Source organism: Aethalodelphis obliquidens, unplaced genomic scaffold (assembly GCF_003676395.1).
Source record: "Aethalodelphis obliquidens isolate GAN/ISIS:26980383/991018 unplaced genomic scaffold, ASM367639v1 scaffold20, whole genome shotgun sequence".
Taxonomy (NCBI): domain Eukaryota; kingdom Metazoa; phylum Chordata; class Mammalia; order Artiodactyla; family Delphinidae; genus Aethalodelphis; species Aethalodelphis obliquidens.
In genome coordinates, this window is record NW_020837964.1 from 6905818 (window position 1) to 7152936 (window position 247119).

A 247119-nucleotide genomic window follows, 5' to 3' on the forward strand; every position below is an offset into this window, starting at 1 on the left:
TGTTCCTTTTATTTTATTCCTGATGATAAAATGCTCCCTGCACCTACATATATACACAAACGAAGTGACAGTTGAAAGGAGAGACTCAAACAGATACTTGTACACCAACGTGCACAGCAGAGCTACTCCCATTCACTAAAAGTTGCAAACAACCCAAATATCCACTGACAGATGAGTGGATGAACAAAATGTGGTGTGTGCACACACGTGCGTGCACACACACACACACGAATATTATTCAGCCTTAGAAAGGAAATTCTGACATGTTACAACATGGAGGAACCTTGAGGACATTATGCTAAGTGAGATAAGCCAGACACAAAAATACAACCACTGTCTGATTCCATTCACATGAGAGACCTCGAGTAGTCAGATATCTAGAGACAGAAAGTATCACGAGCACGTGGTTACAGGGACCTGGGGGTAGGGAGAATGTGAAGTTAGGTGTTTACTAGGGACAGTTTCAGTCTGGGAAGATGAAAAGATTCTGGAGAAGGACGGTAGTGATGGTTACACAACAGTGTGAACGTACTTAATGCCACAGAACTGTACACTTAAAAATGGCTGGGATGGTAAACTTTACGTTATGTATATTTGACCACGATCATAAATAAACAAATCATACATTAATTAATTAATTTAAAAAAAACAACAAACCACTCCCTGTAGAACATGGAGGGCACTGGCTCTGTGAAAAGAGGAACAGCCTCCCCTGTGGCTGGGGGCCGGGCCGCTACACAGGCCCGGGATTGCGAGCTGCTGCACCACCGTGGGCAGGTCACTTCACCTCTCTGGCTTCAATCTCCACTTCCGTAAGAGAGGGCTGTGGTCACAAGCGCAGCTGCCACGCATCAGGCACCGGGGCCGCGCCCAGCACGGTGACAGTCAGGCCGCCTTGCTGAGACTTCCGTAACCCCCAGGGGTTGGAGCACTGTGCCTGTGCTCACAGGGGACTTAGCTGACCTCACCCGAGGTCACTGGCAAGGACTGGCAGGCTGGGCTGACAGAGGAGCCCCAGGTCCGGCCCTGTGGTTATCTGCCTGGTGCTCGTTTACTGTCTCTCCCACTGGGCAGCAGGCTCCAGCATGACAGACACCGTCTCTGTTCCACTTGCCACACTATCCCCAGGGCAGGCGCTCAGGAGGCGCAGTAAATACCTGCTGGGCGACTGGAAGAATCAAGTTCTGTCTGACCGCAAAACTGACTTTCCTTTTAAGCGAGGGACGGTGGCATTCACTGGGCCTGGGCTCTCAGGTCTCCACGTGGACGCTGTGATTCCCCCGGCGAGTCACAGGTCACTGTTCTCCCCGGGGCCGCCAGCAGAGGTGGGGCTGGAGGGAGCCACAGTTAGAGGGACTGAAAAATCCACGTACCTGCTGGTGGCTGCCCACGTACCGGCACACGTACCACACACACCTGGCGAAAACACCGATGACTCAGAAACCAGGAGCTGCGAGTTTCTGCCAGTGTGCAAGGGGCTGGCTTTTGGTTCAAGGGGTCCCGACGCCTGGGAGAGAGCCGAGGGATGAGGTCAGCCTTACGGCCACGCTCCCTGGATGAGGGAGCTGCGCCTGAGCAAAAGGTCAGGGTTCCCTGAGGGTGACTCAGTGCAGGAGGCGACTCGGGGTGCTCAGCAGAGCGGCGCCGGCACCCAAGGCTGCCTTTGCCACCTCGCGGCCGGGGCCTCCAACCAGGGGGTGAGGGTGGTCAGGGAAATGGGCACAGCGCTCTCCCAACAAAAGCGCCGTCATCGCATTTCCTTTTCAGACGGCACTCTAGGCCACAGGGCTCTTTCAGGGAGGGGGTTGACAGTGACCTAGATTAGGCAAACACAGCTGAGCTGGGTGACTCGGGAACCTGAATTCATCAGACTGCATTCGTCAGCTGCTGGGCCAGGGACGTGAGGGACGCCCTGCCTTTGGAGTCCCACCAACATGGGGGCAGGTGGGGTTATGAAGCCCACCTTGCAGCCGAGTGACCACGGGCTCCAGGTTCCCCTCTGTAAGACAAGGTTTATCTGCACAAGATGGCAAACACAGGGTTACTGTGCAGCAGGGAAAAGAAGTGAGCGAAACAGGAACCAACAGACACAGATCCCAAACCCGGGAGCAAATGGCGCAGGGGGGAAAAGCCAAGTTGTAAGCACATTTTAAAAACATACGCAAAGCAATGCTACACACTGTTTATGGTTACATGTGTGTGTAAAAGTATTTAAATGGAAATTAATGGAAAGATCTACACCAAATTCGTAATAAAGGGCAGCTGGAGGCAGGTGCTGAGCTACAGGTCAAGGTAATTATTCAGTTTTCCAATGTTGTCTTATTCCTTTTACTTAAAAAGGCAAAGCAAAGAGGATAAAATATAAACAATGGTCAATTATGGGCGGTAGAAATGTGTTTTCTGATATTAGTCTTTGACGCTTTCTGTTTGATTATTGGCTAACCTGAAAGGCATCTTGATAGATCCGTATGTGGTCAAGCAATGAATCCTACTGCTTGTATATGTATCCTACGTTGTGTTTTTCTTTTTTAACTCTCAAAATTCAGAAAGAAGAAGTCTCGGGCTCCCCTGGTGGCACAGTGGTTGAGAAGCCGCCTGCCAGTGCAGGGGACACGGGTTCAATCCCTGGTCCGGGAAGATCCCACGTGTCTCGGAGCAACTAAGCCCATGTGCCCCAACTTCTGACCCTGCGCTCTAGAGCCGGCGAGCCACAACTACTGAGCCCGCGTGCCGCAACTACTGAAGCCCACACGCCTAGGGACCGTGCCGCGCAACAAGAGAGGCCACTGCAATGAGAAGCCCGCGCACCGCAACGAAGAGTAGCCCCTGCTCGCCTCAACTAGAGAAAGCCCACGTTCAGCAACGAAGACCCAACGCAGCCAAAAATAAATAAATAAAATAAATAAATTAAAAAAAAAAAAAGAAGTCTCCCAGAGTACGCAGTGTTCATTCAAAGTGCTCACTAAACTGCAGTCCTCCCAAAAAGAACCCAGAGTCGGGCGCTCCCCGGCTCAGCTCGTAGGCACTCCTCTGACCTCTGGCTACTTCAGGTGAAAAGAGTTGGTCGGCTCGGCCCTGGGCCCTGCCACGAGGCCATGTTCCTGGGACAGGCACTTGAGGAGCTCTGGGTGTCCCGCAGTGGAGGCACCAGCACTGAGCCCTCCATCCCGCCCGTTTCAATCCAGGTATGGCCACCTGGAACACGGCTCTGATGGCAGGGTCCGATCCACCAATCACACCCCAGGAAACCCAGTGACGGCACCGACCGCCAATCGGAGCGCCTGCCCGGCATGAGCGAATCGTGTTGCCACACCAGGTTGACAGGATTTCAGCTCGAGGCAAAGACATTTCCTTTCTCTCGGGAAGCCTTTATCAAGGTGGATGTGCAATTTATGGACGGCGTTGTCCAACAATGAAACCAGCAGCCCCCGTGTCCGCCCACACTTAGCTCCTAAATTTCAGATTTCCTCTTAAATTGTAACAGTGCCTCTTGAATCCTGCTTACTCACTCTCCCTCCCTCATCTCTAGATAAAAAAGAAATGACATTCTGTATGCTATGTCTCACTGTATCATCTGCTTGCCTTTCTACGGAGAACTCCTAGCTGTAAGATTTCAGATGCCAGAAGGGAAAAGAAACACTCAGGATACTTTATTCCTTTCCCTGATCGTAGCCAACCCCCAAGTGAAGAAAAGGATCACGTGCTGGACAACCTGTGACCCCCATACCGTGGCCATGCTGAAATCTGGATGCAAGGTACCGCAGGAGTTTTACAAACCATCTGGTTTCTCCTGCAAGTAAAGGCGGACTCGGATGGGAAAATACGGACTTGGAACTTGCATGGTTCTCTGGTTTACTCCAGGGAACCACCAAGGAGGGGCTTTTTGGATCAGCTCCCCACAGACCCCACCTGCTACTTGCAGGGTCCACATGAAGCCCCCTCCCCAGCTGAGGTGCCCCAGACATTCAGGCCCTCCCCTTCTGGAGGCAGAAACACCCCTGTACAGCCCAGTCCTTCCAAGAAGCAGCACTGACGTTTCGCGGCGGGGAGGCGACCTCAGCAGCAACCATTTTACACAGCAGAGCGGCAGTGGGGGCAGCTCGTGTTGTGCTGTTCAGGGGGGCGGCGAATGCAGAGCCACCGGATAACTAAAACCTCTGCTGTCTTCCTGCCACTGCCGACCATCACCATAGGAACCACATCCTGCTGCTACCATGGCAACTGCACAGTACCATCCGCTCAGCAAGCAATGATGCAGAGGCCACTCGGGAAGGCTTGCTGCAAAAGGTCTTGGGGCTGACAGTGTCCTGCGGTCCACAGTCACGGGCACCGGGAAGTGACAGAAGCCTTCCGAAACGATTAGAGCGGGGTTTAAAAGCCCTCATCCTGCTCCTCGAGAATTCATTTACCCCCAAATTAAATCCTTTCTAAAGTACATGCCTGTTCCTGAGCTGCAGAAATCTCCAGAGTAAAATACATAAGAAAAGAACCCTACAGGTACTTCTTTCCACACGTGGCCACAGCTCAAATGGAGAGAGCAGGCTGTGACACCAAGGGGCTTCCACAGTGAGACCACAAGCTCCCGACAGGAGCCCCTACAGCAGACTCGGCACTTGGGAGAGGCCCTTCCAAAAGCAGCAACTGATTTCATCCTCACAACCCTGCTCATAAATTGAAGGTCCCACTTCCTACCCATATTTTACAGAGGAATGAGGCTCAGAGAGGTTAAGTGACATGTCCAAGGTCACACAGCACACTGGGCAGGGCTGTCTGAATCTGACTCTCAGGCCCTGAGAAATTCCGGTCACCTTTGTTATCTCCAATGCAGTGTTCAATGAATCAGGCCCTACTTATTAATAGTGGCTAATGGTGATTTTTAATAAGTATTATTTTCAATACACATTCATAGCTACTCCACAGAGATTGCTTACTTTCTGCTAGGCGTTGTGCTAGATACTTTACATGAGGCATCTTACGTGTCTCCCAGAGACTGTGAGGCAGAAACTACTACAGATGAGGAAACTGAGGTGCAGAGAGGTGAAATGACTTGTCTGAGGGCACAGAGCAACCAAGAGGCAGACATGGGGTTCAAACTCGGCCAGCTAGACTCCAGAGCCGGGGCTCTTGACCACCGGCTTCCCAACCACACGTGCGGCTGAAGCACAAACATTAGACCCCAGCCAGCCAGCACAGCTTCCCGAGGCCTCCCAACCCCCTGGGCTGCGCCTGTCACCCCATGACACTGTTTGAAAGGACCCTGCTTGGCCTCACAGGAGCATCTGCGTCAGCACCCACGGCTGTGTCCACGCAGCCCCTCCGCGAATCCTAATGACGGCTTCAGTGAACAGCCCCCTCCGTGCACACGGGACCTTCCAGGGAGTCATGACTTCACTGCTCCCTCTTCATTCGGAGGCAAAGATTTCAGAAGCCGCTTCCCGTTCACTGCAGTCCAGGGAGACAGGGCCCTCAAGGTTGAGGTAGCCCTGTCTAGCCCGTCCCTGCACCTCACAAAGGCATTTCCATGGTGTAAGGACTCAGCAGAGCCATGTGAAATTGCCGTTCTGTAGGGTAAAAGTGGCCAAATGCTGGCAGTTTCATGTGGCTTATCCTAATGTCTGCGCCTCATCACAGCCCCACTTTACAGATGAGCAAACTGAGGCTCAGGGAGGGTTAGTGACCTGTCCAAGGTCACAGAGACGGGGAGTAGGAGATGCAGCACTGCGGCCAGGTCTCTCTGGTTTCACAGTCAAAGTCCTTTCCCCTTCCCAACAGCCATATGCTGTTTCCCCGTGTGCCCTGGGGGCTGGGAAGCCCAGCGAGGCTGTCACTGAGTGCGAAAACAGACCAGAGAAACCACTTCCTGTACTCTGTAAGGTATGAGTTAGGAGGCCAGGGGCTAGGACTTTCTCTGGGGGTCTAGGCTCTGCTGTCAAATGCAAGCAGGCCTAGTGTAGTGGTGGCACCAGCAATTACAGGGATTTTTGTCTCATACTTTGAAGTCAATATCCATAGACACAGAACACAGGAAGCAGGTACACAGTTACTTAATCGGCTTGAGCTCAGCTGGCTAGTGAGTAAGGTAGGACGCTAACGCCCACTGCACAGTGCTGGCTGAGAAATAAACGCCATGGTGTGAGCCACAAGCCCGGCGCCACTCTTGGGACACAGGCGGGACTCAGAATCCGCACTTCCCTTAACCACGGCTGGCCTCTGGACCTCTTGCCAAGCTGGTGGGGTGCAGCCCAGCCTGGTCCCTTCCCAAGCCTGTGCCCTCTTTCTGTCCCTGAAAGGTTCACGCATTTCCTGTATTCCGTCCACCATGAGAAAGCCATTGTTTTGATCCGCGACCCTGACGCCTCTCCCCACTTCCCAGCTCTGTGGTGTCAAAAGCTCAGGGGACAGACGGTGAGCCAGGCGAGCTGAGCCCTTCGCAGATGGCAGGCCACGCTTTCAAAATCACGCAGATTTTTCTGTGCTCAGCGATCTTCTGATCAAAGAGAGAGCCAAACAGGAAATGTAGGGATGAGATAATAAACAGGCTTTAGCCATGGGGGTTTCAAAGGTGACTTGGGAAACAGCATCTCATTGACTCAAGCCTTCCAAAGGATGGCAAGTCCTCAAGGAGCTGCATTACCTGCTCCCGCCTCCACTCCGGTAACACACACACACACACACACACACACACACACACACACGAACAGAGTTAACCATGGTGGGGTGAGGGCAGGGGGCATTCAAAGGAACTCCTTTCATTTACTTTGCCTGCAAAGAAATTCCACAAATCCATTGATGTCCACTCTCCTAGAAAATCCAGCAACTATAAGAGGTTCCCATTGTTGTGATGTGAGGTCAAGGTTGAAAACAGATGTTTTAAGCCAACTTTGTGCCACAGCTGCATCTTCCAAGTCTCCAGGGAAGACTTAACTCCAAAATGGCATTCCCGAAGGATGGGACTGTTTCCGATATATTCCCTACAGAGACGAGGCTGTTCCGTGTTTCTTCTGGAGAAAATGTTTCCAGTCTCCCTAGTGTTTTGAGGCGAGTTTCCTAGGACACACTAGCTTAAAGATGGGGTGTCTTTCCGTCGATACACCATTACTTAGTTTACAGTTACGTAGCTAACACATTAATACAGTGCTGTCATAAAAACTCAACGATCCAGAAATATGAAGGGCGAAAAGCAACAAAGTCAGCCTCACCCGGATTCAGCCCCACTGGCTTCCCCAGCGATAATCCCTTTTGCCAGTTTGGGGGTGTTTCCTTGGAGTCATTTTCTAGGCATTTATGTGCATGTAAAAAAATACCTTATGTTTTGGTCTGACAATGGGTCTCAAACAACAGCACGTCTTGGGCATCTCTCCGCGGCAATGCATTTTAGATGAACCTCACTCTTTTTCATCGTGTATCATACTCCACAGGATCAACGGACTGAAACGTACTGACCGAGTCCTTCACTGACAAACCTGGACGCCGTCTCTAGCTTTTTACTCTGCTCCCTTACACATCCTCTAGGGCATGCCTCTAGACGCACGAGGGAGAACTTCTTTAGGACAGACACCTAGACGCTTTGGTACCTATCGCCAGGCCCCCAGACTCAGCGGTACACAGCCAGACCCGGTCCCAGCCCCATGGAGTCCTGAGCCCCAAGCGAGCACGGGGTGCCGTCATCCATGGGACACACAGGCTGGGGAGGCAGGGCCAGCTTCCTCTAGTGGGGAAGACAGACCTCAGAGTGTCCAGGGAGGGGCGCTGGGGACAGATTCCAAGCCTGGTAAGAGCACACGCCTGCCCAGAACAAGCGGGCAGTCGGAGTGCCATTCCTCAGGAGGAAGATGCAGTCAGCGTGACGGAGACCCTGCCGGGAAGGACGGTGGAGACGGAGAAGCAGGCTCCGAGGAGAAGCGTGATTTGATTTTACTCTTCAGCAAGCACCCAGGGGAAGCAGGAAAGAGAGAAGCAGGCTGAGATGACAACCCGGGCCCTGAGGAAAGGCATGGGCAGACCGAAGCGTGAGGAGGGGAGAGTCTGAGCGCGTGGAAAACGGCAGAGGGAAAAAGAACTTATGGCTGAGACCTGAATCAGGTGACGAGACTGGAAATCACGCAGAAGCTGGGACCCTGAGGTCTTCATCTGGTGGATCAGAGGCAACTAACCAGAGACAGAAGCCCCTAGGGTGTTTGAACTGCGGGACTTAATTAATGCAGGGAAATGGGTACACAGGGATGGAAGACCTGAGAAGTCAAATGGGGGACTCGGAGGAGACCCGGAGATCAGCAGCAGCAGGAAGCTGCCACCACCCCTAGACAGGAAAGACAGAGGGAGGGAGTGGCAGTCCTGACGCCCGAGACTGGGGACAGAACCACAGCCTGTCCAGTGGAAGCCAGGGCCACGGGGGAGGGGCAGCTGCTGTCACAGAGATTTCCGGAGACAGAGAGGGGGAGAAATCCTCCAGCCTTCCGCTGGCTCCTCCCACTGGCCAAACCCAGTGACACAGGCACTCAGGACATGTGGCCTGCAGGGTCGCCCCCTCTCCCCGGCACCCAGCGGGAGAGAGGAAGGGCAAGGAATGGACAGGGAGTCAGCAAGTCCAGACCAGCACAGCTAAGACTCTGGTACCTGGAGTAGCACCTGGTGCAGGAGACACGTCTCCTAAAAGCATAAATAGAGCCCAGATGGCATCAGAGGCCCTCCAAGCCTACGATCGATTTCCCGATAGCCACTGACGCTGCTCTCAGACTGACGAAATCCGCCTCTCGTTATCTGAGCCCGGTCCGCATGCCCCACATCCAAGAGCCGATCGATAGCGTGTTCTCTGAAACAGCAGCCAAGGGGTGCCCGCCTGCCTGGCCTCAGAGCTGGGACTGCACGCGCCCCTCCCCTCCCGTCCCCACAGACGACAGTACCATCCAGCGGAGGCTGATTTCCACACCATGAAGCGGGAGGGACCTCAAAGGTTCAGGGATAAGAACCAGAACTCACTTAAAGTGTGAGTCATGGGACATGCCTGGCGGCCCAGTGGTTAAGACTTCGCCTTCCAGGGCAGGGGGTGTGGGTTCAATCCCTGGTTGGGGAGCTGAGATCCCACATGCCTTGCGGCCAAACAACCAAAACATAAAACAAAAGCAATATTGTAACAAAATTCAATAAAGACTTAAAAAAAATGGTCCATATAAAAAAAAAAATCTTAAAAGAAAAAAAAAAAATGTGAGTCACTTTGAGGCCTCCAAGTGCAAGCGAGAGGATCCAGCCTTACCTGCCCAGTCAATCCTGAAACCCTGCTCAGGGTCTCCGGCACATCCTGGCTCAGAATAAAGGCCCACTGCCAGTAGGTTTCTCTCTGCTAGAGCCTGTGCTTCAGTCTAGCTGGGAGAAGACATGGGGAAGAGGCTGAGGGCTTTGCGGCTGCCCAGCTCTGCCAGTAACCGGCTGGGTGGCTGTGGGTCACCCCCGGGGCTCGGGCTCCAGCTCTGGGAAACGGGAAGGATAGGATCTCCCTCCAGGGCTGCTGGGAAATTTACTGAAATGGTGCCTGGTTCTCAAACAATCACCCTCGGGTGAGCCATTCACTGCACCTCCTGTCACTGGAGCAAAGGGCCCCATTCTGGGCCCATGGCAGCCACTTCGGACAGACAGTTGTATTAATATTAACTAGAGTAATAATGCTGGCACTGACCCAGCACAGACACGTGCCAGGTGTCATCCTAAGGACTTCATATCTCTTAAGCCACTTAATCTTCACAAGCCTGGGAGGTAGGAAATATCATTACACCCATTTTACAGGTGAGGAGACTGAGGCACTGAGAAGTTCAGAAACAAACCCATGAACTCACAGTTTGTAACAGGTGGAGCCAGAACTCGTTCGCAGGCACCCCAGAGCCCACACGATTAACCACCTTGCTCGCACTATCCATTACAGGTACCCGCTATGTGCCAGGAACTAAGTGAAAGGCTCCCCATTTTATGGGTGAAGAAATGGAGGCTCAGGGAGCTGAAGCCACTTGTCTGGGGGTCACAGGCTCACAAGGAGCCACGCAGGCTGGGACCTAGGTGGTCTCATTCCAGAACTACATTCCCGACCCACGGGCTCAGCCTTGTTGCCAAGGTCAGGTTGGTCTGCCCTTCCGCTCTCCTCGCTCCATTTCTGGAAACTTCTCTCATCCTCATCCTCTGGGGGTGGTCACACGTCCCCCAGAGGGGAAGCTTTCTTGGTCACTGTCTTCCTCCCTGCCCACCCTCCCCTCGGCTGCATGGGTCGGAACACCTGCCCTCCTCACAACAAATCCACACACAAATCCACCCTCAGACAGACCAGAAGTTTCACCGGATTCCAGCCTCTTATACAGTAAATACATGAAGTCATTCTCCATAAACACACACGTTATTCTGGGGACCAAGAGTCTCTGGACATCAACAAAGCTGGCAGCGTTTTTCTTTTGTTTTTTTAAACCAGCAGCAGCAACCAAAAGCCCCGAGGTCCATTTAGGGGTCCGGCCACAGAGCCTTCCTTGAGCCCATGACTGTGCTGGGTACTCGGGACAAGCCCGGCCAGGGCAAGGGGAGCAGAGCAAATATTGACAATAGTGCAGAGGCTGCAAGTCAGCGCAGTGAAATCCATGCCCAGAGGCTCTGAGAGCTGGAGCCGCGCCGCTGGGCCAGGGACCGGCTCCAGTTTTGCCTGGGCCCCCAGGGACAGCCCGGTCTGGGAAGTGTCAGAGCCGGCCCTCGCACCCCGGCCAGTGCCCCTCGCAGGAGGACGGGCGGCTCCCACATCAGCACCCTCGGTGCGACCCTGGAGGTTTTCACCCCAGCTCCCCACGCACTTGGCCCTGGGAGGGTGTCCTGAGGCCGCAGGGAATCAAAGGCCAGCTCTATTTTCGAGTTGGCCTCTCGGGAGAATCCCAGGGTGGAGCGGAACCCAATCCAGCCAGGTGGTGTGACGGATCAGCTTTCGGTCCCTTCATTCACTCGACAGCCGCTTCCGGAACACCTACTATGTGTGGGGCCCGAGCCAGCAGTGCTGGCCTGGCTCCTCCACTCCAGCCTCTGGCTGGCACCTTGGCAACGAGGCCAGCGGGGAAGGTGGCACCTATGAATAGCCCTCTGGCAGGAAGCCCCTACATTCCGGGCCTGGTGAGCAGCGGTGAATACAGGCAGGCCCCACTCCTTCTGGAAGAAAGGGAATCTTCCCATCAGCTGAAAAGAGGAGAGAACTTGGGAGATTCACAAAGGGTTTAGTCGAGGAATCAAAATCAAGGCCAGAGGCTCCCACTGGCCACAGGTGGGACGATCGACATCAAAAAGAAGAGTAACTACATTGGATTCAGACACATCAAGTACAAATTTAAACCCCTGAACTCACATTGATAGTAAAAAAAAGTTTTAAATAAACCTTGGGAAGGTTCTGCCAAATCAGCTCATTGCTCTAAAACTTGGCGATACGGGAGAAGACTGAAGCTTTCTTCCCTGCCTTTTCTGTGTAAACTGAACTTCAGTACAAACAAGTAGCTGATGAAGTGAAGCCCTGTTTAGAATAATTCCATCTAACAAACGAAGGAAAGGTAGACTTAAACTATCGTCTCTCTGCATCCCTGAGGAAATAACGCACCCCAGCATGATCGCTGATGACAACTAAAAACTTAGCAGGAAAGCCGGCGGCTGTTGTGTTAGACAGCACAGGTGTCGAGCTACCTAGAAAGTCACAGGAGGTGCAGAAAATTTACAGGGAATACAGGGTACAGAGGAACGAGCTCGATGACACCACGAGGAAGCAATCGGCAAAACTGGGGGGATGGAAAATTCCACAAGATACATGACCTGACTCCAAAAGAGAGTTAAAAACCCTTAAGAGACATATTAAGCAACCGTGATGTACTGACCATGTCTGGATTCCTCTTTGAACAAATCACAACCAAAATCATTTACGACACAACTGGGGAAATGTGACAGGGCGTTTGACATCAAGGAATCATTGTTAGTTTCTTAGGCAGGAGAATGGCTTTACGTTTCTATTTATTTTTTTAAAGATACCTTATTTTTTAGAGATACCTATTTAAGTAATCCCTGATAAAGTGAGAAGATGTCAGGGAATTGCTTCCAGATAATTCCTTGGCTGGGGGAGAGGGGAGTGGCGGGGGGGAAACTTACTGGACAAGACTGGCCCAGAGCTGGTAACTGCTGAAGATGGTGACGGGTGTGCAGGGGGTCATTTTACTGTTCTGTGGTGCCAGTATATGTTTTTAAATTTCCCAAAATAAAGGTTTGATTTATTTTTTTCTTTTAATTAGAGACAAAACCATGAGTCTCGGGCTGGTCTGAGGCAGCAGCACAGGAGGGTGGTGTTGGAACAATGACAGCCAGTCCTGGAATCTCGCCTCCAGGATTGAAACCCTGGCGTTGTCACTGGCTGGTCACGTGACTGCACGTGTCCCTTCACTGCCAAACCTCAGTTTACTTCTCTGTTAAGTGGAGCTAATCACAATGATGCTTCCTCGGGAGACTGTTACGAGGATTACAAAAAATAATCCAAACTGAGGGCTTAGCCCATAATAACGTCAGGTGGCAGCATTACCGGTTTTTACATCATCATCTTCAGAGAGAATGTTGGACACGAGGTGTCTGTCCTGAGCACATTCTAAGCTGAGCTCCAGGGTCCTCACCCTGGGAAACGAAGGACCTGATCTCTGCAGCTCTTGGGCAGTTGTGAGGAGCGAGTGTCTCCTCGTCCCCGAATGGACCCTGAGAACCATAAATTCCAGGAGGAAGAAGGTGGAAGGACGCCGGTGCCCGTCATCGAAGCCTCGACAGGGTACTGCTAGGGAGAGAAGGCAGAGCACAGCTAGACGGCTCCTGCCAAACGGCCCATCAGAGGTAAAAGGGCACCCTCATCCGAAAGGGTAACGTAAACCGATCAGAAGACGAGGTGCGTTTGCCAGCCAGATCCGATTTAGGCGAAGTTCCTCCGGGGCAGAACTTCTAGGTGGAGTTCCAGACCAAGGGCCTCCTCCCAGAGAGGTGGGCAGGCCATTCCATTCCGTCTTACCAATCTCACTTCCACGCCCCGGCCCATCTGGCCAGGGGAGACAGGAGGACAGCTCTTTGGGGTCCTGGGTCCCGGGTAAGACCCAGCCACAGAGATGTAGCTGGGGCAGGTGTGCCCAAGAGAAAGCGGGTCAGACCATGCCCTTGGGCGGTCCAGGCAGGGTTCGGGAGCCACCCCGAAAGATGTCCCTGCCTGACTCAAGGGAAATGCTCTGTGCTGGGGCCACACTGGCCCGACCTGCTCGGGATGACGGGAGGAGATGGACAAATGGGGCAGGAGGGAAAGACAGCCAGACTGCGACTCCCTGAGCGCCCACCCTATCAAGAAGGCCATTCCCATTTTTCGTGCTGACAAGGCTCAAGTTCAGAGAGGCGCCGGAGGTGACACAGACAGGAAGCAGGGGAGCCTCTGTTTCAAACCCAGTGACTGTCTCCAAAGCCATGCTCCCTCCATTGCACGCTGCCCAGGGCCTGGGTGGCGGGGACGAAACCCCAAGAGGCGGGGAGGCACACACGCTGGGTGGTCCTGCCAGGGCCGCACCGGCTCTGCAGGACGGAGCTAATAAAAGCCCACCGCAGTGAGAATGACGTCCCAGAGGCAGGACAAGGGCCCGCCATGTGGGGAGCACGCGTCACCTTCGCAGACTTGTATGAGCCTGCTGGCTTTTCTCCCTGGAGGGCGATCTTTCTTTGAAAAACAGTAAATAATGATTTCCCTCCGTATCATTAAACATTAAAGCTGCTTCTCTTCGGGCAAAGTGAAAGGGAACCGGAGTTGGATGAAAGAGTTCATTCCTGGGAGAGGCGGGACTTCACACCAAGCAAGAAGGGGGCTGTACATCCCAAGTATCCAAATTCCTTCGGAATGAAGGCATCACGTGCTGAATTTTGCAAACAACTGGCCGGCGGAACCGAGGGAGGCTGCCTCTGGGCTGTGACACTTGTTCTCCTAAGCGTTGCCCAACCCACGTTGCATCGTTGACGAAGCACATGTCAGGCCCCCGGATACGAGGCCCAGCCCAGCCTGGTGCCTGCTCTCTCCACAGGCCACCCCAGGCCTCCACACACTGTCCTGAGACCTCCCTCAGGGGCACCCTCTCGGGGCAGCACGGTTCGGAAATCTCTCTCAATATTCCAAAGGCGCATAACCTTTGACCCAGCTACTCCACTTCTAGGAATTTATCCCAGAGACAAGCTTGCACATCTCAACGATATATGTATGCGGCTAATCGCCGCCAGCATTACGTGAAACAGCAAAAGGCTGGAAACAAACCCATCGTGAGGGAATGGTTCTGCAAATCCAAACAGGGGAATACTCTGCAGCCACAAAGAGAGAACGAGGGAGCCGTACTGATAGAAATAAATAATACAGGAGCGGGTGTGCGGGATTCCGTCATTTGTTTAAACAAACAAAACAGAAAATAAAAATATGCACGCATCTGCTTGTGTGTACCTAGGCTACCTCTGGAGATGGGACCACTTCTGTCCTTCAAAGATCCTCAAGGCTGGCCTGGTGTCCTGGGCAGCAACAGGACGCAACGCACGCCCTCAGCACTACCGGCGCCGTCGTTACAAACCCTCCCTAGATCCCAAGCCTCTTGTGCCTCCAAGAACCCCAAATATAGAGAAGGCAAACACTCAGTAACCCACATCCACTCCATCAGGAAATCTCACTCAAGTCTTGTGTTTAATCCTAAGAAGCCCTGTGGATTTTGCATTCCACCCCATATCGGCGCCTGCTCTAATAGCAAACTCACATTTTAAATGACTCCTTAGTTAGGCTGTTGAAACCTTCCCCACCATCACCAAGTCTGCTTCTAAAATGGATGCTTCCAGAAAGGGGTGACATATTACAAATTACACACCAGTGAAATCACCTAACCTTTCCCTCCGTCAAGTAAAATGCTCATTCCAAGAGGATGAGCCATGTTTTCAATTATAGATTAGCTAAAAGACTTAACCTTCTCCCTCTGAATCGACAAGTCAAGCAGACACGTGGGGAAGACACACCGGGTTAGCCTATGGTTTCTGGAACTCCTGATTCCCCGTGGGCTGCACGTACCCTGTTTGGGAGGAGTAGTTTGAGGCCCATCACTCAATCTGCAGAGTGCAGGTGCCCGAGACCCCCAAGAGCCAGGCCACGGGGCTGCATCTCAGGGCACCTTTAGAAAAAAGGCTTTGAGCCACTTGGACTTCAAAGACCCACTTTATTCTCCTCCCACTTAATAATCTTTATATTTAGAAAACCTCCCCAGCCCCCAACGAGTGTTCTGAAGCCATTACCAACTTTTCTTTCCATTTTCCATTTTTATTTCCATTTTCCAATGCTATTTCCATAGCACAAGGACAGTTTTTTAAAAAAAAACAAATCGTAAATGTCAATAAAAGGAAGGATCAGGTTTCCCTGTGTAATAAAGTGGCTGAACTTAACTTAGCCAGGATCCAGGTCTCAAGAACAAATGTCAAGACTGCACTGGGCTTTCTGAAGGTTCAGAATTTCTCCGGGGAGCCTGCCTCATCACTATCTCCTGAGATCCCAACTCAGTAAAGCAGTTCAGAGAGCAAGCTCAGGATCACACAGACCTGGATCCAGCCCCAGCTCAGCCACCTGTGCGACCTAGAGGAAGTTCCTTCACCTCTCTGAGCCTTGGTGGCCTCATCCATAAAACGAGGCTAAGAACAGTCCCACCTGTCAGGGTTGCAGAAGGATGAATCAAGAAAATGTGTGCAAATGGCTCAGCCTGGTGCCTAGCACATGGTAAGCACCCAATCAACAGTAGTTCATGTTATTCCTGATTTACACCAGCCGCTGCTTCACCAAGGAGAGCCCCGAGGTCTGGGAAGGGAAATTATCTTGGCCAACATGTCAGAGTAGCTTCCTGACGCTGCTCGCCATTTCTTCCCTTGCACAGCCTGGCGGAAGTAGACAAGACTTTCAGTTCCCAAACCAAGAAAGCACTAAAGCTACCCTCCAGCAGGGCCCGGAACCCAGCCCAGAGGGCCTCACCTGGTGCCCTGGGCCCACGGACCCTGCTGCCTGTGGAAACCGGAGTGTAAATGGTGGGACCAAATCAGCAGCCCCGAGGTTGTGGGAGCCTGGCCGGCCCAGAGGACCAGTCACACCCAGAGCGGGAACAGGCAGGAGTGTGGTAGGTAGCAGGGCTGTTCCCAAACACACAGGTCTCCTCCTTTATCCAGGCACAGGGTGGGGCTCCACTTCACCCCTCCTTAAATTGTAGGTGTGGCTGTGTGACTCGCTCCAGCCAGTGCAATGGCAAAAGTGACGTGTGTCACTTGCAGGTCCATGTACAAGTTGCCACATCTCCTATCCTGCCTTCCTGATGGGGAAAACATATGTGGAGATGGGGCCTCCACCAGCCTGGGGCCCCGTGTATGCCGGAGACGAGCAAGGCCCCTGCTGAAGTGCCCCGGATGTTTAGCACGAAGGAGAAATAAACTTCAGTTGTGTAAAGCTACTGGTGGGCAGGGCTGTTTGCTACTGCGGCATAACCTAGCCTGACTGGCTGATACAAGGAGTTAAACAGCACAGTCTATGGCAGCATTTCTTAACCTACCTGTTGTGAGAGACCAGTTTCCACTTTTATTTTTAATTTCCAATCCATTGCAGACCAATACTTTTGAAAAACACAATAAGAACAACATTGCAATGTTAAATTACTAGCAAAGTGTCTACACCCTTATTCTCGCTCTCTGTACTCATCTCCTCGCAGATCGGCCCAGGTCCCGGGCCACACTGCAGAGGCACGGCCTGCGGCTCAAGACAAAGGTGGGCTCAAGCCCCAGCTTCACATTTTTCTAACGATGGGGAAACAATTTTACCTTTTCAAGCCTCAAGTCTCCATTTGTAAAGTAAGGATTTTCGTGTGAGGGTTTAAACACGAAGCGCACAGGCCACGACGCCAGGTGTGATCACACACAGGCCCAGTGGCTGGCTCCGGGATCTGGGCGGGGCCACAGGCTGCAGGCAGCCTCAGAGAACAAGGTAGTGGGCCGAGATGCAGAATTCACTTCCAGACACCCTCCCTGAGTTAAGGTGGTCAGACTGGGCAGGCTTCCTGGCTGTCCACCGAAACCAGAGGATAATAACTACTGTCTCGGCACCAGGAGGAAAATCTTAAGATAATTTATAACCAGTAAGGAACCAGGGCTCACCACCACTTGCGAGGCGTCATAAATTACTGATACCTCACAGTGACCCCGTGAGACGGGTACCAATAAAGCCTCTTCTGCAGGAGAGGAAACTGAGGCTCAGTGTGGCTAAGCGACGTGCCAGCTGACACACAGCAGAGCCCGGTGTGGTCACCCACGGCTGGCTTCACTCCAGAGGAGGGTGACCAACGGCCCTCTTTCCCGGGGACTTGGGACTTCCCAATGAGGAACCAGGGGTGAGCTGTTCGCCCAACCCCGGAGCCCTGTGTTCTTCAGCCACCGTATTCAGCACGTGCTGAACCGGGGCAGGTCTTTAATAAAACATCCACCGGGAAAGCCGCATCCCACGACATCCTGCAAACACATCTAAGGACAGGGAGACAGGGCGCAGTGGGTGTGCACCAACGATAAACCAATTACCAGGCATCTTGAGGACAGCAATGTCTCCATACAGCCTGGGGACTGGCCCTGCCCCAAGGCCGGCTCAGGAATGGAAACTTCGAAATACCGATCACATAACCAGAAGCTGTTTTCTGGCCGGCTTCTTTTTCTTTTTTTTTTTTTAAATTCAAACAACAAGTAATCAGAATGTGCTGGGTTGGTGATATATTGTCACAATTTGCCAAACAAAGCAAGGGGACTATGAACGGGGGTAATGCTTTGCATTTCTTACAAGGGCGAGTCTTGGGGGTGACTTCATCTTCCAGAGCTGCTAGCTGTGTCCTCTGTCTCCCTTCTCATCACCCCCCCAACGAACCCCCAGCCCCATAGCACGACACCCGCGAATGCCTGGCATGTGAGAGATGCCCAGCGCAGTCGGTGAATGAACTGATGCAGGAGGACATCTCTGTTCTGCAGTGACTCAGGCAACCCCCCCGGCTACCCAAGCTGGTGGTGATGGCTGTGTCACCTCCCCCTCCATCGTTCCCGTGGATCCTGTGCCCACGGTGTTCCCGGGACTGTCCAAAGTACTCCACACATCAGCTGACCCCATCAGCTATCCTCCAAATGGGACAGACAGTCTGGGGAATGACTTGAAGTGGGGCATGACTGATAATTACACCAGGATTACAAATGTATCCTGGGATTGTCCCAAGCAAAACAGGATAGGGCTCACCCTGCTGAAGGACAGCACCTCATCTTACCCTACCTAGAGCGACATGTACCTCCGTGGGAACAAGCCCAGATGCTGAGGCCAGACTTTCTGGTCTAAAGCCCGGCCCTACCACCGACCAGCAGCAGCCTGAGTTACTTAACCTCTCTGGGCCCCGGTCTCCTCATCTGTGTAATGGAGCTAAGTATCAGCGGCCTCAGAGGGCTGCTGCAAAGATTACACTAGTTAATATTTGCAAACCCTTAATGCAGGACCCAGCATGTGGTAGGTGCATTATACAGGTGTTTATTGGATCAAGAAGTTCTACCATTCCCAGGGGAGTACGAGAATCATCACTGTTTTACAAATAAGGAAACTAAGGCACAGAGGGGTTACATAACTTGCTAGTTAGTGACAGAACTGGATGCGAACCTAAGACTCGGGCTGTGTCTTAACCACCGGCAGTCCTACCCCCCTCTCCCGCAATGGGGAGCACAGCAGCTCCTCTCCCCGTTTGGGAGTTTAGGTCACAGGTCAAGTAAGAGGTGCAAGAAGGCCTGAATCCACACGTGGCACATGGCACTGCCAGAGCTCGCCCTAGGCCCGGAGAGGTAGCTGACTCAGAGGAGGGGATCTGGGTCCCCTGAGGCTGCATGGCCCCGGTCCCATAAAGGGCACTGCTGCCTCGGTCACAAGCCAGAGTTCCCCTTTTTCCCTCTAGCCAAGTTACTCGAGCTCAGAAATTCCTTTGCAAGACAAGGCTGAAATGCAATCTCCAAGCCCATCGGGCCCAGAGGAATTTCACTAACACAAATTGCCGAGTTCTCCAGGAAAACGGAGGAAGCTTGCCTGAAGTTTCAGATTCTTGGTAGGTCTTAGAAAGCTCAGGCACTCGAGCGGCTCCTGGAAGCGGCAGGAAGTGGTTTGCCTTTGCTTATTTTCCAAAGGATAACCACCAGATTTGCTCATAAAAACTTTTAAACCAATTGGCAAGGGGCACCTGCGCTATCAAGTGATTCCTCAGCTCCTTGGGGTTTTCTATGTGCGGCTTCAAAGCAGCAGCGCTCAGGGCTGGACACAGTGCTTGGCACACGGAAAGAAAGAGAGGAAGAGCAGAGTGGGGCGGGCGGGGGGGAGGAGGGAGAGAGGGAGCGTGGGCATCTTGATGAAGAATCAAAATTCACCAAAAGAAAAGCTGCAAGTTCAGTGAAAGCCCACGGCTCCAGGCCCAGCAGCGCTCAGACAGCACTGACCACCAGCTCTAACGGAGGTCAGAGGCTGAAGACGGCTGAGCGCAAAGGGGGGACTTGGTGCCTCCCTCCAGGCTGGGTATGTTTTGTAGAAGGAAAGAGAGATTCCACGGGGGGCGGTGGGGAGACGGCCAAGCAAGGTGCAGAGACAGGTTAAGGTGCCGGGGAGCGCAGCAGCTCTGGCCGTGGCCCAGAGGTCTGGATACTGCTCACGAGGCCAAAACAGGAGTCTCGCCTCGGCCGACAAGCCCAGACTCGAACGTGAGGGCGACAACTGCAGGCCCTGGGCAGGGCTGGGAGCCGCTGATGGTCAGATTCAAAGGCCCTGCGGGGTCGGGGTGGGCGGCTGAGCTGGAAGGGAGGTGGGGGACAACTGCCAGGAAGTGAAGGACCAGAAGGAGGAAACGTGAGTTTCCTGCCGGGGACTCGTGGGAAGCCTTTGGACCAGTCACTCCTGCCCCCCGGGACGCGGCCCTGTCCCCGGCCCAGCCCAGCATGGCTGTTCCCAGATACCTGTGCCAACCGAGAAGATGGATGGGAAGGGAGCCAAGTAGGGGCCCTGGCAGAGGGAAGAGCTGTGGGGCTCTGGGGGCGGCCCTGGGTCAGGGCTGCCTGCCACACAAGGGCCACAAGCCGGGGAGAAGGTGAGCACAGGTGGCCCCGGTTGGGCAAGTCCAAACCTGTAGAATCACTTCCCTCTCCGGCCGGGTGAGTGTGCGGAAACAGAGAACAATCTAGAAGGTGGGAAAGGGAGCTGGAGACTGGGGCGAGGCTTGGGAGAGAGGTACAGGATACCTGTGTGTCTGTCTGTGTGTGTGCGAGCGGCATGCGTGCAGACATAAGCATGTTCTCTGGCACATGTACCGTGTGTCCTCCCGTGCACGTGGGCAGCGTGTGCACCCGTGACCTTGAGAAGGTGGTCACGTGTGTACACTGCGAGGGGTGTACACCACGCCTACACACATTCACAGGGTGAGCGTGGCACAAGCCACACACCTTCACGGGAAGAGCATCGCGGCGGGCTTCAGAGTCCTGGCTAGAGCCAGGCTGGGGCTGAAGCTTGGCCTGCCCTGCCCTGGCGTGCGACCTTGAGCCAGAGACCCTAACTTCCCCAGGCCTGTTTCCTCATCTGGAAGACAGGGCTCATGGTAGTCACCACCTCAGAGTGTCCTCAGGGGGATTAAATGAACTCCTGGTTGTAAAGCACTTTGGTGGGGCCTGAGTAAATGCGATGTATGTGTGTTAAAAAAATAAATACACACATGTAAGTGAGTGCTCACACGGTTGGCCATGCACACCTGTATACACTGCAGAGGTGTGCACAGTGTAGACTAAATGGGGGCACGCGCACACTTGGGGCAGGGAAACATGGGCTGGGTGTGCAGCGGAGCAGCGTGCAAGAGTGAAATGTGCCCAGCTGTTCTCCAACACGTGTGCTGCGTGTAACCACGATGCCAGAGGTCATGGGAAGTGTGTGCGACTGCCCCAAACACAGTGCTGCTCCCGGGCCAGTGTGAAGACACGTGTGCACATACGTGGGCGTGCAGAGTGTGCAGGCATGCTCGGGGAGCACGCGCGTGCATGGGGTGGACCCGCTCGGGGGGGAGAATCGTGTTGAGCGTGGGCCTGATAACCCCAGTGGGAAGGGCGGCTCTGAGCAGCCTGGGCTATGGGTGGCCCAGTGCTCAGAGGGACCCATCGGCTGACTGTAAGTGGAGAAAGGTGGGGAACCCACTCCGGCAAGGCCGGCAACACGGGCCACCGGTGACTCAAGCCTGTGCCTCAGCAAGTTTTGTAGGAAGGACGGAGAGAAAACGCGAGTGTGAGCTGGTGAGGGACAGACATGCACGGCAGTCCACGGACCAGCCACTGCACACACGCGCGCCAGGGGCTCCGTGTGCTATTTCCTTTCACCCTCCTGACGGCCCTGGGAGGAGTGCCATCCCCATTAGGTTAAGTAATTTGTCCCCAGACCCCCAGCTCGGAGCAGGGGCTCGAAGCCAGCTCTGTGCGCTCTGGGCCTGCCCTCTGAGCTGCTGCGCGGTTCTGAATGAATGAATGGAAACGAATGAAAAAATGGGCGTACACAGGCAGGAATGAACGAACAAACAAACAAAGAACAATGAAAAGCAAACCGAAACCGAGTGCCCAGAGAAGGCCTGGCACAAGGGAAGCGCCGGCGTAGCGGGGGCATGCCACATTCAAGAAGCCGCGGGGGTCAGGGCCGCCCCCGAAGTAGTCCTGCTGGGGGCCCAGGACCCACGTGGCAGAGGAGGCAGCCTGGGTGGGGTGGAGGCTCCCAGGCCGGCCTCCACCAGCCCAGAGTCTGCGCAGGCCTGGCAGCTGCACGCCGGGGCCTCAGGGTGCTTTCTGAAAACTGGCATTCCACGTTCACCTCAGCTCCCCCTGGGACTTCAGATTAGTTAGAACCCAGCTGCCAGGGCCTGGCCAGCCTGCCTAGGCTGGGATGTCACAGGAAGGACGAGTTCGCACTGCAACCTCAACGAGCCGGCTGTGTCGTAAGGCCCCATAGGGCTCAAGCCAATGATGGTGAGAGAAAGTCCCCCGGTCCCCGGAAACCCTTCTGGAAGCTGCCAGCCGGGTTCAGGGGCCCTTTGCAAACGGCTCCTTGAGCCCTCAGCTGGCCACACCTCGCAGTCCTGAGCTCCAGGCAGCCTTGGACCACTGGCTCAACCTGGCCGGGCCCCGAGCTACTCCCCTGGGGTGGGGACGGCCCCGTACAAGGTGGAAAGCACGTCTCATGAGACACGTAGCAGGTCCTCCCGCATGACGGCTGCTCTCATAATCAACAGCCATCGGGGGCCAGAGCTACCTGGGCAGACAGGGCCCCAAGCTGCTGACCCCACGGCTGCCCGAGGCTGCCAGGAGCGGCTGTGAGGGGTCTCAGCATGGACGCCTTGGCTCCCCTGCCCCTGCGTCCCTGCCCCTCTCTACATCTGAGACCTTGCCACGCCCCAGACACCCCTTCAGGGGCCCAGCCGGTACTTCTCCACAATCCACTTCCATGGCCACTGCCAGCTGCTCAACTCACCTGCCGCGATGAGGTGAGCAAGTGGCCCCAGTGCCCGGTGAGTGGGCGGCCCCTAGGCACTGCCTTCCAACTGGCGCTGCTCTCTGTCTTAAACCTGCCTTTTGCCCCCTTTCCTCCAATTCTGTTTAACAGAATGTTCTTCTTAGACTCTGTGATCGTCTTTTTTTTTTTTTTTTTTCTTTTTTTTGCGGTACGCGGGCCTCTCACCGCTGTGGCCTCTCCTGTTGCGGAGCACAGGCTCCGGACGCGCAGGCTCAGCGGTCGTGGCTCATGGGCCCAGCCGCTCCGCGGCATGTGGGATCTTCCTGGCCCGGGGCACAAACCCATGTCCCCTGCATCGGCAGGAGGACTCTCAACCACTGCGCCACCAGGGAAGCCCTCTGTGGTCGTTTTAATTGGGAAGAGACACAAGAGATGGAATGTTGGTTTTCAAACTGTGCTCCCTGGGACCCCTAAATGGGCTCCAAGGGTCCCCGTGGGGGGCTGGCCCCCACCTCAGCCTGCACGGCATGGCTTTATGAAGCTGCTCTTCAGGATGGTGCTTGAGCACTGTGACATCAAAATCACTGACAGTGTGTGCACAAAAGTCCACCCAATTTAACCTCACAAAACCCTTTCTCACCGAAGCCCCGCTCCACCGCGTGGCTTAATCCCTCTGCACAGCGCACAGCATCACCATCACCATCACCATCATCGTCATCACGGCAGGACGCACCATCATCGTACACACGTTTCACTTACTTATCCGTTTCCTATCCATCTCCCGTAACTAGTAAGGCCCGTGAAGGCAGGGGGTTGTTTGTTTTGTTCACGTCTGTATCCTCAGGACAACAGTAGGTACAACAAATATTGATTCGACATTGTTTTAATGAACTAAATGCAATAATTAATAACAGTAACCACTGTACTCACTACAGGCTAGGCTGTGTCTATACGGGTTACGAGCGTTAACTCACCCACTGCTCACATTGACCCTTTAAGGTAGGTCCCCTTGTTATCCCCATTTTACAGAGGAGAAAACTGAGGCACAGCTGAGCTCACCACCCCAGATCTGCAGCAGCTTCAAGGCCCCTGCCTTCCGTCACTGGCTCTCCTGCTCCCCTTGACCCTCCCCTTTTCACCAGACGGTCTCTGTTCCTGCAAGTCTCAGGGCTGGAGGAAGCGGGAGCGCGCAGGCAGTTATCCTGCAATGTGTACGTTTCCGAGATGAGGAGACTGAGGGCTAAGAAATTCCTCTCTAGGTGGGGGATAAGCTGGAAAGGAAACAGCCAACAGTGAAGTCGTGGAGCAGGGCTGACCAACATTCCAAGAAGGATGGCTGCCTGCTGCTGGGCATCAGGGAGGGCTTCTAGGAGGTGACAGCTCTCAAGGATGTCAGGCTGGAGCTGCAGCTCCTCCATCAGGGAGGGCTCCATGTCAAGGCCTCCAAATGCCAGTGGCCAACAGTTCTGGGGTCTCAGCCACTCCTCCCACAAAAGTAAAAGGAAGAGGGGCCCAGGATATCTCAGGTTAGGGGACACAGCTACCCACCCTCCAGTAAGCAGGTGTGTGACTTCCATCAGCCCGTGGTCAGCAGCAGGAGGGCTCTGGACACGGCCCGTGAGCTGCGCAGGAGCACAGCAAGCTTCCCACCAGCCTCCCCATGCCGACCGCACCCCAGCAGCCGGGCAGCCGGTCCCATCCTTCCCTGGAAGCCAGGGCGGAAATCCGTAACTTCCCTCCTCGCGGGAAATGGAGCGGTGGTGGCGGGCTGGGTCGGTCTGCTGTTCTCCCGGAGGCCCCTCCGCCGCCCACCTGCGCGGGCAGCTCCTCTTCACGCCCACGCCCAGCCCCCTCACAGGAGCCTCGGTCCTTAGGTCTGCCTGGCTCCCCCCTACCGCTGTGCCCAACCTGCCCGGGCACACCCATGGGGGCTCCTCCTCTACCTCCCCAGGCCAGGAAGTTCCACTCTGACCATCAGTGTCTATTCCTCATGAGACCCTGTGTTATGGTACTAATGACGACGATGCCCGTGACGGCAGCTGACACTGTGCCAGGCACTTTCCACTTAATTAATTCACATAATTCAAAACTTTGCTATAGGGAGCGTGATTAGGCCCATATATAGAGGAGGAAACTCAGGTTCAGAGAGATCACCTAACTTGCTCGAAGCCTTAGAGTGCCCAGGTATAGGACTCTGGTCATCAGAACCAGGTGGAGGTCCCATCTCTCCGTCTCTGACACCAGCTGTATGTCTGATGGCTAGTGACGTAACCCATGCATCATGATGGATAATGGGGCCCATGCCATGGGCTTCTTCAGCAGGTAAACGAGATGATGCAGGGAAGTGCCTGGCAGCTAGAGGCTCTGGATAAATGGCAGCTGTCATTATTTATCCTTAGTAAGAATATTCACGATAAAAATCAATTCTGTGCTTTTCTGGGGACAAGAGTACCAGGTACCCACAGGCAGGTATCCAGAGGGAGTCAAAGGAGCCCAGGACGTGGGGCACAGGATGAAGAGCCTGAATCCTGGCTCACCACTTCTTACCGTGCGGCCCTGGGCATCGTGGGCAAGGTGAGGAGGGCAGCCCGTGACCCCCGGAACCGTGCAGAGAAACGTAAGCAGTGCTTGGCACGAGGGGCCGCCCTGAACGCCAGCCCCTGGTAGGAACCAGCCAGCGCTCCTCTAACCCGCTCTTTTGATGTTGGCTTCCTGTGGGAAGTGTGTCCTGCTTCATTTCCTCCCCGAGGTGAAAGGAAGGCTGTTTGGCCTTCCCCTGGAAAGTTCCTAAGGAGGCCCAGCCCTCCCACCGCAGCCCCAGGCTCCTCTCCCACCCTTTGCATCAACGCAGGTCGGTGCCGGGGCCCTTCCCCCCCTGCATCTGCTCCATTCTTGGTGCACATCTGGAAACACCCCTGGACGATTGGACCTGCTGCGGGTGCCCCGGTGCGGGGCTGGGGACAGAGAGAGGAACGATGCCACAGTCGGCGGGCAGGCACGCCCCGGATCTGCCAGGCCAAGGCCAAGGCCAAGGCCAAGGTCGGAGGTCAGAGGGAGCACAGGGTCGAAGCCAGCCACGGGCTGAAGACCCAGGAAGACGTGGCTCCAACAGCCTGATGCCCACCTAACCCTGCCCTGCTTCCCCAGGTGACTGGTCAGTGGGCAAGGACGGTGCCCGGAGGCAAGCTTCTGGAACATTCCCCACCCAGGTGGGCACGGCTGTGACCTTTGAGTCAGGTACTCTGGCTTCCACCTCTCAGATCAAGTGGAATCACAATTCCACACACTCACATACTTTTTTTTTTTAAATTAAGAGATGAAAAACGGCTAATAAATAAATCATCTTTCCTGAGACTTCCTGAAAAGCTCCAGTTCATAGGCTGGGCCTGAAAATGAAGCAAACGCCCTGTGGACTGTGTGGACCCCGCTCAGCCTGGTCCTGTCCCTCCACGGTCATGGGGCCCAAGCCGCCCAGTTTCCTCTTTGAGCTTCAGTTTCCTCATCTGTCAGTTCCACTGTTCGGAGGATTACAAATGGCACAGATGCTCTGTGCATGGTAGGCCCTCAAAAAGTTTGTCGTTGCCACTGTTACTGTTCTTCTTATTATTATACTAACTCTCTGAACTGCAGTTTCGCACGTGTGAAGTGGGAACAATCAGGCTGCATGAGCCAGGTGGCTGGGGAGGCGACACCAGGCAAGGCTCCCGGTCAGGGCTCACGCCATGGTGGCTGCAGTACCGCTGCCATCGTCACAGTCACTGCAAGGAGGGCAGCCCCTCAGGTCCCAGCAGAATCCGCGCCACGTGCCCGGCCTGCTCCAAGTGCCGTACACAGCAAACTGCACTTGATCCTCACGCCCCGAGAAGTGGGCAATGTCGCTACTGTCTGAATTTCACAGATGGACAACAGGTAAGGAAGAGATGACAACAGGTAAAGGAGAGACTAAGCACTCCCAGGTCCCCTGGCCTGCAGGGTGGCAGCCAGCCGTGCACCGGGGCATCCAGGCCCTAGCGTTCGTGCCCACCCACCTCCTCACAGACGGCTGTGCTCAACACCCACTGCCCCATCAGACTGGCTTCTGATGCTGGTGGGGTGCCCGGGGAGGACGTGGTTTTCTCACTCTGAAGCAGGTGTCACCGTATGCCAGGTGCTTGCCAACGCTGTCACCCCGTGCGGACAGTGCCATCACCAGAGGCGGAACTGGGGTCACTTGGCTGGAAAGGGGCAGACTCGGGTGGAAACCCGTGCCCAGCTACAAGTCACCGCGCTTAACTTCCCACTCAAGTTTCATATGGACAACACAGGTGTCCCACCTCCCCTCCCCACCCCGTTGCTCACACCCTGGTCCCGCCGGGCTCAGAGGCCGCCCACCGCAGAGAAAGCAACGACTTCATATGAAGCAAGGGGTTCTCATCTCCCCACTCGCCACCCCTCCCCCCATTCCATTCCCTCCCGCTCTCTCCTTTTCCCTTTTTCTCTCTTCTTCATCCCACGCCCCACCCGTCTCTCTGCGTCTGTCTGTCTGTCTGTCTATGTGTCTCTCGCTGTCTGACTCTCCCTGACTCTGTCTTTGTCTCTCATGGCCCAGACCCCGTGCTCCTCCCCACGCCCCACCCGTCTCTCTGCGTCTGTCTGTCTGTCTGTCTATGTGTCTCTCGCTGTCTGGCTCTCCCTGACTCTGTCTTTGTCTCTCATGGCCCAGACCCCGTGCTCCTCCCCTGAAACCCCTTCTCGCTTTGCGCCCATCTCCCTCTTCGCGTTCCCGCCACACCACCCATCCTCCGCTCTTGCACACCCTGCCTTTCTCCCCAGTGGTTCTGTCTCCTGACCTTCACTGCTGTTCAGGGGTCCATCTGCGCCAGGCTCTGTCTGCGCTTCCCCCGCCTGGATTTCGCCAGGGCCCTCCTTTCCCTCACGGGTTTAGAACACCCCCCCGAGGCGCCTCTGTCCCCAGACCCTCTCCCCGGGCCCCTCCTCTCTGCTCCTCGTCCCCCCTTGTTCTGCAGGCGGGACAGGAAGTGGGGTCCTGGTCGGAGGGTACGCGGTGCCACCTCTGTTGCCGACAGCAGTGCTGGTGGCTGAGTGTCGAGGGACGGGAGGAAAGAGGGCACACGTGAGCTGAAGACACGAGGGCAAGTGTCTCAAAGCCAACTGCTCACTCACAACACTCAACGCCACACCATTTTCAACCCGTGAATTTAAAACACACACACAAAAAAAAAAGGAAGAAAAGAAAAACAATGACACCCAGGGTGGGCTCGGCTGTGGGAAAATGAGGACATTTGTGCTGCCGAAGGCATTACAAATAGGTTCAACTCTTTTGGAAAGCAACAGAGCCTCGTTACTATCAAAAGCCGTCAAAACGCTCATACTCCTTTGACCGACTAATCTCCCTCCTGGGGATTTTTCCAAACAATTATTCATCATCATAAGGAAAGGGGGGAAAGAGCTACGAGCGTACAGATATTCACGGTGGCACATTCTAGTGACGAAGAAAGGCTGGAAATTGACTTAATATCTAACCAAAGGGAGACGGTTTCATAAAAACACGGTGCAGTGACTACCACGGAGCCACTGAAAATAATGATTGTGGAGACTGTGAGAAACATAATCTCTGCTGGTGACGGCAGAGGAAAAAATGAAAAAGAAGCCGGCATGTTCACCCTGTAATGACATAAAAATACATGCCTATATGGACAGAAACCAAGAGGAATAATTAGAAAATCAATACAAGGAGTGCTCAATGGCCAGATCCATTCAGCTCCAGGTCAGATAGGGAAGGATGCCACATAATTGGAAGCTGTGCGGTTCCAAGTTTGGGACAGCAATTAGCGCGGGTTAGGAAAATACAGAATTTATCTGAAAACACATCCAGATCTGTTCAGCTGGTACGTGTTTGGGTAGGACAGGATATTCGTGGTTATGTTGAGGTGGTGTAACTGTAAGTAAACGATTTTTCTTTTCTTTTTAAACTCTTTAATGTTGCTTTGATACCGTTTTTGCAATAAAATAAAGGGAAAAAAAGCAGGATTCTCATGTACCAGGCTTTCGAGCTGACAGAGGGCTTTCTCATCTATAATCTTAGTTGATCCTCACAAAAGCTCTGGAAGGGAGGTACGGCCGGGAGCTGCTGACCCTATTTTTACCAAGATGAAAGCCAGGCCTCAGAAACGAGGTGACTTCCTCAGCCTCGCTCAGCCACGTGGTGGCGGAGAAGGAACTCAAACCAGGGCCACCAGGAGGGAAGCGCCAGGCACCACACAAGGCCTGTGGGCCCGTCCTCTCTGGGCAAGCAGACACCAGAGCTCCAACCCCCTGGATGTCTCTGGCCGTCCCCCGACGTGACACCACTCTGGGCCACACCACGGATCAGCCTCCGGGGCTGCCAGCCAAGAGCCTCCACAAAGGTAACGCCCCTGACCTGCAGCTGACCGAACGCCGTGCTCTACACATGGCTCAGGAGCAGGGGACCCACAGACGAAAACCTCCACCACTGGTCTCACCTAAGCCCTGCAGCCGGATGAGGAGGACAGCACAAGCGCACCAGCTGCGGCTGTGAATCCCGACTCCTCCGCTTACTGTCCGTGTGCCGAATCGCCCTGAGCCTCAACACGACCAATCAGTAAAATGGTCATAACCTCCAAGGGTTACTGATGCAAGGGGACAGTGCGTGTCATGCACCCCATTCAATGTCCGGCCACAGCAAGCGCTCCTCCGTGCCTCAGGGCCTTTGCACTTGCTCCCTCTGTCTGGAATGATACCCTTGTGGCTGCCCCCTTCACTTCCTTCGAGTCTCAGCTCGAGCGCTCCCCTGGCGCTCGGAGCCTACCCTGTTCACATGATGGACGTTCCTAACCCGGTATCCTGCCTCGGTCTCCTTCATGGCCCTTATCCATACCCAACGTGCTGTGTATTCATCAGGTTAGGGTCAGGCTCCCCCTACCATGAGAACAGAGACTTTGTTCCTTGCGGTGCTCTATTTCCTAGCACACAGTAGGAGCTCAATAAATGGTGAATTGATTAATTAATAAGCGGTGGTGATGATTTTGCCACAGAAACAGGAACCTTCGGCCACACTTAACTAAGGGCCGACGCGGCCTTTACAGCCCCCAAGGGGCATCAGATTCCCCGGGACACTGCAGGCCTCTGGCCAGGCCACCACAGTGCCCATGGGTCCTACGCCCTCTCTGCTTCCCTGCCCACTCCCTAGGGACCGAAAGGGCACCAGACCAAAGACTGCCACTGAGAATATACCACGAACCCTGCTGGCCAAAAACACGACAAGCTGCCTCGCTGTGGCAGGGACTATAGTACATCCACTGGATTCCGGAACCCCTGGGGGAGGCCAAAGCCAAATTCCTAGTGCTGGATGGCTGGGGAAGCTCCCCAGGTCTCTCCCTCCCCACTGTGACTCCTCCTGCTGGGAGGGACCCACCGGGCCAGGACCAGGACCACGGGCGCGGGCATTTGCAGAAACCTCCCTTGTGTGGGGCGTCTCACACACATCACAGCTCTACTCCCCCGGCACCCTGAGCCAGTGCCATTTCACAGAGGACAGGGGCTCCAAAAACCCAGATGTGAAAGCCAAGGCCACCCCAGGAACCGGGTCCTGGGAGAAGAGCGGCCACATGGTTTGCTTTGGTTCCAAAGGGCTTCCAGACCTCTGGGTACAGTGGGATTTTTGGAATGAGGGACCCACAAACTAGACCTCCAGGGCTGGTCTCTCACCTAAGCCCCTGCATCCAAATGGTGTATCTCATTACAGAGGGGAAGAAAGTATCACCTTCCTGGAGTTCTGGAAGTCCACTCTTTGCCCCAGGGACCCTGAGCCTCTGCAGGTAAGGTCCACTCTACAGGCAACAAGTACCACCTCCCCTCCTCCCCCGGCTAACTCTAGCTCCGCCCCCGGGTGTCCACTTGGATGCCGCCTCCTGCAGAAAGCCTTCCCTGACCCCTCAGGTCAGCCTCTGAGAGTCCCCGTGGCACCTGGATGGGCGCTGCTCCCGGATGCATCTCCCATGCCTGAGAGTGAGGCCAGGACACAGCAGACACTCAATCAGCTGAAAAATGAGTGACTGACAAGAGAATGAATGAAAGCAAAGAGTGGGAACAGAGGGAATGAAAAAAACTGAATGAACGACAGAATAAAGCGTGAACAAAACATGCAGGAAGAAGCAAGAGGCCGTCCCTCCCCCAGTGACCGTCCAGAGTCGGGAGTCGCAGTCAAGTGGCAAACGACGGCAGCGCACACCTGACTTTACAGCCACCCCCCACTGTCCCCTCGAGATCACACTGGGTGACAAAACAAGAGTGAGTCGGGCGCGGGGGAGGGTTCCCGGAACGGGGTCCCGAGGCTCCAGGGCCCACCCGACGCGCTTCTGGAAGTCACAGGGGCGAGGCCAGGGCTGGGGTCAAGCAAGGGGAAGGAGCCCACTGAGGGGGACAGGGAAGGGACTGGCCCGTCACCCTTACAGCAGTCCCAGGAGACTGGCAGTTGTGCTCCTGGAGGGAACCAGACACAGACTCAAGGAAGGACTGCAGAGAATCCACTAACACAGACTCCCGCTGCGCACCAGGCCCCGTTCCAGGCACTTTTCACTACTACCTCATTTAAGCCTCACAACAGCCCTTTGAGGGAGACAGTATTATCTCTACTTTAGAGGTTGGGAAACTGCAGCACAGAGACGCTCAGCAAGTGGCCCAAGGTCACACAGCTAGGAAGCAGAGGAAGAGGAATTTAAAACCCATGCAGGCTGGCTCCAGAACCAGGACTTTTAACCACTATGGTCAACGTCTCTCAGCTTTAGCGTGCTTTGGTCATGTAGATGATGATGATGATGATGATGATGATGATACTCTAATAACACTCTCAGCTTTAGTGTGTAAAGGTCATAGAGCCGACAAACAGTTAATAAATAAACAGAGTATAACAACGGCCCCTCCAAGTCACGTACCACAGTGTTCACTGCAGCTCTATTTACAATAGCCAGGACATGGAAGCAACCTAAGTGTCCATCGACAGATGAAGGGATAAAGAAGATGTGGCACATATACCCAATGGAATATTACTCAGCCATAAAAGGAAACGAAATTGAGTTGTTTGTAGTGAGGTGGATGGACCTAGGGTCTGCCATACAGAGTGAAGTAAGTCAGAAAGAGAAAAATAAATACCGTGTGCTGACACATATATATGGTATCTAAAAAAAAAAAGGTTCTGAAGAACCCAGGGGCAGGCCAGGAATAAAGACACAGACATAGAGAATGGACTTGAGGACACGGGGAGGGGGAAGGGTAAGCTGGGACAAAGTGAGAGAGTGGCATGGACATATATACACTACCAAACGTAAAATAGATAGCTAGTGGGAAGCAGCCGCATAGCTCAGGGAGATCAGCTCGGGGATTTGTGACCACCTAGAGGGGTGGGATAGGGAGGCTGGGAGGGAGACGCAAGAGGAAGGGGATATGGGGACGTATGTATACATATAGCTGATTGACTTCGTTGTACAGCAGACACTAACACACCATTGTAAAGCAAGTATACTCCGGTAAAGATGCTTAAAAAAAAAAAAACAACGGCCCCTCCAGAATTTATATAGAAGAGGGGCTGGAGGCGGTAATTCGGTGAGACAAAGGGTATCGGGAGAGTGTCTAACAGTGGTTTGCAAAACTAGCACATTTTTTGTCTAGATTGTACGTCAGTTGGGGTGTGGCTCGCCCCCCCCGCCCCCAAACTACTGTTTGGTGCCCTAACTTTGGAGCCGAGCGCCAGGCTAATCACTTCACATAGATTTTCTCCTTTGAAAGTGCTGCAAGGATGCCCCGAGTTTGCAAATAAAGCAGCTGCGGCTCAGAGAGGTCAAGTGACTCGCCCAAGGTCAGACAGGTAGGAAGTGACATTTGAACTGAGCCTCTCTGACCCCCAAGCCCGGGCCCTGGCCCTCTGGCTCTGGCCTCCTTCGCTGCGCAGGGGAGGAGCTGCCCGGAAGCCAAGAGGGACAGCCTGCCTGGCCTGCCCCTTCCCTTCCCGCCAAGTCGGCCCCCTCGGCCTGCCACAGGGCCCGGAACCCCATCACTTCAAAGTGACTCACCCTCGAGGGCCGGGTGGCTTGGTTTGGGCCTGGGGGGAGGGGGGGCGGTGAAGGGACCAGAGCCATGCTCACCCCTGACCACCCAGGTTTGCACCGGGTTCCCCAGGACCTCGGGAGTCCAAGGGCAGCCCTCGGCGACCGCCCAGCGGGAGCAGCAGAATGCCACCGGTGCTCAGGAAGTCGGGTGGGGCTCCCAGGCACAGATGCAGGGGGAGGAGGGGGAGCCCCAAGGCAGCCCCGACTCCTGGCTGCGCAGCGGTCTTGCCTCTCTGTTCCCGGCAGGGCCCGGTTGCTCTCCCCGGACCCCCATGGGCTGCAGGCCAGCCCCGGCCCAGCAGGCCTCCCCTCGGTGTCTCCTGCTGCCCCCAGCCCGGGTCCCACGCTCCCTCTAGAGGCTTCCCTTGTCCTGCTCAATGCCCCCAAAGCGGTCATCCCCTGCCTTGTGCCCCGGGCGCCAGGAGGCCAGGGGGAGGCTGGAATGTGCCATGCCTGAGGTCACAGCCCGGGTTTGATTTGAGTTGGGTTGAGACGAGAGGAAAGTGGCCAAGAACAACTCGCTCACTTACTTCATTTCCAGACTTGGCGGCTGCCGGGGCCAGGCCTCCAAACCAAGCTGGCTCTGGCCGGGACATCTGCAGCAGCGCCGGCCACAGGCACATCTGGATCCGCTTAGCGAGTTAAGAGCCATAAACTTCTCTTAAGAAATTAGTTCCTGGGGAGCCTGGGTCTCTCTGGGGACTGGGTGAGGGCCCCCCTTGGGCTAAGGACACCTGGAAAGCACCTCAGTGGGGCCGGTGGACCTCTAGGTGTGCTTGGAGTCACAGCGTGCGCTCACGCACAAAGCGGCTTGAGACGGCAGGCAGGCCAAGCCCTGACACCTCCTGCGGTGTGACCTTGGGCACCTCTCTTGACCTCTCTGAGCCGCTTGGCAAACCATCTCATCTCACCTCTCCTGGAAGACAATGAACTCGGGAAAGGACCCCAAGTGCCATTTCCTAACTTGCCACTGTGTGTTGGGGTCTAGTGAGTACCGGCCCACATACGAGGTGAATGAGTGAAGGAAACCGGGAATGAATGACCGAGACTCGGTTTCCTCATCTGTCAAATGGGGAGGATAATCTCCACCACCCCCTCCCAAGGCTGTTCTGAGGACAGATGGGGAGAACAGTCTGAAGGCTCTGGCAGAGTACGTGCATACCCGTCCCTTAATGTTTAAGTCTGTCAACTGCAGACCTCACAGCCTGAGTCTTGGGAACCTGAACGCCCTGAGAAAACCTAACCCACGCAACTGCCCCTGCACCCGCTCACGTGAGGTCTGACACACGCATTTACTCTGACCAGGCAGGTGACGAGCGTGCAAACCGACACGCAGAGAACACAGGGTGACGGCCTTGAGAATGGCGTTGGCTGAGGCCCCCTCAGCCTGTCAGGCACAGGGCCAGGCTCATGCCCAACACCTCACCTCCCGGCAGCAGGTCTGGGAGCTCAGGGTCATTAGCCCCGTGACACGGGCTCAGAGCAGCGGGGTGACTCAGTGGAGGAAGCGGCCAGCACCGTCATTCATCAGCAATACTACCTCCAGCAATTCCCCTTGCCTCGACTTCCCCATCTGCACCAGGGGATGACAGGAGCACCTATTTCATCAGGCCGTTTCTCACCTGTGTAAAACGGCACCCACATAACTAAACAATCCCGAAAATGCTCAAAAACGTCTGGCGTATTTTAAGTGCTCAGCAAATGTTAACTCTTACTATGACTTCCACTGTCTGTCTAAACCTACAGCAAAATACATAAGCCACTGGTTCCCATTGTGTCCAGAGGGATGACCTGGAATCTTCTAAGCTGGAGATCGCCACTCTGGACGCACGTTCAAATCACCTGGGGAGTGTTTACAGATGGTGGTGTGTCCAGCAGTAACCAACTGCGTTTTGTGGGCACAATTAATCGGCATTTCTACGAGCAAGGATCATTTTTACATTATCATCAGCTTTCTACAATAGAGTTGTAAAATAGCTCCAAGACAATGGAAGGCAGAAAATAGCTCAGATGAGTGAGCGAGACAAGACACCCAGGAATCTTTCCCCACCCATTTCCAAGTCATTTACAATATTTCTTGACAGACGTGATCTCAGAAATAGATGGATGTAGAATGTACTATCGTTGGAAAATTTAGAAACAATTCAAATGTCTGTCAAAGGAAACAATTCTGGTATATACGTGCAAGAGACTACTCTGCAGCTATTAAATTAGATGACGTCATCATAAAAACCGATGCCTGGGCCCCACCACACATCGCGTGGACCCCAGTCTCGGGGGGTGGGGCCCGGGGAATCAGCATAGTCTCCTAAAGTCCCGCAGGTTCTGAAGGGCAGCCCAGGATGGGAGCTGCTGCCTTGGACAGAAAAGGGAGGTCGTCGGGGGCTGCCTGCAGGCAGAAGGGGAGGGAAGAGGGTGTGCCTGGGCAGAGGGCATTCCCAGGAGGGGACAGAGGGATAAGGAAGCTGAGAGTCGAGCAAAGGCAGGCCGACCGCTGAGGAGCAGAAGGGAGGCTGAGTTCCACACCTGCTCCAGAAGCCACCTGGCATCCTCCAGCCCTGTCCAGAGCCTCCGAGGACTGGATCTGTCCAATATTTCCACCACTTAATAGTCTGCAAAAGGCTGATCAATGGTCCTTAACTAGCCATTCTGTGTACACACCCCACAGGCTCACTCCTGCCTCCCCTCCAGCTCTACCTGGACCAAGGGGAAGGGAGAGGGTTTTTACTGCGAGGGCTTCTATAACCGAGTCATCTTTCTCCACTAGAGTCAAGGTGAACTTGCACCCCCTCCAGGCCCTTAGGGAGGCAGGAGGCCATGGAAATGGCAACCCCAAAACCTTGGCCCAGGCAGGGGCCGGCTGAGTGCCACCCAGCAGTGTCTGCTTCTGCACCTCACAGAAGTTTTCCCCAGGCTGGCAAGTGCAGCTGCACAGCTGCCAATGCTACTTCACCAAAACTGACTGCCACAGGGAAGGGGGACCAGCAGGGTCCACGAGGGGAGAAAGGCTTCCACCAGGTGGGCCTCCAAGCTGACCCGGGGTGATGACGTCAAAACAAGACTGAAATTATTTTGACTTGTTTTCTTGCTTTCTGTAAAGCCACAGAGAAGGTTCCTGTTTTGTTCACCACCAAATCTCATGTCTAGAAGAAAACTGCACAAAGGGTAGGTGTTCGACACACATTAACCAATTCTGTAACCTTGAAATGATTATATACAAAATTGAGCTAAACTGGATGCTACCTTACATGAGTCCACTGGAAGTCAAACGCATAAGGAAAAATATAATGGGTGGGAAACATGAAACGCAGACAATTCTTTCTACAGTCGTTGGTTTGGAGAAAGATCGCCATTATTTGCCTGAAGAGATAATGTACTGCAGGAGAGGCTGAGAAATTCTAGAAGCAGAGCTTATAAACCACTGTGTCATATAAATAGCAAAAGCCATGTCAGACCGGTGGTGGGGCTGGAGGAGGGACAGCGAGTGAAGCCCCCAAACAGCACAGCAGGTAAGGCTGGGCTCAATGCAGCGAGGCCCTGATGGGCCAACCCTTCTCACACAACAGGGTGGGCAGTGGATGCAGGCGGCAGGGAGGGAGGGAGGGAGGCGCTGAGGCCTTTGAGAGCTGCCATGTTCTTGGATGCCTGCTCCGGCACAGCTCTCTTCTCCCTCAGGGTCAAAGCCAAAGCTCAAGCAAGGCCTTACGCCGTCTGGCCCCTCCCTGACTCCCTGACTCCCTGACGTCAACTCCTACCACTCTCCTCAAGTTGACTGGCTCTACTTCGACCACATTCACCTCCTTGCGTTACTAGGAAATGCCAAGCTCCTACCCCAGGGCTTTTGCATGTGCTGAGATAACTGCATGGCTTGCTCCCTTACTTCCTTCAGGTATCTGCTAAAATGTCACCTCACCCAGATCTTCCCTGACCACCTTATTTAACATGCCACCACACACAGACCCCTCCTCACTTATGCCAGCGCTCCCATCCTCCTTACCCTGCTGTATTTTTCTCCATAGCGTTTATCAGCAGCTGACAAGATTCTCTATTTCCTTCTTCTTCCTACAGGGGCCCAGGGGCTCCGAGAGGGTCAGGACCTTGTCTGCTCTGCTCTGTGCCTTGAACAGTACCTGGCGCACAGCGGATACTCCAGCCACACCTGCCGGATGAAGGAGCGGGCGGGCGGGCGGGCGAGCGAGCTCTGCTCGTCCCATGACTCGCCTCATTTGGTTCCTCCTCACAGGTGACCCTGTGAGACGGGCACCGTCTCACCCCCATTTTACAGAAGAATGGGCTTGGCTTAGAATGTGGTGGAGCCTGGACACTCCCAGCTCCGGGGGCTCCAAAGCCCAGGCATGTCACTTCCCGCCGAAGTGGCTGATGTAACGTGTGGGGCCTGCCCGACCCCATCGAGCCAAACACCCTCCTGTCTCGGAGACTGCTGGCACCTGCAGGACGCGGATACTCCCAGCTCTCCATCTTCCTGCCCAGAGGCTGCAGGACGGAGGCTCCTCCTCTCTTACCTCCAGGCCCCAGGCCAGCCCCACTCTCCCCTGCTGTGGAAGGCACAGTAACGGCCCCCAAGGACGTCCTTGCCCTAATCCCTGTGAATATGTTACTGTACGTGGTGAATGGGAGTTTGCAGATGCAGCTAAGCCAGGGATCTTGAGATGGGGATACTGTCCTGGATTACCTGGGTGGCCCCAATGTCATCACAAGGGTCCTTATAAGAGGGAGGCAGGAGGGTCAGAGTCAGAGAAGGACACGTGACAACAGAAGTAGAGGCTGGCCTGATACCGCCGTGAACCAAAAAATTCAAGCAGCCTCTAGAAACTGGAAAAGGCAGGAAACAAATTTTTCCCTAAAGCTTCTAGAAGGAATGCAAAACTTGGTTTTAGCCTGCATGAGACCCATTTTTGGACTTCTGACCTCCATAAGTGTATGAAAATAAATGCATTCTCTTTTAAGCCACCACATTTGTGGAACTTTGTTACAGCAGCCATGGGAAACCAACGCACCCCTGCACCCGCAGCTCAGGGGGGTGCTGCCCTGGCCTCGGCGTGGTCTGACCTCATGCAGATGCTCCAGGGACTTCTTCTTTCACAATTATCCATCAGTGGCTGGGACTGTGACGCCAGGCAGCCCGTTCAACTTCAGCCTCCACCTCTCACAAGCTGTGCAACCTTGGAAATGTTTCCCAACTTCTCTGTGCCACCTTCTCCTCATCTCTTACATGGGGCCAGTATCTCCTGCAAGTGCCGTGAGGCTGGATGTGAGAACCCACGCAGAGACAGGGCCCGGCTCGCTCAAAGGAGGGTTTGCCACTATGATCTGTATCCTGCAGAGAAATCTGGGCTGTGGAGAGTGGAAACTGTGCCCACCTTATCCACCACGTACCCCCAGAGTGCCCAACAGTGCCAGGCTATCAGGTCTAATATTTGTTGAATGAATGAATGAATGAGTGAGGCCCAAAGCATCAAAAGAACTCAGACACAAACCATGTGACACGGTGTTCCTGAAGGAAGCCAAGCCAGGCCCTGAAGGTCGCATGGCTTCTCCTGGGTCGACGCCGGTGGATATAACTGGGCAGAGGAAGCACTGATGGCCCAGGCCTTCCAGTGAAAATGCTGTGTCCAGCTTCAAGACTGGCCTCAGATCGCCACCGCACAGGCCAACCTGCCCTCTCCCTTCTTGGTGTTTTTTTTTTTTTTTTAAATTGATTGATTGATTGATTGCCGTATTGGGTCTTCGCTGCTGCGCACAGGCTTTCTCTAGTTGTGGTGAGCAGGGGCTACTCTTTGTTGCGGTGTGCGGGCTTCTCACTGCAGTGGCTTCTCATTGCGGAACACGGGCTCTAGGCGCACGGGCTTCAGTAGTCGTGGCGCACGGGCTCTAGAGCGCAGACTCAGTCGTGGCACACGGGCTTAGCTGCTCCGCCGCATGTGGGATCTTCCCGGACCAGGGCTCGAACCCATGTCCCCTGCAATGGCAGGCGGATTCTTAACCACTGCGCCACCAGGGAAGCCCTCCCTCTCCCTCTGCTTCAGGAGAGCCCCCCATCACGATGGCTGCATGACGGCTGATGGGGCCCCACCTGTCTTTCCCCAGTAATGTATGAGCAAATCACGTCCCCTTTAGCGCCAGCTCATGGGGAAACATGTCATTATGACATCTCCCCTGCACGGGGCTCCTGTAGGGGTAAAATGAGAGAAGGCGAATGAAGTGTATAGTGCCTGGCATACAGTTAGTGCTCCATAAATGCTAGTGAGTTTTTAGTTATTTTATCCCATAGCACACATTTGAGTAGCTATAGGTCCCCCTTCGAAATCACATATAAACAGGACTAACTGCGGGGGCCGGGGACAGCAGAAAGGGTCGGGTCAGGGCTCTGGACTCACACAAAGATTTGAAGCTGTGCGAGCCTGGATAAATTGCTGAACCTCTCTGAACCTGTTTCCTTATCTATAAAATGGAGATCACATGTAGCCCCAAAGAAGCGCTATAGCACAGTGAAATCATGCGTATCTGTCATTCTCACACTAGAATCACTTCAGGAGCTGTTTAAAAAAGCCCAGTGCCCAGGCCTCCCCTGGACCAATGCACTCAGCATCTCCAGGTTATGAAGACCACCTGAGTGACTGCACAGTACAACCAGGTCAGAGAAACACGGATGTCTGTATGCACCTGGCACATAGTAAGTGCTCAGGAAATTCAAGTTTTCCTCACTATTTCACCAACTGGCAAGGCTTTTCCTTCATTCATTCAACATACATTTGTAGAGCGCCTAGTACACGCCTCGCCTCGTAGATGCAAATTCACAGGTTTAAACCATATGCTGGTTGCCAAGGGCTGGGGGTTGGGGGATGGGGGGTTTCCTCTTGGGGTGATGAAATATTTTGGAACTAGATCGAGGTGGTGGTTGCACAACACTGCGAATGCACTAAATGCCGTCGAACTGTCCACTTTAAAATGGTTGGATTTTGTCAATCTCACCTCAATAGAAAAAAAAAAATCACAATCCAGACACAAAAGGACGAATACTATGATTCCACTTTTATGAGGTACCTGAAGTGGTCAAATTCAGAGGCAGAAAGTAGAATGATGGCTGCGTGGGGCTGGGAGGATGGGGAGTTAGTGTTTCACGGGTGCAGAGTTTCAGTTTGGGAAGAGAGAAAGTTCTGGAGATGGATGGTGATGACGGTTGCACAACAAGTGAATGTACTTAGCACTGCACACTTAAAAATGGTGAAAATGGTAAAACTGCATCTTCTGTGTATTTTATTTACCACAGTTTAAAAAGTCATAAGCTGACCTTCCAAGACATCACGATAAATAAACTTGCCGGGGCCCATCGGAGCGTCCCCAGCACACAACTCACTTCTGTCCGAGGCGACACCTTCCCAGCTTTTCCAGGCCAGTGACCTCGAGTACCAAACGCCCTCTTTACAAACAGGATGGAGACTGTGCATTTGTTTTCTCTACTGGGCAAGGCCAGATTAAGTAAAGAAAACAGAGGATCCCTCCCCTCCCCCCAGGAAAGACTCTGCCGGGTCAATAGCAGAACTAAAAGGGCCTGAGCACACTTTCACTTCCCGCTCCCCCCAGGCCCCGCGTCCGGGTGTCCAGCCAAGCCCAGGCATGGGGGCAGGTGCTGCCCTTCAGGCGGGTCTGGAGGGCCGGGCGTGCAGCCCAGGAAACAAGACACAGCGACGCCGCCTCCAGGAGGCAACTCCTGCAGCTGAGGCTGAGAGGGGCCGCCGGCCCGCACTGTGCACCGCTGGGCACGTCACTTCCCTGTCTCACCCTCAACGTCCTCACCTGAGAGACAGGATTCAGGCAGGAAAGGCAAATGAGCCGCCTATCAACAGGGGGCTCTGGGAGGGTTCTCAGGTGGCATTTGGGTTCCACGGGGCACCAGGATGGACCAGTGATGACCGCCATCGGCGGGCTGGGGGAGGGAGATGACAACGCATGGTCCAGTCCTGGATGAGCTCCCCTAGACAGCCATTCCCATGAGGTCCCATGAACCTTCCTTCCAGATCTGGAACACATCAGTGGCCTCCCTGACTGACACACGTCCCTTCAACTTCTGCTCGCATATGTCCTCTCTCAGGGAGCTCACTACCTCTTCCGGTAGCCTATTCTTGCACATACAGGAAGCCAAATCTCTGCCTTCAACCCTTTCTCAAGGAGCATAGTTCCAATCTCTGATACTGTAAAGAATAAGACAGTTCTTTGTTCTACTTTACACCCTTGATGAAGAAAACTTACTCCATATCCCGGCTCCTGTTAAAAGAGTTCCTTCCACTGTTCTACATGTGGGCAGGTTTCCCAAGGATGGCCTGTTTTAGAAACACGAGGGTACGTCTGTGCCCTGCTTACCATGTGTCTTCCTGACTACATTTCCTAGACTCCCCTGAAGCTAGGAATTGCTTTGTGACTCGGTCTGGCAAATAAGATGAAAGCAGAAGTCTCCTTAAAAAAGAAGTCCTTTTCCACTCTCCCTCCCACTCCCACTTACTGCTATCACTGCTAATTGGAACGCAGATGCGACAGCAGGAACTTGAGCAGCTACTTGAACCATGAGGCAAGGTGCTAAGACCAGTGGAGCAGCAAGGCAGAAGAAGCACCTTGGGTCCGTGAAGAGCACAGACCAACCACACTAGTCCGAACATGATAGCCTATACCCTAGACTTTTACATGAGAGAAAAATGTAAAACTTCTGTTTGTTTAACCTGCTGGGGTTCTTTACTATTTTACGAACCCTGAACCCAAATACAGGATAAATCAAGTCTTACTGCCAATGATTAAAGAGTCTGGCTGCCTTCACACAAGACAGAGCACCCTGCCATCTTCAGTGGAAGAGGAGGTAACCCCAGTCGCCAGGCCCTGGTGATTTCAACATACAGCCCCTACCATGCCCTAGTATCTTCCCCTTAGGAATTCGGGGCCAACATTTCCAAGGTTGATGTGTTCCTGCCAAGTCAGTGGATGGACTGGTTTTACCAGTGGGTGATAATGTAACTAGCCACCATTTAGCAAGCACGTACTATATGCTCCAGGTGCTCTGCCCAATTCCGCATGAATTATCTTAGCCCCACAAGATGGAAACAGCCACGTTACAGGTGGAGCCCAAAGACGTCCAGCACATTAGAGGTAAAACCGAGGACCCAGCCCTCTTCACTGTCTCCTGAAGATTTTCAGGACGTCCAACGGGCTGAACTTGGCTGCCGCTGGGAAGTGAGGACCTGAGGAAGGGAGGGGTGGGGAGAGGATGAGAAGGAGGAGAGGATGGGGTCAGCAGGAAAAGCCCTTCACTCCGCAAAGGGGGATGTTTATAAAGAGTTCAGGGCTGAGAGAAAGACAAGGGCTACAGCCAGAGAGCAGAGAGGGGCACACATGGGAACGTCAGGAGTCGCAGCTGGAATGGTGGTGTCATGTTCACATACTACTTTACATACTGCTTTGGATGGCTAAAACTGTTCAGCATCTTAAAAGGCGAGGGAGAGGGCTTCCCTGGTGGCGCAGTGGTTGAGAGTCCGCCTGCCGATGCAGGGGACACGGGTTCGTGCCCCGGGCCGGAAAGATCCCACGTGCGGCGGAGCGGCTGGGCCCGTGAGCCATGGCCGCTGAGCCTGCGCGTCCGGAGCCCGTGCTCTGCAACGGGAGAGGCCGCAACGGGAGAGGCCGCAACGGTGAGAGGCCCACGTACCGTTAAAAAAAAAAAAAAAAAAAAAAGGAGAGGGAGAATGTGCAGTTTATCGTATGTCAATTACACCTCAATAAAGAGGGTTATTTTTAATGTACCCAGGGCGGGGGCGGGGAGATGGGAAAGAGGGAGGGAAGGGTTAAGACCTCCGAACACAGCGGCATCTCATCACACGCGTGCTCCTCTCTGCCCCTGGGAAGGCCAGCCATGCTGACCGCAACAGCTCCATCCACGAAGCCACAAGCCCTCCTGTGAAAAGGGCCACTTCACATCCACGTTGCTGAAGCCTCCTTAGGTGAAATAACGTCTCAGAGCTTCCAGAATGAGTCACCCTCGAGCCTGCCCACCCCAGAACCACGTTCTGCCCACCAGCAGTTTCGACGAACAGTGGCCGGTCCCCTCCCACCCCCCATGGCGGGGCTGGTGGGGCCTCGGAGCAGACACGGTCCTGGGCTTGCTCCCTGGCCCTAAGCGGGGGGAAGGGGAGGAGGGCGGGGCACCCCACAAGGAGGTACCTCCAGCACAGCCCCTCTGCAGCTCTTTTCACAGGTGGGCATGGATCCTCTGCTGTCCCCACGGCCCCCCTTCCAGGAAGTGTGGCCGACGCAGGGCAGGAGGCCGGGGTCCCCCTTCTCCTGCGGCCTGACTCCGTTCACCGCGGAGACCCTCACGTGGCACCTCCCACTGGAGGTCTGGACTGAAACTCAGAAGCCTGCGTGAATCCCCACGGGGAGCAGCAGTGGTGTGGGGTTCGCCCGGCCCAGGTGGGCCCTGGCTGACTGCCAGCTCATGGTCGGGGGAGAATAAGTCAGTGATAAGTGACTCAATGAAAAGATCAGCAGTTTTCCTCCCATCACCCATGTGGACCTCTCCACGCTCAAGAAGGTACAAACTCCGATGACCCCGGGCTCGGGCAGGTGAGGAACCTGAGTTCAGGGGGCCGGCTAAGGCCAGGGCGAGTGGAGGGTGTATGCCCAGCCCCAAGCAGGCACATACACAGCCAGGAGCAGCCTGGGTCACCGCCTGCCTCGGTTTCCCCAGCTGCAGGAGGAGGCTGATAACAAAGACACCTGCGGCACGGAACCGTCTTGAGGATCAGAGGAGAGAAGAGACACAAGTCGTTTAGAACCGCGCCAGGCACACAGTGAGCGACACAGAAGTGTTTGCTTTTGTTGTTATTATTAGAAAATGGAAATCCGGATTTTTTTAGGGGAACTCTCCCGATTTTCAAATGCGGACAACTTACTGAAGCATTTTTTTTTCCGAAATACTGTGTGGGCCAAACAAAACAGATAGCAGACTGGACTTGGCCCACGGGTCTCCGCTTGTCACCTCTGCTCAGCGTGCCCCCTGCTTCCCTCCAAGGCAGTCAGGTCCCACAGCCATCGCAAACCACCAGCCACCAGCCAGGATTTGAGATCACCCCACTTCCAGCACCAGCTTCCAGCCCATGAACCTCTTAATGGGAAATAAATGTTTCAGTCAACCCGCACCTGACTCTCACACCAAAAGGACAGAAACTACTAATTCCTACCCACCACATCCAAGTTGCCAGTTTTCTTTCATAGGAAGGGGGGGTAAAAAAAAAGGACCTATTAAAAACAAAAAAGAAGGGCTTCCCTGGTGGCGCAGTGGTTGAGAGTCCACCTGCCGATGCAGGGGACGCGGGTTCGTGCCCCGGTCCGGGAGGATCCCGCGTGCCGCGGAGCGGCTGGGCCCGTGAGCCGTGGCCGCTGGGCCTGCCTGTCCGGAGCCTCTGCTCCGTGGCGGGAGAGGTCACAGCGGTGAGAGGCCCGCGGACCGCAAAAAAAAAAAAAAAAAAAAAAAAAGAAGAGAGAAAAAAAGAAAACCAACAAAGGCAAACTGGGGAAGGGCACTGCTGTTGACCCGGGCGACAGCCACCGCCATCAGAGGAAAGCAGCTCAGCTCTGGGCCCGTCCCAGACATGAAAACTACAGAGCAGCGTCGCAGACATACCCCTGCCCTGTGTGTCATTCACGCAGGAGGAATGCATCAAGACGCCCTCCCCCAGGCCGGACAGGGAACAGAGCTGACCTCAGAGAAGGACGTGGGGGCCCAGGCGGAGCGGTGGGAGGGTGGAGGCTGCCACACTCACGCCCACTGCGCAGATCAGGACAACGGAGGGGACGGGGTGCAAGCCCGTGCGGTGGACCAATCGGACGCGCAGGGAATAGCTGTCCTCACACGCTCAGGATGAGCAGTGCAACAGGCCCCGGGCAGCCACTGGGCGGTCGCTGCACAGCCGAGCCTGAGGCAGGCCCAAAGGGGCGAAAGGAGTGCAGGACACACAGTCCACCCTTGACCCCGTCTCACCAACCTCTGTAAAAGGACGTCAGATCTCGCCATGGCCCTGCTTCCCAAGGCACTGGGAATAAAATCCAAGCTCCTTGCTGAGGTCACCGTGGCGATCGGCCCCTGCCTGCCCCGCTAGCTTTCCACCTCGGGGCCTTTGCACTCGCTGCGCCCAACCCCGGAACGTTCCTCCCCAGACCCCCACAGGACCGGCTCACCATCAGGGCCGCCTCCTCGGAGAGGCCTTCCTTGACTGAGCTGTCTACAGTATTCCTCTGCCCCGACTGTCTCTACCCCGTCCCATTTCTGTCCTAGCACTTGTCACCTCTGAGAGGACCTTGGTGATTGCTGACTTGTTTAGTTGCTGTCACGTCCCCACACCCCGCCATGAACACTAAGCTTCCCGAGAACAGAGGCCGTGCGTGGCACAGAGCTGCCGTTCGGCGGTGCTGAGTGGGTGGTAGAGTTCACCATCTACCCGTAACCAGGAGAACCACAGGCAGGACGGGCCAAATCCTCCGCCCGCAGGCAAGCCGAGGGCCGTGGAAAGAGCGGAGAAGGCCAGCCAAGGAGACACCAGAAAGAATACTGAACATAAGAACAGCTCCTCTGGACTGAGCCCTGTTGAGGTCCTGGGCCTCGTCCTAGGCTCGTTTTATGCGTTCTCTCACCGCATCCTGACCACAGTCCCAGGTCACAAATATTACTACTGAGCTCATCTTAGAGATGAGGACACAGGCAGAGGTTAGACAGCTTGCCCCAAGTCACACACACCTGGTAGATCTGAACACAGGAGTGAAACGCCAGACAGCCTTTGAAGATGTGCATGTATGTGTATGTGTGTGTGTTGTGCGTCTGTGTATGTATATGCCTGTATATGTGTGTACTTATGTCTATGTGTGTGTGTGTATATGCATATGTATATGTACACCAGACATTACATTCCCTTTTCCTCCGCAAGAAAGGGCTTCCTTCCCTACTGATCTTAGGAGTCTCGGGGCCACAGCCAAGAAATGACACCAGAAAGTCGGGAATTGAGTTTACTTGAAAACTCACGGTTTGAACTTTGTGAAACCAATATTCAATCACTTTTGACACAAAATCATAGTTCCCTATGGTCCCCCCAGTGTAACCCAGGAGCCCCCCTTTGTGTGGAGTCTTAAAGGGCGGGCAGGGGCCAAGGGGAGAATACCAGGGCCAGGATCCCCGGGTGGGGGTGGGGGGGGCACTGGTCACTGCAGTTCAGGCCCAGCTTATCTTTCGCACTTTCTCCAGACACCCCGAGGGGAAAAGAAAGCTGCTTTGAGGTCAAACTTCTGAAACATTGCACCACCTCTGAGAGCCGGCCTGTGTGTGCAGATGCCACAGCGCGCAGGACGGGAAACACCAAGCAGAGGCCTGGAACCCTGGCCTCTCAGCCAGCAGCCCGCGTGCACAGAGAAAGCTCCGAACCTGGGCTGCTTCTCGAACCCGAACCCGACCCCGAAGCATCCCTGCGGGCGCCTCGTCCAAGAGCAGAGCAGCAGGGAGCCGAGGCTTGAGGCCGCTGTATTTGTCTAACTCTTCTCAACATCTTTGTTGTTGTTGTTTTAAATTCTCTTCAAACTGAAACTGTCAAGAGTTGAGTCTGATAAATCTGAAGGCTGGAGAGGAAGTGGTTTGTCCTTCCTCCCGCTCACGACTTCTGCAAAAGATAATACACAGCTCTGGGTGAAATGTCAGGCGAGGCCAGGGCTCCCACCGGGGCCCGAGCCTCCGGACGAGCTCAAGGTGCAGGTTTCTCGGGTTCCCTGGCCCCCGCGGCCTGCGGGGCTTCAGGAGACAGGAGGAGCCAAAGGAAGCCCTCACCTCCGCCCCCCAAACTGGATTCAGGCCGGAGCCGCCACCTGGCGGCTCTTATACCTCCACAGCAGCCTGGGAATAGCGTGCTATTATCCCACTTTCCAGGCAAGACTACTAAGGGGTCAGGATGTAAATAACATGTTCAATTTTATCTCAATAACTTGCTACGTGTCCCATACAGCCAGGGACTGGCAGAGCTTGACTCTAAAGCTCTAAGTCACCTGCCCCGGGAAGCCATCTCCGGCCCCTTCCTCCCAGGCTCAGGAGTCAGGTCCCCTCCTCTGTAGTCTTGGTAACGGCACTAGTCATCACAGGAACAATAAGATCTCTCTTCTTCTCGGGCACCAGCTCCGTGCTGCGCATGGCACTAACACTAGACATGCACTATTCTCACCAAACCCTCTCAGAAACCCAGAGGATTGGTACCACTATCTACCTCATTGTACCAAGGAGAAACAAAAGCTCAGAAAGGTGAAGCCACTCGCCCAGGTCACACAGCTGGCAAGGGGCGGAGCCCAGGGTGGGACTCCCAACTTGCTGCTCGGATCAGGAGCCCAGGGGTTCCTTTTGCCGTGGAAGACTGATCCCAGCCTTTCAAATACCAGACAGTTCTCTCCATTATCTAGAGCTCGATGCTTCTGGCCCAGAATGACCTCAAGGGCTGGCCCCTTTGAGTCTTTCCACCAACACCAAAGGTTCAGGGAGACAGGCCATTTCCTTGCTGGCAAAGAACTGAGCCCCACCCATGTCACCAGCTCAGCATTTCCCAGGTTCTCATGCCTAAGGATGACCAAGTCAGAGCAAAGAACAAGGTCCCTTCAAGTCCCAGCAGGAAGGAACAAGATGTTCAGGGCATTCCAGGGACTGGGCTTCCATCTTCAAGTCCACAGTCCTGAGCCCAGCACCCAGGACAGCTCACCCGGGCCCACCCCATTCAGCACACTCCTAGCACAAGGAGTGGCTCCCTCTGCAGGCAGTGCTGGCCCTGCCACACCTCTGGGCTCTGCCAGCGTCTCTCTTGGCCTGGAATGCTGTTCCCTGCCTTCTCCACCTGGCCGAAGCCAACCCCTTCTCTGATCAGCAGCCTTCCCCTCGGGGGACCCCGGTGCTTCCCCGAGCTCCCCATCACGTGGGGCGTTAGATCCAGCTGTCCCCAGCCCTCTCTCCTCGGGCTCTCTGTATTCCCAACCTTTGGAGCCAAGCCTGGTACCCAGTAGGTGCTCCACAGCGCATGTTTCAGGCATGGACGCCCGAATGTCGAGTGAGGAGCCCCTAGCACGCACGGAGGACGCAGCGTGCACAGCCCCGGGGGAGTCTCCTCCCTTTGTTCCCACCCTACCTTGTGTAGAAGGCTCTGTCCTGTAAGGAAAGGAGGGGCACGGCTGGGGTTCGAGGCCAACCCTTCTGAGCCTGGCACAGACACATCGCCTGAGAGCGTGAGAGGCAGGTGGGTGGGGAGGGAATGAGCCCACTGTAGTTTATTTCAGAGGCGGGAGCAGAGCCGATCCTGCGGGAAGGGGGAACGGCAGCCCCCCATCCATTCCCGCACCTGCCTCCCCACCCTCCCAGCCCACCCAGCCCCATAAGGCCCTCTCCTGTCATTTCGGACTCCAGCGAGCCACCAGGTGGCCCCAACTGTGCATCTCATGGTCTTGTGCAGCAGGGCCCAGGCCCGTGGGAGCCCTCGGATTCGAAGAGGGGCAGAACGGGGAGGCCCCGAAAAGGAAAGCACTCAATTCCTCTTCCTGCCAGGCCTGAACCTGGGGTACAAATGGCACTTCTGAGGGGAGAGCTTGCAAGCCCTCCCACCTTCACACAGCAGGCATTTGTGGGGGGAGGGGGGCCCTTGTTGGGGTGCCCTTCCTACACGTCCCCCACCTGCCTGACGAGACCCGGGGTGGCCGTGTGCCTCCTGTGCAGGTGGGACCTGAGGCCAGACACTCAGAGACACTGAAGGGCTCAAGTGGGACTGACGGTGAGGGGCAAACCAGGTCCAGGTCCAACACACACAGTGGCTGGGCCCACAAGGGCCGGATGACACCCTGTAACCTTGCCAAGCCCTTTGCCTGATGACCTGGAAACTTGCTCAAATTAAAAACCTCTCTGTGCCCAAGGAGATCCCTGTCCCTGCCCTGTGAGGATGGGCGTACTTCGAAGAGCAGTCTGGGGGTTTCTGTCTGCTTATTTTCCTGTGTGTTCTGCTCATCGCACCCATCTAACCAGAGGGCCCTGGCCCCAACTGAGGCACAGGAAAAATGAAAGAGCTGGGCCCTGCCACAGAACTCCTGGCACCAGCTGCAGATCTCGCCTTTGGCGTTCCCCAACTTGGTCAGGGAACAGGGCCCCTTTCATGGCTGGGCCCTTTGTTCCTGTTCCCAGGGAGCAGGGCGTGCTGGACAAATTCGGTTCAACCAATGCATCCAGGGAAGCGATGCTGTGTCGAGTCCCCTACACTCACCGCCCTCCTGGCCCCTCTGCGTTAACCAGTGGATTGGATGGGCCGGTTTTGCTATTTTAAAACCACGTAGCCGGCAGCCTCATTATTCCGGGATCGCAGGAGCAGCAGCAGGCGTCGCTGAGAACTCATGACGGGCACTGTGCACAGTGCTCCATGGGCAATGTCGCCGTTAGGCCGCATCGTAACTCGAGGAAGCAGACACACCACTATCTTTCGTATACAGACAAGAAAACTGAGCCTTGCACCTCGCCAGGGTCATTGCTAGCAAGAGGAGGAGCTGGGATTCAAACCCGGTAAAGTGCACACATCCCTGGCCTCCAAGCAACCAAGAAGTAGCCAGACTGGATTAATTTTTATTTTTTTAAGAGAAAGAGAGAAACGAAGAGGGAAAAAAAGAGAAAAAGATGCGGTTTTCATCACATTTATAGCTATCTGAAATTACGGTGTTCTTTTGCCCAAGCGTGTCCCCTACTCTGGAACGTAAGGTCCTTGAAGGGGCCCTGTTTTGGTCACCCCACAGCCCAGCCCGTAGCCAGACACCCCCAGGAAACCCCCAGCAAACATCTGTGCAGTGAGGGAACACGCACAGGGGGAGTAAACAGGGCCCTGTGAACCCAGGTTCGCAGGGAGAGCCTCCACAGAGGGGGACAGCAAGGAAGCGGCACAGGGACGACGCAGCATGCAGCATGCCTGTGCGGGGTCCCACCCAACAGGGCCCGACTCCACTCGATGACGTCGATGAGTCTCAAGTCTGCAGGCTGGTTAATTTCACTTATTCATTCAGCCCCTTCTCTACTGAGCAGGAAGCACCACCAGGCGCTGTGCTGGGCAGCCCTCCCGGGACTCAGACGGTCCAGCGGGTTGGGGGGGGGACGGGGCAGATAACAGGAAAGGGAACAGGCAAAGCAGGACACAGAGCAGTCACAGGCAGGTGGGCGTGCCCTGGAGGCAGTGCACATCCAGCTGGGTCGCAAAGAGCAAGCGGCGCCTCCTCCCCCCTCCCAGTGCCTTACACAAAGGTTTGCCCATTTCTGAATGAAGACCTATCCACACCCCCAAACACTGTGCAGATACAGAGTAATCCTGTGTGGACGGAACAAACGGCACACGCAAACGACCGGCATACAGAAAACATTAATTATCGTTCCCGGGTGTTCCCATTCTGGTTAAATCTTATTTTTTTCTTTTGTTTGACTGTACTGACTAATTATTCTACAATGAACCCGAGTTCCCTTTGAAATGGGAGAGAAGGAGATGAATGTCTTTAAATAATAAATGTCCACACCTAGGTATGTAGGCAAAAGGACTGAAATCAAGAATCCTAACAGATATTTGCCCCCATGTTCACAGCATCATCATCACAGAGTCAAAAGTTCATGGAAACAGGGACTTCCCTGGTGGTCCAGTGGTTAAGACTTCACCTTCCAGTGCAGGGGGTGCAGGTTCGATCCCTGGTCAGGGAATTAAGATCCCACATGCCTCTGTGGCCAAAAGACCAAAACATAAAACAGAAGCAATACTGTAACAAATTCAATAAAGACTTTAAAAATGGCCCACATCAAAAAAATCTTAAAAAAAAAAAAAAAAAGAGTTCATGGAAACAACCCAAGTGTCCATCAACAGATGAACGGATAAACAAAATATGGTCTACCCATACAATAGAGTACTATTGAGCTGTGAAAAGGAAGGAAATTTTGATATATGCTATAACATGGGTAGACTCTGAAAACATTATGCTAAGTGACACCAACCAGACACAAGAGCATAAGTATCATATAATACCACTTACAAGATGTACCTAGAACAGGCAAATCCACAGAGACCGAAAGTAGAATAGAGGTTGCCAGGGGCTGGGGGGAGTGGAGAAGGGAGAGTTATTGTTTAATAGGTACAGAATTTATGTTGGGGATGATGAAAAGTTTCGGGTATAGGTAGTGGTGATGGTAACACAACACTGTCAATGTATTTAATGCCACTGGATTGCACACCTACAAATGGTTAGAATGATAAATGTTATGTATATTTCATCACACACACACACACACACACACACACAGAACTCAAATGCCTAAATAAGACTGTGGCGCCACAGTGTAGATAAAGAGAGAAAACCAGAAGCTACGCCGGGGAAGGAATGGTGACCCGGGCAGTCTCTCTCCCTGGGCCTCAGTTTACCCAACTGTAAAATGAAAGCACGGGCCTAGATGATCTCAAAAGGCCCCGCCAGACCAGACGTGGACTCAGCAACCAGAGGGATCTCTTCCCTCATGTAGTGACTCAGAGCTGATTCAGGGAAGATGCTGGCAGGTATGTGCCTCCGGCTCGTGACACCAACCCCCAAGATGCACCTCTTCCAGGTAAACGGGTGGTACACACCTACTAGGAACAGTTCAGGCTCAGCCTGGCCCCTCATTATCCAAATGGCCACGCCCAAGCCACACCCCCCCACAGAGCCCCAGTTTTCTCACCTGTGAGACAGGGAGACTGATGAGAAAGCTACCTCCTCTGCACCCCCTTCCTTTATATACCGGCCAGGGTGGTCATGGAAGGTCACACAGGTGAGGCAGATGAAGCCCTAACTTCATTCCAGAGCCGGCTGCCTGGAGAAGGCCACCTTGGCCGGTGACTAGGACGTGACTAGGACGGCAGGGACAATCCCAGCCACACCTGAGCTCAGCAGCAAGGAGGCTGCCGAGCTGGAGAAACAGAACTCTCCAGGCTTTCCCTTGTCCAACCAGTGCCTACTCATTTTTCCTCAAGTGGAATCTTACCAGGGTGGGGACATGAAGAACACCGAGGAAGTCCCTTGAGGCCACAGCAGCGTGGGACTCAGGGAAAAACGCATGGATTCAGGTCAGCCTGACCTGGGTGTGACTTGCAGCTGTGCAACCAACAGCTGTGTGACCCCGAAGGCCAGGGGCTGTCCCCAGCCCTGTGACACGGGGACACTGCCCACCCGGGGGGTTGCTGCAAGGGTGAGATGAGATGCATAAGTGCCTGGCACACAGTAGGTGCTCAAGAAATGGGAGATTCCATTACTCCGCCCAGCTGGACAGTCATCTCAGATCTCCCTACAAAATCTTCAGGGATGCGGGAGGCCTCCAGGCTCACAGCACACTTTTAAAGACAAATTTGAGAGCCATAAAAACACACCACCTCATGCCGCCCAGACTGCCAAATGTAGTGGGGATAATGAAGCAAAACAAAGGGAAAGTCCAACTCTTTCTCCGGCAAGAACACCCACATGCAAACGTCAGTGGCAAAGCAATCACCCCAGCAAACCCCAGGTCTGAACGTGAAATGGTTCCCTGGAACCCTCTCTCTCTCAAGTCACCGAAATCATGCTTCAGTCCAGGGCGTGGCTAAAGACGGTGCCCCGGGTAGGGGGCAGAGGGCGTCGGAAGAGTCAAAGGCGACGAGGGGACTCATTACTGGGGCCCTTCTATAAGTTACCAACCAAGGAAGACCCTGGCTTTCTCTTAACTATGCTGGTCAGCCTGCTTGAAGTCTTGCGTGTCCAGGAGGAGAAAGCACATTAGAATTGTACTCATCCTGCCCCTCACAGAAGAACTCAGTTCACTTCAGTGGGATCTGTCAGGCAACCTCCATCGTACAGGCTCAGTAAAAACAGCAACCTTTCACAGAGCAAAGGATCCAATTCCAAGCAACTGAATACAAAATCCACCACGGCCTATTTGGACATTCTCTGGACTGTCATGCTTACTAGAGTCTTTAATCCTTGACTACCAGGGGTTGGTGGTCATTCTGTCCCCCGCTTCACAGGTCAGAGAGGTGAGGTGGCCCAAGGTCACTGTGCGCCGGGCAGGCTGAGCGCTGGGCCACCATCTGCAGTGCCAGCGGAGTCGCCCTGTGCTCCACCACGGCGCGTCTGCAATGATGCTCTCTGCCTTATCAGAGTGAAGAACTGTTCTAAACCTTAAAATAAACATTTTAGGGGCAAGAAGTACCAACCTTGAAACTCCAGACTAGGGTAAAAGAAAAAATCTTTTACCATAACCAAGAAGACTAAACACAGCTTAACAAGCATAGAAAATGCTACGTGGACAAACCCACTTGCCCAGCCAAAGGAGCAGAACTCTGAATAAAAACCTTGACCTTTCATAATGAACCATTTTGCTTTTGTCATTTACATGTTTATTTCCGGGCAAAGTTCCATTGCATGCTAACTAGAGTGTCCCAGGCCCCCTGGACTGACTATAACCTGAGGGGTCCATGAGTCAATCCCTAAAAATGCCTACACTACAGATGCTAAACTTTATAAGCCTGTCATCTTAGCATTTTGCCTGCAGAAGGGTCCACAGCTTTCATCAAATTTCCAAAAGGAGTGTGTCCCTCTAAACGGTCTAAGACCCAGTCTCCTGTCATATCCATTCGGTCTCCCTGTCCCAATCGGCCCAGATACAAGGATGGAAACGAGATGAGGAATGAAAGAAAAAATACATCACTTCCCAAAGCAAGTCATGTGATGCATAAACAGGCCAAATTTAAGCGGCTGTGTTGTTAAAAAATAACAATAACACCACAATTTCACAGGGTCTCCAAGAAGCAAAGAGGAAGAAATGCAGCATCACTTGAATCTTTAAGGCACAGCCACTGAGGGGAGGGCCTTGTCTACAGGGCTCACCACCACACGCCAGGACCAGAGCAGTCCTGGGCGCACACTAGGCCCTCCACCAGTATCTGCTGGAGGCTGAATTAACATTCCATGTCATTTATTCCTCACAACCCTGGGATGTAGGGATTACAATTTCTAGTTTCACAGACCAGGTTCAAAGAAGCCATGTGACTTGCCTGAAGTTACAACCAGTAAAAGCAGAACTGGGATTTAAACCCAGATCCACACACTGCTATGCAAAACCCAGGTCCTTCCCCCACACCACACTTTGCTTAGATGGCGGACTTTTAACCCAAAGTCATCTCTCAACAGCAGGCTCCACAACCCCAGTGGCTCCCTTGAGGGTCATTTAACTTCTCTGGGCCTTGAGTTCCTAATGTATACAGTGGGAGACATGGTGCATGCCAACAACAGTTGATTAGCAGTGGCTGTCTCCAGGCTCAATGGGAAGGATCGATTACACCTGGGTTGATTAGCAATGTCTACCAGGGGCTAGGCAATGAGCTATGGCTGCACGTGTGTCATACATTCACCATCCCAGAACTAGATGACCTGCAGGTTCTCTTCCAAGTCTGGCCGCCTCCGATTTTAACTATAAAAATTTTAAAGGGGGGGTATGGAAAAGGAAAGAACAGACTAACATTTTCCAACACCAGCCATAGCTAAATTCAGCAAGGCCAAAACTGGCTGCCCAGCCAGTCCTGCATGCTCCATGCACACAGCCCCGCCACATGAGAGGAAGTGGAGAACATCAGATCTGCTGCCTGCACCCCCAATAAGACACCCTGTCCAAGCCAGAAGCAGCAAAACTGTGGGTTTGTCTGGCCTGGCCTGGGTTGTAAAACACCTCATCAGTAAGCATAGAAACCTCGCAGGGAACGTCATCGGGGTTCATACCCTGGCCCGACCTCCTACCCATCCTGAGCTCTAGGCAAATTACTTTACCTCACTAAGCCTCAGTTTTCTCATCCTGGACAATCCTCAGAGGATTGTCATAATGATTAAACACAACGGTGCATCAAAGTTCTTAACACAACAAGAAGCCCATAGTAAGTGGGCAGAGAGCCACGGCTATCATCATCACCATTTGTCTCTGAAGGGGGCATATTTTCAGAAAAAAAGTATAAGTGCAAGAGATTAATTTCTTTCTCCCCACGTTTAGCATTACAGCCCATTTGGCTACTACGAACTCTAAAAGGAAAGAGGCTCTGAAAACAACTCCATCCTCCTGAAGCTCCTGGTGTATCAGCCGGGGCCCTGGGGAGAAGCAGATGGCAGACACAAAACGGTGTCATTTGAAGAAATTGTAACAAAAGGACAACATACCAAGGTGTGGGCAGAACACAGGGAAAACACAAGAGGTGGTTTTCTCCTAGGGTGACCAAATGTCCTGATTTGCTTGGGACTGAGGGGTTTCCCGGGACACAGGACGTGAGTGTAAACACCTGGGCCAGTCCCGGGAAAGCCAGGACTTGGTCACTTCACTCCTACCCTACGTGCTCCTACCCCAAGGCCTGAAGGGACAAGCGAAAGGAGCAGTTACTGAAGCCCGGAATCGGGGGTGGGGGGGTGGGGGGGTGGTGACAGGACAGGGGCCGTGACCAAGGGACGCTGCCTGCCCACAGCAACCCTGAAGGAAGAAGCCAAGGGCCTCCATCTCCCTGCAGGGTCCCCACTTATGAGCCAAGCCCACCTGGAGGCCGGAGAGCACAGAAGCCCGTGGATGAAGGCCACACAGCCAGGTCCTGGGCACAGGGAAGGGTGGTCAAGAACAGAGTGCTAATCCTGGGATGGCCAGGGGGCCAGACCCCACCTCTCAGAAGGCTCCCTAGGGGGCCTGGTGGGGACTCAGAGCTCCCAATCTTCGTCCAGCAGGGAGAGGACCCTCCTCCTGCTTTGGGATGGGAACACTAGATGGGACAACCAGATTCAAGCTCCGTGAAGCCACCCATCAATGGGCTTAGTTCTCGGCAGGGGTCCAAGGAAGAAGCCCCCTCCCCTGGCAGCAGGGTCGCAGTCAACGGTGGGAGCGAGGCTAAGACGACACAGTGAGCTCCCTCAGAAGTAGACGGCCTTCCCGGGCTCTGTCTAAACGGGGCGCTCTGTCACTGCAGACCCAAGTGGGGGGATCAAAGGTGGAGAGCCGAGGGCGGGGGGCGGTAGGGGTATGATATATACACAGGTGCGCCTCATGGAAGGGCCGTGAGTGGGCTCCCCACTGGCAGACTCGGACCGGACACCACCATTCAAGGCCCTGTGCGTGTGTCAGGGGCAATATCGTTGAGAAAATAAAAGCGACTTTCAATTCTGTTTTTAAATCATATTTTCCAAGATCAAAATCTTATTTCCCAAGCACTGCTGCTGAAAGCTGAGGCGCAAACCACCAATAATGTCTTAATCTTCCCAACTGCCAGTTTCTATCTTGCCCAAGTCGGGGACACGGTGACTGGGGTTGAGTCCAGGACTGTGGTCCATTCCAGGTCCCGGTGCCCAAGGTCACAAGCACACCCTGGAGGTTCTCCCAACGGCTGCGAGGTCGCCAGGCAGGGCCGGGGTTTCCAGCAAAACGTGAGACCCTTTTCCGTCCCTGCGACGCCTGGGGCCTCTATACATCAAGCAACCGTATTCAGCCACAAGCCTGTACTGCCATCGGGTATGGCTGGATGAGACACCTGCCTTCGAGAAGTTCACAGTCGAGCAGAAGCGGGAACGCAGTGGGCAGAGCGGCAGCCAGGACTGAGCTGGTGGTCATGAGGCGCACTGACTGAGCACTGGCTCCGAGCCTGACACCACCAAGCACCTTCCATGTGTGCAGCATCTCCTTTATGATTCGGATAACCCTGGGAGGTGGCCACGATTATCCCCAGCTTACAGATGAGAAAACTGAGAGCTGGATCACACCACTACTTACATGGTCTAATATGAAGTGTCTGAATCCAAAAACTCTGGCCACAGCTCGAAACCACTTTGCCCCCCACCAACCACTAGGGAAGAACTGACCTGGGAAGGCAGGGTCTTTGGCGCCTCTGCCTCCACCTTGGGTTTCAAAGTGGGGGCAGAGCGTTTGCAGCCCCCCAATCCGCAGCACACACCCCTTCAAGCAAGGCCAAGGTGAATGCCGAGCAGGGCCTGCCCGACACGAGATTGCCCAGCCGGGCCGAGCAGGGGCTGAGATCCACCAGCACTCGGCTGTCCCGGCCCAGAGGCACCCTGCTGACCACTGGGGCATTAGAAGAACCCCAGACCGCTGCCCTCTGCAACAGTCTCTGGCCTGAGACCCTCGCACCTTCACTGCACCTGCTGGCAGGGCCCACACATACTCCAGAAGCTTCCTCTTCGTATCTTTCCTGGTGGTATGGTTCACTTAGCTCCAAAAAGCAGAGGGACCCAAAGCACAGCCTTGGGTGGGGCTTGACTCAGACAGAGGAAGGCCTTTATCGAAGAGCCATGTGGCCAGGTCGCCGGCCACGGCCCACCCCCTTTCCTCGCTGCACCCACTCCCCCAAAAATACTCAAACAGGATTCGAGAAGCAGGTTTCAGAGTCATTTTCCTCACACCAAAACTTCCTAATGCTAATTTCCTCTCTTTCTTCTTTTTTAGTGGCATGAAGCAATTCCCCTTCCAACAACCCAGATCTCTGAAGTCCTGAGTCATCAGGACACAGCAGGGGAGCCGACAGGAGGGATCAAAGGTGTGGGAAGCTCGCTAATGCCGGGGCCAGCAGGATTTCCTTCCAGGGTCCCTGCCGGCTCTCGGCCCGCGCCACGCAGACAGAGGGATCTGGGCTCCTGCAGCCCCACGCAGTTCTCGGTTCCCACCTCTGTGCCAGGTTCCAAAGAGGCAAGGTGACTGCAGACAGGAGCACAGGCTCCCAGCTCTCCCCCGGGCCAGCCCGCAGCCGGGGCTACTCATTAAACGGGATCTCTCAGGGTAGGTGGGACATCAGCCAAGTCACCACAGGGGTTCTCAGCCGGTGATGTGCCCCCCAGGGGACCTGTGGCAACATCCGCAGGCATTTGGGGCTGTTACACTGTGGGGAGCGGAATACTGGCATCTAGTGGGCCGAGGCCAGGGATACTCAACATCCACAAAGCCCAGGACGGCCCCCACCACCAGGTAAGATCTGGGGCCCAAGATCAATAAGGCCAAAGGGGACACACTTTGAGATCATGTATGAAAATGGCTTAGCACTTATGAATAAGACCTCGCCCTACTCGCTGTGCACACGATCATGTGTGTCACACGCACTCGTCCAGGAAGAAAGCAGAGATGGCTCTACCCCAAAGTGTGCATCTGGGTGCTTTCTGGGTGGTGGGATTAGGGGAGAATCTTTTTCTTCTTTATTTTTTAAGATCATCATCAACCCTGGGTGATTATTTTTGTTTTATTTTTTACAAGTACGGAGGCGAATAGCTGGTAGAGAAGACAGACGGGCAAAGAGGCAATCGCCACCCAGCTGGAGCTCGCAGGGAGCAAGCCCTCACTCCAACTGGGGGTCGGGGAGGCTCCGGTGGCCAGCAGCACTCCCCACAGCGGAGGGGAGAGGGGCTGAGCCAGAGCCCCGAGGGGTGGGGGGAGCCCAGTCACGCTCTGAGACGGGCTCCAGACCCCATGCTCGCCTGCACCAAGCCATCACAGCCGGCTCTCAGGGTCAGGCCATCTCAGGCGAGGAAACAGGCTCCGAGAGGTTGAGTTCACGACCCCAACACCAAGCAGGGGCAGGTGAGAAGCAAACCTCCACCACGGCTCTCCCAGAGATGCGTCTGCAGGAAGACGGCCGAACCACCCAGGGTGAGACACTCGACTCTGTCCCCACCCTCCCGCCTTCTGCACGGCCCCCCTGCTCGGCAGGGAGCCAGCCCTGGCCACCCTGGGTCTTCCTGAGCCTCTGCTCCTGAGCCGGGCTCACAGCCACATGCAGTTATTCTCTGGAGCCAGATGGCCTGGGTGCAAATCCCAGCTCCACCACTACTAGCTGGGTAAGTAGCGACCTCATCTCTCTGGGCCCCAGTTTGATCATCTGTAAAACAGGAACCATGACAGCAATACCTCACAGGTGCATCGGAGGTTTAAACAAGCTCATCTACGTATGACCCAGCAGTTTCACTCCTGGGTACGTATCCGGGAAAAAAGAAAACACTAATTCGAAAAGATACACGCACCCCAATGCTCACAGCAGCATTATTTACAATAGCCAAGATATGGAAGCAACCTAAATGTCCATCAACAGACGAATGGATAAAGAAGATGTGGTATACATATACAATGGAATACTACTCAGCCATAAAAAAGAATGGGGCTTCCCTGGTGGCGCAGTGGTTGAGAGTCCGCCTGCCGATGCAGGGGACACGGGTTCGTGCCCCGGTCTGGAAGGATCCCGCGTGCCGCGGAGCGGCTGGGCCCGTGAGCCATGGCCGCTGAGCCTGTGCGTCCGGAGCCTGTGCTCCACAACAGGAGAGGCCACAGCAGTAAGACGCCCGCGTACCGCAAAAAAAAAAAAAAAAAAGAATGAAATTCTGGCATTTGCAGGAATGTGAATGGACATAGATCAGAGAAATATAAATACTGTAGATGTCACTTTCGTGTGGAATCTGAAAAATAACACGAATGTATAGAGCAAAACAGAAATAGACTCACAGACACAGAAAACAAACAAGTGGTTACCAGTGGTGGGGGGGGGCAAGACAGGAGTATGGGATTAAGAGATACAAACTATAGATAAGCAACAAGGACATGTAGTACAGCACAGGGAATTATAGGCATTATTTTGTCATAACTTTTAAGGGAGTGTAAACTGTAAAAATACTGGATCACTACGCTGTGTACCTGACACTAACATAATATTGTCAAGTCAACTATACTGCAATAAAAGAAAAGTGCTCATCCACGTGTAGGCTCAGAACAGAAGACTCTGTGCGAGCACTAGCTGTAGTTCTCACTGCTTTGCTGGTGACTGTTCCTCGCAGCCCAGGTCCCTGTGCTCGAAGCCACCAAGGAGGCGCCGTGCTCTGCAGGAGGCCTCTGGCTCTGGAGCCAGGTCGTCTGGGTTGCAGTGATGTAACCTGAAACTCACAGGGCCTTAGTTTCCCCAAGTGTAAACAAGAGCCTCGGGGGCTGGGTTAAATGCACAGATACACCCAAGGGGCTCCGCGGGGGCTGCAGGAAATGATCGCTACTGCCCCGCAGTCACCTCCACCCCGTCCTGGTCTGTGTGACCCCGCAGGCTGACCCTGCTTGGACCCCCAAGCCCAGTAGCCACCAGACTGCTGGGACGGGTCAAGCTCTTTCACCTTCCCACCGTCAAGGCAGGCATCGGCCACAGGTGAAACGCGACCCAACAGGAGCAACAGGCAGACGTCAGAGTCACTGCTCCTCTTTCCAGCGGGGCAGCCCTGCTCCCACTGCCCCAGAGCCCCCAGGCCCGAGAGCCCACTAAGGGCACCAGCAGGGCGCCACAGCTGCCCTGCCTCGGCCCGATGGTGCCACCTTCCCAAGCCCCACGGCTGGGCGGGGCCTTCCCACCTGGCCTCCAGGAAGGAAGCTTCCAGAAGGGGAGCCCTGGGAGCCAAAGCTCAGAGCGGAGGGCTCAGGCCCGGGATCCGGAAAGCACCAGAGGCCTCTGGTGGCAGCGGCCTCACGGGCCCGGCAGTGGGCCAGGAACTGCGGGCCTGTGTCCACCCCGAGGCCAGCTCCGCAGGGCAACTCGAGGGCCCACTGCATGCACTGTCCTTCACTGGAGGTGAAAGAGACACGCAGGGTTCCAGGGACGCAGAGGGTGGAGGTCTGGACGTGGCTCTTCCCTCACCCCTTCCAACAGGAGGGGCCACCCAACTGAAACTGTGCGGCAGCTCATTCATTCCTTCCTTCACTCATTCATCCACTCATCTGGCCAAAGAGCGTCTGCTGAGAGACACGGCCTCAGGGTCCCCAGCTGTAAAATGCAGGGAGCGACAGCAACTTGCTGGGCTGTTACGGAGGCCACCGATGTGACCTCCCAGTCCAGCTCCTAGCAAACAAACTCTCGTGAGTGGCCACGAGACCACTGCTGCAGTGGTCACTACTGTGACTAACGCCTGGCCTGGTGGCTCACATCCCTGCACTCCTGAAGCTTCCATTCAGGGGCATCCCGGGCTCCCAGCTGGCGGCCCGCTCCCCGTCCATCTGCATCATGACCAGGGCCCTCCCGGCTCGCACATGAATCCCATACTGACCTCGAGGGCCCCTCTGGGAAGTGACCCTGCCTCCATCTTTCTCCCTACCTGCTCTCACAGTGCCAACCACTGCTGCGGCCCCTCTGCCCATTCCCAGCCCTGGCCCCCAGCCCCTTCTCTGCCAGTCCCCGGCCCTACCTCTGTCCGTCCAGATGCATCTCTCCTACGAAGTCCCTCCTGAAACCGCCTGGCCCCTCCCAACAGCAGGACAAGGCACAGATCTCTCTGAGGAGGTGTGCTGCTATAGTGTATCCTAATCTGAAGTGTCCCCCAATTTAACTGTGAGCCTTTGGGGAACAAAGGGTCGTCTGACTTTGTAAGCGTAGTACCAGGGAACACTCACCTTGTCAGCCCGGTGCCTGGAGATACTCACTCCACAAGTGCAGTACCTGGGAAACTCCCTTTGCACACACAGCATCTGGTACTCAATGCACAAACTTGGTACCTGGCTCTTACCCTTTACAAATACTTGGCATTCACTTTCCAACACCAGTTCCCTGAACTCACTTGACAAATTCACAAAGGGATGTCTGCCAAACATCGGCAAGCACTGAACTGATAAGCCCACTGATTCCCCACTAAGGCGTTTCTGCAAGAGGCTGAAATCATGTTACATAGATCCAACAGATGCACATATATTCACGGACACACACACTCAGGCGTGGCGGCAGACCTGCCTTTGCCTCTCAACTCCACTTCTTCCCATTTCTCCTTGTCTGAGTCTCTGTTGCAACATCTATAAAATGGTAAAAGTAATAGCTGCCCCGTAGGACTGTCTGGAAAATTAAAAGAGCACAGTACCTGGCACTCAGCAGGGGGACAGTAAGTGTCGCTGTAATCACGAGCGCATTGCTCCATCCCTTGCAACAGGTTCACGAAGATGTTTTACTCCCCACCAGAGAGCAGACTGCAAACTTTCCTGACCTGCCACCAAGCTCAAACCCAGGAGCCAGAGGAGACCACGCCGTCTGAATCTCCTTTCCAGGGAAGCAGTCTGCTGCTGGTACCCTGGAGACCTCCAGACCACTGCAGGGTCCCAACGGTCCTGGGGTGGGTGTCGCCATCTATCCATGGCCTCCTGTCTCCTGGACACAGCTAACCCCGTTCCCTAGCCTCCCCTGCACTCGGGGGTAGCCATGTGACTAAGCTGTGGCCAATGGAGCGGCCAGACCCACAGACCGAACCTCCGCCTGGGGCTCACGCCTTCTCCCCAGCCCCGACTCCCCGAGGCCCTGAAGGGGCAGAAACCTCCCCCGGACCGGGACACGAGGCACATGTAAACCGTGCTGCATGAAGCCCCCCAGGTTTGGGGGCTGGCTGTTGCAGCAGTGAGCCCACCCTGACTGTGGCCCGGCCCCACCACCGGCTGGGCCTCACACAAGCACGCGCGGCGATGCACATTCACCTGGGCAGGACGGTGAGCCAAACGAGGCGGCAGTCTGGGCTTTCCCAGGCTGTGTGCCCCTATCTGCAGCTTCTCTGGGCCTCGAGGAGCTTGGGACTGGCCCAGGACACCAGGAAACGTTCCCGTGCTATCTCCGCCCTCCTGAGGACCCCGGCCCCAGGGAAGCCTCCGCTGCCCTGCCCCGCGGAGTCCTGCCCACCCACCAGGGGGCTGGAGAATCCAGCTCTTCTGCTTCCCTCCAAAGTGCGTTTACTCAGCCTCATCTGCTTATACACTCTCCCAATCTGATACCAGCTAGAAAGCAGAACCCATGACAAAGGAAGGCAGTGAAGGTGCCAGGGGTGCGGGGAGTCCTGGGTGTGAAGCCCAGCCCGGCTGCTGGGCAACACGCCGGCGCTCAGCGCTTCCCCCACACTCAGTGCTTCCCCATGGGAAAAAAGCCTGAGGCGAATTCAGTGATTCGGGTGTTCTAGGTCCTAGAACCGTTGTAACACAGTACGGACAAAGGGAGCTGGTTTTGGTAATCTAAGAGTCTCTTAAAGCACAGCTATTCTTCGCTATGGGCGGGAGCGGGTTAAATAAACACACACCCCAGAAGTGCTAGAAACTAAGCAAGCTCCACGGGGGCAGGGAGCTGTCTATACGCCCAGCACCTAGCATATGCTGGGTGCCCATTAATATTCTTTAATAGATGATAACAGCTCCTGGAAGGCAGGGGTGATGACAACTGTAGAGCATTTACTAAGATCCGGGCACTTCCCTGGGTGATTTCTAAGTCCGGTCCAGCCTCAGGGCCTTTGCACTTGCCATCCTCTCTGCCAAGAATGCTCCCCCACTAGATACCATCTCCTTCCCTGAACACCATGTGCAGAGTAGCAAGGCTCCTGGTCCCCAAGCCCCGCACACCCCACCCACCACTGCTTTGTTTTCTCCGGGGCCAGACAGATTTTATAATTGCTTACTCAGTGGTTTATTGCCTGTCACCTACCCTAGTCCAGGAGGGCAGAGACTGGTTTTCCTCAAAGTGCCTACAAACAGTGATATTTATCTGTTGAATGAACTGCCATGCCTTACTCCACCTAATCCTGACATCATGCTAAAAGGAAGTCCCCAGAGTGTGAATTTCACAGATAAGGAGGGAGGTTAGGTGACCTGCCCAAGGTCACCCACCAGCTAGGACGCTGCAAGGGCAGGACTCAAGCTTGCCTGTCTGACCCCTCTGTTGCGACTGGCTGTTCTCCTCCCTCCACCTTCCTGACACCCCAGACACCAGTATGTGGCAGGTGTAAAGAAATGGCTACTGGACATTCAGTTTCACCACAACAATCAACTTCAGCACCAAAACTATGTTCTCTGTGGTCCCCTTCGCCTCCACAGACATGAACACCTCCCCCATACACACACACACACACACACACACACACACACACACACACACGCCTCATCACCCTTTGTAGGGCTCTGCTGGTATCAGCTGAGCTTCCTTTCAACCTCACACGGCCTCCCTCGGTGGCCCGCTGAAGGCACTGGGTGCCTTGTCACCAGAGCCAGGAGCAGGGAAGAGACACTGTCACTTCCTCCTTTTCTCTACCATGGGGCCAGGCGGCCTGGCTTCCATCCTGGGGAAGCAGGAAGCCTGGGGACAAAAACGATGCTCTCAGGTGGAGCAGGAAACAGCTCTCCTGGCCATGCAGACCCTTGTCCTTGGGGCAGAGGTCTGCGGGACTGGCCGGAGCCCCCCACCAGTTCCTGGTGGGGCTGGGGGGCCAAACCCTCAGGAGGCTCCCTAGCCAGTGACAGTGAGCCAGACCCAAGCATGACTCCAGACCGCGGTGACCCCAGGCAGCACTGCCCTTCCCCCCTCTGAGGGAGGGTCAGCTCACCCTTGCAAAGCGCTGGGGGACTAAATATTTTAACACTCACCAAAGAAGGAGGCAAAAAACATTCAAATTATCAAAACACAAACAACTCCACTCAATCAAAGTGGAAAGTGTCTTGTTGGAAACTGCAAAAGCCTGAGGCTAACCTCAATGTCCAGTGATAGGGGATGGTCTACCTGTATTATTATGGTGCCCCTCTATGACGGAACACCATGCAGCAGGGAAGAGCAGCTGTGCACAGGCACAGATCTAGAATGACTGCCAAAACACACCGTCCAATGAACAATAACGGCACAGAACTGTGTAAATGCCCAGGATGCTCAGCAAGGATGCAGGGCTGGCCTGAGAGGAGGGGAACTAGGGGCCACGGGCCCGTGGAATAAGACAGAAGCTTCATTTTCCCTTATATGCCTTGTTGTACCATCTGAATTTATTTGATGTGCACGTCACTATTTCAATTTTCCAAAAAAAAAGAGTTCTGTATTTTTTTAAAGGAAACTAGACTGTGCCCCCTGAGAAATTTTTCTTAAACTGCTTTCAACAATTTCATTGCTCTCACACATACCAGATCCACTAAATACCCCTAACTTTCCCAAATGCACCGCTCATCTCAGGAGACTTTCCTCTAGAGACTGCCCGTTTTTAAGTAGCAATAATCCCTTGCATTTGGGCAGAATTTCCTGAAGCACTCTCAGGGTAATTAGGAAAACACAAAGTGGAATACAGGCCCCTTGTCATACCCCTACTGTGCGCTGGCCGTCCTGCTAGGTGCTAGTCTGAGTGATCCCCAATCCTTTCAGCAACCCTGTAAATGAGGTAGGATTATCCCACCCCCTTGGAGGAAAAGCAAGCCCCGGCACGGGAAAGCAAAGCAACGTTCCAAAAGTCACACAGCCAGGAAGTTGTAACCTCAGAATCCAGAGCCCGGTGCAAGTGGCAGCAAACCCCGTTGTGTTGCCCCACGGTGGAGATGCCGTGAACCATTTGGCTGCCTTGCTGAATCTCACTTAATCCTTTAATCAAAGGCATAACTTGACCATCTCAGATGTTCTTTCCACCAAAACACCAAGGGGATACCATCCATGTGGGCCAAGCTGAGGCCGGCAGTGAGGCACCCTCAGAGAGCTTTGGTTTTTTAGGATGACACGGCCACCAGGCTCCCCCTAAGCCTCACCGGACGTGGTGCCCCAGAAATGCCCTCTCCCACTGCCAGGTGAGTCAGCGGGCTCCCCGGTTGGCACAGAGGAGCGGGCAACACTATACACAGCCACCTGTGGGCCACGGAGCCCCAGCCAGCTCAGCAGCAAAGCCCAGCCATGAGCAGCGAGTGAGACACCTTCAACCTGGACTGGTACAACTTTGCCAGCGGCTAGAAAAGGCATCTCGGGTTGCGCCAGGAGAATGGCAGCATCAAAACTACACCCTCCTTAAAATGCTCTTCATTACTGCAGCCTGGGGAAGGCAGACCACGTGTGCTGTTTACAGGGAATTCAGATTTTTTTCCTCTGCTTCTGTCTCAGCCCCTCCCCTCCACCACCTCCAATCAGACAAGTAACCTGGGCAACAAATTTGATATACTCCAAAATCTTATGACAAATGGCACTGAAAGAAAAAAAAAATGCTTTGTGTTTATTTATGCCACAAAAAAAATCCCATAAATCAAAAGCAGAGAGGACGGGCACAAGGAGGAGGTGTCGGTGACGAAGCGGAGAAACGAACACGCGTGTACGTGTGTGTGCACACAGGCGAGTTCCCACGGGACCTCTGACTACTCGGGGGGACACGGATTTTAATTCCCAAGGGGGAACCACCATCGGGATGAATGCAGCACTCTGACACCCAGTAGGCGCTTCGTAAGCATAAGTCCAAGTTCAGAAGGTTGCCGCCCCCAAGAAAACACCAGACTAAAGAAACCGACGAGAACTGAGGTGACTCCTCTTTTCCTTTCCACAACAGAAAGCCCAGAGACGTTTCAATTGAAGCAGCAGAGTGGTGAAAATTTAAAAAACAAGTCAAGGCTACTGTGCCTGTGCTCTGACCCCCATTTGACCGATTGGACCCTCCCCATTCTGAGATGCCACCTGCTACATGTTAGAAAAAATAAGGTAAAATAAAAGGTAAGCAGCTGATTCGTACTTCTTTGGTGCAGAGGAGACAAAGCACACGGACAAAGCCCTCTTCCAGAGGACAAACATGCCTAGCAGGTGATCAAATTCAGCCCAGACACGAGAACGGCAAAATGGATTCTGGACCCACGGACCCGAACCTTCTTGGCTACAGCCGACACCATGGTTGGCAACCACAAAAAGCCCAGGGAGGCCCGGGGACCGGGAAGTCTGGACGTGAAAGGGGAATGAGGAACAGCGGCGTCCAGGCCACAGCCTGGGCAGATGCACCCTTCCGCCGGCAAGGTGCGGCCGTGTGTACCCCAGGGAGGGGCGGACACCTCCCAGTCCCCCTCCCGGCAGCCGGGTCACTGGCGCCTTTGTGTTTCCTCCTTTGTTTATGAGTCTTCTGGATCCAAAGTCTCCAGCACAGAGTGCATCGGGCCCGGCGCTGTCACCGGCCATGTCAGGCGCTGTTGACTCTGCAAGGATTTAATCAGTAACCGGCCCAGCAGATAGGCACAGGGGCAAGCTCCAACCTGACCCCAGAGAAGGCAAAGTTTACAGCCAGGCCAGGGAGTGAGGCCGCGGGCCCCCTGGGGCCCCAGGCTGAGCCCATCTCCCCGGCAGGGAATGCAGAGAGGTCCGTCCACCTGGGGGGTGTACCCAGCTGGAGCGCCTGCCAGGTGGGACTGAGAGCCCCCGGACGCCTCCACCCAGGCCTGATGCAGCTGTGGTCGTGGAAGCCTGGTCTGTAGCTCTGACTACCATCCAACTGACTGGATCAGTGCAGACAGACCCTGAAAACGGTTTGGGCAGAGGGTGTATTGGGTTTGTTTATGGGTTTGAATCTAGATCAATCACTCTGAGTCTTGCGCCTGAAGCCCACACAATTAACCAGATAATTACCAGATGGTTCTGAGGTGAGCTGTGTAGAGGGCTTAACAAAAGGATGACGTACACTTCATGGAAGGCTATGACCAATACAAAACGCCCGATACAGCCAGCAACTCGCGGCTGGGCCACAGGGGGCTTTCCGTTGGAGTGAGCTGCACTCAGATTCACCTTTGTTTCGTTTGGGCTCCCATTTCTCAATTGAGTGCTTGGGCCGCACTACAAAATGCAGACAGATTACATAACGCCCGGGCCTCAGGGAAACCCCTCAGGGGCCTGCTTTGCTTCCCGCGGGGGTGGGGGGTGGGGGGCCTGGACACACCAACAACCAGGTGTCTCAGGACGGGACAAGGTCCCCAGTGGTGGTGCCACCCACACCCCTGCCCCGGAGGCCACGGCCTCAGCAGCCCCCCTCCACGCTCACAGGCCCCGGCAGGGAGGGCCGTGCACCCCACCCGAGCCCACCAAGGCCACACGTAAGGACACTCCCTGCCCTGCCCGCGGGGCTCGCCAACGACAGGCGGAGAAAGGGGACAGCCCATTGGACACTCGCGCGTAGTTCCTCCCTCCTCGCTTCCCAACGCCACAGCAAGGCTCTGCGAGACAAATCTTGTGCCACGGATGGCCCTCGGCCCCCAGTCCAGAAAATCACGGCTCCTCTCCAGAGAGGCCCAAGAAGACGAAGGTGCCACCACCACGCCTGCTTGAGAAGCCAGCGCAGGGCTTCAGGCGCCCTTCCTCCCCACTCTCTCTCCAGCAGACACCTCTTGAGCAATCAGAGGTAAACTGGGGGAGGGGGAGGGGCACCTTGAGCCTCCAAAGCTGGCTTCCCCCAGCCGTGGGCAGCACAGCACAGCTCCTGGCTTCTCCCGGGGGAGCACGGGAGCTCGGCCTGTCCTTCCCACGGAGGGTCACTGTGCCTCCCAGCCATCTTCTCCTCCCCAACTCCCCTTCACTTTAAGGGGTGACAGAAAGAAAAATAAAGCTTCCCCAGCCCCGGCCAGGGGAAAATTCTGAAGCCAGATCTGGAGGCTGCTGACCCCAGGCAGGGAACTACTGAGGACACCAGTTCCTCCCTGAATCTGAAACACTGCGCGCTGGCGAATTTTCTGAGGCTCTCCCTCCATCAAATGAAAAGCCAAATGCCGAGGCCTGTGGCTCGGGACAGGTTTGAGAACGTGCACGAGCCTGAGACTGGGACTGGACCGCTTCTCGCCAACCAGGGATCCTCCCCGAGAAAGCAGCCTTTGCAGATTGCACCAATGTGCCCACAGGAAAGAAAAAATAGGTGTTCTGAGTACGTCGGACCCAAAATTCAGAATAAAAGTCCTCGAGTGCTTCAGTGCCCGGGGGGGGGCGGGGGGAGCTGTTTCAAGGAGTATGGTTTCTTCTGCTAACTTTTCCCCCTCCCCATTCCCTGGAGCATGTGTCACAGCCTGTGACACACTGCCAAGGGAACATGGATGCCGGGGAAATGTCTGCACATGCTACACGTTTGTGACATGCTATGTAAGCGACACCCTGTTTCCCGGCTGGGTTTTCTTGGCACAGGTGTGGGCAGGCGTTAGATTCAGCGCCCCCGCCCCGACCACCGTGCTTAGTGAACCGGATCACGGTTGCCCCAGAGGGGAGCGTGCATTCTGGGGAAGACGTGCCACCTCTCCATAGAGGACGGGACCCCCTCACAGCAAGGCTCGGGCCCAAGCAGAGCTGGTGCTTTAAACTGTCCTCCTTTCAAAACACAAAGCATCCTGTTCCGGCTCCTGCCCGCCACCCTCCCCCGCTGCGACCCCACCGCAGCCCTCTCTCTCCACCTTGCAGATTTGATTTCAGAAACAGATCGATGACTTCTCTCCCTCTCATGAGGGCGACCCAGTCCCAGCCATGTATTTTAAAACAGTAACAATAACATAATAAAACCTCCAGCAACAAAACACACGTATACAATACTGCATAGACTATACAAGACCAGAACCCCACAGGCCAGCTTCCGCACTAGAACTTGACCGCCCCCCGTGGGGAGGAGATAGCCCAGGACCCCTGCCCCCTCTCCCTCCCCCTCCCCCTCCACTTCCACCCTCCCAGTGTGTCAGTGAAATTTTTTCAGAAAGGGAAGCACCCAGTTTTGCCTGCCAGCCCGGGCAGGAAAAAGACGGGTAGAGAGCAAAGAAAGGAACTGGCTTCTGGAAATTCTTTGGGTTTTGGGGTTTTGAGGTTGTTGGGGTTTTTTTGTTTTTTTGTTTTTTTTCTGGTTGTTTTGTTTTCCCATCCGCCGCAGATCCAGATGTGCTTTCCGAAAGGGAACCCCACCACCATCAGGGCCCAGCCTCGGGGGTCTATCCCAAGGTCCCATCCGTAATTAACACAAGCGCTGGGCCCGGAGGTACCCAAATGCTCAGTCCGGGGTGGGCCAGATCCTCTCCATAATTCTAAGGGTCTCCCCGAGCCCGCCGGCAGGGCAGAGCTTCGGATTCCACAATCCAGTCCGGAGCCCAGGCCAGGAAAGGGGCGCCCGGTTCTTCCCGCCCCCCGGCGCCCTGCAGGCCCCGGGCTCCAGGTGCAGCGGCAGGCAGGGGGCAGCCGGTGGGAGGGGGCGCCTCCCGGGCCCCGAGGGGAGGCGCGGGGGTGCAGGCGCGCCGCCGCGCAGAGCGACTCACCGTGGCGGACGCCAGGCTGTTGTCGGCCAGCGTTAGGTGGTGCGGCTCCCAGCGCCTCAGGAATTTCGAGGTGAGGATCTTGCTGAGAAAGGTCCGCGGGTGCCGGATGACACAGACCTGGATGTCGCCCTCCTGCAGCAGTTTGTACCTCATCCCGTTGCACAGCAGAAGGGCCCGGCGGCAGGGCACGGCGCCCATCTTCGTGCCCTCGGGGGCCGGCACGTCACCCCCCAGCAGCGGCTTGGTCTCCTCGATCTGCCGGGAATCGCCGCCGCCCGAGGTGCTGGTCAGATCCATGGCCGGCCGGCCGGGCCGGGGAGGGGGCCGGGGGCGGGGAGAGGGGCTGTCCCGGCTGCCCGGGCGGCGGGGCCCCCGGTCGGCGTCCCGCACCCCCCCACCCCCCAGGAAGGTGGGGGGGTGTGGGGCTGGGGGCGCCCCGCAAGGGAGGGGCCCGGGCGGGCAGGCGGGCGGGCGGCCGGCACTCGGTCCTTCCTGCGGGGCTCCGGCTTCCTCCTAGCTCGTCGGATGCATGCTCGCGGCGGCCGGACCGGCTCGGCGGAGGGGCGGGCGGGCGGGGACGCGGGGCAGCGCCGGCGGGGGGGGCCGGGGGCCCGGTGGCGGCGGCGGCGAACGGGGGCCGCGCGGGCGGGCGTGTCTCGGCCCCGCCGCCCGCTCGTGTGTACAGTACGTGTGTCTGGGCGGCCGTCCGCGGGCGAGTGTGCGGCGGGGGCCGCGGGGGCCGGCTCTGTTGAGAGATTGCAGAAGCCGCTCGGCGCCCGCGCGATTGGTCCCCGCGGGGTCATGTGCCCGCCCCTCTGACGTCAATGGCGGCAACGGCGGCTGCCGCCGCGGCTTCGGCCTCTCGCAGGCGGAGTCCGTCGCCGGGCGGGGACGCGAGGGGCCGAGGCGCGGCTCGACGGGAGGGGGCGGCCCCCGGGGAGGGGGCTGGGGCGGGCGAGCCCTGGCAGGCCCGGGCCCGCCCCGCCCGGAACCTGGGGAGTGGGCGGGGGCCTCGGGGGAGGGGCGCGTGACGTCACGCCGAGCCGCGCCCCCGCCGGTGCCCAGGCCGGTGTTGAGCCGCGCGGCCCGCCTGCCCGACGGTTCTGAGAACGCGCCGCGGCCCCCGCAGCCCACCCTTACCCCCGCGGCCAGCCGGGATCCGAAATGTCAGCGCCCCGAAACCTGTCCACGCGGATGGCGGAGGTGCGGCCAGGTGCAAACCCGAGGGACCGGGGCCGGGCTGGGCCGGGCCGAAGGTGTGGGGACAGGACCGCAGGCAGGAAGCTGTCCACCTGGCTGGCCAGATGGCGCCACAAGACAGAGATATTTCCTTGAACTGAATGTGTCCCGTCAGTTATCCGGGGAATGAGCCACGCTGCCCTGGCTCAGCCTGCAGCACTCTGCAGGCCTGGTCATTTACAAATGTCTGCCCGCCGTGGCCCTTGGGGTCCTCAGGCCTACTGGGGGGATGGGACAGGCTCCTCAGCCCCACTCCTTCCTTCTGCCCCTGGAGCCTGATTAGTTCCTACTAGGAACCTAGACAACAAAATCCCTCCCCAGCGTTACCGGCGCCCCCCTCCTCTGCCTGCACCCCAGCAGCTCCAGCCTCTTTACCTCTCCCCTCAGGCCGGGACCCGGTCATTCATCTCTGCATCCCCAGGTCCTGCGCAGAGCTGTGAGAGAATCATACTGGAAGCCCCTTTGGGGAATGAGCTATGGTGTCACTCGGGAACGCCAGCTGTGCAACAAAAAAACGTTCCCTTTCTGCCATCAGGAGTGGCACCAAAAGCCACGCAGCAAGTGCTCTGCTCTGAGGTGGGGCTTTCTCACATCCACGCACTTCTGCAGTTAATATCATTAAAACCCCCAGGTCTGTGCCTTTTTTGTTAAGTGAAGGTGTCTCTGTAGTGAACACACAAGTGTGTGAGCATGCGTTGAATTGCATCATGAATGTCGAAGTTTGTCCACGGCAGCCCTACAGTGGGGACTGCCCCCTCCCCCTCTCTCCCAAGAACAGACAAGATGAGGGCCCCCCAAAACACTCTCACTTGATCCCGGCCAGGGCTGGGGCCAGGGTGGAAGGCAGGGCCCCCGCATGTGTCCCTCACCAGAGAAGACGCATCTCCAGCCTGCCCAGGAGACGGGCAGAGCTGTTCTCTCCTCGTGAGCCCTGGGGAGGCACAGTTAGGCGGGAAAATGGGGAATTCACTGACTCCCCACAGCCTGCTGGCAAATTCTGTTCTTGAAGTTCTGAACATCAACGGCCTTGAGAAAACCATCAAGCAAGGAGGAGACAGGCAAGCCAGAGACCCCACCCGGTGACACAGACGTGGATGCCGTAGGTGGGGATGGCAGGTGGTTGTGACCAAGACGCCCAGGCCACGCCGCCAAGGGAGTTAGGTCTGTTGTCCGAACCTTGATTGAGCTCCTGCTGTTTGCCGGTTGCAGGAGTAATTCCCCGCGTCCTAAGCATGCACGCAACTTTTCCTTCTCACTGCAACCCATGACACAGGGTTGACCCATCAGCATCCCCTCCTGCAGGTGAGGATGCAGGGAGACTGCCAGGCTCACTTGGCTAGCCAGGACTGGGCCCTGGTGCGGAGCTCAGGGTCTAAGACCATGTAAAGACAATGACCGCACTGTGCTTGGGGCTACAGGGAGGGGGAGGGGCGTATCTAACCCAGCCGGGCTGTGGCACTGGGGACACGTCCTGACTCCAAGAGGTCTTTAGGAATCAGGTAAAGAAGGGGAAAGGTGCTCCTGGAAGGGGGGACGGCACATACAAAGGCAAAGAGGTGGGAAGACCCTCAGCCTATGCAGGAAACTCCAGACTTTTTTTTGTTGTTTTTTATTTATTTTTGGCGGCGTTGGGTCTTCGTTGCTGCACGCGGGCTTTCTCTAGTTGCAGCGAGCGGGAGCTACTCTTCGTTGCGGTGCTGGGGCTTCTCCTTTTGGTGGCTTCTCTTGTGGCGGAGCACAGGCTCTAGGCGCGTGGGCTTCGGTAGTTGTGGTGCTCGGGCTCAGTAGTTGTGGCTCGCGGGCTCTAGAGCGTAGGCTCAGTAGTTGTGGCGCACGGGCTTAGTTGCTCTGCGGCATGTGGGATCTTCCCAGACCAGGGATTAAACCTGTGTCCCCTGCATTGGCAGGCGGATTCTTAACCACTGTGCCACCAGGGGAGCCCCAGACATTTTGCCAAGGCATGCAAGGAGCCCAGGGGATGCAGGGCAGAGGCCTCAGAGGTGAGCAGGGGCTGAGCGGGCAGTACCTTGAAATGCAGGCCCAGGGACCAGACTCTGCCCTGAGGGCAGTGGGAAGCCACCACGTGGGGCATGCAGGGAGCGACTTGTAGATATCACCTTCATAAGGTCACTGGCCACAGCATGACATGGACAAGATTTGCAGAGCGGCAGCCTGGAGGCAGGGAGGCTGGTGAGGAGGCTGTTGAGGGTACCCGGGAGGGAGGTGATGGGGTCCAGCAGGAAATCATGGAGTGGGGAGGCTCGGTGGCAGACAAAGCAGCTGCTGTCCACTCGACGGACATCTGTGGACCCTCCTCTCCCTGTTCAGGGGGCAAAACTTCAGCAGAACGCGATTTACCAGGAGGCAGAGGATCCCTGATTTTATCCAGACATCCTCAACACTGCTTGATATGGTGGTTGATGTGTAAGCACTGAACAGGAACAGCATGATAAAATGACCAGCACCCAAGTGCCAGGAACTATGTTGGGGGGGTTATATATATATACATATATATATATATATATATATTTAACATCTTTATTGGAGTATAATTGCTTTACAATGGTGTGTTAGTTTCTGCTTTATAACAAAGTGAATCAGCTATACACATACATATGTTCCCATATCTCCTCCCTCTTACGTCCCCCCTTCCACCCTCCATATCCCACCCCTCTAGGTGTTCACAGAGCACCGAGCTGATCTCCCTGTGCTATGCGGCTGCTTCCCACTAGCTATCTGTTTTACGTTTGGTAGTGTATATATGTCCATGCCACTCTCTCGCTTCGTCCCAGCTTACCCTTCCCCCTCCCCCTGTCCTCAGGTCCATTCTCTACGTCTGCATCTTTATTCCTGTCCTGTGGGGGCATTATATATCGATATTTGTTCTCCTTTCTTCCAACCAACCCAGAAGGCAAAAATTCTTACCATCCCCATCTTAAGGGCGAGGAAGTTGAGTCTCAGAGAGGATCAGACAACCATAAGGATCCAGCCAAGATTTGTACCCGAAATTCTGACCTGGAAGTCCATGTTTTTCCCGCTCCTCCTTTGTTAATGTTTTCCTGAGCAGGGACTCAGGAAGAAAGTGTTGAATCTGATCAATGTCATCTTTCAGTAAGAATATTTCTTTGGCCTGAGTTTGACGTCAGTGATATGGAGCCCCCAAGATGCTGCCAGAAGTTCCTTGAGAACAGAAACCAGGAGCTCCTGGTGGACAGCGGCACTCAGTGCCTACAGGCAAATAGGCAGTGACTTTTGGTCAGACTCTCCTATCCTCTGTTGCCTAGGCGCGTGCAGGCAGTAGGTCGAGGTCAGTAAGTGAGGGTGTGAGAAGGTGGGACACGTTGATAGCTGGTGATACGCAGAGCCCCTCGCCTCCCACTGTCCCAGGTTCCTGACCTAAAAATGAGTAAGTCCAGCTGTCAGATTCCTTCAGAAGTCCCCTCCCTCCAGCCCGCCAGCCTCTGTAGGAGACACAAGCCCATCAAGTTTCCACTGATGGATCATGTACCCAGGTCATCCTTGGTGCCACGAGAACCCTGACTCTGCAGAGAACAGTGCAGGCCCCTTAGAGTTCACCCTCCCGGCGTCAAACTTCAGAGGGTTATGGAGCAGCAGGAAGGGCATGCAAGTTCACAAACGCTTCACTCTCCTCGGTTCCCCACTGGCCAGTTGACTCACAAAGGTCACCAGACAGAGCTGCCATGTTCTGCATTCTTTGCTGGTAGTCCCAAAGAGCAACGTTCTGCTCTCACCTGCTCACTGGAAGTACCTCTCCTACTCGGGTCAGCAAGTGGGACACTTATTACCACTACGGGCTTACCCCAGGCCGTACTGGTGGAGAAGCTACTCCGCCTGAGGAGCTGGGAGAATGCAGTGAGCAGGCAGGGAACTGCCCTCGTGAGCTCACATCTCAACCCCAAGGTCCCTCAAGTCACCCCTGGAGCCAACTCAGAGCGGAAAGACAGACCTGTTACCCTGGCTGCCCACAAAGGGGTCCCTGGTGGGGAGGAGAGCATAGGAGCTGATGGCCAGCCCTAGGAGAGGACCACCTAAGCACCCACTTCTAGCAGCCCTGCCCCTTCCGGCAGACGCCCACAGGTGGGTGTCCTCCTCGGACTGGTCTCCAGCAGCCTTTGCCCAGCTCCCTCCTTGCCCCCGCCCCCAGCTATGAAAGGGTGCACGAACCCAACACACTGTACCCTGCAAGAGGGCAGGGTCCATTCCAGCTCCGCGCATCACTGTGTCCGGTGGCGTGCTGGTGAAATGTTTAACCATCGGCTTGCGGGGGGCGGGGAAGCCCTGATTTATAGCATTTGACAATTCCCCAGTTGGAAATATTCCCACCATGGCTGTTTTCAGGTTATCAACATGCATCACTGAACGTGAAGTTGGGAAGAGACGCACCCCATTGTAGAGTGTTTCTACCCTACAGACAGAACATTCCAGGGGGCAGCAAACAGTGGCTGAGGGGCCAGACTCAGCTCATGGCTTACAAAGGCTAAAATATTTACTACCTGGCCCTTTTACAGAAGAAGTTTGGCGACCCCTGAAAGAGACATAAATAACCTACAGAATGGAGATACAAAATGTAGTATAATATGTAGTCAAATAATTAGAAAGTGGTGAGTTTTATTACCTTTTTAAGAATATGATTTATTTAATCGTAACTGTATATTAATTCAATCTTGTTTAATGGCTGTTTGACAACCAGCTTGCAAAATTCATGAAAAATTAACAATCAGCTCTCATGAGCCAGTATAGGTCAGCTTGAGCAGGTCCCTGCCTGTTCTGGCCCAGAGAAGATGCACTATGGTTATCTGTTGAATGGTTGGAAATCAAACTGCAACACCAACGTTCTAACCACTAGGCCACCTTGCCCTGCTTCCTTCCTTCCTTCTTTCATTCAGTTCCATTAAACATGTGTCTGTTAGCACCTACTGAGTGCCAAGGACTTTGTTGGGGACTACAGATCCAGCTCACACAAGATGCTGCCCGCATGGGCTCATAGTCGAGCGAGAGGAATCAGACACCCCTCCTCCCCCAATCATCCCCCCTCAAAAAAAAAGTATGTGAGGAAGAAAACAAACTCCTTGCCCTTTCCTTTACCAGCTGTGTGTATCTTTGGTTGATTTACTATAAAATGGAACTGCAACGGTACCTTTTTCCAGAGTCATAGGAATTAAGTGAGATAATCAATGTTGAGCTCACAGCCTGGCAATGGGCTAGCGCTTAGAATAAGCGTTGGCTATTTTGTGTTGCCACTGTCATTTTAGAACCCATGTTTCCACGGCCCTGATCGCAGGTGCTCCTCTAGATCACGTCTCCAAACGTTTCCCATCTGCCCAACAACTGGGATACAGATACCCAGTACAGCACCTTTGCAGGGTTTTCAACTTTGGCGCCATTAACATTTACGGCTGTATCATTCTTGGCGGTAGACAGCTGTCCTGACGACTTCAGGGTGTTTAGCAGAATCCTTGGCCTTAACCCACAGATGCCAGGAGCAGCCACAATTTGTGACAACCAAAATGTCCCCAGACGTTACCCCATGTCACCTGGGAGGCAAAATCAGCTCCGATTGAGAACCCCTGGTTTAAAGGAAGACATTTTTCCCACCCTGTCAGCCGGTACAGGCTGCTCCCCAGCCATGCTGTGGTTCCCAGTCTGGGGGAGATTATATTGTCCACGTTCATGCAACGGCACGTCCTTCCTCAGATGCCACTTCCCAGGGGCCGGAGGAAACTCGCAGCCAGCTTTATCAGACTGTCAAGGAACACGAGGACCCACAGGATGAATAAGGTGCAACCTGTTTTGAGTCGTGTTTTTGGAGCCCTTTAATGGCATGAAGCCATGCCTGTAATCATATGCCAAGCACCAAAAGCAGACGACAGAATCGTTTGTTCTTAATTTCATAGCTGCTCGTGGCACTGTTGCTTTTGGGGAACGCTCTGGAAGCTCCACCTGAAAACTGTCTCAAAATTACATCATCCAGGAGAGCATTCCCGAACCTCATTTTTTTTTTTTTTTTTTTTGCGGTACGCGGGCCTCTCACTGTTGCGGCCTCTCCCGTTGCGGAGCACAGGCTCCGGACGCGCAGGCTCAGCGGCCATGGCTCACGGGCCCAGCCGCTCCGCGGCGTGTGGGATCCTCCTGGACCGGGGCACGAACCCGTGTCCCCTGCAACGGCAGGCGGACTCTCAACCACTGCGCCACCAGGGAAGCCCCCGAACCTCATTTTTAATAGGCATGAGACACCAGCATAACGGAACACACACTCTGTACCGATGGCATTTAATGTACTGATTGAATAATAAAATGTGCTTATTCTCCTGGTATAGGGAGAGGAGTCATGTTTTCATCCTGAAGTTGGGGAACATCCCCCTTCTGCTTCTGAGCTGATGTGAAGTCAGCCCATTTTCTAGGCTCACGGGTGGGGAAGAAGGGAGGAGCGGGTGGGAGCACGATTGCTACTTCACAGCCTCTGATACTGGGTGGCTGAGTGATGACTGTGCCACCCTGCCCACTTCTCTGGTTTGGGGGATTTGGGGGTGCAAAGGTGGGCATCAAAGGAACATGGAGTACCACCCGCTCTGCCTTTCTTTCTCACTCTCCCCAAATAATTAAATCTGAGGTTAATTTTTTTTTAAAGTATCACAGAGGATTGAACATTTATCTGGAACTAATCTTTGTTACACACAATCAGTGGATTCATTTCTATACACACACCAAAACCTTAATAGCGGTTACCTCTGGAGTGGTGGGATTACAGGTCATTCTTTTCCCTTTTGAAATCAACATTATCAAAGTATAATTTACATGAAATAAAACGCACCCACTTTAAAAGAACAGGTTGATAAGGGCTGACGAATGTCTACATCCAGGTAACTACCACCCCAATCAAGGTATTGACGTAGAACATTCCCACAACCCAAGAAAAGTTTCTTACGCTCCTCTGCCGTTGATTCCAGCCACCCACTTCCGGACCTAGGCAACCCCCGATCTGCCTACTGTCACTACTTCTTGGACCGCATATAAATAGAGTCAAAAGATACATCCTCTTTCGGGTCTGACCCCTTTGATGCGGCATAACAATTTTTGCAATCCGTCTGTGTTGGTGCACGTATTGTGGTCTGTTCCTTTCGTGGCTGACTAATCTAAGCATTACATGGCTGTAACAATTACAGGGAAATATTTGTTTTCTTCTTTATGCCTCTCTTCCCACCCCCCAAGCCCAAATTTTCTACAATGAACACGCATTGATTTGTTTCACTTTTTAAAATGAAGACGAATGCCATTCGTTTGTGTTAAAATTCACGGGGACTTTATGAAGAGCCCGAAGGCCAGGCTGCTGCTGACTCGTGGAAGTGGATGCCTGGCACAGCTCCACGGAGGACTGAAGGCCATGGATCATATTTTTAAAAATAAAAACCACTGTGTTTTTCAGATTAATTGCATCTCTCTCCCACACCAGCCTTTGCGGTGAGCTGCTCAAATTGACCAATTTAAATGTGACCTCACTTCTTTCCCCTTCATCCGCTCTGAGTCAGTTGCTAAGAAGCAAAAGGAAAGGAAGTATCGGAGGGGGGCAGGGAAACGTGTTACATGTGTGGAGTACGTGTGGCTCTTCCCAAACTTCCCCACACCCCCCTTTCATCAGCTGAGGCACGATCAAGGGTTTGTGCGAGATCCCAGAGCAGGAGAGCAGAAGGATGCCATCCAGGGGCTCCAGGTAGGATGGGAAGGAGGCTGAAAGCACAAACTTTGGATCTGGAGCCCAGCTGTCCACCTTACTCAGGTGGGTGATACTAACCAAACCTCTTAACCTCTCGGAACCTCAGTCTCTTCATCTGTGAAACAGAGACCCAATCGTGATACTCACAATCGAGCAAATGAGATAATGCATGTAAAGTGCCCAGAACAAGGTTTAGGAAGAAGTCAGTGCCCAATACATGGTAGGGAAATAAATGGTTGCTCAACTCCTGGTCCCTTCTTTCTTCAACCACAGCACGAAACTGAAACTGCAGTCTGCTTGGGCTGACAGGAGAGGAGTGGACAGTTTCCTCTACTAACTCCAGGGAGCAGACCCTCGCAGACGCAAAGAAACATGGGGAAGTCAGGCTGCGGCATCCAGGTATTCACCAAGACCCCGGCTGCAACAGAAACCAATCAGAGTAGCTTCAGAAAGGGTGGAAATGGCTTTTCAGGAATCGAGGGTGTCTCCCAGAACCCCAAGGGCATAAAGGTAGGCAGGTCTCAGCAAGAGCCAGAAGCCAGGGACCCAGGAGCTTCTCTCTGCCCTGTGTACCTGCTTCTCTCTGACTCATCCTTCCCCCCCATCCTGGCTTTCTCTGCTGTGTTGCCTCCGCCTGACAGAAGGTGACCACTCGAGAGACCAGCAGGATCAACAAACTAGGAGCTCTCTTTTGGTCCAGTTCTAAGGGAAGAACTTGGTTGCTCAGTTGGCCCAGATGCCCACCCTAGCCAGTGTCCGAGCCGAGCTGCACAAATATGGCTGCTGGCAACCCACTCCTTAGAGGTGAGGAGGACGGTCAGGTGGGCCACTGTGATCTGGTCAGACACCCCCCCCACCCCAAGAAACGTCTTATCCCAAATAACAACTACTTCTTTCATTGTGTTCCCCAACCTCGTGCATTTCTTGACTTTATTAATAATAGTAGCAAATAACCACATAGGGCTTACTGTGTGCCAGCCACTGGTGTAAGCACTTCGCCTATGTGGATTCCTTTAAATTAATCGTCACAAAATTGCAATGAGGTTTACTGTGCCCATTGTACGGATGAGGAAACTGACAAGCAGGGAGGTTAATTAACTTGCCAAGGTCACACTTGAACTCAGCCAATCTGGTACCAGACTCCTTCTCTTAGCCACCACGCCATGTTGCCTATTTTAGCCCCAATCATGTTTTTTATAATTTCTCTGTTAGCCCATGTCTCTCAAAAAGAGAGGAAAAAGACGAGGAAGGGGATGAACACCATCTCTGACATTTCGCAAAAGCCTTTTACAGTAGACAATGGAAAATGCTGGAACTTTGCTGGCTGTCCTCACTGTTTCATTTTGAGCTGTGGGAGTCAGGGGGGACAGGCATGACAGCATTGTTATTGCCTCTCCACGCCGCCCTGTGACACTCCCCTGGCCTGGACCACCTGGGGCAGGACCTGTAGCTTCTTAATCTGCATGCAATGGGTGCTCAGTAAGGTGGTTTTTGCCAAGAAAATGTGTTCCCCGCATTACAGTTTTCAAAGCACTTCCAAGACAGGCAAAGAGATCAGTTAATATACTGTCCCCGTGATACCTCAAGGAAGGGGAGTCCGTGGGAAGAACAGACACGTGAGAACCCAGCCAACGCTGAACAACCAGGCCCTGGGAGGAACAGGAATCACGGCAGGGTCTGCACAAAGCCTCCTCTCTCCTCTCTGCCTTTTGTCCTGATGTCTCTGGGATTCTGGTCCAGTGCCTCATGGGACTCTGACTGCCTCTGCTATGTGTCTGGCACTGGGCCTGAAATGGCCAACTCAGCCCATGCACCAGGGCTGTGGGCACCATCTCCCAGCTTCCCACCACCTCCAAATGTCCAGGTGAGGAATCTGATGGATGGATGGATTTTATCCATACAGGCCCCGAGTCTCAGGTTCTTTGGCCCCAGGCTCAAAGAAGGAAAGTAACTTGCCCAAGGTCTCCCAGAGGGGAGGCCACCAAGTCAGGATACTGGCCTGTCAGCACCCGGACTCCTTTCCTGGGCTGCTGTAACAAGGCACCACAGCCTGGGTGGCTTGGACAGCGGAAATGTACTGTTTCACAGCTCTGGAGGCTAAGAGTTCTAAACCAAGGTGTCAGCGGGTCTGGTGCCTTCTGAGTGCTGAGAAAAGGACCCGTTCTGTGCCTGTCCTGTAGCTTCTGCCGGTTTGCTGGCCATCTCTAGCTTGTAAACAGAGGCATCTCCCCAAGCTCTGCCTTCAAGTTCAAGGCATTCTCCCTAGGTATGCCTGTGTCCAAACTTCTATTTTTATAAGGACACAGTCATACTGGATGAGGGGCCCACCCTATTCCAATGTGACCTCATTTTAACTTATTACCTCTGCAACAACCCTATTTCCAAATAAGGTCACGGTCCTTATTTGGAGGTACTGGGGGCTAGGACTTGGACATCTTTTTTTTTTTTTTTTTCCCTTGGTTGTGCTGCGTGGCTTGTGGGATCTGGACCGCTAGGGAATTCCCCTTTGGACATCTTTTTTGAAGGGCATAATTTGACCCCTTACAGAGCCCAAAGCCGGCTTTGGAAGTACCACTCCGTTCTACCCCAGCCAGTTCTCACCGTAACGCCCTGGTTCCTCATGGCCCTGGAAGGCTTTGCTCATCCTGTTTTCCCTGGAACAGGCATGGACACAAGTCTGTCCTCCAGCTCACATGGGAGCAGTTCCCAGGAAGCAGCCGTGATTCAGGAGGACCCACTGGGGCACCCTGGGCGGGGCATTAGGGAGCTTTTATTCAGACGGTGGCCCATCGTCTGACCTTCTCCACCATGCTCCAGTGTCATCAGGCAACTGCAGAGGCATTAAACCTGAACAGCTCACAATGGACTAATGAATTTCATTCAGCGTGGATGACAATGACCCAGGCATCAAAGCCGGCTGGTGTGACCTCTGGCCTTGCGGTTTCACAATGGTGATGGTGGACAGGTGGCTGGGTCCTGGGCCAGAGATTCAGGCAAGTGATTCATTTCTATATTTATTCACTTCTCTATTTGGTTTGGCTAAAAATCTTCAGCAGATTTTCCTCGAAGGTGAATCAGCCACACCTACCCCGATGATTAGCTGCATCTCGGAAGCCCAGGATCTGGGTTCAGGAAAAGTCGGTCCTGCCCATTTCTTCAGCCTTGACAGACATCAGCAACCCTTTGTGGAATGCTACCTAAGATCACAGGGCAGGAAGGGGCCGGGTGAGCAGTGGAATCCAGGACGGTGTAGCTACAGTCTGTATTCATTTGGTACTTTGACTTGGTGACTCACAGTTTTGAGCCTGGACTGGGTGTTTGCCTCCTTGAAAGGAGAAGTGCTGAGGGCATCACCAGTGCCTCCAGGTCCCAGCAGCTGCGACGCCCTCCTTCATCCCCAGGGAGCAGTCAGTGAGACGGAACACTGGCCTTGCCACAGCTAAAAGAAAGCCCTATGGGGCTCTCGGTCCACCCCTCCTATTTTGCAGGTGGGAGAAACTGAGGTTCAGAGAAGAGAAGGAGCCTTACCCAAGACCACACAGGTGATGGATGGGTGGCAAATCCAGGCTCAGAGCTCCTGATCCCCCAACCCAGAGCTCTCCCCCACCCCCAAGCTCCTGCTTTTCTTCTCCAGCTGCTGATGGAGGATGCCGGATCCTTTGTATTTCTCATCTGTCTGCCTGTTGTCGGAGTCTGTGGAGTCAAGTCCCTGGGGGAGGCTCATCTTCCTCTTTCCCATCTGCCCCAGCCCCTCGAAACCAGGCTGTGCGCTCCCTCGCCGTCCCAAAGATGTGTGCTGTTGCTTCCACCCTCTCCTAGGATTTCTGCAGCTTTTCACACTTTACTGCGTTTCCTCTGGGCCTCCCTCCTGGTGTCACCACCCTCAGCCCCCAGGAAGGGGCCAGACCTGAGTCCTGGCCCCCAGATTCCACCCGGGGCATTTCCTTTGAGCCCCTCTGGCTCTGTTTCCCACCTGGACACTCCCTCATTCTGCCATCTTCAACTGCCCGATGCTGGTGGTCCTTCCTCAGGGCCTAGTGGATAGGGTGGGCCCAGCAAACAAAGTGAAGACAGACCCCCTTGTGGCTACAAATCAACGTAACTTTGAAAAGTCTAGCAGCCCAGGAATGCTTTTAAACTTTTTTTTTACAAAAAGGATATATTTTCACTTCGGAAAAATCAGAAGATATGGATGAAGAACAAAACAAGTCATAATGGATGTTAATTAGGTACCTACTACATTCTAAGCACTATGCACATATTAGCTCATTTAATCCTCAAATGAGCAATCCTACACGACAAGTGACATGATTTCTTCAACAAATAAATGGCAACAAAACAAAACAAAAACATGACAGCAAGGAGAGTGTTGAGGTTAAAAGAAACTTAAAAGTGCTACCAACTGTAGAGAGACAGGTAGATAGGCAAGTGACAAAGCACAGTAAACATGTCAGTGGTTCAATCTAGGGGGTGACACACGCACTCACTGTAAAATCCTTCTGCCTTCGCTGGATATTTGAAAATTGTCCTATTAAAACTCTGGGGAAGGGATTTGCCTGGTGGCGCAGTGGTTAAGAATCCGCCTGCCAATGCAGGGGACACGGGTTCGAGCCCTGGACTGGGAAGATCCCACATGCCACAGAGCAACTAAGCCTGTGCGCCACAACTACTGAGCCCGCGTGCCACATCTACTGAAGCCTGCACACCTAGAGTCCGTGCTCCGCGACAAGAGAAGCCACCGCAATGAGAAGCCCATGCACCGCAACGATGAGTAGCCCCCGCTCGCCGCAACTAGAGAAAGCCGGTGCGCAGCAACGAAGACCCAACACAGCCAAAAGGAAAAAACAAAACTCTGGGGAAATGGATATATCAGGCAAATGAAATGTGTGGATCCCGATTCAAGCAAGTCAAACTTAAAAAGCATTTATGGGGCAACCGAGGACGATTATACACTGATTAGACTTTAGATGATTTCAGAAATTGGTTTTTAAAAAATTTGAGGCACGATAATGGTATTGTGGTGGGTTTTTTTTAAGAGTCTCTTTGTTTGGGATTTGCTCTAAAATAACAGCCGGAGGAAGGGTGTGGAGGTAGAGATGAAACAAAATTGGCAATTTATTGCTACCTCTTGGCCCTGGGTAATGGAGGTTCACTAGACTATTTCTTCTTCTTTTGTGAAGGCTTGAACGTTCCCATAATAAAGAGTTAAAAAGAAGAAAAACACTCATAGTTTGAACTTGAGGAAACTGAACTGAGGTTTAGAGATGTCAGGTTATTTGCCCAAGATCTTGTAGCCAGAAATCCCTTAATAGGGATTCAAGAAAAAAATTCCTGGAACTTCCCTGGTGGTCCAGTGGGTAAGACTCCACGCTCCCAATGCAGGGGGCCTGGGTTTGATCCCTGGTCGGGGAACCAGATCCCGCATGCATGCCGCAACTAAGAGTCCGCACGCCGCAACTAAGAAGCCCGCGTGCCCCAACTAAAGATCCCACATGCCGTAATGAAGATCCAGCGTGCCACAACTAAGACCCTTCACAGCCAAAATAAATAGATAAATAAATATTTAAAAAATATATATATTCCTACCTGACATCCTATCACGCACTCTTCACACCTTGGTGAATTACCCAGAACTTCTGTGCGTGTCAAAGGATTGTACATGACTTAAAATATGTGTATATACACTGCCTGACTCCATCCCTGGGCAACACGAATCATGTCAGTGTTGTCCTCAAGCATCTCTTTCTGACGTGGAACTCCGGAAAAGGAACTCACCCATATGGAGGGCCTTCTGAGCTAAGTAGTCCCGCCCGGCCGATTCAGAGGGTGCTCGTGGAGCCTCCAGCATTACTGCTAGTCATGTGATTGTCCCTGTTTTTACAGAGAAGGAAATGAACTCAGAAAGGAGAAGCAGCTTGTCCAAGGTCACAGACCTAATCACTGATAGGAAAGTCATGCCCGTATTTGATGATGTGACTTGGTGAAGGTCTGTCTGCCCCTGCTGCCTGGAGCCTTCAGCAGGGCAGCAACCTTGTTGGCTTCCCTCACGGCCATACAGCACCTGAACACGAGAAATAAAGCCACATGGACAGAAGAACGCACAAAGGGGTGTGGCTGCGATTTGAATCCCCCCTCCGCCAATCAACTACTATACTAGGCATCCTTTTTGTAACAAGACCATGGTAAAAGACACATAACATATAATGTACACGTAACCACTGGATAAGTGTACAGCTCTGAGCATTAAGTGTATTCACACTGTTACACAACCATGACTACCATCCACCTCGAGAACTTTGCAACTTCCCAAACTGAAACTCTGCCCCCGTTAAACACTAACTTCCCTCTTCCCCTCCCCCAGCCCTGCAACCACAGTCTACTTTCTGTGTGTATGAATAGTCTGACTACTCCAGGTCCCTCATATAAGGAGACTCGTATGGCATCCGTCCTGTGTGTTTGGCTTCCTTCACTTAGCATAACATCCTCAAGGTTCATCCATGTTGTAACATGTGTCAGAATTTCCTTCCTCTTTAAGGCTGAATAATATTCCACTGTGTGGACAGACCACATTTGTTTGATCCATTTATTTGTGGATAATGGACATTTACCTTGTTTTCACCTTTTGACTATTGGGAATAATGCTGCTGTGAACACGGGTGGACACACATCTATTCGAATCCCTGTTTTTCCTTATGGGTAGATGCCCAGAAGTAGGACTGCTGAAAAATACTGCAAGTCTCTTTTTTCTAGGCACTCTTCATTTTTTTTTTTTTAGATTTATTTATTATTTTTTCATTTATTTTAGGCTGCATCAGGTCTTAGTTGCGGCACGCGGGATCTTCATTGAGGAACACGGGATCTTTTCTCGTCGCGGTGCGCGGGCTCTTTGTGGTGGTGCGCGGGCTTCTCTCTAGTTGTGTCACGCAGGCTACAAGGCGCGTGGGCTCTGTAGTTGTGGCGCATGGGTTCCAGAGCACGAGGGCTCTGTAGTTTGCGGCACGCAGGCTCTAGCTGAGGCATGCGAGCTCAGTAGCTGTGGCACGCGGGCTTTTAGTTGCCCCGCGGCATGTGGGATCTTAGTTCCCCGACCAAGGATTGAACCCTCGTCCCCTGCATTGGAAGGTAGATTCTTTACCACTGGAACACCAGGGAAGTCCCTAGGCACGCTTCTGAATCAATTTTTAGGCTGCATGTTTCACCTAATCAGGCACCTTTCCGTGTTGCCATGTTTTTGTAATTTTGGTGGCCAGTCGTGGGTCCCAGCAAGGTAGGTCAGTTCCTGCAGGCTTGCTGCCCTCCTCCTGAAACCTCCTTCCTGGCTCAGCCTGGTCCACCAGAGAAAACTTATCCCTCATGACTTAGTTTCATGGACTCAGACCAGCTTCGGGCCACTGGATCACACCTGAGACTTCCCTGGGTGTCCATTTCCTAATTGACATTATGTGATCCTTCGGGCCATCACAAGTAGAACCTCCCCCCTCACTGTGGAGGCAGCAAGTGTATCCTCCTCTCCTCTGCTCTCTCCCTTCCCCGTCTACTTCTAAGTCTCTTCCTTGGTCTGCATGACGCTCAAATGTTATTGAAGTAATTAAGTAATTACCTTCTCTCCTGGGGGTTATGTCCAACTTTTCAATATTACTAACAAAGCCACAACGAGAAGATCTTTTTTTCCACGCTGTTGAATCAGTTCCTTAAGATATATTCCCAGGAGTGGGATAACTCATCACTGGATTTGGGAATCGGGGAGGAAATAAAAGAAAAATGGCAGATTGGGCGCCCAGTTCACCAAACAAGGGAGGCAGAAGGCGGTGCGTGTCGGGGAGAGAAAGCGACTGTTGAAGGAAGAAACTCTTCTTTCCACTACAGATAATACCTCTAGTGGGTGGAATGCTGGCGCCCAAAAGATACGTTCCACCCACAACTTGTCAATGTGACCTGACTCGGAAAAAGGGATTGGCAAATATAATGCAGGATCTCAGGATGAGATCCTCCTGGATTAGGGTGGGCCCTAAATCCACTGAGAATCCTTAAAAGAGAAGGGGAAACGGACAGAGACGTGGAGGAGAAGACCATGTGAGATAGAGCAGAGGTTGGAGTGACCCATCTATAAGCCAACAGATACCAAGAACTGCCGGAGGCCGCGCAAAGCTCAGAGAGGAGCCTGGGACAGATTCTCTCTTGCAGCTTCCAGAAGGAATCAACCCCGCTCACACCTTGACTTCAGACTTCCGGCCTCCTGAGCTGTGAGAGAATATGTGTCTGTTATTTTAAGGCATCAAGTTTGTGGTCATGTGTTATGGCAGCCCCAGGAAACTAGTGCCGTATCCATCTCTGCAGCCCCTTCCAGAAGGACACAGCCACAGCTGCAGGCTCCAGCTGGGCTCATCCTGGGAGCAGGCACAGACGTCACTGTTTTGAGCACTGAGCCCTTTTCAGGAGGAAAATCCCCGGGTGTGCCGTGAATACTGATGTCAGGGACCGGGATGCCGGGGCCTCGGCCCACCAGGGAAACCAGAGCATGAAATGGGGTGAGTCCAGCCATTGGCAATCCATCTGGGAAAACAAAATTCGATTTTTTTTTTCATCCATTGCACATGCAAATAAATCCCAGGTGGACTGAGGCCAGAAAGTGAGAAACAAAGCTTGGAATTATTTAGTAGAAAATATAAGACGGTATTTCTACGACGTTGGTGTAGGGAAGGATTTCTTAAACAAGATCAACCTTGGTGCTTGAAGCATTTGACTACGTTGAGATGAAAAACCTCTGTACATCAAAGGAGACCATAAACAAGTATAAAGGTGAGCCAGAGACCAGCTGAAAAGGCTTGCAATGCAGGGTAGTAACCAGGATCTACAAAGAATTCCTACAAATGAGTATGAAAGACACTCTTAACTCCAACTGAAAAATGGGCAAGGTACGAATAGGGAATTCACCAAAGCAGACACAAAACACATGAAAAGATCTCAATCTCACTAAAAATTGCGGGGAGAGGGGGCAAATCAGATGACAGTGATGTGTACCTTCATCAGATTGGCCAAAAGTGAAGAATTCTGGCAATGTCAGCAGCTGTGAACCCTGAGAAGCAGGAAGGTCTATATGTCCCTGGCAAGCGTGCATTGGTGCAACCAGGGTGGAAAGCCATGGCCTCACTCGTGTCATAGGGTGAACTGTGTCCCCCGCCCCCCAAATTCATATGTTGAAGCTCTAAAGCCCAGTACCTCAGGACGGGACAGTGTTTGGAGATAGTTCTTTAAAGAGGCAATTAATTTAAAATGAGGTCATACGAATGGGCCCTCACCCAACAGGACTAGTGTCCTCATAAAAAGCGAAAAATTTGGACACAGAGACAGAAACACATAGAAAGAGAACAGTGGGAAGACTCATGGAGAATGCCATTTACAAGCACCGGGATGCCTGAGGCCACCCGAAGCTGGAAGAGAGGCCTGAAACAGACTTTCCCTCCCAGCCTTCAGAAGGAACCAACCTGCCGACACCTTGGTTTTGGACTTCTAGCCTACAGAACTGTGAGAGAATACATTTCTGTCGTTTAAGCCACCCACTCTGTGATATTTCATTACGGTAGCCCTGAGAAACCAATACAGCCACCAACCAAAGAATGGCTCATTAATTGTGGGACATCCGCCCAATGAAATCCTATATGAGAAGGAAAGCAATCTACACAAGCAAGCTGCAGAGTGACACGGACAGTATCATACCATTTACACAAAGTTGGGAAGCATAAAAAAATGCTAGATCTAGTTTTTGCAAACATAAATCAATAGAAGTAGTATGAAAACAAGCATAGGAAGAGAAACTCCAGAGAGGGGTGATATGTCCCTGGAGGGAAGAAGAAACTTAGCTACAAAAGGGCCCCCTGAAGTCGGGAGCTTCAGCTACACCTAGAATGTTTCTTTAAAAGGATTGAGAGAAATAAGGTAAGACTCATGTATTCAATAAATGCTGAGTGCCCACCAGGTGAGGGGCAGGGGTGGGACCCATGCAAAATTGCTCCCAAGCGTCTGGGTAAATGCTTCTTGATTCATACCCTTCTCTGGGCATCCGTGCCCTCCTTCTCCCCAGCAGACATCAAAAAACACACAAGGTGAGTTTCAGAAGGCAGCTTTTTACCCACATCTGTGAGCGTGCATGCACGAACACACACACCGACATCAAAAAGAACAACACGGGGCTTCCCTGGTGGCACAGTGGTTGAGGGTCCGCCTGCCGATGCAGGGGACACGGGTTCGCGCCCCGGTCTGGGAAGATCCCATATGCCGCGGAGCGGCTGGGCCTGTGGGGCATGGCCGCTGGGCCTGCGCGTCCGGAGCCTGTGCTCCGCAGGGGGAGAGGCCACAGCGATGAGAGGCCCGCGTACCACAAAAAAACAAAACAAAACAAAACAAAAAACAAAACAAAACAAAAAGAACAACACGACATGGCAATTTCCTCTCCCTATTATTTTTTTTTTGGCATAAAGAAACAGAAAAAATTCAGGTCCATCTTTCACATCGTGGTAATAGGAAAGAAAAGAACAAAAATACAGCAAGAAAAAAGCTGTCAGCAAGACAACAGGGACCCAGTTTTCAGCGAAAAAGGTATGCATACCCCAAAGCTGTAACCTCGCAAAGGCCCAGGAGGAAATTCAAAGAGGAAACAAATGTATGGAAAATGGTCAACCTCATGAGTGGCCGGAATCCCCACTCACAAACCCTCCCACCTGCACACGTCGGGAGCGACGGAGGTGAAAAGGCTCCTGGGGCCTGAGAATTCCTACCCACTGGGCCCACAAATGACAGGGAGCAAGTGACCCTCAGAGAGGCCAGGCGTCTGGAGTGTGGGAAGGGGCCAGGCTGAAGAAGATCGGGGACACCAGGCCATGTGGGAAGGCTGGGGGCTCCCCGGAGATAGTCTCAAACACAGACGATTTGTGAGTGCCTCAGCCATGGGGCAACAGAGTAAGTGTCACAGAAACTATGATGAAAGCACCGCTTTACTCTATTTCCAGTTTTTTGAATAACGCCCAGTGCTGGGAAGTTGGAGGACTAAGAAAAGGAGAGCTTCTGTGCACACAGGATCTGAACCATCCATGAATCACCCAGTGCCCATTTAGGGTGTGCTAGTCAGTTTCAGGCACTGGGGCTGCCCTTTCATCCAATCAGCTGGTTTCATACTTACAGCAAGTCTCTGCGGGGCATTGGTATGATCCGACCGTCGTTGGACTGACCAACTTGTCCGGGTTTGACTGGGACATGCTTGACTTCAGCACGGAAAGTCCCGCATCCCAGAAAAACAGGCACGGTTGGTCACCCTACACTTTTTGGGTGAGGAAATCTGATCAGAGAGGTGAAGTGGTCGGACCAAGCCCAAGATGCCAAGCCAGGGTTCAAAGAATCCACAGTGGCACAGGTAGGGAGCAACAGAGAAATCAAGGGCACCCAGATCAAATCAACTTTGAGGGCCCTGGACACGTGCTCTTTTGGACAGAGCAGCTAAGCCTCAACACTGGGTGAGGGCTGGTGAGTTACGCAGGCCCGGCTGCCACCCATGTCAGTGTCTAGAGGGCTATCTCCTTGTAAAGCAATTTGGCTACTTGCAGTTCGTGCTGTGAAACTGTAGAGCCTTTGACTGAATAATACTATGCTTGGAAATCTATTCTAAGGAAATTATCTCTTTTTTTATTATGATTAAAAAGCTCCTGGAGGACTTCTCCGGTGGTGCAGTGGTTAAGAATCTACTTGCCAATGCAGGGGACATGGGTTCAATTCCTGGTCCGGGAAGATCCCACATGCCGCGGAGCAACTAAGCCCGTGCGTCACAACTACTGAGCCTGCGCTCTACAGCCTGTGAGCCACAACTACTGAGCACGCGTGCCACAACTACTAAGCCCGTGTGCCACAACTACTGAAGCCCATGCAGCTAGAGCCCGTGCTCCACAACAAGAGAAGCCACCGCAATAAGAAGCCCACACACCACAACGAAGAGTAGCCCCCACTCACCACAACTACAGAAAGCCTGTGCGCAGCAACGAAGACCCAACGCAGCCAAAAATAAAATAAGTAAATAAATAAATTTATTAAAAAAAAAAAAGCTATTGGAGAGAAAATGTTCTCTGCAGTATTATCTGGAAGAGAAAAAAACCTGAACAGTCCACAGGGGGCGATGGCTTCGTACATCATGACCCATCTGCCCAGGGACATTGTCACACAGCCACAAAAATGTAATATGGATGACTGGCAACATGGAAAACTCTTATGATGTAGCTTATGGAACAGGATAAAAATGTCTCTTGTGCCTACAACTTTGCAAAATGCTCTTGATTGAGGACCAGGCTGGAAGGGAATATGCAGAGTGGCAGGCATGGTGGGGATAAGGGAAGATTTTTATAAATTAAAGATAGCTTTTAATCTCCTTATATTGTCTTTTCAAAAGCAAGAAAGAAGAATTTTCTGCACAGATAGGCTCATGCACATGGACAGAGACATCACTTACCAAGACGGTCTTTGTGGTACTGGTGGAAATACCAAATGATTGGAAACAACCTGAAAATCCATCAAGGGGGAATAGTTAAATAAAAACTGGTACATCCAGGGACTTCCCTGGTGGCACAGTGGTTAAGAATCCGTCTGCCAATGAAGGGGACATGGGTTCAATCCCTGCTCTGGGACTATCCCACATGCCGCGGAGCAACTAAGCCCGTGCATCACAACTACTGATCTTGCACTCTAGAGCCCCTGAGCCACAACTACTGAGCCCTTGTGCCACAACTACTGAAGCCCACACGCCTAGAGCCCATGGTCCACAACAAGAGAAGCCTCCGCAATGAGAAGCCCACACACCACAACAAAGAGCAGCCCCACTCACCGCAACTAGAGAAAGCCCGTGCACAGCAACAAAGACCCAATGCAGCCAAAAAAAAAAAAAAACCTGGTACATCCATACAATGGAGTATTACATAGCTGTTAAAAAGAATGAGGCGGCTATAGTTACAGGACGATCATTAAGATACATTAAGAAAGAAAGGCCAAGTGCAGAAGTGTGTAGAGAATGCTACTATTTGTGTAAAAATCACACACACACACATACAGCTATACCTATATTCCTATATACGCAGAGACTGTCTCAGGAATAAACTCTGTGGAGGTCTATGGGTGCCTGGATGACACGGGTGGGAGGGCGCTTACCTCCCCTCCATGCATTTGGTACGTGTAGTGGGTTAAATGGTGATCCCCCCAACCCAGATACAGATACCCGAGGCATTCTACAGATTCAATGCAATCCCTATCAAATTACAATGGAATTTTTCACAGAACTAGAACAAAAAAATTTTTAATTTGTATGGAAACACAAAAGACGGAAATAGCAACAGCAACCTTGAGAAAGAAAACGGAGCTGGACAGGCTCCCTGACTTCAGACTATATTACAAAGCTACAGTAATCAAAACAGTATGGTACTGGCACAAAAACAGAAATATAGGTCAATGGAACAGGATAGAAAGCCCAGAAATAAACCCACGCACCTATGGTCAATTAATCTATGACAAATGAGGCAAGAATACACAATGGAGAAAAGACAGTTTCATCAATAAGTGGTGCTGGGAAAACTGGACAGCTACAAGTAAAAGAATGAAATTACACCATACACAAAAATAAACTCAAAATGGATTAAAGACCTAATTGTAAGGCCGGATACTATAAAACTCTTAGAGGAAAACAAAGGCAGAACACTCTTTGACATAAATTGCAGCAATACTTTTATGGATCCGCCTCCTAGAGTAATGAAAATAAAAACAAAAATAAACAAATGGGGCCTAGTTAAACTTAAAAGCATTTGCACAGCAAAGGAAACCACAAACAAAACAAAAAGACAACCCACAGAATGGGAAAAAATATTTGCAAACGAAGCAACCAACAAGGGATTAATCTCCAAAATAAACTCATGCAGCTCTACATCAAACAAACAACGCAATCAAAAACTGGGCAGAAGATATAAATGGACATTTCTGCAAAGAAGACATACAGATGGCCAAAAAGCACATGAAAAGATGCTCGACGTCACTAATTATTAGAGAAATGCAAATCAAAACAACAATGAGGCATCACCTCACATTGGTGATCATCAAAAAATCTACAAACAATAAATGCTGAAGAGGGTGTGGAGAAAAGGGAACCCTCCTACACTGTTAGGTGGGAATGTAAATTGGTACAACCACTACGGAGAACAGTATGGAAATTCATTAAAAGAATAAAAATAAAATTACCGTGTGATCCAACAATCCCACTCCTGGGCATATATCTGGAGAAAACCATCATTTGAAAAGATACATGCACCCTGATGTTCCCTGTAGCACTACTTACAATACCCAAGGCATGGAAGCAACCTAAATGTCCACTGACAGAAGAATGGATAAAGAAGATGTGGTACATATATACAATAGAATGTTACTCAGCCATAAAAAAGAATGAAATAATGCCATTTGCAGCAACATGGATGGACCTAGAGATTATCATATTAAGTGAAATAAGTCAGACAGAGAAAGAAAAATATCATATGATATCACTCATGTGTGGAATCTAAAGAAAAAAATGATACAAATGAAGTTATCCAAAAAACAGAAACTGACTCACAGACTTCAAAAACGAAATTATGGTTACCAAAGAGGAAGCATGGTGAGGGAAGGGATAAATTAGGAGATTGGAATTAACGTTACACACCACTATATATAAAATAGATAACTAACAAGGACCTACTATATAGCACAGGGAACTCTACTCAATATTCTTTTTTTTTAAAACATCTTTATTGGAGTATAATTGCTTTACAATGGTGTGTTAGTCTACTCAATATTCTCTGATAACCTATATGGGAAAAGAATCTTAAAAAGAATGGATATATGTATACACATAACTGAATCACTTTGCTGTACACCTGAAACTAACACAACACTGTAAGTCAACTATACTCCAATATAAAATCAGAATTAAATTTAAAAAAATACAGGATATCCAGGGAGCTGCTCACTGTGGCTGGGAGGGTGGGCTGGGGGTGGTGGGGGAATGTACACATCACCCTGGAGACGCAGGGAGACAGAGGGAAGCCACATGACCCAGGTCAATCGTGGAGGGGCGCTCCAGGGAGGGGTGCTCTCCTGGCCTGCCTACAATCTCCTGTGGGTCCACGGAGGCTCAAAGCAGTCCCAGGGATGTCGTGTGGATTGCAACCCTCCCCCAAAGACTGCACTGTGGTTGTTCTTGTGATCCCATCAAGGGGGAGTAAGGGCTCTGGATGTCATGCAGATCCATTGGATCCAGTTCATTAGTTCATTCACTGATTCCACAAGTACTGACTGAGTGCCTACTATGTGCCCAGCCCTGCTCCAGGCACTGCTGACAGAGCCGTTACAGAGACACACTGTGAAAGAGACAAATACATGGAATCAAAGGTACGTCAGGTGCTGCTAAAAGCTAAGGAGGAAAAGGAGGTAGGGGTAGAGGGCGGGGAGAGGGGAGGGTTTGATTTTAGGTAGGACAGGCCCTTCACTTTCGTTTTAGAATGCATCAGTAGGTACTCAAAAAATATTTGATGAATGAATCGTAAAATATAAAAGGCGCAAGAGACTTTGAAGATCATCTGCTCCCAAACTCTCAGTTTACAGGTGAGGAGACTGAGGCTCCGCGAGGCTAAATCGTCAGCCACGTGTCACTGTAGCTATGAGGTGACTCAGCAAGGAAGAGCAGATGCTGGGGTCGTCTGCCTCGTGACGCCAAGGCTCCGCCAACGGCCCTCCCTGCTCCTCATTCATCACAACCTGTGGAGGGCAGGGCGACTGCACATCCGCCTGTGGCGCCGCCCCTGACCCGCGTGTGGAGACGCAGGGCCGGCCCGGTGTCGGTGTCGGCGCTGGACGCTGAGCCTGGCCTCGCCTGCAGCTCTTCTCAGCAATGTCGGGGGATAACGAAAAGGTGCCCCTCTGCTCCTGGCGTGCCTTTGCAGTGACTTGGTTTACGCAGAGCCCAGCCAGCGTGTGGGGATCACGCACGAGGTCACCGATGGGCTACTGGCCGGGCCTGTGCTGGTGCCCCAGGGAGGGGCCCAGGAGTGAGTAAGCCATGCCCCCCGCTCCAGACACGGCCATCAGAGGTGCTGGGAACACGGCTCAAATATCGCAGCCTGCAGAGCAGGGGCAGAAAGTAAAGATCTGGGGGCTGTGACGGGGAAAGGGGCCTAGGATGGGGTTCGGGGAGCAGCATCGGTGATGGGACTTGAAGGATGGGCAAGCTGGAGATGGTGGGGGTAAGGCCAGGAGGAGAAAGCACGGCCGGGCTCAGGGGCAGGTGTGTGGTTCAGTCCAGAGTTCGGGGCTTACACCCAGAAGGGCAGGGTCATCCACGAGGCTAGTGGGGGCCTGGCTGTCGTGTCTTTGATAGAAATCCGCGGGAGGTGTTGAGCGCGGCAGTAAGGGAGAATGGAAGACGCTTCTCTGGAGGATCTGAAGTTCCGGATTCATTTCCTAGTTTCCTGTGTGACCTTGGGCGTGTCACCTGACCTCTCTGAGTCTCAGTTTCCTCACCTGAACAGGGGACTAAGAATCCTTCCTGGACTGCTGTGAGGAGCAAGTGAGCACGGTACCAAGCAGGAGCCGCTACTAGGATTCACGTCTTTGACAAACATTTATTGGGCACCTACTGTATGCCAGGCTCTGAAGCTGACCTGGGCTTCAGTGGTGAAGGGCAAAGCCTTCTGGCTTCCTGGGGGGAGATGGACAAGTTATCAAGGCTCTCAAATTCTGGTGGGTGGGGCCTCGGGGCAGGGAAGGGCATCGCCCCAGCCTGGCGGCATTGGGGTGAGCTTCCTGAAGGAAGAGGAGACACTCCCTCGGTGAAGAGAGGAAGGAACAACGTAGGCCAAGACCCGGAGGGACAGCCTCACCCACTAGCCCCCTGTGCTCCTGGACATGTGTCCCCAGAACGTGTGTGTGGGGGAGCCACTGGCACTTGGCAGCGGCAGTGGGCAGGAAGGCTAGACGTCCTGTAGTGCGCCCGCCAGTCCCCACGACCGGGATGGGCCCACGTCCCGCGTGACGGTCTGACGTCTCACCGGGCATTCATGTAGGCAAAAACCCCGCTTGAAATGATCTGTGTCTAGAATCTAACTTCATCTTACATATAAATGCAAATTTTCTTTTCCTGCCCCGTTTTAATAGTCACTGGATTTTCCAGGAACGCCACCACCATGTCAGTTGAGGGAAGGTTGTTCTTTGTTTCATTTGGACATTAACCAAGAGCTGGTCACCATTCTGGAAAATCACGTCACCAACGGCCTCACCCACGGGGCACACCTGTGACTGTCTGCACTTGTGGCCGCTGCCTTCCTGGAGATCCTGGTACAGGACAAGCTTCTGATTCCCCACATCATTTTATGACAAATTACCTTCCTTTTAATCCTCCCGTTTTACGTTATAATGAGGGAATTATATCGCTGTTTTGGAAATCACACATACAGGCAAATTACATACCTATGAACTCAACTTCAGGAAAGAGAGTCACGTTACAAAATATTCGTTTTATAAAAGAAGCATCGGGGGACTTCCCTGGTGGTCCGGTGGTTAAGACTCCGTGCTTCCAATGCAGGGGGCACAGGTTCAATCCCTGGTCGGGGAACTAAGATCCCACATGCCGCGCGGTACAGCCAAAAGTTAAAAAATAAATACATAAAAGCAGCGTCAGGTCTGAATGTTTGCGAGCCCCTGAGTCAGGAGACAGACAGGGAACTGGTTTTATGATGGTGTCCGCCAGGGCTGAGTGGAGGGACCAGCTAGCCTGGGGCACCCACCAAGGGGCATGCAGACCTCAGGAATGAGTCAGTGATGTGGGAATGAGTCAGGATGGGGGATCAGAACCTCGCACCACCCGCTCCAAACAGTGCCCTCAGGCGGAGATTTCAAAAGAACCTTTGCCTGGTACTGACTCATCTGTGTGCTCATAGGTGCGTCCTGGGAGAGGATTGTGATCCCGAGAGCAGCCAACTGCACCCAGTCGCCCCGATTTGGGTGGGCAAGGTGGAGGCTCCTCATGGCAAAGAAGACTTTGAAACTGAATCCACCTGGGATACGGTCGGCCTTTACGGAGGGTGAATGACCCACCAACGAGGGCAGGGAATGTCACATGAGAGACACTTCCAGACCAAATGGCAGGTCACTTCAGAGGACATGATCTAAAGCCCCTGGGTTCACCAAAAGAGGGAGGGATGGACTTTGTATTCGTAAAAAATGTGGTTTCCTTTGGGATAAATGTGCAAATATTTAAAAACTATCAAGACGAGTGTCAAATTTCCAACCTGCCTGGGACCCCCGTGGTTGGATCCCGGCTGTCCCTTAGAGGAATGAGGCCAGAGTGCCAGGCATCGGCCAGATGACCAAAGGCCTCGTAAATCACGTCAAGGAGTTGAAACTTAATCCCAAATTTAATGGAAAGCCTTCGGCGGATGCTGACCAGGGAGCAACGTGATCAGGCCTGCGTCTTAGAAAAGTCAGTTTGGCTACAGGGCGGACAATGGGTAGGAGGGTTCAAGACTAGGTGAGGAGTCTCGCAGCATGCTGGGGGAAGGAGGCAGATTGTCTTAGGGGGCAGGAGATGACAGTAGGGGCCGTGTAGCGGGGAGATGAGGCTGGCCCAAGAAATCTCGGGGGTGTGGGCACACAGGTGGTCTGGACTGCCCAGTGGGGAGATGTCAGCGGCCTGGCTTAGCAAATGGGCATGTGCAACCCTTCTGTAGCCCATGCCCTGGGCAGGCACTGCTCACGCAATCCTCCCAGCAAACGTCTATGGCAGGTCCATTGTGATCATTTCCATCTGACACGACATCATTTCCATATGACATGATCGTGTCATTTTTACAGACAAGGAAACAGAAACAGAGAGCTTAAGCCCTTGCCTTGGTCATCTCAGTGGGACCTCATTCTCAGAGATTCCAGGGCTCTTTCGGAGGCAGACTGCCAGGTCTCGTGACTGATTTGTGCTAAGGAAGAATGCGTGTCTGCGTGGACTGGCCAGGGTCTCCTCAACCTCATTCAGGAACAAAGAACTCAGGTTCTTCTGTCCAGGCAACGGCCCCTAACTCAAACCAGCTCATGCTGGGAAGGTAGCCCTGCAGAGTTGCCTCGCTGAGAAATGGGTGGTAGAGTGTTCCTGGTGGGCAGCCGAGCTGGGTGGGTGCCGCCAAGAGCCTCTTGTCTGAGTGGACACAGCTGCCCCACGCAGGGAACGAACCAAACCCTCCTCCCGCCTCCCAAGGTCACAGGCAGCGCTGATCAGGGCCAGTAAGGGTGCAGGACGCCCCTCCCTTCCTGCTTCTCCACCATCACCGGCGAGAGTCACTTAAGCCCTGTCCAGAGTCCAGCGGTCTTTCTGCAGAAGACCTGGCGGGGTACCGGCTGGAGGCCAAAGCGCAGAACCTCCCCCTTCCCCCACCTCCACGCCTCCCTGGGCGACCGCGAGAGCAGGAGACGCCGGCCCTGTGGGTTTGGGGCGCCCTCTGCTGGACATTTTCCACTGTCCGCCGTGTGATGCCGGCACCTGCCTCTGGACTGGATATTTGAGGGTTTGCGGCAGGCGGGGACACGAGGCATGTGGGGAGAGGATCTTCTTTCTCCTCAAGCTGGGAAGGGGAGGCAGTCACAGGGATAAGATGGCCGGTCCCCAGCCGATGGGAAAGAATACGCAGGGCAGATGAGCCTACGTTTTTCATTTCAATTATTGTGTCCCCATCAATAGCGATCTGCCCTGCTGGGACCCCCACTCCATCCCTCCCACAGGCTGTCTTCGATCGCTTACCTTATTTACGAGTCACAGTAGCCCTCGATAATCACAGTACTAAAATCTTTTTAATGAATATCACTGCTACTACTACTTAATTTATTGGATATTATTTATTAGCTATTGGATTCACAATAGCCCATGATAATAGTATTAAAATTATTTTAGTGGATATAATTATTCCTACTTATTTATTAGATATTATTTGAATGGCTATGCCAAATATTCTTACTTATCTGTGGGTATTTTATTCAATATTATTTGTTGGATTTGGAAATTTATTAGATACAGGATATTACTTACTGTATATCAGATATTACTTATTGGATATTGGATTCACAGTAGCTCATAATTATAGTATTAAATTCATTTTTAATGGCTAGAACCGCTCCTCCTGTTTATTTACTGGATATTTGATTGGATATTATTTGAATGGACAAAACTGACAGAACTCAGTTACGTGTCCAAGCCTCATTACCTCGTTTAATCCTCACTTCTATTATCAAGCCCATTTTTCAGATGAGAAAACTGAGGTCCCCAAAGATTAAGCCCCATGCCCAAATCACAGGCCAGCACTCTCCCACCTTCGCCTTGCGGGCCCCTCCCGCTGAGCCAGACAGCTTGCACACACACACACACACACCCCGTCCCCCCACCCAGCCCCAAGGCGGTGGGAAAGTTCTAACTGGGCTCTGACTAGCGCAGGGAGCCACTTACCTTCCGCCACCCGCTGGTGCAGCTCTGTCTGGTAGCTCCTTACTTGAGAAGCGGCGGAGGCGAGGGCCCGGCCTGACACATGCGCACCGGAGTTCCCGCAGCGCCTTCTGCGCTGGGGGTGGGACTTGGGGATTCCCATCACCCCTCCCTGCGTGCAAGTGAAGAAGGCTTTGGCCGAAACCATCTGTGTGATCAGGAATGTTGATTAAAGAAAGGTCATTTCTTGGCCGGGGAAGAACAGCCTCTTCCAACAACATTCTTTCAAAACAAATCCATCTCAGCTCTGTGGGGTGTGCGTCCCAGGGTGCTGGTGCTTCGCGAAGATCCCAGCACGTCCTAAGGGGCCCCTTCAGGTTTTCTTTCTGGAGACACACCTGAGCTAGACATTGGGCGGTGGGGGAGGAAGGACGGATGCAGAATTAGCCCTCACTGAACACCCTCAACCAGGTTTTCCAGGCCCCGTGCAGGGTGTTTTCATTGGCTATCTCACCAGCTCATTACCCGTGGGGAGACTGAGGCACAGAAATGTTAAATGACTTCCTTGCCCAGGGTCACCCAGCTGGGGCATGACAGGCCTAGGATTTGAACTCAGACCTTTCCCACTCCAAAATACCCACGATTTCCCCATTAAAGTGACATTTGTATTTGGCCTGTGGCCTGCTTTGACTTCCAGATCTTGTTCTCCTCCACGTTTGCACAAGGCCAGTCCTATCCTGTCTGGCAGCAATACGCAGTGTTTAAGTGCACGGGCTCGGGGATCAGCCCACCTGGGATTTAATCCTGAGCCCACTACTCACCTGCACCAGGTAAATGCCTTCATCACTCTGTGCCTCAGTTTCCTCATCTGTAGAAGAGGGATAGTGATAGCAGTACCTACCTCCGAAGGATCCTGTGAATGAGTTAAATTAAATGAGTTAAATTAAATGAGTTAATATTTACATATGTGAAATTCTTAGAGTCTGGTACAAGATAAATGCTCAACAAATATGGGCTTTTAATCACTGATGTAGTTGCTCTCAGCCCTGGTTGCGAATCACCCCAGGAGCTTTAGAAAAATGCCAACATGTGGGTCCCACCCCAGAGATTCTGATTTAATTGGTCTCAGGTGGAGGGAGGCCAAGTGTAGGTGTCAGAGCTCCCCACGTGATGCCAATGCTAAAAGGTGAGATGAAACAAAAAAAAAAAGGCGAGATGCACCAGGCCAGAGTCTCCACGGCAGGGCTGGTGTCCTGGGCACCCGGGATAGTGGGCGGCACCCAGCAGGTGTCAGGAAATGCTGGAGGGCTACTCAGATGCCCTGTAGGTCTATGTCACTCTATTCAACATCAAGATCACGAGTTTGGATCTCATCTCCCATCACTTAGGAGGGAGGTCACCCACTCAGACGCAGGTCATCACCCCTGAAATAAAGACAAGCTCTGTCCCATCCTGAAAGTCCCTAATCCAAACATGAAATCATCCCAACTCTGCTTCTGCCAAGGGCTGTGCAAGTTCCGCCTGGACTACGCCAAGTCCCCGGAATTTCCGAGAAGGGACTCGCCCCGTTTCTTTCTAAGTCACCTGCTGCTGGCCCCTGGCTTCCCTGGAATGTGCCAGGAGGAGAAATTCAGGTCCAGTGAAGATGTTGGGGCAGGCGGAGGGCTCTGAGCTCCGGCCCACCCCTTCCAAGTCACCCAGATCCCTCTCCAGCCGAGGAGGTTGATACACGTTGACTTTATACCATTTTACAAATGACTTCCACTCTCTGGGTCTTTGTTTCTTTGTCTGAAAATACTTTGTAGGTTTCAGTGAGGATTCAAATGATTGAAGACATTAAGTGGTGGTTATTTATTTATTTTATTTTTATAAATTTATTTATTTTTGGCTGTGTTGGGTCTTGGTTGCTGTGTGCGGGCTTTCCCTAGTTGTGGCGAGCGGGGGCTACTCTTCGTTGCAGTGCGCAGGCTTCTCATTGCGGTAGCTTCTCCTGTTGTGGAGCACGGGCTCTACGCCTGTGGGCTTCAGTAGTTACGGCGCGCAGGCTCAGTAGTTGTGGCTCGCGGGCTCTAGGTGCGTGGGCTTCAGTAGTTGTGGCACGTGGGCTCAGTAGTTGTGGCGCACGGGCTTAGTTGCTCTGCAGCACGTGGGATCTTCCCGGACCAGGGATTGAACCTGTGTCCCCTGCATTGGCAGGCGGATTCTCAACCACTGCACCACCAGGGAAGCCCCTTAAGTAGTGGTTATAATACAACAGTCACACCCGTTGTGACAGGGGTGGCCCAGGCGCATCACATGATGAGGGGCAGCTGGCCATGCTGAGTGGGGAGAGGGCTGCAGGGGTTCAAGGCCCAGGTATGGCCCTTAGAGGAGGGGTCAGAGGCTGGCAGAGAGCAGACAGAGAAAAGTGCAGTTGGCACCAAAGTCAAACCCATCCCCTGCTCCATAAAACGTTCCTAACTGGGACCTGATTGCAGACAGAGAACACACTCAGGGACCACCATGGGTTCTGTTTGCAGCTCTAGAGCCAAGCATCCTCATCTCTGCTCTTCTGTCCCCAGCTGCAGATCCCAAGCATGGGGACCAAGCCAGAAAATGCCACCCACCCAAGATGGCGTTTCCCCCCAGAGACATCAAGGGACCCACATTTCCAGAGTTCCTCCAAGCACAGAGCAATATGCCTACACAGGCATGACGTGCATCTTGGGTAAGCCTCCCGGCAGCCTTTCAAGGAGATGCCAGCCTCTGCTCTCTGCTTTGAAGGCAACTGTGGCTGGGAGGGGTTACATGCTCCAGAATCCACACCCATATTTGCTCAAGTGTGAAGCCACACCTTTTCTACTCTGCTTGCATGCTGGAATCAGATGTAGCTGAAATATCAGCCAGGGGTCTAAGGGACCTCCCTACATTATCTGGTTAAAATTATATGATGGAAGATGCACAAGTCTAAGACGCACAAGTCTAAGTCACGTTCCCTTATGGGGGGACAGGTCACTCTCATCTCCAGCTTGATGTCTTGTGACAAGGGGTCGGCCTCACAAGTCTTTGTTGACTTAAACATTCATTTATTCATTCTTTGAGCAAATACTTATTGAGCACCTCCTGGCCATGATATGAAGCACTACAGACCCAACAGGGAACAAGACAGACAAGGTCCCTGGGCTGACAGAGCCGGCATTCCAGGGTGTGGGGGGAGCCAGGTGAGCAAGGAAGAGACAAAAAAGTAAACAAACAACAATGATGAAAGACTGTAATAAGGGCTATGTATCGGTTATGTGTTGCTGCCTAACAAACATTCCTAGACATACGGCTTAGACAACCATCATTTATTTCCTCCCAATTCTGCAATTTAGGCCAGACTCAGCTGGGCAGTTCTTTTGCTGGTCTTGCCTGAGGTCATTGGTAGCCTCAGCTGTTATCGGGTGGCTTGACTGGGAGTGGGGTGGCTGGAGGGTTTCAGCTGGCCTCACCAGTGTCTTCTCTCTCTCCATGTAGTCTCTCGTTATCCAACCGTTTACCTGATGGCTTCCTCACATGGTGGCCAGAGGGTTTCAAGAGGGCAAAGGCAGAGCTGCAAGGCCATTTGGGGCCCAGGCTTTGGAACCAGTGCTACGTCACTTCTGCCACTTTCTACTGGCAAAGCGAGTCTGCAGACCAGCCCAGATTCAGGACATGGGAAAATTAACTCCCCCTTTTTTCGTGGGAGCAGCTGCAAAATGATATGGCCATGTTTTTCAATTTACTCCAGGCTAGGAGAGGCATACCAGGTGCTGAGGTAGGGCAGAAGTCAGAAATGAGGCCCATAGACATATTTGCTTGGTCTCAACCGTGTTAAAAAAAAAAAAAATCAAATTAACTTTAAATGCAGAAACCAGAGCATTTCGTGCAAAACTCCAGATTGTCCAGCTTCTGTCCAAAACAGAAGTTCTGGCAACACCTGGCCAGCATTCCCACATGGCAGCAGACTACTTGCTGAGCCGTGGCTGCCACCACCAGATGGGTATCAAAGTTCTCACCTCTCTCTGCTGATTTCTAACCCTGAGGCTGAGCGTCTGTGGCCAGTTAGGACTCTTCAGCTACTGTAGTTCTGACGGTAGAGCTAAGGAGGTAAGTGAAACATTGCTCCTACCTGTGGAAAACACAGTAGACCGAGAAGAGTCCACGTTTGGTTATTTGTATCGTGTATGTCATTTGTATTCGCAGAGAATCAGCAGTTGGTTCTTTACACCTCTGCTTCACTTTTAGACCCTTCTGGCATCTTCCACCCTTCTGATACAGAGTTGGAGGAGAGGAGCAGGGAAGTTCTCCATAAAGACAAGCCATTGATGCTGTACCTGAAGGATGAGAAGCCAGGATGAGTGAAGGGAGGGGGCACAGCATATGCCAATGCCCTGTGGTCACAGAGGGCCCCTGGGGCTGAAGGGTGAGGTGTCAAGTGGCACAGAATGAAGCTGGAGCCGTGGGCAGGGGCCCCCTTGCAGTGGTTCAGAGGCCACGGCATGGTCGGGTTTCATTCTCAAGGCAGTGGGACAGCAGCAAAGGGCTTTTACGCTGGGGAGGAACATGGCGGGATTTCCAGAGACTGAGAGAGCAGATGGGAGGTGGCTAGGATTGGGGGGATGGGTTTTTATAGAAGTTGAGTGGGATTGGCAGAGAGCACTGGTGAAGACAAGAGGGTCTGTCTATCAAGACGCCTGTCTGTCTGAAGGAAGCCTGGGTAAAGAGAGGCCTCCAGTGACTCAGGTGGCCCAGGGCCTCCTGCTGTAGCCTCTGTAGGGTAGGAAGTTTGAGTGGCTCAGACCTTGAGGAGTCGGACTGGCAAACTGGCCAGCGAAAGCCTTGGCCAACTCTGGAAGCAGATGCATCGTTTCCGAGATGGAAAGGAATCTGGGAGACGGGTGGGTCTCAGCTCTGGCTGAACATTAGAGTCACCTGGGTCCTATTCCTGGGCCCCCCCAGACTAATCAAGGCTGAACTCCTGGAGGGTGGGGTTGTAATAGTTTCCTACGGCTGCTGTAACAGACCACCACGAACTGAATGGCTTCAAACAACACACATTTATTATCTCGCAGCTCTGGAGGTCAGAAGTCCAACACTGGTCTCACTGAGCTCAAATCAAGGTATCACAGGGCCGTCTTCCCTCTGGAGGCTCCAGGGCAGAATCGGTTTCCTTCCTTTTTCCGACTTCTAGAGGCCGCCCACATTCCTTGGCCTGGGGCCCTGCGTCACTCTAACCTCTGCTTCTGTTGTCACCTCTTCTCTTTGGTCCTCCTGCCTCCCTATTATAAGAACCCCTGTCGTGACACGGGGCCCACCTGGATAGCCCAGGATCATCTCCCAGCTCAAACCCTTAACTCAGTCACATCTGCAAAGTCCCTTTTGCCACATCAGGTCACAGATTCTCTGGTTCAGGGATTAGGACATCGATGTATCTGGGGGCCGGGGGAGCATCGTTCCGTTAACCACAGGAGTTAAGGTATCGCAGGGTTTTTTTCTGCAGAGAACGCTGAGAGGGAGGGCCCTGAGCACAGCTGGCTCTTCTGGCCATGTCTCCAGGCTGGGTGCTGTGTGGACCCATCAGCGTGGGGACTGTGCTAGTGCCAGTCTCCCTGTGTTCTGTCTGCTGACAAAAAGAGACAGCATAAAGGCGAAAGGACAGTTGTAGGAAGAACCTGGGCATGGCTATCAGATAGACCTGGGTCCAAATGCCAGTTCTGCCTCAGACCAGCCACATGACTTGGAGCAAGTGACTCAAATGGCTTGTGACGTTCCTGTCTGTTAGGGGAGGGTCACAATGATCTCTTAGGAATGCTGTGAGGATAACCGGCTCACCACTGTATGGTAGGTGTCCGATGGGTGCTGTCCCCCCAGAGTCCCTGGGCAGCTTAAAGGATGGGGGGAAGGCAGCTAAGGGGCACCGACACCCCAGGCAGGTGATACCCCTCTTCCTCCCAGCTGCAGTGGGGAAACACAGCAGTGGCAGTGATGGAGAATCTGGCCAGGCTGGAATTGTTAGTCAGTTTCCCCTTTCCTGGCCATAGCTGATAAGTATATCCTGCTGGATAAAAATACATCCACCCTTACGGTAAGATTCCCAGGCTGGGAATTCTCCGAGCACCCCGCCTCCAGCCTGGGGGAGCGCAAGTTGCCTTTCCCTGCAAACATTTTAGGAGTGGCTATGGTTCCTGGGCGAGGGGTCCGGCACCCGTGCCACACTCTGAGGCGGGGAGGAGGCTGCTGCTACCGCTGGGGAAGCAGCGGGCCAGGCTGGGCCGTAGTGCAGGGCACCCTGTTAGTAAGTGGCAGTGCCGACGGAGCCTAGAGGCAAGAGCCCTGTGACCAGCACAGGGCCTTGCCGTGCGCCGGCCGGGGCTTGGTGCCACGTGGTAGCCCCTTCGGCTCACACTATGTCCCCAGGATGGTCCCGTTGTCCCTGAGGCACAGGGGGTAAGGAACTACCCCAAGGAAGCAGTGGTGGTGGAGACCGGATTTGAACTCAGCCGTCTGGTATTTAACAGGTAGACTGGCTCCTGCTCAATCGAATTCAGAAAAGCTGTTCGGATTTTCAGTTTCCTGATGGTGAGGAAGAGGTCTGTGGATCACCCCAGACGCCAGCTGACACACACACAGGTGGCAGACCTCGCACACCAGACACGTGGCACTCCCGCCCGGGGCCGTCTACAGTGCACAGCACTGGGGGTAGGAAACTGGATTCCCATTTCCTCAACCTTGCCAACGACCCAGCAGCTAGTGTTGATCACTTTTCTGATGTGTTCCCTATACTTGATCCCTCATCCTTTTATTTGAGGCTAACTTCACATAACACAAACCATTTGAAAGTGTGCAATTCGGTGGCATTCAGTACTTTTCACGACATCGTGCAAGCACTTCTTTTTCCAAAACGTGTTCTTCACCTGAAGGGAATCCCCAGGCCCATGAGCAGTTGCTCCCCGTTCCTCTCTCCCTCCAGGCCTGGCAACCATGAATCTACTTTTGGTCTCTAGGGATCTGTCTTTTCTGGACATTTTGTATAAATGGAATCATAGAATACATGGTGTTTTGTGACTGGCTTCTTTCACCTGGCGTGCTTTCAAGGTTCATTCATGTTGGAGCATGTATCAGTGCTTCGCTCCTTTTTATGGCTGTATAGTATTCCACTGGATGAACAGGCCACATGGTGTGTATCCATTCATCTCTTGGTGGACATGTGGGTTGTCTCCACCTATCGGCTAATGTGAGCAGTGCTGCTGTGAACATTGGTTTGAGCCCCTGTCTTCATCTTTCCTGGGTATATATGCCTGAGAGTGGAAATGCTGGGTCACATGGTAACTCTCTTCAACTTGCTGAGGAAACGCCAAATGGCCCCCCATAGCGGTTGCACCGTTTTCCATTCCCACCAGCAGTACACGAGGGTTCCAATTTCTCTACATCCTCAGCAACACTCGCTATTTTCTGTAGCTGTTGTTTCATGATAGCCATCCTAGTGTGTGCGAACTGCTTATCCTTCACTGTGAAAGTGGAGCTGAGATACCACACAGCCCCACCTCCACAGATCCAGCTGAGAAAGTGGATTCCCAAGGTCATCCTAGAACTCAAACCCGCTGCAGCCCCGGGGGCGACTTTATTAGCAGGGAATGCGTTGCACGCAGACAGAGATCCTTGGGTGAAAATGGACTGGGGCCAGGGGAGGCCACTGACACAGCTCTTGGAAAAAATTCGTGGGGACAAAGAGGATCATGCCCTACTCACACCGAAATTTCAGAAGCTACTCCAAAACCTAACAGGCAGTGAACATGAAGGAACTCAAGTTCTCCAGAAAGCTACAGGTTTCTTTTACAACAAAACACCACCACAACACACACACACACACACCCTCACTCAAAGTTGGTTTTTGTTTTTGTTTTTGAATTAATTAATTTATTTATTTTTGGCCACATTGGGCCTTCGTTGCTGCGTGCGGGCTTTCTCTAGTTGCGGCGAGCGGAGGCTACTCTTCGTTGCGGTGCGCGGGCTTCTCATTGTGGTGGCTTCTCTTGTTGTGGAGCACCAGCTCTAGGCTTGCGGGCTCAGTAGTTGTGGCTTGCGGGCTCTAGAGCGCAGGCTCAGTAGTTGTGGCGCACGGACTTAGCTGCGCCGCGGCATGTGGGATCTTCCTGGACCAGGCCTTGAACCTGTGTCCCCAGCACTGGCAGGCAGATTCTTAACCACTGTGCCACCAGGGAAGTCCGGTCTCGGTTTTTTAAAAAAATACCTTGGCTCTCATCAGCTTCTATTCCAGCTGAAAAAATGGTGGCGGCACCAGCAACAAACCTCCTATTTCAGCTCCCATCGAGAAAGTCTCCCCTGACTGACCCCTTCGGCCACAAAACTGTTCGATTTTCCATCCTTGGCCATTGGGCAAACACATGAGCAGCTTTCAAGAAGGTCTGTCCCCTTTCCAGAGAGACAGGCTGTTGGTCTGCCTGGCCTTGAATCCAGCTCTGCCCTCCCACCACCAAGCCTGAGTTTTGGCCAAGTGGTAACTTCTACGGGCCTCAGTTTTCTCTGCTGTAAAATGGGTTGTTGTGAGGATGAAGTGAGTTAACACATGAGGTGCTTAAAGCAGTCCCTGGCGCACAGTGGGTCAAGACAAGATACGTGTCACTCTCTGAAGCCAGCAACGGTATCAGGAAGGTGACACGGTCAACGCCCATTGTCCCATCTCCACCTGCATCAAAACTGGCAAAGCGCCCCTCCCCCACCACCTACAACAGGCAATCTGGGGTCTATTCTTCCAGAACTGGGTTCCTTTGCAGGGCAGGCTTTGAGCAGACTGACATCTCAGGTACTGTAGACATAAAAGGGACCTGGCAATGATCTGGTCCAGGGTTTTATATAACAAGGAACTATGTCCTTGCCCTCCAGACAAGGAAATCCAGTGACCTAAGTCTCATTTTATAGATAAGAAATGGAGGCTCTGGGAGGGCAGAGACTGCTAAGGTTTCCCAAGGGTGAATGGGTACAGCCAGGACCCCTCGGAGCTGCTGGTGGAGGCCTGGGCATCGCAGGGTCGGGCTTCAGGCTCCGACAGCTCCGACTACACCCTTCCGCAGCCAGCCAACTTGGGCACTGGTTTCTGGCCAAGTCTTTGTTTAAAGAAAGGGTTCCACAGCAACCTTCCCACCCCCGTCAAAGATAAAAAGGCTGGCAGACCGCTGGACCATAGAACCTTCTCGCTATTACGGAAGGTGGAAAGAATTTAAAACCAACTTCCAGAACTACCTGACGCTATGCTGTACGACTGAAGAGGAATATTCCATTTCTTCTTCTTTCCAGGTGACCTCAGGAGTGATTCTGGCCGACTTCATGTACGTAACCTTGACATTACTGGGAGGGTCTCTCTTTGCCCCGTGTCTTCGGTGAAGATCTGCCTGTGACATTTTTCAGGACCCCTGGTCTTTGTAGCTTTGTAGTCTGTGGGCATGAGACCAAGAAGAAATTACAGAGAATTCTGTTTGTCAGAGACAGAATTCTCCAACGTATAATTAGACCGTTGAGGTCAGGATCCTATATTCCTCGTAAGTCTAATTTCATTCTCTCTTCCAAGGAAAGTAAATTTGAAACTGTCTTTTGGGGAAGTCAGAATGGGGACTTATTCTGATAAGGGATGGAAGACACCAAGGCAATGACTGTGGAGTGTGGTGAAGGAGTGTATCTTACACTGTGAGCCAGGATCCAGGGAGCTGATACCCAAACCGTTTAAGATGTGGTGTAAAAAACAGAATTTTCCATTCAGAAGTCAAGCCAAGCTGTATCGACAACGCTAACTTAGTGGGAACCACTGTAAAAATCAGAACCAATTACAATGCCTTCCCCATCAAATTGTTTTATTAGGTTAATTAAACAGCTTAAAGACGATTCGTTTGTTCGGTACCCTTCTAGAAAATATTTCAAGTTTTAAATGAACTTCCAGTACATAAAACAAAATTACTTTACCATAGACAAATTTCAGATCAAAATACAACACTCTGTTTCTGTTTTCTTACAGTTATAAAATCCAGTCAATACAAACTACATAAAAAAGATAAAACACTTTCACTGATCCTTGGTACAAGAGAACAGCACGAACGCAGTTATGTTCCCAAAGCACAAATCCTGTGCTCGTGAAACGGGGTGACCCCGTAGTTACCCCACAATAAACCAAGCTTGTAAACAAAGTGCGTGCTACTTAATTTTAAGAAAGTTAACATAGCCTGTTTGCATCAGTATTACTTGTAAACCATAAAGCAACTTCGTAAGAAAGGTCACTAATTCAAAATTACTTCAACTTCACTAAAATTTCGTACCAGCAACGGAATAGAAAACTACTCCACAGAAGAAACGAATATGCTTGTACCACAGGATGTTTGAGACGTGACGTTTCAATGAAATCACATTAGCACAATTTCTCTGCTATCCTACTGAATTCGGGGAGGATAACTCTACAAGTTGCAACTTCCCAGTACTTGAAATATTTTGAACTTTCCATAGCATGTCTTTTGTCTAGCTTATGTCTATTTCATTGCAAATCTGTTTTTTTTCAGTAGTAGGTCTTTCTTTAAAGATCGAGATACCTCATCTGAACACACGTAACCTCATCGGAATACACGTCTAAGTAGACTGCTCAACTTGGAATCTTACCAGATAATAAAAGCTGCAGGATTTAAATTAAAAACTCTTCTGTATGTACCACGTCAGAAAATATAGATATGTTAATTAAACAAAGACTTGCGTTTAAGAGGATGAGTTTTGATACGGTATTTTGGGAATCTGGTATTCATGGACTTTGCTTTATGGTATTAAAAGCATTGAAAATGACAAAACAAGAGTGTGCTGAAAACTGGTTCTTGACAAGGGCGACTGTCACATATGGCGGCTGGTGCCGCCCAGGCAACCAGGCAACAGGAGTGTCGCTGGTTGTTCTGCCGGACCAGGGCCCACTGTGAAGATCAGCCCTGAGTCTGGGAAAGTCAAACTGAATTTATGGCCCTGTTTCAAGGAGTTCCCTTGGTAGTCTTCTCTCACAGCGGAAGACTGGGATCGGTGAGAGAAAACCAACGAATGAATCTACACGTTTTAGAATGAGTGATGGATGGACCCCATTCACAGACAGGTACGAGCGTCTCTGTCACCAGGAACATACAGTGTGAAAATGAAGTCTGCCAGAGCCTGTACTTCTACAATAGTTTCTGATGAGGATGGGAGGGAAGGGGTGGAGGAGGGAGGTGCTTTTGTTAAATCCACTGATCACTCCAAGCTCTGCTGATGCAATTGCAGAACGGGCCGCGACAGGTGTTCAAAATGTTCTGCCGAAAACACGATTATTTTTTCATGGTCGTCACAGTTCACAAGTGGTATGATTGAACACAAAACAAGTACCGCTATGTCACTGGCGACTTGAAGGGGTACAGGAATGAGGAACCAAACAGAGGCTGTGTCACAGATGCGTCAAAATGAAAAGAATCCCATCAGCAGAAAAAGCCACTGATATTTAATGAAGCAAGTGTTGCTAAAGCGCCTGTGCTTTTCTCAACTAAAGGCCACTGGAGACATTTCCCATCATAAAATCATCTACTCCATGCAACCTGGCTGATTTGTTTGCACGCAGAACTTAAATTTTGAGGTCCCCTATAGGAAAACAATGCTGTAAACCCACCGACACTGAAGGTTTGTTTTTAAGCTGATGATACATACCCTTTTGCCCCACGTACCAGATCCTACGTAATTTTATACAAAGCATAGAGTCCAATTCAGTGAGCATATGCTTAGATTAACAAGAATACATTTACTTTCTAGAGTTTTTTCTGAAGCAAAAATTCCTTTTGAAAAAAATACATAAAGATGGTCTCTCTCTTACTGTAAATGAGGAATTCTAATTTCCGATCCTAGTCACAATTTGGAGTGCAGTGTGTTTTTAATCAGAGCTAAATAAGAGGAAAGGACGAGGTGGAGCCCGCACGGCGCCTGGCAGCTGGGTGCTGATGTGGTATGTCTGGCATCTGGGGCCCCTGCTTCTGGCTCAGAGAGGAGCCCTAAGAACCTCCGGGGCAGGTGTGGAAGGTGAGGCCGCCTGGGGCCCTGGGGAGGCTGTTCCAGTCTAGCTGCTTAAGGAGCCGCAGAGATGCACCTGGCCATGCCTGGGGTGGGAGGCTCTGGGCCCCGGGTTCTCACATGGGAGGAGCAGAGCAGTGCAGACTCTGGGAGCTGCCCGGCCTGGGCCACCGCTCTGGCTCTCTGGCGGCGGAAAGTGCTGGTCACAGAGGCCAGGTGAGGGATCCTGGAAGAATGCTTTTTCAACACGTGTTTTAGGCTAAATGTCTGGGGAACTAGAAGAGCGCCCCCCACTCTTTTGGCTACATAATTCAAGCAGTTAAAAAACCAGACTGGGAGAGGCCACGGGATGAGAACAGAGGGCAGGCGAGGATGCGATTGCCAAGAAAAGTAGGTAAATAAGCGTACACTGCAGAACGCAACCGAAATACCTCCCCCATCTTGACTAAAGTTCCTCAACCGCCCAGAAAGAAGTGTCAACTGCAGGAAGGGCCCATGTCCTCGGAGATCCCACCCACAGTCTGTGCAGGCACAACGGGACACGGGGAGGAAAGTGAGCACTGGTTCAAACAGAGGGTTAGCAGTGAGTGAAGACAGCCGAGGGGATGGGCAGAAGGCACATGCCCGGAAAACAACGCGGACAGCTCCCTCCCTCGGACCTGGACTTGGACCTGGACTTGAGTGCCTGTCCCAGCCTCTGCTCAGTCCCTGGGCTTTGGGGCAGGTGGGGTCGGGAGGAGACACAGAGGGGGAGTGGCGCCCCTGCAGCCCCGTCAACTGGGAGGAAGACTGCAGGGGCTTTCACAGAAGAGGGAGGGACAGAACCCGAGAGGAAGCAGGTCCTCTGGAAACGCTTCTCCAGGGATGACAAAGTAACCCATCAGCGAGGTGCCCATTCCTGGAGCTGGGAGGGGCTGGAAGAGGTCAGCCAACCCAACTCCCCCCAGTACACGGTGCCCTCGATGGCATCCCAGGCCCTGCTTAAGAGTCCGATTTTTACTTACCAGCTTTCTTAAGCCTGCAGAGGCACTAAGGGATTTAGAACAAAGAGTATACAAACAGCAAGAATCCCTGTCTAGTTAACATGGCTTTAGGGAAATCGCTAGAAGTACGTCTATTTCTGAAGGTTCGGCTGAAGCTGGCTGTAGCCGTGGGCCAGTGGCTGCAATCAGGAGGCGGTGAGCGAACAGAGAGGACGGAGGGGAGGGAGGCGGGGAGAGAGCACACGTCAGGAGGAACAGAGGCCCTTCTCCTCAAAAACAATGTGAAAGCTAAAATACAAACGTTATCCCCCCCCCACTTTTTTTACTAAACTGTTCACAGAACCTCATCTGCAAGAAGCTTTGGAGCCTGTGACAACATCCTGTCACCGTGCAAGACCCCCATGGTTGACACTGTCACACCCACTAGTCACAGCTGCACGGGGCACCCTTGGGGTGATTCTCAGAGCTGAGCGCTCAGAACCACAGGAGGCACCCATTTCATCACGAGGCAATTCTAGAAAGTTCTAAGAGCGACAGAAACATTCTGCCTCTACCGTTTCTGCCTCTCGGCTTGAGCAAGGCGCTCTGGGGCACGCACATCTGCTCCTTCTAAAGCCCCCCCAGCAGGCCAGAGCCTGGGGCCTCCAGAGAGCCCACCACCCCGGCTATCATCCTCCAGGTGGCCTCCCAGGTGCTGGTGCCCAGAGTCGGCAGCTCAGTGCGGTTCCCAGGGCCCATCAATGCAGCATGTGGATGGAACAGACTTCCTCTTCGGGCTACCAGCCCCCAACACAGACAAGGGCACTATTTTTTTAAACAGTTGGCTTATGTTCAAATTATCAATGATTCCCCCCCCCACCCACCACACACAATTTTTTCTTTCCCTTTCAATTGGGAACTATCTTCTCTGAACCTAGACATAAGACTATATTTAGCCATGTTATTAGACTGTAAAAAAAGCACTGCAGACCCTAACACCCAACACTTTCCTCTGCCGTCTATAGTTTTATATAAGTTAGTAGTGAAAACGTTAAAAACGCATACTGCTAGATCACCCCCATCCGTGCTGACACAAGGGCCCGTTCCTATCAACACTGCCTGGGTATTTCTCAGACCTTTTAAACCTATTTCTACTCCCTTTTCTCAATCACAAAAATATCAAGAATGACTTTATCAAATGCCTTATTGAAGTCAAGATAAGCTGGGTATGTCACGTACCACTAAATTCACCAGGCTGTAATCTGAACTGGAAAGGAAGTGATTTTATAAAAGGATTAAGTAGCTCACTTTTGGTATCACTTTGTTAAATAACCCTTCTTTACCTGAAGGTACAGGAGTTCTACACACACACACACACACACACACACACACGTAACACAAAGTTTCTTTGTTTGTTTTTAGGTTCCACATAACATCCAAGTTCAGAAAGCATAGTTCAGGTATACTGATCTCAAACAGAGATCTAGAAAACATCCAGTTTATTGGACTAATACAGACTACTACCTTTAATATTTTAGGGAAAAAAGAAAAATTCAACTTCAGGAAAGAGTTTTAAATATTACTAGAGTACTTCATTAGGCAAACCCTGAAATAAGGGATATTTATAACCACTCTAAATATTCTAAACACATATTTTGGGGTGTTTCCACTGTCTAGAGTTACCTTGAATTGAGGTCTTAGAGAAGTAGGAGGAGAACGGTGTCATGGATCCAGAAAATAATTTTGGAAGTGCAAATACGCATTTACTCGTGTATTGTGGTGGCAGACGTGAGAATGAAGAAAGCACTAAGGGTGGGGACACTCAGCGAAGGGCGAGAGCTAAGACCATGAGTGACTAGAGGCTGAGTCGGGCGGCAACGGCAGCTGAGATCCCAACCACCCCATCTGTGTGCAAGACACCAAGTTCTCACCGTCCTTACTCCACTGATTCCTCACAGCAACCCCAGCAGGTAAACACCCATCATCTCTTTCTACGGGGTAAAGAGCTTTGAAGCTCACAAAGCAGCCAGCGGCCAGCATCTCCAAACCCATGTGCACCCGGCCCTGAAGCCCACGCGTGCTCACAACCATTGGGTTCACTTGGGACAGTACAGAGAATGTTTACAGATATTTTCCTCAAAACAATTACAATACAAAAGCTTGGGGCTTTAGAGGGGTGAACCTTGGTTCTCTTGGCAACCACCTAAGGGAATGCCTCATGGCCGACGGCTAGAAGCCCCCGAGGACTTTGTCAGCAGCAAGCCCTTTAGTCTACAAAGCACAAGCACATCCATTAAATCTTAATGCACAAGGACAGTTAAGGTTTTAGATCTCACCTGGTATGTAAGTTATTCCTAGTATGCTAGGTTTTTAGGAATGGGCATAACTCTTTTTGGCCATGAAGGGTACTGGGTAATTCCTATAAGAAGTCACCCCCGGAAGGGAAGGTCTGTCTACGAGAAGTGATGGGCCCCGCAGCTCCCCCTCACTCACCAGCCAGGTAGGCGGACAGATGCTGGCAAGGACAGCACCCACACGTGCCCTGTGCAGATGGTGCGTACGGGAGGAAGCTGGGGAAGTTCCACTGACACACAAAACAAACCCGATCACTCGTGATTTTAAGCGTAATGCAGTTCTATGTTGTTTGGTCAACTCAGCCCTGCCCTTTCAGAGTTTCATTTTAAAACCCCAGGTTATCAGAACTAAAAGAGAAGAGGAACTTCTTGATGAGCCCTCTACTTTCACCAAAATTAAGATTCTTGGGAAACAAATTCATGAAACTACACCTAACAGACCCTTAAACTGCTCCCAATAGCACCTTATAGAATAGGAAAAACAGTAGCCCCAAGCATCTAAATCCCAAACACTGGGTCAAATTACAGATAGACAAGATTTCCTGTCTGATCTGAATGACAATGGCAATGAAGCCCTCTATTTTACACAGCAGTGGTGTTTAAATATACTACTTTTCTACGTTATGAAAACATAGCCTTGTAAAGACTCTTTAAAGTTCAAGTTGAGTTTCAAGTAATCACTTTGCAGCAGCTCTAGGAGAATTATTGTTCCTCCTGATTAAAAGTGCCTATTTTTTTTTAAAAAAAGTAGTAAAATGGAAACTACGCCTTAGAGAATTGTATTCCTCAAGGCCACTTACTGCTTGTTTCCAGGCTTTTGTTAAAGGACAGAATGTGTTGAATTCTTCTAAACTGGCAGGGGATCAAGCACAACACTACATAATGAGGTAGCCGAGAACAGCGTCTTTCCTATAAACACGAAGAACAAGGGAATACGCGCATGTGTAATTCTCATCCGATTAAACAGGAAACATGATAAAGCAAACTGTGAACCAAATTCCTCGGTTTAACTTGAAAAAATTTAACCCAAGGTTCTAAGGTACACCTTGTGTGTGATTGATGAGTGAGAGGAATAAAAATAAGGTACTTAAAAAGCTGTACTGATATGCTAAAAATAAAGTTCTAACAAATATAATTCACCAACCAGAAAGAAAGATGAACCCACAGCCACTCGGGATTTGAAGTGGCCATTCATTTACTAGGGTCACAGGAAGTGGCTAAGCTTTCTCCGCGTCATCTTACGCAATATGTACCCAGACTTCGTGGGCTGTCACCCCCTCCTACCTGCACCTTCTCTAATTCAGATCACAGTGATTTAAGAGTCTACAACAACTTTGTTGGGCCATGAAGACGTCAATATCAAAAATTATAATTAGCCTAAATTTCAGGTGAGTAGCAATTTTAAAAGATGAGTTTTTATCTCAACATGAAAAAGAGAAGGCAACAGACATTTCTCACTAGATCATTATGCAACGTTATTAGATATTTGATTTCATAAGAAAGGGAAGGAGTTTAAAAATCCATTCGTTTAGAGAACGTCAATGATAGAATTGAAAAGAACTAACTTTCCTAAGCAGTATGCATCAGTCCAAAGAATATAGAGCTACATCTGAGCTTCTCACACGTCGCATACTGCAGAGACCAAGTCGAGATATGTTTAAAATTAAAATAATAGAATTACCTCTGAAACAAAATTACAAAAAATTTAGAATTTTTACTAGCTGGTTTGCCAAAAAATAGAGGAAGTCTCCAGTTCAAGACCAGGAGGACTCCGCTGCCAGCAGGCAGGATTAACTCACCTAAGTTCACACTCCCCTCAAATGTGGGCAAGTGGGGCATTCCTCACCCTTGTACCATAAACTTCTATCAACCAGCTCTAGGGAATACTTCAGGGATTACTAGAAAGCTAGCAAAATGCTTCCCTCAACATTCTAAGACAGAGTATCTTTTCCCTTACTGGTTAGATGTGGTAAGAAAGGGAAGGATAAATGAAGCTTCAGCTTTTAAAAGTAGAAACAGCTTCTCTCTCAAACACAAACGCTTATGACTTCTGTTCTTACAACTTTAGTAAATTCTTAAATTTCCCACAGCTAAATGACAAAGAAAACCAAAGATCTTTTAGTTTATATTTGTGCAACTTGCAAAGGATACGTTTGGGGGTTTAAGTTATACCATAAATGATTATCATATGATTAAAAATACTTGTATGCCTAAAAAATTAAGTGATATTCTAATACACTGAACAGTGAAACTGATAATCCAAAGACCAGATTCCACTTTTTGGCTTCTACTCACATCTGAAGCGGGGAATGAAGCTGTATCTACTGGGCCTCAAAGGCTGCTTTCTGTCCAATGGAGAGCACTGCACCCATCACAGAGATGTGAGGATCAAAGCAGTACGTTCTGGAAAAGATTTTGAGCCCCACAGAAAAAGCAGTGAACAAAACCCAACATTAGATGCCGTAAACATTATTGGGTGTGCTGAGTACAGGGTCTCAAAAATTCTCCAGAACATATGGAGACCACAGAGCTGTGCGTCACATATAAGTCAGGCACTTTGCGTTTTTTATTCTGTACTGGTTTCCCACTCTGTATTATGAGGCCGGCCTATCTGTGTGCAAAGTTTCTCACTTAAAAGTAAGTCCCTTTCAATCCTGTGTAGAACGTCACCGGGATCACAAGGACACTGTATTCGTTGGTCATTTATTGACTACCTACTGTGTGCCAAGCACTAGGATTAGCAGAAGACTAAAGTAGGGTTCCTGCCCACAAGGAGTTTACAGTCTGGAGGGAGGGCAGGATTTCATCTGCCTCACTGTGAAGCTCCCCAGAAACCCAAGCAGAATTCTGAGTAGGTGCTCAGTCAACACTGTTGATTAAACCCAGGGCGGGCTTTTCTGTGCCGGTTGGAGTCTCTTCTCTCACGGCTCCAGGGGCAGCTACTGAACCAGAGCAGCCTCACCTTTCCCTTCCCTTCCACTGGGTGCTCTGTACGGGGGTTCCAGCACCTTCAAAACTGATGTGGTGAAAGTGCTGCCTCATTCTTTCCCCGGATAATCACATGTCTTCACCTGATCACAGGCAGCCTCCTCTTGAATCAAGAAAAACAACATTCCGGAAGGTAATACCGCAGTGTTTTTAATGCTCCTCGGAAAACTTCTGGAGATCCCTGGTTTGGCGTAATGAAGCAGGAACACACCAAACGGAACCCCAAAGGACCTAAGCAGCTAACACATTTCTCTAAAAACCTAACTTGCTACCCTGAGTAACTGCAGCGCCACAGCAAAGGAGCCCTGTCTTTACCACATCGATATAAAGGATGTATCTCCCAGGCATTGCCTAGGGGACTCCTCACTCATAAATGACAAAATGGCACTTCCACAGCATCACCGAAGAAAGCGCCGTCATTAAAGTGGTCGTGCAGGATAACAGAACACTTCAAGGCAAGCAACACGCCGTCCAGCATCCCCCAGATACTCTCTTCTGCTGGTTGCACAGTTTGAAAAAAGCCTACTGTCAGCTATCAACTCCTCATAGCAGTAAAAGACACGAGGAATTTATAAATTTCTTAGGCCAATTCTTTATAACATACCAACTATGAGTTGGTAAACACTAACACTGTTTTTAATATGCTAAAGAAAAGAAATGCAAACGCCAAGTAAAACTTACTACAAACTACAAATACATCAATATATACACTCAACATGAGTTAACACAGTAGTATAAACTGAAGGACCACAGGCTCAAGAATTTATCTGAAGCACCAGGAGACAATAATATATGTACTTTGGAACGACAATTCCAAAGCTAAACATATACAAACAGACTTAGCTAGTCACATCACACACATACACACACTCACGCACACACTCTCTCTCACACTTTTACTCTCACAGGATATAAGCACGATCACAAAAAAATTTAAAACTTCATTTTAAATTAAACACTTAAATCTTTGAAAAAAAATCTGTATTTGGATGTGTTAAACAAAGAAACAAACAAACCTACTTTAGACCGTAGCCTAGAAGAAATACTTTAAATTACTCTGAGCTGAGACAACTTTCCTTCTGTTGGTGGATAATGAAAATAAATTGCACTTCCCCCAAAGATACTGTATTTAAAATTTTAAGATCTATCTTCTGCTGCCAATTCCAATATACACCTGATAAAAGTGCCTAATGGAAAAAGAAGTATCAAAAATTTACCAAGAAAGGGTATTTCAAGGCATAAGTGGATGGTTAAAACACAAACCTGTGTGAAATTAGTTAAAAATTTTTTCACGATACTAAAGTAACTGTAATTTACAAAAAAGTCATGATTAATTTTGGAATATCATAAAACTAAATACATGCCTACATTTCAATGTAATATTTTTATATTATTATATAGTAAAATAACAGTTTGGCACTTAGCAGCTTTTCTTGTTTATTGCATCCCATATTATGCAGCAAATTTAATTTGAAAAAAGTTACCTAATTTTTTCTGCAGCTACAGTGTCAATGAACTAAATTAAAAAAAAAACAACAAAAAACTACTTTTATAAAATGAATTGACCAAGTCATGCAGGCACTGATAATACTGCAACAGGGACCCATTCACTCCTAAACAATGAACTGTCTCCTTGGAGAGGCCTGGCGTAGCCTGGGAAGGACTTTAAATTTCAGAAATTAAAGAAAAGAGAATTGCTGACTGTCATGGCTTTAATAGGACATCAGTTACCACTTTAACATACCTCAGCTGTGGCTTCTGAAGGCCAAGGTTCTGTTCTGTATGGGACATTTTATCAAAGAAAACCCACTTTTTCAGAAATTTATTTCCTCTAAAACTAACATCTAGTTGTACAAGAAAGTTTTCTTTCTTTGCAGTGGCCATGCAGTTTGCTTGGATCAGAAGACACCCAAGGTATCCTGGGGAAAGCATGCAGACAACTGCTGACCGGTACACGGCACAAAGCAAAGAGGCTGGCTTTGACTTACGCGTCAAATCTGACTGTTATGTGAATGGCCGGCAAATCTGGCCCAGTGCCTCTGACAGAGAAGAGGAAAACCCTGTACCTCCTCTTACCCATGTCTCTGCCAGGATGGAGAGTTAATGCGCACACACAACATTCTTTAGAATTCCCACAGACAAGGCTGCTCAGTGACTTTTCTAGCACTGGATTGACTTCTACTGTTCCTGGGTGGGAAAAGACAAGTGATGTTTCATATGCATGGGTAAAGCATACAGACATTCCAGGTAGGAAGTTTCTAGGAGAAATTCCTATTCTCAAATTTATAACCAAAGGATACACTTATACATCTATTAATCATTAAGACTAAATGCTGCTTCTTATAGCCATATACTAGGGGGGGGGGAAGCTGTAGAAAACAATTAGAAATGCAGAGCTCTATATTAAATTGATTAGAAATCTGATATTGCATAAAATTCAAATGATGAAGTCATCAAGCACTTTGAACTCCTTGGTTTCACACTAAGGTGGTATAATTCGAATGGAAAACAAAATATCTTACAAGGTAAGTACCACTAATGACAGACTTTTTCCCCTTTGAGGAGTGGGGTTGAGTGGGTCGACATGGGAGTGAGAGGGAGGGAAGGAGGAAAGGATTAATTTGCTCTACAGGAACAGAATGAAATTAAGTTGAGGTAGTTTATTCTACCAGCCAACCTTTACTTGTAATGTAGTTTGTCTGAAACTCGTACTAGTGAACGGCATTGAGAAAATTCTGCTACAAAGACTAGATTCTTAACGTGGATTTGCATTCCAAGACACGTTTTCAAATCCTAGACAGTAGTAAACAAGACTCTGTGTGCTTTCAGACAGATTACTTTTAGAAGTTTTTGATCCCTATATATTTCCTCTGGACTTTTTTTTTTTTTTGGTCATAGCAGACCTTTATTATTTGTCCGGCTCAGGTCCTTCTTTTACAAAATCTCCTACTCACTAATATCCTCATATTTATAAAACAGTTCTGGTTAGTTGGAAAGGAAGACTGGCACTGCATGAGATCCTTCGCAACCCCAGAAATGACGGCATGACACATCTTCATCTGAATTAACACAGAAGTCAGCAACTTCCTTTAAATTCATGGGAGGGCTGCCACCTGACTCCTTAATTTATTGACTCCTTTGGATTACTAAGATAGAATGTCATAAAAGAGAAATTTTATCTTAGTTTCAATTCATCATAATTTAGTTTAAAAAAGATTCTTAGGACGGACAACTAGTAGTAAGTGGAGACTAACTGGCATTGAGTCCAATCTAACATTTTAGGCACAAACCTTAAATTGTTGGGCAGAGTTAGGCATAATATCTCCTTCCAAGTGCAGTGGAAAAGCAACCCCGGTATGTTTGGATATGTTGATATATGCATGTTTGCTCGTTTGTTAACCAAAGCCAGGTACTCGAACAGAGCGGTCAGGCAGACGTGAGTTCCCCGCGGGGAACATGCACCTTGGTGCTATAACTTCCTGATTTTACATGACACGGATTCCCACTTCCCTTTTCCTCTGACGCTGACTAGCCCGGTTGGTCTAGGGACACATCTCCTGGAGGAACTGACTCCTCCTCGTTTTTTTTCAGCAGTTACGTGTTCTCCCGAACAAGAGCTGGAAGCCCAGGCTTCTAAGCGTTAGAAAACCACTCCTGTTACCGCACAGAGGCCGGCGCAGAGCAAGGGTCGCCTGCCATCTCTGTCCCCTCGCAGAGCGCCGCGTCCCGGCGCGCTTGGTCAGGAGCTCCGCTTCCGCGCCGCGGCCCCGTCAAGGTGAGTGAACACGGATGCGGAACAAGCCCTGCTGAAGCTGCAGGCGGAAAAGCTTGCAATTCGCAATACGTAAGGCTGCACACCCGGTGCGGCGGAGGTCGGAGGGGAGGAGGGGCTTGGTGTGGTGCCAGGTTCCCGTGCTCCTTTTGAACTCGCGCACGTAGTCGTAATTGGTACCTGCGCCGTGAGAATAAGCAGAGGTGACACACCGTGCCTCGGAATCACCGGGAAACGGTTCCGACAAGATCACTGTAACATTCTGACCTGTATCAAGATCTCCGATGACATAGATACTGGCTCCTATGGGGACAGCTCCGTACACAAAAGAGGAACTGGCGGGGATGCATAAATTCTGGTCATTAAGATAGATCCACCTGAGAACAAACAGAGGGACAGAATGAAGGAGGTCAAAGGGTGTCCACGACATCTCAGCAGACTGAGATGACAAAACTCTGAGCCACCTACAGTACAAGGCACGACACCGACACCCCTCTTCTGCGGACACACTCATTTCCTTCCTGTCACTGAAGACTTAGTTGTGTCTGTTCCAGAACGTCGCATATAATGCATCATAGAGTGCACTATCCAGTCCGCTTCCTTCACTCAGCACAGTGTGAAGGAGGTTCATCCACGCTGTGGCTTCATCGTTACCTCATTTCTTGTAATCTTAAGCAGGATTCCATTACATGGTACAGCAGAATTTGTTACCCATTCACCTGTTCAGGTTCATCTGGGCAGCCTCCAGTGTCTGGCTATTGTGAGTGAAGCTATTTTGGACTTGAGAGGGCAAAGCTCTTTTGTGGGCTTACGTTATGGAATTGCTTGGTTATACGGTTAAAGGTGTATTTTCTTTGATAGGAAAACACCACACTGTTTTCCAAGGTGTTGTGCCATTTTGCATTCCAATGAGCAACATGTGAAAACTCCAACTGCCCGCCATTACTGCCAGCTCGGGTACCGTCGGTCTTTGTCATTTTAGCCATATGAGTGGTGTGCTTTTCCCTGAAGACCAAGGGTGCTAAGCATCTCTGCATGTGCTTACTGGACACTTTACGTATCTACTTTTGTGAAATTTCTGCTCAAAGATCTGCTCATTTTTCAAATTGGCTTTTCTGTCTTCTTATTAACTTTTAAGATTCTTTTTATTTCATGGATACAAGTCCTTTGTTGGATATGTGTATCACAAATCTTTTTCCCAGCATGTAGACTGTCTTTTCATTATCTTAATGGGGACTTTGAGAACAGAGATTTTTAATTTTGATGAATTCCAGTTTATCATTTTTTTCTTTTTATAGTTCATGCTTTCTATGTCCTCCTAGGAAATCTTTGCCTACTCCAAGGTTGCAAAAGTTTTTTAAATTAAAATTTCTGGAAATTTTATTGTTTCAGTTTTTACACTTAGGTCTTATGATACATTTCAAGTTTACTTTTGTGTATGATATGAGGTATAAGAGTCAAGTCCTTTTTCTCCCCCATACAGATACCTAGGTGTTCCAGCATCACTTGCTGAAAAGACATTTCTGTCCCCACTAAATTGCTTGGTACTTCTGTTGAAAATCAATTTAATAGCCACTAAAAGGAGCCAGGGCTCCATGAAGAAGTGGCTGACTCCACAGGAGAGGCTGAAAATTCAAGATGAGCCTGGATCATCTTGCGCTGCCACATAGGAAGAGCTTAAAACAGGATGAGTTGTGTCAGAAGGACACCGGAGCTGATATGCAGTAGCTCCCAATGGCCACGGTGGGAACAACTGGAGCAACACAATGAATAATGATAGTCCTGGACAGATAACTCACAGAATAAATATCCGTAAGTCCATACTGATAAAAACAAATGACTGAATACATTAAAAAAAAATTAGGGAGAAGGGGCAGGTCTTCTTTACAGAATTCCAGCTGACAAAGGTAGAAGGAATGAGGGAAGCAGAAAAATCACCATTAGGCAAGCAGCACAGTGATAACTACTGCAAGGCCAGTCCACCAATGATGCTAAATTAGTGGTGAAAGTTTAAGGAGAAACAGTATATTCCCATATTCTCAAATTCTCTCTTCCAAGATACTCATTAATTACAAAGGGAAAAGTAGTGACTTTACAATGGGGAAACCCAAAAGATGCCACCTTAACCAAGTCGTCAAGATTAGCATCACCAGTAACGAGACATTATCGACATCATGCTCCCCCTGATGCCGGGCAGAGAAGGGCCCAGCAGCACTTCTGTGGGATTCCCGGCCCAAACGCGCAACCTCAGCCTCATCGCGAGACGTCATGAGACAAACCCACATGAAGAGACATCCTAGTAAAAAACTGACCAATAACCTTCAAGGGTGTCAAGGTCATGAAGGACGAGGAAAGACTGAGGAACCGTCACAGATTAAAGGAGACCGAAGAAACTCAACAACTGAAAGCCATGTCAGGTCCTGGATCGGATCCCGGAGCAGCGAGAAAAAGATATTAGTGGGCAAGCTGGTGAAATTTGAATAAAGTCTGTAGTTTACTTAATAATACTGTACCTACGTGAGTATCCTGGTTTTGATATCTGTACTACGGTACGTAAGATGTTAACATTAGGAGAAGCTGGGTGAAGCTGGGAGAAGCTTTTGGGAACTCTTACTATTTTTGCCACTTTTCTACAAGTCTAAAATTATTCCAAAATAAAAGGGTTTTTTTGCTTTAAAACGAAAACAAATGACTCTGCTATGTAATAATATTTACTTAAGGTAGTCTGACCAAACAATTTCCCTTTAATAGCTAAAGGCATAGCCAGGTCAGAGCAGACCTCAGTCAGATCTTGGAAATGTATCTAAACCCTTCAGAACTACCAGTGTCTGGGCCTCCACTCACCATCAGAGCACGAAGATGCCCTGGCACCGTTCCTGTGTGTCTAACTCTGCCATCAAGTGTCCAAGAAGCCACTGGCTAAGGTCTACAGCATCTTGATGTTAAATACAAATGTAAAATTATTTCACTAAGAACAGCACTTTCATTTCAATGAACACTCTTCCCAGACTGTTATATAAAGTAGTAGCTTCCATATTTTTAATCCCAAGAAACCCAGAAGCAGAATGATTTGCCCAAGATCGTGGAACCACTCAGAAGCAAAGCTGCTGTAAAGCTGTCATCCCCCTGAGTACCTTTACCTAACATCCGATTCCTCGAACATCTAAAAGTTGATTGGAATCAAGCAGTTTGCTGGGACTGGGAGTTCAGTTTGGCCCCTGCCTCCGAGATGCCTCTGATAAACAGGAAAAGGGAAACATCTAAGAGCTCTCAATGCAAAGTGAAAACGGGGACCCGAACAGGCCTTTGAAAGAAAAAGTTGGAAAAATGTCAAATACAACAACTGGTTTGTTCATATTTTATGTCTTCAAGGCTAAGTAAACATAAATAACTGAACCTCGACATTTCAATTCTTCCCAGGTCCTGAATCAAACAAAGCCGATGAGCATCCCCCTGCCGTGTCTGCAGCTGAGCCACTCCCAGGATGACCCTGTTGGGGAGGCATACAACCCTCCCAGCAAGTCCACCAACAGGGCCGCAGGCACGCCCACGAGGCAGCCGGTACTTCTTCTGAACTAAGACATACGCGACTAGATCATCTACCGAAAGAACGCGTCAGAATACAAGGGCATTCCTCAGTAATTCTGTAGAGGTGAGAATTCAACATAATTCCTCCCTGGAATAAATCCACAAAGCTGAAGAGATTGGTCTATGTGGACTGTCTACCAAATTTGGTCCAAAGCAGATCAGTGATTCAGAGTTCCTGGGTTTCAGAAAAACAATCCTGTGTGATCTATTTTATATAATGCTGAGGCTTCAAAGTACATAAAATATGAGAATTTAATTGGATCATATACTTAGCTGCTGCTTTTAAAAATGGTATAAATGGCATGTACTTCTGCATTTCTTTCTCTACCATTTTTCACCTCGTTGACCTTGGATGACTGAGCTAACCCAGTCTCTCTTTCGTCATTTGTAAGGTGGGGACGCCATCACCAAGCTCAGGTGTCTGCTGTGAGGATGAAATGGAACAGCCAATGTAAAGTACTTTGCACAGTGTCTAGTACCTAGCAGGCATCGTGAAGTAGCAGTAATTTTTGTAATGGACAAGGCAATATTATGCCTTTATTACACTGTTCTCAAACATGGGCTCCTCGGGACTTGCAGGCTACAATGATGTGTCCTCTGGTAACTCAGAATTAAGAATCCCCCCTCCCTCAAAGGAAATTTTAAAATGGGGCAAGCTTCAGAGAGCAGAGAGGGAGGGGTAAGACAGGCAAGGAGAAAAGGTGGGAAGGAGAGAAGGTGGGAAGGAGAGAGGGAGGGGAGAGGGAGGGGAGAGGGAGGGGAGAGGGAGCTTCAGCAAGGGCTCGGCGGAGCCTCCCACGAGAAGCAGCTACAAACTCCAGACAAAATACAAAAGACAGACTGCCTGAGGGCTCTGGAGACCGGGCAGAAGCAGGCAGATTTGGGAAAGAAGTTGAAAGCTGAACAAGCACCCACATGGAATGAGTTTCCAGTTCCTTGGTAGCTCCGTCTGAAGGCAGCCTGGGGCTGGCAGCTCTGGGGAACAAAAGCCCTAGAGAAAACCCTGCCGTCTTTCTGGCCACCGGAATCAGGGGAGAGCATCTTGGGGCAACAAGGATCACTGAAGCGTGCGGGGGGTCTCAGAAAGATGGAAGGTACAGAACTAAACTGACGGACATCCACCCGAGTCACGTCTGACTGACACTGGAGCCACGAATGCTTGCACCTGAGGCTCCGTGAGTCTAACCAAGTCCACTGTCTGCTAAATGCCCGGAGCAAGTCTCTGAAGCAGCAGCAAGAGACCTTGGGGCCTCAACAATGTCATGTTCGCAACGCCCCGACACAATCCAGAATTACTCAACAAAAGAGCCAGAAAAATGAAAACCCCTTTGCAAGGAAATAAACCATCAACAGACGCCAACTCTGAGATGACTCAGATGCTGCGATTATCTGCCAGACAGGGACCTGCACGCAGCTACCATAACGATGCTCAGTGAGGGAAAGGAAAACACGCTTATGATAAAAAGATAGGAGAAATTTTAAAAATCTAATATGCTACCTGAAGAAGCTAGAAAAGGAGGAACAAAATAAACCCAAAGTAAGTAAAAGGAAGGAAATAATATAGACGAGGGGAGAAACCAATGAAACAGAAAACACAGTGGAGAAAATGAACATGGATGCGTGGCTGGTTCTTTGAGAAGATAAGCGCAGCACAGAGAGCGCTGGCGGGACTGCAAGGCTGGGGAGAGGAAAGGGCTTCTTCCCTGGTGTCGGTGGCCTTTTCCTTCCTCCATCTGCTCTGCCGCCTCCTGTGTGCCGGGGGACCAGAGTGGCTCTCCCTCAGGGTGGTCCTTTGCCAGCCAGCAGGCAGCTTCCACGCACCAGCTCTGGCCCTGGCACCCCAGGGCCCTGCCACGTCTGGGGCCACTGCACACCCTCCTCCATGGAGGTAAATCTAGCCTTGCGGGGCAGGGAGGGCTCTTCCCAGTTTGCTCCTTCCTGGGGCACTGTCCCTCAGCCCTAAAGGCTGTAGTCGCGCTTCCTTCATCGGCTGTTTCTGCACTCTCTCACCTGTCAGCAGCTAACTACTCTTCCTAGTTAATAATTATGTACATTAAATCTCCCCTGCAGATTACGAGGTGGTTTCTGTCTCCTGGCTGGACCATGACTGAAGCGGATTTGGCTAGGAGCAGCGTTCATCTCCCATCCTCTTGCTCACGTGTCTTACAAAGGCATCTGTAGTATGTGCTACTTCCTAAGCCTCAGACCCAAACAGCATAACATGGTCAACGGGGCAGACCAATGCAGTACGGCACACCAAGGTGATCAAAATCTCTGGGGGCTAATAATATACTGCACACGGCAAAACTGACACAGTCCTGAGGCAACACTGTACAGGGGTACCGCTGGTCCTGCCAGGTACAAGAAACAGCTGCTGGTGGTCTCTGCTGACTGGTGTGAAGAGAAGGCGTCAGCTAAGGCAACAGCGGCACCAAGGCCAGGGACTGTGCTGCATAAAGACCCCACCCGCAGGACTGAGTCTGTGATCAGCTTAATCACCTGCTTAAGTTTAGGAAAGCTCACGGTTATTTTCCAAAATCCACTTGACTTTTCTACGTTTTCTAAGTGAATTAAGTGGGGATATGATACGTAGCACGACTCTTGCATTTTCAAGTCTTTGACGGTGGCACAAATGTCTGCACATTCCTCAGGATGCAGTACTGCTTCTGGTTTTCTATCTCGGCAGGGAAGGAAAGTTCCAGTGACTTCCACTTAACCCTTGCTACCATAATGGTCCCTTACCCACAAGTCAGAGAACCACAGGGGATTCAGCCAGTGGTCAAAGACGTCTGTCCAAGTATACATTCAGGCATCAAAAGATGAAACTGACAGATGTAGGCTTCAAAGAATAGTTAACATGATTTACCTATAATATAAAAATGAGAGGGGGAGGGCATCTCGGCTGAGCAAATGCACAGAGACAATAAAACACAGGATGGCTATAAGAAGTGAGCTGGAGTACAGAACATGTGAAAAGGAGAAAGCGAAAAAGGCTCAACATTTTTCTCAACCTCAGATCGTGGAGGGCCCCGAGTAGGAGACTAAATACTATTATCTTTACTTGGTAAGCAATGGGGAAACAGGAAGAATTTCCATCACAATGAAATGGCCAACGTCAGATTAATCTTTTAAAAGCACAAGTAGGTGAAATGTATTAGAGAGACTAGTTAGAAGACTTTGCACATATAAAAGAGTGAGCTCACTGGAGTCAGGGCAGAAAAATAAAGGGTGGGGGGATGTGTGAAAAATACTACAGAGTTTAAAAAAAAAAAGAAAAAAGAAAAAACTTGGCAACTCATGAGATGTGAAGCATAAGAGAGAATCAAAGATGACCTTATTTTGAATATGGACCACTGGGAGGATGGTAGTACGAGTAAAAGAACAGGGATTCAAGGAACAGAAATAGAGGTACTGTCTTTCTGGATATATGAAGTTGTTGCCATGACTTAGTAGAAATAATGGCAATTTTTTTTTGCTTTCCTTCACATAGTTTTGTTTTTAGTCAGAAACACAGAAAATAGTAAGATATGGCATTTTTCCAGGAAAGTTTTAACCTAAAAATAGGGAACAAAGACAGGAAAGACAAGAGATTACTTAAAAACAGTAAATGGTCTCCAATCTAATGCAGGTTGTTCATCTGGCAACAGTTTCCAGAGTATGCAAATATCACACACTTGGAAACATCTGATCTTTAAAGAAATAAACTACTTATAGATTTTTTTCCCTTCTATAGGTATTTATGGGAAAGCCTATATTTTTAAGGCAATATTGTGTGGTGGCTGAAAATGTGGACTCTGGGGCCTGAGTTCAAATTCCAGCTCTGCCACCTGCTACCTGTGTGTTTTGGGGCACATTACTTAACCTCTCTGTGTTTTGGTTTCCTCGTATGCAAGATAGGAATAAAAAGAGTAACTATATCTCAGAGGGTTGTTTTGAAGACTAAATGAGTTAATACACGGCACTTAGTGTTATATGCATGTTTACTGTTATCTAAACTAGAATCCTATATATCAACAGAAGTTAAGCTTTCTTCATTCTGTTTGTGAATCAACACTGGAAAGCTTGAATATAAGCAAACTAAAGATAATACAGATTTTATCTGGAAGTGCTTTTAAACAGCAAGGAAGAAGCAATACTCACGTTTAACAATTATGAACTGAAAGCAAGTAATATACTCATATCTGAAGCTTCTCAACTATATTAATATGAGACAACCTGACAGAAATCTAAAGGTTCTAATAATTGCTAGCATATCAAGGGCAGATAAAAAACTTTACAGCCAGATTTAAGTCCTACACAATCAAAATAGGGACAGAAAATGGTAAAACCATAAGCAACCCTGATTACTTCAGCAAGCGAGTTTATAGCTCTCTAGCTCACACTGTCCAAACAGTAATTCAGTCATTATGACAAAGGCTTATAACAATATTTTATCAGAAACCAAACGTACTGACCACTGCTTGTTAATGAGGTTGGGCACACTGTTTTGGGATTCATTTGGGCAAGAAATTAATAAACTACTTCATACCTTGAACAGTCAGCCCTTGCAGTAACATATTATGGAAGAGAAGTGTAGCAAAGTCCTTGAAATTCTGCCCCCCACCGCTACCAGAGCAAGCATTCTCAAACTGCTCTCACACGTTGTCTAGTAAATTTTCCTAAGACTGTTTGCTCCCTGTAATTGAAGGAAAAAGGGGGGGAAAAGGCTATGCAAATATCCTAACTTTAAAATACACTAATAGTTAGGTAACATTTATACATATTTCTAAAATCTTGGCAACCGCTCATTGTTTGCCCTTATCTAAAATAGTATGAACTTGAACATTATATTCTGGCGCCCCCTTCTGGTAACACAGTTGAAATGCTATCACAAGATTAACTTCAGCAGGGCAGTTTCCCTGTAGGATTTGAACATATTACTGCAATAACAATACTGTTTGGTGGCTACAACAATATAACGTGTCAGAGGAGGGAAGTGAGGGGGTTGGAAGGATGCTGCCTACTTTACAAGACATATGGCAGCCTTTCAGATGTTTTAAGAATCTCTGACACCACGTTTACTGAGTGTCTGACACTGGCCAGGTATGATGCCAGAAGCTAGGACCCAAAGCTGAGCTGGAACTTCTCCTGAAGGAGCTTCCGTTACCTCTATCACATCCGAGAGAGATGTATAGGATCCCAGACTGAGGAGCCTGACTCAGACTGTGAGGTGTGAGAAGGCTTTCTCTGGGCAGTGATGATTAAGCAGAGTTTTGGAAGAGGCCAAATTAACTGGATAAACATGGGAAGGGAAATATTAGGCAAAGAGAATAGTACAAAAGCACAGAGCTTTCTCACAGCTTACCCTTCCCCCTCCCCATATCCTCAAGTCCATTCTCTAGTAGGTCTGTGTCTTTATTCCTGTCTTGTCCCTAGGTTCTTCATGACCTTTTTTTTTTTCTTAGATTCCATATATATGCATTAGCATACGGTATTTGTTTTTCTCTTTCTGACTTACTTCACTCTGTATGACAGACTCTAGGCAAAGTGAGAGAGTGGCATGGACATATGTACACTACCAAACGTAAAACCGATAGCTAGTGGGAAGCAGCCGCATAGCACAGGGAGATCAGCTCGGTGCTTTGTGACCACCTAGAGGGGTGGGATAGGGAGGGTGGGAGGGAGGGAGACGCAAGAGGGAAGAGATATGGGAACATATGTATATGTATATGTATAACTGATTCACTTTGTTATAAAGCAGAAACTAACACACCATTGTAAAGCAATTATACTCCAATAAAGATGTTAAAAAAAAAAAAGCACAGAGCTGAGACAATCACACCACGTTTTGGAGGAAAAAAGTCACTCAGTGGGACTCAAGTGACGCATCTGGGTTGAACAGTAGCAGAAACAGTAGACATAGGCCAAATCACAAAAGGCCATATCTGCTAAGTTAAGGAGTTTAAACTTTCTCCTAAAAGCTATCAGAAGTGCCAAGGTCTGATCTACATTTTAGAAACATTCTTCTATGGCTTTCCTATGAGTTACCAAGATTTCCGAAGTCACTGAATAAATATCTACTATGCATTAGACATAAATAGATAAATTCAATGAAATAATTTGAAAACAAAACTAAACAAAGCAAAACATGCCTTTGAAAGCATAAAGAAAAAGTTGCAGAAGCCGCATGAAACCATTCATAAATACCTTTTAAACTCATCGTGGTAGAATTCCGACTTGCAGGTTACCATCTCGCCCCCCTGGATGTCCTCACGACTTCTGACTCCCCCAAATACATACAGTTCCATGGCGACTCCACAGGCTACAGCTCCAAACCTGAAAGGCCACATAGGGCATACCAGGTATTAGATTTACAACTCATGACCCGATTCCATAATTCCTCTTACGCTTGTTTTAGCTCTGCGCCATTCAACGTTGCACAAATACATGGGTCTTCCTTTTTCAGGAAATGGCTTATTAATGTAATGTTATATCAACCAAATGCCAAGTCAAATAAAAGATTAGCTGGAAAGAAGGGAAAAACAAAAGCCAGGTGAAGGGGGCTCTGCACAGTCCTTATCCAAGTTCTCTCACCTTCTCTCTTTCAGTGGACAGATAGCGGTCCACTGCTGGGTCCGTGTGTCATAACATTCCACAGACTCGAAGAGTTTTCCATATGATCCTCCACCCATGGCATAGATTTTCTTTTTCATAGCTGCATAGCAGCCAATCTGAAAGGAGAAAGCAACAGTGGGGGAGGCAACATTTATTATTAAAGTTGGGCGAGTAAATACCAGCTTGTCTAGAGAGCACTGGCAAATATCTGGAAAAGGATCTGACTTCTAATAGTAAGACTATGTATGGTGCCTTCCAATATTACAACAGAGGCTTTTAAAAATGAGAAGAGCAAGGTAATACACACACTGTTAATCCTCAGAAAAGGATTAACTCCATCTAATACTATTCCGCTAAGTGAGTAAATAATCCTAACTTTTAAAGAGGCTTCCCAGGCTCTCTGTTCTCACCACTATTTCAAGAGTCCCAGATGTGGACTCCTTGGAGCAAGACATCATTCAATTCCTGCCCCAAGTAAGTCAGTCGGAAGGGCACAGACGGTGAGAGATCATATTATGAGTAAATCCCGGTACCCATGGTGTAAAATACCTAGGGCGCTGGACAAGGCTTTGGCCTGATGATGGAACTCCAGCCTCCACCAGGGAAAAGAAATACAGACTAAGCTGTAAACAGCTAACATGAGCCATTTGTTTTCATCCTACTCAGCAATGGCAGTTCTCTACCTATGGATTAATGTTTCTCCCCAGTCCTGCACAATGATTAAGAAAACAGGTTTGGGAGACCTGGTTCCTTCCTAGGTTAGTGCAGTCACAAAGCATTTATCAGGCGTGGGCCTTGGACACAGCAGCGCTGCCCAGAGCCCACTGCCAAGGTAAACGCTCTCACACACCGTTTCCTAGCTTGGTGTGTGGCTAGTAATAGTGAAGGCAAGCTACCCACAAAGACAGAATTCTATCATGTTAATTCTTTTAACACTATCAGTCGTGTTAAAAGGCATACGTAGGAAATGAAGAAACATAACTTTAAAATCCAATTTGTGAATTAGTTATCACAAGATATCGTTCTCACCTTTCTAACCATGGTTAAAGCGGGTTGCTTTGTCCAGGTTTTAGAATAAATATCATAACATTCCATGGAAATTAGCTCTTTTTCACCATCTTCTCCTCCTAAAACGTACAGCATCCCATCTATCTCCACAATTCCAAAGTTATGTCTTGCCTGAAAAGACATCAAAGATCTTTGTAGACAAAAGGCCAACTATCAGATTGAAAGCTGATATTCATACATTTAATAAATATTACAGATATTATTATATTCCAGCGTTCCAGCAAAGAAATACCAGGCTCAAAACCATCTCTCTCAAATATTTCTGATTTCCCTAGCAGCTCACTCTTCTATCACAATAGACAGAGAACCCAAGTCCAGGAATTTCCCGGAACAAGGGAACTACACACGTGGTGAATTCACTGGCAGAATCCTTACTTTTTACTCACAACAGCTCACGACAAGAAAGAGAACTATTACCGTGTGGCTCTGTAAAATGATCTTTGTACAGCAGTGGGCAGCAAGTGGTTCCCAGCTGACGTGTGAAGTCAAGTAAGATCCACGTCAACAGCACTGCCTGTGGCTGGAGAGGTGGGGGTGGGAGGGCGAGAGGCCCGGGCTAAGGCTGCCTGGAGCAACAGAACCTGATGTGTTTCACACTCATACACTCACAGCACTTCCTGGGCGCCCAGCCCCACTCCAGCGCTGAAGGGAGAGCGCTGACCACACAAACGAAATGCGCTGCCATCATCAAAAAGCTCGTGCGAACCGCTGAGAAAGATCTAGTGTGTGAGGAGGTTCTATGTGGTATGAAGAGAAGGAAAGCAGGGGAGGGGGCAGGAGAGCTGAGAGGCGGCGGGGGGCCTCGCTGAGAAGGAGCCTTACGGACAAACACTGAAGGAAGCAAGCGGCGAGCCACGTGGGTACCTGGCAAAGGTCCCAAAGCAAGTGCACTCCTAGGAGGCTTCAGAAGGGGGAGCGAGGGAAGGCACAGGGAGCAGAGCCGGGAGGGGGGCACGAGCGTACCAGGCAGGGGGGCTTGGTGAGGCTGCTACCTCTTTCCTTATACTCAAACGCAAAGCAAACAAAAGTGCTAAAGGGAAAAAAGAAACATCAGACAAATTACAAAAGCAGTATTTTACCTCGTTCATTGGTGGCAGTGCGGTCCATGTGTTTGCATCTGGGTCATACTTTTCTCCTGAGCTCAGGGTCTGCTTATTTTCGTCTTGGCCCCCAAATACAAACAAAAATCCTTCTGCAAAAAATCAAAGAAGACATGCAAGGAAGTTGAAATGTAAGTTTTCAACACCCATCTCTAGTCAAATACAAATGCCGTAAGGGCAGAGACAGGATGTGGAGATACCTTCTCTGACAACAACGGGTTCGAGACCTTACCAAGCCTGGGTGACAGAGCCAGATCTGTGAGTCACTCTGACCACTTCGCTTGCCTCGCGATCTCTGAGGGGATTCCCACGACCCTGCACCTTAGGAGGAAAACTGACACCACCCACCCGGTCAGCAAGTGACTTCGAGTTATCTCAGTTCATCTGTTCTGTTCCCCAGACTCTATTTAAAATAGTCTTCTTAAAGGAGAAGAAGCCAACAAGACACTATGGTAAAAGGGAAGGGAAATGTGGGCCCTAGAGAGGTTACCATGCATGGAAACCATTTTGCTCTGAGGGCGTTTAGCAATCTGGGAAAAATGCAACCTTTCTCTTAATGGCTTTGAGGGGATGAAGAAGATAGAAATCTAAATCCCAGGCCCACAGACGGTGTGGCTTCTGGCAGGAAAGCCTCGCTGAAGTTCTAACCATCAGGATGAAGGCCAACCAGAATTAGAAGCCAGATTTAAATCTCCTTGCTTATCTAGGAAATCTCAAAATTGGAATTCGATTTACAGTAATTACAAATTAGTAGTGTTTTCAGGCAACTGGCAGAAAAACACACAAAAGTTCTATGGAAGAAAGTATGTTTATCTAAGTTTTAGATTCTAACATTCTAAGATTTTAAAACATCACATTATCCCTACAAATAATTATTATTATTATTTTTTTTTTGCGGTACGCGGGCCTCTCACTGTTGTGGCCTCTCCTGTTGCGGAGCACAGGCTCCAGACGTGCAGGCTCAGCGGCCATGGCTCACGGGCCCAGGCTCACGCTCCACGGCATGTGGGTTCCTCCCGGACCGGAGCACAAACCCATGTCCCCTCTATCAGCAGGCGGACTCTCAACCACTGCGCCACCAGGGAAGCCCCCTACAAATAATTTTTAATAAAACAATCTTTGGCACTCAGCCAAAGATACTCAGGTATACAAAGAAACCAGACTCTATTAAGAAGAAACAGCAGAAGCAGACCATAGGGAGTAGTCTTGCAAAGATTCCAAATTTCAAATATTGGAGTAATCAGAAAGACAATAAAACAACAATGCTCACTATGTTTTAAAAAAGACAGATGTGAAGGTAACTCTAGAAGAAGGGACAAGAGAAGTGACATAGTAGATTTGAAAAAAAATTACAGAGAATTTCTAGGGAAAAAAAGATAAAAAACAGATTAAATAAAAAATTCAATGGACGGATTTAATGGCAGATCCATCACAGTTAAAGAGAGAATTCATTAAGTGCAAGATAAATCAAAAGAAATCACAGAGCAACATGGAGAAGCAAAAAGATGAAAAAGAAAACAAAAAGAAGGCAGAAGGCAGGGGCTGGAGTAGAAAGGTCTAGCCATGTTTGATCTGACTTCCAAAAGCAGAGACAGAGAAGGAGCAAGGATGACATATGAAGACATAACAAACAAGAAGTTTCCAGATTTGATGAAAGGCCAAGCTACGGAGTCAAGATGCCCAACAGTCTCCAAATATGGTAAAATTTCAAATAAAATGTTGCCTTAGCACACTAGAGTGAAATGGCAGAAAAATCAAGACAAAAAGAAAATCTTAAATACAGCCCAGAGAAAAGGCAGAACTTTAGATCTGACAACTGACTTAAAAACAGGAATGACAGAAGTCAGCGGAAAATCATCTTCAATAATAGATGCCAACCTAAAATTCTATACCCAGCAAAAATATCCTTTAAGGATGAAGGCAAAATAATGACATCTTTAGACAAACAAATCTAAGAGTTTGCTACCACTAGACCCACATTAAAGGAAATTCAAAAGGATGAACTTCAGAGAGAAGGAAAATGGTCCTAGATGGAAAGTTTGAGGAGTAAGAGGGAAAAACAAAGAAAGTGGTAAATATGTGGATAAATCTAAATGAACACTATCTACAGATATGTATATAAAACAGATAAACATATATACATAAATAGTTACTTATAAATAACTATGTGTTTTAATACTGTAAGACTATGGAATATGAAAAATAAGAGTATAGATGTACTATTTATACTACTAGACTTTGTTAACAGTACAGGCTGTGGATTCAAAAGTGACCTTCAGGGGACTTCCCTGGTGGAGCAGTGGTTAAGACTCCGCACTCCCAATGCAGGGGGCCCAGGTTCGATCCCTGGTCAGGGAACTAGATCTCACATGTGTGCCACGACTAAGGAGCTGGTGAGCGGCAACTAAGGAGCCTGTGAGCAGCAACCAAGAAACCTACCTGCCACAACTAAGACCCAACACAACCAAATAAATAAATAAGTAAATATTAAAAAAACAAAACAAAACAAACATAAAGTGACCTTCAAAGGAATATAGACATAGAATATAACTTCTAACCTGGTAGAGAGGGAAAAAACCGAATGACAAAAAAGTCAATCAATTTTTTGAAAAAAGGCAAGGGAAGAAGAAACACAGAATGAGCTGGACAAATAGGAACTACTCAGTCATTTCACAACTTCAATGAATACAACTGGGCACAATTCCTCTCCTCATTGTTTCAAGTTTCTGAAACAACCACCTCTCTAGGAAATCTGAAAATCAGTGATATAGGAACCTTTGTGGTAGGTGTGCATGTGTGAAAATTATGCACATGTATACACATTATGGTAGGACAACTTAAGGACGCTAATTTTAAGAAGGAACAGAGAAATCAGACCCACATCCTGTTGCCTACACCACTCCATCCAGCTGATTATCATTGACAAAAACTTCAATAATTGTGGAACCTACGATTCCATTTCTATTCCATAGCTTTAGGTATATCTAAAATATGGTACAGTGTGGCATAGCTTAAAACTTTTAAGGTAATGTTTGTGGGCAAGCAGAGACTATAAACAAAGAACTGCTAACAATAGGTAGAATGAAGTGAAATGGCACTTGCAGGATGAAGCCAGCAAGGCAAATCCAAGGTGAAGAGAAAGGCAGCAAGGACAGCCTTCCCCATCACTTCCTGGAGAGAAAGCTTTGAATAACGTTCCAAACTTGTAAACGTCAACCGAAACATACTTCCTGTCATAAGACAACTTTAAGCCAGAGCTAAGTTAAGCAGTATCTTCTCAAGTTTCATCTGAGATGCCTGCTTTTATGTGACGCTCTTATTTTGAATATAGTTCCATGTTGCGATTCTGAACTGCACAACTTTCCAAGATGAGAGGCTATCACGGCTCAAAGAAGTCTTGCGCCTCAGGTGTGATCATCCAGCTAACGGGTGGTAAGAGTCACTGAGTTTTGCTCTTCTATCAGTTAAGTCATCCAATAAAATGCTCCTCAAGGGACATCTTAAAAACAGCTACGTATTTAAGATTTGGGAACGATAAGGACTGACGGAAGACACTCTTCTTACCATAGTCTTGGAAGCTAGAGCCACCCTGAAAAAGTCACCACAGAGGGATAATAAAATTATTTCTTGAAAAGGTTTTGAGTCATTCTGCACAACTCTGAAATGACATTACTTGACCTTGTGTTTGGGTAAACTTGATGACAGCACGGTACCTGCTGAGAGGACTCCGTGGTTGATTCTCGGCATGCTTAAAGGGGCCAGTTCAATCCACAGCTGCCGATTAGGGTCATAAAGGGGGCACATACATCGCATCGCTGCTGTTGGCTTCCGCGAACTAAGGAGAGAGATAACTGATTAGTAGTTAGTATGTTTTATGTACTTCTGCTTATAATAACTAGGACTAGTTTTACTACGCTAAAGAATGTTTCAGACATTTAAAAAAATCTATTGCTATTAGGCTTTAGATACTGAAAAGTGTTATAAATTTCTGTTTACGTGGAAATCTCTCTTCCCTTACACCACCACCCATCAAACCGCTCACAGCCACGCTTACACTCTTTCCTCTCCGCCAACAGTCACGATGCACTCCGAGTAGCCCCGGGGCTTGAAGCTGGCGAGCATGGCCTCACCCTGCTGCGGCTGGCTGAGAGGGATGTTGCTGCACTCTTTGACAATCTCTCGGACTAACGGCTCATTCAGCATCTGCTCCCGTAAATAGCTTGAGTCCAACCCTGAAACCCACAGCGCTGACATGACATCCTTCATGTGGACCTGGAGGGCGGAAAGCACGGGGAGGAAAAATGGAGAATACGTTGTACATTTAGAAGATACGTTTTCCCACTCCTGGAAGACTAAAATTATTGACAGTCAGATTATCAACAGGCAAGTGGTAAGGGTCAGTACTGCTTGAATGTGTTTACGGCCCTTTTTCTTTCTACTTCCCTTGGCCTTGATAAATAAAAGTTTAACTTAAAAAAAACCATCACTTCAGATTTATATTTGATGTATCACTGCGAAGTTTTAAGCAACTTTCTTTAATGCCCTACAGGGTTCCCACAGCAACAGGAAAACTTAGAAGAACCCTGCTATGATTTGCCTTATTTCACATGCTTGGATGTGCTGTGAGTTACATCACATTTATAGAAACGTCATATACAGGAATAGCTTGATACAATATGGTCAACTAGATAATGAACATGTATCAACATTAACGTTACAAGAAAAATCTGAAAAAGCCAAATTTCAAAAAAAAAAATCCTGAGTACTATATAATCATTTCTTCAGTAATTACTGTTAAAAATTATCTAACATGTATAATGTGAATGATATACTTTTTAAAAAAATATTCATGCATTTTACTTGTTTATTTTCCTTATTTATTTATTTATTTTTTGGCTGCGTCAGGTCTTATTTGCAGCCCATGGGCTCTTTGTTGAGGCATGAGGGATCTTTTCATTACGGTATGCAGTCTGCTAGGGTTTCTCTCTAGTTGCGGCATGTGGGCTTCTCTCCAGTTGTGGCGTGAGGGTTTTCTCTCTGTAGTTTGTGGCACGCGGGCTCTCTCATTGAGGCACGTGAGCTCACTACTTGTGGTGTGCGGACTGAGTTGCCCCGCGGCATGCGGGATCGTAGTTCTCCGACCAGGGATCGAACCCACGTCCCCTGCAGTGGAAGGCAGATTCTTTACCACTGGACCACCAGGGAAGTCCCTGAATGATATACTTTTCATACTCAATCATCAGATTTGAACCAACTGACTATAGCACTCTACGTACATAAGGTGACTAGTTTTTCTGGGCTTTAAAATTGTCATTTTAAGGCACACTCTTTTATACCCTGAGTAATAAAAGCCAACAGTCCTTACAGCACCAAGTTCAGATTAACCACAGGATGAGGAACGGCCTCTTGTTTCCCAGCAGCCGTTCCATCTTATATGCCCTCATCATTTTAAGGCAAGAAGAGGGTCAGAGAGAAGATACTTCAGTGGTGGCAGCAAGGTGGAAACTCTTCTATCCCCTTTCCCAATCTACCCCACCAATGGGGAAAACAGAACACTAATTGTACTAAGGAGCTGAAGCTACGAATGTGGTTTCTAAGTGGACATGCTCATGGGCCTGCAGAATTTAAAAATTACAAGATAATCATTAAAATGTAAGCCAAGAGTTACTAAGAACAATTAACAATGCAATTATGCATTCTGAAAGCCACTCTGAAACCTAATATATTTCTTTATTTTGATATAGTAACTGGAGCTAGCCTCTAGTATATAAATAGTAGACTTAAAGCCTTGTGATTTAGAGGTGAGAGCTCCCTCCCCCAATGTATTAACAATGTGGATCTCAAGCCTGATATTCTCTAAGACCCTTCCTTCCTAGGCTGTCACTCCTAGAACCTTCCCATTTGGAACCTCATTGCCATGAAAGCTCCGGAATGCTCTCCCACCTTCTCCTCCAGTGGTGTCAGTCACTCCAGGGAGAGCTCAGTGCCAGAATTCAGCCCTCTGCCAGAATTCCATTCTTTTCTCACCCCACTTCCTGCATCAGAGTCCCTGTAGGGGTTAGCCCACCATCGCAGAGGGAAGGATGCTGAAAGCTAGGATGAGGAGTATAGGGTGCATTTCTATACTCTCCAGCTTAGCTTGAAATCCCTTTCCCCTTAATAACAACATTCAAAGGACATCACGTGACTTGTAAGTATTACTATTTTCATTGCTATATGATGAGTTACATGGACTTTGGTAGACTGGTCTTAACAACAAACTGCTTTAGTGAGGCTATAGGAAGATGTTTTCCAGGTTATGGTTTAGATCACAACCGTGTCAGTTTTTCAAGTTGGAGGAGAAAAATAAAACATCTAGAATTTGGATTAAAAATAAACAAACAAATGAATAAATAAGTGAAAAGGCAAAGTCAGAGCACGCTATAAAGTACGGGTACCTTTCTTATTTCTGTATCATGTGCTATCCATCGGATGACTGCTTCAAATACATATCGTTCATTGCCAACGTTTAACTTCTCAAGAGAAATCACTTCTTTAAGCTTTTGAGGACTCAGTTCTAGGAATTCCTCTGTGCTGCTGACATCTCGGAAGTGAGTCTCCAGGTATTCTGTGGCCAGGTAATGGACGTGGTGCAGGCAGTAGTGGAGTGCAAAGTCTCGGATTCCAATGCAGTTCTCGGCGGCAATGCAGCCTTCTAAGAACTCACAGCAGAGAGTTTTAAGATCCGTCAGCAGGAGCAGGTCTGCTGCCTGCACAACATCTTGGATAGTATCTTCGCTCAGCCGGATCTGTAAGAATGATCATAGATAGCCTATGTTTGAATGTATATATTTAGAACGCAACCACTTATCTATCAGGCTGGACCATATGAAAGCTCCATTTGTAGAGGTCAAAGATGATTGAAAACTAGCAATTTCATACGGTTCAGCTTTGTTTTCAAGAACAGTCCGAGGGCACCAAGGCACCTGCGGACAACATAGGCAGCGCGTGGCTGATTAACTTTTCCCAGCTCTTCCCTTCCTTTACCGAGATGAACCACCAATATCCCTGCCAAGGTGAACTGTCCATGGGGCTCGCTTCTATACTTAGAGAAAAACCTCAAATGACTGAAATGCTTAGGAAATGGCAAGTCCCGCATTCTATGGCAAACTGAAGGCGATTTCTTTAAATGCTAGCACCTGAACTAATGAAAATCCTGCCTCCAAATACATTAAGTTCACTTCTTTGCCAAATGGTACGTGGAAGATACCACACGGACCCTTGAAGAGAGGGAGAGCCACACTGCCCATGAGGCCTCATTCTGAACACCAAACATTGCATTTGGTGCAAAAGATACAATTTGGTCTCAAAGCTACTTTCTGGAATAAATCCCTAAGAAGATTTTTTTTTTTTTCTTTTTTGCGGTACGCGGGCTTCTCACTGTTGTGGCCTCTCCTGTTGCGGAGCACAGGCTTTGGACGCGCAGGCTCAGCGGCCATGGCTCACGGGCCCAGCCGCTCCGCGGCATGTGGGATCTTCCCGGACCAGGGCACGAACTTGTGTCCCCTGCATCAGCAGGCGGACTCTCAACCACTGCACCACCAGGGAAGCCCGATTTTTTTTTTTTTAATCATTGTGAACATTTACTTCCCCTTAATTTTCTTCAATTTCTTGACTGATGCTTCTTCCTCCACCCACTTCATGGTTTTTCTACGCAACAGTAAGGCAACATCAAGAAACAGGCCCCTAAAATACTGTCACAATCACGAACGGTCCAGACTCTCCGAAAGAATGGGTATTTATCCTCCATTAGGAAGCGTTAAGGAGAGATTTCACAGTGAAGTGCAGCAAGGAACATTTTACCACAATTTGCACATTCTGTACCATAGATAAATAAGGTTTCAAGTTTCCAATGCAAGCCTGAACATGAATACACTCCTCTAACTTGTTATAACTGCCACTGAACTGATTTTACAAGTTAGATAAGAGTTTGGACCTAAGCCTGGTTTTGTGATGCTAAAGAGTATTGCCAGTATTTTAAGGGCTGTCCCCAAATTGGTTTAAATTCATTTATTTTTAATAATCATACACATAACCTTATTTCCACACACCCACCACCCAGTGTTCAGAGAAAAGAGAAAGTGATAACATCATGAAATGAAATAAAAAAACTTCAAAGAGGATGACGATCACCGAGTTTGACTCTGGACAGAATGAACATATTTAGAGAAAGTAAGCAGTACACTCAGAATACTTATGTAGGAGACAGAGCCTTTACAAAAGGAAAATTAAAAGAAGGATGAGGAAGAAGGAATAAAGGAGAGAGCAGGACATGAGCCCTCAAAAGGAGTAAAGATAAAACGTACTCTTGCGTAATGAGATGTGAGGCACATGAACTTCTTCCTAATTCACGCCCAAGATTATCCTTAAGAGTCCTCATGCTATACACTTTAAATCACATCAACAGGGGAGTAGTGGGGTGGAGGAGGGCAAAGAAAGGGAAAGGACCACTAGCCACTGATCACTTTCTTCCTTGGTTTTCATGAAATCCCCAGAAATATAAATGGGTACAGAGATTAAAGGGAAATCAGAAAGAAAGAATGTGGGGGAACAGGGATGTTGGTCCTCCTGAGGCAACAGGACGGAGGCATCATGAGTACGATGCACGTGCCTGTCACTGGTGTGAATCTCGAAGTCTTTATTTCTACAGAATAATCCCCACCGCCCAAGGAGGCTCCCAAGTCCATGCTGTGGAGACAGAACGAGTTCCCCGATAGTGTGGGTACAAAGCAAGGCTGGAATGAAGATTTAAAAAACAAAAAGACAGCAGCGAAGGGAGCATCCCATGTTCCTCATGTCTCAGACTGAAAGGTGGAGCTCAGGACGGTAGAAACAAAACCTGGGATTTGGGTAAGATCTTACTTAGTCTGCTTTTCCTTCAAGGGCAGAGCCCCGGAAGAACACCCTTGGGTGCCATGTCCAGGAGGAGACCCAAGTCAAGCACACAGTGACAGAAGATGGAGATGGCGGTGTTACTCAGTCACAGAGTGGATGAAGGAGACCCTCACCCTGAGCTTGAGGAGCCTCTACTCAGTCCTCCTTCCTCTGTGTCTCATCATACCTGCCCACTGAAGATGTAATCCAGGATCTCTCTCATAACCATTACCGATATCCCTTCAAGTTCAATCTTATAGGTTGATCCATCATCTTTTGGAGGATTATAGTTTAACTTTGTCCTAAGAAAGGGAAAAAACATGTAAAATTTCTATGAAAGAACAGAAATAGCTAGAAATATTTATGCACTAAATACTCTATAAAGCATATGATACGTATCCATATATGAATCACACCTAAAACATTTCGTTTGTTAACTTTAGAGCAACATATTTTTTATGACTTTTAACTACAAAGCATTTGTTCCAGGATTCAGAGTGCTACCTCTTAAAAAAAACAAACGAAACAGACAACCAAAGCACTCAGGTCCATGTGAGCAAGGATCTCTACTTCACCTTGGGAACCCTAGGCCCTTTAGGCTTATTTTTTTCCCTGTATTTAATTATCCAATTATTTTCAGTAATGTAACAAGGACCCCACAAACCTACCACCCAAAACAAAAGCTAGGACCCTGACGATAACCTGCTTCTAACCAAATGGTCCTCGCCACCAATTCATTCCTCTGCTTCCCCATCTGAAGTAACTATTATCCTAAATCCCACCTATATTCAATTTTCTCTTGCTTTCTTTTTTATTTTTGTATCCATGAAATATATGTAACCTATAACATATATAGATTTATTGATAATCAATATATACATATAATTTTAAGTTTTTAATTTTATAAAAGTGTTTCATGCTGTCTGTAATCTTCTGGGGCTAACTTTTTTCATTTGATATTATATTGCTGAGTCATTCCTCTTGCTGCATATCACACGCGTTCTTTTGCTCTTTCTGCTGTATAGTACGCCACGTTCCTGTTGATGAGCCCCTGGGCTGGGGCTCCAGGTTTTTGGTATTGTGAACAGTACTGCTATGACTATCCTTGTATATGTCTCCTTTTGTGATATGCAAAAGAATTTCTCTTGGGTGTATCCCTGGGAGTAGAATTAAGCTACTTTCTTCTCCAAAGTATGAGCTAATACTCAATTATTCTCCAAAGTAGCTGGAGCAGTTTTTAGCCTCATCTGGTATATGTAAGGGGATGTGTGGACCCACAAAGTCTATGACATTTATCTCTGTCCCACTTCCTAATCCTCCAATGCACGATCCAGTGAGAGAAGTATGGTCTCCGGTGGTGGTTGTGACCTGCCTTCCCCTCATTACCCAGGTGCTAAACAGCTCTTCAAAGGTCTGTAGCCCCCTGTGTTTCCTCTTCTGTGAAACACATGTCCAGTTCAAGTCTCTCTCTTTTTTATTCATTCATTCATTCATTTATTTATGGCTGCGTTGGGTCTTGCTGCACGCGGGATTTCTCTAGTTGCAGCGAGCAGGGGCTATTCTTTGTTGCAGTGTGCAGGCTTCTCATCGTGGTGGCTTCTCTTGTTGCAGAGCAGGGGCTCTAGGTGCGCGGGCTTCAGTAGTTGTGGCACAAGGGCTCAGCAGTTGTGGCTCGCGGACTCTAGGGTGCAGGCTCAGTAGTTGTGGTGCACAGGCTTAGTAGCTCCGCCGCATGTGGGATCTTCCCGGACCAGAGCTCGAACCCGTGTCCTCTGCATTGGCAGGCAGATTCTTAACCACTGTGCCACCAGGGAAGTCCCTCAAGTCTCATTTTTAATTGAGCTAATCACTCTCCTCATATTGAGGTGTAGGCGTTTTTTGTTATCTTCTTGATATCAAACCTTTGGCAGACTTGACACTTTTTTTTTAAGGTGATGAACAATGTGAAGAATAATTTTTCACAGTCAACACTTTTTGTGCCTTGTTTAAGAACAGGTACTTTACCCAAGTTCTAAAAGATATTCCTAATTTAGCAGCGAGGGAAGCTCAGACACAACCTAAGTTGCATTTAATTACCCCAAGGCTCGGAATTGGTAGGATGAGGAAGCTGTGGAAGGAGGGGTGAAGGATGAGCTAGTTACAGAAGAAGAGACTGACAAAGTCTTAGGAAATAGGTGAGTTCCCAGATCCTTGCTCCACATAGATACACGACTCCTCTGCCCTGTTTAGTAAGGCTCCCCAGCTCCAGTGGAAGATAAGTGACGTGCTCTGGAGAGTGTGAGATGGAGCGGGTGTCTCTGGACAGGGGGGTAGCAGGCACATCTGAGGGTAGGTGCACTGCACCAAAAACTGAGAGAGTCAAGAGAGTGTCTACATATTGAATGCTGAGATCAGCAGTCTTTTTTCTCAATTTTGCTCCTAAAATTACTGAAAGCCAGGCCTACATCCTCCAGGTGAGAACCTGATGACTCTTCTGGAGGATTTGATCAGCCCCAAAGGGAAGGTCTAAAGACATGGGCACAGATCTGCCTCAAGAAAATGACCCAGGTGGACCATGCAAAAATGAAATCCACTGTCACTAAGCCAACCTATGGGCTCTGAGCTTCCCACGCACTGTGGGGAGCACTTCTGAAACTTCTTCACTTCACACCACACGCAGAAAATGTAATATGACCCTGGGGTAAACAGATGAGGCTGTGTGCAGGGCCAGGGGGATTCAGCCTCCCCAGATGCTGCCCTGCCACTTGGAGGGCTGACACCATCATTATCTTCACACATTATAACATCTTTTTTGGGGGGGGCACGTGGGTTAAGAAACTCTGCTTTAGAGCCCCACTCTTAAAACTGAGCAACTCAATAGATGCCTAACAAAGAAGAAAGACAGAAACCAAAACCAGCAGAAAAAAAGTCAACTTGTAGGAAGTACAGATCTCACGCAAGATGAAAAGTCAAGGAAAAAAGAAAACCTCTCATTAACATTCCCAGAGAGAAAAAAGAGGATGTTGTGCTTGTGAAACAAGAATAGGATGCTCTAAAAGGGAACATTCAGAGAACAACAACAACATTTTAAAGACTACAAAAAAAAAATTTTTTTAATGTAATGTCCAAATTAAAATTTGTAGAAGTCATAGACTTGTAGGCTTCAAGTCGTAGAACTTGTAGACCTCAAGTCTGCCAAGAAAGCAAAAAAGACAAAGGTAGAAAATAGGAGACACAAGGTAAGAAGACTGGAAGATCAGTCCGGAAGGTTGAACATCTGAAAAACAGGAATGCCCGTGCCCAAAAAAAAAAAAAACAAAAAGAGAATATTATCAAGTAAATGCTCATAACAAGGGATAAAAATATGCCTTTCCAAGTCATGTCATCATAATACTTCAGAATACTGGAAACAGAAAAATTTGTAAAAGCTTCCAGAAAGAAAAACAGGTTACACAGAAAGGAATGGGTATCAGAACGGCTTCGTACTTCCAAATGGAACTTTAATAGCAGTGTGGAAATGACTTCAAAATTCTGAAGGAAAATTATTTTCAACCTAGATTTTTATAGCCAGCCAAACTACTCATCAAATATCAGGACAGAATAGACATTTTCAGCTATACAAACTCTCAAAATAATTGATCTTCCATGCAGCCCTTCTCAGAATGCTGTTGGAAAAAACTGACCCAACAAAGAGGAAGATTCTGGACTAAAAAAAGACATGATCCAACACAGAAAAGCAGGGAAAGGAATGGTGAAGAATGACCCTAAGGTAACAGCTCTGCACCAGCAGAAGGAAAGCTGGTTCATTCTGGTACAGCAGGATGCCTCAGCAGGCCTTAGGAGAGCAAAACTGATGGAATATATAACATATGTTTTAGACAACTTTGTTTCCCCCCTATATTCTGTATCTGCTATTCCTACCTCTACAGTTTCTATAGAACTAATAATTTTACTCAAAAGGCATTTCTTTTCTGCTTGCTGCACCCTAGGTGTACCTATATGACTGACACTTTGACTAAAAGTGAAGAAAAAAACTTCAGTCAGTTCTCAGTCAAGAGAGAAAAATAACGTAAGTAGTAAGAATAACACCTAAATCATTAATATTTGGTTCTGGAATCTATCGTATGCAGACACATCCTCCAGGAATGTTTCACTCAGGATGTCATGACTATTTGTATTTCTTAGTCACCGTGCTGGTTATCAACATATTGCCTCTGAGCTCCAAGTCTACCCTTTTTGCATGCTCTGTGAAAATGGCTCTGAGCCTTTCCAACAGTTTTTCTGCGTTAACTTGTATGATGTTAAGCTTCTCAGTGGAGGGTGCTGGAAAGGCACTGAAGGAGGAGAGAGTTTTGCTGCCAGGCTCTGGTTCTGCAGCTGGATAGGCTCCCGCAGTGCACAGCTGCCAGCAGCACCCTGCAGCTTTCCCTGGAACTCCCAGAGGCAGTTTTGCAGTCGACTGTTTCTGGGGAGACACCTCCCTGTGAACAGCTTTCCCAGACACCTTAAAGGACAGATTTCTGGCAAGTTCCAGAGGGCTGATTTCAAGCAAATTCTACCAGTGTGGCTTCTCTGCCATGAGGTGAGCTGTGGCTGTGTGCTGTCCAATGAAGTCTGGATCTCAGCCCTGGGTACACCAGCTATTCCTTTAATTTTTAGAGTTTACTTCTTAGTAGCCAATCCCTTATTACTCTAATCTCTTGCTGCAGTTAAAAATTCTTTATATTAAACTCTCCTTGTTCAAATTACTATGTGGTTTCTTTCTCCTGACTAGATACAGACGAGTCTTGCACCTATTTAAAGGCAGTAGCTCTAAAACGTGTTCAGAGAGAGGGGCACCACCTAGAATTCAAGTTGTTCAAACAAGAGCTGGCTGTGCCTGCCCATGGGCTGTGGACAGTGCAGGAGGAGGGGGACCAGGCTGACGGGGAAAGGGGTTACAAAGAGACCGTGCAGTGTGTCCCCTTTTTATTTTTCAACCATGCGACTGGATTTTTTTTAAAAGATGACTATACAGTCATCTCTTGGTATCCTTGAGGGACTGATTCCAGGACCCACACGGATACCAAAGTCTGCAGATGCGCAAGTCCAGTAGTCCACCCCCCGTATCCTCACCCACAGACTCAACCAACCATAGATCGTGTACAGCTGACCCTTGAAAAACATGGATTTGAACTGTATGGGTCCACTTATACGTGGATTTTTTTTCCAATTAATCTGTGTATAAGTAAACCCGTGCAATATTGAAAAACATCTGTGCATATGTGGATCTGTGCAGTTCAAACCCATGTTGTTCATGGATCAACTGTACTATCTCATGTTTTCACAATGAAAAATGTTTCCTTTTAAAGAGTATGGTTTTCTTTCAGCAGATGGCAGGGTACAGACAATGGCTAAGAGGACAGAAAAAAAGACTCCTTTAAATATGAGCATTCACCATTTCAGATCCATAAAGTCTGACCCTTTTTAAAGCCCATGAAAAATGAATCATTGTACTCTTGAAGTCTCTAAATGTCTTGAGGGTTAAATTATAAAACCTTATTTTCATTACGGTTTAAATTCAGATCCCAAGCTTCCCATCTTTCGGTCCCACTTCTGATCTCTCCCTCATGCCGTCTGCGCATGTCCAATTCCTGCCATCTTCTTAGGAGCTGTTCGAATGCCGGCCTGGCAGTGGCTCCCCTTCACCTGCCCTACCCCAGGCTCCATCTCCGCCCTCACTGCCCTGCGGGTGAAAAGAATTCCTCATGTTATCAATTTCCCCAGCACTTGATATTGTGGGATCATCAGGTCCTGTCTTGTATGATGGTATTTATGTACAAAGCCCCTTTCCTCTCTCCTTTATTAACCTCAAGTTCCTTGGGGTCAGAGTCCTCTTTATCACTATAACCCTACAATGTAGCCTGTCAGTTTACAAAGAATAGATGTTCAATAATGATTTGTAAAATAAGTTTTTGAATTAACAGCAGTCTTTAAATATCTGAAGAGCTGTCACAGGAGATGTTTTTCCTGCAGGATCTCAGGTACAGTGAAGCAGAGCTAGAATCAATACAAGGAAGAACTTCCTAATAGTTTCATGCATTCAATGTTGAAAGGTCTGAAGCACAGAGCTTCTCAAGCTTTCAGAAGGTCCGTGGTGGGAGCTGAGTTTCTGCATTGGTAACACTCTCAGTGACGCAGACCCCTCCAGACCTCTCTGAGTAGCAAGGGGTTAAGTGATGCTTCTCAAAGTATCCATGTGTGTTTTTGTATTTCTAACCCATCTCAGATGAATCTTTTGTAAAATACGATAAAAATGTAATGGGGATGAAGTGTACAGCACGGTGCCTAGTTAATAATACTGTACTGAATACCTGAAAGTTGCTAAGAGAGCAGATCTTCAAAGTTCTCACCATAAGAAAAAAAATTTTGTAACTACGTGTGGTGACAGATGTTAACTAGACTTACTGTGGTGACTCTTCTGTAATATACACAAATATTAAATCATTATGTTGTACACCCTGAAACTAATATAATGTTCTATGTCAATTATACCTTAATAAAAAAGGAATGAGTTATTAAAAAACAAAATTTAAAAGACATAAAATACAGGCCCCAATTCTTTTTTTTTTTTGCGGTACGCGGGCCCCTCACTGTTGTGGCCTCTCCCGTTGCGGAGCACAGGCTCTGGATGCGCAGGCTCAGCGGCCATGGCTCACGGGCCCAGCCGCTCCGCGGCATGTTGCATCTTCCCAGACCGGGGCACGAACCCACATCCCCCTGCATCGGCAGGCGGACTCCCAATCACTGTGCCACCAGGGAAGCCCCCCAATTCTTTTTTAAATTTTTTTTTTTTTTTTTGGTTGCGCTGACCAGGGATTGAACCTGGGCCACGGCAATGAAAGCGCAGAGTCCCAACCACTGGACCGCCAGGGAATTCCTGTGGCCCCAACTCTTTTATTATTAGATTCAACGGACATAAAATTATTCTGTCAAACTGCTACGAGAGTTTCTAACTTTTACTCTCCGTGTGTACTTATATTATCATGGCCAGGTGACAATTCACAGACCATCACCAGCCTGCAGGTGACGTCTCAGGAGGCTGATATCCATCCGTCTGTCAGGAACATAGTGAAAGTTGGCCGTTAGCCCTTATCCGTCTTAGACACTAAGAGTCACTCAGACCTGCTGTGAAACTGTCTTGCTTCACAGCCTGCTGTCATTTGCAGTTACTTCCTTCTTTCACTTCTTTCTATTTTTTAAAATTTTTTATTCGAAGTATAGTCGATTTATAGTGATCCAATATTTTTATAAGACTTTTTTTTTTTTTTTGGCCTTGCCATGGGGCATGCAGGATCTTAGTTCCCTGCCCAGGGATCTTACCCCCACTCCCTGCATTGGAAGCACGGAGTCGTAACCACTGGACCACCAGGGAAGTTCCCTCTTCTTTTACTGCCTGGATACTTGCCATCCCTTTCTCATTTACAAACCTGGACTTATTTTCCCTCTTCTTGTCTTCACTTCCCCCTCCCCCATTCCCCAATTAAATCTCTATATCCCTTCAGTTTTTGTTGTATTCTGTTTCACATTTCTTTCCTCCAGTAAATACCCTGATTTTCCCAATATCTACCAACACATTTTCTCTGTATTTTCCCTTTTTTAATCTAGAATTTTCTCACCTTGAACATCATTTCTATCTTCTCTGCCACATATAACTGAGAATTCAATGAACTGGACTGAATGAGTTAATGAATTAAAAAAAAAAAAAAAAAAACTAAGCCAAAGGGTTAATAACCAATAGTTTTGTTTCTAAAGTTAGTCCATATATATCAGGAAGTAAATCAACTCTTCTGTTTCCTTTCTTATTTTAATTGAAGTATAGTTGATGTACAATGCTATATAAGTTCCAGGTACACGATATAGTGACTCACAATTTTTAAAGGTTATACTCCATTTATAATTACTATAGAATACTGGCTATATTCCCCGTGTTGTACAATATATCCTTGTAGCTTATTTTATGCATAACAGTTTGTACCTCTTAATCTCCTACCCTAATATTGCCCCTCTCCCTCTTCTTTTCTGTTTTGTATCTCCACCCCAGGAAGATATAGAGTCATATATAAATTTATTGGAAGTCACAAAATCCTTGTTTTTATTATTATTATGTGATGTCAATTTACAAGCTCTCTCCTAGAAACTGCCGTAGACTTAAAACATCACTTTGAGAATTTCATGACACTCTTTGAAAAAACTAGAAATAATGGGGAATATTGTAAGATTGGGCCTCCAGCGTTCAGATATAAATATCCATGCCTATCATATTCTTCCCCAGTTTTCTGTTTCTAGGGCAAAACATTCCCCCCCTCTGCCTCTGTTCTCTCATTTGTAAAAAGAAGAGGTTAAATAAGGTGATCTGAGGGCTTCCCCACCCCTGAGCACTTCTGGGCTAAACTGCTGAAACACACCAAAAAGTTAGGGGGAGACTCAGCTCTGGAGACACACATTCTGTTGAGTCCTAGAGGATAAAGTCCAGCCAACTCTATCAGTTTCATAGGATTTACAATATGCCTTCTGTGGGTGATGCAGTGCAAGTTCATTTTCCCTCCTATCACCTACCCTCTGGGCAAGCATTTATTTTCTGTTCTATTAAACTTAAACACAAGTGAAACAAAATCACTTTTTCTTTCTCTGGACAACACTGGAAAGACGTTTTATAAGAAAAAAGCTGTTGGCTAATAAAGAAGCTGGCATGATTCAAAGTTTTACATCCATGAAAGAGGTCTACGACTTTTAAAAAAGTGTAACAGAGCAAAGTCCTCTGCTGGTTGTATACTATCCTCTTCTAACTGGCTTCCCATTGCTGGAAAAGTCCGGTGTGTCTAAACGTCGTAACAAACACCCTAGGTAATCAGTCCTGGTCCTCCTCCTCACGGGAGACGTTACTGAACGGGATCTGATATAACAGTGACACAGAAGACATCTAAGTGACTTTTCCTCCCCCGGGACGCAAAAGCTTGTCTCCAATAAAAGCAAGGAAACCTCCTCAAATAGGATGCAAGAGAATGTAATGCTCAAGGAGTCAAGCTTTACAGAAGCTCCAGGGAAATTCAGGGGCATTACTCACATGGTTTCAAATGATTCATGTCACCTCAACCTGGGTAGCTCTCAAGAGCAGAGGGGCGTGGGCTCAGCACTGCATTTGCCCACTGAGGCCCAACTAATGATGTCTGCTCCTGTGGGGAGCCTGTTTTACAAATGCCCCCTCCTCCGTTTTTTGTCTTCGTGAGCTCCTAAAAACCACACCAAAAAAGGATCTTTAGGGCACAGGAATTTCAGGGCAGTGACACTAGTCAGTATGTTACTACGACGGTGGATACATGTCATTATGCATCTGTCCAAACCCACAAAATATACACCAAGAGTGAACCCCAACGTAAACTATGGACCCTGGGGGATGGTGTTATCAATGGAGCATCATCAGCTGTAACAAAGGCTCCCCTCTGGTGGGCGATGCTGAGCATGGAGGAGGCTACACGTGTTCTGTTTGGCGTTTTTTTGACTATTTAAAAATATATATTTATTAAAATATATTTCTTTTTAAGTTCTCAAAGCTTCAGACCATCTTTCATCTAGCCCACGAGGTACTTGAGTGTAGACATTACAGTGTACAGCAGTGATTTTTCTCTCCGCGGGTCTATTCTTCCCTTTTCTTGAAAGTGAAAAGGTTCACATATCTGAAGAGCCCCACCTAACTCTACTAGTGTAATTCGTTGGTTTGGCTGCTTATTGCATCTTCAGTCATTACCCCCTGTGGCTTACTCAGTATTTTAAATGGATGAGTCGTGTTTCCCTACCAGATCATTATGGGTGAGCAGTAAGTAATAAATAAAGAACATCTGTATTGAATAGTATTCAATGCAGTTCTTGGTTTTGCATAGAAGGAGGATCAGAATAAGAGGGGGGCATTAAGGCCATGAAGAGCTCCCTGACACCTAAAGCCATTGAAGTACCATCTTCCTGCAGGCAGTGCTGTCTGATGGGAGAAGCTCACTCTATTTGGAGGATAGGTCAAAGCCTTGCTAACAGTCCTGCTTCTCTGCCTTTAGTCTGCTATCACTCTTCCCCCAAGAAAGGGAAACAGGTCCCAGCATATGCTGCCATCATCATGAAACCTGCCCCCCGGGTTCTGGTCTCTCCATCCACCCTCTGGTCACAGCAGCCTTCTTAAGGCACAGAAAGACTAGGCCTGGGCCCTCTGCAGCCTGGCTGAGGAGCTGCAGTGGCCTCTGAACTCCAGGGAGCAAATGCTGGCTTCAGCTCAAAGTTTCCAGGAGCTGGGAATGCCATGAGAACAGCCAACAGAAGAAAAAGGAGACATGAGGCTGGAAGTTCAATGTCTGGAAAGAATGGCCCCAGCTCTCTCCAGCTCCCAGAGCCTGCACAGCTGTCACCAGCTAAGTCATGCTGAGATGTGGATAGGCTAGGTAGTAGCCCACACCTGAGCCCAGGACCGCGCCAAAGAAAATCCAGGTGTTGCAGGACATAATAGCCAGCATCACGAAGTAGCCGATGACCACCTGAGCAACATGGAGTAGACACTGGCTGAAGGGACACAAGAACCACCTGAGGTGGGTTCTGCTGACTGCAGGGGACTCTGAGCTTGAAGAACTCTGGTCTGTCTCTTCAATGAGCTGCTGGCTGGTGGAGATGGACAGGCTCATCAGGGCCTGGTGGAGCAGCCTGGCTTTGCCAACCTTGATGCCTTCATACAACACAGCCAGGAGCAAGATGACCAACACCGAAAGGGCCATGCCTGCAGGACTGTGGACACTCCAGAAATCAAAGAGAAGTGGAAGTAGGTAGGAGGTATATGGGGAACCTCTTATCTTCCTCTCAATTTTGCTGTGAACCTTAAACTGCTCTAAAAAAGACAGTCTCTTTTTAAAATGTAATTTTTGAGTCCCAGTCAACTTTATGAAATATAAATGTGCAGGTAATATTTCCATCAACAGATGGCATCCTCTCACGACAAGGCCTGCTTTTTGGTGGATGGGAATGCAGGAACCCATCTATCTCCCAGTTCCTGCCACCTAAGAATTCCATCTACACAGGAGAAAAGCATTTACACAGATGTCTGACACCTGACCAGGTGTCCCAGAGGGAGGTCCAAGGAGATCCCGAGGCACACGGCGGGATGTGAGCTAGGTGCCACCGGCCAACCTCTAGGTAAGCTCCCCTTGCACAGCACCTCAGCCTACACAGGCTAACTAATCCTTGCAATGCTCCTCCCACAAGACCGAGCAAAGTCAGGGAGCAGTGAGCAGAGGAAACCACGAGAAAACACAGGCATGGTGCTGTGGGGCCCGTCTGGGAACTGCCACCAGCAGGACATTGGTTCACTCAGAGCAGGAGGTGCCAAAGAAAAAGCAGAAATGCGGACCAGAGCCGCAGTCCTCTATTATTCTAAGAGTCAAACTTTAGTATAAGAATAGCATTCTCATTAAGGTTCAAGACTGTTTCTTTCCCTTCATTATTTCCTTTAATTTCCTCTATTCATTTCTCTTTGCCTCCAATTCTTTTTTTTTTTTGCGGTACGCAGGCCTCTCACTGTTGCGGTCTCTCCCGTTGCGGAGCACAGGCTCTGGACGCGCAGTCTCAGCGGCCATGGCTCACGGACCCAGCCACTCCGCAGCATGTGGGATCTTCCCAGACCAGGGCACGAACCCGCACCCCCTGCATCGGCGGGCGGACTCTCAACCACTGCGCCACCAGCGAAGCCCTGCCTCCAATTCTTTTCACCCAGAGGGATTATGGTTTTTACTTATTTACCATCAACACTGTTTTCCTCATATAGATCCTGGAATGACTCATACTTTTACTGGATTTTAAGAGTAGCTCTGCTTCCCAGAAGCTTCTGAAGAGCTTTTATAGAAAAGCAGGTCCTAGACCAATTATGTCAGGTCCAAGACAACGTATATTTTAAACGTTTCCCAGCTTATTCTGATGTATTCCCTCCTGCCTGGAATATTCTCTCCACCTCCCACTTCCTTGATTAGTGGAAGGAAGACTTAATCCTTCACTGACTTCAGGTCTCTACTCCAGGAACACCTCCAAAGAGCGGCCCAGGTACCTTGTTATCTAAAATAACAGCCCCTGGGCTTCCCTGGTGGCGCAGTGGTTAAGAATCTGCCTGCCAACGCAGGGGACACGGGTTCGAGTCCTGATCTGGGAAGATTCCGCATGCAGTGGAACAACTAAGCCCGTGCACCACAACTACTGAGCCTGCGCTCTAGAGCCCACGAGCTGCAACTACTGAGCCCACATGCCACAACTACTGAAGCCCGCACGCCTAGAGCCCGTGCTCCGCAACAAGAGAAGCCACCGCAATGAGAAGCCCCTGCACCACAACGAAGAGTAGCCCCCACTCGCCGCAACTAAAGCCTGTGCGTAGCAACTAAGACCCAAAGCAGCCAAAAACAAATTTTAAAAATAGATAAATAAATTAATTAATTAAATAAAATAACATCCCCACTCTCCTCCCTGCTTTATTTTATTCCTAGAATTTACCACCATCTAATAGAAGGCATTTGTTTAATGTTTACATCCATGAAAATAGGGACTTTGTTTTGTTCACTGCTCTACCTCCATACCCCATAAAGTGTCCAGTACTGAATGGGCACCTGAAAAATATCATGCACTTGATAACAGCACACAGCCAGGCGGGGGAAGCAATGGATTTTAACGCTGCAATGATCAGTTACTGTTTTCATTTGGCTCCGAAACAAAATGAGCACAAGTGTTCAGAAGGGGCATCATTCACCAGCTAAGCATCTGTACGCTCCCCTGTACAGCATCCGCTGGCTGGTCTGCACTGCTTTCCCCCCGCATCCGAGCCAGGGTGTGCTGTAGTCAGCATTCAAGAATTGAATGTTCAAATGTTCCACTATCCAGAGGCCCCCGACGCAATCATCTGCCTTTGTGCTGAGGCCCGCATGTAAACTGGCTGTAGGGGAGGCCTGTCGTCTGTGAATGTGCCTAACTGCCTGGCGCTCCATCCTGCCCTGCTTCGCTGCCTTCCCCTCACCATAACTGGGGCACTGCATGGGAAACCAGGAGCTACAGAGTGACGGAGAAGTGCGAAGGTTAGGAAAGGTTTCCAGAAAAGGAAAGGCTTGCTGTCCAGCTGTCAGCCCACCAAACCAGCCCCTGGTAATGAAGCCGAAGCAGGGCCACTTCACCATAGAGGATGCAGAGGCCACCGTCCTATCTGTCCCTGACCACCTCCCCGCTCCCTGATCACACAACACGTGAGGATTCACAAAAATGTTTCCCATCTTCCTCCTCTTATCACATCATCCACTCTGAAGATGAAGTACAGTGTTTCATATTTAGATCTGCTCTGAGTAACCACATCCTATGACATCAATATCTGGAAGAGATACGAAAACACAAAGTATATGCCTTCCAGTCATGTGATTTGAACAAAATAGAAATTTACCTCAGGGAAGGTGATGTTTTCTGAAAAGAGAACGTGGAAAGTGTGAATTACACCTCAAACAGGGACAGCTCAAGGAAACTGTGTAGACTGTGAGCCAGTGTTGGGGTGGGGGGTGGGGAGCGGACAGGGAGGGAGGGAGGGAGGTGGTATCCACGAAATATTACAGGGACAGTGGGTGTACACGACCACGGGTGACATTAATTACTCCTGGCAGAAACGCAGCGATTGCCAGAGGGAAAGCTGTAAAGTGAGACCACACCCATAAAAATGGTGACTCTGTTTTGCACAGCGAGTCCCTTCACTGCCCGGGCACAGCATCCAGCACTGGGCACGGATTTAGAAACTGGATCTGAACCAGCCGGTGGTCCCCACCCTTGAGGAACTGACCAACTGTCACTTCTAACCATGGTCTTAATGTTAGTAAAATGAAATGTTACCAGTCATTTCTAGGAATTTGGGTTTTAACCCCCTCATCTGAAGCCTCTAGATAAAGTACCCTTTACATTCCACAATAAGTCTTTGTCCCGACCTGCTGAAAGCCTGTTCCTCCCTCTACTGTCCCCATCGTGGTAAACGGTACGATTTCCTACCCAGCTGCTTAAGCCTAAAATTTAGGAGCCCGTCTAATACATACAGAAGGAATGATAGTTACAGAGCATAAGTGGATGCTAAAACTAGAAGGTTGATGGGGAATGCAATATTTACATAATCTCAAAGTCTCGCCCCATTAATTACATGTTAAGTACAAAGAGAAAAGGAGTGGATTAACCTGGCGGACATCATCTCTAACCATGTGATCAAATCAGCACTACTGATGTTGGGACAAGCTGCCAACACGGACCCCTGATCAATGCACCGAGGAGGGTGCAGCATCGCTCATGTGCTGTTCTTGCCAAAAACGAGTAACCTCAATCGAATTGTAAAAAATCAAACAAACCCAAGTCGAGGGACCATGCAAAAGAATGTGGACTTCACCTTGAGGGAAATGGAGACACTCAGGAGGAGTTTCTTAAAAGTCTTTTCATTTTGAAACAATTTTAAACTCACAAAAAAGTTTTTAAGAATTGTAGGGTTCCTGTATACGCTTCATGAAGCATATCTACTGTTAATAAATCACATAGTCTTTAAAAAAATTTTTTTTATTTTTAAAATAAAAAAAATTTTAATTAAAAAATTTTTATTAAAGTATAGTTGATTTACAATGCTGTGTTAGCTTCAGGTATACAGCAAAGTGTTTCAGTTATATATACATCTATTTTTTTTCAGATTCTTTTCCCTTACATGTCATTGCAAAATATTGAGTAGAGTTCCCTGTGTACTACATTAGGTCCTTGCTGGTTATCTATTTTATATACAGTAGTGTGGATATGTTAATCCCAAACTCCTAATATAGCCCCCCTCCTTTCCCCTTTGGTAACCATAAGTTTGTTTTCTATGCCTGTGGGTCTATTTCTGTTTTGTAGATAAGTTCATTTGTATCTTTTTTTTTTTTTTAAGATTCCACATATAAGCAACATCATTTGATCTTTGTCTTTCTCTGGTTACTTCACTTGGTATGTAACCTATATAATCTTAGTACAATGATCAAAACTAAGAAATAAAGACTGGTCAGTACTATTCAATAAACTATAGACTTTATTCAAATTTAACCAGTTTTCCCCCTAATGTCCTTTCTCCATTCCCCAGAATGGCGGGTGCAGCCTCGCTCCAGGGTTCCAAACTGCATTTAGTTGTTGTGTCCCTAACCTGTGACAGTTCCTCAGTCTTTCTTCATCTTTAAAGACCTGACACTTTGGTGAGCACTGGTCAATTATTCTGTACAATGTCCCTGAACTTGGGTTTAATTTCTTATGATTAGACTGAGGCTGAGCATTTCTGGCAGGGATACTACCAAAGTGATGCTGTGCCCATCACATCAGGGAAAACATGATGTCAATATGCTATTAACCTTGGGCATGTTATTAACCATGTGTCAATGTGCTGACCTTAACCTTGGCCACTTGGTTAGGTGCTGTTAGGTTTCTCCACTCTAAGATACTATTTTTCCCTTTGTAATTAATAAATATATCAGAAGAGGTAATGTGAGAATATGCAAATATCCTTTTTCTCTTCAAACTCTTGTCCACTAATTTTAGTCTCCATTATTACTGTGGTGTTCAATGGATGATTTCCTATTCTCTTATTCCTTCTTCTACATTTATTAATTAAAATTCTTCTGTAAGAAAGAACTGTTTCTTCTCCACCATTAATTTATTTATCCATCCAACCATTTATTCATCCATAGACACACGGTATTTCTTTATTCTACGGATTATAATCCAATGTTGTTGGTATTCATTTTCTTGCTCAAATCATTCCAGCTTTGGCCGTCGTGACTTCTTTCAGGCCAAGTTTGTGCTCTTTCTAAAAGCCTCTATCTTCTTTTGAGCACCTCTTTACCTTACTTTCTGGCACAAATGCTCCAGGCACATAGTATATTCTTCCTGCCCCAGCGCCTGAATCAGCCACATTCCCAAAGACACTGGAGTTTTGAACATTATCTAATTACATTCTAGAAACATCACTCTGGTGGCAGCTCTGGGAGACTGATGAACCAGCAGAGATCCTGCCACAACTCAGGAATTATGGAAGCTAGAGCACAAGTGCTGGCGATGGTAACGAAGAGACAGCTTCCAGGAGGGTAATGGAGGGGGTGGCGCCCTGAGGACTCCCCCGTTTCTCCTGGAGAGTCTGGTAATGAAGGAGAACCTGCCTGGGGGCAGAGGGAGCTGGACCTGACTGGGTGTGGGGTGGCCGTGTAGCTGGCCGTCGGATGTCCAGGCATGGGGCTCAGAAGAGAGGGGGCAGCAGCACCTTTGGTGCTGATTTGATGAGATTGTTGTGGGGAGAGTACAGAGAGAAGACAGAACCTTGTGCCACATCACGTTTAGGGACAGACGAGGAAAGAACCAGAAAAGGAGACTGTGGGGGAAATGGGACAAAGGTGTCACAGAGGCCTGGAGAGCCTGAGCATCAAGAAAATGCCCTAGAGTGATAAACACAGCAGGCAGGTCAAGTGCGAGAAGCACTTAAAAGTTTGAACTTGAGTAAGTCAGAAAGAGAAAGACAAATACTATATGATATGACTTATATGTGGAATCTAAAATATGACACAAATGAACTTCTCTATGAAACAGAAACAGACTCACAGACATAGAGAACAGACTTGTGGTTGCCAAGGGGGAGGGGACTGGGGGAGAGATGGATTGGGAATTTGGGGTTAGCAGATGTTAGCTTTTATATATAGAATGAATAACAACAAGGTCCTACTGTACAGCACAGGGACTATACTTAATATCCTATGATAAACCATAACGGAAAAGAATATTTAAAAAAAGAACGTGTATATATATATATGTATAACTGAATCACTTTGCTGTATGGCAGAAATTAACACAAAATTGTAAATCAACTCTACTTCAATAAAAAAAAAGTTTTCACTTGATTTGGCCATTATATTTAGCAATTTTCGAAAGAACAGTTTTAATGGAGTGAGAAGTCACGAGCCTATGGGCAGAGTGAAGCAGGAGGTGAGACCAAGGACGAGATACACAGACTCTTCCTTCAAGAATCACTGGAGCAAAGTCAAGGAAATCGTGCACTTGTTAGAAGAGGATGCAGAGTATGTTTGCTTTTAACGGACGTATTCATTCAACATTTGCACATCTCCTAAGTGCCGGTTGCTGGAAAGGACTTAACCATACTTTCATGCTCGGGAAAAGGAGCCAGAAAGGAAGGAAAAAAAAACCTTTTTTTTTAAGGAGAAGGAAGAGGATACACAACAGACCATCCAAGAAGAACGAGATGAACACGGGGGGCGGAGGGGAGAGCAGGTGAGGGAGCCAGGGAGAATCAGCCTTGACTGCCAGCCTCTGCTCTCTGGAAGACTGGCATGCAAATCATGACCTGACATTTAAACTGCATTGAAGATGATCACCAGCGTTAGAGGTTTTATGTCCAAATTTTAAAAACTCAAATACTCTAGATCACGGTTGACACACTACAACCCACAGCCTGTTTTTGTATGGCCCTTGAGCTAAAAATGGTTTTTATGTTTTAAAAGGTTGTTGTTAAAAATAAGAACAAACAAAGAAGAGTATGTGACAGAGACCACACGTGGACTGGAAAGCCTAAAATATTTCTGACCCTTTAGAGAAAAAGTTTGCCAAACCCTGCTCTAAATATTTTTACCATGGCAAACATACAACATTTAGAAATCCAGCCTAACGAAATAGTAATAATATGCAAAATAGTAATAACTTTGAGAAACCACTTGCAAAAGGGACCAGGCAATGGTAATAAACCTGAGGGGAAAAAAATAATCAGATACACACTGCCAGGGTCTTGATATGATAATCCAGTCTTCCTGGATAGTAATCTGGTTTCATATAATAAGAACAAATTTGTTTCTATCTTCAGAAACAGATATGCCTGGGACATAGTCCCCACAGTGGGTTTACCCACAAAAAATACAAAGAAAAAACAACCAAGAGTCTTTTTTTTCCCCCTAATTTGTTTATAGTGACTATTCAGAAGAAAAAAATAACTGCAAATTAAAATGTCAAAGAGGAATGATGAAGCAAATTACATGGCGCAGCAATACGACGTCATAACAAATAGCTATTAAAAGTGATTATGGGCATTACACTGAGATATAAGAGGGACACAACTCGATTTCAAATGAAAAGATGAACCAGAAATAATATGTACATATAGAATACAACTGTAACAATATATTACGTACCCTGGTCAGAACCAGAACTTAGGGTGACATAAATAATTGAACCCTCATGGGGTTTTCCATAAAACTTTTTATATAAAAAATTCTTAAAATTTAAATCCAGTTCTTGTACATCTGAAAGTAAAGCAGTCAATAAAATTTACCCTTTAAAAGACAAGGTTTGAAAATGCATATTAAAATTTTAGGGTGAGTTCAAAGACAGAATCATGAGGCAGCAACTTGCGAAGCCAAAAATTCTTCTAGGATGAAACAAGCCTGATTCCTTGTTCTGGTCACACCCTGACTTTTTGGAAATAAAAGAAAGACATTCATGCCTCAACCTGTCAAATAGTTCCAGATGTTCTCCTCAGGTATGATTTTTCAGATGCTGTTTAAAAGAGGCTCCTCCTCTAACCTTAAGAGCCCATGGAGGGCTTCCCTGGTGGCGCAGTGGTTAAGAATCTGCCTGCCAATGCAGGGGACACGGGTTTGAGCCCTGGCCTGGGAAGATCCCACATGCCGCGGAGCAACTAAGCCTGTGCGTCACAACTACTGAGCCTGCGCTCTAGAGCCCATGAGCCACAACTACTGAGCTCGCGTGCTACAACTACGGAAGCCTGCGCACCTAGAAACCGTGCTCCGCAACAAGAAGCACCGCAATGAGAAGCCCACGCACCGCAACGAAGAGTAGCCCCTGCTCGCCACAACTAGAGAAAGCCCATGTGCAGCAATGAAGACCCAACACAGCCAAAAATAAATAAGTAAGTAAATTTATATATATATATTAAAAAAAGAGTCCATGGAAATATATAACCATCTCAAGAGTAAGCCCCTTTGATCTGGGGGGCATTCTTACAAGTCTTCTCTAATTAAAAACTGGTGGGCCTGGGTCTTCTTTGCTGCAGTACACCCATGGCACTGAACACTACAGAAATTTCATACTGCAGAAGGAGGTCCATATTTCTACTCACTTTTATTCCCTCTTCCCAATGTAAAGAGTCAGAAGGAAGGTTTATGTCTTTTCAAAGGCAAAGTGGAACTCCTGAATAAATTCAAAGGAGAAGTAAGAATTTATATGAATTTATTCTTGTCTTCATTGTATTGTATTCATCCTTTCTTTTTCTTTTTTTTTTTTTTTTGGCAGTACGCAGGCCTCACACTGTTGTGGCCTCTCCCGTTGCGGAGCACAGGCTCCGGATGCGCAGGCTCAGCGGCCATGGCTCACGGGCCCAGCCGCTCCGCGGCATGCGGGATCCTCCCGGACCGGGGCACGAACCCGCGTCCCCTGCATCGGCAGGCGGACCCTCAACCACTGCGCCACCAGGGAAGCCCTGTATTCATCCTTTCAAAGGAGTTCAAACCAAAGTGTTAAGTGACAGTTAAGAAGCTCTTTTTTTCTTTTTAAAAAAGGATAGTGGGACTAGGAAAACAAAACCAAAAATCAACTACAGCCTGAAACACACCCCCTTTCAGTTTTCTTTAATAAATGAGAGGCAGCTCAGGATGAGTTGCACTTCAGCATCTCACAATGATCTTTCTGCTTCTGGCGCCTTCTTCATTTATAATCTACTGTTATAAACTTCTCTAAACAACCTGAAGCTGAAAATGCCTTCCAAAATGTTGTCAAGGGAATGAATGCTTCTCTATTAATTCTTCAGTCATGTTGTGACAAAAGCTCTCTCACTGGAGCTACTACTTTTGAATAAAGAATTTGGACCCTTCTCCCAGGTCTCTTGGCACCAGAAATGGACTTTGTTGAGCTTGACTGCGCCATGTGAAACAGGACAAAATTAAAGACTCTCTTCTGGTTAAAATCTGTTCTAAGATGGTTTCTTCTGCCCCTCTCCCCCAGTCCCCAGTACATATTCAGCTATACGGTAAAACGCCACAGCCAAAAGTTTCATCTTATTTGGAAGCAGTGTATACAGCATCCTAAACTCTGATCTTCTACTTCTTCATCAGTACTTAGACTGCAGTCAACTCAAGTCTCTTACCTACAGACTTTCCACTAATGGATTTAGTGCCTCTGACCCTAGAGATAAAGGAAGCTTTGAAAGCACCCAGTCCATCTGTCTGTTCTATTTCTCCCCACTGAATAAAAGTCAGCGGGGCACTGACACGTGGTACACTGAAGGTACACGCCACACACTACAGAGAAGCCTGTAGGACAGAGGGATTATTTGGCAGAATTGGGAAAATGTTACAAAGGAAGGGATGCCGGGTCCTGAAGGATGAACAGGAATTCCTCTGCCAGTAAAAAGCAGGAAGTCAAGAGAGGCAGAGGTGAGAAACACACACATTCGCAGGTAAGTGCCACACTCCACAGAATGTAATTAAGGGGTTTATAGGGCGATGCTACCTTGAATAGGACACATCGAAGACAGATGTTACCTTCCCCACTTTTCTTAAGCAGCTGGCCTCAAAACCTCTTAGCTCTTCCCTCTCCCTCAGCCTAATTCCCACATCCATTAGCAGTCGATTGCTACTTCCTCTAATCCCGACCTCGGTCATTACTACTGACACGGTGCGGGACAGCGCCACGGGGTGCTGACCTGAATCCGTAAGCAACTCTGGTCCCCGTCTCGGTTCTGTGAACAAACAACCTCCAAGTCACCTTCTTAAAGCAGAGCTCTGTTTCCATCACTAGTACTACTGGTGAAAGACTGAATAAAAATCTAAGAGATATGGGGATATATGTATATGTATAACTGATTCACTTTGTTATAAAGCAGAAACTAGCACACCACTGTAAAGCAATTATACTCCAGTAAAGACGTTAAAAAAAAAAGAAAGAAAAATCTAAGCGAACTAGCCTGGCACTCGGGAATGCCGTCCTGACCTGCCCGTCCACCAGCACTTGCCTAGCCAAGGCTCCAGTCCAGCCCGGGGAAGTATACTTACTACCCTGGGCGCATACAAGCCCCCGCACTCAAACCTTTGTTCACCTGAACCCTTCTCCTTGCCCCCCTCTTCCCCTACCCGCCCACCCACCCACCTCCAACTCCTCCCCGAGGCCGTGTTCAATTCTGTTTACAAAACCTTACGGGATCACGCAAGGGGTCCTTCCTCCTCGGAACTCCTATGGCTAGAAGTGTCTATGCAATTAAAAGAGCCTTGGTTCTGCACTTTGTGCCTTCACAACTAAGCTGTAAACTCTGAGGACAGATCCTGTACTCCAGAGTCTTTTACAGCTGTCCTTATACCCACAGTAAGTGATGATAAGCACTGGTCACTGAGGATACTGAGGAAGTGACCCTGGGCTCTCCTGGGTCTTTCCCTTTTCTCACCAACAAGTCCTATTGCTAATCTCCCTACTACAGCCACTTCACTCCAAGTCCACGGACCCACCCTAGCCCAGGGCACCCTCATTTCCTGTCAGAACCATTGCAGTGCCCTCCTAAATGACTCCCATCAATGCCTAACCTAAAGCCTTATAATAAAACCTAAACTCTCTTGCATGGAATAACCCATGTCAGAAAAAATTCTGAGGTCCCTTTCCCACACCCGCCACCTCCCCAGCTGGCTCCCCACACACAGCCCCTCTGGGAGACGTTCCCGCGAAAGTTTAATCTTGCTGGGGAGCAAGTAGTGCACGTGCCAACCTGAACTCGGGACTACGAGGCCCTGCTACCCCTCTAGTCTGGCTTCCTGCCACACTACCTGCCGCTCATCATCTCCTCACGCTGCTGTTCTCCGCCCCCCTAGCTGTGCCAGTCTGATTCTGTCTCCAGAGTGCAGCACTTCTGCTCCCGGTGCCCTGCCCCTCCGCCCCCAGCTCTGCTCACACTGAAGCTCTCCTCCAGATCTCAGGTGAAGCGGCACTTCCTCAGAGCGGTGTTCCTCTCACCCATCCACGGCGGCAACCACGTCCATCCCTCACGTCTCTCTGTAACGAGGCCTCTTCATTGTCTGCCTCCCCAGCTGGAGTCCGCGGATGCCGGAGCCTTGAAAGCCCAGAGCACGGCAGCACCACACGTAAACGCTCAAGAAAAGTTTAATGAATGAACGAGCATTTAGGAAACCTTGGCCAAGGATCTATGTTCGCTACTTAAAAACAGCTGTTTCTGGAATCTGCCTGCCAATGCAGGGGACGTGTGTTCGAGTCCTGGTCCGGGAAGATACCACATGTCGCGGAGCAACTTAGCCCGTGCGCCACAACTACTGAGCCTGCACTCTAGAGCCTGCGAGCCACAACTACTAAAGCCTGTGCGCCTAGAGCCCATGCTCCACAACAAGAGAAGCCAGCGCAATGAGAAGCCCTCACACTGCAACGAAGAGTAGCCTCCGCTCACCGCAACTAGAGAAAGCCCGCGCACAGCAACGAAGACCCAAGGCAGCCAAAAGTAAATAAATAATTCTATTTAAAAAAGTTGTTTCTGTACATGTGATTAATTGCGGTTACTAACATAGTAGCGAACGATCAGATGAGTCATTTAAGTATACTCTTTTTTTTTTTTTTTTTTGCGGTACGCGGGCCTCTCACTGTTGTGGCCTCTCCCGTTGCGGAGCACAGGCTCTGGACGCGCCGGCTCAGCGGCCATGGACGCGCCGGCTCAGCGGCCATGGCTCACGGGCGCAGCCGCTCCGCGGCATGTGGGATCTTCCTGGACCGGGGCACGAACCCGTGTCCCCTGCATCGGCAGGCAGACTCTCAACCACTGCACCACCAGGGAAGCCCTAAGTATACTCTTTATTTTATTTTGACATCTTTACTGGAGTATAATTGCTTTACAATGTTGTGTTAGTTTCTGCTGTATAACAAAGTGAATCAGCTATACATATACATATATCCCCATATCCCCTCCCTCTTGAGCCTCCCTCCCACCCATCTAGGTGGTCACAAAGCACTGAGCTGATCTCCCTGTGCTATGCGGCTGCTTCCCACTAGCTCTCTATTTTACATTTGGTAGTGTATATATGTCCATGCCACTCTCTCACTTTGTCCCAGCTTACCCTTCCCCCTCCCCGAGTCCTCAAGTCCATTCTCTACATCTGCAACTATTCCTGTCCTGCCACTAGGTTCATCAGAACCATTTTTTTTAGATTCCATATATATGTGTTAGCATACTGTATTTGTTTTTCTCTTTCTGACTTACTTCACTCTGTATGACAGACTCTAGGTCCACCTCACCGCAAATAACTCAATTTCGTTTCTTTTTAAGGCTGAGTAATATTCCGTTGTATGTATGTGCCACATCTTAATTATACTTTTTAGAGCAGACTTTCAGAAGTGACTACTCCAAAAATAAAGTCAATCTCTTCTTTTCCCATTCTTTTTTTTTTTTTTTTGCGGTTCACGGGCCTCTCACTGTTGTGGCCTCTCCCGTTGTGGGACACAGGCTCCGGACGTGCAGGCTCAGCGGCCATGGCTCACAGGCCCAGCCGCTCTGCGGCATGTGGGTTCTTCCCGGACTGGGGCACAAACCCGTGTCCCCTGCATCGGCAGACGGACTCTCAACCACTGCGCCACCAGGGAAGCCTTCTTTTCCCATTCTTAAAATTCTGGTACTACCACACTACACAGTACAGTAGTGAAAAATTAAGTGAACGTCAAAGATAATTTAAAAACTGTTAGCTTTATGTTTCTTTCCTTTACTGGCCACACAGGTGGAAAAAATAAGTTGAGTGATTTTGATCTCCACGTGCTCAGTCTCAGTTTTGACAGTGCTTGTGTGAGATCATTGAATATACACTCAAATGGCAGCCAGCACCCAAGAAAGACAATGGAGCCTGGGAAGGTGTAACACTCCGCAAACCATGAAATACAAACTCCTGCCCGTCTCCCCCCAGCACCCAGCTGTTGCTGATACCCAGTGTCTCCTGTGTATTTGTTGAAGGAATGATTAATCCTAATTAGTCAACACTAGTTATGTAAGGTCCCTTGACAGGGAACTCCGTCATGAATTAATACATGACACATTTCAACATTATGACAATGCTAATTCTTGAACTGTACTTTATTATTGGTGAGCACAATCCCACAAGCACATGGGTTAAGGTGGTGCTGACATTTCTAAAGAATGTACCAGCAGCGACAAGAGTGCACATTTTCATAGTCCCCTTTCCTATCAATAGGAAAACAGACAGTAAGGAAAGGGAACAGAGCACCTATTCTTCTCCTGTTCCATTGCAGGAGGTGAGAGAAATGAGAATTTTGCTCCCTCTCGGCCAGCAACAGGGATTCTCCCTTTTGGGCAAGGAACAAAGTTGGTAGCTCTGCTCATACAAGCAGCAGTGTTAAGAAGTCAGGCAGGAAAATAAACAAACCAACCAACCAACAACACCTGAAAGAAGTCTCTAATCTGCGAGGTAAGTCTGAACTTCCCATGCCAGCTTTAGCACAGGAGGAAAAGCTGGACGGAGGTGGGAAACTCTTCCCTTGACTAACCAAATGGAATATTCAAGAAGACCCTGGGTTCTGCTGGCCTCCAATTCTATCCCTGAAGCAGAAGTGGGCTCCAGCGAGGAAAGAATAGAAATCAGTGATCAATGACCTTTCTTTCTAAGGATTCCCATGGCTTTTCTCAATTCCACCTTTCTCACACTGCCGGCCACTCCCAGTGAATGTGCTCTAAGTGTCAGAAGAGACTCATCCCAACCTCGCACCCTAAATATGCAGTTTCCTCCAATTCAGGGACAGACCCATATAAACAATTTCAGTGACAAAAGTCTGAAAATATTTGGAACTCAACAGTACTAGACAATTTACAATTATTCAGAGGCATAGGCAACTGGTTAATGATGAATGCGAATATGACTATCAAACTACGTTTTACAATATTTCTACTCATCTTATCGTGTTAACATAAAAATCACAAGTGTCAAATGGTCTTTAAAAATGCTCCTAAAAAGATACCAAAATACTTAGTAGTTGAAAGAATCACAAAATACCTATGAACAAAGATGTACATTTAAGGTTCTGTATCCATTAGCACATTAACTCTAAACAGAAAAATGAAGGACACTGTATTGGTCTATATCCCATTATAACAGTCTGTTTTTAAAAACCAGTCTTCCCCCCTTCCACCTGATATGTGCTGCCTCCCAAAGCTTTACTGCCTGAAGGCTAACTGTTTTATCTAACAAAATACTTCACCAAGATCTCATTTTTCCCTAAGCATTCTATTTTTCTAAAACTCTCTGAAAAGAAGAAAAAAAATTATAATTTACTCCCACAGAGAAATGGAAGCAGCAAACACGAGACATTAGATCATTGTGTGGTGAAGATATTCTTTGGCAACACTTAGGAAAACGACTTCAGTCTCTGCTCTTCTGAGCATGGGGGTCAAGAACTCCACCTGAGTGACAGAGGACGTTTAGATGGACACACGACCTTTATCCTCCATAGAGCTACAGCTGCCATCTTTGATCTCCTTCCTTCTTTGGACTCATCGGGTCTTAGGAGGCAGAGGACCCATGGGAAGCACTCAAATTCAAGGCTGCAGCCCTAACCTGCCAACTGTCACACCCACACCCCCGCACCTCCACCCTTAACCTAGGATTCCAACTTTAAAATTATGCATTTATATTATAGCTCTAGTGCACAAAATGATAGATTTGTATCCTTCTGAAGGATGAATCCAAACAACTCCTTATTTGTCATAATTATGTTTTCTTTATGGATTATAGATTTTAAGCCTCACTTTGATATCATGAGACAGACCGACGAACAGTGTAAACAACGGATAAGGCGGTTTTGTAATCTGGATGCTCAGTCTCTATTACCCAAATCTAAATCCAAGGAACCAACCTTTCTATGTGGAAAAGCACTTTGCTTGACTCTCTAAATTATATAATGAAAATTACTTTAAGAACACTGAAGAGGACTTGCAGAGGAAAATACACACTGCAAGAAGAGGTAAAAGTCAGAGGGCACAGGTAAAAGGGGAGAACTTACCAGCTGGTGCTCAGTGGAGCTAGGATTTACTTCTATCACATTACTATCACTCAAAATGACAACCCTCAGGAAAGTTCTACAATAAATCTAAACATTCAACACTTCACTTTATGTTAGATTCACTAGTCTAACAAGAATTTTATTGATTTGTTTCATCGTTTGAAACCTTCCGAGAACCCGTCCAGAATTAGAGCATTCACTGCTACTAAGAGTGGCAACCGCAGCCTTGTACAAATAAACACATATATTTCACCTGAAATAAGTAATCTATGTTAAACTTAGAGCTCCAATTCACAAGCTCTTAGTTTCCTTAAGAAGCCCAGAGAAAATACTTCTTCGATCTTCTAAAAGACAACATACTTTAATATTGGTTTTGGAAAACTCACGTTAAGAAAAGGGTTTAATCAAATATGACTGCAAGTACTAAAGAGGAGGAGGGGGAGGGGGAAAGGGAAGGGAAGCAGGGGGAGGGGAGGGAAAGGGGGAAAGGGAAGGGGAGGAGGGGGGGGGGAGGGAAAGGGGGAAGGGGAAGGGGAGGGGGGGGGCAGGAAGAGGAGGAGAAGGATGGAGTCGATCATTTTGAACCATGGGACTGTAAGCCCTTCAGGACAGATTTCATCTTTTTAAGCAGTTGTAAGGGATGCCTTATAGTAGGTGGATAAAAACAAACAAGCCTAGATCCATCAAAAGATATTCAGGCCCAATGTATTTCCCATCACCATCAGAGGACAGCAAGCGGTAGGTACAGCTGATTTGATTTAAAGACTGCTCAGGATTCAGCAACAGTCTCAGAACCGGGAGCTTCTAGCTGAACCCTTGAGAACTAAGAAACTTAACAGGTTACAATCGCTATACAAAACCCTTATGACAATCATTCATGAGCTGCTACATACACAGGTGACTATGAACTCAGAGCACAAGTGAAAGAAAAGGGACTTGGGGGCTGACAGCTTGCTCTGCACATAGCAGACAACACTAGTGGACTTTACTGCTCATAAAATACAGGGCAGATTTCAAGTACCTAAAGAAAGGATGATAACAATTTCTGCATCACCATGAAACTTGGACTCCTACAGAGATCACAACCATCTCCTTAAGAAGTTTCATCAGCATCATCTATGAGTCAAATTTTAGATTTAAATGGCAAAACAGGCTCATCAATAACTAGGCCTTGGAAAGCATCCAGATTAACAGCATAAAATAAATGCTTGTTACAAAACAACTCTACGGGGCTAGATTTATACAGCAGAATACCCAACCACGTCCTGTGTGACAGGGCAAAGGAAAGGCTTTAACATCAATGGGCAACAAAACTTTACATGATACAGTAAAGCCGTAAGAACAGAGACAGACCCCCTCCCCACAACACAGACACGCCAAGCGGACCGAAAACAGCACGGAGCCCAATCAACCTCACTTCACAGATGAGCAGACTAAGGCCCAGAAAAGTTGTCCAAGATGATCCAGGCTGGATTCTAGGCCCAATGCCTCCACTCCACCCCCACTAGACCAGCTTTCTCTCAAAAAACAAGGGCAAAAACTGCCATTCTTATTGTTGGCTAACTCATCAAAGGATCCCAAAATCCTGGGAATCTTTCTTTCCTTTACTATGCGGGACTGGAACCTGTACAGAGCCACTATAATGCCACTGCAGAATCACATGGCAATTCATTGCCAAATCCTTTCACATACATTACCCCCGAAGAACCACAGCTCACGAAAGAGAGGAGTCTGAACTCCACATCAGATCAAGGGAATTGTGCCAGAATGAGAAGAGCCTCAGACATGAAGCAAAGCAAACTTTGCAATATTCAAGAGAAAAGGAAATTTCCTATAAGCCTCAGGGAACCTTTCCCAGGAGGTCTCAGGGTTGCTGAGAAAGGAAAGGGTTGCTGTGGGTCGTTGTTACAAGCTATGAATTCAATGTCATCATTCTTAAAGGTCGTCAGCTACATTTAGATTTTGTTTTCCCAACAAACCAAAGGAAAAATGTCATTCAGGATCATGAGAAAATGCTGGGCAGAGGGCATGCTGGGAAAGTAGCTTCCCACTTACTGGGGTGAGTGATGAACTATGGAAGCTCCTGCCTGTCTTCCCTACAGCATTTGAATCTTAGGCTGCATGACACATACCCTACATAATCTTCTTTCAGGTTATCACTGGGGTTTTGTGGCCGAACTTGGGTTTTTTCTGGCTTTTTCCTTTTATACTGAAAGTGTTTCTAAGGCAGTACGATTGCTAAGATGACCCGGAGGAAAAACAAATGTTAAACCAAAGATAAAGCACAGGAAAAGAGTAAACCAGTAAGGCTAAAAGACTTCTATATTTAGTAGAAAGTATGCCAAATGAGTTGTTTTAATTCCTAGTGCAACAGTGTTGGATTGGTTCCCTTGGTTGATGATACAGAAGCAATATATAACATTGTTTCTAAACTGCACAACTTCAGACCCCTACGACAGTTACTAAAACCAGGCTAACTGAAGACATTAAACAAAACTCAGATTTTTATAAAACTTCAGAGACTACCAAACTTTTGAACTCCCAATCCCTATATTAATGATATCACAGACCTAAATGCTTCAGCTTCCCAAGGGAAAATGAGAAACATCAAGTTCTAGAACATACAGACTCATTTTGTTTCAACAGAATTCTTTAAGTTCCATTCAAACAAAACAAAGATGTTATAAAAGCCCAACATCATTGGTGTCAAAAATTAAAGTTTGTTTCTAAGCAGTAACACAAATTAGTCACATTACTTTGAAGTAGCCTTGAGATTGATAATTTTAAAAGAAACCCAAGAACAAATATACCACTTCAACAGTCAAATAAAGTTACAGCAATTAGTCACTGAAAAAACACATATTGACTAATTCATATTTATCTGTAAAATGTCAAAAATATCTGCCCTGCCTACTGTACAAGATGGTTGAAAATGAAAATCAAAGTGAGACAGCATGTGAAAGTACTTAATAAGCACGTAAATCATAACATATTGTGTAAACTCTACCGCTTACTGACTTGGAAAGAATAGTTACATGTGAGTAATGCTGTAGTTTGGTATGGTAAACGAGTAGGAGACTAGGTGTCATTAACCTGCAGTCTAATCCTAGTTCAACCATTAAGTGCTAATAACCTCACTGTAATACAGATCACTAATGCCCACCGAGCACCACTTCTTCATCTGGAAAGTAACAGAATTGGATTAGAGGGGTCTGAAGTCCCTTTTGGCTCTGCTACTACGATTAGTAATATTTCACATCTAAATTACTGCTAGCGGGACTTCCCTGGTGGTCCAGAGGTAAAGAATCCGCCTTACAATGCAGGGGACACGGGTTCGAGCCCTGGTCGGGGGAACTAAGATCCCACATGCCACAGGGCAACCAAGCCCGCGCGCCAGCCAAGCCCGCACGCCACAACTACTGAGCTCGCGCGTCTCAACTAGAGAGCCCACATGCCCTGGAGGCTGCACGCCACTAGGGAGAGAAAAACCCGCAGGCCACAACTAGAGAGAAGCCCGTGCACCGCAACGAAGAGCCCACACCGCAACGAAAGATCCCGCGTGCCGAAATGAAAGATCCCGTGTACCCCAACAAAGATCCCGCGTGCCGCAATTAAGACCCACGCAGCCAAGAATAAAATAAATAAATAAATAAATAAATACATCTTAAAAAAAAAACTAAAAATAGAGAAAAAAAATACTGCTGGTCTAAATAACATTTCACATTACTAAATATTCTCATACGTGCCACCACATCACAAGCGGATGCCCCACCTTTCCTAATTCAGCAGATATAGCAGTGATACCACTACCTTTGGAAACCTGTGTGCAGACCTGTGAGCGGCTCAAAGCACTATTACCTACTTCTTCACAGTGTGGGTCAAAGATTAAATGAGATGAAGACGCATTTTATTCCTCATTTATCAGACTAGTGAGCTGAAGCCAAGATGAAGTCATCTATGGACAACTCGTAGAAGAGTGAAAGCTGGGAGCAGAAAGCAGGTGCAGGGCTCTTCTCAATCAGGGACAACTGAGCATCTGAAATGGAAACGCACCAGGGCCGGTCCTCTCATGTCCAGTCTTCTGTGGCATAAAGGAAGGCAGTCCCTGCTTCAACCCATCTGCTAACCACTAGGCACTGGTCTTTCTGTGTGCCAGGGATACGGTAATGAACGAAAGGAAAGTCCCTGGCCTCTTGGAGCTTACACTGTGGGTGGGGAAGATCCACAGAGTAAATGAATAAAATATAGGGTATATTATAGTGGCAAGTGCTATGGAGAAAAATGAACCACGGAAAGGGAATAGAGAGCATGTATTTGGTGATTTGCAATTTTCTTTTAAGCCAGCTGGATGTCACTTACAAAACTACACTAATACATCTAAAGTAGTTTTCCTAACCATTTCCCCAAACAGGGAATACTTTGGATACAGGGAAGACGCTGGCTTGCTGATGCCAATTTTATATTGACTGCTCAAAGCTTTGAACTGCCAGCTATGAGATATCTGTCATGTTGGCAATCTAAATCCACACTAATGACAACTCACCCCAACCGCACCTTTAAATCCACAAAGAAAGAGTGCAAGTGGATTTAGGAGAGCCAGGAGGAGCCAGAAGTTACCAGAGCGCTTGAGCTGCTTCTGACTTAGCACAAATGTCTGCCAATGCAAAGGTTAAAATGCAGTTTGTGTGCCGAGTTCTGCTAGGACAATGCACTAAGAATGCAGCGCACATCATTTTGCCTTTTCTGACCTGTCAATTCTAGTGACATTCTCTACTATTAGTCTATATTTAACCAGCTTACTAGGCAGTTTCTCCAGCTTCTAGCATTTTTTTTTTTTTATTGAAAGAGTAACCCAGTTTGCAAGAAAGTTGCTGTAACATAACAGCCCTCTCAAGATGTGACACACTTGTATGAGCACTGTCCTATCAACCTTTAATTCACCTCGTTAGCTGAGCTGGCAAACCAGGTTAAGCTTTGTTTTAAATGCTTTCTGTAAGTCGCTAAAATCTCATGGTCCTCGGGCTGTAACAGCATCCTGAGAATTACAGTAAGTCTTTTAAAATGTGCTACAGCTTACTTTAACGTCTATAACGCGCTACCCTTCTCTTTAAAAGGAGTTCCCACAAAGGGTGGAAAGTCACTTTTGCGAAGAACTTGGGGCTGGGGGGGAGGGGGTGTCGGATCGTCCATCCTAAGAAAAAGATCCGACAGGGTTTTCCCTCTGCCAACACCCGGAGAGGAGGTATTTGTTTGGCTTCTCCGCGGGAGGGACGCTCCCTGGCCGCTTTCGCGGCGCTGGGCCCGGCCCACTATGTGTCGATTTGGAGGCGAACGGCCGGCAAACTTCACCAGGGATCCGCGGGCTGGGCCGGGGCGAGGAGGCAGCTCTTCCCGGGCGCCGCCCAAGCCCTGCTCGCGGTCGCGGGGCCGGGTCCGGCCCAGGACGGCGTCTGGGGGCCTCCGGGGTTCTGAGGCCCCGGCCAGCGCCGGGCGGTGGGAACTCGCGGAGGGAGGGCGGGGGGACTGAGGTCCGGGGTCAACTCCAGGGGGAGTGGGGTCCTGTGGGGGGCACGGGCCCGGCCCGGCCGAAGCCATAGGAGCTGTCCTGCGGGGAGGCAACGAGTGGGGCCCGGCCGGGGTGTCTGCCGGGAGGGACACCGCGCTAAGCGGTGACCAGAGGGACCCCGGCAGCTGGGGGGTGGGGACCAGGGGCTCCGGGGACACGCCCGCCTCGCCCCGCCCCCGGGCTCCGGGCAGCGCGGCCCCGCCCGGCCCCCTCTTCACCTGATGTACGGGCTGGCAGCCGCCAGGATGTTCTTCTGTACCGGTATCTCCTCCCCGTCGAGGACCAGGTGCGCGTCGCAGAAGCGGGACTCCTCGCGGAAAGAGCTGAGCGCTCGCAGTAGGCGCGTGGCGTGCTGAGGGTCTGACACTGCGCTGCCCTCGGCCATCGCGGCGCCCGCTCCTCAGCCCGCCGGTCGGGCTCCGGACGCCGCCCAAACGGACCCCTCGAGCCGCCCGCGTCCAGCGCACGCCCCGTCTGCACAGCCCGCTCGCGCCCGTCTGCCCGGGCCGGCTCCCAGCGATGCGAGCAAAATCGGGAGCCTCCGGAACGCGCCTGCGCCGTGCGCCGCTCGAGAGTCCGGCGCCTTTAAGGAGCCGCGGTGTTGCGTCATTTCTGCGCGACGCCCCTGCGCCTTTGTGCCCTCCCTCTCCCCCGGCGTCGCCGGAGGCTGCCAATCCGAAGCCTCGTTCCTCCTACTGAGCTGCTGGTCGCCGAACGGTCGCTGCCGGGCGCGGTCCGCCGCTGAGAGCGATCGCTGCAGCGATGGAGGGGTATGCGGGCAGGCTGGCACTCGGTGGTTAAGCCTGTGGCCTCTGGCGCCGTGAGTCTGAATCCGAGTCTCGGCTCTTCCACTTACTAGCTGTGTTACCATGGGTAAGGTGCCCATCCTTAATTTGTCCGTCTGCAAAATGAAGATGATATCTTAGTGTTGTTGCGGATTCATGTGAGATAACGCATGTAAGCGAGGGCGCGGTAGTTGTAGCGTTCACTATTTACGAGAGAAAAGGCGCTTCCCAGGTAAGAGCACAGAGACCCGAGAAACCAGGCCCTGAAAAGAGCGTTTGGGTTGCCGGCCAGGGAGGAGATGGAGCAGAAGCAGGGCCTCCTTAGCAGTGATAAGGAAGTTGGTCTTGATCCCATAGGTGTTAGGAACCATGAGAGGGTTTTTAGCAGGTCGTTTCACGATCACTCAGCCACTGCGTGGAGAATTGGTGTGTGTGTGGGGGGGGGTTTGCCAAAGGCAGAAAAGTGCTTAAATATTGCCGTACTTGAGGGAAGAGAATGGTGGCCTGGATGGAAGGGTGATGATGGAGGTGGACAGTAGTGGATGGCTGTAAACGAATAGGCAGAATTAGAAGGGAGAGGGAGTCCAGGATAATGTTCTGGGTTGAGTAACTAATTGCATGATGTTGGTACATTTCAGAGAGAGAGAGAAACGCTGAAGGGGTGGAAGGTAGAGAGGCCAGATGTTCAGATGTGACCAGGCTCCCCACCCAGTGAAGATCAAGGTGATGACAGGAAGCAAATCTGGGGCAGCTTGGCCTGCAGAGCAAGCCCCATACTGTCTGAGGTTTCTGGGAAGGTTGCTAAGGGCACATGGGAATGTGGAATGTAGCTCCCGTTTTGTCCACACATTAGGGGCTCAACAAGCTTATAAGAAATTAGCAGTTTTACAAAGGCCAAGGACCAGAAGAATATGTTCAGTATTCCAGATAAGGCAGGATGGGGTTTTCACTGGATCAGCTCAGGCTTTTCCTTCTGTCAACTCAGAGGCTCCAATAAAGTCTTGGATCTTTACCCTGAACCAGTCAAGGATTTGGGGTTACTGGTGGGAATCAGGGTATATAACTCTGGTGGAGTAGTCACTGGCAAAAGAATAGATTGGGAGAAGGATGTTACTAGCGGAAAGTCCAGACATTTCCAGCTCAGTATTATGGATGAAATGATTAAAACGTCTAGGATTGGCTTCCAAACAAAACAAAGGGATGGAGTGAAGTGGGTGGAGGTATAAATGAATCAAAAGTGGCTATGACAAAGTGAGAGAGTGGCATGGACATATATACACTACCAAATGTAAAATGGATGGCTAGTGGGAAGCAGCTGCATAGCACAGGGAGATCAGCTCGGTGCTTTGTGACCACCTAGAGGGGTGGGATAGGGAGGGTGGGAGGGAGGGAGATACAAGAGGGAAGAGATATGGGAACATATGTATATGTATAACTGATTCACTTTGTTATAAAGCAGAAACTAACACACCATTGTAAAGCAATTATACTCCAATAAAGCTGTTAAAAAATAATAATAATAGAAAAAAAAGTGGCTATGAGTTACTACTTTTAAAGCCGGGTCATGGGTACATGGAGATTCGTTGTACTCGTCTCTATATTTTTGTGTATGTTGTAAAATGTCATGATACAAAGTCAATAAGATAAGCAGCTGGAGCTTATCTTCTCCGTGATACCTGCCCAGTATTCATGGGAGCAGTCAACACTTCTTTTTAAAGTTATTGCTGTACTTTGAACATTGCTCTGGCGGGAAAATTACTGTAAGGGGTTTATTTATCCATGTCTCCTGCTAGCTTGTATATTTCAGTGCATCTCCATTTCTAGGTGCCAAGCTCACTGCCTGGCCCTATTAGTGCTCAGTAAATGTTGGATGGATGGAGGTATTTTAAAAATTGTGAATATCAGGCATTTAATAAATGTTTTCTGAATTGCAGTCTGTTTTCAGTTTGTGTTTGTCTTCTTTCTCAACTGGGTCATTGTTGGAGCCAAAAATGATATATATGACAGAAAGAGTTCCAATCAAATACATAGGTGTTTGATAAACACTTACTGATCAATTACTTGGAATGCTGGTCTATTCTTCAAATGTCGGAGGTTCCAAAACAAAACAAAGAGCTCAAATAACAGAATCACCCTCAGGTAGCCAGTTTTTCCAGAATGGGAGTGTTGCCTTAGTTGAAGTAACTGGAGGTGAATGGGGATTAGTCAGGCAGGCTCTTCCTGGTAGAGGTAACCTTCTCTGGTGTTTTGACAGAAGGAAGGTATGGGAGGACCTGGGCAGAGGGTTGTAGACAGACCAGCATCAATCAGGGGAAAGGTAGTTGCTGGCTTGAGAGTTTCCCCTGTGCAACAGGCAGCAATTCGGCAGAAGATCTTATAAATGCTCTCCATTCCACCCCCACTGTTTGCAATATTCCCCACCAACCACCTGCCTGAATCATTCATATTCATCCTTCAAAATCCAGCTCAGTGACCTTCAGAGAACCTCCAACCAGTTTCTCAGGGCAGAGACCCCATGCTGTGCCACGGTCATGCCTTCTGTGCTGCATTTAGCTCACTGCACTGTAATTAACTGGTTTATACACGAGCTCCTCCAGGGTAGTAGCTGTGTTGCGTTTAAGTATTCCAAGAGACTTGCACAGTGCCTGGTGCTCAGTGGGTTATCCCTGAATGCGTCCCGTAATCTGTTAGAGGTGGCAAGTTGGGTGAATGAGCCCAGGAGGCAGGATATAGCACAGTAGGGGCAGGTGGGACCACAGGGAGCTGAAGAACACAGCCCCTGTGTCAGGTGGGAGGCTTGCCCTCACTTCCAGCTGATTGCTCCAGGTGATGAGGGCCCATGGGTGCCAAATCCAGCGATTTTTCAAGAGATCTGAAAACTCAGATCCACATGTCCAGTGTCCCAGTTTTTCAACATTAGCCACGAATTCCATCTGAGAAAAAAAGATACAGCATGTGTCTGCAGACAGGATCTGGCTTCCATTCATTTCCAGAGGCAATCAGAAGACCATCTTGGTTTACTGAGAAGGGAGTTAACAATCGAAAGAATGCTAGATTCTCAATAAAAATTGTTGAGTTGAACTCAAGTGCCCCAAAAAACCTCATCTTGGTTCTGTAGGGAAGGAAGAGGGCCCAAGTGTGGGAGGAAGGACTTGTGGGGCAGCTGCTACCAGAGCCCCTCCTGGTTAGACCATGGACTGTTTCGCAGCCTTTCTTGATATTGCTCAAACCGAGCCACCCTTGATATTGTTTACAGCCATCAGAGTGGTGTATTTAGTGTTATTGTTTCCCTACATTCCATAGATAACAGACATCAGCTGTTGTGAAATGTGTAATCTCAGAGATTCGATACAGTCCTAGCAAGTTTCAGTCTCTGGTGGCTATAACTATAGCCTCTTCAGAGGCTAAACAACCCCAGAGAAAGGATTCTTTTTTTCCTCTGAAGACTAAAAAGGATGTTTTCACAAGATACTAACAGTAGTCATTCATTCAATAAATATTTATTAAGCACCTGCTAATATGATACCTGTTGCAGAGGCACTGATGGTGAAAACAGACATAGTTACCTCCATGGTATCATTGTAGGGACTTTTTATTCTCTGTGCTTTTCTGAACATGTATCATTTTACAGTCAGGAAAAAAACACGTTTCATTTGCAAAAAGAAAATACTTTGCTTCAAAAAATGAACCCTCAAAAGAAAGAAGAATCACCTTGGAGTTTGGGGTTTTATTTTTAAATAAATGTTAGAAAGAGGAATAAGAGTCCAGGAGAAGATAATACAAAGAAAAAAATTAGTAGTTTGTAAGCGCTTTGGAAAATACTGCCTTCAGTGGATTCATTTTATTGAAGTGAAAACTGAAGCAAGATGATGAAGGACTCAGTCAAGGTCATACCTGTGATCTAGTTGGGCAGGACAGACAGGCCCAGAGCTTCTGCCTTCCAGCCCTGTAAGCTTTTCCATTACACCAAGTTGACTCTTCATAAACATTAATTTGGTTGAGGCAGTCTCTTCTGATTCATTTTAAGGCAGTCTTCAAATATTTTATTAGGTAAATCTGTCATTTGTCCAAAGCTATATATAGCTCCTTTCTTTCCGAGAATCTGAGCTCTTCCAAATTGCTGAGTCAGAGAACATCTCAGTATTTATAACTCTTGAGAGTTGATTCTATATATTTACACAATATTCAGAGAAGTGTCTCAGAAACCAGTGAACTAATTAAGCTGTAATGAAGATAGTTTATGTTTCTGGGCAAATCCATGCTGTATTCCCAGCACCTGGCACAGGGCCTGACACACAGTAGGTACTCAATAAATATTTGCTGAATGAATCAATGTTAATAAGTAGGGAGAACTGGGATTTTTCTATCCACAAGGGATTACTTCGCTTGTTGTTTTCCACAGTACCCCCATGAACTCCAAGCTGGTCTATGCAACAGCAGGCTAACATCTCTGGTTGAAAATAAACTCCTGATTTTACCCCTTAAACCTAATCATTCCCCAAATAAAGTGGTAGCATCATTTGTTTAACCAAGGACAGAGATTTCGGGACATTCTTGCTCTTTTTTCTCATGCCCTTCATCCAATTCACTAGCAAACCCTGCAGCTTCTCCTGCAGACTGTGTCCTGAGTCCAGCCTCATCTCCTGACCCCCATCAGTACCACCTGAGTCCAGCCACCAGTCAGCTCCCCCTGGACTCCTGCAATAGCCTCCTAGGCTGTGCTCCCTGTTCCTCTTGCCCGCTTATGAGTTCTTTCTCGCTGTAAGTTAATCAGATCCAGTTGCTTCCCAAAACAAAACCCTCCAATAGCTTCCAATCAAACTTAGGGAAAAAAAGTCCAAAGTAGAAAGCCCTGAGAGATGTGGGCCTCGTACTTCCTCTGTGATGTCATTTCCTACCACTCTCCTCTCCCTTGATGTGCACTAACCAAACTGGCCTTCTTGCTGTTCCTTGGACAGGCCTCACAGATGCCCACCCCAGGGCCTTTGCACTGGCTGATTTCTAAGCCTGGAAATGTCTTTCCTCATATTCTCAGACTTTGATCTTTCCTTCTGCATACATGAGAGCTCAAATGTCAGCTCCTCAGAGAGGCCTTCACTTATCTTCCTGTATAATGAATGCTTCCCTCAACCTCCTTCATTTTTCCTCACTGCATTCAATGAGTACCTAAAATAATATATGTTTATTTGTGTATCGTGTGTCTCCTCTGATTATAAGTTTCATGAGGCCTGGAAGGGACTTCCTAGTTTATTTATCACTGTATCGCCAGCCTCTAAAACAATGCATGGAATATAACTGATACACAATAAATATAGACTTACTGAAAGAAAGAAACAGACTGGAGGAAGGGAGGAAGGGAGAAAATCTTCCTGGATCTTTTCGTCCCTTGCTGCCTAACCTGACCTTGCCAATGTGGAGAAAGATGAATTTCAAGAGTGATTCAAAGGACGTGAAACTTCCAAGCCTCAGAAGGTCACGATATAACAGCTATGGGCAGAGGTCGCCCCAGTTACTTCTTTCAAACCAAGTCCTGTGCGAGAACCTTTATTTCCTCCTTCGAGCCACGCCATTTTCCACTTTGTACTCTTTAAATGTAGTATGTTGTTGATATGCCCAAAAGCATGCAAAAGATACTGAATTTCTGTCCTCCCTCTAGAATTCTAGCCAATACGCTGCTGATTTATTCTGCAGCATTTATATCATGTAAGTCATTTGCCTGCTCCTTAGACCTGTTTTAACGTGAAGTCATTTGAATTCCTTTAAGTCATTGGATTTCCTCACTACCTCCCCACGGGGTCTCTTTCTCCTATTCTTGCAGGCTCCGGGTTAATTACTCCGCTGCTTCAGTTTCTCCCTCTGTAAAACTAGCATAATCGTAGTAACTTCCCAGAGCGGTTGTGAGGATTAAATGAGATGATACTAGTGAAGCACTGACAAGAAGGTCTGGCACATAACAGGTGCTCAGCAAGTGCTAAGTGTTCTTATGTTTATGATCGCTGTCATCACCACAGTCGTCCTCCTGGTTTTCAATGGCATTTTTCCCAGCTCACGAATTATTAGCTGCTGGTTGACTTTCAAGTCAAAAATCTAGTCTCTTCACCTCTACAGTCCGGGCTCCACCAGCTACCTCCTCTCGGGTCTGGCTTGACAACTTCACGTCTCACTTCTCCCTGATGTAAATGCTGGACTGTAGTGAACTTTAATCTATTTTCTGACTCCATCTGCCATTTTCCCTTCCTATTCCAGCTCTTTAAACATCGCTATTCTACTGCTTTTTATTTCATGCTCCATGTATTTAATTTGATTTTTTAACATTTAAATTCATTCTTATATTTTCAGAAATATGTTAGACATCTTTGCCTAGCAAGGTTTGAAACTAATTAACACTTTAATATATTTATTATCTTGGAAAAACATCTTGATTGAGGTATAACATAAAGTGTACGGCTCAGTGAATTGTTCCATGTGGATACACCTGTGAACTCACCATCCGGGTCAAGATAAAGAACATTCCCAGTAACCCAGAAGGTTCCCTCAGTGTTTCCAGTTAGTACCTCCCACAGGAAACCACTGTTCTGACTTCTATCACTATTGATTGGTTTTTCCTGTTCTTGAACCTTTGCATTTGGCATATTTCACTCCATATAGTGTCTTTGAAATTCTTCCATTTGTTACTTTGAAATTCTTCCATTTGTTACTTGTAGCAATAGTTGGTTCTTTATTACTGTGACTCTACCACTGCGTGAATATACCACCATTTATGTATCTGTTTCCCTGTTGGCAGATACTTGGACTGTTTCCAGTTTGGGGCTATTACAATAAAGCTGTTATGAACATTCTCAAACAAGTCTTTGTTTGGGTGGACACATGCACTTTTTTCCCTTGTGGATGTGCCCGAGTTCAGTTGCCGGGTCACAGAAAAGGCATATGTTCAGCTTCAGCAGACGCTGCCAGTTTTCCAAAGTGGCTGTACCAAACTACACTCCCACCAGTCGTTTATGAGAGTTCCAGTTGCTCCACATCCCTCAATAATCGGTGGTGTCTTTGTTTTAATTACACCCATTCTGGTGAGTGTGTAGTGGTATCTTGTTGTTTTAATTTGTATTTCCATAACAAATAACAATGTTGAGCACCTTTTTATATGCTTTTTGATCACTTGTATCTTTTTTTAAGTGCTTGTTTAACCTTTGTTTCATTTTTAAAAATTGGGTTTTCAAATCGATTTTTTTAGGAGTTCTTTTATTATGTATATGGAACACAAATTTCTTCTCCCAACCTGTGGCTTCTGGAGGATCTTACAGAAAACCCCAAACGCACTTTTTGGCCAACCCAATACTTTCCCCGTAGAACATCGGCATAGATTACATTCCCTGCGTGCTATGATCCTGTCTTTCTCATCCTTCACTGGTCCCCCAAGTCCCTGTGCCTGACTCATGAGGTGTCCCACCATCTGGCCCACTCCTCCCTCCCCACCCTCACCTTCTAGACCCACACCGCCCTCCATCCCAGACCCTGTGCACAGACCCAGCTCTTCATCCTGCCACCTCTTCCCTCCTGCCTGGACTCCTTCTCCCATGACTTTGGTGCCTGAAAAACTGCTCGCCGCTCCAGCACCTCCTCTGTGAAGCCTCTCCTGGCTTCTTTCTGTCTCTTTGTGCCTTGAAATCTGCCTCTGGAACCAGACTGCTGGGTTCAAACCCTCCTTCTGTCCCTTTCCAGCTCTGTGGCCCTGAGGTTTAAATGGCCTAAACCTCAGATTCCTCACTGGGAAAAATTGTGGTTCCTGCTATATATGGTTTTGTGCAAATAAATGAGATGATCCAGGTACAACTGTTTAGCACAGTGTCTGGCACATAGTAAGTGCTCTGTAAATGATTTTAAAAAAAATGTCAAGGGGTTTCCCTGGTGGCGCAGTGGTTGAGAGTCCGCCTGCTGATGCAGGGGACGCGGGTTCGTGCCCCGGTCTGGGAAGATCCCACATGCCGCGGAGTGGCTGGGCCCGTGAGCCATGGCCACTGAGCCTGTGCGTCCAGAGCCTGTGCTCCACAGCGGGAGAGGCCACAGCAGTGAGAGGCCCGCGTACCGCAAAAAAAAAAAAAAAGTCAAAAATAGTCATACCCATCACACTAATGACATTTATCTGTTAACATATTGGTCTTTTCACTAGACTGGGTGTTTCTTGAAATCAGAAGTCATTACCTTAACTTTTGGAGTTTGTGGAGTTCTTAGTGCAGTTTGCTGTGCAGGGAGCTTTACGTCCATTACTCCAACAGATGTTTACAACAACCTGCAAGGTAAGTATTAGGATCTCCATGCCATGGGTTACAGAACTGAGGCTCCAGCCCACATCCCTCAGCTGATTCATAGAGGAGCCAGGATTTTGACTCCCTGATTGACTGCAAAGTTTTTAAGCCATTCATTGGACATTCTTGCCTCTCCATGTGTCCCCAGCACCTACACAATGAGCTTGGTAAATATCTGATGAGTAGAACTGAGTCTAATAAACCCCAACGTACCCAAGCTTGTCAGAAAAGAACATGGGTTTATCTGTGCTGCTGAAGTTTTGAAGCTGACCCTCAAAGGCCAAGCAATTAGAGACTGAGATCCTTCTGGCAAAACAGACAGCACCTAGAGCAGGTGCCTGCTTTCAACTTTTCCCTCTCAAGAAACAGTGGTTTCAACGTCAGTAAGTTGAAGGTGTGCTCTTTAATTGACACAATGCTACTTTTCCAGAGGAACAGGTTGTCGCTTTTCACAAAATTTGTCCTATTTAATGAAACGTTGTTTGCTATCTTAGTTACCTACCATCTCACCAATTGCTTATATTACAGTCCCAAGCTTTTAAAATGCTGTACCAAGAGTCTTGGGAAGATCCTTTTCAGGCAGATTCTGGAAGCTTGGCCTCTCCAGCTCAATTGTAAATACCTTGAGAGCAGGAATCACCTCATATCTGTCTTTATCTCCCATGGCACCTGACTCAGTTAGGCAGGAATTCAATAAGTATTTGCCAAATCCATTACTGCCTGCTTATTTCATGCTGGGGACTGGGCTAAGCCTTGGGAAGGAGAAAGGAGGAATCACATTCAGATCTTACCCTCCAGGAGCTTCTAGGCCAACCCAGGAGATAAGAGTCAAATGTAAACAAAAAGCATCTGATATGGATAACTGTGTTTGTAATGGGGATTATAGCAGAGAGCTACACTGGGGTACCGCCCTCCCCCCACCCCAACACACACCCAAAGCACCATTTGTACCTAAAGATTGCTGGGAAGTTCTTTGCTATTAAAATAAGCATGGACATACTGTGGAGTACACTCTAACATGTATATGCACTTTAAGGTAAAACGCAGATTGCAAGGTGCTATATTTGGTAGACCTGTGCCCCCACCTTTCTTTAGCTCCCCTCTCCTCTGCCTCCAGGAATGTTTTGGTGGGTGTGATGCTGAACACTGCTATTGGCATCAGACAAAACCGGGTTTTCATTCAGGCTCTGCTCCATCACTTTCTAGCTGTGTGATTTTGAGCAAATGGTCTGAGCTCTCTGAACCTCAGAGTATTCATGATTTTTATGAGGGTTAGTGTTTCATGTAAAGCTTTTGTCACATACACAGTAGCTTTTATGCCTGTTGTGAGAAAACAAGTGTGGGACGGATGGATGGATGGATGGAGCAGGGAACAGGCCAGCCTTGCTACAGCAAAAAAGGCACATTCCCTCTGACATGAACACTTTGCAATTCTATAGCATTTTATACACTTGAAGCATTTTCATAATCACACAAAAATCAAAGAAAGTAGAGCCATCCCAATTCTACCTATGAGAAAAACTGAAGCCTCAAGAAATGCCCAGAGGGACTTCCCTGGTGGCGCAGTGGTTAAGAATCTGCCTGCCAATGTAGGGGACACGGGTTCAATCCCTGGTCTGGGAAGATCCCACCTGCCACGGAGCAACTAAACCTGTGCACCACAACTACTGAGCCTGTGCTCTAGAACCCATGCACCACAACTACTGAGCCGTCGTGCCACAACTACCGAAGCCTGCGTGCCTAGAGCCTGTGCTCCCCAACAAGAGAAGCCACTGCAATGAGAAGCCCACGCACTGCAACGAAAAGTAGCCCCTGCTCACTGCAACTAGAGAAAGCCCATGCGCAGCAACGAAGACCCAGTGCAGCCAAAAATAAAGAGTCTTGCAAAGACTGAGATCGGTCATCTTGAGATTTGAGCCACTGCCTGGTTCAGCATCTTTAACACAACAGCTTGGGGACTTGTTAGGCGATAGAGGATGGGGAGAAGGGGGCCTGCCTTTCAAACTGCTGCCTTTCCTTTCTGAGCTGTGTACGGCCTGTTAATTTGACCTACATGTTGTGAGACACAGAGTCACAGAATCCTCATGGCTGGGGTAGTGCAAAAGTCCTTCACTTTCCCTGTTGAGAAGCTGATACAAGCGATGGACTCTACTCTCCTTAAGAACATACAGACACACAAAAACTCACATACAGTTTCAGGAAGCCCCGGGTGCCCTGAAGCCCCTCCACCATGCCCCCTAAGGCACTCAAGCCCCCTCTACAGAGACCATCCTGAGCCTGACCAGCTGCAGAAACCACAAGCTCATTTCCTCCAGCAGACCGGTAGGAACAGTAAAACCCAACATAACAAAGCCCTGCAACTTCAGCCAGGGACAACTCCCCCACCCAGCTCTGCAATCATCCGAATTCTAAGTCTATCCTTCAATAAATGTCCAAAGCCAAACCATCCATTTCCCTCCCAGACTTTCGCAAGTCTTGGTGGAGATAATTGAGGTTATCTGTGTTTTAGAAATAAAAATTGCCAGTGTGTTAATAGAACGGGGAGACCCGTGAACAGGATTAATACAGAGGTTACCTAGAGTCGATTGGCTTCACCACAGGCAACGCCTTCATTGTCATGAAAGCCAAGATTGAGCACAAAAGATAAAGAACCGGGTCAGCGGCGAGGGAAATTTGGTGAGGCATTCAGTTCATGTGTTCGTTCAGCACTCATGTATCGAGCACTTACTACATGCCAGGCACTGTTCTAGACCCCCAGGATACATCTGAGACTAAAACAGAAAAATCCTCACCCTGAATGTAATCTTTGAGCTTACATTCTAGTGGGGGAGATGGACAAATGCCAATAAACATAATAAATAAGTCAATTTTATAGTATGCTAGAAGGCAAAAAGTTCTAGGGGGGAAAAGGAATTAAGCTGGATAAAGGGATCAGGAGTGTGTGTTCAATGGAGGAAGCAAGTTGCAGGGTTCAACTAGGGTCAGGAAACCTGCATTGAAATAACATTTGAGCAAGACTTGAAGGCGAGGAGACCACATACACATCTTGAAGCCAAGATGATGCCAACGACAATACTCAATGGCTAACATTCACCTATTCACTCAACCAATATATACTGAGTACATTAAGAGCTAGGTGCTTGTGGTCGGCTGAATAACGGTCCCCAAAGATATCCAGGTCCTAACCCCTGGAACCTGTGTATGTCACCTATATGGCAAAAGGGACTTTGCAGATGTCACAAAGTTAAGGATTTTGAAATAGGGAGATTATCCTGGATCATCCAGTGGGCCCTAAATGTAATCATGAGGGTCCTTATTGCAAGAGGGAGATTTGACTTCATAGAAGGAAAAAAAGTGATGTAACAAACGTATGGATACCAAGGGGGGGAGTGGCGGGGAGGGGGGCGTGTGTGATGAATTGGGAGATTGGGATTGACATATATACACTAATATGTATAAAATGGATAACTAATAAGAACCTGCTGTATAAAAAAATAAATAAAATTCTAAAATTCAAAAAAAAAAAAGTGATGTGACGGTGAAAGCAGGGGAGAAAAGGTGAAGTGAGGCGGGACCATAAGCAAAGGAATGAGGGAGCAGGAAAAGGCAAGGAAACCAACTCTCGCCTGGAGACTCCAGAAGGAAGCTGCCCTTCTGACACCTTGATCTTATTCCCATAAGACTCACTGTAGACTTCTGACCCCAGAACTGTAAGAATAAATCTGTGTTGTTTTATGCCACCAGTTTTTGGTAATTTGTTACAGCAGCCATAGGAACCCAATACAGCGCTATTTTAGACAGGGATATAGTGAGAAAAAAACTGATGGAAATCCCTGCCATGTGGATGTCCCGCCCTTGACCACTCATTCTGCACCTGGCACTGGCCTGTGCCTTTGATACACAGCATCCTTTTAGTGATCACATCCGTCCTAGGGGACGGCTGCTATTTGAACTGAGACCGTGTAACTCGGAGACCCTGTTCTCTGACCATTGGAGGGTCTTCTGGTCACGCCCCATCAGACTATGGCTATTTTGGGTGTGCCAGTGATCTGCTTATGTCATCTCTGATGCCACTGGTCACTCTGGGTGCCTGGGACACTGTCCCCATCCTCTCTCACCACACCAGGAGGAAGGCCCTTCCGAAAGAGAGAAGGAACAGCCTTCGCTTGGGGGTTTGCGAGTAGCATCCTCTGCATGAACTGCCCCCATAATTTTCTCTAACTCAGATGGTTAGAGGCAACTAAGAGGCAGACACTTCTTCTAAGGGCTACCAGAACATTATTTAATCCCGACTGTAGCCCTGCGAGGTGGGTTCTAATGTTATCCCCATTTCACAGGTCAGGAACCAGAGGCACAGAGAGTTTAAATAACTTATCAAAGGTCTTATGACTAGTGAGGGTTGGGAGCCAAGATTCAACCTCTTAACTGTTTTTAAGGCCCATAAATAAAATAGCTAAAATTTATTGAAAACTGCTATGCGTCAGGCAATCTTCATTTAAATTTCATGACTCTCTGAATGAGGGACATGTACTATCTCTGTTTTACGGACGATGAAACTGAGGCATCATGAGGTTTCGAGAGGATCAAAACCCACGCAGTGAGCCTGGAGTCCCTGTGCCTTTAATTAACTACCCACTTTGTCCCAGGCACTCAACGAAGCCCTGAGGGTGAAGAAGTGAATGAGATTAAGACAGTAAAAGTAGTGGTTAAGAGGTTAGACTTGTGGTCTCAGGAACCACCTGTGTGATCTCGGGAAAGTTACTTAACTGTTCTGAGACTCAGTTTTCTCATCCCTAAAATGAGAATGGTACCAGGACCGACCTCAGGGCTGTTGCGAGGATTACATGAGAACCAGCACTTACAGTGAGGTGTCAACACACATCAGCTGATGTTATCCTATTGTTACTGTTATAATAAGCTCTGTTCCTGCCCTTAACCACAGAAGATGCACAAACAATGTAGACATCACTGTTCTTTCCACATTGATTCTGATGATAATTTAAGGAACCCTGAACTAGGCTAAGACCTCCTGCCTGCCCAACCCAAAGGGCAGACTGAAGACAAAATCAGGAAACCCATGCCTTTCACTGGTCCCAACCTCCTGGATTGGATTAGCATCTCTAGGAACACCAGTTACCCTCGGCCCTCCTGGAACACAGTAGATGCACTTAAGGAAAAAAAAAACCTGGAAAATCCTACCAGGGGATGTGACTCTGAATTGAACATGCATACACTGGACTTACCTGGAACTTCGCCAGGACCCAGTGATGAAGATGGAGGAAGATACTAAATCTCCACTGACTGAGGCTCCGTCTTGGTTTCCTTGTCTCTGAACCAAGGCCTTGCTGGAACCAGCAGAGAGCTGCCCTACAGTTTCTTTTCACTGGTTGAAGGAACAATCTTCAAAGGAATGGTGGAGGAAAAGGAGGTACATTTTGTTTCCTGTGTGGAAGGAAGATTTATCAACCCTACATGGTGACTTTTATGTTGGGACAATTGGATATCCATATGCAAAAAAATGAAGCAGGACCCCTACCTCACACTGTACACAAAAATTAACTCAAAATGGATCATAGACCTAAATGTAAGAGCTAAAACTATAACATTCATAGGAGTACATCCTTGGGACCATAGATTAAGTTATGGTTTCTTAGATATGACACCAAAAGCAGAAGAGATAAAAGAAAAATTAGATTAAATTGGACTTCATCAAAATTTTAAAACTTTTGTATTTCAAAAGCACCATCAAGGCTTCCCTGGTGGCGCAGTGGTTGAGAGTCTGCCTGCCGATGCAGGGGACACGGGTTCGTGCCCTGGTCCGGGCATGCCGCAGAGCGGCTGGGCCCATGAGCCATGGCCGATGAGCCTGCGCATCCGGAGCCTGTGCTCCGCAGCGGGAGAGGCCACAGCGGTGAGAGGCCTGTGTACTACAAAAAAAAACAAAAGCACCATCAAGAAAGTGAAAAGACTACCCACAGAATGGGAGAGAATATTGCAGAGCACACATGAGTAGGTACTTCCCCAAAGAAGATCTACAAATAGCCAATAAGCACATGAAAATATGTTCAGCATCATTAGTTATTAGGAAAATACCAGTGAAAACTATAATGAGACACCACTTCATTTTACCTAGGATGACTGAAATAAAAACAGCCGACAATAACAAATTAGGGAGGATGTGGACATATTGAAACTCTTAAATGCTGCTGGTGAAACTGTAAAATGGTGCAGCCACTTTGGAAAACAGTTTGGCAGCTCCTCAAAATGTTAAACATATTGATACCATGACCCAGCAATTTCACTCATGGGAATATATTCAAGAGAAATGAAGACATACGTCCACATTAACACTTGAACATGCGTGTTACTCATGACAGCTCAAAAGAAGAAACAACCCAGATGTCTCTCAACTGATGAGTGGATAAACAAAATGTGGTATGTTCATACAATGGAATATTATTTAGCCACAAAAGGAAAGAAGTACTGATTCATACAACCACATAGATGAACCTTGAAAATATCAGGCTAAGTGAAAGAAGCCAATCACAAAAAACCCTACATATTGCATGATTCAATTCATATGAAATGTCCAGACTAGGCAAAGTCATAGAGATAGAAAGTAGATTTATGTTTGCCTAGAACTGGGGGGAGGGGATGCACAATGAGGGGGGACTGCTCATGGGTACAGGGTTTCTTTTGGGGATGATGAAGATGTTCTAAAAATAGACAGTGGTGATAGTTACACAATAGTCAATATACTAAAAATCACCGAATTGAATACTCTAAAAGAGTGAATTTTATGGTATAGGAATTAGATCTCAAAAAAGCTATTATTTAAAAAAATTACTGGGAATTCCCTGGCGGCCCAGTGGTTAGGACTCCATGCTCTCATTGCCGAGGGCCTGGGTTTGATCCCTGGTTGGGGAACTAAGACCCCACAAGCCACGTGACGTGGCCAAAACAAAAAAATTACTGTCGGTCCTTGAAGAAACTATTGGAGACTTCTCTTTAGTTAATGCCAATTCCACTTCTTACCTGAGTACAGATAAACTGGGGTTCTGGCTGAAACTTGTCTTTTCTGCCATCTTCTACGCCACAATTCTACGCCCACAGAAGTTCTTGGTAAACTTCTACCTTTAGTTTACCAAGCTCTCTCCTGATTCCATGCCCCTTTCTTTATCTGCATTGCCCATTTCACCTGGTTACCTGCTACCATGCTTCACATATCAGCCATCCCTGGCTCCTGAGACAGTATTGGGGGTCCCCGGGGGTTCCCTTTTTACTGCCAGTTCATTGAATTGTGTTGGTTTGTTCCTTGGTGCTGTGTCCTTCACTATGCTATACGCTCCCTGAGGACAGTGGAGGTACTCGTTCTGTTGACCCTTACATGCCAACATAATCTTGGTCATCACTGAATGAATGAGTGAGTGAGTGAATATATGCTTGAAAAGAACAAGTATCTGAATGGAGTGGAAAGATACAGAGGATAAGAAGGAATAGAGGAAAGGAAGAAGGGAGAATTTGGATTAAACTTACATTCTCATGTACCTACTTTTTTTCCCTATTGCCTGAGAAATGTGGATTTTTCAGCCCTATAGCCACATTGACCATCTGAGCCTCTCAGATTCTAGAATGGCTTCTCAGTTTCCTATGAATCAAACCAAAACCTTTGGCCTTTCAAAGAACACTCGAACCTTGTTTTTCCACTCTTTGGCTCAGAAATCCAAAGTTGGGAATCTAGCTAAAGAAAATAACAATAACAAGCACCTGAATACAGAGAGGGATGCGGCGTGGACCCTAAAAATAGACACACATTGTATATAATACAATCTGGCATTGTTTATAATAGTCAAAACCTAAATGTCCACCAGCAGGCGGGTGTACATCCTGCCATGTCCCAAAGATGGAATAATATGCACCCATTAGAAGAATTTCATGATCTGGGAAAATCATTGTATTGTATAGTAAGTGAAAAAAGCAGGTTATAAACTGGTGGGTTACAAACCTATCACCAATATGTAAACTGTGCATAGAAAAAATTTTTAAATTTGGGAAAAAACACACCAGAATGATTTCAGGGGTTTTCTTTCGGTAGTGGGACCCTGGGTGCCTTTCTTGTTTCTTTTTTTAACATAACGAGGTGCTCTACTGTGAACATATATGACTTTTATAATCAGAGAAAACAACACCCCCTAATTCTCTCACTCTTTCATGGGAAATTCACTCAACACCTGCTTTGTTCAGTCAACCCACATCCGCCTTCAGATCCTCATCCTGACCTTCACCCTCAGAATCTGGGCAGGTGCTCCCTCCAGGAGGCCTTTCCTGGTCGCCAGGAGGAAGGAAGGCTGGCTCATCCCCACCTGTCCCAACACAGGGCTCCCACATCTCTCCCTGCTCACCTTGTCCAAGAAAACTCCAGCCTCTCTGCTGGTGCTTGACCTCGAGAGACTGCTTCCTGCTGCAGCCCGGCAGCCAGGGCAGTGGCCCTGCGTCTGCACCTGGTCGCTGAGTCCAGACTCCTGGAAGGAAGCTGAAGAGCAGAGGCCATTGGTCTCACTGTCATTGGATGATGAGGAAGGCGGTGATGACTCTTCTGTCTGCATGTCCTGATTTGCCATGGGAAAGACTTCCCCTGGCCATTTAAAAACCATCCAAACTGTCTTTAAACAGCTGAAGAAGTGATCAAAGGTGTTTTCACTTAATCTGGACAAGCAACCTTCTCAATAGAGTCAGCCCACTGCTCGGTAGCTTTGGGAGGAAACAAGTACAAACCAGTAATGCGGATGGAGCTCGAATGCACTTGGATTTTTTGTGAGTTGATTTGTCCACGTATACATCCAGCTTATTCCTGAGATGGAATCAAATTAGAGAAACCCTTGAAGGAAAAATTAGTGGGTCAAACATCTGAGGGCTTACCACATACCTGACACATCTTAGAGCGCTTGTGAAAAGCTGTGGCTTTATCAAAGGAATAAACAAATCCAGGGTGATTTTTCCTGCAGAACTTCCTGGACATGCACTACACCCACATGAAGCATAACAAGGAAGGCTCTGAGGATAAGACGGATGGTCTCGGCTTCAAGAAAGGTGCATGCGTCTTAGCTCCTGTGGCCTTTTGAGCTAATTACCCTGACCTGTGTCTGAAATATGACAGAATTCAGGATCAAGGCAAATTGGACGTCCCGGCATTGATCTTTGGTGTGTCTGAAACCAAGAAGAAAAGATGTGGTGTGCCAGGCTTCCTCATTGGTCTGGTATTTTACCTGTCTTCCTAAACAAGGAAAACGAACCACGGACATACTTTTCTTCCCCGCAGAACTGCGTCCTTTTTCATGACTAGGTCTGGGTATTGTTTGGCAATGGGAATTCAGTAGAATAGCGGTGGGGAAGCATTTTTTAAATACCACCCTCTTCTCAAACGTTTAAAGTAAAATAATGAATAGGTGAGTGACTGTCCCATTTGTCAACTCTTTTCCATTCCTGCCACCCAAATGCAGGCCTCCATCACATGTTTCTTAGGCCACCATGGTTGACATTTCTTTCCAATCCATCTTATCAAGGCTGGAAGTACTGAGGTCTCCAGAGGAGAAGAGTAGATGTTCTTCATTCTGCCATCCACGGAGTTTGGGTTTTTGTTTAATGGGATCTATGAGCTGAGCATGAAATGGAAATGCTGGGATGGTAGAGGAGTTTTTGAGGAACCAACAGGGGAAGAAAGAGAGGAGAGATGAGGGACAGCTGGGAGAGGAACCCTTGTTGGGAATTTGGGGGTGGTGTTCCATGTGAACTGTCTTCCTTGTCTTCCCAGGAGATCCTCAGTAAAATATCCTGTTATTTTTTTCTTTTTTTAAATATCCATCCCTTTTTGGTACATTATGGAGTTGGATTTCTTTGTTGGCGGAATTCATTCGTTCAACAAACAGTTAATTTGTTGGTAGAGCCTGCATCTACCAGGCAGTGTTCTAGAGGATAAAGTAGTGAATAAAACCTACCCAACACAGGACAACTTGGATGAAAACAAACAACAACTTGGATAGCACTTCCCTGGTGGTTCAGTGGTTAAGAATCCGCCTTCCAATGCAGGGGATGGGGGTTCGATCCCTGGTCGGGGAGCTAAGACCCCACATGCCACGGGGCAACTAAGATCACGTGCTCTGGAGCCTGCGCACCACAACTAGAGAGAAGCCCGGGAGCCGCAACTAAGACCCGACGCAGCCAAATAAATAAAAAGGAGAGCAAAACAACAACGACAACTTGGATGAATCTCCAAGGAATTCTGCTGACGGGACCCCCTTTCCTGTAGGGCTCTGGCACGCCCCGCCACCCTGGTTCTCAGCATCAGGCAAGACAGGACTCAATCCTGGATTCCAGCCCCTCCATGCCCTCCTGCAGTGGGGGACGCCCACACCAGTCTGCTGTCCCACTGGGTGTACAATGAGGCACCTGGCGGACTATGAACCGTCTAGCTCTGCCCCTCTGTTTTACTGCCTTAGAAGATCTTCAGAGGAAAGAAGCCATGTAAAATTAAAATAAGGTCTGAAAAGGCTTTAAAGTTTTATTATTTTATACTATGCCCTGCCTTGCATGGAATGACCACAAAGTACACGCCTTTTGGGCCACGTAGTCTACTAACAGCACAGGGTTGAGAAAGCTAGAACTCACGATGTGGTCCACGGGGAAGAAAGGAGGGAGGGAAGGGAAAGAAAGCTGGGGAGGGAGGAGCAAAGATAAATATTTCTGTGTCTCTTCTCCGGTGGGTCAGTGGCTGCCCATTCTAGGAGCAATGATTATGTGCCTTAATACAATTGCTGATTCATGGTCACAGTCTTTATACTAAAGGAAAGGGGCTTTTAGAAGTACTAGAGCTAATCAGTAAATATTTGATCAACTTTCCAACAAGGTTCTAATGGCCAAAATGAAATGAAAGAAAAGATACTGATAAAAGCTCTATTTCCATAACTTTGTCTCAAAGCAACCATGGAAAGAATAAGTGCAAAATAAAATGAAGGGCCCCCCCACCCAGGGAGGGACCACCCTTGAGTCTGGTGGAGCCATTCTCCAGGGCCCAGGCCCCCACCCTGTCAGGTCCTTGGGGCCACACGGCGCTCAGCAGCCCTGTCCCGCTCCTCCCGGGAAGGGGCCTGCTTCCCTGCATCCCAGTCGGCACCAGGGATGAACAGCCCGTGGAGATCCAGGTGCATCTCTACATCAACGGAGGCACGAGCCAATTCTGTAAAAGTCTTGGCATCCAGAGCCAGCAGAAAAGGCAGCTTCTGGGGATCGGTAGAGACAATGGCTGATAAGATAATCCCTTTGGGGAAACAAAAAGAGACACTTTGTAAAAGTGCAGCCTTGAACCTGGTCCAGCTGGGGGGATAAGTTCCTCAGCTCTATCTCCCTGTCCTTTGAATGTAAGTTATCTAATCAAAACAGAAGGGAAGTGAATTTGGTATTCTGTGGGAGCAGAAGGGAAAGGCCAGGGAAATTGGAAAGCTTGGCTGAACCAGTCCCCTCACCTTTCTGAGCCTCAGTCTCTGCATCTGTAGAGTGGGGATAATCCTCCCCACCCTCAGATGGTTGCTGAGAGGCTCTTGCACGGTCAGTTATGAAAGCACTTTGTAAATCATTACGTGCACTGAAGAATGGCTATTTTCCTACTATCTAGAAACTCCAGTTACAGAGAATCAGCTTTGACGCTGCACTTAGGCTAATATCCGTCACTCGGCTAAACCCGGACCAGTTGCACTCAAATGGCGTTTGAATGAGTCCAGTTCATCTCATGCACGTGCAGCTTTCCCCTCTGTAAAATGGGAATATTCTAAACACCCACTCTCAAGGGACAGAGGGCTAAATGAAATAGTGCACATAAACTTCCAGCGAAACTTTGTGGTTCTTCCCAAGGCCTCCCGGCTTTCAGAGTGGCTGAGGGCAGCTGAGGTCAGATCAGCTTGAATTCGACCCTCCTCTGTATGCACTGGGCGTGTGACAGACCGTGGGTAAGACCCCACTCTCTGAGCCTCTCCTTTGGTGGAATGAAGACCAGGTTGCTCCCTGCCCACAAGAGATTGTGCAGGACGCACTTGCCCAGCCCAGGGGGAGGCCAGCCTTAGCAGGAGGTGGCACCAACCATCCCCCACCTTGGAGGTGACAGTGACACGGGGTCCCTTACCTGGCGTGCCGTGCAGTGCAGGTCGATAGGAAGACCCAGGTAGAAAACCACTCCCTTCTCACCTGAGGGAAGCAGCTGGCAGGCTCAGCAGGGGGCAGCCTGCCCTTCCGCACAGGCATGGGCAGCCCCACCCAGGCTTGTAGTACCCTCCTTAGCATCCCTAGGGGGTGGGCAGGGCATTTCTGGGGCAAAGGCAGAATCAAAGAGGGAAAGGACCATTTGGTCAGGTGGAAACCTGGACAAGAGAGGAGGGCCACAAGCATTTCTAGGTGCTCCACGGAAAACTTACATGCTTAGAGGAGTCACAAATTCAGACCCAGCCATTGCAATGGATTTTAAAACCAAGATTCTATACTCTGGGCAAAGGTAGGGCAGCTCCGTGGAAAGGAAGTGGGCTTTTGTGTCGCAAACAATTTAATCACCCCGGAAGGGAGGTCTGACCTTCTGCTCCTGGGAGATGACCTCTAAGCCTTTGGACTGACGGTCTGATGAGAGTGCCTTTGTTTACCTGGGGCCACTGCATATAACCCATCCTAGCAAAGTGATTTAGGGGGAGGCCTGGGCCACAGGTGTCAGCTTAACCTCCAGAGGGGCCGAAGACTGGAGGTCACCATGTCCGCATGACCACGCCCCACACGGGCTCCGACACAGGGCTTGGAGAGCTTCCCTGGTTGGCCATGCTCCGTGGACGTCGCTGGGGAAGTTGGTGTGGTCCTACCCCCCACAGGAAAGGACCAGCGGAAACCCCAAGCACAGGACTCTCCTGGATCCCGCCCCACTCGCCTTTTCTCTTTCAATCTGCACCCTTTCGCCGAGATAAACCATAACCATGAGTACAACAGATTTCGGTGTGTTCTGTGAGCTCTTCTCTTGAAACTGAGGGTGGTCTTGGGGATCCCCAAACTTGCAGCTGGTGTCAGAAGTGGGGGTGGGCTGGGGGACTCCCTCATCCCACAGCTTTGGACTCAGACACACCTGGGCTTCAAAGCATGACTCCACCAGCTGTGTGATGGGGGGTGGTCACTGCCCCCAAACGATGTCTCTGTTTGAGGGGTGATCACAGGTACAGTGCAGCAAGCGGGCTGCCCTTCCTGGAGCCTTACCGTGATCCTCGTCCTCGGCACCTGGTGTGGGCACGAATACTGGCTCCGCCGGCCAGCAGTGCACCTCTCCCCACTTCAAGGATGACTTCGTGAGAATGTCGTATTTTATTATCTGCGCATCCAAAGGGGAGAAACATGGGGATGAGTGGTTGGAGAGCATGCTTATTCCCTGCGAACAGGAAGGCATCAAGGCCCCAGAGAGAGGGGAGTGGACTCTGGTGAACGTAGACCCCAAACGGCATCTGCCTCTGGTCAGTGTAACAGCAGAAAGAAAAGCCGCTTGCTTCCTCCTCTGACTTGAAGCAAAGGTCCTCCTGCCACTGCAGAGCTGACAGTACACACTGAATTCTTTCAGAAATAAAACCCCTGGATTTATCTGGTACTTGGCACTATATTGCTTTTTTTTTTTTTTTTTTTGCGGTACGCAGGTCTGTCACTGCTGTGGCCCCTCTCGCCGCGGAGCACAGGCTCCGGACGCGCAGGCTCAGCGGCCATGGCTCACGGGCCCAGCCGCTCCGCGGCATGTGGGATCTTCCCGGAGCGGGACACCAACCCGTGTCCCCTGCATCAGCAAGCAGACTCCCAACCACTGCGCCATCAGGGAAGCCCATATATTGCAATTTTTATACACATTAGATAAACTATTCAATGCAAACCTTTAAAGTATAATATGATTCCTTTGTTGTTTTAAAAGTGCGAGTCCCTGGCCTTCTCTCAATCTCTAATAGGCCTCTTTCCCCTGAGGGTGTGGGATTAGAGGGGAGTGACTCGGGGTGTGCGTATGTGTGTGGGGGAACCTTAATTTTTTGCTTTGTACATTTCTGCACTGCTTGCATTAAAAAATTTTTTTTTCCATTTTATTACTAAAAACTGAAGCTACTAAGGAAAACTGATGTCTGTACAGCACTCAGCATGGTCCCTGGGAAACAGCAAGTGTTCAAACAAATAGCAGTTTAAAAAACAAAATATGAATCGCTATGCTGTACACCTGAAACTAACACGATATTGTAAATCAACTATACTTCAATTTAAAAATAAGTTAAAAGGGACTTTCCAGGTGGCGCAGTGGATAGGACTCTGCACCCCCAAGGCAGAGGGCCTGGGTTCGATCCCTGGTCAGGGAACTAGATCCCACATGCATGCTGCAACTAAGAGTTCGCATGCCACAACTAAGAAGCCTGTGAGATGCAACTAAGGAGCCCACCTGCCGCAACTAAGACCCAGTGCAACCAAATAAATAAATAATTAATTAAAAAAAATAAGTTAATAAAAAAAAACGTAAATCGTCCTAGTTTCAGCTCTACCCTCTCTGCTTGAGACAGTGAGTTCCTTGAGGGCAGGAACTGGGATCTTCCTGTTCACTTCCTTTTCCTCGGTGCCTACCACATTGTAGCACATAGCTGGTGCTCAATAAACATGCATCCAAAAAAGAAATCAATGGATAAACTCCAGACACCACATCCTTCTTGAGCGACAGCCCATAAGGTGCAATTCCCTCCCCTGGATGGTCCATCGTTGCTTCCAGTGTATTTTGTCCCAAGCTGACGTCACTTTCTGACTTACCCCCACCCCAAGGGGACCTCGGTTCTGACCTCCCTGAGAACCTGGGAACTCAGCTTTGCAGACAGACACGATGGTTATAGGCTGCCATCTCCCAAGGACTAGTACCTTGGTTGGGATGGGGCTCCACTGGACTTCAGCAGCAAAGACATAACGGTATCGCTTCCCGTTGTGAGCGTAATTGATCCGAGGCAGCTCTAAGCCTAGAGAGAAATGACACAGCTGACAAAGCCCCCTTCACCGAGAGCTGGGACCACGTGTCTTTTGTGGCATCCAGGCTGGGCATCCTTTTCACAAAAACGGTTCCCAAGCCAGGATCCCTGAACTTGATTCAGGCCCTAGATTGGATCAAGGGTGATCACAGGGCAGGAGGAAGGAACTTCTGATAACTACCCCAGCTCCATTAGAAGCTCCATTAAGAGCAACGTAAGATAGACCTGGGTTTCTAAGTGTATAAACATCTTCAATTATCCAAGATAGAAATCAAACAAAATTGCATGATTAAAATCAGAGGCTACTGCAATTTTTTAAAGCTCTTTTTAAAAAAAGTGTGTGCGTGCACATGTGTGGGTGTGAATAGAAACTTCTGAAGCTGTGGAAGGAGCATCAGTGGGGAATATTTAAATAAATCTGGTGAAATCATATAATAACATTATACAAAAGTAACATTTACAAAGAATTTTAATAACATGGGGAAATGTCCACATCATAAGATTAAATGTAAAAGGCTGCTTATGGGATTATCTCCACTGTGTTATAAATGAAGAGAAAAAGTTTGGAAGCATTACTGGGTGATAACTTCCTCACGGTGGTTTATAGTTTGTACTGTCCATTCTAAGTTTCTCATTGTGTGAAATTTTCATTATACCTATTACTTTTGTAATCCACAAAGCCTTAAAAATGTGTCCATGTCCATGCATATATATTTATATATGCTTGTTGTGTCAAATTGAATTTCTAAGTCTGAATATTGAAATGAAAGTCCCTCTTATGAAATATTGCAGCGAGTTGGAGCCAACTGCTGGTGAAAATACAATGTCCAAGAAAAGAAGAAGCAGAGATGGAAACATCTGCCACATAAAAGCCTCCTGAAGAGGACCCAGGGCCTAACTGGGTATCGGGCTCAGTGGGGAGGGAAGTGGGGTGCAGCAGTAAGAAGGGAGGATGTCCGATCCCACAGTCGGGTAATCACGAAATTCCCAAGGTCAAGATGAACATGAGGACGAGGGACCACCCACACACTCAACTCAGAAAAAAGATGCCCACTGTCGGTCCCAGAGTCAGTCTGAGACTCCCTGTGATGCTCCTGGGTCCCTCGAACCTGGTCTGGAGCGCCCCTTTCCTCCACTCTGTAAATGACCAGCTATACGCCCATGGGTAAGTAAAATGTGATTCATGCCTGTGAATTCTGTCGGCTATTAAAGCCACGCTCTTGAAGAATCTTGGGGATGTGGGGAAATTCCCAGGCTACGTTCATTAAGTGGAAGAAGCCATTTCAGAACATTCTAGATGGTATGGTATGCATTTTGTATAACCGTAAATGCAGAGGTTAAGGGTTTTTCGAGTCAGTGAAGCCTGGGTTCAGATGCTGGCTCTGCTGCCCAACTTCAGGCAAGTTATCGAATTATTCTCAGCTCTGCTGTCCTCGGTTCTAAAGCATGAACAGTACATGGCAGCCCCTGACTCTTAGAGGTGTTCTAATCACGGCTGCTTTTAGCTGGACCCTCACTGCGGGCCAGGCCCTCAGCTAAGCCCCTTACATGCATGGACTCACCTAACGTGATAAGAACAGGATGAGACTGGGGAGGAAAGGACGGGAAGTTGGGGAGCCCCTAGAAGAGGGCCTGGCATGCGCCAAGCAACGCCTACGTGATGGAAAGACTGCGTGGATGTTTCCAAACGGCCGCCACAGGTGGAGGGATTATGAAGGATTTGTCTACGGTCATGCTTTTCAGCGCTGCCCAAGGTTGCTACGATAAACAAGAATTCCCTTCCCAGAAATAAAACGACCGTAGTGTTTTACTCCTCCATCTGCCCATGTGAGTGACAGGTGAGCAGAGATGGAAGTTGATGCCTTAAGAATAGGGACGAACATGTCTATATTCACTTCCAAAGACTCTGAGGGGCTGGGGCACCACACAGAACCCATTATGGGATCCATGGGATGCCATGTGTAGACGGGGTTCTTAGTGGGCAAATCTGAGGTCGTCCTAGCAGAGTCCCCAGGACTGTCCTTCCAGACGCCTGGCCCTGGCGTGGGGCAGCGACATGGGGAGCCGGGCTCCCAGCCTAGAGCCCCGCCCGCCGCTCCCCAGCCCTGTCCTGGGCAGGCCTGTTCATTCCACACTGCAGTACTGAGCACATCCTGCTCTAAGCCAGACTTCTGTCACGTGCCGGTGACAGCACTGAGCACACAAACACGGTCCCCACCCCACGGGCTTCTATGCTAGGGCAGTGGTTCTCAATCAGGTTGGAGGCCAGGGACGCTGATCTACATCCTCCAATGCCCAGGGCAGCCCTCCCCGCAAAGAACGACCCGGCCCCGGTGTCAGCAGTGCCCACATTGGGACGCCCTGCTCTGGTGGGTGCTTCTCTCTGCGGGGGTTTATGCTCTGGGTGTAGCTCAGAGGTCCAATTTTCTCCTCTGGCAAATGGGGCTGATAGCACCGATTCTGCAGGGTGTTCTGAGTGTGCACAGGTAGAAATCTGCACGTGCCATGCCTTCCAGTAAGTCAGCGTTCAATACACAGCAGCATTTGATACAGAGAACAAACTAGTGGCTACCAGTTGAGGGGGGCGATATAGGGGTGGGGAAGAGGGAAGTACGAACTATTGGGTGTAAGACAGGCTCAAGGATGTACTGTACAACACAGGGAATACGACCAATACTTTGTAATAACTGTAAATGGAAAGTAACCTTTAAAAACTGCATTAAAATTTTAAATTCAAAAAAATAAAATAAACTTTTAAAAAGAAAGCAAAAAAAAAACCACGGAAGAATTTGAAAGGCTAGCCGTGAAAGTCCCTGGGTCCAACGACCACCCGAGTACCTCCCTGGGAGGGGTATGAAGATACATGAAAGAGAAGTGTCCCCAGATACCTTCCCCTGGGCATCCCAACAGCCTTCCTCTCAGTCCCTCATCCTCGCACATCTCCTCTGCATCAGAAAGAGGTATCATATAAAGAGGACATTCAGCCCCTCCCTAAACACAGGAGAGAGGATGCACTTTACCTTCATAAAGCAACTCCGGCTGGCAGTAGACTTGGTCCTCTTTTTCCTTCAGGGCTCTTGCTGTTGTAGATGACAGTTTGATTAAATTGGAGCCTGCCTCTGCGTTCTGAAAGAATCGGTTTTCCAGAAAAATAAAAACTTCGTATCCAGAACAAATATTTGTTTTACTGTGCACATGTTAAAAAATGCTTTAGTGTCTGTCACCTTGTTCCTGCCTCACATTAACCACCGGAAGCAGCTATTATACGATTGGTATTTTCAGTTAAAAATGAGAACTGGGGGCTGGAAGTAACTCCCCAAAGAGGGCAAAGCGGGTGGGTGGTAGAAGGGGGTCCCTAAAAACCCTGGATCTTTTCTTCTACTCTGGGGTGCCTGATCCCTCACAGGTGAATTAATGTACTTATAAGTTCTCGCTTTTTAAATACTGGATGATTCACCTGTAAAAGGCTGCATCAGTCATTCAAAAGGTGTTTATAAAGAGTTCATAATAACGTGTGAAATGCTCATGATAGAATACTGAGTGAAAAAAGCAGCAGAGTAAACTGCATACACAGTCTGAGCTCAACCATGTTAAACAAAGAAAAAGAAAAAGAAATTACATTGAAAACAGCCTGGGAGAAATACCAAATAGTAACAATACAGCATGTGGTGGGATTATGGAGACTTTCATTTCTTTTTCTAGGCTTTTCTAGATTTTCAGTATTTTCTCCTATGAAAATGTACCCCTGTTGAAAAGAAAACAAACACGCAATAAAAATTACTTGGGAGAAAAATATCTATCAAGGACATCTCTTGGTCTCAAGTGACGATCAGACTTTGTTCAGTACTTTACCATCATCGTTGTAACCCAGGAGAGAGACTGAACACAATTAATTAAATATCTATTGAGCATCTACTACTCCCTGTGTCCCCACATACTCTCTACGGGACCTTGAACAACTTATTTGGTATCTCTGAAGTTCAGTTTCCCCATCTGTATAACGAGGTATAGCACAAGCGTCGTATAAATAGTATGTGCGTCTCCGAGTTATTATGCAGGTTAAATAAAATGATCCATGCAGTTGGTTCATAAGAGGGCCTGGTTAGCGGTAAATGCTAGATAAATGTTAACTGCTATTGATAACATAATTGTATTATTGTTAGCATTATTTTTACTACTACTACTACTGCCACTACCCCTGGGGGTGGGTTCAGGTTAGCTGCTGGGGGAGAAGGGGTAACAAGACTGCAAATCCCTGCATTCATGGAGTTACGGGAGGAGAAGTATGGTCATGTCTGACTTCTCATTTAAACTTTTCTCTACTTTCCAAACTTTCCAAAATAAGCTTTTATAATGAAAACAAACCTATTTGAACAACAGCAGCTTTTTGCTGAGAAGGTGGGAAATTTACTGCATCCTAGAAGCTGAACTGTAGGGCCCCTCTGAGATTTGTTCAGGGCGATCCCAATTAACAGAAGAGGAAACTGAGGCCCAGGGAAGGAAAGTGACTTGCCCAAGGTCACACAGAGGGGAGCAGAGGCTGGGCCCAGAGCTTCGCACTGAGATTCTTCTGCTCAGAAGCCAAAGCACTACAGGCAGCAGGCAAAGCAAAGCCCCTGAGGCTGGCCTGTTCCCATCCCATAGTTCTCGGCTCAAACATCCCTTTCCCTGACAAGTTAGTCTGCAGTGTCTCCAAGGCATGTGTCCCAAGCTGTAAATATCTCCTTTATGGACCTGCTTCCTTCTTTCATGCTGTCTTCCCTGTGCAGACAGTGATCAGATTTTATTCAGTGCATGGCACATAGTCAGCTCACAGGAAGTAACTGCTGAAGGAATGAGCAAATGCATGACTCAATGAGCTTTTCCTTCAACTCTTAAGGGGCAGAACATGTGCTTTGCAGGTGGTTGTAAAAATCAAACGAAGGGCGTGAAAAGGTCGTCTAGCGCCTAGCACATCGGGTGACTTGGAAGCAGAGGCTCTGTTTGCCTTCATCTGTATGTGCAGCCCCACATGTGAGAGGCCCTGCCCTGTGCCTTGCTAGTCAAGAGGCAGCCACAGGCCTCTTGTGCATGTCCCGGGCTTGATTCTCAGGGAGTCAGTCTGCAGAGATATTTTCTAGCTGCAGCATGAAACTGGTCAGACTGGTTGAGGCATAAACTGTGAATTTTTCCACACACAGCAGTAACGAACATGACTTGGCAGCCTTCTATGGCCAATGTGCTCAACTTTGGGAAAAAATCACTTTCCAGCCAGAATTCAACGAAATCCTGCAGTCTGGCTTTGAAATTCCTCAACTCGAGGGAACTCCCGTGAGAAGCAGTAATCTCAATAATCCCGCAAAGCACTGGCTTTGGAGTTTGGCAGCCTTGGGTGTGCAGTATGACTGTAGAGCTTTCTACGTGAACTTGAGCCTGCTTCCTCGTTTGTATAAAGGGGGGCAATCCGTAACTTTTGGACGGGTGGTGAGTACAAGCGAAGGTCCCTTTGACCTGCGTCTGGGGATTGTGGTTAGGATTAAATTAAATAATGGTTATGAAAGCACCTGATCCAGGGCCAGACCATCGTAGTCAGTGATTTGGAGCCAGACAGACATGCATTCCAATCCCAACTCAGACCCTCTGGATGATTCTGCCATGTTGGGCAAGTTACTGTCTCTCTCACCTACAGTCATGGGGATGATAAATAACCCCAAGGACTGTCATACAGATTCGGTGAGAAGCATGTGGAGCATTTCACAGGGCCAAAAACGTTCAGGACCCAGGATGAGAGCAGAGGCCCACCAAACCTATGTCCACATATAGCAAATTGTTAAGTAAAATACCGTTCTCTCCCGCCTTCCTTTATGCACAGAGCTTCAGAATGTTGTGGAACTGTGCTGTCTGATACGGCAACCACCACCAGCCATGCGTAGCTATTTAAATTTAAATTTAATGAAATTTAAAATTCCCTTTCTCGGCTGCACTGGCCACATTTCAGTAGCCTAGATATCTGGCTGCTACTGCTTGGACAGAGAATATTCCTTCATTGCAGCAGGTTCTAGTGCCCAGTGCTGGTCTGGAAGGATGCATGTGAATTCAGATTCCCAGGACTCCTTGGCATTCTGAGCTAGAAGCAGGTGGCAGAGTGAAGGCTGGCCTCTGGGCCCAGGCTTCCCGCCTCCTTTTCTTGCCACTGCGTGGAAGCCCCAGCCAGCCCTGGCCTCCCTGGTGGGTCTGAGGGCTGCATCCAGCAGCACAGCCTGCCGTTAGGAGGACAGAGGCAGCTGCTGCAGGCTGGCTTGGGTCATTTGTGCAGGGAATTCAGGGATCCCAGGCCACAGTTGGCGTCGGAAGGGTGCCCCTCTGGGTGGGCACCCTGTGGCCCTGTGAATTCCTCACCCAGTGAAGAAGGGACACTGATGGAGAAAGGCCAGAGCAGGGGGCCCCTCTGGCCTGGGTCTAAGAGCAGAAAAGGCATCTGACACAGGGCCACGCACAGAGTGAGCTCTTGAGAAATGGTGCCTTCTCTTATTATTGGGTCTTCATTTTTGCATTTGAAAACAAGACAAAAACCGAATCTACTGAGCCAGGAGTTGGAACCATCCCTTCTAGCTCCAAGATGCCAGCCCCGCCCCTCCCTGGAGCCCTGCAGGATGAGGGCAGGGTGGCTGGCAGGGACTGTTGGCACCGCCCATGCCCCTTGGGGTCCAGCCCCGCCTTAAACAACCCCCGCACAACCCCTACACAAACAGGCAGAGGGTGTCAGTGGGCCCCTCCTTCCTTTGACCCCAGCTGGCCCAAACGCTGGAGAAGGTGGGGCAGCTGGGAGGCCCCAGACTTTTGAACACACTTCAGTATAGCCCATTCTATGTGGAAGGTACTTTCCACTTGGGAAATGTTCCAAGCGCTAAAGGAAGACCTTGTGCCCTTTTAGAGACCTTGCTTCACCTTTTTCATTCATTCATCGTTCATTCATTTATTTAAAATATCTAAGGGCTTAATGAGAACCCTCTGAGTACCAGACCCTGTGATGGGCTCAGAGGATAAACTGCTGACAAGACCAAGAGTCCCAGCCCTCTGGGAGCTTTAACAGGAAGCTCATTATACCTGCCATCAATGTGAGCGAAGAGCTGCAGGTGCCATTAGAATATACAAACCCACTGAGGGAGTCAGGATGCCAGACCTGAAGGATGAGAAGGGAGTAGAATCCCCTGGAGGTTGTGCCTTCACTGGGCTGGTCTCAGAACCCCCAGGTAAGTTCAACCTGCAGCCGGGACAGGAGCAGAGGTCTCACGGGAAGAGGACAGGGTTGCAGGCAGAGGGACAGCGACGTGCAAAGGCCCCAGACTGAAGGGCATTTGAGAAAGGACAGCATCCCCTAAGGCCCTTCCCTAATATGCTTTTGGACGGGATGGAATCAGAGCCGCCGGATCTGGACACATAGGCCATGTCTGTAGCTCAAATTTCCCCTTTCAACACGCAGGTGGGGTGACTTGAAAGTGAAGCAAGGAGACATTTTTAAGGGACAATAAACAGCAAATTAAAAAGCGTGGCCGGAGCTACCCTTCCCAGCACTCGCTCTTCTTTGCAGACGGCTCACGCAGTGCCTTTTTAAAATACACGTGCTAAACTTCTTAGCTTGGTTCCAAGGAAGCAAATCATTTCTAGAGCTTGATAAAAGGTTATAAAATCCTGCAGTGTGTGGGCAGCGGAAGGGAGTGTTTCCTCTCTGTGTATCAGCCGCAGGCTGAGGCCTCCACAAGGTGGGGGTGGGGTGGGAGGTGTGGTGGAGGTGCGCAGGCCTCAGGATTTGCCACCTGTGTGCTTTGTGACACCCCCATTGCATCCTGGAGCCAGGAGACACCCCAAGCGCTGCACTATGGAACTTCCCAGAGTGACGGGCACAGAGGCCAGCGGCTCAGATGATGATTTTGTGGGACACGGCCGTTCATTCAATAGCCCTGAATCACATGGGGAGAAAGTTAATCCCTTTTTCTCTTCCAATCTTTCCGTTGGGTCAAGGCGAGAGTCTCAGTTAAGTGCCACTATGTCTTTGACACCTAATACTTTTCCAACGTTCTCTTTAAGGAAGAGATCAGGTCTTGGCAAGAGCATCAGCATCAGGCTAGAGCTCAGGACCTCTGCTTTATTACCAGCCCTTCACGCTCATCTGCTCTTCCATCTGCAGCGCGCAATGGCAGCGCGCAATGCTGCCTTTCCACTGGGTCGTCATGGGTTTCCTTCCAAATGAGTTAAGGGAAGAGTGAGTTGATTTAAATGAAAACATGATTTTGTAAATGTTAATAGAGGTGATAGGAAATACAGTGAAAATCATGACAGAGATACACAAATGACTGCAGCTGGGGAAATGCTGGAGAGAGGAGAAAGGACCCAACTCTGGAGTTGGACAAAGCTGGGTTCAGATGCGGGTCTTCCGCCCACTGGTTGGGAGGTGCCTGAACTCCTGCATGGAGGAGCCTGGAGAGTGAGAGAAGCCTCCCTGGGCATGGAGGAGTGTCTTCTGTTCCCTAGGCCTGCAGGGCCCTGAGAGAGGTCAGGTGACCCTCTGGGACTCTTTCCAGGAGTTAGGCCTGCTCGGGAGATCCGCAGAGTTATACCCCTTACCAGCTGCAAGGAAGGGTTTAGAGCCAACCTTGGCTCTGCCACCGGGCTGTGTGACCTTGGGCACATTCCTTAACCTCTCCGTAAAATGAGGCTAACCTGAGGATCTCTCCCATAGATTGTTTTGATCATTAAGTTAGGTAAGGAAAATACAATGCTTAGCAAAGTACCTGGCACATAGAGTGCATTGAGTAAGGATGAGCCATCAAAACTGAATTGAATTGAATTTGAATTCATTTAAATTAATTAAGTCATGAAGTCAGGAAGTTCTGGAGCCAGAAGCCTCTGGAGCCTTTAAAACCAAACCCAGAGCCCTGGCAGCATCAGCCTAATTAAGGATAGCGTCTGGCCCAGGGGTCATTTTTAATGTAAGAACAGGACTGTTCAACATCAGGGAGACGGGTAAGCAACTGGTGATGAATCCCCACCACGGACTGTCAGGCCAATATTTAAAATGATGTCATAGAAGAATATTTAACGTCATGGAGAGATGTCTACATACACAAGTAGGTGGAAATAGTATGTATAGCAGTAGACTAAATAGTAGGTACATATTCAGCCATGAAAAAAAATGAGGCCCTGATACGTGCTACAACACTGATGAACTGTGAAAACATGCTTCGTGAAAGAGGCCAGCCACGAAAGACTACATATTGTATGATTTCATTTATATGAGATATCTAGAATAGGCAAATACACAGAGATAGAAAGTAGATTAGTGGTTACCTGGGGCTGGGGGGAGGTGGAGGGGTTGGGGGGTGGGGAGCTGATGGTTAAAGGGTACAAGGTGTCTTTTGGGGAAATGAAAATGTTTTAAAATTGCTTGTGCTGATGGTTGTACATTCAACTCTGTGAATATGCTAAAAACCATTGAATTGAACACTTTGTTTTGTTTTTTTTAAGATTTTTTTTTAATGTTGACCATTTTTAAAGTCTTTATTTAGCTTGTTACAATGTTGCTTCTGTTTTATGTTTTGGTTTTTTGGCCGGCAGGGCATGTGGGACCTTAGCTCCCTGACCAGGGATTGAACTCTCACCCCCTGCATTGGAAGGCGAAGTCTTAACCACTGGACGGCCACAACTAACTGAAGCCCGCTCGCCCAGAGCCCATGCTCTGCAACAAGAGAAGCCACCGAAACGAGAAGCCTGCGCACCGCAATGAAGAGTAGCCCCGCTCGCCGCAACTAGAGAAAGCCCGCGCGCAGCAACGAAGACCCAACATAGCCAAAAAAAAAAAAAGAAAAGAACAGCTCATTTTGAATTTCAATATTAACGAAATTAGAGCCAAAGTCACTTCCTGAGTGGGCTCACATCTCCCAGGACTCAAGCCATTACCTTGTCCATGTGGAGGGGCACTGCAAACCTCTTGAGGGCTGGGACGGAGGTGAGCCTGGAGTTCTCCTCGAAGTTCTTGTTCAGGTTGGCCAAGTAGAAGAGCTGGTAAAGGCTGCTGTCCTCGTAGGCAATGACGTCGAACAGAAGGCAACCGTCCTCTTCGTAGGCATTGACGTGATGAAACACCACCATGGGGTCCGTGTAAAATTTGGTCAGCACGGGCTTCCTCGTCCTTTGGTCAATGGTGTGAATGTAAGTCTGAAAGGAGATGCACATCAGTGGTCAGCTCTTCCTCTGCAGGCCCAACACAGCGGCATCAGGCAGGGGACAAGACCCAGCCCTGCCATCCACTTGCTTGTGACCCTGAAGCATTCCCTCCCCTTTATGAGCCTCTCTGTACCACCTCCAGACACACGCAGAAGTGCTGAGGGAGGAGGGAAGCTTTGCTGCCAGGGCCCCTTCCTCACCAGGAGGACAGTACCCAGGGAGATACAGGATCTGAGAGTGTACCGTCTCCCCAGCCTTCACTTGACTGTGATCCAGGTGGGCAGCGACAGGCCAGCTCCCAGGCCAGGCCAGGTTGGGGAGAAACAGTCAGGTCCAGCCCTCTAGGGCTCCTCAGGCCCCATTGGTGGCCAGCGCCCCTAAAGCCCCTCCTGGGTCCCCTCTCCTGACCTTTGCCCGCTGCAGGTGTGGTTTTCCCAGTAACCCGGCAGCCCTGGAGGGCTGCGGTGCTGAGTGACTGGTCTAGTCAGGGAGCCCACGTGAGTATCGGCTCATTAGGCATCCTCAGGCACCTCTGGGTGTCACAGGCAGTATCACTCTGGGTGTCAAGTAGCCATATCTGCAGCCCCAGTTGCCTAATCCAAGGAAGAAGGGGTATTTTCTTTCGTTTGGCAGCTCTGGCCTAACCATCCTCCTTCTGAAAGGAGGGAGGGGCTGCTCCAGGCTGCCATTTCCCCACCTCCTCTGGCTCATTGCTTCTTTCTCTCCTTTCCCAGAATCAGGCTTTGAAGTTAAGTGGGGGAGGGGCGAGGAGTAGTGTACAGAGGAGGAGGGCATTGGGAGGGAGGGTGGGTTTGGGGAGGTGAACACAGGCGTGGTTATTGTAGGCTTTCTTCCCCATAAACCCAATCCCAGGGCCAGCCGCAGGGACTTCTTGGAAAGTTCTCCAAATGCATTCCAAAGCCCTTCCCAGGGCTCTGTGCCCCGTCCTCGGGGGCTCTGTCTTCTCACTGTGGGACTCCCCAGGGCCAGAGGTCCCCAGGGGCTGCAGACTGGAGGCCTAGGGGGCCCCGACACTCCTGCTGGCGGGACGCTCGTGGTCCTGCGGAGCAAACCCACTTCCGCAGGCTCCCTGCTGGCCCCCTTACCCAGCTCATTCAGTCCACAAACATTCATATGAGGGCCGAAGACACATCAGACACTTTCGGGGGAACTGGAGAGATAAAATAAAACCACCCGCCCACCTTCGTGGAGCGTATAATTCAGTGGGGGTGAGGCCAAGGTCAGTGATCAATATATACAACACGTCAAGGATGACGGATGAGCACGACTGAGAAAATGGAGTGGGGGATGGAGAAAGCCTGTCGGGGGCTGGGGGTTCTGTGATAGACAGGCGGACCTCAGGGACGGGGGAGCGTAGAGCGAGACCGGGATTGATCAAGGGAGGAAGCCATCTGGGGAAAACCATTCCAGGTGGAGGGGACACAAAATCAAAGGCCCTGAGGCAGGAACGTGTTTGGCAGTTTTGAGGTGTAGGAGGCGACCACGTGAGCAGGAAGCCAGCGGTTGGGATGAGGGCATGTGGGCCTTTATGGGCTGGTGAGTGAAGCCTTTGGATCCTATTCTGAGGAAGACGGGAAATCACCAGAAGGTTCTGAGCAGAGGAGGGATCTCGCCTAACCCCTTTGTTCCCTCGAGGACCTCACTCTCCTCCTTGAGAATACAGGCATCATAGAGGCGGCAGTCACACACGGGACACATATTTGCATGGGAACATGAAGATGCACGTGCTGCACAGAAAGAGGAGTAGAAGGGTGTCGGATGGATGGTGGTGACTCCCTCTGGAGGGGGCTGGACGGGGAGGTGGGAGGAAGGGGACTTGATCTGTTGCTTTCTACGCTTGCGTGCTATTTGAATAGATGACACGGAGAATTACTTGATTATTTTTCACAAGTAACAAGAGCAAATAAATACTTACATACACCTATACACGAATAATGTATTCATACCCACATGTATACACACATGCAGACATCACATATACAGGACACGTACATGACAGGCACACAGATATTCTGAGCACTCCACTCAGGTGTACCTAAACTGAAGACGTTTCTGTTACACCATCCGGTGGGACGCCCTATCATCATGATGTCTAAATAATCTGTGACATCCCCTCCCCGCCCCCCAGCAGGGATGCTGAAAGGGCCTTGTCAATGGGTGGCGGAGGCTGGAGGAGGCCAGGCGCCGCTCAGGGCTGACGAGCAGTCCCTTTGCTGCTGGGCGAGTAGGGGCTGCCTTGGATGCTGAGGCTGCCTCGCCCAAGGTCCCACGCTCTTCTGCGGATGGTCTGCTCTACTGACTTATGGACGTCGGGGCATAAAGGCCCAGCCCCTTGCCCTAACTGGGGACCACTGTGAAGGACCATCCCAGCTGCAGAACTCGCTGGAAGGTCGGCTCATGCCTCTGGGGAGACTGCGTGGCAGCTGAGGGCCTCCCTCCTGAAGCCACCGCTGCCTGCTGACCTCCATCTTGCTCTCGCCATCCTCGTGCTGCGGGGTCGCCGGCCCTGCCTTACCTTGTCCTCCCTGTGGAAAGCCAGGCAGGAAGCCCAGCTCGCGCCCCGGAGGTAGGCAGTTGCCATCTTGAGGATATCCATCTTGAAAGGCTGCTCGAGGAAAACGATGTAGCTCTCGGTGACTCCGAAGCTGTGGTAATAGCTCGGGGAGAGGAGCGAGAGCGAGGCGATGGAGCAGAACACCTCCATGTGTTTCAGGGGGCTCAGCCCCTTCTTCCTGCCCCCTAGAGAGAAGCCAGCCTCAGGGGCAGCACAGGGCCTGGCGGCCCCCGACGGGGCCACCGTCTCCTGCAGCGCGGCCTCTCAAACCCACCCGGCCACTGAGAAGAACCTTTGAATGAGAGCCGACAGCAAACGGGGTGAAGGGGCTGCTGCCTGGCTGATGTAGGGACAGAGCCCTTCCCCCGTGAGATCTGGTCTGGCATCCAAAACCACTGCATCCCCAGGCTCTGGGCCTCTGGACCGCGGGGCCTCTGGGCCAGGCGTGTGCAACTCCAACACAGGGCTAACCCAGCCTCCACCTGTTTTCTACGTAGAGGTTTATCTGGACCGTGGCCCCTGCAGGGTCCACGGCTGCTTTGCTTTCGAGATTCAGAGTTGAGCACACGCAACGGAGACCATACAGGCAGCAAAGCCTCAAATACTTATTTTGTGGACGTTTACGGAAAACATTTGCCAACCCCTGCTCTGGAGCAATGTTCCTCACTTTCACGTGCACGCGGATCATCTGGGCGTCATGACAAAATGTGGAGTGTGACTCAGCCTGTGGGGTGGGGTCCGAGGCCCTGCATTTCCGTCAAGCTCCCAGGCAGTGGGCTAGCTTCCCAAGGTTAGGCTTTGATATGTTACTGAGAACCATCATTTGACGTGTACTTCACGGGGTTTCTATGAATTTCTTTTGGCATTGCCCGTTCTGAAACACCTGGGAATGAGACTAAGTGTCTATGGTAATGTGACAGATTGTGACAGTCAAGGTAGGCTGTACGATTCCCATTTTACAGGTGGGAAACTAGGGCTTGGTGGGACGCTCCATCATTACAGCCAGAGGCACAGGGTTAAGCCGGAAAGACACAGGCTCCTTAGCCTGGCTGCCTACTCTGTTATTAGAGGGAAGGGAGAGACCAAGGGAAATCCTGCAGGAGTCCAAGTACCTTGCTCAGCATCCACCACGAAGGTGCTCAGAACTATTCTGTTTTCTTTTTCCTCTGCAAGGATGAGTCACCCGATGGCCAAAAGGCCTCCCAACCCAGGCCTGGGGCTGGGTTATAATGAGTTACATGCAAGCGTCGCCACCTTTCTTGTGGCCACCTGTGCACACTGTAAACAGCTGGCTGGTGGGAGGGATGCTCTGGGTTGTGGGGCAGTTCTTTTCTTCACCAAACCAATGGAACACAAAGCAAACTGAAAGGAAAGGCACCCGGGCCTGGGAGGCAGGACACAGGTGTGAATCCCAGCAAAGCTGCCAGCCTGGACCAGGTGTGCAGAGGGTACCTCCTGTGAGCCGTGCGCATGTCACCTGATGCCCCTGGGACTCGCAGTGCTCTGTAATATGAGGTGGCAAACTCAAATGGCTAGACCACCCCCAGGTCTGCATTCTAGGATCCCAAGCCAGACCCTATATCCCTTTATTGGCTTAATTAATGGCAGTTCCATTTAACAAGAGCATTGTACCTTCTGACCTCCGGGGCTCCCATCTGCCAGCAGAGCCTGGAATCTGCTGGGGGGGGGGGGCGGGGGGGGCTCTACGGGACTGTGAGGGAGGGGAGCCAGCAGGGATCACAGATGGAAACCAGCCTTCCTAAACCAGAAGGTCTAGCCAAGCACCCTCATAGTTCTGTCTCCTGAGCCTACGCAGCCACTCTTGGAGGCCTGGTCTCCTGGGTGTGGCTCCCAAGAGAGTCCTGGACAAATAAGGGCTAGGAGCCCCGCCCTCCTCCCCCTCAGGAACATAATCGGTCTGGGCTCCACGCTGGGTTCCCGCCCCTAAATGGAGAAGGTCCAGGAGGCCAGCAGAACAGGGTGGGGATCTGGAGTGAGTGCCAGCAGGGCTGAGCTCCCTGAACAACCCTGGGAGCCTGGCTTCAGGCGCTGGGATGAAAGAGGACAGCACAGCCCTGACATACAGAGGTTTGTCAGGAAACTAAAAAAAATGAATGAAAGAAAGGAAGGATGGCTGGATGGCTGCATGATGGCTGGATGATGAATAGATTAATGGATGGATTGATAGGTAGATGATTAATGAATAATGGATAAATTAATGAATTAATGAACAGGAACCTAAAGAAAAGGAGGTTGGAATAGCAAAGGGATTCACTTCTTCCAAAAGGAAGCCTAGCATCATTTCTTTTCTCCTAAAGGAGAAAAGTGAGTTCACGGTCCTCTGAATCATCTGTGCGGGTCAGTGTCAGATTGAGTGCTGTGTTACCAACCAAAATCAGAACTCTTCCGAAAGAGCCACCCTTGGTGTCTGTACTCCATTACAGCCTCAGAATGACCCACCTGATACTGTGGCAGGGATCTTAAAGATCACATATTTTGTCTTCCCCTTGTCCACGATGGACGTACCAATGTTGAGAACATTTCCAGCGTCATCATAATGAGGATGTGATGTTGCCAGATTTACAGCCACATGTTTACGATAGTCAACCTGCAAAACATGACCGCCACCTGGTTTTTGAAAGGGGAAAGGGTGAAATCCTATGAAAAGCTGACTGACTCCAGGTTCAGAGAGATGATGGTTATTTTTGCACATCTCCTGATCTGAAAATAAGGCAGACATCACCTTTAAAGGAGATGTTTCCTCTTGCAACCTGATGTAACCTCGAGGGGGCCTCCCACAGCTAATAGGCTGCAGGGGACTTGGTGAGCTACATGTGTTTTCTCTGACAGCTGTTCCTACCCTGCCACCTGGCCTTGCCGGCAGAGAGGCAGCCTTAGGGCTAATCTTGGCCACTTCTTTGGTGAAGCTATTTAAATTCTCCCCTTTTGCATCCCACAGAGGCATAAATCTCCAGGCCTCTCTCATAGGGTTATTCTGGGAACAGAAAGGTTACAAAAACATTTGGTAAAAGGGAAAAGAGACTAAGGAGCTCAATAATGATCCCGACTCCTAACAGGCCACAACCATACAGCAATGGGGTGGCCCGGGAGCCAACTGCCTGCCCTTCTTCCCCCAGAATAGCACAACCTCCTCCAGCCAAAAGTCAGGCGATACCTCGTTCTCTCCTAGTAATTCCTCTCTGCAGCTCTGTGGAAAGCGTACATCAGTTGGACCTACGCCGCCTAGCCTAAAAGGAGCTGGACGTAATTTCACAGCTAAGGAAAGCACTCCTTCCAAGGGATCGTTAAATTGTATTGCAAAGACATCCAGGCTTTGAACTGCCAGCTGGAGAAAACTGAAAGTGGGTCTATTGATCTTCACGAAAATGTAGACTTGATTCTACCCAGGAAAGGTATCTGCTTGGGCACTGATTTTTGCACCCTTGCTCTGTGCCTAATGCCTCCCTCTTCAGGTCAATACAAGGCAGGGCTGCTGGGAGTCCTGGGTGGCCCAGTATAGTCATTCATTCAAATTTCCATTGAGGTGCCACTCAGTGTCAAGGAGTATGGACGCTGTTAGGGGTTGAATTGTATCTTCCAAAAAGATATGTTGAAGTCCTAACCACTGGTGCCTAAATTTGGAAATAGGGTCTTTGTAGATGTAATCAAGTTAAAAAGAGGTCATTCTGGATTAGGGTGGGCCTTCACACAATAATTTGTAGCTTTGCAAGAGATTGGATTACAACAATTATTCGTTGTTCCTATAAACCAAGGAACAACCACCAGAAGCTGGAAGAGGCAGAGAAGGATCCTCCCCTAGAAACTTCAGAGAGAGAATGGCTCTGCCGATACCTTGATTTCAGACTTCCAGCCTCCAGAACTGTGATAGGATACATTTCTGTTGTCTTAAGCCACCTAAGATACATTTCTGTTGTATTCCTTTGTTATGGGAGTCCTAGGAATGAATACAGACACAAAGATGACAGGACACAGTCCTGCTGTAAGGAAGCTTAGAATCTAGTGCTAAGTGCTGAGCTGGGAGAGCCCAAGACCCAAGGGCATCAGAGGAGGGCTCCTCTGTGAGTTCCTGCAGGCTCCTGGCCTCCTGCAGGGGGTCCCTTTCTTGAGTCAAGAACTGAGGCTGGCTGTAGATTTACTGATACCTTCTCCAGGGTTTCCAGGGTCTGGGGATTGATTTTCCTGATGTAATTGGTCTCTGTGGTTGCATAAAAGTCTTCTCCACACTTCATGATGTTGATCAGACAGTTGTCTGTGAAATCAGGGATGGTGTGGGACAGGTAGGAGAAAGCTCTGGGGAGGAAGCAAGTCAACGGGGTCAATGGCTGTGTCCACCCAGCTGGAAAGTTCTACTCGAGATGGTTTTAATTTTCCCACCACTTAAAACACTCTACTTCAACTAAGGGAGAAAAAGTACTGGGTCCTAATGGGTTCCTTGAGGAATCCTGAGGACTCAGAGATCAAGTTACCCAAAAATACCACCACATTCAATCAGCTAAGGAGGGAGTCAGCTGAGACAACAAGGCTGCCCACTGAGCCCTCCTGGGCTCCCCAAATCCAAAAGTCTCCTGCACCAGAGCCATCAAGACCTGGTGGATTGTTCTGAAGTATTTTAAGAAGCTCTACAGAAATCATATTCATACCCATAACAGCCCCCCAAAGACTAGCAAACCAGCTAAGCTGCTTTGCGCAGGAATGTGAGCCCACCCTGGTTACCCAACTTTGTCCAGGATATTAGATTTTTGAAAAAGAAGAGTAAACTAATTATGAGTTAAGAACTGATCACTTGATTAGAAGGCAAACTCAAAGCAGGAAGTCCTGACCCCGTGTACTGGTTAGTGCTCCCCCTACTGGCAAACAGTGTAACAGCAAGGAGGCCCCACAGGCTGCAGTTTTAAATTCATTCCCTCCCCCTCCCCCAGGCTCCTCCCCCAGGCTCCTCCCCCAGCAGGGAATGGGAGTTCCCCGCTTGCTGTGTGCCGGACTCAGCACTGGACGCTAAGACTGGAGAGATGATGTCAGTTCTGGAAAAGTAGAAGCCAGCCTCCCTCTCTGGGCCAGTCTACCCCTAAGACATTTCACAATCCTTCTATGTCTAAAGAGTATCAGAAAGGAGGTACTGATGGCTGGCCTGATTCCCTGGCCAACAATTTAAGTGTTGAACATGTATGTAATACATTCATATACATCACAACCCAGATGATTTTAACTGTATACAACTGAAAATTTCCCCCATCCTTCCTCTCATCAGTTCCCCACTTCCCTCATGCATCCTTCCAGAGTTTCTGCACATACGAAAATAAATCTAGATTTCCCCGTGCCTTCTTACACAAATTATAGCATACTATATGCTCTTTCTACACTTTGCTTTTTTTTTTTTCCACTTAACAGTATATCTTGGAAATCTTTCATTTGGAACATAGAGAGCAACCTCATTCCTTTATTTATACCTGCCTGGCATTTTCCTGTAGTGTTACTGTGATTTATTTAACCACTCCTCTGTTGATGATCATTTGAGTTATTTTCAGTTCCTCCTCATAACAAATAATTCAGCCATGAATAACCTTGTACATTTGCCATTTCAGACACAAGCAAGTACCCCTCTGGACTGAAGGGAATGTGCATTTGTAATTTTGGTAGATAATTCCAAAGTGCTCTCCCACCAGCTATGTGGGAGAACACCTGACAAATCTGTCAGATGCTCTTTGCCTCTCCTGCTGTCAGTGATCAAAAACTGCGTAGCGTATGTGGTCAAAGGCCATCACGGGAAATTTTCCACCCAACCTACAGACAGCTATCCAGAGCAAACGCTGGTTGTTTTGACTGCAAAGGACATTGGAAAGCAGGACTAGATTCAAAGTGGACAGTTACTTGGAAAATATGTTTTTGCAGGGGTCCGGATAGGCCATTGTTCCAAATTCTGACACCACAATCCTGTTCGCTTCAATATTGGCATTGTAGGTATCACTTCTCAGGTATTTGCTCCTGTAATAGACTTCACCTGAAAGAGAAGCAGCAGAATCATCCCAGACTGACACCTTTACAGGGCTTTGAAGTTGATTTCAGCCATTGCAGGGATTTGATGGGCAGCGGGGGGGTTGGGGGGGAGTCCACTGGGACGGTCCCTTTAATGTGTGTGCTAGATAAAACAAGCATTTGGAGGGAACTCTCACACACATTTCAGCAAGGTTGAGACTCCCAGCAATATGTCCAGGTAAGTATTCCTGTTCCCAGCCCCATCTTCGTAGGAGGGAACTGAGGCTCAGAAATGTTCCATCCCGTTGCCCAGCATCACCCAGAGAGGTGCTGACCCAGGCCATCAACCACCCCTTCCACCATATTTGTATCTTTCCAGGTAAGGTCCAGATTTGGAGGATTAGTCCAGAAGGCCCCGTACTTAGGCTAGGTTTCTCCAGGGCCCAGTTCAGTTCTGGGGGCCCTACACTGGCCATTTAGCCCCTGGAGTAACATTTCATATCTCTTTGCAACCAGGGAGCACCCTTATACCCAATTCTGCACACAACAGAGGGTCAGTACATGTGTTGATGACACTGCAGAGAATCTGACTCACTCCAGAAAAGCATGGACTCTTGACTAGTCCACCAAGACCAACCTGAAAATATACCAGATGGTTCTAGACCTATATTAATTTCCTATGGCTGCTGTTACAAATGATAATAAATGCAGTGGCTTAAAACAACACAAATTTGTTATCTTACTGTGTTAGAAGACATCGTCTGAAATGGGTTTTACAAGGCAAAAATCGAAGTGTCAGCAAGGCTAGTTCCTCCTGGAGGCTCTAGGGGAGAACCTAGAAGCTGCCTTTATTCCTTGGCTTGTGGCTGCATCACTCTGAGCTCTGATTCGCTGTCACATCTTTTCTGACTCTGACCCTCCTGCCTTCCTCTTTCCTTTATGACTACACCGAGCCCACCCTGATAATCCAGGAAATCTCCCCATCTCAAGGTCCTTAACTTAATCACATCTGCAAGACCCTTTTACCATGTAGAATAGCACATAATATATTCAAAGGTTCCTCCTGGGGAGAGAAGGGGGAGGGAAGGGGAGAGAGGGGAGAGGGAAGAAGGGAGAGAGATATGGAGGGAGAGAGATACATATACTTTTCGCGGGTATGGGTGAGTCAGGAGAGGCTTCACAGAGGAGGTAGCACTTGACAAAGCCCTTGAAGGATAAGTAGAATTGAACTGCAACAGATCCGGGAGGTGGGGCTAGGAAGAGGGTCAGGTGTTCCCATGGACTCTCCCCAGAAAGTCTGTAAGCAAAGACCTAGGGGTGGGGAGTACAGCCCACTTCCTGGAAGGGCTAAGTCAGTGTGGGCTGGAACACCAGGCACTTGGGAGCAGCAGGCATGAGATGAGGCTGGGGTTCAGGTGGGGACCTTACTAAGTCTTCAGGGCTGTGAATACTGAGGCCTTTGACCTTTGTAGTGGCCTATCCGGACCCCTGCAAAAACATATTTTCCAAGTAACTGTCCATTTTGAATCTAGTCCTGCTTTCCAATGTCCTTTACAGTCAAAACAACCAGCGTTTGCTCCGGATGGCTGTCTGTAGGTTGGGTGGCTCATTTGAAACCTCTAGGGTTTTTTTTTTTTTTTTTTTTTTTTGGTACGCGGGCCTCTCACTGCTGCGGCCTCTCCCGCTGCGGAGCACAGGCTCCGGACGCGCAGGCTCAGGGGCCATGGCTCACGGGCCCAGCCGCTCCGCGGCACGTGGGATCCTCCCGGACCGGGGCACGAACCGGCGTCCCCTGCAATCGGCAGGCGGACTTGCAACCTCTGCGCCACCAGGGAAGCCCCTCCTCTAGAGTTTTTGTTTCATTTTATTTTGCCATTAGTTAGCAAATGACATTATGTTGACTTTTCCCCTCTAGAGAACACATTCCTTGCTGTAGTATAACCTATGCTTCCAGGGTTGGTACAATGATAACATGCAAAAAAGTAGGACCCAGGATATACTGACAGTTTGTTCCCATAAAAAAGAGGTTCATCAGAGAAACGCCCATCATGTATCCACTGTCACAATGATGGCCTTCAAGGAGAGACTGAATCCCAAGAAATTCCTGCCCAGGGCCTTTTTATATTTTCAGGAGAGGAAATGAAACTAAGAGCTAACATTTATTGAGCATGTGTGTGCTAATCACTGTGAGGGCACTTTATGTGTACTATCTGGTTTAATCCTCTGAACATAAGAAGTATGTAGAAGACTCTAACTAGAAAAGTATTCTTTAGGGAAAAAAAAATCAACTTAATGTCATTTGCTAATTAACAGCCAAATAAAACAAAATTTAAACAACACTTGAAGGTTTCAGATTTCTTACAAAATGAAGGGCAAAGGGCTTGGGCACTCACAACCGACCCTGCAGGCCCATTTCCCAGCTAATAAACTGAGGCACAGAGATGTTAAGTACCTTGCCTTAAGCCACACAGCTAGCGAGTGGTAAACTGGACTCAAAAGCTGGCAACTGGAAGATCCTGACACAGCGACCACGTCAATTGACCATTCTATCTGTTCCTTGTTATTAAAAATATACCTATAGAAATATGCTACCATAACTGTATGGTTTGGTGAAGTTTCACAAACTAAACCTACCCATATAAACTACTTCCTGATCAAGAAACAGAATGTGAGCAGCCTTTGGGAAGGCCGCTCATATCTGATCCTGTACTAGCCTCCCCGATCCCAACCCTGCAGGGGAACCACTATCTTGACTTCCAACAGTCTTGGTTAGTTTTGCCCTCAGGGTTGCGTTTTCACCTCTGTTTCCAAAGGATGTGAGTGTATGTTCCAGCAGTGATGACTCCAACCTGTGCATTTAAGTGGCAACAGCAACAATAATGGTAACACTCGTCATGATAAAATTAGAAGAGACCATGAAAGACCTTCTGGTGCCTTCTCCAGTCTTCAGGAGGTAAACTGTGTGTCAGATGATCATCTGTTCTCTTTGCAAGCATCTTTCCAGGGGTGGCTACTGTACATCAGGATCTCTGAGATATTTGGTGGGGGGAGCTTTGTTCCTGGGGCAGCGGAAAGGAACATGGAGAAATGGTTAGGAGCAAGGGCTCTGAGTCTAACTGGGCCCGGGGTTCATGCACTTGATCACTATTTGTTAAACACCTGGATGGGCCAGGATGTGAGTATGTAATGGTGAGTGGGACAGGCAAGATCTCCACCCCAAGTAGGTTCGAGTCTCCACGTGGATATGAATCCTTGCTCCATCATCTACCGGCCATGCACTTGACCTTGTGTCAAAGGCAAGCCTCAGTCCCCTCTGCTCTGACATGAGAACCCTGATACCTTCCTCACAGAGCTGCTATAACATTTAAGGCCTGTAAAGCACTTAGCACATAGTAGGTGCTCAATAAAAAGCTACATATGCTAGTCAGATACAGTAGGTAGCTGGGGCAAGGCTTTGGCTCTGGGCAAGTCCCCATCCAAGCCATGTGACCTTGGGTGAGTCCCTTTATCACTGAACCTCAGTTTCTTCAACTGCAAGCTGGGGATCATACAGTCCTCCCCAACTAGGGTTGGCAGTTTTAAATGAGATGGGACGATAGAAGGAGTTTGGCTCCCTGGCGCTTAGCATGCACGTGATAAGTGATGGCTGCAGTTCTGCATTCTCCAAAATCCTGGAGGCAGGAAGACTCACCTGGGGGCTGGTGAGGCCACACCTACTAGTCTTCATGCTACACAGGACCAGCTTTAAGGCCACTCTGGTCTCCCCTTGAGCCAGCCTGCCCTTCACGGTCACTCTCTCTGAGGGCTGCCACCCATAGGTACTGGCTAATGTGCTTTGCCTAAAACGCTGAATTCTGTTCATATGAAACATAAACACCCAGCCCAGGCTGGTTGTCAACAGGCAGCCCATATCCCAGCACCACAGCAGGGAGCGCTCAGAGGGCCATGGGGAAATGTGTCTCTGGAATTACTCAAGGCTGACACTTACTTTGAGATTGAGATTAAAGAAGGAGGCACGGAGCGTTCTCTAGCACCCTGCTGTCGGGAGCCCAATTAACCACATTCCTTCTAAAGGGACACAAGTAAACAGACGCGTTCCCGCCTGGGATCTTCCAGAACTGGGTCAAGTGTTATTATTTGGTGGGGCGGGAGATATACATATATATATTTTTTAATTAGAAAAAAATTAAAGCAAACTTTCCAAAAGACTACACTGGAGCTACAACAGTTGAAAAAGTCAGTTTGGGAGAGGCTTTGTGCCCCTAAATCTCTGTGACTCTGCTGTTGGTAGGAATGTAAATTGGTACAACCATTATGGAGAACAGTATGGAGGTTCCTTAAAAAACTAAAAATAGAGCTACCATATGATCCAGCAATCCCACTCCTGGGCATATATCTGGAGAAAACCATCATTCAAAAAGATACATGCACCCCAATGTTCATTGCAGCACTGTTCACATAGCCAAGACATGGAAGCAACCTAAATGTCCACTGACAGAGGAATGGATAAAGATGTGGTTGGTATACACACACACACACACACACACACACACACACACACACACACACACACAATGGAATATTACTCAGCCATAAAAAAGAATGAAACAATGCCATGTGCAGCCACATGGATGGACCTGGAGATTGTCATACTGAGTGAAGTAAGTCAAACAGAGAAAGAGAAATATTGTATGATATCACTTATATGTAGAATCTAAAAAGATGATACAAATGAACTTATTTACAAAACAGAAATAGAGTCACAGATATAAAAAAAACAAACTTATGGTTACCAGGGGGAAAGTGGGGGAGGGATGAATTGGAAGATTAGGATTGACATATACACACTACTATATATAAAGCAGATAACTAATAAGGACCTACTGTACAGCACAGGGAACTCTACTCAATACTCTGTAATGACCTATATGGGAAAAGAATCTAAAAAAGAGTGGACATATGAATATGTATAACTGATTCACTATGCTGTACAGCAGAAACTAACACAACACTGTAAATCAACTATACTCCAGTTTAAAAAAAAAATCTCTGTGACTCTGACTCTTGGAATTCACACGTTCAAATCCTCACGGGACACCGACTTTGCCTCTTATTGGAAAAGTATCAAATGTGCTGCTAAGAGGGACCTGGGTTGACTCATCTCCATGCCTGCTTTATAAAAATTTTCCATTTTGAAAGAATTTTAGACTTACAGAAAAGAGCGCTCCTGTACACCCTTCACCCGGCTTCCCCATCTCCACTCTGCCTTTTTTATTCAAATCTTTTTTAGTTTTTTAAAGCATTATCTTCTAGTGACTTCTCCTGAAGGCTATGAGTCATTTTCCTGTCTTTTGCTTTCTTACTTTCTTCCTCCAGTCCTTTCTTCCTGGTTTGGCACTAATTTCCATTCTCCATGCTAGCTGTGCACTAGAACCACCTGGTACTTTTAAAAAATCATGGAGGCCCAAGCCCCAAACCACCAGTGTGCTCGGGGTCATCTGGGAAGCGTGTTGGAAACATAGATGCTCTATCCCTACCCTTCAAGCCCTGGGTGGGGTCTCAGGATTCACAACCTAAATGAGCATCCTGGGGGATTCTGGTGCAGGAAGCCCACAAACCACCTTTTGAGAAATACTGGCTTTGTGTTACCTGCAAATCAGAGAACCCTGATTGCATTGTCCTCTTAAATTGGGTATGGTAGTACTTAACATTTTTGGTTTATATTTCCACTGTTAGACACTGGGGAGCCATTGAGAGTTCAAGAGGAGAGGAGAGACGACGCCAGGCTGTGCTACACCAACACTGGCAATCTGGCAGCCTCAGGAGGATTAGGCTGGAGAGTTGGGGAGAGATGGTAGCTGGCAGGAGTGGGGAATGGGGGCAGAATTGCATAATGCTTAGGACTTAGGATTCTGGATTTAAAGAGCATTGAGTTTATAACTGACTACCACTGCTTCTTAGCTGTGTGCATTTGGGTAAGTTCTTTGGCTACTCTGGGCCTTAGACGCCCGTCTGTAAAATCAAGATAGTAACAGGGGTCCCTTCCCCAGGAGCTGCAGTGAGGGCTGAGTCGTGGATGGCCATGAACCACTTAGGCCAATGGCCAGCAAGCACTCCCTGTAGCAAGTATTGAAGAGATGGACTGGGGAAGTATTGCCTCCTTCTACCAAAACATCTTCACCTTGCTTGTGTCATTTCAGCTCCACAGAGTTCCTAAGTGCCCCTGTGGGCCAGACCCTGTGCTAAGTGATGAAGATACAACAACCTGAACAGGGACCCTGCACTCTGGGGCCTCCGCCCTAGGCTGGAGAACGGCACACTGATCATTGCAAAGCAGAGTGGGGCCACACACCCTTGACACACGCCCAGGTTCAAGAGCAGGACAGGCAGGGGAGGGCGAGTAATTGGCTATAGTCTCCATTCCTCCCACTTTCTAGCCAATTCCAGATTATGACTAGAACTGTCTTTCATGCTGCTTTATTGTATATATTTAAAATTTTCTGCATATTATGATGTTTTCACACCTTAAAAAAACTTTCTGGCTGGAACAAGACTGTGTCTCCCTGGACCAGACAATTCTTAGAGGCAGGAAAGAGCCCAGTATGTCTTTGATATGCAAACTAACCAATCCTCCATCTGGTCCATACACCCCCGGAGACAATGTCCCTCTGCCTTAATCAGCCCAGGACTGAGTACCAGGCAACTAGGAACCATCCCTCTAGCCCAAAGTTCACTGAATTGTTCACCTAGCCAGTCCTAGGCTGTTCACTCTGCCCTTTCCTGCCTTGCCCTCAGAAACCCCAATAAAGGCCTCAGTCTCAGAGTTCACCCCGCTCCTGACTTCTGTCTCCTGTCTCCTGTCCACCCTGGTGTCTTTTCCATGTGCCCTGAGCCACTCGCCTCCTGTCTCCAGCACCTGTGGATAGAATAACCTTTGTTTTCCTGAGTCTCTCTGTGTCTCCTCTTGTGGTTGCACCTGACCGACCATCTCAGAAAAGAACAGAAAACAGCTACTTGCCTCTGACAGTAAACTTTTAGTTTGAAAACCTACTAGAAGCTTTTAGAAAGTCTAAATAGTATGGGATAACTTTGGTCACTGGCCCGTTTAGCCCACTCAAGGGTTTTGGTGGACAGCAGCCATACTTCTGTAAGACGGCTAGGGCTTGGTCATCCCCTGCTGGTTCCCTTGTCCCTGGATTCTCTACTGAAGGATACCATTTAAGCATCTGCCATTTCTCAGAGGTATGTGTGTATGTGTGTGTGTGTGTGTGTGTGTGTGTGTGCACATGCGCACGTGTGTGCTGGGCTGAGGACAGGAGAGAAAGCTGCAAACGAACTCCAGACAAGTTCAGATCCCACCCCTACGTCAGTGACTTTGGATCAGTCACCTAACCTCCCTAAAGTTTCAGTGTCACATGTGCAAGGAGACAAGAGTACCCCCCCCCCACATGAATGTGAGCTCGGAAATGGACCATGAAGAACCTGGCAGCAGGTGAGGCAGGGCCTCAGAGAAGGGACGCCTCTCAGACACCTCATCCAGAACAGCACTTCTGTCCCCAGGAATCACTGGGAACTTCTGTTTAGGAAAAGAGGGGACTGTTAAGGCTCAAGGCTGTCGGGAAATATGGAACTACCCACCCTGTAGCTGAGTCACAGTAAAAACTGTGAGTTTTTGCAAACTCGGAGCTCATGGCATTCACACACGGTGTCTCTTCATGAAATGCTAGAGCAAGTTGCTGGCGGAGTCCGCACTCAAAAAATAATTGCCGACTAGCTTGAAAGAGATGACAGTCATGTGAAAATTATAGCTAACGCTTATGGAGCACATATGATGAGCCGGGCATTATACAAAGCCCCTCACACGTATTAATTTATTTAAATTCCACATCAATTCTACGGGACATGCTACTAATAGCCCCATTTTACAGATGGGGAGACTGAGACACAGATAGGGTCAGTAACTTTGGCCAAGTCACACAGCTTAGGTATGTGTTAGTTAGCATGGTGGAGCTGGGATTCAAACCCAGCAACAGTGATGGTGGTTTTTATTTTATTTTACTTTTCAATAAATTTACTTATTTTTTGGCCGTGTTGGGTCTTCGTTGCTGCGCGCGGGCTTTCTCTAGTTGCGGCTAGTGGGGGCTACTCTTCGTCTCAGTGCGCGGGCATCTCACTGCGGTGGCTTCTCTTGTTGCGGAGCATGGGCTTTAGGCGTGCTCCACGGCATGTGGGATCTTCCACGACCAGGGCTCAAACCCATGTCCCCTGCATTGGCAGGCAGATTCTTAACCATTGTGCCACCAGGGAGGTCCTATGATGGTGGTTTTTAATCAACTGAGCATCTACCAGGCATCAAATCCTTGCTGGACACCTAGTACTTCTGATCATCACAAAAGCTTTCCAGGGAGAACGATCAAGCTCCTTTTACTGATGAGGAAACTGAGGCCCAGGGAGGTGGAGTGGCTGCAGCTTGCCCAAGCTGGAACACAGGGGTCAGAGTAAACTCTCACCATGCTGAACCCTACCACATGGCCCTGAGCCTGCTGAAGCCTCCCAGAACCCACTCCAGACCTTTTAAGAACCCGGCTTGTACTTTGTGACATAAATCAGCTCAATGACCAATAGCACCTCCTGAGTCAGTCATCTGAACTCGGAATGTCACTTCAGTTGCGGCACCTCCTACCTTCTGCTCTGTGTTCAGTGTCTTCTCAGGGACATGACTGACCTGGCTCTCCCTGCCTGGTGAGCAATAGGCTCACTTTGTTCTTTTCAGCTCTACACTCCTATTTTAATTTGATGTGTGTCTGATTCCAAAGCCTGTAAACTTCCACCTGTCCCTGCCCACCTTACTGAGAATGCATATTATTTTTCCGGTTGAACTCGCTGAAAAACAACCCTGGCCACCTTTCCAGGGAGGTTTGTGCTTGTGGTGGGCTGAATGATGGCTTCCCGAGATGTCCACATCCCAATCCCTGGAAACTCTGAATACTTTACAGGGCAGTAGAGACTTTATAGACGTGATTGGGTTAAGGATCTTGAAGTGGGTGATTATCCTGGATTATCTGAGTGAGCCTAGAGTAATTACAAAAACTTTTATAAGAGGGAGACAGGGGACTTCCCTGGTGGTCCAGTGGGTAAGACTCCACGTATGCGTGCCACAACTAAGAGTTTGCATGCTGCAACTAAGAGTCCACATGCCGCAACTAAGAAGTCTGCATGCTGCAACGAAGATCCTGTGTGCCACAACTAAGACCCTGAGCAGCCTAAATAAATAAATATTTTCAAAAAAAAGAGAGAGAGAGAGAGAGAGAGACAGGAGAGTCAGACTCAGAGAAAGGGATGTAATGATAGAAGCAGAGAGACAGAGAGAGAAAGAGAGAGACCACAAGATGCTATGCTGCTGGCTTTGAAGATGAAGATGGGGCCACAAGCCAAGGGATGCAAGTGACTTCTAGAAGCTAGGAAAAGCAAGGAAACGGATTCTCTCCCTGGAGCCTCCAGAAGGAATACACCCCTGCCGACACCTTGATTTTAGCCCAGGGAAATACATTTTAGACTTCCGACTTCCAGAACTGTAAGAGAATTAAATGTGTGTTGCTTTAAGCTACTCCATTGGTGGTCATTTGTTACGGCAGCTATGGCAAATCACACGGTGCTCTTACCGTCTCTGATTGTGAAGCTGTGGAGCAAGGCCAGGCCATCGAACCAGTGGTTGTATCTGGTCTCACCCACTGTGTGCATCCCAGGCCCATTGCGGAGCAGGGTCCCCTGCAGCCATGCTGGAATCCTGCCTGGTGAGAGAAAGAACATTTAGTTTCCAGTTCTGCACCTAAACCAAAAAGCTAAAAGAAGTGGCCATACAGCCCCTGTACCACTTGCTGCATCCGTTCATTTCCAGAAAGAATATGTCTGGCATTGTGCTAGCGCTGAGGATACCAAGCTGAACAGGCATCATCCCTGTCTCCAAGTTGCTCCCCATCCATTAAAAGACAAAAACAAAGGAAAACACTCAAAATACACTGTGCTAAAGGCAAGGCAACAGACTGAGCAAGGGTGCTGCGTGGAACAGAACTCCACCCTGAAATTGGGTGATAGCAGGAGGGTGAGGAATGTTTCCTGAGGAGGCGACCTGGTTGAGTTTTGAGGGAGAGTAGGTGTTTGCCTTGCAAAGGCCTGAGGAGAGAACATTCTAGAGCTGTGCTGTCCAATGTGGTAGCCACCACCCCCGAGTGGCAACTGGGCACTGGAAACGTGGCTAGTCCCAACTGAGATGTGCAGTAAATGTGAAACGCACACCACGTTGCAAAGACTTAGAATGAAAAGGAAATGTAAAACATCTCATTAGCAGTTTAAAAATATTAATTACATGTTGGTCTGATAACATTCTGGATATGTGGTATTAAATAAAATATACTATTAAAATTAATTTCATCTGTTTCTTTGTATTTCTTTGAATGCGGCTATTAGAAAATTTTAAATTACACATGAGCAGGTGTTATATTGCCATTGGACAGCATTGCAGGTGCTGTTGGGGTCCCGCCCCTGTCCCCTTGGCGTTCACCTCTCCCTGAAGGCTGCTTTCTGCAAAAACCTACAGCTCTCCACCTGAGGGCTTTGTTCTCACTGTGGAGCAGCTCTGCCCACACGTGGATGAGCTGGAAGCTCACTGGAGAGTTAACGCCCATGAAAGCTGCTCTCACCCAAAGATGGATGGGATGCTATGGGTCAAAGGCCACCACTTCCTTGCCCTCGGCTGACACAATGCAAGGCATATTTTATGCTTTGTCCAGAGGATTTGGCTCCAATGATTCCTGGTGGTCAACGGCTTGACAATGTCTTCTTCATTGGCTTCCCTCCCAGTGTTCCTTAGGAAGCACATCCCAAATAAACGACTTACACCTGAATTCTTATCTCTGGAGAAACCCGAACCCAGAGATCAAAGACCAATTCAAAGATCAGGAGATGTGCAAGTTGTTTAGTAAGAGCTGGCCTGTAACTTTCAAGCGAGGACATCATAAATATTGCGGCTGGAGAGTTAAGTAGGGCCAAGCGACCAAGGTCAACAAGACCACACCAAGCTTTGATTTGGTGCTCAGAAGAATGGGACACCTTTGACGGTTATAACAGGGAAAATAGGATCAGATTTTTTTTGCGATTTTAAAAATTGAGATAAAATTCACATAACATACAATCCACCATTTCAAAGCGTACAGTTCAGGATTATTATTCTTTTAATGAACATTTACAATGTTGTGCAACTATCACCACTAACTCCAGAACATTTCCATCACCCCAGAAAGAAGCCCTGTTCTCATTAGCAGTCAATCCCCATCCCCCGCTCAGCCCCTAGCAACCACTAATCTACGGTCTGTCTCTAAGGATCTGCCTCTTCTCATACTAACGGAATGTGATCAGATTTGGGGGTTTCAAAAGTTATTTCTGGCTATGGTGTGGAGTGTGGACGGGAGGAGCCAGAGGGAGGTGGGAAGGCCAGAGAGAGGAACAGGGTAGCAGCAGTGGGGATGGAGAGAAACCAATGGAACAAAGGGACTTAGAGTTTGACTAAATGTATGGGGAAGGGGAGGGGAACACTCAAAAAATGCAGCCGAGTCTCTTGCCTTGGGTGGGATTATTCACAGAGACCCAGGACACAGAAGGAGCAGGTTGAGGCAGAGCAGGGAGAGATGAATCTGAGCATATATTAAAGCCCTAGACATAATAAGAAGACCATTTATTGAGCACTATGTGCTTTAATAGATTAAATCATTTAGTCATTGCGGCAATCTCATGTGGTAGGTACATGTTGACTTTATTAGACGTGAGAGGAAACTGAGTCAGAAAATGCTTAAGTAACTCGCCAAAGAAGCCTCCGAGCCAAGAATGCGCAGCTGGACGTGAAGCCAGAGCCTTGGCCTGGCCCCCCGGGGCAGACGTGTCCACACAGGCACAGTGTTTAGTGAGCTGTCTGCCAGCGGACGCTGACCAGCTGATTAGACGTGACCCAGGGCTGGAGGCCTGCCCTAAGCTGGAGCCCATCCTCTGCTGCCCGCCGGGACTCAGGCAAGTTGCTGCTTCTCCCTGGCCCTCAGCTTCACACCTGCCCAGTAGGGAGGCCTGATTTACAGCAGTGGTCCCCCACTTGGAATCACCCAGAGGGCTGTAAAAACACAGGTTTCTGGGCACCACCCCCGGAGTATCTGATTCAGAGGGTCTGAAGTGAGGCCAGGAATCTGTGATTCTAACAAGAGCCCAGGGGATGCTGATGCTGCAGGTCTGGGGTCCATCCTCTGAGAACAGCTGATCTAGATCTAGAGGTTCATTCAGCTTCTCAGGTCCTAGGATTCTTGTTTTCTAAAATTTCCAAGCATTTCCATGCAGTCACTAAACATGAGCTGTAAAGGGGTATAATGGCAAAATGTCCGTGGTACCCCAGAGGATAAAAGGATAGGCATCAAGGATCCCTTTTTTAAAAATAGAAAGTTAACAGTAAGTGTATATTTGTTTTTTGAAAAAGTATTTATATGCAAAATCTATTAATAGATCTTTGTACTCTCTATATTTATGTATCTTTTAAAAACTTAAATAGGCTCAAATATTAATAGTGCTTAAGAGATGGAAATACAGCTGAGTTTTATTTCCCTCTGCGTTCTCATTTGCACTTCCAAGTTTTATGCGTAATATAGACACGCATATAGATTTCACATTACCTCTGTAATCAGAAAAAATATACATAAAACCTTTTTTTTTTCTTTCAAAAGCCACCCAAGGCAATTCCTCAGCTGAGAAGCTCCAATCTGACTTGCCTCACAAAGGGCACTGTTGTCCTGTCCTTGTGAAAACTGTGCATCTATCCAAAACGGTGGTGTGGCTGAGCCAACCCCCTCCCAACCCTCAGCACCACTCCTGGGACGGGAGAGTTCAGATCCACTTACTGCCCGGCAGAGTCTAAACAAAATGGTCCCACGAAAGTGGCCACTAAGAAGAGGTGGAGCAAACCCATGAAACGGAGATTCCTGAGGAGGCTCCCACCCTGGGCTCTGCAGGTACTCGCATCCTGAAATCGCACCTTCTAGGAAATCACATCGGGCTCCGCGATGCCCCCCAGCGCGCATGTGCAGCAGTGGGCGCTCCCACGCGATTCTCTTGTTACGTTGAAATTAACTTAGGACGCGCACATTTTTACAAATATATCACGCACTGGGGATGGGGCACAATTTGCAGAAGAATCCCATTGTCTGTATGCCAATTGCAGCAGTCCCGGGACTTTTCTCCTGGAAATAGTGAGAACGACTCTCTCTCCTTGAAAACTGTTATAATGCATAAAAGCACATCTAGTTCTTCACAGAGAATATATCTAGATTATGGATCATCTTCCCTCTATATACCGCTTTCCAGATTTTTCAAAAATAATTTATAATAAACATTACTTTTATAAGCAGAAAAAAGTGTACATCTAAACATATAAGTACCCATCGCTTATAGAAAACGCTCACCTGTCACTCTGGCCCTCAGAGGCTCCAGTTGTTCCTTATTATTTCTGCCAAATATTATATCCATCGTGCAGGGCGATGAGCAACAGTGGTATTAACAGTGAACAGACGCTCCTCTGTGTTCAAGGCGACTACTCCTGGCCCCTCCTTGCCTTCCCATCCTGCTCTCCTGCAGCTTCCTTTACATCTCCTTCCCTTCTGATGCCACTCGTTTCTCCCTTTGCTTTCCTCTCTCCGCTCTCCGCTCTCCGAGGGCCTGGGATCTCTTCGTGCACACGGTGGCGGGAAGCTGCACTGGCGTTATTTATGTTTGCTCAACGGTCAATTCCCCAGCCATGTGTCCCAGTTAATCTTTAATTCTCTGATTGTGTCCTCAACTCTCCCTTTCCACTTCCACTTTTGGTTGAATCAAGAAAAGCGAGTTTCTTGCTGTGTTTAAGCTGACAGGGTCCGGGGGGTGGGGTGGCGGGGGAGGGATAAATTGGAAGATTGGGATTGATGCATACACACTATTATATATAAAATAGATAACTAATAAGGACCTGCTGTATAGCACATGGAACTCTACTCAATACTCTGTAATGGCCTATATGAGAAAAGAATCTAAAAAAGAGTGGATATAAGTATATGTGTAACTGATTCACTTTGCTGTACACCTGAAACTAACACAACATGGTAAATCAACTCTGCTCCAATAAAAATTTTAAAAAAACAACAGGTGGGATCATTTAGCGGTGCATTCTGCTTAGGACACCTGGATTAGGGCAGCCCAGAGTGCATCAATCACGTGAATCCCTACTGCACAGCATGGGAACTGTTTGCCAGAGAGGGAAAGTATTGTTTTGTTTTGTTTTGTTGTGAATAAAGGTCCCTGAGCTTCCTCACCACGCTCCCCACCACTCAGAAAGAAAAAACTCATATGTAAAGAGCGACTTAATTATACTTCATTTTTTGGAGAAGTAAACATAAAATGTTTCACGTATCCATTTAAACAATAAATTCAGGGAACCAAAAACTCTACTCAGGAACTACAAGGAATAGTAAAAAACAAACTTCAGCTCCAAGTTTCTGGCCCATCAAGAGGGAGATAGTATGCCTGTATTTGATTTTAAGGTTCCCCTATATTCATGAATCTCGAGGTGATGCCATTGCCTAAAATTCATATTCAACTTACTATGAATGTTGGGTGATGAGTTACTGGCCTCACCTTCACTCATGCTGCTTTAAGAAAGAACCAGCTGTTCCCTCTCTGGGTGGAGTGAGAAAAGCTGGCCTTTATGCAGCCAGCTGGGTCTAGTAGTATCAGGGCTGGGCCCAGACTGTTCCAGGATCGCAGAGCTCAGTCCTGAGAGCAGCTTGGCCTGGCTTTGCTCCACCCTGGCTGCACATTCCAAGCACCTGGCGGGAGCTTTAGCAATGCCCGTGCTGGGCCCCACTCCAGACCCACCCATTCAGAGTCTCTGAAGGTGCAGCCCAGCCCTCAGTAGTCTTAAAACTTCTCCGGAGTATTCTACTTTGCACAGCAGGCCCTGGTTAAGAAGCCCTGGTCCAGGGGAAGATGCTACGTGTTTGCGTTAATACTAGATTCACGTTCCTCCCTTTTCTGTGTCTGGGGTATGTTACTTACCCTCTTTGAGCCTCCATTTCCTTATCTGTAAAACAGAGGTATAACAATATTAAAATCTCAAGGTTATTCAAATCTCAAGGGTCTAGCAAAAGCCCTCATCCCCACACAGTTAATGTCGGCCTTTCTTCCCTGCTGTCTCTGAAGGCACTTCCCTTTGATCCACGTTTTCCATTCAGTCCCACAATAGCTTTGCCAGTTTATTCTGCTGTCTGGTGTAAACACGTGTAACCATGTCAGGGTTATTTATTCCTAGGTTGTGAACGCTGAGTCCTTGTGAGGATTAAAGGAGAATGTCTGGCATACCTTGAGTGCTTGGGAAAAAATTACTCTACCAAGGGCGGCATCTCTGGTGCAGAAGAAAAGAGCTCAGGGCTTATGGGCATCAGAAGGCCTGGGCTGGAATCTCAGCCCCTAGGATCTGAAACTGTGATTTGTCACATGACTCCTCTGAACCTCACTTTATTCTGCAAAACAGGTTGGCGATGCCCTGTCACAGGGTTTGTTGAGAGGATTAGACTGAAGTTGTATAAGTGAAAACATGACCGTATTCTCCTTTCTTGTCCATTTTGTGTATTCAGAAGAGAAATGGTCCCCATCCATCAAGAATATTCTCTGAGTCAAGTACTTGGTGAAGCCCTCTGCATGTACTGGCTTGCCGTGGCCTTATATAATTCTATGAGATGCGTGTTCTTAGCAGTGTTTTGGGGATGAGAAAACTCAGGGAAGACAACCAGGTTGCCTTAGATCACACAGCTGCTAAGAGATCGAATTAGGAAGCAAAGCCAGGAAGTCTGACTTCGAAATATATACTCTGACAATTCCACACAGCTCCAGCGCATGAGGGATGTTTGCTAGGTTTCTACCGAGTGAAGTGAAGGGTGGAGGACGAAGAAGGCCAGTCTTGGGTTGATATGATTGCCTTGTTATGGAATATTGAGCAAGCTCCCTTCATTCAGGTCCCAGCTGCTCCTCAGGGACAATGTTATGGTGAAACAAAGGACTTTTTCACGATGGTGATAATAACTTGATCATAACAATAGAGATCTATATATTTTCTAGGGCTGCCATAACAAAGTAGCACAGGAAGTCATTTTCCCAGTTCCAGAGGCTGGGAAGTCCATAATACAGGTGTCGGCAGGGTTGGTTTCTTCTAAGACGTCTCCTTAACTTGTAGACGGTCTTCTCACTGTGTCCTTACATGGTCCTCCCTCTGGATATGTACATCCCTCGTGTCTCTGTGTGTCCACTTTTCCTCTTATAAGGATACCAGTCAGTTTGGATGAGGGCCCACCCTAATGGCCTCATTTTAACTTAATCACCTCTTTAAAGGCTCCACCTCCAATACTGTCACATTCTCAGGTACGGCAGTTAGGACTTTAACATATGAATTTGGGGGTGAACACAGTTCAGCCCATAACAATATCATGACAGCACGATGAGTTAATGCAAGATACTTTGGCTGAAAGTAACAGAATATCTGCCGACACACCAAAGATGTGCATTTATCTCAGACATCAAGTCACCTAGGGCTCCTGGCGGGCTCAGAAGCTCATTTGGGTCATCTCACGAGGCTCCCACCTCCCACACTGTCATCCTCAGAGGGTTGGTTTCTCATTCTTGGGCTTGTTCACTTTTGCTTATGAATGATTGCCTTCCCTCCAGGAATCATGTCCTTGCACAATAACTACAAAAGTAAAGAGATAAGATGGGGACGAAGCAGGCATTTTCTTTTTCCAGCTTTCTCTCTTTTTGTGCTAGAGACAACTCTTTCCCATGATCCCCTGAGCAGATTTTTCTCTTAGTCTCATTGGCTGAACTGTGTCATGTGACCCCACCCCCAGGCCAATCCCTGGCAAGCAGGAACAGGAGTGCCCTGATTTCCTTAAACCCGTCATGAGTCACCCCTGCAGAACATGCTGCTACCTGAATCATGTCAAGATATCATTAGCAAGGAAAAACGAGGGAATGGCTGGGGATAGGCAACTTACAGTGTCGTCTGCAGGCAGTACAACGTTCATGCATCCTCACACTCATTCACGCAACATATATTTCCTCAGCACCTACTATGTGCTGGAAATACAGCTGTGAGCAAAACAGGAAAACAATCCTGTGCCTTCTCAGAAATTATACCAACTACATGCCAAATTCTGAGGATATAGTAGTGATTAATGAGAGTCAGTCCCTGCCTTCTCAGGCTCTCATGATGTTCTTTCTGTTTGGGGGGTGAGTCTGCATATCCCCCAAAGTATGCATTTCCCAAGGCAGTTAGAGGCAGTGCAGGGGTTCACAGGACTGCCTTCATGTCAAACCTCCATCCTCCCTCTTTATAAACAAAAATAACAAGCAGCAGCTGTTCTTTCCCAGGAAGCTCTGGCATCGCTCTGGAACCATGAAAGCCTGACCCCTGCTTTCCATGTCTTTGCTAATATGGGAAGAGTGGGACAAGGGACTTGTCACCAGTAGGAGCTGTCTCCTGGCCTGTCCTCCGCCCTCTGATAAACACCATTCACTGGATGCTTGACACATGCCAAGTAGCATGCTAAGTGTCTTATTAGCTGTCTTTTAGTTCATCTCTGTGAGGGAGTCATTAGCAATCTTATTTTTACAGCCTCAGAGACGTGGAGGAATTTGATCAAAGTCAACAGCTAGTCAGCGCATGTTCTCCCCCACTAGCCAGTAATGCTGCCCACATTTTGAAGCTGATAGTTGAGAACAGAGGAGATATGGGAGCAAAAGTAGGTGTTCCACAATTTCTAAAATGCATGTGCTGCCTTAAAATGGGACGAGAACTGGCCAGTGCGTAAGAAAACAGGGCAATGGTAGTGTGAAGGGAGGTAGCTCTTCATACACAAGAGTTTGGGTCATTTTTTGCTGTGTAACACACCACTCTAGGACTTAGTGTCTTCAACATACAGATGGCCAAAAAGCACATGAAAAGATGCTTAACATCACTAATTATTAGAGAAATGCAAATCAAAACTACAAATGAGGTATCACCTCACACCAGTCAGAATGGCCATCATCGAAAAGTCTACAAACAATAAATTCTGGAGGGGGTGTGGAGAAAGAGGAACCCTCCTACACTGCTGGTGGGAATGTAAATTGGTGCAGCCACTATGGAGAACAGTATGGAGGTTCCTTAAAAAACTAAAAATAGAGCTACCATATGATCCAGCAATCCCACTCCTGGGCATATATCTGGAGAAAACCATCATTCAAAAAGACGCATGCACCCCAATGTTCATTGCAGTACTGTTCACATAGCCAAGACATGGAAGCAACCTAAATATCCATCAACAGAGGAGTGGATAAAGAAGATGTGATACATATATACAATGGAATATTACTCAGCCATAAAAAAGAATGAAATAATGCCATTTGCAGCAACATGGATGGACCCAGAGATTATCACACTAAGTGAAGTAAGTCAGACAAGACAAATATCATACAATATCACTTATATGTGGAATCTAAAAAAATGATACAAATGAACTTATTTACAGAACAGAAATAGACTCACAGACTTAGAAAACAAAGTTATGGTTACCAAAGGGGAAAGATGGGAGGGAGGGATAAATTAGGGATTTGGGATTAACATATATACACTACTATATATAAAATAGATACTCAACAAGGACCTACTGTATAGCACAGGAAACTCTATTCAATATTCTGTAACAACCTATATGGGAAAAGAATCTGAAAAAGAATGGATATATGTATATGTGTAATTGAACCAGTTTGCTGTATGCCTGTAGCTAGCACAACATTGTGAAACAACTATACCCCAATATAAAATAAAAATTAAATTAAAAAAACACTATTAAACGAAAAAAAAAAAGACTTAGTGGCTTCAAACAACAAGCATTTGATCACGTCTGTGGGCTCTGTGGGCTCAGTTCTGTGGGTTGACAGTGTTCTGTGGGCCAGTTCTTCTGCTTTCACAGTGTGGGTTCCTGGTGTGGCTGTGAGTCAGCTGGCAGTTGACCGGGACACTAGGAGGGCTGGGCTTGGGCCTCTCTGCCTCCCCATGTGGTTTCAGGGCCTTCCTTGACCCTCTCCCTGAGATCTCTCTAACAGGATAGCCAGACTTCTTCCATGGCAGCAAAAGCCCCCAAAAGTGAATATTTCAAGAGAGAGGAAGCAGAAGCTGCCAGTCTCCTTTAAGGCTGAACCTAGGACTGGCATAGTTTCATTTCCCCTGACTGGTTAGCATGAATCATGGGGCAAGGAGGGGCCACACCAGGGTGTGAATATGGGCCTGGGCTGTGTGGTCCCTTGGGGCCACCTCTGGAGACTCACAACCTCAACAGACCCGTTTCCATTAGAGCCTCAGCTCTTCCACCTGCTAAGCTGAGTGCTGAGCTATTGGCTTAAATCTCAGAACCTCAGTCTCCTGATCTCTAAAATAGGAATTATAATATCTTCCTCACAGGTGGCTGCAAAGTTTAAATTAAACATTGTAAGCTCTAATCGTGTATGTCATGGTGCTTAGAATATAGTAGGAGCTCATAGCGTGCTCCTTTCCTATCGTTTCTTGGAAAAGAGAGAAAACTTGGAAAGGTCAGCCAGTATGATAAGCAGAAACATTAATTTTTTGGAGCAGCTACAATGTATACAACTCTGGTCTGTCCCTGGAAGGAAAGTAGACCCTCACGACCCAGTACAGTATTTTAAGTTTCTTCTAGTTTGGCTGTGAAGACACGTACACAGTAAGTAATAGCTAGTTCCCTATTATACCTGCTCTAGAAGAGGCACAGATAAGTATCGTGGGAGTTCTGAGGAAGGAAATCTTGCTCAGGCTGGGGAGGGTGAAGAAAGAAGGCTTCCTGGAGGATGAGGTGCACAGCCGAGCCCTTGAGGGTGGGAAGCAGTTGGATGGGCAAAGAGGAGGCAGGTGGGAGGGCCAGAGTGGGCAATGGCGTGCAGCTGGACAATTCTAGCAGGCGGACAGGGAGGAAGCAGAGCCGGCGCTGCCAGGGACTTAGTGAGAGATGATGACCATTATAGGTGCCATTTATTGAGAGCTTCCTAGGTGCTGGGCTTTCCTTCTAAGCCTTTTGTACAGATGATCATGTACTCCTCACAATCACCCTAAGTACAGGTGTTTAGCCCCATTTTACAGACAAGGAGAGTGAGGCACAGAGGAGCTAAGTAACTTGCCCAACACCTCAGAGCTAGGCTTCGAGCCCAGGCAGCCTAGCTCCAGAGCTGTACTTGCAACCACCGTTCATTTCCACTACCTCCGGGATGGAGGTAGTGGAAGTGAACAGTGCACAGTCCGATCCCCGTTTAGGGATTAGATTGTGCCAGATTGTAAGAATTTGGGCTGTATGCGGTAGGCAATGGTGTCCTAAGTCAAGAGGCCAGGTCCAGGAAGGCATTTCTGCGGGAATTTTGCTGTGCTGTCCAACACAGTAGCTGCTAGTAGCATGTGGCTATTTAAACTTAAATGTAAATTAATTGCAATGAAATTAAATTCCTTATCCACACTAGCCACATTTCAAGGGCTCTGTAGACACATGTGGCTGGTGGCTGCCATCTTGGCCAGTGCAAATCATTGTTGAAAGTTCTATTGACAGTGCTGAGTTAGCAGGAGAGCTGCCAAGATGGCATTTGTATGTGACTCAGGTGGACAGAAGAAGTTATGACTGCACAACAAGCCAGTTTAGAGAGTACAGTTGTCAGAGAAGCCCATGGTTGTCAATGGTAAAAATGTGAATAGCCCACACATTCATTCATTCAGCTGTTCCACAAATACAGAGGGCCACCCGTCCGGGGTGGGGTTGCAGTGGCACAGAAGAGGTGACAAAGAGGCATGAGTGAGAAATCCTCCAGGGTAGGGAGAGGGGTTTTCCAGAAGGCTTCCTGAAAGGGGCAATGTCAAGCCAAGAGCTGAAGGATGGCTGGGAGTTGGCCACGAGGAGAAGCTGGGAGGAGCGATCCGAAAGGGCCACAGCTTGTGCGAAGACTCAGAGGCATCCCACAGCGTGGCCACACCACCTCATTCCAGATTTTTGAAGGGGTGGGTGTGCAGGAGAGGGGAGCAGGGGCCAGCGGAAATGGCAGGCAGGAGAGAGAGGGGTGGGGGAAGAGGAAAACCGTTCAGACTTGAGGCACTGGAGGCTGGGTTGCTGAGAGGGAAGCAGGAAGAAGGCTGGGGTTCGAGGAGGCATTAACTGGCAGGGGCCTTCTCTGAGTTGGGTTGAGTAACCCCTGGGCTTCCTCCCAAGTCACACACGTTTGCACAAGTTGGCTATGTTGCTTCCAGCAGTGATCCAGAGACTGTGGAAGAGGACTCCCTTCCAGAGGGTGGAAGGCATAGTACAGAACCACACACAGTCTGCCCTCTGGAGGATGAGACGCTCTCAGCGTGAGCAAGAAGGCTTGGCCTCCTCCCTTGGGGAGGGAGAAGGATGGGGGTTCCCAGATGTGTGCCCCTGCTCTGTAGTTTGTGTATCTTCTTATCGTGACACAGACCCAGCAGACACTATTACTATCCCCTTTTTATGGAGGAAGCAACTGAAGCTTTGGAGGTGGTACCCCGGACCAGAAATCACACAACACGTGGCAGGGGTGGGAGATTGAACGTGGAATCCTCTTACCTTGTAATTTGGGGAAGGATGCAGGAAGAGGAGGCTACCTTCCCCAAGGCCACTTTTTCCATGGAATGTGCTGCGTCCATAAAGCAGCCTCGAGATGAAGATGTAAAGCTGAATTCAAAAGGAAAAGTTTTTTGTGTGCTATAAAAACAACAGCCTTATTTTGCAATTCTGTATCTTCTACTAACAAAGTTGTAACCTAAAGTGAGTTAATATTTCCCTTTTGGAGATAATGTTATCATATCTAAATTATTTTGCGGTTTTCCCATTAAGTTAGCTTTTAAATGGTGTCTCTAATCAGCCGGTGTGATAAGCTGAGCAGGATAAGGTGGAAACCTCGGATAGCAGCGTTCAAGGTAATGGGAATAGTGCCAGCAAAGGTGGCAGCTGCCTCCCCGAGGGACAAGCGTTGGTGGTGAGCTCCAGAACACAGGATGTAGGGAGTGGTGGGAGAGCCTCCCCAAGATTCCCGGAGTGAACACTTCACCACTAAACAAAGACCATAAATTATGCCATTAACATTTAAGAGGATTCGTAATTTCCTCCAAGTTCTACTAAACAGCAGAGACTGGTGTCGTATAGGGTATTTCAGACAGAAAAATGGGAAATCATAGCTCCTGACCTCAATGAGCTCAGAGTCTAACAAGGGAGAAAGGAATGTAAATAATAATAATCATCATGCAGAGGTGCTGTGTATTATCATTTATCTAATACGAATTTGCCACACTTGGGAGAACTGACAGGACTGAAATACAGCGGACGCCACTGGTAGGAAAAGAAGCGCCTTCTAACGCCTGAGCTGGAACCGTTCAATTTGCCACCATGTACTTCAGGGCCCAGTCAGTGAAGCTGGACAAAAACTCAATTTAAATAATAACCACTGAGTTATAGTCTGGACGATGTCCTGACATTTCTACCTCCTAAATAATCTTTCACACTGCACCTCTCACCTCCAGGCCCCCAGCTGCTATCCTCACTATTTTTGACCTCTTAGGAGCAGCCTCCTCATGGGCCCCAGTCCCACCCCTTCCAATCTACCTTCCCTGCTGCCACCAGGTGACCTGGCTGAAATTCAAAGCTGACCACACCATTCTCCTATTTAAAATCCGGAGATTAGCACAGTGCCCGGCACATAGTAGGTCTCAAGAGATACTGAATGAATGAATGGCACATGGCCTCATTGGGCTACATCGTCATTGTATTAGTTTGCTAGGGCTGCCATGACAAAGTGCCACAAACTTGGTGGCTTAAACGACAGAAATTTATTCTCTCATGGTTTTAGAGGCCAGGCGTCTGAAGCCAAGGTGACAGTAGAGCCATGATCCTTCTGAAGTCTTGAGGGCAGACTCCTCCAGCTTCCAGTACTGCTAACAATCTGTGATGGCCCTTAACTTGCAGCTACATCACTTCAACCTCTGCCTTGGTTGTCATATGGCCTTCTTGCCTCTGTTTCTGTGTGTCTCTCTGTTCAGATCTCCCTCTTCTTATAAGGACACCAGTCATTGCCTGAGGGCTCCCCTTAGCCAGCATGACCTCTTCTTAACTTGACCACATCTTCAAAGGCCTTGTTTCCAAATAAGGTCACATTCACAGGTACCAAGGGTTAGAATTTCAATTTCAATCCTTTTGGAAGTTACAACTGAACCCACAATAGTCATTAAGCAAAACAACTCAAAAGTGGAAACTACAAAGGCTGTAAGTGGATTTATTTTTACATCTAAGTTCTTGTAGTTTCTCTCTTGTTCTCTTTTATATATACATATATATATATTTTTTTCTTCTTCTTCTGTTTTTCAAGGCTGAAAACTTAAGCAATGCTAAAATGGAAGTAGATTAAACTGTTACAAGGGCATGGATTAAGCGGCAATTAACTCGTGCAGAGGCTGAGAAGGCTTCAGAGAAATGGTTTATAGTTGAGTTATTCTTGAAAAAGGGTGTAAGTGTGCAAGCGTATGAGAGAAGACATTCTCAGTGGAGAAACAGCATGTGCAAACGTGTGGAGGTGTGGCCTGCCGTGGCAGACCACCCAGGGGGGATAATGTAGGGTTTTGTGGTTTATGTTGGTCCTGGGGTACTGACACGCAATAGGGACTTAACATTCTGGGGCCTCTCCCTGAGAACCCCTTTCTACCAGCTCTTCCCCACCCCTACCTCCACCTCACCCCTCTCTTCCTGACTAGTCCTTTAAGATCCAGGTTACCAGGCACCCTACAGAAGCAAACAACAAGGCATACATGAGCAAACTTGGAAGCCTCACCTACATACATGTTTAAAAAACCAAGAGAACACAACCCACCATTCCAATGACTCAGGTCCTTATCAGTTGCTCAGAGCTGGTCCCCAAGTATAGAACTGAAACCACGAGAAGAGTGTGCAGGGCACGACTCAGCTGTGTGAGCGTGTTTCCCAGAATTTGATCTGGCAGCCTGAGCCTTCAAGTGGGATCAGCAAAATGAACAACAGAGAGATTGTTAATTTGGTTTAAACAGCGTTGAGTCCATAGCAAGAATCACAAAGATGTTCATGCCCTGTGGGCAGGCATCCCAGTCCCAAGGATAGACTTGTCTGAGCTTGGCTCTCCCAGAAGCAGACCCAAAGACAAGCATTCCAGTGCAAATGGTTTATTTGGGTGGTGAACCCAGGAGTGGAGCAGTGAAACAGGGAGGGTAGACATTAACAGTACATTATCAAGGTCATTACCATCTCAGGAAACTGAGGCTCAGTCTGGTGGGAGACTCTGCAGATGGTGTGAACATGCCTTAGAGTAATCTTTAGAGAGCTGGGGGATTGACTGACCCAGCAACTTTGGTCAATAGGGTGAGAGTTTCTTCCGAGAGGCTCAAACTTCCAGGCATTTCCATTCTGTTCCTTGTGTGCAGAGGGAGGCAAAGAGCCATGGGTGCATTTAGAAGACTTACATGGTAAGTGTAGGGTAAGGCGGGGCATTGACAGAGTCTGCTATAACCCTCAAGAGATAACTCAGCCCAGCCTAAAGGGTAAGTGCAAGAAGATGTTCATAGAAGTGTTGACTAGGATAGCAAAAGTGAACAGATCACAGACAGGTGACGAAAACCACATAGAACATCTAGCAAAATGGGAGTGGTGTAATCAATGTCCATTCATTGAAAGGAGACCCAGCCACCACCATGCGGATTTCAACGCCCTTTAGCAACATGGAAAAGGCTTACTATCTAATGCTAAGTGGGAAATGCAGGATGTAATATGAGCTAGTTATACGTACACTACACGACTGTGCCTGGGTAAACATCTGTCTTCAAGAAAAGAAGCATTTGAAGAAACCACAAAGAAACGAGAATGTATTAGGGTGATGGGACCACGCAAATTCTTTTGTCATATTGTCTTTTTGATTGAATGGAAGGCAAATTTCAATATGACTAACGAAAACACCAGTTCATATAGAATTGCACCCCCTCCCAAATAAGCTGCTTGCACTTAAATTCTTGTCTAGGCTTCTGAGGGGACCGAAACTAAAATGGGTCTATTCCCAGGACTGGGATGTCTGGGCCACAGGGCGTGAATAGCTTTATGGCTCTTTTTATGAACTCAGTGCTCTATTTAAACCAAACTTGCTCTCTTTCTGCTTTCTTTGGCTGATCCTGCAATGCAGGATTTGGAGGCTTAGGCAGCTGGATCGGATCCTTGGAATCAGGCTCACATGGGTCCAGCCATGTCCTGCTTCCTTTCTTCACATACACAGAGGTTAAGGCACATTGGGAGCTGACATCACCAAGATGAATTCTGTGCCCAGGAGTCTGCAATTTATCAGAATATAAAGAATGTGGAAATGGAATTCAGCCTGCACATTTGCGTTCCTTATCGAATGTCTCCAAGCATGTTCCACGAGGGACATAAATTAAGCCTTTATCCAGGAGACACATTATCTCTGCGTGTGGCCTTCCACATAGTTTTCTAACGAAAGTCATTAGATGCTTGGCCCCTGGAGATAAGAGACCAGTTCTGCCCAGCCTGTGTTCCAGCCTGTGAGTCAGCGATGACATCAAATTCTACCCAGGGCTCTGCCTGGAAAGGCTACTCCAGGGTTCTTGGAAGGGCTTCTGGGAAAGGGAGGGGGGGTCAAGTGTCAGCCCCAGGGACCTGGGAAATGGGGCCAGGCTGGCAAATGCACATTGAGTCCTACTGTGTGCCAGCCAAGGGATAGACAGAGGTTAAGAGACATTATTCCTTCCCCCCAAGAAATTCACAGAATAAAATAATCCAGATGTCCATCAACAGAAAAAAGAATAAGCAAAATGTGGTCTATCTGTACAATGGGATATTATTCCTCAGTAAAAGGAATGAAGTACGGATACATGCTCCAATATGGATGAAACCTGAAAAAATATGCTAGGCACAAAGGTACACATATTGCATGATTCCATTTGTATGAAGTGTTCAGAACAGTTAAGTCCATAGCGATAGAAGGTCGTAGTTGCCAGGGGCTGGGGGAGAGAGGGGTGGAAGCAAAAAACAAAATAATGGTAACTCAGGTCAGAGCAAGCTAAAAGCTTAAAAACAGACATTAGACAGCTGTGTTCTCTAAAGCCTTTGGCCACCCTGACACAAGAAACGGTTTATCTGACATCTTTTTTGAATGTTCCACAGTCCCACCACATTGCATGGCTCCCTTCTCCAATCTCAAATTATTGATTTCTTAGGAAGACCATCTCTTGTTATAATGGTACAAACCAGGCCCTTGGTGTCATCCCTATCACAACCCAAATGGCCTAATAGGTATTTTTCTAAAGAAAAAGTTCCCAAGAGGAACTCTGGCATTAGTAGTGAAAACAATTTTTCCCACCACTAAAGTATCATAGTAATTTTGGCAAATTTAATTAATCTTGAAAGTTATCATGAACAACAAACATTACTCAGGAAGGCAAACAAAGAGCTAAGGTGGGGCTATATTACTTCTGAAAAACCCTGAATTGGTACAGCCACTATGGAGAACAGTACGGAGGTTCCTTAAAAAACTACAAATAGAACTACCATATGACCCAGCAATCCTACTACTGGGCATATACCCTGAGAAAACCATAATTCAAAAGGAGTCATGTACCAAAATGTTCATTGCAGCTCTATTTACAATAGCCAGGAGATGGAAGCAACCTAAGTGTCCATCATCCGATGAATGGATAAAGAAGATGTGGCACATATATACAATGGAATATTACTCAGCCATAAGAAGAAACGAAATAGAGTTATTTGTAGTGAGGTGGATGGACCTAGAGTCTGTCATACAGAGTGAAGTAAGTCAGAAAGAGAAAGACAGGGGCTTCCCTGGTGGCGCAGTGGTTGAGAGTCCGCCTGCTGATGCAGGGGACACGGGTTCGTGCCCTGGTCTGGGAAGATCCCACATGCCACGAAGCGGCTGGGCCCGTGGGCCATGGCCGCTGAGCCTGTGCCTCCGGAGCCTCTCCCACAATGGGAGAGGCCACAGCAGTGAGAGGCCCGCATACCGCAAAAAAAAAAAAAAAAAGAAAGAGAAAGACAAATACCATATACTAACACATATGTATGGAATCTAAGAAAAAAAATGTCATGAAGAACCTAGGGGTAAGATGGGAATAAAGACACAAACCTACTAGAGAATGGACTTGAGGATATGGGGAGGGGGAAGGGTAAGCTGTGACAAAGTGAGAGAGTGGCATGGACATATATACACTACCAAACGTAAAATAGATAGCTAGTGGGAAGCAGCCGCATAGCACAGGGAGATCAGCTCGGTGCTTTGTGACCACCTAGAGGGGTAGGATAGGGAGGGTGGGAGGGAGATGCAAGAGGGAGGAGATATGGGGAAATATGTATATGTATAACTGATTCACTTTGTTATAAAGCAGAAACTAACACACCATTGTAAAGCAATTATACTCCAATAAAGATGTAAAAAAAAAAAACCTTCATTGAACATTTATTCTATAAACTTTTATGGAGTGCCAAAAAAAAAAGGAATGAAGCATTAATACCTGCTGCAAGATGGATGAACTTTGAAGACACTATGCTAAAGTGAAAAAAGCCAGTCACAAAAGGCCACAGAGGATTATATGAAATTTCCAGAATAAGCAAATCCCTAGAGACAGAAAGTAGATTAGTGGCTGTCAGAGCTGGGGGAGGGAGGAACGGGGTGTGAAGGCTATCAGAATATGGTTTCTTCGGGAGTGATGAAAATGTTCTAAAATTGTGCTGATGGTTGCATAACCTTGTGTATATACTAAAAACTGTTGATATCTATTTTAAATGGATGAATTGTATGGAAAGTGAATTATATCTTAATAAAGCCTTTTGTTATAAAAAAAGAAAAAAGAAACTCAGAGGAGACAGGCATATTATTTGAGGCAAGTTCTACAAGGTTCATTGAGGAAGTGCTGTTTGAGCTAACCGGGGATCAGCTTGAGGGTGATCACAGATGGACTAGGGAGAAAGGGGTTCCTGCAAAAGGAAGAGCACAGACAAATGCACAGAGACATGAAGGAAGGTCACCAGCAATGAATTATGATAGGATGAGCTGTGACTTTGAGCTTCTGGGGGAATGATGGGCTCATGAGAATTTATAATTTTTGAACAGGTAATGCATTCACATAGTACAAAATGGAAAAGTCTCAAAAAGGCGGCCAGTGAAACAAAAATCTCGCTCCTGTGTCTGTCTCCCACTCACCTAGTCCCTGCTCCCCACACTGGGCAATCACTGTTGCTAGTCTCTTGTATGTCCCTTAAGAGATATATTACACACATATACAAAGAAGTATTCATATGGTTGTGTGTAAATGGAATTGGAACCTCATCAATGTCTCATACTTCACTTCTAATGTTAGCCAAAATCTTAGAGATCCTCCCGAATTTGTATACAAAGAATATGTTCATGTTTTAGTCGCTATTTAGGACGTACCACCTTTTATTAACCAGTTTTCTTTAAATGGACGTTTAGGTTGTTTCCCATCTTTCCTTCTTACAAAATTCTGTAATAAATAACCATATATATATATAATATATATATATATATATATATGACATATCACATATGTATGAATTCATCTGTAGGTAAAGTTTCTAGAAGTGGAATTGCTCCATTACAGAGCTTGTACTTTTTAAAATTTTGATAGATATTTGATAGGTATTGTCACACTACCCACAATAGAGGTTGTACCAATTTATACTTGCATCAGCAATTGGTGAGACAGCATGTTTCCCTACATTCCGGGGGTGTGTTTGGAAACATTGTCAGAGATCATTTCATATAGGGCCTTGAATACAAAGCCAGGAGGTTTGAACTTGATCCATTGACCATGGACACCTGTTGGAGGGTTTAGGCAGTAGGTGAGGATGGGCAGTTTGAAGTTTTAAAAGCTTATTTTCATGATGACATCAAATAAATATTGTAGGAAATTTTTATTCTCAAACAGGCATGAGTGGTAATGTGATGAGTCAGAGAGCAGAAAAAAATCTCCAGTAGGATTGAAGCCATGTTGGGGAGAAGGTGATTATCATCTGGGCACAGCGGCCACAGACAATGGGGTTGGATATGAGCTCAACTTGGTTTCTTTACTATCCATAACTCTAGCTTTCCTGCCAGTTTTCTTTTATCGCATACTTCCCACAAGCTGATGGCTCCTTGTGAAACATTTAGCCCTGAAGGGTAATGACATAAAAACCAATAACAAGGAATTTTTATCAGAAGCTAACGGTTCACCCAATGACAAGCAGACAAGTGATACAGCAACTTTATCTTTCTCTACAAGACCTTTTTGCAAATTAATTGGATTTGGAACTGCATGGAACAAAGAGCTGGGGAAAGCAAAAATGCAGACACATTAACAAGATGTGCATTAACAAAAATGCAGACACTTAAACAAGAAGTCAGTCACTATTATGTGATACAACAAGAGAAGGAAAGATGGACGGCAGCCAGTTGTGAAGGCACGAGCATATGAAGGACCTGAGAGCCAGGCCCATCCAGATGCTCCAGCCGTGGTTCAAGGATGAGCACCTTGGCCTTGGTACTCTTGGGGCTTGCCCTGGGGTTTAGGGCCATTACGGCTAAGCCAGAGGATGGCAGCTTTTGCTCTAAGAGCCAAGTGGCTTTCAGAGATGC

General features: G+C 48.8%; 4 protein-coding genes and 1 long non-coding RNA gene across 11 annotated transcripts in view; 2 read left to right on the top strand and 3 right to left on the bottom strand.

Annotated features, from left to right (window-relative positions):
* Positions 1 to 70405, bottom strand: part of CMIP (c-Maf inducing protein) — a 236709-nt gene extending 166304 nt beyond the window's left edge. The window contains exon 1 of the mRNA XM_027119169.1: positions 69821 to 70405. Within this exon, the coding sequence (XP_026974970.1) occupies positions 69821 to 70117 (297 nt within the window). The 5' untranslated portion in view covers positions 70118 to 70405. The remainder of the gene's footprint in view (positions 1 to 69820) is intronic.
* LOC113627370 (zinc finger X-linked protein ZXDB-like) lies at positions 70350 to 72730 on the top strand. Its single transcript, XM_027119909.1, has 3 exons — positions 70350 to 71023; positions 71447 to 71635; positions 72043 to 72730. Exons 1-3 carry the CDS (start codon positions 70350 to 70352, stop codon positions 72140 to 72142), a joined length of 963 nt encoding a protein of 320 aa, XP_026975710.1. The 3' UTR covers positions 72143 to 72730.
* Positions 72731 to 94226: 21496 nt separating this feature from the next.
* GAN (gigaxonin) lies at positions 94227 to 174800 on the bottom strand. Of its 7 annotated transcripts, none has more exons than XR_003435402.1 (11): positions 174605 to 174800; positions 142893 to 143007; positions 140230 to 140580; positions 137847 to 138064; positions 137506 to 137627; positions 133772 to 133884; positions 132654 to 132803; positions 131604 to 131740; positions 131217 to 131345; positions 100119 to 100210; positions 94227 to 99505 (listed from the first exon to the last, which is right to left on the bottom strand). XR_003435402.1 is itself a non-coding variant. In XM_027119171.1 (11 exons), exons 1-11 carry the CDS (start codon positions 174769 to 174771, stop codon positions 121441 to 121443), a joined length of 1794 nt encoding a protein of 597 aa, XP_026974972.1. In that variant the 5' UTR covers positions 174772 to 174800; the 3' UTR covers positions 109147 to 121440. The 7 variants fall into 7 exon arrangements, 3 of the variants coding, with proteins under 3 accessions (XP_026974974.1, XP_026974972.1, XP_026974973.1); XR_003435401.1 differs by having other exon boundaries at positions 94227 to 99695; XR_003435400.1 differs by having other exon boundaries at positions 94227 to 99700.
* Positions 174801 to 175125: 325 nt separating this feature from the next.
* On the top strand, positions 175126 to 176294 carry LOC113627029 (uncharacterized). The gene is made up of 2 exons (XR_003435403.1): positions 175126 to 175403; positions 175810 to 176294. It is a non-coding gene; the product is annotated as an uncharacterized LOC113627029 (long non-coding RNA).
* Positions 176295 to 194019: 17725 nt separating this feature from the next.
* On the bottom strand, positions 194020 to 234090 carry BCO1 (beta-carotene oxygenase 1). Its single transcript, XM_027119174.1, has 14 exons — positions 233934 to 234090; positions 232411 to 232435; positions 230787 to 231077; positions 226956 to 227084; positions 217189 to 217318; positions 215463 to 215610; positions 213760 to 213907; positions 211941 to 211947; positions 211261 to 211477; positions 208458 to 208715; positions 201542 to 201647; positions 198418 to 198512; positions 196750 to 196861; positions 194020 to 194788 (listed from the first exon to the last, which is right to left on the bottom strand). The coding sequence occupies exons 3-14, from the start codon at positions 230848 to 230850 to the stop codon at positions 194559 to 194561; spliced, it is 1644 nt and encodes a 547-aa protein (XP_026974975.1). The 5' UTR covers positions 230851 to 231077; positions 232411 to 232435; positions 233934 to 234090; the 3' UTR covers positions 194020 to 194558.
* Positions 234091 to 247119: the final 13029 nt, after the last annotated feature.

Excerpts from the sequence above, each read along its gene's own strand:
- LOC113627370 (XM_027119909.1), top strand. The coding sequence starts at position 70,350 with ATGCTCGCGGCGGCCGGACCGGCTCGGCGGAGGGGCGGGCGGGCGGGG. Across the intron at positions 71,024-71,446 it reads TGTCCACGCGGATGGCGGAG|GCCGGGACCCGGTCATTCAT; the intron begins GTGCGGCCAGGT and ends CTCTCCCCTCAG. Across the intron at positions 71,636-72,042 it reads AGCAAGTGCTCTGCTCTGAG|CCTGCTGGCAAATTCTGTTC; the intron begins GTGGGGCTTTCT and ends GACTCCCCACAG.
- GAN (XM_027119171.1), bottom strand. The coding sequence starts at position 174,771 with ATGGCCGAGGGCAGCGCAGTGTCAGACCCTCAGCACGCCACGCGCCTA. Across the intron at positions 131,741-132,653 it reads CTTTAACCATGGTTAGAAAG|ATTGGCTGCTATGCAGCTAT; the intron begins GTGAGAACGATA and ends TTCTCCTTTCAG. Across the intron at positions 131,346-131,603 it reads TGTCCACTGAAAGAGAGAAG|GTTTGGAGCTGTAGCCTGTG; the intron begins GTGAGAGAACTT and ends GTGGCCTTTCAG.
- BCO1 (XM_027119174.1), bottom strand. The coding sequence starts at position 230,850 with ATGGATATAATATTTGGCAGAAATAATAAGGAACAACTGGAGCCTCTG. Across the intron at positions 227,085-230,786 it reads TCTGAGGGCCAGAGTGACAG|GCAGGATTCCAGCATGGCTG; the intron begins GTGAGCGTTTTC and ends TTCTCTCACCAG. Across the intron at positions 196,862-198,417 it reads GGAGCCCCATCCCAACCAAG|ATAATAAAATACGACATTCT; the intron begins GTACTAGTCCTT and ends TTGGATGCGCAG.